The following is a 288,358-nucleotide window of genomic DNA, read 5'->3' on the forward strand; positions in this document are numbered from 1 at the left end:
TCCTTCCTTCCTTCCCCCTTTGCCTAGTCCAGAGTACCATAACTCCTAAAGCTGCGGGGGTCCCTACTCTGGCAAAGGCACGTAGTCCTCTCTCCCGGACCATGGGAGTCCCCACTCTGCCAGAGCTGCGTGGTTCTCTCCCTCAGGGCCGCGAGAGTCTTCACTCTGCTAAAGCTGCATAATCCTCCCCCTCAAATGGCTGCCGCGTCTCAGTTTAAATCCCAGCGCCAATCTTCCTCTGAAGCCCCATTTCTGGCTCCTCTCACAATTGGCTACAGCTGCCAGGTTCTGGGCAGGTGTGACCCTGTGGTGTGGAGCCAATTATCTCCAGGCTCTTCTGGATCTTATTACAGATCCCTATTTGAGGCTCCCCTATTGGCTGCACCCTGTTACAAAGGTACAGAGAATAAGTAGCATAATTTTTAGGTAGAAAATAGACAGGGGAGGTTAAGAATAGTATAGGAAATGGAGAAGCCAAAGAACTTGTATGACCCATGGACATGAACTAAAGGGGGGGAAAGCAGGTAAGAGGCAGTGTGCAGGGTGGAAGAGAATAAAGCAGGGGAACTGAGACAACTGTAATAGCATAATCAATAAAATATATGAAAAAAAAAGAAATAGGTACTTGAAAATATGATTTAATTTCTTCAAAATTACTGTATCAGTGAACATTTGAAAAAGTATAATCCATGGGCACATTTCATTTTTCTACAGTTAAGAAGTACTTTCTTTTTTTTTTAAGTATAGTTCATTGATTATGCTATTACAGTTGTCCCAATTTTTTCTCCCCTTTATCCTTCTCCTCCTTGTACCCACCCATCCTCCAGCATTCCCTGCTCTTAGTTCATGCCCTTGTGTCATACATGTAAGTTCTTTGGCTTCTCCATTTCCTATACTATTCTTAACCTGCACCTGTCTATTCTGTGCCTACCTATTATGCTTCCCATTCCCTGTATCTTTTCCCCCCACTCTCCCCATCCACTTCTCTACTGATAACCTTCTATGTAACCTCCAGTTCTGTGATTCTGTTCCTGTTCTAGTTGTTTGCATAGTTTTGGTTTTTGTGTTTTAGGTTCAGTTGTTGATAGTTGTGAGTTTGTTGTCATTTTATTGTTCATAGTTTTTGATCTTCTGTTTCTTAGGTAAGTTCCTTTAACATCTCATATAATAAGGACTTAGTGATGGTGAACCCGTTGAACTTGACCTTATCTAGGAAGCACTTTATCTGCCCTCCCATTCTAAATGATAGCTTTATGGGATAGAGTAATCTTGGATGTAGGTCCTTGCCTTTCATGGCTTTGAATACTTCTTTCCAACCCGTTCTTGCCTGTAAGGTCTCTCTTTAAAAAAAATATTTTATTGTTGTTGAATTACAGTTGTCTGCATTTTCTCCCCACCACTCCCACTGACTCCAGCCAAACCACGTCCCTCCCTTGTTTCCACCCTCCACCTTGGTTTTGTCCATATGTACTTTATAGTAGTTCCTGAAAATTCTTCCCCCCATTGTGTCTTTTGAGAAATCAGCTGACATCCTTATGGGAACTCCTTTGTAGGTAACTGTCTCCTTTCCTATTGCTGCTTTTAAAATTCTCTCCTTATCTTTAGTCTTGGGTAACTTAATTATGATGTGCCTTGGTGTGATCCTCCTTGGGTCCAATTTCTTTGAGACTCTCTAGGCTTCCTGGACTTCTTGGAAGTCTATGTCCTTCACCATATTGGGGAAGTTGTACTTTATTTGTTCAAATAAGTTTTCAATTTCTTGCTCTTCCTCTTCTCCTTCAGGCACCCCTGATTCAGATATTAAAATGCTTAAAGTTGTCCTGGAGGTTCCTAAGCCTCTCCTCATGTTTTTGAATTCTTGTTTCTTCATTCTGTTCTGGTTGGTTGGATGTTTATTTCTTCCTTTTGTTTCAATTCATTCATTTGAGTCCCAGTTTCTTTCTCTTCACCGATGGTTCCCAGTATATTTTGCTTTATTTCACTTTGCGTAGCCATCATTTCTTCTTTCATTTTGTGACTGAACTCAGTCAGTTCTATGAGTATCCTGATTACCAGTGTTTTGAACCCTCCATCAGATAGGTTATCTATCTACTCATTGCTTAGTTCCTTTTCTGGAGTTTTGATCTCCTTTTTCATGTGGGCCATATTTCTTTGTCTTGGTATACCTGTTATGTGATAAGGGGTAGAACCTTAGGTATTTGCCAGGGTGGGGCAACCTTCTTTGCTATGTTGTGATGCTATATGTGGGGGAAGGGTCAGAGAGGGAACAGTGCCACTTGCTTGGCTCTCATCTCACTTTATGTCACTTCCCTCACTTCCCATAAGTGTATTTTTCCCTTGCAGGTGCTGATTCTCAGGTGAGTGGTTTTGTGTACATTCTAGGACCCTGTAGGTCTCTCCAGTGGACTGTCATGTGAGACTGGGAGCTTCCCTGACCACTGTAAAGCCCACAGAATTTTTACATCCAAGGGTTTTGAATCTTTAGTTTTCTGTGCTGAAACCTTAGGTTTCATGGTCTGTCTCTACTCCTGCATTGTTCCTGCAAGCTTATCTGTGCATCAGTGTGGGATCTCCTGCACAGTCCATTGCCTTGCCTTGCCTTGCTTTGCCTTGTCGTGCATCCTCTCCACCTGGCTGCCCACCAGTCTAGATGAATGTTTCTTTAACTCTTTGGTTGTTGGACTTCCATGCAAATGATTTTCTGACAGTTCTGGTTGTTATCTTTTTTTAAAAGAATTGGTTGTTATCCTTCCTTTGCTTGTACAAGCAAGTGAAGCATTTCTCCCTATGCCTCCATCTTGGCCAGATCTCCAAGATTAACCCTAAGAAGTACTTTCTGAAGCACCTGGCATGTAATATATGTGTGGAATGAAAGTTATGTGTGTGTGTGTGTAAACTGGTGAGTCATAAAATAATAGAATAGATGTGACTGGCAGAGAAAGGCAGCATTCAGATCACCATATAAATACATTTCAGGAATCTAGGCTGACACTTGGTTCCATTTGATTCTTTCCAGTATTGAGCCAGGGCCAGGAACATCATAGATGCTCAGAAATATTTTTTTCAAAGATAAAACTGATGCTCAAAGAAGAGCCTTTCTGTACATCCACAGTGTGTAGAAATTGAAAGAAAATAAACAAGTTGATTCTAATAGATATATTATGTAACAAAAAGAAATTATTGTGTAACAAAAAGAAATTAGTGACTAAGTTAACTAATTGAAAAGCAGCACACACCATGCTTAGTTATTTACTTTATTTTCAGGCAAATATTTACAACACATTCTATTTTGGGAAATTGGATGTTTGCATTTATATTTAGTAAAAATTTAGATTTTATGTCTTGTATATGTACAGAAAAAAGCATTTCTAATACCTTCAATTTATAGATCTTGTAGGTTCAGTCACATTTACACAAAACAAAGATAGGACATACCTTTCATCTCTGCACTTATTCTGCAGGCACTGCTTACCTGATAGGAGGTGAGACTCATCTATGTGCCAGGTCTTGTCCATTTGTGCAAACTCATAGCACAAAAGAGTCTTTAGAAAGGAAGTTTTAGGGGTTTCAAAAAAGAATAAGTAGATGTCTTTAAAAAATATTTTCCTATCTCTCACATCAGGTCATTCTAACCTTGTACTTGGAGAACACTAAAGTGCTATGTAGGGATGTTCCAAATGATTTGTAACAAGCATGCCATAAAAACAGCAACCTTAGGAATTTAGTTTTATTCTTTCTGTAATAAAATGGGAGATAACTGTGATCAGGGATAAACCCAGATCCAAATTCAAGACCATGACTTCATGACTCACTGAAAATTTAAGGCTAGTTACAGTCTTCTCACTGGCAAGTACTATGAAGTAGGGATGAATCATTGGAAGGTCAGTATGATTTCTGAAGAACATTGGTCCAATCAGACCACAGGATCTTTCCAAGTGTATCATTCCACCTGAAACCTTTGCCTGGTACCATTGTGAGTCTTGTGGAGTCCCTCTTTGCAAAGGACTGTTGGAAAATGATGATCATGTTCCATATATTTTCTGCATTCAGAAGGAGTTTTTAAAAAATCAATATACTTTTAAATAAGGTTTGATCATATTCTGCTGTTTTTCAAAAACTAATTTTCTTGATCACATTATTGTTGGATACACTAGACTAGCTTATCATACAATAGTTTACAAATTTAATATCATTTTTTGCCTCTCTCCTTATCAAATCTATGAAGAATGTTTGTGAAATATATCAATCCTGTTGTACAGTCTTATGTGTTTTGGGGGCTGTTGCCATCTAATATGTCAGGGATTGTCAAATTATTGTCTTGCTTGGTGCCTTGGCCAGAGCACCCAGGAAGGGCTGTGATATTTCTTAGACATGCTTAGAACACCATTACAAATGTAGGAAACACAACCAGATAACACAAAACAAATTCATTGTATTTAAAACATGTCTTGTCTTCTGAGATTTAAAAAGCTGATATTTCTTAAAAAACAACAACAACAAGAAACCAAGGGTACATGCAACTATAACCTAACATCACTGACAAACACCTGTCTGTAAACCTGGATTAACCAAGTACTTAGGATACTTAGTACTTTTCAGCCCAAGAAAATTCAAATATTCTATCATAATTCTGTTGTTAAAAACATCCCTATAAATGATCAAGATTATACTTCCTTTCTAAAACAGAGGAAAAAGAATGCACCCCTACTCTACTCTACCACAAAAGGGTATGGGCTGACTGTCCACACTGCAGGATCTTGGGCTTCAGTAAAGGTCTCGGGCTGTACATTTAATTTTAGAGACAAGAAGAAAATGAAGATATCAGGACTGTTTCCCCACAGCTCCTGTACTGCACAGCCTACAACCTGACTGGCCAGCATAGAAGATTCAAAGACTGTCCTTGGACCTCAGGGAATCTCTTTTAAATTACCCAAGATTCAAAAAGCTCACTCATCACCATAGTCATAAAATGGATTATCTAGGCTTCATAAATTGACTTATTTGTGTAAATGTGTGAGGAAAGGAGGGGAAAGACTTGCCTTGTTTAGGTTGCAAAGAAATTTCATTTTGCTAAATTATATTGACATCCATGCATATTAAGTGAATAAATAAATTAGCCTTTGCTATACAACAAACCACCCAAAGCTGAGGCCTTAGCTCTGTTGTAGGTGGTTTCTAACCCTATAGCCTAGGGTACTGTCTTTTTTTATTTGTATTTTTTAAGGTTTATTTATTTATTTTTAGAAAGAGGGGAAAGGAAGGTGAAAAAGAGGGAGAGAAACATCAGTGTGTGGTTGCCTTCAGTGTGGAGCGCATGCCTCTCATGCACTCCCCACTGGGGACCTGGCCCACAACCCAGACATGTGCCCTGACTGGGAATCAAACTGGCAACCCTTCAGTTCACAGTCCATGCTCAATCCACTCCACTGAGGTACACCAGCCAGGCCTTTTTTTTTTTTAATCCATGAAGTTATATTGGAACTCATACATATGTCCTGTCTGGCATGAAAAGTCTGCCTAATCCTGCTCACACAGGGTTTGTTCACAGAACTGTCTCTGGGATCCAAGAGAAAGAGTAGAAACTCATAAGGTTCCTGGGGACCTATACTGAAGCCAGAACATTCACTTCTGCCACATTCTGTTGGCAAAACAACTTAGAAGGCCAGCCTAGATCCTAGGGATGGGAAATGTAACCTAGATCTTAACAGAAGAAACTGAAAACTCACATTTCAAAGGACATGAGTGCAGAGATAGTAAACGATTCTGGTCATGTTAGCCTTCAGACTAAAAGAATTGTGATGGAAAATGGGGATATATTTATCTATCAGTAGGAAAACTGATGAGAATTGCCTGAGTCATTGTTAATCACAGTACCCAATCAAGAAGTCCCTGCAGATTTCTGTCACAAAGGCATGCCCACATTATAGTGGCAGAGATTAACTTGAACTCTTAGTTATTGATATTAAAACTAGGTCCTGGGAGAACGATACTGCAAGCTGATTATTCATTAATGACCTTAGGAGATAGTTACAGGCTTAATCTACTGATGCTTGATCCCTGATCCTGAAGTAATTTAAAATTTACTCAGTTTAAATGACTGAACTCACTGAAATGACTGCTATGGAAACACAACAAAAGTAGAATCCATTTCCCAGTAAACTGTCCACATGTGATTCAGAGACACAGGCCCCTTCATCTGTGGCTCTACTATTTGTGAGACAGGTCTTCAAGGAATACAAGAAGCATCACATTGTTCATGAAGGTCTTGATTCAAAGTGGTAAATAACACTTATCTTACCACTGGGCTATAGGTTACTGCAAGGGATGATAGTCTAGCTAGTACCCAGAAAAGGATGGGATCTACTTTTACAGTTCATTCCCAACCCTTGATGATAACAACTAATCTTAAGATCACAATACCATGAAAAGACCATAGGTGGATATTTAGGAAAGTCTTCAAAGTATGGTAATTGTTTTAGTGGTGAATGAGATTTGTACAAGAAGCAGCTAGCACCTAACCCTGTATGACCCATGAAACACAGGCTCTGTCTGATGCCGAGATTTTGAGCAGGCCTGTTGTGGATAGTTAATATATTTGAGGGCCCTGTGATAGTTAATATGCCTTTGAAAATGCATTTATGAACACATGACTTTTTGAAATTTGGTTGATTGTAATGATATTCACAATATATCAAATATCATAAATTATTCCCAGGAGAAGCTGGTGCTGTGCACTGTCCCATCTCTGGAACCTCAGCCCAACCACACAATCAGTAGGTGCAGTTTTTACAAACAGCAATGCCTAGACCCCACCGCCTGAGATTCTGATAAAATACAAATTTAAGACCTTTCAGTGATCCTAAAGGAGAATCACTGCTTTTAAAAGAGAAATGCTATTGAAAAAGACATTTTCTTTAGTCTGTTACTAGAGGGAAGAGAACTATCCTGCTTGTATTTCAGCTTTCATGCATGTTATTTCTTGAATCAGTCATGGCCCTTCTTGTGGTCACATCTTAGAGGAGGTTTATTTGCTTGGTGAGGAGGATGGGTAGGCCATAGGGTCATACAGTGACATCTCATCCCCACAGCAGGTCCTGCTGGTGCAGAGGCAGCTGACCGTGAATACAGAGGACTCAGCCGGTTTCCAGGTGGCTCTAAAGGTGTATGTGCAGAGAGTGGCTGCCAAGAGCAGGCATTTGTGGTAAGTGGGAATGTGGCTAAGAATCTTCCATGCTTGCAGTGACACTCCATCCCTGTGGATGTATTTGCAGTCTAAAAGGGAGTTTTCTTGTTCACCCTTGGACTCCATGGGGATTCAATCATTGGGGGTCCTGAAGGAAATAAAATTAGAGAACAATTTAAGATGAGTTTCAAATAGACTGAACCCCACACCCTTGCCATCCAGGTAGCCCACACCTTGGTTTAAAGTCATCTTGGTGGATAAGCCCCAATGCCAGTGTATCTGTATCTGATCTCCCCTGGCAGCCGGCCCCGTGGTCAATGACCATCTCAGCTACTAATTAAGCACACAGTCATCCAAGGTCTTGATTGTAGACCTTGGTCATGTAAAGGAAAGAAAAGCTCTTTCCGTGGCTCAGATAATGTTAGCAGCTCAGGCTAATCTCAGACTAATAAATGTACTGCTCAGTGTCTCCATTCCAAGTGGTCCAATAAGCAGCTACTAGAATAATTTCCCAGAAACAATTGTCACATAATTCCCTTAGTCAAGATCCTGCCATAATGCTAATGAATATCTTATCAAATGTTGGATGTACACCTTGACCCTGCATTCATCCCACCAGGAGGCACAGGAATCCACAGAGCTGCTCTGCCTCAGCAGAACTTACCACTCACCCCTCTCTAGCAGGTAGCCCCTTAGACCTGGCCACTCTGCTCCCAGAAACATACATCCCACTGCAGGCCCTGCCCCAGGCCCAGCAACCAGCTCCCCCCCTTCCAGGAAACTGCCACAACCAAAACATCCACCCTTGGACCTTCTTTAAACTTCATTTCATAATGTTCTTCAAGTATTGCTTTGGGAAAGCATTTTTTACCACATACACACACACATAGGAACACATACTGAGCACTTGAGTGTTCCTGCAAGTAAATAATTTCCTGTTATTTGCTTCCCAGCAGAATACTTCCCCACCTAGAAGCCTGGTCCTGGAAATAAACATGTGATTGTCTTCACTTTATTGTTTTGGGAAAGATCGTTACTGGCTCTAAACCTCAGTTTCCTCATCATAAACCTCATGAAATGGTTGTGAGGATTAACTGAGTGCTCAGCACAGTGTCTCCATCCACTGAAGCCCAGGAGCCATGACCTGGGTCCCTGTTGCATTTCCTTCTGTCCTCATCCCACAGTCTAACCCCCAGGGTGGATGAGGACTTGCTCAGTGCATCTTCCCAGCCATTCATTTGTAACAGGAATACAAGATGTTTCTTCTTTTGTGTTATTCTGTGTCACAACAGGCTCAGAAGAGCACAAATCAAAACCCCATTTTGGTCCTTTTATTTCAGTGACTTAAGAGAGATTTGCTGAAGTGGCAATATATGTAGTTTTAAAAAGACTACTCATTAAAAATGAATATTAGGAAAATAAAAAAAGAATAGATAGACAGACACTCATCCTCAATGTAGCTACAGAAAACAGTGCACACCATGCCAAGGACTGAGAGGAAGTAACATCTGCTTTGCTTCAACACAGTCTCCAGATATGGAATTGATTTTACACTTACAGAAAAGGCACAAAGTTTGATTATTTTTTAAGGCTCAGAAATACTGCTTTACTGTGTGTTGGGAAAAGCACCTGATGTTGTGGGTGTGCCCCAGGGTGAGAGAAGAGAGTAAATGGATTTGGGTGGCAAACTGCTCCCTCATCTTCAGCTGTGAAGGAGAGGCCAGAGAATATCCTTTCTTGTAATATGAAGTGAGACACTCAACCTCTCCTTTTCCTTTGCAAGACTGGTCTATTAGCAAATGACTTCATCTCTTCTCACTGTTGATTTTCAACTAAATTCTGAATTTTACTAGAATTATCAGAGTAGACTTTGTCAGATGATGAATGGTCATCAGAATATCACTCCACACAATGGAGAATATGAGCCATACACATTCTGCTTGTGTGCCCATCTAAATCCAGTTGATCAAATTCACTTTTACAACTTTATCTGTTCACAAATGACCAGATTTGCCACTCATGCCATTAGTCCTGCTCAGCCAAGTCATTACAGTTGCCTGGTGTTCAGCTGATAAATAAACCTCTTAATTATTTGAGTGTTTTAGTTCCTTCTTCTCCCACATACTTGGCTCTTTTTTTCCTTGGTGAATCTAGCTAAAGGTTATCATTTTATTTTATCTTTACAAAAAAAAAAAACAGCTCTTAGTTTTGTTTATCTTTTCTATTTTTTAGTCTCTTTTTCATTATTTCTGCTCTGATCTTAATTATTTACTTCCATCTCTTCTGGGGCTTTATTTTTATTGTTGTTGTTGTTCTTTTTCTAGTTCTTTAGGCATAAGGTTAGATTGTTTAGTTTTTCTTTTTCTTGATATAGGCCTGTATTGCTATGAATTTTCCTTAGTACTGCTTTTGCTCTGTTCCCCAAATTTTGGGAAATTATGTATCTGTTTTCATTTGTTTCAAGATGTTTTCTGATTTATTCATTAACCCATGGATGGTTTAGTAGCATGTTGTTTAGCCTCTATATATTTGTGTTCTTACCAGTTTTTTTCTTGTAATTGATTTCTGGTTTCAGAGCTTTGTGACTAAAGAACATGCTTAATATGATTTCAGTCTTCCTAAATTTATTGAAACTTGTTTTGTGGCCTAACATGTAGCCTGGTCTGGAAAATGTTCCATATGCACTTGAATCAAATGTTTATTCTACTATTTTTGGGTGGAATATTCTGAAATATCTGTTAAGTCCATTGATCTAAGGCCATTGACGTAATGTGTCCTTTAAGCCCACTGTTCCTTTGTTGATTTTCTCTGTGGATGATCTTCCATTGATGTCAGTGAGTGTTAAAGTCTTCTACTATTCTTATATCAGGGTGAATGTCTCCCTTATTTCTGTTAATATTTGCTGTATATATTTAGGTTCTCCTGTGTTGGGTTCGTAAGTGTTTACAAGTGGCACAGCCTCTTGTTGGATTGATTCCTTTGTCATTATGAAACTCCCTTCTTTGGCTCTTGTTACATGCTTGTTTTAAAGTGTATTTTGTCTAATGTACCATATTTTGCCATGTATAATGCACACCACATTTTTGGCCCAAACTTTCAGGAAAAAAAATCTTTTGTTTTATTTTTTAAATTCAATTATTTATTTATTTATATTTAGATACTAGTTTTTTATAGTATAAAGGAATTTTAGTATTTATTTTTGAACATATTATGGTACAAGAAATTTCATGTAACATAATTATAAAACACAAGAACAGATACAAGGTAGTTCAGATACTCCCTATGTATAATGAGTATCCTTATTTTTTCCTCAAAACTTTGGGCAAAAAAAGTGTGCATTATACATGGCAAAACAGGGCTAAGTATTGCTACCCCAGGTTTCTTTTCTTTTCCATTTGCATGAAATGTCTTTTTTTATCCCTTCACTTTCGGTCTGTGTGTGATTTTACACATAAAGTGAGTCTCTTGTAGGTAGCATATGTACAGGTCTTTTGATTGAAGCATTTACTCTATTTATATTTAAAGTAAATGTTCTTTTATTGCTTGTGTTAGTAGAGTCACAGCAACAGCTGAGAGGTATGCCACATATTGCTATCTTTGCAAATAATTGAAAACTAATCATTTAAGCCCTTGGCCTTTAACAGTTGCTGTCAGAAATATTTTTAGAAATTACTCATAATTAACTTTTCTTGTTGCTCAGAGCCATCCTTATACATACATCATATGTGTTGTTTAGTCTCAAACAATAATGCCCTTAAATGTCATTGCTACATATGGGTCAACTTTACCCTTAACTGAAAATGGGGCATTTCCCTTGGAGAAAAAATCTGCACTGGTCATTTACTCTGCTCTACCTTCTGATCAGAGCCTACGGTCATAAAAAAAAGAGAGGGAACATCAATAAGCCCTCCCCTTATCTTTGAGCCTAAGGATGCAGACATTGCCCAGAAGCACTTGCTGCCAGCATTTTCCCTGGCATCTCACTGGCTCTACCCGACACATGGTCATTTCTGGCTGCAGGGGAGTTTAAGAAACCAATATCCTGCAGAAAGGAATGAGATTGTGAGGTCTGTCTCAGTCAGGCCTTAAATTGTGCATTAGATATGTTAGTGATGAAACAAGGCAGAGTTCTGTTAGAAAGTGGGGAACAGTGATTGTGAAGGCTGAATGACTTAATCCATGGAAGATGCTTAGACCAGGTCCTGGAATACAGCATACACGTTAGCAATCATCACCATTGTTAATAGAATGCACAGAATGATGCAATAGAAGGTTTATGCACAAAACATAGAGTTTATTCTTATATTATTATTGATTGATTATTATATTATTTTCTATATGAACAACTGTAAAACTACTTCTTCCTCATCTTGTACAATAATATAATCATTATTATTGTCTTGATGCCTCTCATTATTTTCACAGATATGCTTATTTCCCTCAGTTTCTTTTTCTCTGTTCCTTTTACTTTGATCATGCTTTTTAGCTTTGACACCTATTAAGGCTTAGCTTTCATAATGACTCATCCAATGAAGGAGCTCTTTATATTTTTAATTTTTAGCTATTGAGTTAACAGTTAAACACACTTTCACACACAGTATGCCAAGTTCTGGGATAAGCATTCTACATGGAACATCTTATTTAATACTCATAGTACTATCATCATCACTATTCTGCTGATGAGGAAACTGAGGTTAAGTAATGGGCCCAAGGTGACAAGCTAGTAAGTGATGGCCAAACTTCAGACCACTACCTATAACAGTATAGTATCTTCAGTCCTTAAGGAGCTTGAGAATTATGCTAAAATTTTGTGAATTTCTTATGGTATTATGGCTAGCCTAGAATATAGAAGGTTTAGGTAGAGGATAAATGGTGTTTTAATTTAATAAGAAATATAAATGAATTCATTTGTGGAAGGCAGTTCATGAAAATCCTGAAATGCCAAGCTGAATATTTTAAATGTCATCATAAAAACTTAATCAAGGATTGAAATTTCTCCATTACATTGTCAGGTTACATTTGAAGATTACAGACCTTTTGATATTATGATGAAAGCTATGAATTATCTTTCCCAGGAAAAAAATAGATGTGCACATTAATTTGTTGTTTATTTCTGGGACTTCATGATGCCTCCCTTCACTCTCCACTCCCCAAACCCCATCCATGAACTCCCAATTTCTATTTAATTCCTTTGATTCTACAGTATTATAAACCTTTCCACCAAAAAGCCAATGTTGAACTAATAACAATAGTTGCTACATCCTACCTTGATGTAGCAAACTAGGTAAACAACTCTATGAAAACACTTGTTACAGGCAAACAGCTAAACAAGAGTATTAAAATTTGTGTGTATTAACCACTACCTGCTGGTCACACTTAGGAAATCCTAAATCTATGTTTAGCTTGACTATTACACTGGTTATATTCTTTATTCTCTAGTAAGGAAACATTCTTGTTTTTATAGCTCTTATTTTGATTTCTAATCTGAATATTTGTAAAACATTAGGATAAATAAGCTGGACTTGTGGAATTACTTTTTAAAAGACATCTTTGTATTTTTCTCCTACTCTCAAGTTTGTGAATCCATCCCCTCATCCTTCCTTTCTACCTGAATTTGGACATCGTCTCTCACCTAAGCTATCTCTGCATTTCTAGCTTTCTTCCTGCTTCCTACAACTGCTCTCCATCAGTATCTCAGTATGCCATCAGAAGGATTTTTTTAAACACAGCTCTAACTTGACACTCCCTGTATTAAATTCACAGTGGCTCCTCAGTGATACAGGGTTAAATCTCATCTTCAATTTGTCTTTTTCAGCACCCATCTCCTGACTCCTCCAAAACATGTCATATGGGATTTTAGACACTTAGGCTGGTCAAAGGACTGGAAGGAACAAATCTGTCTTCTTTATATTGGAAAAGAAATTTCTTAAAAGTACAATTACAGGTAGAAAGTGGAATCCTAAATTTGATCTGGACAGAAAGCTGAGATGAGTATGTATGTAAGAGAAAAGAGGAGAGGACCCCAGACCCTGGAAACTAAGGTGAGCAGCAGTGTGTGGCCCAGGCAACTCTGGCAGGATCTCAAACAAAAGCAGTCAATCAAGAAGAGAGGCAAGGCCAAGAGTTCAGCAAGAGCTATGCAGGTCATTGGACCCTCTAAAAAGCCACACTTGAGGGCAAGGAGAGGGCAGTGGTCTGCACTCATGATTCTGAATCCTGGCACAAGTGATAATACATTTTTTTCGATGGATGAATGAATGAATGAAATATCACAAAAGTTATATTTGTGATATCTATTGTTGGGAAACACCCTGCCTGGTTTCAGAAGCTGTAAGCACCCATGACTAGTAAAAAGACCTTGGGACCATAAGCAACTATAGAGAAAAAGCTTATCCTCCCAGCAGGGGCACAGCCTCTGCCCCCTTTACTTCACCCTGTTTGGCCCCAGGCAGATAACTGGTTAGCCAGTGATGGGTAAGATTCCTCAAGGGAGGGATGACCTAAGGCATGGTCACAATGGGGCCATCAGGGAAGGACTTGGGGGAGTATAGATTAAGGGGGTAATGGACCCTCACCCCTGGGCTTTGACATAGCCTGAGCCTTCATTCTGTCTGCAAGAAGTCTCCTAATCTCTTGGCTGCCTTCCTTCCTCTTCCTGACTTAAGCCTGAAAGGATGCCAGAAGTGGGTGCAACCCTGTACTGGAAAAGGCAGGTTTGTGGGGCAATCAGGCCTAAGAAAAGAAATGTATAAAATCCTGTGAAACCTACTTTGCTAATACTCTTAATTTAAATGATGAGGGTCCAAGCATAAAATGAGTTTGTTTCCCATAGTTTTATGGCCTTTTAGCTATCTGACCCTGACTCAGAATAAGCCCTCATAGTCCTTTGAATGTTATCTATTGTTTGATCATTACTGCCTGACAATGATTGAGCTTTAATTATATGTCCTGTATTCCTATAGAAATTAAACCCAATAAAGCCCATTGAGGAACAGGCTCAAGGTCCTTCTCCTTTGAGAGATTGGTCATCTTTTATCCCCAAGCAGATCTTGTTGTGGTAGACTTATTTGCATCTGGGGGAGGGGGATGCTGTGGGCAGAGCCCCTCCTATAATCTATAATATACTAAGATAGTCTTCATGATGCCAAATCGGTAAAAAATTTGTTATGCCAGACAAACTTATTGAAGTTATTGACTAGACAAAATTTCAATTTTCTGGTGTTTCCTATACAAGTGGATAAGATAGTTTCATACCACACATACAGATGATTAGGAAAATCAAGTTGCTTCTTGTCTTTATTTTCTTGCAGTTAATTTTGACTTTTCTTTTTCATTTCAGTATTTCTATACAGAAGCTTCCAAATTAAACTCACTACATGATTTATGAGTTCTGGGAAAATAGTAATGTGTGAAATAGGTACATTATTAGCAAGCTTTCTTTCAACAATTTATTCACTCATTCATATTTGTTTACTTTATTTTTCCAGCATGGTGGAATGTGCACGATGATTTCTGGGAATTGTAGGAAAAGCTCTATGCATATTTCCTTTACCAAACCTTAAAATATAGCCCATTTGATTATTTTCTGAAATCTCACTCTGAGGAATTTATTTCTTGAATTAAAAACAAGAAATTGTTTTTAATTATTTTCTCTTGGAGCAAATACTTTTGGTAGTATTCCCAAAAGTATTTTCAGTAAAAGTATTCCCAACTGATTCAATAAAATGCAAAAAGTAAGAAAATTTAGATATGGGTCATGGATGTCTAAGGAATAGATAGGGATTATTGTGAGGGGGACTTAGGATGCAGAAAAGGACAAGAATTTTTACTTCCTAATTTTTACTAAGTTCTGTGGTAATTTTATTTTACATTAAAACTATATATAATGGTAAAGGCCATCACAGTCTAACTTTTATATATGTCTTTAAATGCTGCATATAAAAGGGAACAACAAAAAATAATTAAAAAAAAAGAATAGTATAGGAAGTGGAGAAGCCAAAGAGCTTGTATGTTTGACCCATGGACATAAACTAAGGGGGGGAATGCTGGAGGGAATGGGGATACTGGGTGGATGGGGATAAAGGGAAAAAATGGAATAACTATAATAACATAATCAATAAAATACACTTTAAAAGATTATATAAAAATAAAATTTTAAAATTAAAAATATTTGGAAAAGATTAAAAATAAAGCAACTTCTCTTGGTAATCATTCTACAATGTATATGTATATCAAATCATCACATTGTACATGTTGAATATATATATTTGTTCATTATTCCTCAATAAAGTTAAACCAAAACTAACTTCTTAAAATTAAAATAATTGTTAATAAGTAAAAGTATATAAAATTAGAAAAATGTGATGAAGGGAATGTTTGTTATTATAAGATTATATATATATATACTTCTATTTGGTTTTAAATGGCACAGAGAATATAGCTCTCCTATTAAGTCCATATTTGTATTAACTATGGTAATAGAAGTAATGTAATACCTGGAAATTTAGTTGATACGTATTTCACCTACAAGTTTTATTTTTGTGGCTATTTTAAGGCACTTGGTGTTATAATGCATAATGACACCTGTGGAACTTCAGGCAGAAGGGAACCCTAAAGCAACTTATTCATCTCTTTGCTTCCTGGCTTACTCTTTAAGATAGATGATTTTCTTTTTATTCTCTAGGGATGGAAAATCTATAGTCCCTCTTCTTAGCCATCCTATTTTTTAAACATCCTGACAGTCAAGACGTTCTTTCATTTAAACTTCTTGCTGAAGTTAAAGTCTATCTCCTTTTATTTTACTTCTCTAGAGAATTAATGTTCTCCTGTTTTTATAAACAGCTTAAAGAAAAGTTTCTGATGGTAATTGTTAAGTTACTACTACTAAGTCTTTTTTTTAAGGCTAAGTAACAATAAAAAGAAGTCTATATTCAGGCACTTAATTCAAGTCATCCAAAATCTTGTCATCATAACTGAATGTAAACTCGATGTCTACTTGGGAAAATTGTAATAAAAATGCAAAACCTTAACCTATAACTATTTACACAGCCACCTTCAGATGAATTATTACAAGGCATTCCATAGAAGTAACATAGATTTCTTGGAAACCCCAGAACTCATGTCTAGTATGGTAGTTCCAGGTAATTATCCTGGGTTCACAATGCTTCTCTGTGCTTGTCATTCACTTTTGAAAAGATAGAGGATATTGGGGAAAGAACATACACTAAATGGTGCTTTCTTTATTGTTTCTTTACATATCTTAAAAATTGAGAGTGGGGAGAAGAAATAAAATCTATTATTTATTCTTTGCCTTTAGTCCTTAGTTGACCCAAGGACTAATTTTGTATTCCTGGCTATATTAAACCTAAACAGCCAGAAACCTAATTTGTTGGCCACCTCCAAAATTTTAAAAAACTTGAAGTACAAGAAAACTCATGACATTTTTATTCAAATGCTTTGTCAAAATATAATTTAGTATATTAAATAAAATTAGAAATAAGTGTCCCAAAGACTGATGATTAGAATTATTAGCAATATTTTATTATAATAACTGTTAAAAGATAACTTTTAATTGGTGAAAAGGAGAAAGAAAAGAAAAATTTGAAACATAATTGTCTAAGATATCTGCCATAGTTAAAGCTTCAGATAACAGAGAACCAAACTCATTTGTTCATCCAGCCATTTACTCAATTGCTTACTAAACATGTATCAGCTGAGCATTGATATACTAGGCACTGGGGTTACTGGGAGCTCAGCCTTTCAACCAGCACCTATTGAACTCCAGTTTTGAGCAAGATTGTTTTGTGAGCTTGAGAGGATACAATACAAATGCAGTCCCTACTCATAAAATGTTTTCTGTCAAGTAGGAAACAAATGTCTACTGAAAAGAACCAAGCTGAGGACATGCCATAGTTACTGTCAGAGGCATAATATGCTATGTGGATTGGCAGCAATGATTGCTTCTTTAACAGTGTTAAAGGAGGAGATGGTCCTTGAGTGGGACCTGTGAAGATGAGATTTGGACAAAATGGAGAACAGTTTTCTGCCTCATACTATTCTTAACCTACCTCTATTTTGTACCTACCATTTATGCCACTTATTCCCTGTACCTTTTCCCCTCTCCCATCTCCCCACTGACAATACTCCATGTGATCTCCATTTCTATGATTCTGTTCCTGTTCCAGTTGTTTGCTTAGTTTGTTTTTGTTTTTGTATTTCAAGTTCAGTTGTTGATAGTTATGAATTTGTTGAAATTTTACTATTTATACTTTTGATCATCTTCTTTTTCTTAGGTAAGTCTCTTTAACATTTCATGTAATAAGGGATTGATGATGATGATCTCTTTTAACTTGACCTTATCTGGGAAGTATTTTATCTGCTCTCCCATTCTAAATAATAGCTTTGCTGGACAGAGTAATCTTGGGATGTAGGTCCTTGCCTTTCATGACTATGAATACTTCCTTTTAGCCCCTTCTTGCCTGTAAGATTTCTTTTGAGAAATCAGCTGATAGTTTATGGTAACTCTTTTGTAGGTAAGTGTAGGGAACTGGTTTGTTTTGGTCTGGCAAATGTGACTCAGTTCTGTATGGAAAACCATACAGAACTTTGCTTCTATAGAAGCAAAGTGGTGAGCAGGAGCCAAACCCTCAAACTGGGTTTTCCAGTGGGAATCAGGCCTAGAAAATGCATACAGACTGTTATGGCTTGCTCTTGCTAAAACTCCCTCACTCTGGTCTGAAACAGTACATATTTATTGTCTATCTTCAAGGTAATTTCCAAAGCCTGTGTGAATTGTCCCAAAGACAGAGCTAATCAGCTTGCCATCTTTCCCTTCTGCACCTAGATTTTCATTTTCTTGATTGTATCTAAAATGTAAACAATATTCTATGTAATAGATGATAAGTCCTTCTTTGATGTAAAACCTGAGAAAAACAATAAAAGCCTGTTCAGGTAAGGGTCGGGTGCTCTCCCCTTGAGAGAGTAGCCATGCCATCCCTTTTCCTCCACAGCACTCGGTAGTCCGTGTGAATGTATCTTGTCTCATCCATAATGGTCTGGACACTGCAGGCTGGCATCTGTGTCAGCTAAGTGTTTTTATCATAACACTTAGTGCTGTACCTTATCAAATTATTTTACTGCATCTATTGATATCATCATGTGATTTTTGTCTTTGCTTTTGTTTATGTGATGCATTACATTTTTTGATTTGCGAATAGTACCATCCTTGATTCTAGGAATGAATCGCACTTGATCATGGAGTATGGTCTTTTGAATGTATTGCTGAATACGGTTTGCCAGTGGTTTGTTAAGGATTTCAGTGTCTATGTTGATTAGTAATATTGACCTGAAATCCTATTCATTTGTTATTTCTTTATCTGGTTTTGGGTTTAGGATAATGCTGGCTTCATAAAAAGAGTTTGAGCATCTTCCATCTTTTTGGATTTTATGGAATAGTCAGTGAAGGACAGGTGTTAGCTCATTCTTAAATGCTTTGTAAAATTCTCCTGTGAAACCATCTGGTCAAGGACTTTTGTGTGCCAGGAGTTTTTTGATTACTGCTTCAATTTCACCTGCTGTTATTGGTCTGTTCGGGTTTTCTGCTTCTTCATTCAGTTCTGGAAGATTATACTTTTCTAGAAATTTGTCCATTTGCCCTAGGTTTTCAAATTTCTTGGCATATAGTTCTTCACAGTAATTTCTTCCAATCCTTTTTATTTCTGTGGTATCGTTTGTAATCTCTTGTTTCATTTCTGATTTTGTTTATTTGGGTGCTCTCTCCTTTTTTCTTAATGAGTCTGCTTAAAGGCTTGTCAATTTTATTTATCTTTTCAAAGAACCAGCTCCTGGATTTATTGATCTTAAGAATTGTGCTTTTAGTCTCTATGTCATTTAATTCTACACTGATCTTGGTTATTTCCTTCCTTCTACTTGCTCTGAGTTGTCTTTGTTGTTGTTCCTCCAGTTCTTGTAAGAGTAGGGTTAGGTTGTTTACTTGAAATGTTTCTATATTTTTTAGTTAGGCCTGTATCAGCACGAAATCCCCTCTTATCACTGCCTTTGCTGTGTCCCATAAATTTTGGATTGTTGTGAGTTCCTTTGCATTCATTTCCAGAAACTTTTTTGATTTCTTATTTGATCTCATTTTTAACCAATTTATTATTTAATAGTATGCTATTCAATCTCCATGAGTTTGAGTGTTTTTGAGTTTTTTCCTTGAAGTTGGTTTCTAGTTTCAGTCCCTTGTAGTGAGAGAAAATGCTTGATATGGTTTCAATTGTCTTGAATTTGTTGAGGCTTGTTTTGTGTCCTATCATGTGGTCTATCTTTGAAAATGTTCCATGAGCATTTGAAAAGAATGTGTATTTTGCTTCTTTGGGATGAAATGGTGTGTGTGTGTGTGTGTGTGTGTGTGTGTGTGTGTGTGTATCAGTTAAGTCCATTTGATTTGGTACATTATTCAATGCTACAATATCTTTGTTGATATTTTCCTGGAAGAGCTGTCCATTTTTGACGGAGGGTGTTAAAACTTCCTACTATAATTGTGTTGTTGTCAGTATCTTTCTTGAAGTTCTCCAAGATTATCTTTATGTATTTGGGTGCTGCTATGTTAAGTGCATATGTGTTTATAATGTTTATGTCTTCTTGGTGGATTCTTCCCTTGAGTCTTATGAAGAGACTTTCTGGGTTTCTTTTTATGGCCCATTTTTAAAATTTTATTTTGTCCGATATGAGTATAGCTACCCTGACTTTTCTTTTCCTGTCCATTTTCTTGGAATATTTCCTTTCAGCCCTTCACTTTCAGCCTGTCTAGGTCTTTTGTCCTGAGGTGGGTCTCTTATAGGCAGTATATGTGTGGATCATGTTTTCTTATTCATTCTGGTATTCTGTGTTGTTTGATTGGAGCATTTAATCCATTTATATTTAAGGTTATTATTAATAGGTACTTATTCACTGCCACATTTTCATACCTGTGTTCCTCTCTCTTTCACTGTTTTTCCTGTTTTTTTTTATTTTTTATTATTTTCTATTTTTTAAAAGATTTTATTTATTTATTTTTAGAGAGAGAAGGGAGGGAGATAGAGAGAGAGAGAGAAAGAGAAACATCAATGTGTGGCTGCTGGGGGTTATGGCCTGCAACCCAGGTATGAACCCTGGCTGGGAATCGAAACTGGGGCACTTTGACTCCCAGCCCATGCTCAATCCACTGAGCTACACCAGCGAGGGCTCTTCTTCCTGCTGTTTTTTTTTTTTTTAAAGCAAACCCTTTAGCATCTCCTGCAGAGCTGGTTTGGAGAAAGTATATTCTTTGAGGCTTCTTTCATCGCAGAAGTTCCTTATTTTCCTTCCATTTTAATTGAGAGCCTTGCTGGATAAATTAGTCTTGGTCGCAGGCCTCTGATTCTCATTACTTGGAATATTTCTTGCCATTGCCTTCTGGCTTGGAGCATTTCCATTGAGAAGTCAGCTGCTAGTCTTATTAGGGCTTCCTTGTATGTTACTTTCTGTTCTTTCCTTGCTGCCTTTAAGATTCTCTCTTTTTCTTGGAATTTTGCCATTTCAATTATGATATGTCTTGAAGTGGGTCTCTTTGGGTTCCTCTTGATTGGGACTCTCTATTTTTCCTGGATTTGTGTGACTTTTTCTGTCATCAAATTAGGGAAGTTTTCCATCATTACTTTTTGAAATAGGTTTTCTATCCCTTGCTCTTCTTCTTTGCCTTCTGGTATCCCTAGTATATTGATATTATTATGTTTCATGTTGTCCTGCATTTCCCTGAATCCCTCTTCATTCTTTCTGAGACTCTTTTCCGTGTCTTACCCTATCTGGGTGTTATTTTCTACCTTGGCCTCTAGCTTGCTGATCTGATCCTATGCTTCATTGAGCCTGCTTTTGATTCCTTCTACTGTGTTTTTCAATTCAGAAATTGTATTCTTCATTTCTTCTTGGCCCTTGTTGATAGTTTCTATTTCCTTTTTCATGTTGATGTGGTTTGCAGTGAGTTCATTGTAGTGTCCCTGTAGTTTGTGGTTATTCTCTGTGAGCTCACTGAGCTTCCTGATAATCATTGTTTTGAACTCCATATCTGATAGTTGACTTGCCTCTATTTCATTTAGCATTCTTCCTGAGACTTCCTCCTTTTCTTTCATTTGGGGATTGTTTCTTTGTCTTGCCATTGTTTCTGAGAGTTTTCTTATTAGTCTGCTTCTTAAATTGATCTGTTTTGACTCCCTGGGTTTATGGGGTGAACTTGTATGGTAGAATACTTGTGAGAGTCAGTGGTGAAGTCTCCTTGATCTCCTGAGCTCTCTGGTCTTGGGCTGTTGCTTATGTTGGCTCTGTGTCTGTCTTTGGGTTTTGATTGCTGTTGGGTCTCTTTGGTGTGTCCTTCCCACCAGTTGGGTCACTGTCCACCACCTCTTGTATTCTATTGTGCAGGTGTGGGCAAGTTGTGTTGACACATGTTCTTCTGTGTGTACAAGGGCTTGAAAATTCTCTCTTGTTCAGTTGTTTGTTCTGGGTAATTTCTCCACTATTTAGTTGTATTTCCAGATAGGTCCTGGGTTGAGTTAGTGTGGCTTCCATTCCCTCTTTCACCTTCTTCTTTGTTATCTGTGGGTGGCTCCTTTGTTGGTGGGTTTCCTCTTCCAGGTGGTATCCTGGTGTTCACAGCTTCCACCTACTCTTTTTGTGCTCAGCTGGAGGGGGAAGGCAAAATGGTTTAAGATAGCAAGAGTGTATTCTATGATATTTACAGTACCAGATCATAGAGAACAGATAGGAGATCCTTTGGATATGTGTAGTGTTAACTATATTACACCCAACTAGCTACTTTTTATAAAGGGGGAAAAGAATATAAAACTCTGGTTTGTGGGGGGTGAGGAAGGATTGTGAGTTGGATCTAGAAAGCAGTGAGCTTGTGGGAGGTCAGATTATGAGGTAAATTGTGAGTAAAGGATAGAAAATAGGTGTAGTGTATAAGAGAATAGAGTAAACCACAACTGTAATAGAGTTCAGGAAACTGTAAAGTGGGCTAAGATCTGGGAGGGGTGCTGTGTAGTATTTACAACTGACTGAATGGAACAGCTATTATTTACAAGAATAATGTAGCAACAATCATATGACAGAATCTATGTGATCTGGATAACCAGAATAGGAAGTATAGGACCTAGAGTAGTGTGTTAATGGAACACAAGTGAAGTGAAAGACAATAAATTAACAATACGCTATGAAAGAGAGAACAAGGGAAACCAGTCAAACAATGCAATTTAACCAGCAAAGCAAAGAAGACTAAACAGAAAGAAAAGGAATAGAAAAATACTAATAAAATAAAAGATGTAAGAATAATGAAAATAATAATAATAATACAAATATGCAATAACTTGCAAGTTCTCTGTAGTAACAAAGTGAAATTTGTCTTACTTTCTCTGCTGTTGGGATGCCCCATCTTTGGGTCCAACTCTGGTCTTGTCACTGTTTCAGGTTTTTTTGTCTCACTTGTGGGAATTTAAAAAGAAAAGAAGGAGGAGGAGGAAGAGATAAAAAGGTAAAGAAAGAAGGAATAAAGCAAGAAAGAAGGAAAGAAGGAGTTCAAAGATTTAAAAAAACATAATAAAAACAAATAATCACTTTAAAAAAAGGCTGCAGCAGGCTGAGGGTTGATTCATTTTGCTTTTCTCCCTTCCTGATAGGCACTCAGTCAGCCTCCAGCCCAGTTCCACAGCAACCTCTGGTCCCCAGGTTCAGGTGCACACTCTCCCTGTGACTTTGGGTGTGAGTGCAGGATCATCCGCAGTGTGCACTCTCCCTGGGGCTTTGGGTGTGGGCTCAGGAGCCTTCTGTAGTGCACCCTCTCCCTGGGTCTTCAGGTGTGGGCTCAGGCTGTCTGCAGAGTGCACTTTCCCCAGGTTGCGAGCGTGAGTGCTTGGCCTGGCACCTCTGGTCCCTCAGGTTTGGGCATGCACTCTTCCCAGGGCTACAGGAGTTTGCATAGGGCCTTCCAAGCCACCTCGGGGCACCATGCCACTGGGTGGGGAGGAGGCCAGAGTGGCTGATGCAGAAAAATTTCCCAAGCAGCTGCCAAGTGTCTCTTTCTTTACTTTTTCTTTTTGAGAAATTCCTCCTGCTCAAGCCTGCTGCTCTGTACAGAGGCCTGGCCTCTCACAAAGCCCACCTCTCCAACAAGACTGCAGACTATCTGGGTCAGGGCCTGTCAGAGCCCACCTCTCAACTTTCCCCAGGCTGCATCCACAGACTCCATGGGTGCTCACAGCCCCTGTGTGTTTGCCACTTAGTCCTTATTCCCCTCTTCAACTTCAAGCAACCAGATCTCTCCCAGTGCTGCTCAAACCTTGTTTGCTAGGGGAGGGAGTCATTGACCCAGCTCTCTCCCAAGAGCCCTGTGGCATACCTGGCAGGCACTGGGCCTGGTGCTGCAGCTGCCCTGGTCCTTGTGCTAGACCCAAGGACCTTATTGTCCTGAAGCACTCTACTTACCATCTGGTTTTTCAATGTGCTCTACAACTGTTGGCCTCCTATCTTCATATATACCGGGGTACTGTTGTCTGTAGTTGGTTTCCAGTTTCAAGTCATTGTGATCCAAGAAGATGCTTGATAATGACTTCAATGATCTTGAATTTGTTGAGGCAAATTGTTGAATTTGTTGATCTTGCTTTGTGTCCTACCATATGGTTTCTCTTTGAAAATGTTTTATGTGCTTTTGAAAAGAATGTGTATTTTGCTTCTTTGGGGTGAAAAGTTCTGTATATATCAATTAATTCCATTTGATCTAGAGTGTCATTCAATGCCACTATACCTTCGTTGATTTTTTTGTTGGAAGATATATCCATTGTTGACAGTGGGTTGTTAAAATCTCTTATGATCACTGTTGCTGTGCATATCTTTTTTGAAGTCCTCCAAGATTTTCCTTATATATTTAGGTGGTTTTATTTTGGGTACATACATGTTTACAATGATTGTATCTTCTTATTGGACTACTCCCTTAAGTATTATGTAGTGACCCTGTTTGTCTCTTGTTATGGCCTTTGTTTTGAAGTCTATTTTGTCAATGTAAGAATTGCTGCAATAGCTTTTTTCATGTCTGTTTCCTTGGAATATTTTTTTTCCTTTCCCTCACTTTCAGTCTGTGTACATCTTCTGTTCTGAGGTGGGTTCCCTTGTCAATAGCATATATAACCATCATGGTTTTTATCCAATTAGCTACCCTATGTCTTTTGATTGGAGCATTTGATTTATTCACATTTAAGTTTATTGTTGAGAGGTACTCATTCATTGCAATTTTTTTCCCTTTGTACCTGTATTCCTTTCTCTGTTTTTGTTCATCTTCTTAAAGCAGCCCCTTTAACATATCTTGCAATGCTGATTTGATGGAGGTGTATTCTATTAGTATATGTTTTTTAATTTTTGGCTGGGAAGCTCCTTATTTCACATTTCATTTTAACTGAGATCCTTGGTGAGTAGTCTTGGTTGCAGGCCTTTGCTTCTCATTACTTGGAATATTCTGTGCCATTCCATTCTGGCTTATAGTTTCGGTTGAGAAATCAGCTGACAGCCTTATCTGAGCTCCCTTTGTTACTAATTGTTCCCCCTTGCTGCCTTTAAGATTCTTTGTCTTTAAATTTTGCCATTTTAATTATGATATGTCTTTGAGTGGGCTTCTTTGGATTCAACTTGATTGGGACCCTCTGTGCTTGCTGGACTTGCATGACATTTTCCCTACCAAATTAGGGAAGCTTTCTGTTAATTACATTTTCAAACAGATTTTCTATCCCTTGCTCTTCCTCTTCTCCTTCTGGTATCTCTATGACATTGATATTATTATGTTTCATGTGGTCCTGCAGCTCTCTTAACCTATCTTTTTTACCTTTTTTTTTGTTTTGTTGCTCTAGGTGTTTTTTTCCACCTTGTCCCCTAACTCACTGATTCAGGCTTCTGCTTCATCTAGCTAGCTTTTAATGCCTTCTGGTGTATTGTTAATTTGAGGTATATTCTTCATTTCCTCCTGGCTCTTATTCATGGTTTCTATGTCATTTTTCATGCTAATGTAGTTCCCAGTAAATTCCTTATAGCTTCCGAGAATTCCTTGTAGTTCTCCTTGAGCTCCTTGAGAATCCTCATAACCATTATTTTGAACTCTATAGCTCTTGCCTCAATTTCATTAAGCACTCTTTCTGGGGATTCCTCCTTTTCACTTCATCTGGAAGTTCTTGGCCTCCCAATTTTAGGTGATTCTTATTTTTTGTTTCTGTGCATTAGCTTCATGTCCTTTAACTCCCTGTCTTCATGAGGTACACTTCTGTGGAACCTATGGGACTCAGTGGCATAGTCTCCTTCATCACCTGAGCTTGGTGCTCTTGGGATGCCCGTTATGTCATTTATGTGGGCTGTCTTGTAATTGGGCTTTGGTTTTGATTGTTACTGGGTCATTCATTGGTGGAATTTTCCCTCTGGCTAGCTAAGAGTCACTGCTCACCACATCTTATAAGCTGTTGAACAGGTGTGGATGGTGCAAAGAATCCTCTGGATTCCTTGGCATCAAAAGTCATGTCAGCAGAGATTCCATTGATTGTTCAGGTCACTTGACGGAAGATCACTCAAACATCCATTTTGGGGGCACAAGCATGTGGGCTCAGCTTTCATCTACTTGGCATAGCTTTTTTAATCTACTTACTTACTGATGAACACTTAGGCTGTTTCCAGATCTTGTTTATTGTACATAGCACTGCTATGAACATAGGGGTACATATATTTTTTCATATTCTTGTTTCAGGATTTTTAGGATATATCCCCAGAAGCAGAATCACTGGGTCAAAATAGTTCCATTTCAATTTCTGAAGGAAAGTCTACATTGTTTTTCACAGTTCTTGTACCAGGCTGCATTCCCACAAACAGTGCACAGTGTTCTTTTTTCTCCACATCCTCACCAACACTTGTTATTTGTTAATTTTTTTATGGTAGCCATTCACACAGGTGTGAAGTGATATCTCATTGTATTTTTAATTTGTGTCTCTCTGAAGATTAGTGATGTTGAGCATTCTTTCATGTCTATGGGTCATCTGTATGTCTTTGGAGAAGTGTTTATTCTGGTCCTTTGCCCAGTTTTTAATTGGATTGTTTGTCTTTCTGGTATTGAGCTATATAAGCTCTTTGTATGTTTTGGAGATTAAACCCTTATCATTAGGAAATATGTTCTCCCATATAATGGGTTCCCTTTTCATTTTGCTGATAGTTTCTTTAGCTGTGCAGAAGCTTTGTAATTTGATGCAGTCCCTTTTTTTTTCATTTTCCTTTGTTTCTCTTGCTCTAGGAGATACCTGTGTATTGGCAAAACTATTTTACTGCCTATGATTTTTTCTATGATTTTTGTAGGTTTGTGACATACACTTATGTCTTTTATCCAATTTGAACTTATTCTTGTGTATAGTGTAAGTTGGTTATCTAGTTCTTTTTTTTTTTTTCCTCATGTACCATTTCAGTTTCCAAATTAGGGTAGACTTTGATAAATTTAGGAATAAATAGGAACTGAACAAGTAAAATCTGGAATCAAAGCTAGGTGAGGTGATGGGATGACTCTTACATTCTCAGCCTAAGCTCTCGTCATATATTTACCGTAGATCTTAAGGGCAGATATGTCTGGCTTAGAGATGGTAGACTTGTAGGAGTTCTCTGGTATATCTCAAATTTAATCCTCAAATAAGAAAGCCATGAATATGGCTGAAATTTCTCATGATTTACAATTTGACTTAAGAAATTTCAATGGGATGCACCATAGCATTGGGAAAGTTAGAGCTGAGTGTGTTAGCACAGGTTATTAAGGACTAGATTTCCGTGATTGCCTTGAATTTATCCAAAAAGCTTTAGCTTATGTATACCAGACTTGAAATGTGTTATGAGAACTAGAACACAAATAACTTTTGTTAATATTACTTCTACAGCCTTTGTGACAGAATGCAAGAAGCAAGATCCACACCTGATTTACCCTCACATACCCTGCCCTGATGTAGTATTAGTACAGTTTAATGCACAAGGAAACATATTTCCTCAAAAAGGAATGAATAAGTGTTTTTATATCATTGTAAATACATTGGTTTTCAGTCATAAAAATTTCCAACAAGCCCTGGCAATTGTAATTTGTGTCTGACATCATACCCATCTTCACTTTCCTATCTTGAAACCACTTGTTCAATAATGTAGAAGGAAAGGAATATGCTTGTTTTTAATGGTATTTTTAGTCTTTCTGTGTAAGAAAACATGGATAAAGAAAATTTGGAATAAGAATAAAGTAGATAGGTTATAGCTGTTGTGGCTCAGTGAATTGAGTGCCAATCTGTAAACCAAAGTGTCACCAGTATGATTCCCAGTCTAGGGCAGATGCCTGGGCAGATCCAGGTCCCCAGCAGGGGGAGCATAAAAGCCACACATTGATATTTCTCTCCCTCTCCCTCCCTTCCCCTTCCTAAAAATAAATAAATAAAATATTTTAAAAAATAATAAAGTAGACAAGGAGGCTAATGAATTAGCAGGAAAAATACCATGGCAAGAATACACTATTTATAGTAACCTGATAAGTTTTTCTGGCCCACCTATACTTCATGATCTTTGATTAACTTCTACATACTCTTAGTGTTGTTAGTATATGCAATATGTTACTCTTTCTCTAGAGCATTTCCTAATTTAGAAAAATTGAGTGTGTATAAAACTGGATCATTTCTTGTTTTCAGAATCCAAATTCAATACAATGTAATGCTTTTTAATTGCTAGCTCTATTTTCTTTAAATTTTTATATCACATCTAATTTCAATAATGATCGCTGGAATTTGACAGAACAGAAAGAAACGTTAGGCCTGATTTGTAACACAACTTTTTAAACCTATCTCACACAAGACTTTAACATTTGTTGGGGCATCCAATGTTTTAAAGTGAAAGTTTTATAACCTCCTTGGACGAAAAACCTGGAATTAGCTTATAAATATTATGTTTTTAATTGTAATATGACTTCTAATATTTTTAGTAACTAGTTTTGTGCATTTTCTGTGTTCTATAGTCCTAAAAGGTAAAGATAAAAATGATAAAAAATATTTAGCTGCATATATTTAGACCTAAAATAAAAATCTGAAAGAAAAAAAGCTATTCATTTAGAAATACAGAATGAGTAGTTTTGCATTTCTAAATAAACTCACAAATTATGATTTATAGTTAGATTGTTTTTATTAATATTTCTAAGTCTTTTATGTAAGATAGAGCTTAAGAAATAAAGCAACTAAACCAGCCAGCATCCAAATATGAAAAATATCAACCAGGATATATTGCTATGAACTCTGAAATATAAAAATTATTCAAATGAGGCAGCAGCCCATGAGGCATCATAAATCACCCACACAAAAAAAGTATGAGAATTCAGTCTGTGAAGCAGAATATCCCTTGGCAAAAGAGAAAATTTATGGTTATAGAAAAGTGTATTCCCAAGAAAATTAGATCTTATTGTCAGCAAGAGTATTATTTAAAAAGATTTGAAAATAATTTTAATCCTTTAATTTGTCAGTTTCTCAAAGCATTCAACCAGACTTAGTTCTTTACTAATGGTGTGTCTTTAGGGTATTTATATTCACTAGGGAAACCATTTTCAATTTTATAATGTATATATACTGAAAAATATTATTTACAACACATCCACTTGTACCCAATCTTTCAGAAATCAGTACATTGAAGTATATTTGCAAACTACTGGCCAGTACTGGGTAGGTTAAAAAACAACATGATTTTATCTATGGGGCATTTATAATCTCATTGACAAGACAAATTCTACTCATATATAACAAAAATTTTCAGTTAGACTATGACCAGGTTCTAGAAGATACAGTACCAACAACAGCTGCATAAGAAGAGTTCAATCTTGGCTCAAATAGGAATTAATGACTAAGAAAGGTTAGTAATTATGCAGATTCAATTTAGGGGGAAATAATCTCTTTAAGAATGATTTCACCTTGTTCATACTGGCAAGTATTTTTATCACCTAAAAAATGCTTTTCTCTTCTCAGTGTCATGGTGGATCCTGAACAACAACTAGATGTCTTCAGACATTCTCTTTATGGTCCAAGTGCAAATCACCTGTCTATCAAAATGTGAATTATCTCTGCAGCTATTAATTTAACTCTATACTTTTAATACATTTACTCTAAGATGTACATTCTTCTTAAATGTCTTATGTGACTTTCTTTCTTGTAAAATTTAGCTCAGTTTTCAAAGTTCACTGTTATTCTCAACATTTGTTGTTTTGCTATACTGTAACCCCAAACCTTTTATTCACAAATTCTAATATGTGAAAAAAGCATATACTTAGAAGAATAAAATTGTGAAAAAGAACCTAATAAACAAAATATTTAAAATGTGAACTTTTAGAATATTATTTCATAGAACAGATCTATAGATTTGTCATAAACTATAAAGGTTAAATCAGTGTTTTGTGATTTTTAATTAGCTGATTTTCTATGAGTGAACTTTATTATTCTATAATGCCTACTCCTATGATTATTCACTTTATCTTATTTTAAAAGTTAATAGATTATCCAGTATGACTAGTGTTCTTATATGCAGAGAGATAGCAAGGAATCAAGGACACAGAGAAAAGGTCACGTGAGGACATGGAAGTCAGCCAACAGCATATCAAGAAGAGAATCCTCAGAAGAAGCCAACCTGCCAGCACCCTGATCTTGGACTTCTGGTCTCCAAAACATCAAGAAAATGTTTCTTTTGTTTAAGATAAAAAAGAAGTTAACACATCACATTGCATAAAACACCGTTGACTATAACCTATAGAATCTCTATTCATCAGATTATAAACTGGTTTATCACAAGTGAACAGTTCTGTGAAAGCTACAATTTTTAATATGATACCACTATATCATTTATTAGCATCATAATTCCATGGATATAAGTCAAACAAATCAAGAAAAGTGGAGAGTTTTACTTTGGAAAATCTGGTTCAAATTTTATGGCATGTAATCTGGAAGGCTAATTTTGCTTATGAAAAATAGACATTTGTATTCCAAAATACTTGAAAAACTAAATTTTAATCTGAATGAACAAAGGAGAAATACAGCACAAACACACATGCTTGTGTGTATGGGGAGTAATAAAATACAAAAGGTACTACTTTCCAATTTCAACACTAAAATGACTATAATCACAGTTCCACTACAAGTAAAACTATATACCTTGTATACTCTGCTATACAAGCTAATAAATCAAAATTTTTTCATAGTAAAATCTCTTGGGATGATAAATGCTGCTAATGAAAAGACAATGCTTATAGAAATTTGTTACTATGTTATTCTCTTGTCCAAATTCCTTTGAAACCACAGGTCTTCCAGGAAGAAACTGTAAGTTAAGTTATTCCATTTACTTTTTTTAATGTTGGGGAAAAAAGGAAACCTAAACCAAAATTTAAAAAAAAAAATTTAAATATAAAATTTACCCCCAAATATTTTCTTAAACTAATTTAGAGAATAACAAATTTTACCAATATTTTTATATACACTCAGTCCTCATCTGATCTAAATAATTTTTTCATAGGATCCACTGGACATAGGTAATACATTTTGACATAATATATACATGCACAAACATACATATGTGTGTAAATATATGTGTCTTGGGTCATTTCTGAAGATGGGAAACACTATAACACACCACCTGGCTCAAGAAGTACAAGATGGCTGAATGGAAGTTATGCTAATATCCTCTTGGGACCAATCTTGAATTACAATTAAAGTATGGAGAAATCACTTGGAACAAACAAATGAACAAATAGCAAGAGAGAAGACTTATAATCTCAGACAGACATAAGAATCAGTTTCAGCACAACCTGACTGGTAAGGAATGTGGTAAAGATTTGAGAAGGCTGGCTGGTCGCTCACAGGTGGCAACATTGGAGGAATAATTAGCAGCTGGTTGGATCCCCCACAGAAGAGTGGGATCTAAACCCTAAGCTGGGATCCCCAGCCTAGAGCACCAGAGCCCATACAGTACATAGATAACCAGCAGTGAAAAGCAGCAAGGTTGCTCTCTGCCAGAGATGATGACAGGAGACACACAGGCATTTAAAGGGCCAGCACACAAATTTTCATTTGCAGCCACTTACCATGAGCTCGGCAGAGGCAGGGGCAGAATGGGCTAGAGACTGGGGCAGAAGCTTTGGGGAGAGAACTGAGAGAGTAGATGATGGGATCCAGGTGCTGAGTGATCGCCCATATGGCAGCAACCATTGTGTTGAGGCAGACCACTCTCCTCCCAGTGGCAACAGCCTGAGAGGAAACAGTAGCCCAGACCCCAGGAGGGACTCTGCCTTGGCCGTGGTGTGATTAAGCTTGACTGCTGACTGAAGAGTGGCTAGGTTAACAACTAAGGAGACAGCGAGAGACACTAGATCCCTGGCATAGGGGATGGGCAGACTGAACTAGAGACACTTGAGGAGAGGCTGGGGACAGAGGCTTTGGGTAGAGAACTGAGAGAGTAGCAGCTGGGATCCCAGTGCTGAGTCATCCCCCATTCAGCAGCAGAAATCCTGCTCAGGTAGATGACTCCCCTCTGAACAGTAGCATCCTGATGGGGAGACAAGATTCCTGATCCCAGGAGGGATTCTGTCCTGCCCTATAGTGATTAAGTCTGACTGTTGAGTGCAGAGTGACTACATTAACAACTGGAGGAGACAACCACAGACAGTAGATCCCTGGAAGTCTCTTACAGGGTCAACATCTGACAGAACCATAGGCAGTTCCAAAAGAGAAAACAGTCCACCTGCACAACAGCATACAAAATGTGGTGGGCAGAGTGACCCTCATGATGTGGACCCTGGCTTGTGGGGTCCGAGACATTGTGGATGGGGGAGAAACATTCACACAGACTACTGAGTCCTGTAGAGGAAAAGGGAGGGCGGCTTCACTCCCAAGAGGAGAAAAAGCCGTGGCCTCTGCCATGATAGGCTTTTATTGGGTTTCTCAGCACATTACCTGATGGTCCCCATTTACTATGTACAAGTTTGCTTTTGGTGGTTACCTTTTACAGAAAACAAGATGATGCTGCTAATCACATCACAGAAGAAGGATATTTGCAAATGCAAAGGGAAAAGTGGTTGAACCAGTTATACTCCATACTAGGGAGTTTTAGCATGGATTTTAGGAAGTTACAGTAAGCACTTGCTGTCTCAATTCAGGGTGAGGGAGTTTTAGCAAAAGCAAGTCTCAAAGCGGCCTAGGTACATTGGAGGCCTGATTCCCCATGAGAGAACCTATCCGTGGGCATGGGTCCTGTGTATCTCTGAGTGGTATCTGGGCCCACGCCACACAGAATGGTCTCCTACACCCTCAGACAACCAGCTGGAGGGAAGGACCCACCAAAGAATGACCCAACAACAATCAAAACCCATTTATATCCAGAGTGCCAACATAAATGGCATAAAGGGCATTCCAAGAGCATCAAGTTCAGAAGATCTAGAAGATTGCACCACTGAATCTCACATGTCTCCTACCATAGAAGTTCACACTAAAAAGTCAGGGAGTCAGAACAATTTAAGAAGCAGAAGCAAACAACAGTCTCACAAATAATAGGAAGACAAAGAAAAAAAAACAATCAAAAGGAAAAGAGGAATCCTCAAAAAGAGTGCTAAATGAAACAGAGGTAAGTCATCCATCAGATACAGAATTTAAACAATGGTTTTAAGGAAACTCAATAAGCTCAGTGAGAATTACCAAAAATGGAAGGGAAGCTATGAGGAATTTACTGCAAACTACATCAGCATGAAAAGGGACATAGAAACTATTAACAAAAACCAGGAGGAAATGAAGAATACAATTTCTGAACTGAAGAACACAGCAGAAGGAATCAAAAGCACACTAGATGAAGCAGAAGAACGAATATGTAAGCTGGAGAACAAGGTAGAAAACAACTCCCAGAAAGGGCAAGAAAAGGAAAAAAGACTCAAAAGGAATGAAGAGGGGTTAAGGGAGCAGCAGGACACCATGAAGCATAATAATATCAGTATAATAGGAATACCAGAATGAGAAGAACAGAAGCAAGGAATACAACATGTGTATGAAAAAGTAATGATGGAAAACTTCCCTAATTCCATGAGTGAAAAAGTCACACAAGCATAGGAAGCACAGAAGGTCTCAGTCAAGAGAACTGGAAAAGGCCCACTCCAAGACACATCAGAATTAAAATGGCTAAATTCAAGAGAAAGAATCTTTAAAGACAGCAAGGGAGAAACAGGAAGTAAAACACAAGGGAGCCATAATAAGGCTAGCAGGTAACTTCTCAATAGAAATACTACAAGCCAGACACAAATGGTAAGAAACATTCCAAATAATAAAAAGCAAAGGCCTGCAACCAAGACTACTCTACCCAGCAAGGCTTTTGATTAAAATAGAAGGTGAAATAAGGAGTTTCCCAGACAAAAGAAGGCTATAAGCATACATTTACACGAGACCAGAACTGCAAGATATGCTAAAAGGACTGCTTTAAGAAGATGCAGTCCTCAAAAAGAGTGAGAGAGAGAGGAACATGGATTCCAGGGAGATAAAATGGCAATAAATAAGTACTTATAAGTGCCAATAAATGGCAATAATAAGCTTAAATGTAAATGGATTAAATGTTCCAGTTAAAAGACACAGAATACATGAAGAATGAGAAATCATGACCCACACATATGCTACATACAAGAAACCCACATCAGAACAAAAGATTTACACAGACTAAAAGTGAAGAGTTGGGCAAAAATACTCCAAGCAAATGGCAGGAATAAAGAAACCAGGGTAGCAATACTCATATTCACAAAATAGACTTCAAAACTAAGACCATAAAAAGAGACACGGAAGGATACTTCATAATATTCAAGGGAAGAACACACCAGGAAGACATAAACATTATAAATATATAAATACCGACTATAGGAGCAACTCAAATATATAGAAAAATTTTGGAGGGCTTCAAGAAAGATAAAGACAGCAACATAATTATAGTAGAGGATTTTAACATCCCACTGTCAACAATGAATAGGTCTTCCAAATAAAATATCAACAAGGATATTGTGGAACTGAATGATGCATTAGATCAAACAGAATTAAATGATATATATAGAACCTTTCATCCAACGGAGTAAAATACACATTCCTTTCAAGTGCACATGGAATATTTTCAAAGATAGACCACATGATAGGACAACAAAGAAGCATCAACAATTTAAAAAACATTGAAATCATATCAAGCATTTTCTGACCACAAGGACTGAAACTAGAACCAACTTCAAGGAAAAAACTAAAAAGCATTTAAACTCATGGAGACTGCATAGCATGCTATTGAAGTTTCTGGAAACAAATGAAAATGAACATACTACACTCCAAAACCTATGAGACACAGCGAAGGCAGTCCTGAGAGGGAAGTTCATAGTGATACAGGCCTACCTGAAAAAGATAGAAACATTTCAAAAAAACAACCTAAGACTACACCTAAGGGAACTGGAGAAACAACAACAAAGACAGCCCAGAGCAAGTAGAAGGAAGGAAATAACCAAGATCAGAACAGAATTAAAAGACACAGAGAATAACAGCACAATTCCAAGGATCAATAAATCCAGGAACTAGTTCTTTGAAAAGGTAGACAAAACTGACAAGCCTTTAAGATGACTCATCAAGAAAAAAACAGAGAGGACCCATATAAACTAAATCAGAAATGAAAGAGGAGAAATTACAACTCATATCACAGAAATACAAAGGATTGTAAGAAATTTCTATGAACAACTATATGCCAAGACATTTGAAAACCTGAGTGAAATGGAAAAATTTCTAGAGAAATATAATCTTCCAAAACTGAATGAAGCAGAAAGTTTGAACAGACCAATAACAGCTGTTGCAATTTAAGCAGTAATCAAAACACTCCTGGCACACAAAAGCCCTGGACTGGACAGTTTCACAGGAGAATTTTACAAAATATTTAAGGAAGAGCTAACTTCTATCCTTCTCAGACTATTCCAAAGAGTCCAAGAAGAGGGAAGACTTCCAAACTCTTTTTTATGAAGACAGCATCATCCTAACTACAACCCCAAACAAACACACAACAGCAATATTACAGGCCAATATCGCTGATGAACATAGACACTAAAATCTTCAACAAAATATTCACAAACTGCATCCAGCAATTCATTAAAAATATCCTACACCATGATCAAGTGGGATTCATCCCAAGGATGCAAGGATGGCACAATTTTGCAAATCAATAAAGGTAATACATCACGTAAACAAAATGAAAAACAAAAATCACATGATCATTTCATGTGCATATCATATCATATTCATATCAATAAATGCAGAAAAAGCTTTTGATAAGGTACAGTAACCAACATGTATGATAAAAACTCTCAGCAAAGTAGGAGTAGAGGGAGCATTCCTCAACAAAGTAAGGCCATAGATGAGAAACCTACTGCCAACATCATGTACAACAGGCAAAAGCTAACAGCTTTCCCACTAAGATCAGGAACAACCTAGTTAAAAGGTTGTCCACTTTCAACACAGTATTGGAAGTCCTAGCCAAAGCAATCAGACAAGAAAAAGAAATAAAAGGCATCCAAACTGGAAAGGAGGATGTAAAACTGTCATTGCGGATGACATGATGATATACATAGACAACTCTATAGACTCCACCAAAAAAGCTACTCAACCTAATAAGTGAATTTGGCAAAGAGGCAGAATACAAATTCAATATTCAGAAATTGAAGGCATTTTTTTACACCAGCAATAAATATCAGAAATGGAAATCAGGAAAAAAGTCCTCTTTGCTATAGCAACAAGAAAAATAAAGTATTTAGATATAAACCTAACCAAGGAGGTAAAAGACCTGTACTGAGAAAACTACACAACACTAGAGAAAGAAATTAAGGAAGACACAAATAAATGGAAGCATATACCATATTCATGCTTTGGAAGAATTAATATCACCAAAATGTCCATACTATCCTAAGCAACTTATAGATTCAAGGCAATCCATATTAAAATACTAATGGCAGTGTCCTGGCTGATGTAGCTTAGTGGATTGAGCACAGGCCTGAAAAGCAAAGGATCTCTGGTTTGATTTCCAGTTAGGGCACATTCCTGGGTTGCTGACCAGGACCCCAATAAGGGGCATGCCAGAGGCAACCACACATTGATGTTTCTCTCCCTCTCTTTCTCCTTCCCTACCCCTCTCTCTAAAAATAAATAAATAAAATCTTTTAAAAATTACCAATAACATTTCACAGATATAGATCAATCAACTAAAAATTTATATGGAACCATACATGACCATGAATAGCCATAGCAATTTTGAGAAAAAAAGAAAAAAGTGGAAGGGATCAGTGTACCTGATATCAAACTTATTTCCAGGCCACTGTAATCAAAACAGTTTGGTACTGGCATAAAAACAGACACATAGACCAATGGAACAGAGCCCAGAGCACAGAAATAAACCCATGTCTCTTTGGTCAATTAATATCCACAAAGGGGGCAGGAGCATAAAATGGAGTAAAAATAGCCTCTTCTACAAATGGTGTTGGGAACTCTGGACAGCTACATGCAAAAAATTGATACTTGATGACCAACTTACATTATACACAAAAAACCCTCAAAGTGGGTAAAAGACTTAAATATAAGCTGTAACACCATAAAAGCCCTAGAGAAGAACATAGGGAGGAAGACGTCAGATATTCCACACAGCAATATCTTTACCAATATGTCTCCTAGAGCAAGGAATGTAAAGGAAAGAATAAAGATATGAGACTTAAAGCTTCTTCATGGCTAAAAAGCCGCCAGCAAAATGAAAAGGGAACCAACTATATGGAAAATATATTTGCCAGTGATACCTCAGACAAGGGTGTGATCTCTAAAATATATAAGGAACTCACATGACTCCACTCCAGGAAGACAAATAATCCAACTTAAAAATGAGCAGAGAACCTGAACAGATAATTCTCCAAGAATGAAATACAGAGGGCCCAGAGACATATGAAAGGATGCTCAGCATCACTAGGCATCAGAGAGATGCAAGTTAAGAGCACAGTAAGATACCACTTCATACCAGTTGAATGGGCATCATAAATAAATCAACAAACAATAAGTGCTGGGGAGGTTGTGCAGAAAAGGGAACCCTAGTACATTGTTGGTGGGAATGGAGACTGGTGGAGCCATAGTGGAAAACAGTATGGAATTTCCTCAGGAAACTAAAAATGAAACTGCCTTTTGACTTGGCAATTCCATTGCTGGAATTATACCTTACTAATCCTGAAACACCAATTCAAAAGAACCTATGCACCCCAATATTTATGGCAACTCAATTTACAACAGCCAAGTGCTGGAAATCACCTAAGTGCCCATCAGTGAATTATTGGATCAAAAAAACTATGATACATTTACAAAAGGGAATACTATGCAGCAAAAAGAAAGAAGGAGCTCCTACCCTTTGCAACAGCATGGATGGAACTTGAGAGTATTATGCTAAAGTGAAATAAGACAGGCGGTAAAAGACAAATGCCATATGATTTCTCCTATAAGTGGAACCTAATGAACAAAACAAACAAGTAAGCAAAATATAACCAGAGACATTGAAATTAAGAACAAACTGACAGTAATCAGTGAGGAGGTGGGAGGGGATAATGGAGGGAAAATTTTGGTAGGGTACTCAGGAACACCTATGAAGGACACATGGACAAAACCAAGGGGGTATGGAATCAGGGGAGGGAGGTGGGGATGGATGGGGTGGGGGTTAGTGGTGGGGGGTAAACGCAGACAGCTGTACTTGAACAATAGCAAAAAAAAGTTTATATAAATAATACAATTATTTATAAATAAAAAAATCAATTTCAGTGGAAATGTTAATCCTACCAAAGTAGGAGACCATTCTGCGTGGCATGGGCCCAGCTCACAATGGAAAGCAAGGTCCGATGCACAGGACCCACACCCATGGATAGGTTCTCTCATGGGGAATCAGGCCTGTAATGTACCCAGGCCGCTTTGAGACTTGCTTTTGCTAAAACTCCCTCACCCTGAATTGAGACAGCAAGTGCTTACTATAACTTCCTAAAATCCATGCTAAAACTCCCCAGTATGGAGTGTAACTGGTTCAACCACTTTTCCCTTTGCATTTGCAAATATCCTTCTGTGATGTGATTAGTGGCATCATCTTCTTTGTTTTCTGTAAGAGGTAACCACCAAAAGCAAACCTGTGCATAGTAAATGAGGACCATCATGTAATGTGCCCAGAAAAGCAATAAAGGCTGGTCAAGGCAAAGGCTGAGGCTTTTTCTCCTCTTGAGAGTGAAGGCATGCCATCCCTTTTCCTCCACAAGACTTGGTAGTCTGTGTGAGTTTCTCATATCTCATCAATGTGGCAGATCCCCCATAAGCTGGGGTGCACATCATACCAACAGGGATTACAAATTTTAGGTTTAAGATCAGACCTGGTTGAACCAGGCTCAGCCACATGCCATCTTGTAGTTTTGTGATGGTAAAAAAGGGAGTGGTCCCATTAGCCACACCCCACTGTGGCTGCAGGTCAGCAGAGGCACTAGACAATGGCATAAACTTGTTCACATCTTTGGAACCTGATAAACCTGAATCTGAACCAGAAAGATCCATAAAGTCCTAACTATGTGACTTTAGACATATCATGTAACCTCTCTGAGTCTCAATTTATCTCTTCAGATTGGAAATAATAATACTGTATTAAATGAGACAAAATACGAGTATAGCATGTAGCCAAAATCTGACATAAGGACAGATCCTTAACAAATTTTGTTAATCTCATCTTCTACTAGCACAAATGCTGCTCATGCTAATGCTCTGTATGACAGATCGTCACCTCTGCTCTGCCCAGGGGTTTGCTGGATAGCAAGGAAAGGCAGAAGACTGAAACAGAAATAAGTATGAAGTACCAACTAACCAAAACAGGAGTCATACTTTCAGGCTAAGTGACCTAGGGAGCATCACTCACCAGCTTTAGGTCTCCAGCTTCTCAATCATGAAGTAAAGGTAGGGGAAATGCCATGTTCTTCCAAAATTCTTGGCTCATGTTTCTTAAAGACATTGAGCTTCCTGGGCACTAACTCAGACCCATTGAACTGCAATCCTTCCAACCCAATGTCCAGTAATTCACCAAATCCTTTCAAGTCTACTTTCTAACTCTCCAAGCCCTCTCATTGTTTCCTCCTCGCTGCCCCACCTCTGTACCTGTCACAGGACTCCTGGATTCCAGTCTTGCTTGTCCATTCAGTCTCTGTTTTGTAGCCTGAGAGTTGGCTCTACAATGCAACAGTGATTCAGAGACTGCTGGCTCCAGCTTTCAATGATTTTTCTACACCTTTGGAACAAAGTCCAAACCCCTTCTATGTCTGTCCATAAGACTCATCTTGACCAGGTCAGTGCTAACCTGTGCATCTTCTTTTTAGATCACCTACCCCAGGTCTTGGCCTTCCTAAAGTTTAGGGGCAGCAAAGATGTCTCTACTGCTATTGATGTTGGCCTATACCCAGCACATGGCCTGGTACAAACCAGACACTGAATGAAAGAGCGGTTACTGAGTGCCAACAAAATCTTTTCCACAAAGTTATGGCAAGTGACCTCTTTTCTGGGCAAAATAACTTTCATGTCCTATGACAAACTGTCTTTTAAAGTCCCTATTGTATTTTCTGCTGGTTGATTAGGGAATAAATAGACTGTAATACAATTTCTATCATTTTTATATTTTGGTAAAAGATTATTTAAAGAACCTTTTTGGGTTTGGGAGAACAAATCTAGTCTGGTTGTTTTCCCCATAGTCCTCAAAATACTCTAAGCGAGTGTTAGTCATTGCTCATTATTTCTAAGCCTGATCTTGCATAGCTATAATATCTGAAGATTTCCTCAAGCAGGAAGTATGTCATGCATTATGATTTTGCTTCCATTTAACCCAATTAAGTATTTGTTTAAGTGATCTGTGCTCTGATTAGAGGTGTCTGTATATGCTCCTTGAACAACAACAAAAAAAGAACAAAGAACAAAGTGACAGTAATCAGAGAGAAGGGGGAATGGGGATAATGGGGGAAAGAAGGGGAAGGGCTATCAAGGAACATGTATAAAGGACATATGGAGAAAGCCAAAGGGTGGTAGGACTGAAGTTGGGGGTGGGGGAGGTTGGTATGGAGAAAATGGGGAAAACTGTACTTAAACAACAATAAAAGAAAATAACAATAACAAAAGAGAGTTTGGTCCAACCTGGAGCCCATCCAGATATGTGAACACCAGTAGCAAGAGAACATGCCCATAGTTGGTTTTATGTGTTTAATAAAACATTTCAGATTATTTTTTTTTAAAAAAAGAAACAAGACCTGGCTCAACTTTTAATTTACATACCAAGCAAAGAACATTAATGGACATATACAATGATTGATCAAACTATACATATGCGCAAAGGCATATATAATAAAACAATCTTTGCTCTGATTATATACAGTAAGAAAGGATCAAAAGACTGAAACCTAGGGGACTATTGACATACAAACTCTTTTTGAGAACCATAGTTATAAATGGTTTCAAAACATACCAATTACAGCCAATAACAATGCTATTCTTGCCAGTCCAGGTCAGTACCAGATTCAGAAAGTATACCCACTCTCTGGGGACTAAGAAGTTTCGGAAGAAGCATGGCAGTGTGATTGGAGAGTCTTGCCTTAGTAACAGCACATTGTGGAAGGGCTCTTCAGATTCCAAACTGGAACAGTTTCTATCATAATATTTTAAACTAGAATCAAAAGACTTTGAAAATAGGCAAATAATAAAGCAAACCAATATAAATATGATGGCAAATTATACACCTTTTTGTGTGTGTGTGAGAGAGAGAGCATTCACACACACACATATACTGGAACTTATAGTATAAAGTAAAAATAAGGTAAAAAAATTGGCCAAAGGTATAAACATCTAATTTTAAAATAATTGATACTTTTGTGGCTGATGAAGTTTTTCCTATTTAAAACACAATGTATTTTTCTGGGGAACAAAATAATGAAAAGTAGGGTACTAAATGACCAAGATAGTAAACCAACCATTGACTTAAAGCTTGAAACTGGGTAACAAGACTGAAGACCAGGAAACAAAAAGGTCCTGGTTTCAGGAGTTCAGAATTCAATTTAAAATAAACTTTCTAGCAAATATGGCCTCAAATGCCTTCCCAATAGACTCAAAGATGAGAGCACCTGAGAGTACAGAAGTAAGGAGAGTTTATACTTACCTTTATATCAGCAATATTTTTTGGCACAGTCTTGGAAGAAAATTTTGTTTTTAGAAATAGTAACATTTAGAGTGACAAATTCCAAGAGATTGTATAAAAGTTCTAGGAGCCAAAAGTTTAAGCACCAAAATTCTTCATCCCTACATGTTCATGTTATAGGAAATTAAAGAACTGAATCTCAGTGTACCTTAATTATTTACAAATGTCTAAATTTTTTCCTCTTTGGAAATAATGTATTTTGCAATTACTTTTGTTCATGTGGTCAGTAGCAGCATTTTTCACCTTTAGTTTTATTCACAATTGTTTCCAAACTGTCAATCTTTGCTACTAATTATGAATCTTAGACAATGTTATTCAAAACCTAGAGCAATCATATATTTGAAAAGAAAAGCCTATTAAGTATTCTCCCTCATTTCCCTGAGAACTTCACACCCTGAACAGCCTGACTCAGCCTAGGCCTCTGCAAAGACTATAAAGATTATTCAAGTGCTGGTCTTAAATCAGTGTGAAACAAAACAGCAGCAACCTCAGCAACAAGAAATTATATGCCATATATACATTGCAGCAAATACTTTATAATTTGAGAATGTTTATAGATTATATTTCCATTCTATTATTACAAGTGGTGAAAAACAAAAGACTGAAAGTAGCATACAAATTATAAATACACAATCTTCCTATGTCATTAACCATAATTTTACTTGTGTTTCTTCCCACTTTATTTACAAAACTGCCTGCAAAGCTGAAACTGATTAGAAAATTCTTTACAGTTTAATATATATCTCTCATTTTAGAAGAAATCAAATACCCAAACATCAAAATGAAAAATGAATTGAACTGTCACAGTCCATTACAGTTATTGTTATCAGATCCACTTCATTTGCAGGTGTCCAAACATAAAACAAATAATTCTTTATCTTCAAATTCATCTGTTCTTAAAATGTTCCTTAAAACCTTTGTTGTTTTCCTATAATACAGAAGAAAATGTTAATGAATACAGCTTTTACTAATTTGTGTATCAAACCTAATACTGTGACCCTACTGTTTATAAATCTAAATACACATTACTGTAGAAATTAATGAAGTAACTCTAATTTGTCAAATAGCCAAACAATTCTTCTATGTTTAATAAAACACATGTAGGAGGAGGAAGATGGCGGCTTTACTCTAGGCAGCGTTTTTCTCAGCTTCTGTGAAGAGGGGGGAAACTTGCGGATCGGTGGAGAGGCAGAGTAAGTGGGCTGGGTTGCCGAATCACTTTTGAAAGCAGGACATCAGAAATTATTGCACTCACTGCAAAACCAGACGGTAAGGAGACGGCTACAGGACAAAAGGGGCCCAGGGATCAGCGCGGGGTCTGGGGGTGCGCCACAGGGCTCCCGGGAGAGGGAAGTCGCTGCTCCCTCCCTCCCCCGAATACGGGGGTGAGCAACTCCAGGGGAGAATGGGTTGCTAGAAGGAACAGATTGGCCAGTTGGACTGAGAAAAAATCGCCCAGGGAATATGAAAACCCACCGAGAAGTGAGAGCCTCTAGCCGACAGGACTAGGGGCATCTCTAGCCTGGTGGAAGTGCAGATCGGTAGAGAGCACAAGCCGCCGGGCTCGGCTCGCGCCCCATAGGGAGGCCGGAATCGCGCGCTGCGATCCCGGAATCTCGAGCTGCGATCCCAGGAGGGACGAGGGGCTGGGTGCGTTCCTTCAGTGGTGGCTCAGAGATTTCCAGCCAGCCTGACAGGGAGAGCCGGGAAAGGCGCCAACATTCCGTCGGAGAGCCTTTCGTTCGGCGGGGAACACGGAGCTGGAAACGGATGGGCTCCCACACCTTCGTCGGGAAGACTGACTCTCGAGCGCCAGTGTTTTCGGGAGTGCCCCGGGTACCTGACAGACTTGCTGAGTTCTGGTTGTGAGAGAGAGAAGCATTTCAAAGGCCCCTCAGCCAGCTGAAGCTATCAAGATCAGAAAAACTGGTCTGGCCAGTTAGAAACCAACAAGAGGTTTTTTTGTTTGTTTGTTTGTTTGTTTTTTTGGTTTTGGTTTTGGTTTTGATTGGTTTCTCTGGCTGTTGTTGGTTGACTGATTTTATCTTGTGTTTTATGTGACTTTTTTTTCAATTCTCATTATTTTTATCTCGCAATCCCTTATGTTTCACTTCCATTCAACCTAATATTATTTTTTCCACTCCAAATTTATCTCTCCTGCACCACATCTTCTGCTTTTCTTTCCTTTTGTTTTAATCTTGCAAGTTACTGTAAATTTGTATTATCTTTTTCTCACTTTTCCGACATTTTTTTATTTTAATAATATTTTGGTATTCTTTTTCTTTCTGTATAATCTTCTTTGCTTGGCTGGTTATACTGTCATTTGATAGGTTCCCCCTGGTATCTCAGTCACAAGGTGTTGATAAGTTACTATCCTTCATCTGCGTTCCATTAATACACTTCTCAAGGTTCTATACTCTTTATTCTTGTTATCTAGACCTCATCGATTCTGCCACAAGACTGTCACTTTACTATTACTGCTAGTAAGACCTACTCTATACAATTGTAAATGCTTCTCAATACCCCTACCTGATCTCAGCCCACTTTGCAATTTTCTGAACTATACTATTGTGGGAGTTGTCTCTATTCTTTTACTCACTACTCCTATATACTAATCTTTAGTCCAACCCTACCTTAGAAGCTGATCTCCCACAGCCTCACAGCTTTCTAGATCCAACTAACAATCCTCTCGTCCCAAATAAGAGTCTTACCCTCTTTCCCTCCTTTCTAAAATGTGAATAGTGGGGTGGAGGATCACAGCTACACTCTAAGGAGCCAAAGGATAACCCATCTCTTCTCTACTGGCTGCTAAAGTAAATATCATAGTATACTATCTTGCTGTTTTAAACCATTTTGCCTTACTCCTCCAACAGATCCCAAAAAAGAGTAGGGGGAAGCTGTGAACACCAGGATACACGAAGGAGATTGCACCACTGAAACACACAAAAATTCTACCACAGAAGTTCACACCATAATTACAGGGAATCAGAACAGTTCAAATTAATAAACAAGAAGAACAAAGAAGAAACCCACGAACAATGAGAAAACAAAGAAACAACCCCCAACTGAAGGGAAACGAGGAAGCCTCAGGAAAAATGCTAAATGAAATAGAGGCAACTCAACTATCAGATAGTGAGTTCAAAACAATGATTACCAGGAAGTTCAATGAACTCACAATGAGCTTTCAGAAATTAGAGGGAAACTACATCAATCTCACTGCAAACTATATAAACATGAAAAAAGGAAATAGAAACTCTCGACAAAGGTCAAGAGGAAATGAAGAATACAATTTCTGAACTGAAGAACACAGTAGAAGGAATGAAAAGCAGGATTGATGAAGCAGAAGATCAGATTAGCGAGCTGGAGGACAAAGTAGAAAACAGCATCCAGAAAGAGCAAGAAAAGGAAAAGAGGCTCAGAAAGAATGAGGAGGGATTAAGAGAAATGCAAGACAATATGAAATGTAATAATATCCGTATAATAGGGATACCAGAAGGTGAAGAAGAAGAGCAAGGGATCAAAAACCTGGTTGAACAAGTAATGAAGGAGAACTTCCCTAATTTGATGAGAGAAAAAGTCACACAAATCCAGGAAACACAGAGAGTCCCAATCAAGAGGAACCCAAAGAGACCCACCCCAAGGCACATCATAATTAAAATGACAAAATTGCAAGACAAAGAGAGAATCTTAAAGGCAGCAAGGGAGAAGAAGGAAGTAACATACAAGGGAGCCCCAATAAGGCTAACAGCTGACTTCTCAATGGAAACACTTCAAGCCAGAAGAGAATGGCAAGAAATACGCCAGGTAATGAGAACCAGAGGTCTGCAACCAAGGCTACTATATCCAGCAAGGCTCTCGATCAAGATAGAAGGCCAAATAAGAAGCTTCCCAGACAAAAGAAGTCTAAAAGAATACATCTCAACCAAACCGGCTCTGCAAGAGATTCTAAAAGGACTGCTTTAAGGAGGAGAGAAGAAAGAGAGAGAGAGAGAGAGGAACACACGTACATAAAAGACAATGAATAAGTACCTATCAATAATAACCTTAAACATAAATGGATTAAATGCTCCAATCAAAAGACATAAAATAGCTGATTGGATAAGAAAAAATGACCCACATATCTGCTGTCTACAAGAGACCCACCTCAGGATAAAAGACCTACACAGGCTGAAAGTGAAGGGCTGGAAACAATTCTTCCAAGCAAATGGACAGGAAAAAAAAGCTGGGGTAGCAATACTCATATCAGACAAAATAGACTTCCAAAAAAGGTCCATAAAGAGAGACCCAGAAGGTCACTTCATAATACTCAAGGGAAGAATCCATCAAGAAGACATAAATATTGTAAATATATATGCACCCAACATAGGAGCACCCAAATACATAAAGAAAATCTTAGAGGACTTCAAGAAAGATATGGACAGCAACACAATTATAGTGGGACATTTTAACACCCCACTATCAAAAATGGACAGATCTTCTAAACAAAATATCAACAAAGATATTGTGGCATTGAACAATACCCTTGATGAAATGGACTTTACTGATATATACAGGGCCCTCCATCCAAAATAAGCTAAATATACATTCTTTTCAAATGTACATGGAACATTCTCAAAGATAGACCACATGATAGGACACAAAACAAGCCTCAAGAATTTCAAGAAAATTGAAATCATACCAAGCATTTTCTCAGACCACAAGGGACTGAAGCTAGAAACCAACCCGAAGGGAAAAAAAAACAAAAACACTCAAAATCATGGAGATTAAATAGCATGCTATTAAACAATGAATGGGTCAAGAATGATATTAGGGAAGAAATCAAAAGGTTTCTGGGAACAAATGAAAACGAACTCACAACAACCCAAAAATTATGGGACACAGCCAAGGCAGTCCTGAGAGGGAAGTTCATAGTGATACAGGCCCACCTAAAAAGGTTAGAAACATTCCAAAAAAACAACCTAAGCCTACGTCTACAAGAACTCAAGGAACAACAACAAAGGCATCCCAGAGCAAGCAGAAGGAAGGAAATAACCAAGATCAGAGCAGAATTAAATGACATAGAGACTAAAAGCACGATTCTAAGGATCAATGAATCCAAGAGCTGGTTCTTTGAAAAGATAAACAAAATAGACAAGCCTTTAAGCAGACTCATCAAGAAAAAAAGAGAGAAGACCCAAATAAACACAATCAGAAATGAAAGAGGAGAGATTACAACAGATACCACAGAAATACAAAGGATTGTAAGAAATTACTACGAAGAACTGTATGCCAAAAAAATTTGAAAACCTAGATGAAATGGACAACTTTCTAGAAAAAATATAATCTTCCAAAACTCAATGAAAAAGAAGCAGAAAGTCTGAACAGACCAATAACAACAAAAGAAATTGAAGCAGTAATCAAAAAAACTCCCAACACACAAAAGCCCGGGACCAGATGGTTTCACAGGAGAATTCTACAAAGCATTTAAGGAAGAGCTAACCCCTATCCTTTACAGACTATTCCAAAAAATCCAAAAAGATGGCAATCTCCCAAACTCTTTTTATAAGGCCAACATCATCGTAATTCCAAAACCAAATACAGACACAACAAAGAAAGAAAACGTCAGGCCAATATCACTGATGAACATTGACGCTAAAATCCTCAACAAAATACTGGCAAACCGCATCCAACAATACATTAAAAAGATTATACACCATGACCAAGTGGGATTCATTCCAGGGATGCAAGGATGGTTCAATATTCGCAAGTCAGTAAATGTAATACATCACATAAACAAAAGCAAAGACAAAAACCACATGATCATATCAATTGATGCAGAAAAAGCATTTGATAAGGTACAGCACCCATTCATGATAAAAACACTCGGCAAAGTGGGAATAGAGGGAGCATTCCACAACATAATAAAGGCCATATATCAGAGACCTTCAGCCAACATCATTCTCAATGGGCAAAAATTAAAACCTTTTCCATTAAGATCAGGAACAAGACAAGGCTGTCCACTTTCACCACTTCTATTCAATATAGTACTGGAAGTTTTAGCCACAGCAATCAGACAAGAAAAAGAAATAAAAGGCATCCAAATCAGAAAGGAGGAAACAAAACTGTCACTGTTTGCAGATGACATGATAGTATACATAGAAAATCCTGTTGTTCTACCAAACAACTGCTTGACCTAATAAATGAATTTGGCAAAAGAGCAGGATACAAAGTCAATATCCAGAAATCAAAGGCATTTCTGTACACCAACAATGAAACAGCAGAAGCAGAGATCAAGGAAAAAATTCCATTTGAAATAGCAAAAAGAAAAATAAAATATGTAGAAATAAACCTAACCAAAGAGGTAAAAGACCTGTATTCAGAAAACTACACAACACTGAAGAAAGAAATCAAGGAAGACACAAACAAATGGAAACATATACTGTGTTCATGGATTGGAAGAATTAATATCATCAAAATGTCCATACTACCCAAAGCAATTTACACATTCAATGCAATTCCTATTAAAGTACCAATGGCATATTTCACAGACATAGAACAAACACTTCAAAAAATTTATATGGAATTATAAACGACCCCGAATAGCTGCTGCAATATTGAGAAAGAAGAGTAAAGTAGGAGGGATCACAATACCGACACTAAACTATATTACAAGGCTACTGTAATCAAAACAGCCTGGTACTGGCATAAAAACAAGCACATAGACCAATGGAACAGAACAGAGAGCCCAGAAATAAGCCCAAGTCTTTATGGTCAATTAATATTTGACAAAGGAGGCAACATAAAATGGAATAAAAATAGCCTCTTCAACAAATGGTGTTGGGAGAACTGGACAGCCACGTGCAAAAAAATTAAACTTGAGCACCAACTTACACCATATACAAAAATAAATTCAAGGTGGATAAAAGACTTAAATATAAAACATGACACCATTAAAGTCCTAGAGGAGAACGTAGGTAGGAAAATCTCAGGTATTTCACGAAGAGACTTTTTTACTGATGTGTCCCCTAGAGCAAGGGACATCAAGGAAAGAATAAACAAATGGGACCTCATCAAAATTAAAAGCTTCTGCACAGCTAAAGAAAACAGTATCAAAATAAAAAGAGAACCAACTGTATGGGAAAACATATTTGCCAATGACACCTCAGACAAGGGTCTAATCTCCAAAACATATAGAGAACTTACATGACTGCACTCTAAGAAAACAAGGAATCCAACTAAAAAGTGGCAAAGGACTTGAACAGACACTTCTCCAAGGAGGACATACAGAAAATCCAAAGACACATGAAACGATGTTCAATATCGCTAGCTATCAGAGAGATTCAAATTAAAACCACAATGAAATACCATTTCACACCAGACAGAATGGCCATCATAAACAAAGCAACAAACAACAAGTGTTGGAGAAGTTGTGGAGAAAAGGGATCCCTAGTGCACTGCTGGTGGGACTGCAGACTGGTACAACCACTATGGAAAGCAGTATGGAACTTCCTCAGAAAATTAAAAATGGATCTGCCTTTTGACCCTGCAATTCCACTGCTGGGACTCTATCCTAAGAATACTAAAACACCAATTCAAAAGAACCTATGCATCCCAATATTCATAGCAGCACAATTTACAATAGCTAGATGCTGGAAGCAACCAAGATGCCCATCAGTAAATGAATGGATCAAAAAACTATGGCCTATTTACACAATGGAATTCTATGCAGCAGAAAGAAAGAAGGAGCTCCTACCCTTTGCAACAGCATGGATGGAGCTGGAAAACGTTATGCTAAGCGAAACAAGCCAGGCAGTGAAAGACAAATACCATATGATCTCACCTTTAACAGGAACGTAAATAACAAAACAAAAAAACAAGCAAAATATAACCAAAGACACTGAAATAGAGGACAGGCTGATGGTGACCGGAGGGGAGAGAAGAGGGAATTTAAGGGAACAGAGGGAAGGGTTCACAGGAACAAACTTAAAGGACACATGGTCATAGACTAAGGGGAGGGTGGTAATGGGAGGGAAGTGGGGAGGGTGGGAGGGGGGACTGGATTGGGAGTAAAAAGGAGAAAACTGTATATGAACAATGATTAAAAAAATAATAATTAAAAAACCACTAATGTTTAAAAAATAAAAAAAATAAAATAAAACACATGTAATTCCTTTTTAAATATATTACATTGTATTCCAAACCTGTTGTTCTCTTTTTGTGGGACTTAATTTTCAAAAAATGTTATTCATGAATATATCAAAATGAATCTCAATTCTAATGTATAAGGAGTGTTTAAAATAATATGTACAACTTTTATTTTTAAAAACAAAATATTAGAGATTGAAAGTCTACAATTGAAAAAGTAACTATTTCATAAAGCATTGAGGTTTACAGACCAAGGGTCATATGTTCCTAAGATCTCTGAACAGATAGAAAAATTCAAACATCATTAAGGACATTTCTCCTCTTTAAAACATTCTTATATATGAGGTATTATGAAAAAAAGTTTAAATCCCTGCTTTCATTTTAAAAATAAAAATGGGATGGAGATTTGCAAGTTAGGGAGTTTAAATTAAGAAACATTGGTGTGTATATTATGAGTAAGTTAAAATTGAAAAAAATGTAATTAAGAAAAAAAGGTTGCGAAGTCCAAAGAATTTGAAATTCAAAAAATGGAGAACCTAGGAGGTAGTCTGTATCTCAATTCGAACCATTCTCAGCATACCTATATTCTCAGCCATTCTCAATAAAATCCCAGTTGTTTTTCTTTCTTTTTTGTATACCATTGTAGTGTTTGTGAAAACTCTAAATAGAAGTCCTTTACTTCTATGGAAGCAGAAAACAGAATGAAAAATCAATATGTAATGAGAGATAAGTACCATAACAATCACTTTCATATATTGTTGAGATCTAATCCTAACAAGTGGGGATTATCATCCTTATCTGCAAAGGGAGACCAAAATACCAGGTTTGACTTCCAGTTAATATGGCAGCATAGGTAAACAAGGCTTGCCTCCTTGCAAAACCACATCAAAATTACAACTAAACTATAGAACAACCATCACTCAGAACTGTAAGAAATCAAGTTGAATGGAGTCTGACAACTACAGAATTAAAGAAACTATATCCATCCAGGCTGGTAGCAGGGGCTGAGAAGAGAACATACTGGTCCCACATACACATGTGGTGAATACAAATTTGGAAGGGATGTCTCAGGAGTAAGGAGTCCCAGCCCCACAATAGGCCATCCAGGCCATCAAAAGTTATGGGGACTTACCAGGAAGTTAAGTCCCCATAACTTCTGGCTGCAAAAACCAGCAAGATTGAGTCAATGGAAAAAACTTCTAGAGTTCCAAGCAGTTCCCTTTAAATAACCCACACACGGACTTACTCAAACTCACTCCCTCTGAGCTCCAGCACTAGGGTAGCAGCTTAAAAGGCACCAGTGGCACACAGGGAAGAACTGAAGTGTTGGGCATCAAGGCCAGTGTTCAGGGAGAGTTTTCTCTCTGATAGAAAGTTGGGCAGAAGCCACTGTCCCTTTCTGAACCCTTTCCCCACAGAACCACAGAGCCAGCAGGCAGTCGCCATATTTGAGACTCCATCAACCTGGCTAACACTTTTTGGCCTGCCCTGAAGATCCCCTGAGATTCTGTGCCACCCAACTTAAGGGCCCATCCAAGCTGTTAACAGTAACTTTTCCATATGAAGAGCTGATCTTTGCTCACGGTTCACAGCTTCCTAAATCATTCCAAACAAGCAACTGCAGGCCTCAGTGAGCCTCCAGCCTCCATCCCTCCAGCTAAGTGGCCCTAGGACAGGCACTAGCACCAGCCAGCCTAGATTCAAAGCTTGGCTTTGCCTTGGAATCTCCAAGCACAAGCACAAGTAGCAGGCATCTAATATTGCCTCATAGCTCAGGCAGGGTGGCTTGAGGCAGAAGTACAGAAGTGGGGGCTGAGACTTCTGGCAAGATGGAGGCATAGGTGGACGCACTGGACCTCCACGCACAACCAAGATTAGAACAACAACAATTTAGAGGCAGAATAACACCCAGAACTGACAGAAAATTTATGTGAATGGAAGTCGGACAGCCAAGAAGTTGAAGTACACCCATTCATCCAGACCAGTAGGAGGGGCGGAGAGGAGCAGCCGGGCCTGGGTCGCAGCGCACAGAGAACAGGGAGAACCAGGCACTTAAGGCAACCGGGAGCACATAAGACATCTGGGGCACACAAGATTGCAGCGGGTGGACCCTGAGTATGCAAGAGGCAGCTGGCAGACCCAGTGAGGTGGCGATTGTGGACCAGGGCAGAGCATGCAACCCAGGATCCCAGAGAAGGGACTGAGGTCTCAGGAGAACAAAGCTACCGCCATTGTTCCCCACAACCCTCACCCCTGCCCCCACCCTTGCATACAATGTCACAATCTAGCGACTGGGGTGCCCAGCCCCAGTGAACACCTATGGCTCCACCCTTCGCTGTAACAGGAGTGACCAGGCCAAAAAAAAAAAAAAAAAAGAGAGAGAGAGACATGTCTCCAACAGAACAGATCAATGCCCCAGGACTCATCCTTTTGAGTGACCAAGAGATAGCCAATCTATCAGATGCACAGTTCAAAACACTAGTGATCAGGAATCTCACAGAATTGGTTGATTTTGGGTGCAAATTAGATGAAAAAATGCAGGTTACCATAAAAGAGATGAAGGAAGATGCACGGAGAACCAATAGTGATGGGAAGGAAACTGGGACTCAAAACAATAGAGTGGACCAGAAGGAAGAAAAAAAAAACAACCAAACGGGAAAGAATGGAGAAATAAGAATTCAAAAAAACAAAGAGAAGTTTAGGAACTTCCAGGACACCTTTAAATGTTCCAACATCCGAATTATGGGGTACCAGAAGAAGAACAGGAAAAGCAACAGATTGAACACTTATTTGAACAAATAATAAAGGAGAACTTCCCCATTCTGGCAAAGGAAACAGACTTCCAGGAGGTCCAGGAAGCTCAAGAGTCCCAAAGAAGTTGGACCCAAGGAGGAACACACCAAGGCACATCATAATTACATTAGCCAAGGTAAAAATGAAGGAGAGAATCCTAGAAGCAGCAAGAGATAAAAGGACAGTAACCTACAAAGGAGTTCCCATCAGACTGTCAGCTGATTTCTCAAAAGAGACCTTACAGGCAAGAAGGGGCTGGAAAGAAGTATTCCAAGTCATGAAAGACAAGGACCTATATCCCAGATTACTCTATCAAGCAAAGCTTTCATTTAGAATGGAAGAGCAGATAAAGTGCTTCTCAGATAAGGTCATGTTAAAGGAGTTCATCATCGCCAAGCTCTTATTTCATGAAATATTAAAGGGACCTATCTAAGAAAAAAAGATACAGAAAAAACATGTATAGTAAAAGGACAGCAAACTCACAATTATTAACAACCACACCTAAAGCAAAACCAAAAGAAACTAAGCAAACAACTACAACAGGAACAGAACCACAGAAATGGAGATGACATGGAGGGTTAGCAACAGGGGAGTGGGAGAAGGAGAGAGGGGAAAAAGGTACAGAGAGTAAGTAGCATAGATTGTAGGTTGAAAATAGATAGGGGGAGGGTAAGAATAGTATGAGAAATGTAGAAGCTAAAGGACGTATGACACATGGACATGACTAAAGTGGGGGACATGGGTGGGAGAGGGTGTACAGGGTGGAGGGGAGTGAAGGGGCAAAAATGGGACAACTGTAATAGCATAATCAATAAACTATATTTTTTAAAAAAGAAAAAAGAACAGTTTAGTGATTGCCTAGGGGTTAAAGAGGAGATAGGACCAGAGGGAAGTAGATGTGGCCATACAAGGACAATGCCAGGGATCCTTGTGGTGATGGAAATGTTTTCTATTTCTATACTATTGATACCTTGTCTGTGATATAGTGCTATAGTTTTGTAAGATGTTGCCATTGGAGTAAACTAAGTAAAGGGTATATGAAAGTAAAAAAAAAGTGGGGGCTGACCTTGGCCTGCACCACCTGGGAAACCCCAGAACCTGTGCACCCAGTGGACAGCATCAGACCACATTGGAGTACCACCACCCAGCCCCTTCACAGCTGATCCTCCAAGTGGTCACAGCCAGTCATTGCAGCTGACCCACTGGATAAATCCCTCCCATTGATCTTCCAACAGCAATAACAGCTCAACTACAAGAGGAAGGTGTATGCAGTCCACATGAAGGGAACACCTCAACTACCCTGCTTGGGTGACAGGGGAGGTTGTGCCCCTGGACCTTATAGGACACCTACTACATTAGGTCATGCTATGAAGACAGGGAATCATACCAGCTCTACCTAATACATAGAAACAAACACAGGGAGGATAACAAAATAAGGAGACAAAGAAATATTCAGTCTGAAATGAAGTATACACTAATTGAAATAAAGAACAAATTATAGGGAAACAATAGTAGAGGGGACTAAAGCCAAAAATTAAATCAATGATTTAGAAAATAAGAAGTACCAGAAGAAGAGAAAGAGCAAGAAATTTGAAATTTATTTGAAAAATAGTGAAATGAAACTTCCCTAGTTTGGTGAAAGAAATAGATGTGCAAGCCCAGGAAGCACAGAGAGTGCCAAACAAGATGGATGCAAAAAGGCTCACTCCAAAAAATCATAATTAAATTGCCAAAGGTTAAAGATAAAGAGAAAATCTTAAAAGTAATAGGACAAAAGCAGTTAGTTACCTACAGAGGAGTTTCCATAAGACTGTCAGCTGATTTCTTAAAAAAAAACTTTGCAAGCTAGAAGGATTAGCAAAAAAATATTCAAAGTCATGAAAAGCAGGACCTAAAACCAAGATTGCTCTACCTAGAAAAGATATTTAGAATCAAAGGACAGATAAAGAGCTTCTCAGACCAGAAAAGAACTAAGGGAGTTCATCATTACCAGACCAATATTATATAAAATGTTTAAGGGACTTATCTAAGTGCCCATCAGTAATTGAGTAGATAAAATAACTGTGTGGTACATTTACAAAATGAAATACTACACAGCATAAAGAAAGAAGGACCTCCTACCCTTTGTGACAGCATGGATGGAACTGGAGAGTATTATGCTAAGTGAAATAAGCCAGGCAGTGAAAGACAAATACCATCTGATCTTATCTATAAGTGGAACCTAATGGACAAACAAACAAATGAACAAAATAGAAGCAGAGACATGGAAATAAGGAACAAACTGACAGTGACCAAAGGTGGGGGGAGGAATAACAGGGGAAAGATCTAGTCAAGGAACTGTACAAAGCACCCATGTTAATGGACAATGGGACAGGGTCTAACTGAGGGAGTAGGGGTTGGGTGGGGCAGGGGAGAGCAATGGGGGAAAATTTGAGACAACTGTAATTGAACAATAAAAAATTTAAAAATAGCCCTGGTTGGTGTGGCTCAGTGGATTGAGCGCCGGCCTGTGAACCAAAGAGTCACAGGTTCGATTCCTAGTCAGGGCACATGCCTGGGTTGTGGGTCAGGTTCCCAGCTGGGGGCGCTTGAGAGGCAACCACACATTGATGTTTCTCTCCCTCTTTCTTCCTCCCTTACCCTCTTTAAAAATAAAAGTATAAAATCTTTAAAAAAATTGAAAATAAAAAGAAAGTAATGAAACAATAAAGGAGGCTTATTTAAGAAAAAGATCAAAACTACAAACAATAAAATGGAAATAAATATGTATCTATCAACAATTGAATCTGAAAACAAATGAAGCAGATAAGAAGAACAGAGACAGAATCATGGATATTGAGACTGTTTTGATGGTTGTCAGGTGGGAGTTGGTATGGAGGGATGGGTAAAGAGATGAGGGGACTAAGAAGTACAAATGGGTAGTTACAGAATAGCCATGGGGATGTAAAGTACAGTATAGGAAATGGAGTAGCCAAAGAACTTATACATGACCCATGGACCTGAACAATGGTGTGAGGATTGCCTGAGGGAGTAGGGGATGCTGGGTGAACAACTGCATAACTATAAGAGCATAATCAATACAATATAATAAATAAATAAATAAATAAACAAACATTGTTAGGATGACTGGAGATCCACATAGAGGAAAATAAAAAATATAATTTTACCTTATATGCAGCAAAATCAATTCCAGGTAGATTATTGAACTTACTTGGAAAACAAAACAATAGTACTTTTAGGAGAAAATATGGCATGCTCTTTTCATGACCTGTCATATTTTCTTAAAATACAACAATTCCATTCTATTTGTTCACTGGAGTGGTAATTACTTATAGTAATTGGTTATATCATACATTTACATTTATGTACTTTTCTGAATTATTTTCACAATGAGAAAAATTAAAAATCAAGACCCAACAAAATGAAAATAAGAATGACAAATATTTTGGAAATAAAAATTATACAAAATTAGAAAAGCACTTACTGGTTTTTGAAGTACAATAGGATGATCAGGCAGAAAGTCCATTTTTTTCCTGCAGATGGAAACACTTGAGAGCTTCAACAGGAAATCTCTGCTGTATTTAATTCTCTCTGTGTATACTAAACATCAGATGTAATGTTATGAAACACAGAATTTTCTCAGATCACTTTTTGACTCAATACTTTCTGGATGCCCCTTAACTGTCCATTATTTCATTAAATGAGTAGTTTCTATGCAAAAACACCTGGGGGCAGGGTGTGCTTGCCTCCAGTTTTTCTTTTACAAGAAAAGGAAACCAATTAACCAAGGAAAAACTGAGGAAATAGACCATTTCAGAAAGTTGCTAATGCATATTTTCTTTCATGTGATAATTCAAGCCTACTAAAATGACCTTTTATTATAAAGTATAACAGTAGTAATACCTGTAAGAATGTCAGATCCTGCCAAAATGGAACCCTAATAAGCCTCTTTATATTAATGTACTAAAAATTTAATACAATCAAAATAAATTCAAGAAACATTTACTACACACCAACTATGTATCAGGGACTGTGTTAAGTAATGCTGAACAAGATCCATGATAGGGTCTCTATCTTCAAGGGGAACAATGATTTAAATATCTGCAAAATTCTCATCAGAAAGTATCACAGAAATAAATCTGAGCCAGAAACAATGGAGAAGTATCTTTCAAGGGCTATCTGACAGAGTTCCAAAACCCTTTGGAATTTCCTGGGGAATAGAAATGTATTTCACTTTAATCAGAAGGCTCTGGAAGGGCTGTTGGATAGGGGCTGGTCATGAGAAAGAACGAGCCACGATTAGAAGCTTGGAAGTTTCAGCCCTTCCCCCATCCCCTGGTAAAGAAGGAGGGGCTAAAAATGGAGTTAATGATTGGTCATGCTTTTATGATGAAGCCTTCATAAAATGCCAAAAGTATGGTATACAGAGAGCTTTCAGGTTGGTAAACAGAACCATGAACCAGGAGGGTGGGGTATCCCAACTCCACAGGGAGAGTGTTCTTGCACTTGGGGGACCCTTCCAGACCTTGCCCTATGTGTCTCTCATTTGGCTGTTCAACTATATCCTTTATCATATTGTGTATTATATAATACTGGTAAATGTGATTTATGTCTAAGTCCTATAAGCTGTTCTAGCAAATGACTGAATCCAAGGAAGAGGTCTTGAGAACATCCAATTTGTAGCAAATGTAGACAAAATTTCTGGATAATCTAGAGACCTACTACTTGAAAGTGTTGACAAAAGTGGAGGGTTCTCTTGAGGGAATGAGCCCTTAGCCTGTGGGGTCTGTACTAACTGCAGTTAGTATCAGGACTGGATTGCATTATAAGACATTCAGCTGATGTTGCAAAAAATTGCTTGATATATGGAAAAACCACACATATGATGTCAGATGTGAAGTGTTGTGAGTATAGGAGAGTATTGAGAGTGGAGGAGAAACATGGGAGAAGTATACATTTTTCCCTTCCTCATATCCAATGAAAAAATTTTTTCAGGAATGCATGTGAAGCAAAAGATATTTCTAGATTGAAGAAGACAAAACATTTGTCACCAGCTAATTTGATTTACAGGGAATGCTAAAATAAAAGAAATTCTTCAACTTAAAGGAAAATCATACTTAATAGAAACTTTAATCTTCAGAAATAAAGGAAAATAAAGGAAATAAAGGAAAATAAAGGAAATTAAAGAAAGGGTAAATGAAGAGCATGGAGTCAAGATGGTGAAGTAGGTAAACTCTGAGCTCTCCTCTTCCCACAACCACATCAAAATTACAACTAAATTATAGAACAGGCATCACTGAGAAACACCTTAAGTCTAGCTGAACAGAACTCCTATGAATAAGGATATAAAGAAGTCATGTGAAGACTGGAGGGGCAGAGATGTGGAATGGGCTGGTCCCACACCCATGGGTGGTGATTAAAAATTGGAAGGGGTATCTCAGATGCAGAGGTCCCCCATAAGGAGCAAGGGATGCCAGCCCCACACCAGGCTCCCCAACCAGGAGCACCAGTGCTGGGAAGAAAAGACCCATTAACACCTGACTGGGAAAAACAGGGGAAATACATGCAAGAAAGACAGGGCTGCTAGAGAGCAAGGCATTGCTCTTAAATGGCCTGCACACAGATTTACTTGCTTACAAGCTCCCTCACTCTAAGCTTGAGCAATAGCTTGAAAAGTGCCAGGGACAGATATAGAAGAACTAAATTAACCAACTTCAGGCTGAAGGTTGGAGAGAGAGATTGGGGCAACTCCAGAGACAAGAGTGCCAGCAAGCACCATTGTTCCTTTGTGGACCTCTCTCCCTATCCAGGTGACCAAACACAGGAGGGTGACCAATCTTGATTAACCTGGCTAACATCATTCTCTCTTCCATGGTCACTCCCAAAGACTACACCCCACCCAACTTGGTCACCTGGCCCCAGCCTCTTCCAGAGGCTCCACATAAGTAGCCTGCCTCAGCTTGTGCTACAGACCTTCCTTGAAATCTGTGAATCTCACATGACTCCTGGCTGCAGACTCTCTCAAAGGTCCACAAACAATAAAGCAGTTACCAGACTCAGCTTGCATTTTGGTGTCCACCGAAGTGTCCCAAGTGCAGTACAAGTCTCAGCCTGGCTCAGTTCACACTCTCCCAAGCACCTCCAACCCCAGCAGAAGCAGCAAGCAACCTCACATCACTTTGTAGCTCCTGCCAAGTGGCCCCAAGCCTGGCAAAAATGGCAGCTGATATAGGCCCAAAAGAGAGCACCTCCCAAGAGGCTTCAGACACAATATATGGCTTCATATATTGTGTATATACACAATATATGGCTTCAGAATACAGCAGAGCCCTACCCAACCAGAACCACAATTTACACATCAGAAAGATGGCTTCATTCGGCACCAGAATCACAATAAAGCAAATGCCACTCTGTGGGGTCAGGCCCCATGTAACAGCTTCTCCTCTGTAATTGCTGCAGGCCCTCACAGCCAGTCATCCTGAGGATCAATTCCCACCCACTACTGTGCTACCAGCAATCAATGCCCAAATACAATAGGAGAGCTCATACAAACCACTTAAAAGACATCTCTGGAGCACATGACTCCAGTGACCAGGGAAACTGCACTACTGGGCCCTGTATGACATCTACTATATAAGGCCACTCTGTTAAGACAGAGAAACATAACAGATCTACCTAATACATAGGAACAAGCACAGGGAATCAATCAAAATGAGATGAGAACCATGTTCCTAAAGAAAGAACAGAACAAAACTCCAGAATGAAAGAACAAAATGAAAAAGAAGCAATCTACCAAATATTGAGTTTAAAATACTGTTTATAAGGATTTTTTATAATCAATTAACATTGAGGAAGAGTACATGAACTCAGAGCTTCAGTACAGATATAGGAAACATCATAAAAGTAGAAAATATAACAGAACTGAGGAATACAATAACCGAAATGAAGAATACATTAGATTGAATTAACAACAGATTATACGAAACAGTGAACTGAGTCACTGCTTTGCAACATAAGGTAGTAAATACATCCAGTTGAAACATCAAAAAAAAAATGAGGACAGTATAAGGGTCCTCTGGGACAACTTCAAGTGTGTCAACATTTGCATCATAGGGGTGTTCGGAGAAGAGGGAGAGCAAGAAATTGAAAATGTATGGAAAAAGTAATTATGGAAAACTTTCCTAACCTGGTGAAGGAAACAGACATACAAATCTAGGAAGCACAGAAAGTCCCAAATAAGATGAATACAAAGAGGGCTATACCAAGATACATCATAAGTAGAATGCTAAAAGTTAAAGACAATGAGACTCTAAAGAGCCACACAAAAAAAGCAATCTGTTACCTATAAGGGAGCTCCCAAAAGATTGTGAGCTGATTTGTCAACTGAAAGTTTGCAGGCCAGAAGGAACTGGTATAGGTTATTCAAAGTGATGAAAGACCAAGACCTTCAACCAAAGTTACTCCAGCCAGCAAGGTATCATTTAAAATCAAAGCAGAGGTAAAGAGATAACCATATAAGAAAATCTAAAGGAATTCATTACCACAAAGCCAGTATCACAAGAAATAGTAAAGGGACTTTTTAAGAAAAAAAGATAAAAAATATGAAAAAAAATATAGGAAAGAAAAATATCTCAATGACAAAGGCAAGAATAAAAGTAGTGGATTAATCAACTATAAGGACAGAAATTGGAAGATCATGTGCAATTACAACCATAAATTATGGGATACATATAAACCCACATAAAAGAGGTAAAAATAGTGTCAAAACATAAATGTGTGTAGGTGAGTAAAAATTGTAGTGATTTAGTATGTGTTCACTTAAGCAACCATCAATTAAATAGACTACTATAAACATAGTTTGGTATATATAAAGCACATGGTAAGCACAAACCAAAAATCTGTAAGACATATACAACAAAAAAAGAGAAAGGAATCCAAACATAACACTACAGTAAGTCAACATTCGAAAAAGAGAATAAGAGATAAAAAAGTAAAAGAGAAGAATTACAAAAAATCATAAAACTATTAGTGAAGTGGTAGTAACTACATGCCTATTTATAATTATTTTAAATGTAAATAAACTACATGCTCTAATCAAAAGATGTAGTAGGGTAGCTAAATGGATTACAAAAACAAGACCAATACACATGCTGCCTACAAGAGACCCACTTCAGATCAAAAGACACTCAGACTGATAGTAAAGGGATCAGAAAAGATATTGGGATGGGAAAAGATTTCATGCAAATGGGAATGAAGCTAGGGTAGCAATACTTGTATCAGACAAAACAGACTTTAAAACAAGGATTGTAACAAGACAAAAATAAGAGCACTTTATAATAAATGATGAATCTAACAAGAGACTTAACTGTTGAAAACATGTACACTCCCAATGTAAGAGCACCTAAATATATACAACAAATATTGACAGAATAAAGGGAGAGATCAATGGTAATACAATAAGTAGGAATTTTAATACTCCATTGACATCAATGGATTGATGACCCAGACAGAAAATCAACAAGGGAACAGTGGTCTTTTTTTTTTAAAGATTTTATTTGTTTATTTTTAGAGGGGAAGGGAGGGAGATAGACAGAGAGAGAGAGAAACATCAATGTGCGGTTGCTGGGGGTTATGGCCTGCAACCCAGGCATGTACCCTGGCTGGGAATCGAACCTGGGACACTTTGGTTCCCAGTCCGCGCTCAATCCACTGAACTACGCCAGCCAGGGCTGGAAACAGTGGTCTTAAATGACACATGAGACCAGGTAGATTTAATCGATATTTTTAGAATATTTAACCCAAAAGAAGCAGAATATACATTGTTTTCAAGTACACATAAAACATTTTCTAGAACCAACTACACGTTAGGCCACAAAATTATCCAGAGTAAATTTAAGAAGACTGACATCATATTGAGCATCCTCTTCAATAGCATGGTATGAAACTAGAAAATCAAACTGAGAAAAAATCTGAAAAGTATACAAACACATGGAGGCTAAATAACATGCTACTAAACAAAAAATAATTTAAGAATGAGGTCAAGGAATAAATCAAGAAACCTTGAGACAAATTAAAATGAAAATAAAATGACTTAAAATCTATGGGACAGAGACAAAGCATTTCTAAAATTCATAGCAATACAGAACTTCCTCAAAATAAAACTCAAAGATTCCTACTACATATCTAAAGGAATTAGAGAAATTATGGAAAAACAGTGAATAGAAGTAGAGAAATAGTAAAGGTCACAACAGAAATAAACAAAATAGGCTTAAAAAATTACAAAAGATCAATGAAATCAAGAGCTGGTTCTTTAAAAAGATATACAAAATTGATTAAACTTTAGCCAGTACCATCAAGGAAAAAGGAGATGGACCAAGTAAATATATGTAAATATATTGAGAAATGAAAGAGAAGGGACAACTAATACCACAGATATACAGAAAATATAATGAACATTTATATGCCAACAAATTGGATAACCTGGAAGAAACAGATAAATTCCTAGGACCATACAGTCAATCCAAGGCTGAATCAGGAAGAAACAAAATATGAACAGCCTGATAACTACTAATTAAATTAAATTAGTAATTAAAAAAAAACCTCACAAACAAAAGTCCTAGACTAGATGAAATCACAGGTGAATTTTGCCAGACTTTTAAAGATGAACAAAGATGCAAAAATGCATAACAAAATAGTAACAAAAAGAATTCAACAATACATTAAAAAGATCATACACCATCATCAACTGGGATTTATTCCAGAGATTCAAGTTTGTCTCAACATTCACAAATCAATTAACATGATACAGCACATAAACAAAATGTAGGATAAAATCACATGATTATCAACAATGGCAGAAAAAGCATTTGACAATATATGTGTATGATAAAAACTCAGCAAAGTAGCGAGGGAACTTACTTCAACAAAATAAAAGCCATATATAACAAACTCACAGCTAACATCATACTCAATGGTGAAAAGCTAAAAGCTTTTTTTAAAATCAGGAACAAGAAAAGGATGTCCACTTTTACCATTTTTATTAAAGATAGTATTGGAAGTCTTAGCCACAGCAATAAGACAAAAAAAAAAAAGAAATAAAAGGCATCCAAATTGAAAAGAAAGAAGTAAAACTGTCATTATTTGCAGAATACATGGTACTATATAGAAAGAACCCTAAAGACTCCACCAAAATCCTATTAGACCTAACAAATGAATTCACTAAAGTATCAGGGTACAAAATAAATATTCACATTTTTTTGCATTTGAATATACCAATATTAAACTATCAGAAAAAGAAATTAAGAAAATAATCCCATTTACAATTGCATCAAAAAGAATAAAACACCATGTAATAAATTTAACCAAGAAAATTAAAGGCCTGTACTCAAAAACTATAAAGATAAAAATAAATGAAAAGATATACTATACTCATAGATAGGAAGCATTAATACTCTAAAATGTCCATACTACCCAAAGCAATGTGCAGATTCAATACAATTCCTATCACAAACCAATGGAATTTTTCACAGAACTAAACGAATAATCCTAAAATTTATATAAAACCAAAGAAGACCCATAATAGCCAAAGCAAGCTTGAGGAAGAACAAAGGTGGAGGTATCATGCTACCTGATAGCAAAATATACTTCAAGGCTATAGTAATCAAAATCGCATGGTACTGGCATAAAAACAGATATAGATACATACATAGATCAATGGAACAGGTTAGAGAGCCCAGACATAAGCCTATGCTTATTTGGTAAATTAATTTATGAAAAAGAAGGTGAGAATATATACAATGGGGAAATGACAGTCTTTTTAATAGGAGGTATTGAGAAAACTGAACAGATACAAGCAAACTCATAGGAATGAATCTTCATGACCTAAATTTCAGCAATGATTTCTTAGATATGTCACAAAAAGCATAAGAGAACTAGAGAGAGACAGAAACAGAGAAGGAGGAGAGCAGAAAAGGAAGGTGGGAAAGAGGGAGAGAGAAAAGGGTCTAGTATAAAGAACTCTTACAACTCAACAAAAGAGGAAAACAACCCAATTAAAATATAGTCAAAGGGACTTGAATAGAAATTTCTCCAAAAAAGAAATATAAATGGCCAACAAGCACATGAAAAAATGCTCAAAATGATTTGTCATTAGAGAAATGCAAATCAGTATTACAATGATATACTACTTCATACCAACTAGGATGCTACAATAAATAAAAATCCTAACAAGGATGTAAAGAAATTGGAATCTTCATATGTTGCTAATGGGAATATAGAATGCTATTGTCACTAAGGAAAACAGTTTGGCAGTTGTTGGGAACTGCCCTGTCTGGTTTCCTCAAAAAGTTAAACTTAGCCCTGGCTGGCGTAACTCAGCATATTGAGCGTGGGCTGCGAACCAGGCATTGCAGGTTCGATTCCCAGTCAAGGCACATGCCTAGGTTGCAGGCCATGGCCCCCAGCAACCGTACATTGATGTTTCTCTCTCTCTCTCTTTCTCCTTCCCTTCCCTTTCTAAAAATAAATAAATAAATAAATCTTTTTTAAAAAGTTAAACTTACAATCACCACATTACCTTGTGGGGAACCAAGCCCCCAGGAAGGGGTCAAGAGTTAGGGTCTTGCATTGTGAGAATGATGCTTGGGCCTGTTCCTTGGCCTCGGGGGAGGTGACCTGACATTACCCCGGCCTTGTTTGTTATCGAATTGTTCCCAAGAGAAGGACAGGGAGGTGCTGGAGCCTTGGGGCGATGCGTCGTGTCTTTGGAGTTAATCTAAACCAGAATGTTTGTCATGTCTCGGGATGTTCTGTACGTGACCTGGAGGGGTGTGTAAACTTTCTTGAACAAAGACTCTCTTCGTGTAGCAAGCATTCTATTTTTAGAACATTTCACTATATAATGACAAGAGTTTTCAATAAACTTGCCTTTTGCCACCAGAGCAACTGGTCGCTCTCTCTTTTCTGTCCGTCACTGCGCGTCTCGAACCCACTGCCTCGCTGGCCGCGGCATTACCTAACAAATCTACCACTAAGTATATACCCAAGAAAAAAATGAAAACAGGTGTTAAAACAAAAACTCATAAACAAGTATTCATAACAACATTATTTGTAATAGCCAAAAAGTAAAACTGACCCAAAAGTCTATCAACTGAGAACCAGGTAAACAAAATGCAGCACATCAATACCACAGAATAATATTCAGCAATAAAAAGGAAGTACTGATATATGCTACACATGGATGAATCTCAAAAACCTACAAGCAAAAGAAGGCAGACATAAAAGGTCACCTATTATAAAATTCCATTAAATGAGATTTCCAGAATAAGTATACCCATTAAGACAAAAAACAGATTAGTTTTGCCAGTGGCTGGATGGAAAGGAGAATAGGAAGTAACTGCTTACTAGGTATGAAGTTCCTTCTGGGGTGATAAAAATATTCTTGAATTAAATAGTTGTGATGGTTACATAATATAATACTAAAAACCACTGATTTGTACATTTTTAAAATGTTTTAAATGGTGAATTTTACTTCAAGAGAAAAGGAACCAAAGAATTGCCAAAAGATGTCTCAAAATAATAGTAAAAGTTCATTCCAGCATGACTGAAGAGCAACTGGTTTGTCCTGGAACAGGGCAATGGAAGGTTATCAAAGGAAAGTCTCCTCTAGGATTCTGAGCATCTAGATAGGGTCAAGCATAACAAAACTATTATAGACAAAATTATTGGAGCATTTGAGGGAAACAATTAATAGTTGCACAGGAAACCAAGGCAAACATCAGCTATATGAAAAGGAGATATGTATCTCTTAGCTAAGCAACTGTATTTAACATAGTCACATAATATGAAGACTGATAATGCTTTATCTGAAACTTGTGCAATCGCTATGTAGTGGGAAGGGGATACAAAGGGTGAAGTGAGGGGACTGATGAAGAAGATGTAAGTTCTCATTTTCCAAAATATATAATATCAAAACATGAGAAATTTGAAAATAATTTAAATATTATTTAGAAATATGAAGTTAAACACTAAGAAAAAAGCTAATACAGTATTTCATAACTTTTTATCTACATATATAAATTGTTTGACAAATATTTGGACTCTAAATGATTTATTTATTAAAAGTAGCTGGTGTAGGAGAAACTACTGATTCTTCATCAGAATTCTTCCCTTCAGCTTCAGTAACAGAATTAGGGGGCTGCACAGCTCTGCTTTGTGCAGCATAACTAAGTTCTGGCCAATGAGAAATTAAATGGAAGTGTCATATGTAACTTCTGTGTCATCCTTTTAAGGAACACTTCCTTTCCTCTCCCTTCCTTCCTGACAACTAGATGGTTGGAGCAGAAGCATTCATCTTGGGCAATGAGAGAGAAACCATATGTTAAAGAGAGCAAAACAAATAAGAGTACAATCAACCTTTCAATAATATGGGGGTTAGAGCTGCCAACTCTCCACTCAGTCAAAAATCCATGGATAATTTTTGATTCCCCCAAAACTTAACTGCTATGAGCCTACTATTGAGCAGAACCCTTACCAATAACATAAACAATTAATATATATTTTGTATATGTATTATATACAGTATTCTTACAAAAATGTAATCTTGAGAAAAGAAAATGGTATTAAGGAACTCATAGGGAAGAAAATTATATTTATAGCATTTACTGAAAATAACTAACATATAAGTGGACCTGCATAGTTCAAACCTATGTTGATCATGGGTCAGCTGTATACATAAGCCAATAGCAGCTTTACAGAGCAGAACAAGTACACCAGTTTAAAATTTTACATGACATGGAAGATACATAAACAAGCTTCTACCTTTTTAAGCCATTGTTATTATGGTCTCAACTTTGGAGCAATCAAACCTACAGTCTTAATAAAATGAACAGAAATCAACCAAAAGAATACAATAAAATTTCTCATGTACAAAAGGTTTGAACTAAACAAATATTAACTCCACATAAATGCTAACATTCTCTTATGAAATCTGGGAATTATAATAAAAATTTACCCTTTTTGACTGGAGACTGATGTTGCTGTTGGTTATTCAGACCTTGAGGAAAGGTCTGCATTCCATTCATCTTACTCTGTTGAAAAAAAAAATACATTTTTAAATTGAGTCTTAAAACTTTTATATAACACTTCATTTTTATCCATCAAAAATATTCTAAACAATCAAAGAATTAGCCAAGGCATATTTTGGAGATAAAGAATAAGTAATGTCGAGCCCCGGCTGGTGTAGCTCAGTGGATTGAGCGTGGGCTGCGAACCAAAGTGTCGCAGGTTTGATTCCCAGCTAGGGTATATGCCTGGGTTGCAGGCCATGACCCCCAGTAACCGCACATTGATGTTTCTCTCTCTCTCTCTCTCTCTCTCTCTTTCCCTCCCTTTTCTCTCTAAAAATAAATAAATAAAATCTTTTAAAAAAGTGTCTCTATTAAAAAAAAGAATAAGTAATATCACAAACATACTTATTAAAATAAGCAACATTTATTCTGGGGATGCAAGATTGGTATAATATTGCAAATCAATGAACTTGATACAACCATATAAACAAAATAAAAAATAAAAACCACATGATAATATCAATAGATGCAGAAAAGCATTTGATAAAATCCAGCATCCAGTTGGATAAAAAGTCTCAAAGGATCAATAAGCCCAGGAGCTTGTTCTCTGAAAATATAAACAAAATTGACAAACTTTTAACCAGATTCATCAAGAAAAAAAGAGAGAGGACCCAAAAAATAAAATCATAAATGAGAGGAAAAGTAACAACTGATACCACAGAAATACAAAGGATTGTAAGATTACTATGAACAACTATACACCAAGAAACTGAACAACCTAGGCAAAATGGACAAATTTCTGGAAACATACAATCTTCCAAAACCGAATCAGGAAGAAGAAGAAAACCTGAAGAAACTGATAACACCTAGCAAAATTGAAACAGGGATCAAAAGACTCCTAACACATAAAAGCCATGGACTAGATGGCTTCACATGTGAATTTTACCAAATATTCCAAGAATAACTAACATCTACCTTTCTCAAACTATTCCAAATAATTCAAAAAGAGGGACAATCCCCAAACTCTTTTTACAAGGCCATGATTATCCTAATCCCAAAACCAGGTAAGGGCACAACAAAGAAAGAAAATTACAGGTCAATATCTCTGATGTATCTAGATGCTAAAATCCTCAACAAGTATTTGCAAATCAGATCTAGCAACACATCAAAAAGATTATACACCATGTCCAAGTGGGATTTATTCCAGGGATGCAAGGATGGTATGATATTTGCAAATCAATAAACATAATACTTCATATAAACAAAAGGAAGGAGAAAAATCACATGATCATATCAATAGATGCAGGAAAAGCTTTTGATAAAATTCAGCACCCATTCATAATAAAAATACTCAGCAAAGTGGGAATAGAGGGAGCATATGCCTCAACATAATAAAGGCCATAAAAAAATACCTATTGCCATCATCATGTTCAATGGGCAAAATCTAAAAGCATTTCCCTTAAGATCAGGAACAACACAAGAGTGTCCAATTTCACAACTCTTATTCAAAATTGTACTGGAAGTTCTGGCCACAGTGATCAGACAAAAAGAAGAAATAAAAGGCATCCAAATTGGAAAGGAGGAAATAAAACTGTTATTATTCTCAGAAGGCATGATATTGTACACAGAAAACTCTATAGTCTCCACCAAAAAGCTATTAAACCTAATAAGTGAATTTGGCAAAGTAGCATATACAAAGTCAATATTCAGAAATCAAAGACATTTTTGTACATCAACAATGAACTATTGGAAAGAGAAACTAGGGGAAAAAATCCCATTTACTACAGAAACAAAAAAATGTAAATAAATACAGTACCTAGGAATAAATGTAATCAAGGAGGTAAAAAACCTGTACTTGGAAAACTAAAGAACACTGAAGAAAGAAACTGAGGAAGGTACAAATAAGTGGAAGCATATACTATATTCATATATTGGAAGAATTTACATCATTAAAATGTCCATACTACCCAAAGAAATCTATAGATTCAACACAATTTCTATTAAAATAACAATGGCATATTTAACAGACCTAGACCAAATAGTCCAAAAATTTATATGGAACCAAACAAGACTCCAAATAACCTCAGCAATCTTGAGAAAGAAGAACAAAGGTGGAGGAATCACAATACCTGATATCAAACTTTAGTACAAGGCCACTATAATCAAAATAGTCTGGTACTGGCACAAGAACAGACATATAGATCAATGGAACAGAATACAGAGCCCAGAAATAAACTCATATCTTTATGGTCAATCAATATTTGACAAAGGGGCATGAGCATAGAATGGAATAAAGAGAGTCTCTTCAATAAATGGTGCTTGGAGAACTGGACTGATAGATGCAAGAAAAAAATTAACTAGACCACCAACCTACATCACACTCCAGAATAAACTCAAAATGGATAAAAGGCTTACATATAAGTTGCAATAAAGTCCTGGTGGGAAAATATAGGCTGTAAAATTTCAGATATCTCACATAGTAATATTTTTGCTGATACATCTCCTAGGGCAAGGGAAATAAAGGAAAAAATAAACAAATGGGACTATCTCAAATTAAAAAGCTTCTGCATGGCTAAGGAAACCATCATCAAAATGAAAATGAAACCAGCCTAATGGGAGAACATATCTGCCAATCATACATTGGACAAGGGTTTGATTTCCAAAATATATAAAGAACTCACGTGACTCAACAACAGGAAGACAAACAATCCAATTTAAAAATGGGCAAAGGAACTGAAGAGACACTTCTCCAAGGAGGACATACAGAGATAGTCCATAGGCATATGAAAAGATGTTCAACATTACTAGCCATAAGAGAGAGACAAATTATAACCAGAATGAGATATCACCTCACCTCACACTTACCAAAATAACTATCATTAATAAGTCAACAAACAACAAGTGCTGTAAAGGATGAGAGAAAATGGAACCTTAGTACACTGTTGGTGGGAATGCAGACTAGTTAAGCCACTATGAAAAACAGTATGGAATTTCCTCCAAAAATTAAAAATGGAATTGCTCTTTGACCCACCAATTCCACTGCTGGGAATATAAGAATTCCACAACACCAATTCCAAAGAATTTATATACCCCTGTGTTTATAGCAGAGCCATTTACAATACTAAGATTTGGAAACAGCCCAAGTGTCTATCATTAAGTAGGTGGATTGAAAAACTGGTACATTTACACAATGGAATACTATGCAGCAGAAAGAAAGAAGGAACTCCTACCCTTCACAACAGCATGGATGGAATGGAGACTATCATGCTAAGTGAAATAAGCCAATTGGTGAAATACAAATACCATACGATCTCACTTATAAGTGGAATCTAATTAACCAAATAAACTAGTGAGCAAAATAAAACCAGAGGCATAGAATTATGGAATAGACTGATAGCTGTAAGAGAGGACAGGAGAGGTAGGGACTAACTGAAAGAAGCTGAATGGATTAGTCAAAAACATATAAAAAGGAATCATGGACAAGGGTGTAGGGATTGACTGTGAGAGTGGGGAATGGGCTGAAGGGGATGAAGTGCAGGGAATTGGGACAACTAGAATAGCATACACAAAAATAAATAAATGAAATTTTCTAAAACAAATATAGCAAAATGTTTAGATCTGAAATTACTGGGTAACAGGTTTAATGAGCATTTTATTCTCTTTAATATATGCTTGAAATATTATCGTAAAGTTTAAAAAATATTTAAGCACTTAGCATAGTAGCTGGCACACAACAGCCATTTGACAAATGCCACTTTCCAGTCAGGCACACTTCATGTTATAATGTCTAAGACTTACTCTACTAACTCCACTTTGTAAGTACTGAGTGTTGCATGGATATTCATTCTGAAAGTCGAAAGGGAATACTGTTCCTGTTAGGAATGAAAAAAAAAACTATTTTAAATATCCATGTCTTCAATATATGATAAAATGGCACCTAAAAATCTTAATTATTTAGGATATTCTAAATACTGTTTTAAAATGTTTTCTGATCATTCACTTATTCAACACACTGTGTTCGTTATAAGCATGAAAATTGGAGATAAAAACCTTTGCAGTCTCTTTTAAAGCACATGCTCATAAATAGTGACTATAAAAATAAGTTATAGGAGATATACAGAGAATATGTTAGGGGAGAGCTGAGTGCACTTTGAGGTATCAAGGAGGGCATCACAAAAATAAATAGTTCAATTTGGGTTTTAAAGACAAAGATTTCTTTGGGGGCATAAGGTAGACAAGAAGTATAGAAGTATGTTGAGAAAAGCACAGTTTAATTTCTGATTTACTAAACTTTGCCTAGTAAAACTCTACTCTTGTCTGGATCTTCAAAAGATGTAATAATTCAGTGAGAAGTCAGGGCTACCAGTACATCCCCATTTACCTCTGCAGCAGCCTTGAAGGGAAAGGAGCAGTGAAAAACTGAATCTGTAGACATGGCAGGGGGAGCGGGTGGTGGGGCAGTGTAAAAAAAGCAAATCATAGAAAGGGGCTGCTAACAATGGCTCTATATCCTTCCCTTTAGGATAAAATCTGAGACTTAACTCTACACAACTGTTTCTTCAACACACTAGAAGGTTATGGCAACAGCACTGCTACGCTATGATTCAAAAAACCCATTAATTTATCTGTCGTAAGTCACAGCCACCTTCAAAGGAAACATGCATGACCAAAGTGGCCTACCTTATGGGAACCAAGGATGATGAAAAAATGGAAGAGTGAGGGATTGGTGCCCTATCTATCTTTTCCACTTCACCTTTGAACCCAATAAAAAGTTATTTTTACTTTTTTCCTAAATTAGAATACAGAAGCCATTCTGGCAACAAGAAATAAAAATAACAAAATGGTTAATATTCCAATTTAGGGATTAAATATCAAGTGCTTCAAGAATTTTTTCAGAAGACTAGTTTTCAGTGGGCTGGGCAGAGGAGAGCAAAGGGGGAATAACTGGGACAACTGTAATAGAATAAAAATTTAAAAAGATTAGCTTCCCACAACAAAACAAAAAATTTAATTTTTGATATTTCATTTGTTTAGATTTCCTGAATAATTAGAGTATATGTTCCAACTCAAGCACAGCCCAAATCTGTAAGCTGTTTGGCACTAATCTTTTTTTCTCTTTGGAGTTAGGTATATTTTTTAAAAGCTTATTCTCTCTCCAGCATGAGAGCTCTGCAGTGACCATAATCATAGGGCACAATTTGTATTGAGAGTATCATTTTGCACAGAAGCCAGTTAACCACAAAAAATAGACATAGAAAATACACAAAGATGTTCTCATATCAGAGCTATTATCCTACCTTACTTGGTCTATTAGACTAGTAAGAGTCCTTTTCTTTAGTAATACTTTTAAATTCTTCCAAGGAGATCAATAATTTTCATTATTTCTTTAGTATGTGTCATAAACAATTGCTTTATATATTATTTAGCCTTTCTGATGCTAATTGGCCATTAACCAATTAATATTTTAAAACATGTGCCCTAGATTACTCACCAGAGGCAGAAGTCAGATGACAAACAGGTCTTGCTGGTCGAAGTGATCTACCAATCAATTTTTTGGTTTCCATTATCACAAAGACCTTGAGGTTCCATACTTTAGAGGAAAATACACATTTTTATCTTTTGGACAAGATAACCAAGGTGCTTTAACATATATACAAATAACCACAACATTTATTTCAAGATACCTATTTTATAAGTTAAGGTGGAAAACAAAAAAGAAGCATTTAAAACAATATGCAACAACTTTATAGCATCTGCCACAACTGAATATTCCCTTTCCAAAAAATTTTCCTTCCTTAACTTCCCTCTTCTCTTTTGGTTTATTTCCTACTTCTTTAATTGCCTATCCTAATTTCCTCAGCTGACTCCTCTTTTTGCTCCAATTAAACTTAGGAATTCTTCCAAATTTGGCTTCGGTTCTGCTAACCTTACCTATTATTATTGCAACTATCTATCTATACCTGCATGGCAAATAATATCCAACATCTACCTCTCTTTCAAATTCACTTATTTTTCTAGTTGCCCAAAGATATTTTCATTTATATCTTATCACAGGCACCTTGAATTCAACATAATCGAAATCAAAACCATGACTTTGACTCCAAAGCTGTCTCTCCTCCCATATTCCTTAAAGTCATCACTAACTCTCTCAGACTATCCTTGGTCAGAAACACTTTCAACTGGACATTCTGAATTTGTGGTGTCTCTAATTCCTGTCCATTGTATTTTTAAAATATCTCTCAAATTTATTTTCTTCACTTTCACCACTACTCTTTCAGTTCCACAGTAGTTCTCAATTCTTCTCCTTAATCACCCAGTCTGATTTAAATACTCCCTCTCCCTATGTTCCTGGGACACAGTGAATATGGCTACATCAGGGTATTCAGATAGGACATATCAAACTATAATGTACAATTTATTTGTATTCTATATTAGGCAAAAGTGAGGAACGGATTCTTCTTAAACTGAACAAATGGGTGAATGCAGCCTGTTTCTCTCCAAACTAGGATCCCTTTACACACATACCAGTTTAAACTTCAGTTCCCCATCACCTCCTGCATTATTAATAATAGAAGCAGGAGTCGACATCCCTGTCTTATGCCTAGCAAACCATTTGCCTGAGTTACATTATTTAGCATTCAGAACAACTCTATAAATTAACCACTATTAGTTAGAGCTGAGGTCTCAGGTCAGCCTACTTGGTTTCATATCATGGCTCTACCACCTATTAGAACAATGAAAAACAATAGCTTCCACCTCCTAGGTTTGATGTGAAGATTAAATCAGATAATCTGTATAAAGCATTAGCACAATGCTGTGTATATGGTAAGACTTCAATAAATGTTAGCTTTATTTTTTTTTATCCTAATTTTCTATAAGGCTTAGAGAAGTTAGGTAACTTGCCCAAGGTCATGACTCTACAAAATGATGGCTATGCCCATGCCTTCAGCCAGCATTCTACAACCAAGCTAGCTCCAACCTCTCTTTCCAACTTAGAACCAGGCAGAACTATTCAAGTTCTGGTCAAGTACCCTTGTGTGCTCACAAAGCACCCCTGTGTCTTCTTCCAATGTAGTTCTTACTGCACTAGCTGCAATTACCTATGATCTGACTATGTAATTATAACCCTTTTACTCAGGTATATTTCCAGTGTCTACCACGGTGGATGTTAAATAATATGTTAAATATATTGATGTTATTTTGTTTCATCATATATCTGTACATTCAGGTGCTCTGTCTGAAGTTGCCTCACTCTCCCTGCTGCTCCTCTTCTAAATTGCTATTCATCCTTCAACACCAAAGTTAAGTTCTTGCTACATCCTTGGGAAATGAAAATATCCTCATGTCTCAATAGTAACAGTAAATAAAATAGTTCACATAGTTATCTCATTCCTAACAAATTGATAATAAAGTAATAATAATAAAAATAATAATAATAACAACAACAACAACAACAACAAATTATCTTTCCTCCTACACTGGTCACTACTGCACTTTGTCTATCAATTTTTCTAAAATGCAACACAATAAATCTATTACAGTCATATTGTGACGTAGATATTGCAATTTAGATTACAGACCATCATGATAAAGAGAATATCACAGTAAAGCAAGTCATAATCTTTCTGCTGGTGGAGGGTGTTCCCTTCCATTTGTAAAAAACACAATGCAATAAAATGAGGTATTTCTGAACACTCATGCCTGTTTAATCAGACTGAACTGAGGTAAAAAAACAAACTAGATCTTATTTACCTTTGTATCATAATACCTGCAACATAATTACTTTCATCAAATAAACCTGTAAATTTAAATACCCCCTAAATATAACTAAAATCTTCTTATGACGAAATGGGATACAGTTTTTCAAATTTTGATGCTATCAAAACAAAGTCAAAGGTAAAACTCACCTGACTTTGCACAGGCTCATCCAGAAAGAATTGTAACCAAATAATCATAAGCAGATCATTAGTCTAAGTGCCTGTTTCTCTAAGTATAAAATTGGTTTAATAACTACCTTTTAGCTCCAAAGATATGCTTTTATATATTTTTAAATGCCTTTGGACATAATTCAAATTTTAAAATTATAAATTTATAAACAACCCTTCAAAGTTAGAAATCATGAATAAACATAAAATAGTTATTTTTTTTCCTGAACTTTAGAGGTAAACAAGCCACTAAGTACTCCAGGTTAACACCTACCTGGCTTTGTAATGTGTCTGTTAACTGGTACTTCAACATAGCTATTAACAACTTTCTAAACAAAGTTAGTGTCTGCATTTGCTGGCAATACAACTCTGGCATAATACAAAATAAAAAAACTTATAAGCATAAGTTGCCAAAAATATTTCAAATATGTATTAAATATTTTTCATGTGGAAGGGAATATTTAAAATGAGGACCAAATAGCAATCTAATTTTGCATAATTTAATGTTTATCATACTGATTTTAGTTGAGACCCTAATACTAGTATGTTGCCACTTTCCATCATGTTTCCCATATGAAACAATATGAATCAGAACACAATAGAGTACTCTGACACATGCTTTCTTGTTTCTCATTGCTTGGCTGAAATTGAGTCAGTAGGTTGTAATGTCTTTTCCAGTTCCTGAGCAATGAAAATCCACAGTATTCAAACAAAGGATTGCCAAAAGTTGGGGCATTATAGAACTATTATATAATTTTGAAACACAAGTAAATAATAAAAAAATAAAAGAACTTTTAGTACTGCCTACCCTTTCAATTTGTAGTGGGAAAATTGCAGCAAAGGTTCCAGACACAGGAATCCACAAAGTTAAGGAAATTATAAAAGATGGCGCCATAGAGACACTGACATTAAAGGGAATGAGTTTAGGATGTGTACTATATAACAGCATCATGTCTTGAACAGTGTAATTAATGGAAAAGTAATTATAAAAGTGATCCATAGGATCATAATCTATGAAGGACAGGACACCACAAACCAAAGCCCAGTCCTCAGTTTAGGTTAAAAAGAATAGACAACTGAACTATGAAGTCAGTATATAAAATATTAATAACTTCAATTTTAAACTATAATGCCTGCTTCACTCATTGAATGTATAGCTCCAAAAGTTTCTTAAGACTCCAGTGTAGGCATTTACATCAACTGATACAAAGGGCAACAGTTGCAAAAGAAACAATCCTACCTGTTGGGGTCCGCCCTGCCTGGTCTCAGGAAACTGTAACCACCCATGGCTAAGGCTGAGTAAGAGGCCTTTGAACCAGGAGACACTAAGGAGACAAAACTTATTTCCCTGGCATGAATGCTGCCTGTTCTGTGTCAGCCCCCAATGCTTGATCAGGTAGCCAATGATGGGTAAGATTTCCCCTGGAGGGAATTGCCTAAGACAGGCATGATCACATGGAGGCCTCAAGGAAGGACTTGGGGGGCTGTGTAAATGAAGGGGTGATGGATATCAATCCCTGCCCCCTTGGCTTTGTCAAAGCCTGAATCCTTGTTCTTAGTTGTGAGAAATCCAAGTCTCCTGGCTGCCTTTGTCTCCTCTGCCCAACTCAGGCCTGCGGAAATAACAGGTGCAGTGCAGTCCAACCCAGAGTCAGTGGACCCCCAGGGTAATCAGACCTGAGACATAGAATATGAAAGATCCTGTGAGATCTGCTTGCTGGAGGATGCTCTTTAATTAGAATATGAAGGCAGGGGCAGGAAACAAAACTAGCGTTTTAGGTCCTATAGTCTTTTTAAATGATAAAACCCCAACATCTCAGAACCCCAGCGGGAGATCTGCTAGCCCCTTTCAAAGCTAACTACTTGTTTTATCTTCCCAGTCAGACTGTAAACTGTACCTGTATTCTTAATAAATGCCTGCTTGGGCAGAACTAGACACTCTCCACTAGAGAGAGTGGCCATTTCGTATCTATTTCTCCACAGGACTCCGTTATCTGTGTGTATGTTTTTCTCGCGTTTTGACGAGCATCTGCAGCAATGGATACTGCTGGCCAATATCTGCCACACTTACCTACCACATCAAGTAGCAAATAGTGGACCTCATAAAGTTTGCAGGTGGGGCAAAAGTAGGTTTACAGTTATAAATATGCAAAACACAGAGTTTATTCCTGTATTATTATTTATTAATCATTGTATTATTTCCCATGAAACAACTGTAAATTGACTTTTGCCACACCCTGTACACTAATCTTTTAAAATTAAAGCTCTTTTTTTGAGGTCCTATTACATACTAAATGCTTTAAATATATTTTCTCTAAGTTTGACCCATACAGTATTATATGAAATCATTAGTCAGTTCACAGAAAACTCAGAAAAATAAGATACATGCTCAAGTTCACTTATTTAATAACTGCTACTAATGAGGACTGACTATAAAGTTATGCCCTCATCTGTAAACTTGAGTGTTTGGTGAGTAAAAGAAAGAAATCTGACTCTCCACTATTCCATGTGGACATCTTGTATAGTTTAAAAAAATAATTATGAGTAGGGACATTTATGTATGAAGCCTTGCTGTATAAATGGGCATGTTCTAATAATTCCTGTTCCCTTGATTTATAATTTTTCTTACAATATAAAATAAATTATGGGATTATTATACTTTCCTATTCTGTACATGGGATATGCTATCATATCAGTCAGAAATTATAACATAAGAAATATACTATGTAGTGTACTTAAAAACTGGGTATCATACTTAAAATTTCCAGCTTGACCTTAGATTTGTTGAAAAGGTGCTGATGGTTCTGCTGCAATTAAGAAAAATGATCATACATAAAATTAAAGAAATAAGCTAAGTGAAAAAAAAACAGATTTCATCTACCTCACATATATTTCCCACATGATAACCAAATAAGATTTAATTTCAATTTTCCACTTCTAAATAGTACTTTTTAAAGTTAGGATTCCTTGAATCCAAATGCTGCTTGTAAGTTAAGAGCACCTACAGGCACACCTCGAAAACATTGCAGATTCGGCTCCATGCCATACTATTAAAGCACATATCCTGGTGAAACGTGTTATAAGTAAACGCAACACTGGTGGTGCACAAAATAAGTGGAGTGCAAAAAAGTGGAGGCCAATACAAGGAGGTGTGCCTTAACCAATAAACCGAGATGTAAAATATCATAAAGAGCATAGAGGGAATTAAGAGACAAACCATCATGACAGATGATGAAGACATTGTCATCAGGATACACATTCAGAAAAACATTGAAACTAAAATATCAAAAAGTCTTAAGCCTACAGAGTGTTCCATGACGTTTTCCATTTCACACCTTCTCTTTACAACTGACCAAATATTTTTCTCTGTGAAGCATCTTTCCAGTCAACACAATTGAACATTTAGGTGGTGCTTGTGGTTGTCGGATCGTGTGAACTGTCCTTTTACAGACTTTTACAGTAGCATTGCCTTAAATACCATTAAATAAAACTTTTGACACAAATATTGAATGACTGTGTGGTATGTCTGAAACTAATATACGTTATTTAATGGCATATGCTTACATCTTCGTTAACTAGTTTTGTTCTGTGAAATGACCATACATGGTTCTTTCTTTTTTTTTTCCTTGTCAGGTTTTCTTTTCTTGTTGACTATAATTTCAGGTAAGTAGTTACTAGTTTGACATTTATTTTATTGGTAATAAAAACTACAGTAACATGTAAACACATTTGCCCAAAATCATATATACACTGCATATATATATTACTCTCTGTATATATATATATACATGTATGAGCATTCATGTATATACATGTGTGTATACATACATATACACAGTAATATATTTTTAAAAACATGTGCCCAAAACGCGTCCGGGGAACTCCCGAAGAAAAGTAGGTCCTACTCCACTTTCTAGGACCCGGTCCGGTAACAAGCGCGCACAGTACTTTTCCAGGCATTTTGATATGGTTTGGTTTGGTTTTCCTTGCCACTCCACTGAAACTCCGCTGGACCTGCGTGCATGTCACCGGGCATTCCCCTCCTTCCCGCACGCCGGCTCCCTTTCCCTCAGCTACCCAGGCACTTCCCTCCTCCCCTCAGCTGCCGCAGCAGCGCAGACCTGGAGCTAGAGCTCTTCTTACCCAGGCAGACCTCTGGCCTTTCTGCGGCTCCTCCTCCCCGGCACCTGGCACCTACCGCTTCAATGTCTGTAGGGACTCGGGCCAGCAGCGTCAAGGTGCTGGGCCCCACCAAGGCACCCGAAAGCTCCTCGGCCCCTCAGGCAACGACCTCCGCCTCGTGTCCACTCTAGTTTGGAGCGTCGTGAGCGGGGCCCAAGGCAGCTGGGGGGAAACAGGGGCCGGGCCGAGAGCAGGTGGGAGAAGGAGGCTCGATCGCGATGCGGAGGACGGTCGTGTGGGACGCTAGGGCGAGAGCTGAAGCACGGCCAGAGGGGTTGGGAGTAGCTCGAAGGCAGGCTGCTACGACGGCCTCCAGGACCGGCCGAGGGTGGCTGGAGGACCCGGCCTAGCGCATCTTGGGGCATTGGAGGGCGGGGGGAGGGGGCGCTGAGCGAAGGGCGGGTAGGAGAAGTAATGGGCGGGGTCTCGGGTGGGCGCTGAGGCAGGGCATGGGGATGGGCAGAGGGCTACTTGGGTGTTGGTGGGCAGAACCGAAGGTGTAGGGAAGAGCGGGAGGGTGGAGCGCGGATCCGGGCAGAAGGCGGCGTCGGGGGCGGGGCAGAGGGTGGTGGAAGGGCGGAACAAAGGGGCGGGTCTCTGTCCGAAGTGCTGACAGGTTCGCAAGACCAGGGTCGGGACCTTAGGAACAGCCCTCGGGGCCACAAGTGTGGCCCTGCTCTTAAGCTAGCGAGTGGCTCCGGCTGTGCTTGAGCGGTTCTTGAGGTCAGAGTGGCGGCCCCGCCCAGGAGTCGGGTCGGGCTGGGTGGAGGGCCATTTTGTGTGACAATTTGAGGTGCGTAATTTATGTCTACGAAACTCCTTCCGAAGGGAACCGTTTGTTTTCAATCTTCTTTTGCTGGTTTATTCCCAGCCCTGGGGACAATTGTGGGGTCAGTTATGGAGCCACATGACAGCATCGCCTAGTGATTCGTGGCAGGAAGAGGGGTGAAGGGAGAAGCATGTTCCGGTGGGCATGAAACAGGAGAGGTTGTGTGAATCCCATTTTGAGCATTTTACAGGGTTTTTTTTTTTCCGGTTATTTGAAAAATCACTCTGACAGCAGTACGAAGGATATATTTTTGGAGAAAGCATAACAATATTAAATCCGCCACAGAAAGGTTTCCTTGAAAGTGTTTGCAATAACTCCAGGAAGGAACAGGTCGGGAAAGTTGGGAAGTGAAATCAATGGAACTTAGTGACAGTGGATGGAGGGGGTGAGTGAGAGAGTATCTAGGGCGACTCTTGGGTTTCTGATTTTGGAGAACAAGTGAGTAGCTGACAGTGACATAATGTAGGGAATACAAGAGGCAGAACAGGTTTGGGGAAGGAAATATGAGTTCAGTTTGGGACATATAAATATGACATTAGAGTAAGATATTTAAGTTGAGGTGTCTGAACAGCTGTTTTTTTTTTATGTAAAGATGCAGGAACGATATATCCAGGCATGTTTAACATATAAATTCATAGGCATATTATAGATAAATCAAAACATTGGAAAGGGTTGTTGATTGAGAAAATGCACACATTCTACTGGGAGATGCCATATAGGACTTTCACAGCTTGAGCAGTCAGTGCTGGCTTCAGATCTTCAAAGGATGGGCCTACTCTCTTGTAAGGGGCTCATGCAGCTGGTGACTCTAAGTTGAAGACAATGCTCATTTATTAGTCTGAAAATCCTAGGGCTGTATCTACTTTACCTGGTTCTTTAGAAATGGAACCACAAAGCCCGAATGACACTACACCTGTTGTAGTATGGTTTACTGAATACTTTAAGCCCTCTGTTGATACCTACTGCTCAGAATGAAAGATTTCTTTCAAAATATTACTGCTCACTGATAATACACATAGTCACCCAAGAGCTCTGATGGAGATGTACAAGGAGATTAGTTTTGTTTTTCATGCTTGTTAAAACAACATCCATTCTGCAGCCCACAGATCAAGGAGTAATTTTGACTTTCAAATCTTATTATTTAAGAAATAAATTTTATAAGGCTATAACTGCCATATATAGTGATTCCTCTGATATATTTGGGCACAGTAAATTGAAAACCTTCTGGAAAGTTTTCACCATTCTAGATGCCATTAAGAACATTCATGTTTCATAGGAAGAGGTAAAAGTATCTGTGGCAGATACCAGCCAGCAGTATCCATCTCTGCTGCAGATGCTCGTTGAAACATGAGAAAAACATACACAGAGACAACCAGGTCCTGTGGGGAAATAGAGACAAAAATGGCCACTCTCTCTAGTGGAGAGTGCACCGTATCCATTCCCAAGCAGATTTTTATTGAGAATCCAGACTTAGTTTGTGGATTCACAGTCTGGCAGGAAAGATCAAAAGAAGTAGGTGACTTACAAAGGTGCAGACAGAACCCCCGCTGTGATTCTGAGCAGAGCTTCGGGTTTTATCTAACAGTGCTTAAAGGGCTAGTTTTGGTTTCCTGTCTGTGCCTTCAAATTCTAATCTATTAACATACTTCAGCAAACAGATCTCACAAGATCTTGCATATTCTATTTCCCAGGCCTGATTACCCCGGGGATCCACCAACTCTGGTCTGGGCTGCACTGCCCCTGCTATTTACGCAGGCCTGAGTTAACAAAGAAGACAAATGCAGCCAGGAGGCTTGGATTTTGACATCTAAGAACAAGGATTCAGGCTTTGAAAAAACCAAGGGGGCAGGGGTTGATGTCCATCACCCCTTCATTTCCACAGCCCTGAGTCTCTTCCCAGAAGCCTCCACATGATCAAGCCTGTCTTAGGTGATTCCTTCCATGGGAAATCTTACCCATCATTGGCTAACTGATCAAGCTTAGGAGGTCAGGCACAGAACAGGCAGCATTCATGCCAGGGAAATAAGTTTTGTCTCCTTAGTGGCTCCTAGTCTGGAGGTCTGTCACTCAGCCAAAGTCACAGGGGGGTTACAGCTTCCTGAGACCAGGCAGGGCAGTCCCCAAGTATCTACATTAACAGAGTTTGGAGAAAGTTGATTTCAATCCTCATGGATGACTTTGAAGGGTTCAAGACTTTAGTGGAGGAAGTAATTACAGATGTGGTGGAAATAGCAAAAGAACCAGAATTAGAAGTGGGACCTAAAGATGTGGCTGAATTGCTGCTATCTCATTATAAAACTTTAATGGATGAGGAGTTGCTTCTGAAGAATAAGCAACAAAAGTCATTCCTTGAGGTGAAATCTATCTCTGGTGAAGAGCTGTGCACATCACTGAAATGGCAACAAAAGATTTAGAATATTCCATAAACTTAATTGATGAAGTAGCAAAGTTTGAGAAGACTGACTCTAATACTGAATGAATTTCTGCAGTGGGTAAAATGCTATCCAACAGCAGCACATGCTACAGAGAAAGAGCTCCTGAAAAGCAGACTCAATAATGCAGCAAACTTCAGTATTGTCATGTTTTAACAAGTTGCCATAGTCATCTCAGTCTTTAGTAACCACCACCCTGATCCATCAGCAGCCCTCAACATGGAGGCAAAAACTCCACCAGCAAAAAGATTATTATTCTCTGAAGTCTCAGATTATGGTCAACATTTTTTGGCAATAAATAATTTTTTAATTAAGGTATTGTATAGACCATTCTGCATGGCATGGGCCCAGCCCCCAGCGGCAAACATCTATTGCAAAGTAACTTCCTAAAAATCATGCTAAACCTTCCAAGGACCAGTGTAAACAGTTCAACCACTTTTGCCTTTTCATTTGCAAATATCCCTCTTCTGTGATGTGATTACCAGCATCCTCTCCTTTGTTTTTTTGTATAAGGTAGCCACCTAAAGTGAGCCTGTGCATAGTTAATGAGGACCTTCATGTAATGTGCCCAGTAAGACAATAAAAGCTCATCAAAGCAAGGGCCAAGGCTTTTGCTCCCCTTGAGAGAGAAGCCGCTCTTCCTTTTTGTCCACAGGATTCGGTAGTCTGTGTGAATTTCTTTTGCTTCAGCTACAACTCCGTGGACCCCACGATCAGGGGTCCATGACAGTATTGTATTGGTTTTTAGATATAATGCTATTGTGCACTTAATGCACTATAATATAGCATAAATATAACTTTTATATGCACTGGGAAAGCAAAAAATTTGTGTGACTTGCTCTATTGTGATATTTGCTTTATTTTAGTGGTCCAGAACTAAACTCACAATATCCTCAAGGTATGCCTATAAAAGTTTTTATAAACCCATTTGTCTGCCATCACCCAGAGATCAACACTCTTAAGAGTTTAGTAGTCAATGTTCCTTAGTTTATTCAACATATACAGAGAATAATTCACAAAAGGTGGACATACCTGGGCGGGTGGCTCAGTTGGTAGAAACATCATCATGTACACCAAAAGTTTGTGGCTTCAATTCCAGGTCAAGGGCACATGCCTAGGTTGCAGGTTGAATCCTCAGTCAGGGGGTATATGGGAGGCAACCAAATGATGTTTCTTTTTCACATAGATGATTTTCTCTCTCTCTGTCTGTCTCTCTCCATCTCTCCCTCCATCCTCTCTTTCTTCCCTCTCCTTCCTTTCCCCCCTTCCCCTTCTCTAAAATTAATTAACATATCCTTGGGTGAGGATTTTTTAAAGGTATTCATACTTTACACATTGATTTGTAATCTGTTAGACAATATTTTGTGAACCATGTTGAATTCAACAGGTGAGAAATGTCATGTTTTTAATGACTGTCTTTTATTTCACACTGTGTGTGTACCATTAGTTCACCTATACCCGTATTATAGGATTTTTGGACTTTTCCTTGTTTTTAGTATCTATTAGAAACAAAAATGTAATAAACATCATTGTCCATACATAGTTGTTCTCTTATCCATAACAACTCTAAGATAGATTCTTAGAGACAGCATTACTATGTTAAAGAATATGTATGTGTGTGTATTTCCCATATCCTCAACATTAAGGGATATAACAATTCTTTCATTGTTTGTTAATATGGTAGGTAAAAAGTAGTATCTCTCTGGTTTAATTTACTATTTTTGATGATTCATGAATTGAAAGAAGTTCATTTTTATTACTATTTTTTCTCTTTTGTGAACTGCTTTTTCATGCCATTAGCCCCTCCTCATATTAAAAAGATTAACTCTTTCTACTATCTTGAAAATAATCTTCCCCAGTTTGTCTTATGGCTCTGCTTTTGATTATTTTCATAAAGAAGTGTATTTTTTTCTTTTAATCATTCACTGGATACTTTCCTGTATGATTTCTGCTTTAGGGTTTACTTAACATAATATTATGTAAATATTTACCTATACATTTTGTAACAAAATATATACTCCAGACCCAAGGGCATGTAAGAATTTAACACACTAATTCATTCAATGATTTATTTATTGATGCAACAAATGTCTATTGAGCCCATGTACATTCGGCACTGTTATAAATGTTAGCAATAAAACAGTGAGCAAGATCACCAAAGTTCCTGCTATGATGGAGTTATACTCCACAAGGAATACAATCATGTAGCATGTAAAGAGTGGGGCCAAAGTAGATTTATAGTTGTGAGTACATAAAGCAGAGTTTATTTTTGTATTATTATTTATTAATTATTATATTATTCTCCATACAAACAGCTGTGAACCAACTTTGGCCCCACCCTTTAATTTAACATGGGATTTCAAATTAATAGGAAAAGAATGGATTATTGAACATATAATGCTGTTACTAGTTAACCATTAAGAAAAAAATAAATTAGATTTTTATTTCATACCTTACATAAAGTATATTACAAATAGATATAAAATCTATATTTTTAAAATAAAATCATGGAAACACTAGAAAAATAAGTAAATATTATATAAAGAAATACATGTTCTCAAACATGAAAACTTCAGAATAAGATCTCAAGGCAATTTTGTAAATTACATCTTATTTTTTTAAAATGGAATATAACAAGATGAGTTTTAAACAATAAGCTTTATTAGTATATTTTCAAAGGTACATAAAATCCTGAGCTACCTCATTTACTCATAATTAGTTATTATTTACTCTTTAAAGTTTACATGTATTTTACCGCAAACTCTGTAATGATTACATTTTTATACAAATCAGGAACATAAATTGAAATACTGTTTTTATCTCTGGAATAGCCAATTAATGTACTTAGATCATCTCATTTTTTAATTCTACATTAAAGGTTTTAGAACATAGTTTTTCAACTAAGCAATTTCTTTCTCAAAACTGCAAAGATAGGCAGTGGAAAATATGATTCCTTAAATCTTATTGAATTCTTTGAAAACTACATTGATTTTGGTCTTTATTTTTTATGAATAAATTTATAATTATCTGACCAGTTAGATTTGAGAAGAATCATAAGAGTAACTACCTTTAATCTCAACGTTTTAGCTAGTGAAAAATTTCACAGGCTCCCTTCACATATAAGTAGTCCACAATTATCTCAATAAGAAAAATTTACTATGATTTAATAAAGAGGCAGTCAACCCAAATGTAAATATATCTTTGTTTAAATGGTTATGTATTATAAAACATGTTGTGTAAAATACTTCCTCCAGGCTCTGTAAAGAAATATATACAGCCGATTAAATTCATAAATCTAAACCAGAACTTTTATAATTGGTAAATAGAACAACAGACAAAAATAAAAGACAAAAGTGCTGTGATCTTTGTGGAAAAAAAATTTATCCAACATATTCAACTGTGGACAAATAAATATTTTCATTCTTGTATTTTAAATTACTACCAAAATAGTATATCTTTCTACAAACAACAAAAAACAAGCATACAATATGTAAAAATGGTTTTTAACTGACAAGAATGTCAATGTCAAGTCTCTGAAGGTACAGTCAAAGTCTTTTCCCAAATAAGGTCACTATGATTTTAGGTTAAAGTTATAATAAGCTGTTCAAGCAAAATACATATTGCTTACATTTTGAAGCAGGCAATTTTGATAGTTTAATTAAAATGTAAGTATAAATGTAAAGCTATTGTAGAAACATTTATAAACATTTCTTGGTAATACTCACAGATCAGCAAGTAATGGAATAACTGATTTGAAAATGAAAGGTGATGTTAGATCTAATGCTTGATGACAAGTCCAAAAATATCTTTAAGACATGTAAACATGAGGAAATGGACTTTATTACTTGGAGCTTGAACACCTAGCAGCAAGGCAAACTATTATTTGCATATGATGCAGTGCAATGACCTTTTATTCATAAAAGACTCCCAAAGTCTTAACACTTCATACATGAACCAGAATGGAATTCATTAGGATAAATGATTTAAAAATGTCCAGGGCAAGTTATCAACAAATGCTAGATACTCTCGCCTGCATTGCTTACTTGTAAGCAAGCTTATGCAAAACTGTGTTCTGGATAACTCACTCTTATGGCTCCCCAATAACAAGCTCGGATGAGGCAGATCAAGCCTAAGAGATAAGCAATTGCCCATGAAACATAGGTTGCATGAAATCGCCTTGCAAAATCTTGGGTGGCAACCTGAAATAAAAAGCAATATAAAAATAAAATGTCGGAAAAAATTTTAAACTACTTGCTTAGAGAATTTATGTTGATTTACATGTGATTTTTATGAACTGTATCTCTGAGGCTACAAAATCCCTATAAAATATGAATTGGTGTACTTTTGACTATCACTGACAGGGTAAAATTTAATAAGATAATACCACTAGTTATAGGAACCATGAATTTTTATGAAGTAAGCAAAGAAACCCACTAAAACATGTTATCTCTAAAAGGAACTTAATGTATATAATTCCACCTGGCTAATGATATGCAGACAGGTGCAACGAAGGTGCATGGAAACTAAATGGCAGCAAAACAGATCATTCCCTTCCTCCTCTCCTGGGATCATCTCCACATCAACAGTTTAGTTCCAGTCTCCTTTGAAAATAAGTGAGCATTGATAATAACCTGTGCTTCACTTGAAGAAACAGAAGAACCACCATAGCTGATTGAGTATTGCTTTGGCTTTGGCTGGGGCCAAATTGGTTCTGGCATTAAGTGAAAACAAATGGGCTTTTGTTAAACAGGTGGTAAAGTTCCCAATGTCAAGGAGCTTCAGAGGGGTCCCAAGACACCATTTCCCCTGAACTGGCAAGATCCACTGAAAACAGGTCCACGGACTGCACTTCCAATTGCCCACAGTCCTTCAGAAGTTTCTGGGCCTGATATGCCAGGGAGGCAGGCTCTTCAGGCCTCATCATTTGCTTGAGATAAAGTTGAGAGGGAAGAATTCTAATAGAGAGTAGAGTACTCACAGTTAATCCAACTCCAATGAAAATACAGATCATTCCAATGGTAATATATGCACAGCAGCGTCTCTGTGGAAGAGCAGTACCCACTGAGGAACTGTAAATTCATGAGAGCAATAAAGAACATTATTTACATAATCACTCTCCATTTCATCTGTGAGTACTCATCTATGGCTTTAATAACACACACACTTCCATTTATTTCTTCTGCTTGAGAGATAAGAACATGCATAAAATGTCATTTTAAGGACTAACATGAATCATAATCATAAATATTGAATTTGTGATATATTATTGTGGATTTAAACAACGTTCAAGCCTTGGTCATTGACAATATTCACAAAAAAACAGTGTGGTCAATAATGATTTTCCAAGACAAAAATATATTTTCAAAAATTGAATTCCAGAGTAGAAAATTAGTGTTATCTTACAAATACCATTTGATTTTTTAAAGCCATCTTGATTTTATGTCAACAATACAGTTAGAATACTAAATCATGTACCTATGCATCTGCCTCCAGCAGTCTAATCTACCATGGATTGGGAACCAATGAAGTTTATTAGAATTATGTATTGAACAAGTCAAAAGTTCTTTTAAATTATGTTTTTTTTAAAAGATTTTATTTATTTATTTTTTAGAGAGGGAAGGGAGGGAGAAAGAGAGAGAGAAACATCAATGTGCGGTTGCTGGGGTCATGGCCTGCAACCCAGGCATGTACCCTGACTGGGAATTGAGCCTGCGACACTTTGGTTCGCAGCCTGCGCTCAATCCACTGAGCTACGCCAGCCAGGGCAAATATGTTTTTTAAATTTTGCTTTTCATTGGAGAAAGAAATTTGCATAGGAAGAATTAACATTGTTAAAATGTCTACACTACCCAAAGCAGTCTATAGATTCAACACAACTCCTATCAAAATACCAATAGCATATTTTATAGAACTGGAATAAATAATCCAAAAATTTATATGGAACCACAAAACATTCTAAATGAATATTGGAGCAGCTTTTCTGTGGGCCAAAAGAAATCAATTTAGTACATTAATTTTGCTTAGAAAACCCATGCCAATTTTCATCACAACTTAAATAGTCACTACCTCTGGGAAATCTTCCCAGAAAAGAACCTACTATCCCTCTACAACCCAAGTGCTATTTCATCACAGGAATAAGGCAATGGCCAATAAGCACCTATTGCATAGACAATAAAATCTCTTATACTTTGAATACATATGTGGTACCAGTATGTAATATATAGTATTATTCTGTATGTGTTAAGACTTTATGAATATGTATTAGATTGTATGCTTCTGTGACTTGCCTTTTTATTTTCTTGATACTCTACATGAGACTCTTCCATATTCATATGTGGAGGCCTAGTTCATTCATTTTCATGACTATCTTCCTTTATATGAAAATACCAGTTTACTTTCCCTGTTGATGAATAGCCAGGGTTATTTTACATTAATTTTTTGCTATTATAACAAGGCTGCTTTCAACTCTCTCTTAGGTTTCCTCATGTACATACACAGGAATTTCTCAAACATATACCTAGGAATAGAATTGCTGGGATGCACTGTAGACATGTCTTCCACTTTAATAAATGTCAAAGTTATATTCCTACCAAAACCGTATGGAGCTCCCCCTCACCATCCTCAACACTTCCATTCTTTTTTTTTCATATTTGCCAATTTCATGAGTTGGAATAATATTCCATTGAAGTTTTGATCTGTATACCTCTGATTTCTAGCATGCTGAATATCTTTTCAAGTGCTAGTTGGCTATTTGTTGTCTTTTTCTAGTAACTGCTTGTTCATATCTATTGTCCCTTTGTGTTGGGCTATCTTAGCCTATGTTGATAGCTCACATATCAACATAAGAAACGTCCAAACCTGTAAGAATTTTTATGAGTTTATTTGAGTCAAGCTGATGACAATTACCAGAAAGCAAAAAAACAACTTAACTCTACATCTAAAAGAACTAGAGGAACAACACCAAACAAAGCCCAGAGTGAACAGAAGGAAGGAAATAATCAAGATCAGAGCAGAATTCAAAGGTAGGTCTTTGCTTTATCTATCATTTTACTTTTTATCCAATCCCAAGGTTTCCACACTTTCCTTTTTCCCTGACTCTCTAATCTGTCACCAATGGATTTTATGTAACCTTCTTATGCCTCCTCTTTTAATTGTAATGTATAAAATAAGGTGCAAAATGGCCATTTTCTGGAGTAATTTCTCAGTCTTTTGAGGTTTTGCTTCCCGGCAATTGTCATCAGTTTGGTTCAAATAAACTCATAAAAATTCTGATAGGTTTGGATGTTTCTTTTGTTGACAAATAACAAAACCCAGAATACAGTAGCTTAAGAAAAAGTATATTTCTCTTGCATATAGGAATTTGAAGGTAAATTTACAGCCTCGGTCTTGTAGCTGGCTGACTTCATGATGCCACTGACTCAGCACAGGTAACAAGTCTCTTGCTGCCACTGCCTCTACCTGCCAATTGTGTAGTTAAGTAGGTGTTTTGCAGGTTTACAGGAATGAGAAAGGGATTAGCCAGGTCATTCCAGGCCTAGCAGCATGAAATTAAGGGACAGAATCAAGGAACTAACTATATTGTATATTTATATAAATTGAAGACTATTTAGGCAGGTATATACAGAGTTGTGTAGAGGTGGAAGAAAACATTATCAAAGATACCACTAGAGAAGTTAGGTAAATACCTATACCTGGAAGGCTGTATGTATATACCTTACTAAAGAGTTTGTAGTTTGTTTTTGGATTTTAGGCAGGGGGCGTATAATAAGTCCATAGGGTACATTGATGTCAAGAAGTAGAAAATGCCTTTCCTCAGGATACTTTATATGCCACTAATAGCCAAACCTAAGATAGCAATAGAAATAGCACCTCTGTGGATTGTTCAGTGTTTAACTGTTGGGGACCACCCTGCCTGGTCTCAGGAAGCTGTAACCCCCCATGACTTAGGCTGAATGAAAGACCTCCAGACCAGAAGCCACTAAGGAGACAAAACTTATTTCCCGGGCATGAACGCTGCCTGTTCTAATGCCTGGTTCCCTTTGCATGATCAGCAGTCAATGATGGGTAACAATTCTCTAAGAAAGAAAATGAATCTAAGACAGATGCGATCACATGGGAATGCCCTAAGGGAAGAGATTCAGGGCTGTGGATATGAAGGGGTGATGGACATCAACCTCTGCCCCCTTGGCTTTGTCAAAGCCTGAATCTTTGTGCGTAGATGTGAAAAATCCAAGTGTCCTGGCTGCCTTTGCCTTCTCTGTTAACTCAGGCCTGTGGAAATAGCAGGGGCAGTGCAGCCCAGACCAGAGTTGGTGCATCCCCAGGGTGGGACATAGAATATGCAAGATCCTGTGAGATCTGTTTGCTGGAGGATGTTATTAGATTAGAATCTGAAGGCACAGACAGGAAACCAAAACTAGCCCTTTAAGCAATATGTTAAAACTCCAATCTCTGCCCAGAATCACAGCGGGGGTTCTGTCTGCACCTTTGTAAGTCACCTACTTCTTTTGATCTTTTCTGCCAGACTGTGAATCCATAAACTGTCTGGATTCTTAATAAAAATCTGCTTGGGAATGGAGACTTGGTACTCTCCACTAGAGAGAGTGGCCGTGGTGCTCTCCACTGGAGAGAGTGGACCTTCTGTCCCTATTTCCCCACAGGACCTGGTTGTCTCTGTGTATGTTTTTCTCATGTTTCGACAAGCATCCGCAGCAAAGATGGATACTGCTGGCCGGTATCCACCACATTTAATCTACACAACTGTACACCATAGCTATGAATCTGGAAGCTACTGAGAGATCTAAAGCCAGAGCATTTAAAATTCATATTTGCATTTGAGGACCATCACTCTAGTAAATGGATATAAAACTGTAAGCCTAAAGGCTAGAAGATACATGAGAAAGCTTCTGTGGTTGTCTTGTAGAGATCTTGAATGCATGAACAGTGAGACGAAGAGAACAGAATTAAAATGCCGAACAGAATTGATGAGATTTGTTTCCATTTAGATGGGGAATATAGATGCACTTAGAGCTTCTAGCTTGGTCAGCTGGGTAGATGGGACAACATTCATTAATGTAATAAATTCCTCAATACATTAATATAATCATCAATTTCAGAATGGGGTTAAAGAAGCTGGATATGATGTGTTTGAGAGGGGTATGGACACAAGGGTTGAAACAACAATAGGTAAAATAGTGAATATAGATTGTATAGTTATATTTGAAACTCTGAAGAATGAGCAGGAGTGATTTAAAGGCATATTGGTTGGGTTTACTGACATGCAAATAACAGGGGAACCTATGAAAAAGCCCAGATGTAATGTGGTCAAGTAACAACCTTGGAGAATAAAAATATTTGACAACTTGGCAGAGAAAGTGAAGTCAACAAAGGTGAAGTCAGCAAAGCAATGCTCTAAGAAGTGAGAGAAAAATAGGAGAAAATGGTATCTGGAAACTAAGAAAATAAATGTTAAAAAAACAAACAGGATAATCAACAGAACCAATCACTACAGAAAAAACAAGCAGGATGAAGACTGAGCAGATCTATTAGTACTTGCAGTTGGGATGTGAATTTTGTGAGAACAAGTTCAGTGGCCTCGTGGCTAACTGCATTTTACTCCAGAGAGAATGGGGTGCCAAGATCACATGAAAGGAAGAGATCTGCTTTGTTCTGAGAATAAAAAATTAAGTGAGCAAAAATACAGATAAGTTTCTAAGTAGGACAGACATGAGAGGACAGGGAGTTCACAGAGAGTCTCAGTCATCTCAGAGAGAAATGAGGCAATTCCTTTGCTGAGAAAACGAGTAGTGGGTACAAGGGATGGACATTTCAGAGGAACAGTAACTATCTGAAGATGACTTACTTGAGGGCTAGGGGTGGGAGTTAATCAAGAACACTTGAAAAAGGAATACTAAGCAAGGGTTTAGCTAAGTGTAAAGCTATATGCGTGTAATGAGCTAATCAATATAGAATTTCCTCAGCTCTCAGTTATCTTGGGGTGAAAGAAGGAAGAAGTCATGGCCATGTTAATCCAAGATTGGTGGTTTGAAAAGCAGATGGATGGATTTGAATTTCAAGGGATGAAGACAGCCAATCTAGCAAACACTTAAGACTTGGCTGTGATTGTTTACTCTCTTTTTTTATACCCACAAGATGAAATCCCCTGAAGGCAAGTTATATCTTTTATTTTGAGCACAGTACCTAGCACAGGACTGTTTGTTGAATTCATGAATAATATAAAAGAAAGCATTAAATAGCAAAATAAAAGAGAGTCTGTTGTTTAAAATGGTAGGAGGTAATCCACAAAGAAGTATATTAGTAATATACAGAAATCATATTTAATGATCATTATCATCACCATCTCTATAGTCTTAGGCCTGTTAGTACACTTGCATAGAAATGCAACCTAGCTTGTATTTCAGAATTCTAGGACTTCATCTCCTGGCCAGCAGTAGCCACAGGTGCCCAGTTGAAAATGAACCTCACCATCAGCTACAACTAAGCCGTGATTGTATGAGTAAGTAACAGTGATATGAAAAAGGACTTCATGGTCTCAGGGCCCCTGAGGGAAGCTTTCCCTACATGTCTTTTGATAGTTTCACAGTAATGATTTAGTAATGTAACAGGGTGCAGCCAAGAGGGGGGACCCCTAATAGGGATTTGGAATGGGGTCCAGAACTCAGGGTGTCCAGGAAATATTAAGATGTTTTCACCCCCCCACAGGTGTGAGTTGGGGGAAGGGACAAGTGGAACAGGGCCACTGAGAGCTGTTTTGCATAGCAAAAGCTTTGCAGCTAACCTCTGAGGTGGTCATTTAACATATCTATAACCTTTAACTAGTTGCACAGATATGTTAAATAGCTGGGGCCATGCTCTGAGCCAGGGGAATGGAAGTAACTTCCCCACCAAGACGTAACTGGGGGGCAGGTCCCCTGAATTACAGTGCCTGCATGGGAGCTTGGAGAAGATTGGCTCCATGACATGGGGCCACACCTGCCCAGACTCACGATGGCAGCCCAGTAAAGCTGGAAAGATGTGGGAGTGCTGGCAAGTGTAGCCAATGGTGGGAGGAGTTGGAAATGGGGCTGCAGAGGAAGATTGGCATGGACATTTAAACCCAGACATGGCAGCCATTGAGGAGAGAACCACTCAGTCTTTAGCAGAGTGGAGACTCTCACAGCCCTGTGAGAGAGAATCACCATGCAGCTTTAGCAGAGAATTGCCATTTGGCTTTGGCAGAGTGGCAATCCCCCTCCTCACAGCCAATGAAGAGAGAACCACACAGTTTTGGCAGAGTGGGGACTCCCACGGCCCTTGTGCAGGAAGGACCACATGGCTGGGGCAATAGAAAGGAGAGCCACGTGGCTTTGCCAGAGTGGGGACTCCTGTAGCTTTAGAAGGGGGAACCACCACCCGGCTTTAGCAGAGATCCTGGCGACACAGCTGATGATGCCGGGAACCGAGGGAGGCCTACCAGTTGAGACAGATTACTGGGAAGAACCAGGGGCTGCCTGAGCCACGGACTTCTATTTCTTTTCCTGAGATATGGTACCCCGGACTGGCAAAGGGGGAAGGAAGGACTGTGTGTGTTTGTGGGTGTTTTAAGGGATTTGGGGATTTTGATGAAGACATTAGGTCACTACTTTAAGTCTGTACAGCATTAAATAAACATTTCCTTTCCTTTTCACAAATCTCTGGCATTGAGAGATGTCTTTCCTCTGGCAGCGGACATAACAAACCTGCGGGGTTCCTTACGGGTAATAGTATATGATCCCAGGATCCCCACCTTTGTTCTGTAACAGTAACTCTTATAGCTTAAAAATAATTTTAGGATATTTGTTATTTGTGTTTAAAGAAATAAAATTCTGTATCAGAAAATTACTTCAACAGATGATTCATCATTTTGTTATGAAGAAAAACATTCAAAGGAAAAAGAAATCCAGATACCAGCTCTGAGTGTTCATGTGATAACAGCATCTCTGCTCAGATAAATGCCTTGAGGCCTCCCATGTTTAGCATGTGATTCCAATTCTATCAGCATTCCTCTAGAATACTGTTTAAGCTTATTTAGTCCATGTGAATTTCTACATAAGTTGTTTCTTAAGTAATTGATAAAAGTTTTTCTTCACATTAATACACCGTCTTGTGATGTTTTAACCAATCACAGAATATCTAGGCATTCAATATTTCTTTATTATTTGCAAAATATTGCCAGTGTTCTAAAATAATTAACCAAGCAAAATCACTTCAGCTAAATCTTTAACCACTCTAACAGTTCCTCATCTGTAAAATGAGGATAATAACTCTTATATTCCTAGATCGTGGGATGGATTACAGGTAGTATGTCTTCATCTAAAAGCAATTATCACTGTGCTTAGCACAGAAACTGCTAATCGCAAAAAGTCTTTGTTTTTCTTTTTTTACTTTCTACAGAATTTACAATTCAATTTAATGTTCTCAGTGAAGATATCTACAATTTAATTTTCTTTGTTCTTGTGAAAATACAGATAATACACAGAAATATGGATCATTCACATACTGGTGTGGGGGGGGTGTCCCTATAGTATATATATTTTCTGCATACTTACTTGTAGTTATTCATTTTGTTTTTCCATATGCACACTTCTAACTGATTCAACAAAGACAAGAATTCAAATGATAGATTTCACAAATAAATAAAAAGAAATATCTATCCCTTTGAAGCTAGAAATAGGCTGCAAAGAGTTATTCTCTCAGGGCTATATTTAGCTGGAATCAGTTTGAGTAGCAATAAAGGGAGATATTTAGTTATATATTCTCTATTTCTCAGGCAGTTTTTAATTATTTTTTCCTAGAAATCATTCTTAGGATTTCTCTGCTATCAAAATTGATAAGGTATTTATATCATTATAGGAGACTGTTCTGCCTGGCATGGGAAATGTAGCCCCATTCCCCCTTGGAAAGGCCAGTGGAAAGTGAGGTCTGGCACACAGGACCCATGCCCCCAGACAGGTTGTCCCATGGGGAATCAGGCCGCTTTGAGACTTGCTTTTTGCTAAACCTCCCTCACCCTGAATTGAGGCAGCAAACATTCACTGCATATCTTTAAAGTAACCTCCTAAAATCTATGCTAAACCTCCCAAGGATGAGTGTAACCAGTTCAACCACTTTTTTTCTTTGCATTTGCAAATATCCTTCTTCTGTGATGTAATTAGCAGCATCATCTCCTTTGTTTTCCGTAAAAGGTAACCACCTAAAGTGAACCTATGAATAGTAAATAATGACCATCCTCAAGGTAATGCGCCCAGAAAAGCAATAAAAGCCTGTCCAGGCAAGGGACAGGGCTGGCCCTCTCTTTCACTGAAAAAGTGGCCATGCCATCCCTTTTTCTCCACAGGATTTCTGTAGTCCATGTGAATTTGTCTCATCTCATCCATAACACTGCGGACACTGCGGGCCAGTGTCCACATCATATCATACTAAGGCTCACACAAAATAAACTAAGAACTAATATTTTCAATATCCAAAACTGAATTGTCAAAACATTCCAGTTTAATTTCCTTAAGTTATAGTTCACACACACATATAAGTTGAGAATAATAATTTTTAAATTCAAATTTTATTATCTAAATAGACGTTGTGCAGGCAGACTATTGTTAATTCAGCAGTCCTGAGACTGCAGTCCTTAGAAAGACCTGCTTGCTAGGTTGGCCCTTGGCTGGCATCCAGAAACTTAGATTTCTAGAAAGTTTCCACTATTCCCTAACTAAAAAGAGTAGCTTAAAATGCCTAAATAGTGAAAACAATATGGTTAATGCTAAACACCTGCTTTCCTTTTGGGTCTCTGGAAATCAGGTTCATGCCATGCAGTAGGTGCCTATGGTACAAGCTCCAATAAAAACCATGGACACTGAGTCTCTAATGAGCCTTTCTCATAGATAACATTTCATGTGAGTTGCAACACTTTGTTGCTAGAGGAATTAAGGAGGCCCTGTGTGACTCCACTGGGAGAGAACTCAGAAATTTGCTACTCTTTCCTCTAGACCTTGCCCCATTGCCTTTTTCTGTAGCTCATTTGCTATGTATCCTTTCACACTAATAAATCATAGTTGTGAGTACAAACATTTAGTACTAATTCCTAATAGTTCCCTTAGAAATTCATGGAATCTTGGGGTGACTTGGGGACCTCCAACACAGTTGCCATAAAAATGTCTTTAATCAAAATATCTTCTATTTTCCCCATTGTTACATTGTCTTTTATTTTCCTTAAGAACACAATTTAGAAATAAAAAGAAATAGACTCAATAGTTCAGGTAGATAAATAATTATGTAAGCTTTGCCATCAGATAATAATCTTAGGTAGGAGAGGAGAAGAGCTAACAACTACCTTTTCTCTTAAATGGTAGCCTATTTTTTAAATATAAATTTTTTATTATTTTCAATAGATTATAACCTCTCAGGACATTTGAAAATGTTACTGATAAGTAACATTTACTAGGATACTGATAATTTTAGTAATTTCTTAGAAATTGACTTCCTTTCAAAGAATGATAATCAAGTCTAATCATTTAAATTTCAAAATGAAATCTATATTGAGTTTTAAAGATTTCTTTTTTTGTTTTGAAAAGCATGAATATATTAAGCATCCATTCATTTTATAGCATGTCTTAAATCAAAATGAGAATTCTGGAATCTTTAAACTGTTCTCTAGTATTGCCTAGTAGCATTTCCAATGGTAGAAAACTTACATATTTTTGCAGTGTGGGCATTTTGCCAGAGTGTTGAACCGCAGTTCCATCCACTGTAAAATAAACAAAGAAAGGGATTGAAAAGAAAAGCAACTAAAAATCATCCAATCTGATAAGATGTTTCTTTTAGTTCAAATGTCATTATGGATCACAGAAAAACAATCATCTTCTCATGGCTGTATGATCTTTTCCCTCTGACACTTCTCCTTCTTGTCTTAAAATAAACTTTGGAATTCCCATCTGAAACAGTTCCCATGATTTTTCCAAGGTTCTGACGCAACTGGGTTTGCTTTACAAAGAAAACTGAATGTACTGCTATATTTAGGGTCATTTCTTTCAGATTTATGTCTTAGTTTACTCCTAGAGTATAAAAACTTATTTCATGTATCTTCAAAGTTTTTTTACTTTAAATCTTGAGAACTAGCCTTTTAAATACATGAACAGTTAGATTTATTACTAAAATGCAGCCTTTATCCTATTAATGTGGGAAATCCACAAAATAAATAAACTAAACATATTGGATACATGTATAACTCAGGTTAGAAAGTTACTTCCTGTTCTGTCCTTGCTTAGTCTATGTAACAAAACACAGTCCTGTGATGCAATCTTCTCTTTCAGTTTCCTTCCCTGTACATATAGGTACTAGAACAGGCTACCTTCCTCACAGGAGTGTTATGCAGATACTTGAAATGGATTACCGGTAGCAAGTTCACTGGTTAAAAGAATGTACAGTATAAATTTAAAGTAAATCTTTACCACAAAAAAAAAAAAAATTTTAAAATGCTTTTCTCACCTTCTATCTTCTTTACTTTTGTATATGCTTTCTTGTAAAGTTTATATTTCCTTTATAGTTTTAGAATTCCTTTAAGCACATTAACAGTTTTATCATAACAGAACTAAAAGAAAACAACTTTTCTTTTATTAAAATTAATTTTGTTTAGGATTTCATGTCACTCATTTCTCTTTTCATAATTTTTCAATTCTAAGTAATTCAACTCTCTACTGTTCAGATGTCTTAAGAAGTTTCCTTATATTCATGCAGGACTAGCTGAAGGCTATATATTCCCTTTATTCTTCTGCAAAATATTCTAAGCAATGTCCTTCAAAACAATATGGCTCAATGATCCCCACAAAATATTTTAGAGCTTAAAAAATGTTTTTACATACCATATTAAATCCACTTCCAGGATATTAGCAATGACACATGCTAAAAGTGACAAAGAATTTTGCCGTAAAATTTTTTGTGTGTAATTTTTTTATTCACACAAATCCCAGTGACCATGGAACTCTTTACTCACATAATACCTATTATTATTCTAGAAAATGAGTATTCTATTGAATGTACTCTGGAAAACACAAATTTAGCTTTTCTAAACATTATCCCTGATTCTAGCCAGGCTGTGAAATAAACAGTATGAATAGTGTGCATTCCTACTAAATTTAACATTCGTTTTATAACATTGATGTAATAAAAAATGTTGTTGAGGATCTGATTGCTCATTGTATTGCTCTTTTATTTTAATCCATGGGAATAATTCTCTTTTGAGTTGCAGTTTTCCAATAAAGGTTCTCTTACGTGACTTTTTAAAAGCATATTCTCCTTGTAATAAACTGTGTTTTCTTCCTTTCATTGACTTTAGAAGACTCACAACTAAAATTTAGTCTCATTTTAACAACTGTCCGGTATGAAATATTATGCATACTTATATTCTTATGCATTTTATTCTGCCCTTGTTTTCACTCTCCCTGATTTTTTGATATTTTATTTTCAATGCTATTGAACTCTGTGACTTGTCTCAATTCTTTCTGGGCTTTGTAAGTCAAGGGGAAAACAAGGTAGAGAATAAGCAAATGAATGATCCTAACAGTTAAATGCTTTAAGGGGAAAGAACATACTACAAAGGATATGAACATTTATGATTAGCATAAATATAAAAATAAGGCAAAGTTCTCAGCTCAGAATTGAGAAATTTGCAGCTAGTTTGTTCTTCATACACTGAGCATTTCTCATTTATCTCAAACTCTCAAGGGTAACAGTCATCCTATAGATATATACTGCATTATCTTAATCACTAAACACTTTGTTTTCTAGGAATTTTGAAATCAACTTCAAATACCATATATTAATCCAAAACACCCTTTCCTGCTAAAAAAAATTACAGTTTCTAATCATAAAAACTGTGTCAATATGCTAATATGATTCAGTTGCCTGCAATGATTATTAAGTAAGAAAGTACCAGTTTTAGAAATTAGTCTTTGGCTTGCATATTACTTTAGTGATTTTCTCCTGGAAGGAAAATATCTAAATGTATAAACTTCTTTAAGCAATAAAAATCATATCACAAACATATCTATCTAACTTCTCAATTTGGATCATTCTCTAAAATTCACTACCAGATTATTTTAAAAATTAAATACAAACTTTTAAAATAGTTGTCTTTATTCTTTATTCCCTTATCTATCTATCTACCCTATTATTAGTACGTATGATCAATTCTCCCTCTCAAATTCTTATGCTATTCCCGACCATGATCATCACTTTTCTGAATGACAAAAGCCAAACATGTACTATTGTGCTTCCTCAGGCTTGCCCCCATGCAATCCATTCTGTGCACAGAATCCATATATGCAGAATTAATTATAAAGCCATATATAGCATTCTACTGCTCTTAGGATAATGTCACTTCCTCTAGGCTAGGCACTTCTATGTGTGCACTAAGAACACTGTATTTCATATAATTCTTGTTTTAATTGTCTTTCTCTTCCTATTAGATTAGAAAAACCCATGAGGGCAGAGACGGTACCTTCCTCTCTCCACAGCACTTTTTTTTTAGATAATAAAAGCACAGCACAGTTAGTTAGATAATAACTTAGCCCCATCCCTGAAATTCACTCAATATGTATTTTTGAACAAATACAGTCAGCTGACTTATAATGTGACTACAAAGATTATCTGTGGCAAGGATTTGGAATATACAATATAACTAGGCAAAATGTAAGGTAATAATGGAGGGGTGCTCATTAAAGTAAGTGGAAAAAATCAATTTTGAAGATTTCAAAATAGAATTTCAAAATATAATTTGCTTATACATAAGAAAGAAAAAGATATTTTAGTTAGTTAAAATAATAAATGTATCAATACATGCAGTGTATTATTCTATATTAAATCAATAGATAATATTTTTTTAAAAATGTGTTAAAGACCCTCACCAAGTATATATCCTCCAATCTGTGTACTTGTTGCTTATTTAATCAGTGAACATAAATGAAAGGATTTATTTTGTTCTCTTAAATCAGAAAAATACTAGAAATTCTGGCTAAATGTAGTAGGTTGGACAAATGTATACATTTCTGTTTCCTTGCCCAAACCTGAGTAAAGTGATAGTAAATGGATTTTAAAATGTATAATACAATAAGGACAAAGAGAATCAGAAGAGAAATGCCTCAGATTTTCAGACAGTGGAAAGCTGATGTACACATGGCATCTAACTTTGTGAAAGGGTGCCTGACCACCTGCAGAGGTCCTATTAGAGAAAAGCAGGCTGGTTCACATGAAGAATAGGAGACAGCTCAGGTGTTGGAGCTAGCAGGTGCTTTCTCTCAAAGGTGGAATTTAGGGGTAGTGGTAAAAACAAGAGTATTGCTTGTACTTCCTTCCATATCACAATATCAGGATCCTTTCCTCCCCCAAAACATGCAAGAGAAGAATGGTTCATTCTGAAAGGAAATGGACTAGAGGTTTGTGACCTAAACAACATTAGGCACAGCAGAGGACAAGAATAAGACAGCATTCTAAAAACAGGAACCAAGAGAAAGTCTACAGTTTGAACAGTGCATGAGACTTTCATCCTATTACCTTTCTTATCTCCTAGAAAGTATCTTCCAAGCATATCCCTCACAAGAAATCTGAGATATGGAACATCCCATAGAAACTTAACCTAAAAGAAAAATGACTTATTGATAGTAGTAGTTGACAATTCTTCACAAAAGGAGAAGGTGGAGAGTAGGGGGAGAGCTGAGAGAGGTAGGGTAAAGAAGATGAAGAAATAGTTTAACTCCTGCTGCATGCTTAGAGATGCCAGTCAGAGATTTGCCCTCCAATAAATAAACTTTTCAGTAAAGTCTCTATCACCAAAGGAAAACAGATAGAAAAGTGGGTAGAAAACAGAGACAAGGCATAAAAAAGAACAAATCTCAGAAAAAATATAATAGCTGCAAAAAGATGTTATAAAGAAGATAATGCTCTTTAGAAAAAGGAAAAATTAATCAGACAACACAAGGAAACTCATAGAAGTTAAAAAATAATTTAGATGAGTAGTAAAAGAAGAAGCCAAAAGGGAAAATAAAGTGTTGAGAGAGAGAGAGAGTCAGTCAGTCAGTGGAGTTGATTTATCATAGAGTCCCAGAAAAAGGGAACAAAGCAAATGAGTGAACTAGGAGGAGCCACTGGCAATTCAGTGAGTTTGCACACATATCCCCCAAGGCACATTGACTAATTTCAGAGCTATGGACAAAATAAAGGAGGAAAGAGGACTATAAAGAAGAAAAAGGGTCCCAGCAGTTGAATTTCTCAACAGCAGAGCAAATCCTTAAAATGTTTGAGAGGAAACAATGGTCAATCTATAATTCTAAATCTGAACAAATTATAAAGTGAATGTGTGGTTACATTAAAACTGTTTAAGAAGTAAAAGCATTCAAATTTATTTTCCTGCATCTTTTCTCAGAAAGCTAAGAGAAGATATGCACCACTTGAGGGAATAAACTCCCTCAAGTTTATTTCCCAGGGATCCCACAAGGGAAAAGGTACAAGGAATTCCAAGAATAATATGAAGGGAAGTTCAAGGGTGACAACTGTGAGGCAGGAAGCTGAAATAATAGATTCCTTGACTATACTGATAGAAATTTTATACCACTGTGAAAGAAAATGAATAATTAATTATTTGTACAGACAAAATTAAATTCAAGAGGGGAGGGAAAATTATTTTTTTATTAAATAAATAAATAATTATTTATTTAGTTAGTTAGTTAGTTAGTTTTTAGAGAGGGAAGGGAGGGAGATAGAAAGAGAGAGAGAGAGTAATATCAAAGTGTAGTTGCTGGGGGTCATGGCCTGCAACCCAGTCATTTACTCTGACTGGGAAATGAACCTGCGACACTTTGGTTCGCAGCCGGTGCTCAATCCACTGAGCTACGCCAGCCAGGGGGGTAGGGGAAATTATTAACAAATTCAAGAAAATTTTAAAGCCATAAATGAGAGAAATAAAGTACATTACTTGACTCAGCTGTGAGCATAGATTACTTAATTATAAGAAATGCAAACACTAAGTTTACTTGAATAAAATATTATAGTTCTACTGGGAGTATGGAATGAGAAAAAATATGAGCGGGGCAGGGGTGTGATGAGTGCTAAATCCTCAATCAGCATTTTACAAGGTAATAAGTAATATCTAAAATTGTTTAATCGAAAAGAAAAAGGATAAGCAAATAATTTAAACATATGGAAGTAAACATCAGCAGAGAAGCTGAAAGAGATGAAAGCTTCTGTGGGACGATATTTGGGGATGAGTTAGATAAAGAGATGACCAAGATTTTCCAATAAATCTTTATAGTCCTATTTGACATTTGAAATTATGTGCACAAATTACTAAAATAAAAGTTGGAAGAAAAAAAAAGCAAATCATCTATACTTTCTTAAGCTCATTCAGCCCTTAGGGACAAGTTTTGTTTATATGGAAATTTCAATCTCCTAAGCTCTGCCCATGCCTGACCTTATGTAGGTTTCTTGAATTTTCTTAGGGAATTTTTTGTCTCCTATAAAGGCTGAATAACAAAAGGAAGCCTATATTTACCCTACCTGAAAGGGTAAGGCATTATGAAATTAACTTTTAAAAATCAAACTTAGGGTTAAGTGTAAAAGCAGTAAAATAAGTACTTAAATTTTGCTCATATCAAATTATATACCTTCTAAATTTTTACCCAGTAGTTTGTCTAACTACAAATACCAGAGTTAATTCCCTATATTTCAAGTTTATTTTCTAAATAAGAAAAATTTTGATAAATTATAGGAAGAGTTTTTTCCTGAATCTATAAACCCGCACTTTGTGCTCCACTGCGGAGGTTAGGGTGGGGCGGGATTCTGGTACTGGTCAGGCCAACAGGAACTAGTGCTGTTTCTCTCCTTTAGCGTACCCAGAGAGGCCCCTTTTTGCAAGTGAACCAAGCAGAGGATGCACCTTTTGTCTAATTCACAGAATATACTGAATATTCTAGTTGTATGTCTGATTTACTATCTTTCTTAAAAAGGCCCCACTTTAATCTTTTAATCAATTTACACTGGACAAAACTATAACACCATTTTCAACACTTACAGATTGATGTCACTGTAACAAATGTCTGATTACTTACCAGGAATGTGTTTCCACAGTGTCCACACACAACCCTTGTACCTTCTGGTTGGATTGGCAATGCAGGTTGAGCTGGTTGTTCTTCAGAAATAAGCATTACTGGGCCAAGGTTAATTATGCGTCTACTGTGGGAAGAGAAAGGAAACAACTTCATTATCCCACAAATGGGGTAGGAAAAACCTATGATGTATGGCCCAAACCACAGAATATAGCATTGGAAATAGGTTATAGAAATTGTTTTAAAAATTAGGTGAATTAAGTATTTGGCTTTGGAGCCCAAATCACAGAAAGTAGCAATAGTCAATATTAAAAAACAAAAACAAAAAGCAACAATTTAAGAATCATTTAACTGCCATTTGTAAGTTCCTATAAGTTCAAATCAGAAAATAGTTCTTATTCCCTATCTAGGAAGACAACTTGAATTTGGTAGAAGACTCAATAAAATAAAATATTCTACATCAACCAATAGTGTGTGCCATGAAGGTATCAATATGCTGAGTCACAGCCACATTTCCTGGAGCAGGCTGGTATTCCTTGATGTCTACTTAGTCACAGTAGGACAGAAAGGAAAGTAGAAGAGCTCCTTTTCTCTCAGGCAGGGTTGCAAATGATTTATGAACTGGTCCAAAAGCCAGAAACCACAGGGAAAAAAAGGGTCTTGGTATTCTACAATCTGGGGAGATCAATGGTGGCATTTGGCATGGGCAAATAACTCCAGAATTAATTGTACAGATTATGCTCATTAAAAATTAGTGCAGCACATGGCAGATACACAATGATGATTAAAACAGAAAACACTTCTAAGTTAAGACAAACTATGTCAAAGGCAACCTAGTTGCTTTAAAATATGTTTAATAACTAATTGACTTATTATAGTACATTAACTATGTATATAATACCAAGAAAACTTCTCTTGCTCATTCAGGAATATTATATCTTACAAATACCTATGACATTAATTTCAAACTAAGCATGTAATTCCTTTACCAAAGAAAAATAATCTAGATTCTATAATTACTATGAGGACAAAGACTCTGTTTAGAATAATTCCTGGCACATATGAGCCTTTAATAAATACTTTTTGAATGAAATGAATGAATGGAGTCTTCATCTCTTACCAGTTGGGTCTCGGACAGCCTATTCGCCGAGATGTGTCCTTACAAATGAGGAGACAATTACAAGGGCATCTGACATATTTTTTCCCTGTTGGGGGATTTTTGATTGGCTAGATAAGGGAAGAAAATGCAAACACAGCAAAATTAACCAAAGTACAGATTGCCAAAGTTTGTTTGTGTATAAGAAAAGCAATAATTCCTTAAAAACTAAGGTCATGCTACCTAAGCACAGTTTAAGGAAAAGTATATCATAAGTGCTTTCAAAAGCTCAAATGATGGCGAGCACTCCAGGAGGTTTGGGGGCTCTAGAGATATTTCAAAATTAGTTTGTATGGGACTTTTAATATGGGAAAAAATATTTAGTGCACAGCAAGAGTTGTTTTCCCTTTGAAATTCATACAACAGGCTCATCTATCTGACCAGATGCAAACATTCACTGGGGGCTTATGTGCCTGTCTGGGAAGAGAAAACTTTGCAAGAATAGTAGGCAAAGAGGAATATATGACAAATTTGAACTTTTCCTAAACTTTCCTCACTAGAATATCAGAGGTAATTAATTTTATGACATCTTCTAACTCTAAAAAAACTTACAATAGCTCTTAATGCTAGCATTACTTTTTTTCTTTAATTTTACAATCATTTTTAAAGCCAGAATAAATAATACCAAAGACAACACTTCCTTCAATCCTAGGACTCAAACTTATTAAAGTAAATTTCTATGATGGACTGAGAGGAACATAACCTCATTCCTGTGGCATGCCTGCCAAAAATGTATAATCTGAATGTAATCTTGATAGAACATCAAATAAACCCAAATTCAGGAACTTTTTTTTTAAAAGATTTTATTTACTTATTTTTAGAGAGGGAAGGGGGAGAGAGAGAGGGAGAGAGAAAGAGAGAGAGAGAGAGAGAAACATCAGTGTGCGGTTGCTGGGGGTCATGGCCTGCAACCCAGACATGTGCCCTGACTGGGAATCAAACCGGCGGTGCTTTGGTTCGCAGCCCGCACTCAATCCACTGAGCTACGCCAGCCAGGGCAAAATTCAGGAACATTTTACAAAAATCTTCTCTTGAAACTCTTGAAACTCCATGTACTCTTGAAAAAATGCCAAGGTAATAAAGGGCAAAGAAATAACTTAAATTTCAGATACAGAAAGATTAAAAAACATGACAACCAAATGCAACATGTAATTCTAGACTGATTTCTTGACCAGATTTTTAATTTTAATAGAATATTGGACAAACATGAATTAGGTCAAAAGATTATATAACAGATTGTATCAATGGTAATTTCTTGCACATGATAATTTTCCTATAATTGTGTAAGTAGATATATTATTTTTAAATAAAATCACACTAAAATGTTTAGGGGTAGATGAGCAACATGTCTGCAATTATCTTAAAAGATTATGAAAAATGATGATTTATTCAGAGGAGAAAATTAATGTAGCAAAATGTTAATATTTGAGGATTGTGCATGAAGAGCCTTTGGGAATTCTCTGTACCATCTGTTATTATTTTTTATAACTTTTCTGTAAGTCTAAAACTTATTTTTAAAAGATTTTTAAAAATTTAAGTTAATGATTTTGGTAGAAATATGTAAAAGTTAGGAATAAGCCACCTATAACTTATTAAACCATAATATAGAGAAAATAAATCTGAATATCTAAAACTAATGAACATCTAGAATGTATTACTATACTATCTAAAATATCCAGAAAACCAGAATTTGGCTTAATTTTTATATAACCAAATTTTGCTGTTAAGCAAACATGTGCTTGGAAAATGAAAAGACTTTCTATTTTATTCCCATCACACTTCTAGTGTTCCTCATCTTGTAAACAAGGCAATTGAACAAGAAAATTTCAAGCACTAGCCTCAGTGCCAGCCCAGGCCATGTCACATCTGGTATGCAGTGAAAGGTGGGAAATGACATTGTCTTTATGCAGAAGTTTTAATATTCTTACTTGGCAAAGTAAACTTGAATGTTCTAAGCATGTTATGCTGGGTACTTTACCCCCAACAGCAACACTATGAGGCAGGTATTATTATTATTATACCATTTTTCAAGAGGAAACCACAATTTAGAGAAGCCCTCCAGCATATATCACTACTAAGTGGCAGAGTTAAGATTCAAACTCCAGTGTGTTGATCTCTGAATCTGATTCATCATCAGTTCTGTAGCCAACTAGCTCCACTCTTCTTCAGGACTTCTCAAATTTTCCATTAACTTATCTTAGAAATCCATTCTCCTTTAACCTTAAATTTTGTATTCTCTAAAGTTTGCTAAAATTTATCCATATTCTCTCTCTCTCTCTCTCTCTCTCTGACACATCCCTATTTCCCTTTCCAATTCTATTTACTGAAATAAAAAGGACTTTTGTTAGCTTTGCTTTTTGTTTTTATTGTTGTTGTATGGGGTTTTTTTCATCTCCACAGGAATATCAAATTCCTCACATTCCTGGTTGACCTGAGGACAATGAATCACAGTAAAACTGAGCTTTTATGTTCCACCCTGGTTCACTATATGTATTCTTTTCTATCTAGAATGTCTACAGAGAAGTTCCTAATTGCCTAACACCTCATTAAATTCATAACTTTAATATCAAATTACACAAACATTAGTAAGTAATGCTAAAGAACTCCTCAAAAACTTTTTTTTCCTTCCTTATAATGTTACTGATTTCACCCAAGGCAATCTGATTGAATACTACCCATTTTCTCTGGAATATTCACAATTATTTACATTTCTTTATATACCAGGGGTGCATGATGGTATAAAATTTTCAGCACAATTTTCTTTATGTCCAGAAGTAATTTATTTGTAGTCAAATCCTCTTGGTCCTGTATAAACTCATCACCTCTAAGTAGCCAAATTGAGGGTGGTGGCTAAATCCACAGTGACTTTTAGATTCCTGCATAAATAACCTAATCCGTTTTGTTTACTTCCAAGTGCAAGTATAAAGTTTTAAAATGCCTTTTTTCCTATTCTTTAAAAAATGAAAGTTTGTATAGCTGGAGTGTTGTATACTTGTCTGATATGATTTCAAATTCATCTGTTTATTGCTTAAAGGAAGTTGTTTTAATCCATTTGTTTATGGCAAAGATTTAAAAAGGTTGTTTTCAGAAGTAAAGTTATGTTAGGACATCACCACCTGCTCCTTTGTTGTGGATAAGCACCCAGTGGCTCCGGTGCTGAGGGGCCCAGTTAGGGGCTTATTCACAAGACCAGGTAGAGAAGTAACTATGGCAAGGGGATCTTTAGGCTACATACTGATAGTTATAAAGACTGTTGGAGGGTTTCTGGCTGAGCAAGGAACACTTTGCTGGACAGCTCTCTGAAGATACTGAAACACTTACTCCTGCCCTAGCCAAGGTGATTCTTTGGGTGGTTGTGGCTCTCAACTGTGCACCAGCCCTGGAGTCCTAATCCCCAAAGTAGGCAGCCTATGAGACAACACCAGAGCCTTGGTTCCGTAGCAGCATAACCTAGCAACAAGGGACTTTGATTTTGGAGCTGGCAGCTGGAAGTCAGTTGAAGCTGGCTCTCTGAGAAATCCTCTGTAACAGGTCCAACTCTGTTAAATTTGGATTTTATTCCTTTTGTCTCCTCTTGCCTGGAACAATAGCATGATTAATTTGCCATTTGTTTGAATTGTACTATTTCTGTCCTGGCTTTTAAAGAGATATTGTCTTGTATTATATATTATTGCCTTGTGAGATTATTCTAATTCCTGTGACAAACCTGTGATAAATCAAAGACAGAATCAGTCTCTGAGCATAGTTTTGCTGCATCTCCCAAAACAAAAACAAAACAGTGGAGGAACAAAAGAAACAATTAATATCAAATCTAAGGACACCTTTGGTATCTTTTTAAAATTATTATTATTATTTTTTTTTTAAGATTTTATTTACCCATCTCTAGAGAGGGAAGGGAGGGAGATAGAGATAGAGATAGAGATAGAGAGAGAGAGAGAGAGAGAGAGAGAAACATCAATGTGCGGTTGCTGGGGGTTATGGCCTGCAACCCAGGCATGTACCCTGGCTGGGAATCGAACCTGGGACACTTTGGTTCCCAGCCCGCGCTCAATCCACTGAGCTACGCCAGCCAGGGCTAAAATTATTAATTATGTCTAACACTTCATACTTGTTTGCTAACTCTAAAAAGAGCACTTAGGAGGTTAATGCTAATTAAATTTACTAAGTGTTCAACTTAAAAAAATAGCTGGTTTTGTTATCACCTATTCATACAAAAAAGTTCTCCAAATAATGTCCTTTATAGAAACAATATTTAAAATAGAATATATTATTTTGTAACTTAAGGTTTTACTTTATCACTTTTATATAAAATAAAATATAGATACTGGGCTTTTATATAAAGCCCAGTATCTATATTTGATGTTTTTTAGAAGTACAATAATACTAAATGACTTTTCAAAGATTTTTTAAAGAGGAAAATAATACAAATAACAAAAATTAAATTTTATTTAATTGCAGATTTAAAGGAGATTGACATTTAAAATATAAAGCCTAACCATAAAAGCAGAAATATATTTACTCTAACCAGTATGCACTTCACCAGTTTATTACTTGAATCTCTAAAAATTTTACTTAAACTTTAATTGCTCTTCCCAAAGTTCAGTAAAAAACAAATTGTCCTTCAAAAATTTTTTAACATTTCACTAAATTAGTGTCAAGTAAATGTAATAAAACACCAAACTTCTTGTAAATAATTTGGCACAGAAGTCAATAATAAATCATAACCAGAAAAAAACTACTGACATTCCACAAACATAAAATAAATTTAAATAATTTTCCACATAAGTACCAAGTCCACATTTGTGGTGTACTTCAGTATATTTTAACTTCAGTGAAAATCGGAATGGATTTCGTTGTGAGGTAGATAGACACTGAAGATAATTATAAATAAATGTCTATGGTCAATCTCATTTTAGAAAATAAAGAGCCAAATGATATTATATTTAAATTCACCATGATACTTTTGTAATGAAGTAAGCTTTAAATTAAACACCTGAAGCACCCTTGTATGTTAAATGAGAGACAGTCAGAGACAAGAAATAAACGATAAAAATATGCCATATCTGTGCCCACATTTACTTTTAAAGTACATTATTGGTATACTTCCTTAAGGGAGAAGATGTCAGATAACAGCTGATGCTTTTATTAATGGAAATTTCACTTACTGTAGCTTCATTGCAAACTGTGCACTTAACCACATGCTGGTGAAGTTTGCCATCCAAGTCGATGAGTGATTGGCACACACGACAGTTTATCACTGGAATGCCACCAGTATCTGGACAGGCGGTGGTGGTGTATGGAGGGGGGAGTTCTGCTGAAAAGATACCAGTGACTGAGTCACACATATTATGGCTGGTCTGAGCATACAGACAATAGAAATAAAGTAGGAAACTATCAAAAATATCCCCTGTTCTTTCAGTTGTGTGTTTAAAACTAGTCAATTTATTGAAATTTCAGAGCAGAAACACACATGGGACTGTCTTGTGAAGTAGAATAATTCCTAACTCAGATAAAATCCAAGACATTTTGCTAAGGTCTACTGCAGTGACCCAGTTCCCATTTACAAACTCATACCCAAATATCCATTGCATTCCTATGCGCAAACACTCAGAGCTTGTATTAGAAAAGTGATGATATATGCCTGAAAATCTTATGCTAATGATCTAACTACCAAGAAATAGAAAGAATCAATGAAAGCAAAGTTTTTATTTTATTTTATTACTGTTTTTCCATCAGTGTGGCTTAGGCCATGCCCAGGAGAGTGCACATCACCACATCAATGGGTAAGTGAAAGCAAAGTTTTTAAATAGTTTATAAATGTAACACATAAATAGTGTAGCTATCATGCTGAGTTTATACTAGAACCAGTGTAATACCTGTTAGCTATGACAAACAAAATAGAGTTTTGGTGTCAGTCGAGGAAAGATGAAAATGAACCTAGAAAAAATAAACTTATCAATATGGAACAAAGCTAATTAGGATGGAACTAGTTAATATCAGGCACAAAACAAAAATAAACTTATTTTTTTGCTTCAAATTTTTACTTAACATCAAAAATCTAAGAATTGCACTCAAGTATAGGTAAAAAAAATATTATGCCTGGAATCTTGTTTAAATATTCCAAGAAAAAAATGAAGAAACAGGTAAAACAAGAATAGTAAAATATTGATAATAGATGATATAATGACATGGAAAGTCATTTTGTTCTTACTACCTTTGCATGTGTTCAAAAACTCTCAGAATACAAAGATACACAGAGAGAGAGAGAGAGAGACGCTGTTTTTCAATAGGCCTAAGGTTGACTAATTGGGTAAAAGGCGGAAGCCCAGTTTCAGAATCTCATTTATCTATTCAAAGTGTACATTTGTTAGGAAAATCTGACAAAAATGATCTAGATATACTACTCTATGATGGTACTTCTAAGGGAGACCACCTAACCTCCTGTAGGTTTCTCAATTGAAAGCAGTATAGAATCCTTCAATGTGAAGCATTATCCTAGTACAGGCGCCTAGAAAGAACTACACCTAACACGTGTTAATGTCCCCCCAAAAAAGAATGGGTAATTCAAGGGGCACCTGTGACACTATAAAATACAATCACAATAGCTAATCATGAAAAAAACTACTTTTGAAACAGAGATTTTCTATCCACTGGATTGGATTCTGAATTCTGTAGTATTTTAAAATAAGTTAGAGCAGAGCATATTATGTATATTTAAAACTCACATATGACCACCCGGCATCGTTGCAGTTTATCGTATAAATTTTTTTCAGTCTTACAAAGGATTAGCAACAAATATTATTCATTCAAATAACCCATAAGAAGCTGAATTTCTGGGGCAGCCAAGGTTCTGAACTGGCCACTCTAGAGTGACAATACACACACATTTCTGGAAGGTTTACACCAGAGCACTACTGAACACTGAACTTGAAAAGAAACTATACAGCCCTGATGGCTCATTTGGTTGGAGTGTCATCCCATACAACAAAAGGTTGCAGGTTGGATTCCTGATCAGAGCACATACCTAGGTTTTGGGTTCAATCCCTGGTTGCATATGTAAGGGAGGCAACTAACCAATGTTTCTCTCTCTCTGTCTCTCCCTCTCTTAAATCAATAAACATATCCTCAGATGAGGATTAAAAAAAAGAAGCTATAGATGTCTCAAATTTTTAAAAGTATCTTTAAATCCTTGAAAGAATTTGAGGTTCACTCAGAGTGACCTGTATTGTAATAAGAAGACAAAAACAGACTAAAGGAACAAGGAAGGAGGGTTCAACACAGATTTGAACCCTTATAAATGCAGAGAAGTTTATCAGATCTCAATATAGAAAGTATTGTCCTGGCTAAAAAACACATACCTCATGGGACAATCAAGACACACTGCCTGGTGTATAATAATAAATATTATTGTTAATAATGATTAACAGTAGCATAATTAATAAAAGTGAGTTCCTTCTCTTGCTTTTCCCTTGTTATAAAGTAACATGAAGCATTTCTCTTATAATTCTAGGTCTCTATCTTACACAGAATGATAGAAATTTAAAGACAAGGCAATATCACTAAGAAAACAAGCACATTGGAGGTGAGGGAAGGAGGCCACACATCACAACCATACAAAAGGACAATAAAACCCAGGCAAAAGCTTTGCTCAGAGAAAATTTCAATGGGTGACCTTAAGAAGTTTTTGAAGTTCATCAGATCCATCAAAACCCTGTGAGTTTTTCCCCTAAAATTTGTACTATGTAATTTCTAAACTCTCAAAAAAAGGCCTTCAATAACATTAATATGCCCAAATCTATTCTTTTGGAAGCTTAAGTGGAGGGAGGGGGAAAGAATATATATAAAGTGAGGATTATAAATCAAAATGGGGAGATTATAAATTCTGTAAGGCTTGCTTGGGACTGATTTGCCAACTCTGCGATAGTGTCTGGTCTATGACAGATGCTTACTAAATATTTATTGTATAAATATGTATTGTATTAAATATTAATAATATTTATTATTAAGAATGAATAAAAGAGTAAATGAATGAGTGAATCTCTGAAATTTATTGAACACATTTCTCTTAAGAAAATAACATTATGTATATTACTGCTATTCTCCTTATAGAAGAGCTGGGTCCTAGCAGGGGACTCAGCTTGACAGAAAAAAAGAGATCTTTTCCACATAGAATAATACCTTCCTTAAACCACGCACAAAGTGGGGAGGCAGTCAGGGGACATGTGGACCCACCAGAGGAATAGAATCCATTCAGGAGATCAATAGAATGACAGATGCTGATGCCTAACTGTTCCAATAAACAATGCTCTCAGGCCTATCATTTCAGTGTTCTGTCCATTACTTCAGCCCTAAGGTGATTTAAACATACTTCTTGTACTTTTATCCAAGGTAACCTTCACTTATAATTCAGTATCTTCTTATAAGGGACTTGAAACTCCAGAAATTTATTTCAGTTAGTAAACCTACAATAACTAGCAACTTAGATTGTTCAACTGGTCACTTTTCACATTAAAAAGGTCAGCAGATCACCATTATTGTACTATTTTAAATTCCTGCCATTCATAAAAAGCCCACTGTAATCTCAAAATGAGGAATCATTAGATATTAAGAGTCAAAAATCTGCATTTTGAAAGTCTTGTTACTTGAATAATAGTCATTTTCTTTATGGGGTTTGCCTATATAAATAATATTTTTATTCCATGTGAGCAGTATTGTTTATATCAGCAGACTTCCATCTTGGAAAAATATCCCTCAGATTTTCAGAATTAATGTTATAAATTTAAGCATCTTAAGAATTATATAGTCTAATTCCTTTATTTTACGGAAGAGGAAACTGAAGGCCAGAGATTCTAATATTTTTTTAATATATTTTATTGATTATGCTATTACAGTTGTTCCATTTCCCCCCTTCACTCCCCTCCACCCTGTACACCCTCTCACACCCACATTCCCCCCCTTTAGTTCATGTGCATGTGTCATACTTATAAGTTCTTTAGCTTCTACATTTCTCATACTATTCTTACCCTCCTCCTGTCTATTTTCTACCTACAATCTATGCTACTTATTCTCTGTACCTTTTCTCCCTCTCTCCTCCTCCCACTCCCCTGTTGCTAACCCTCCATGCAATCTCCATTTCTGTGGTTCTGTTCTTGTTGTAGTTGTTTGCTTAGTTTCTTTTGGTTTTGCTTTAGGTGTGGTCATTAATAATTGTGAGTTTGCTGTCCTTTTACTATACACGTTTTTTTAATCTTCTTTTCTTAGATAAGTCCCTTTAACATTTCATAAAATAAGGGCTTGGTGATGATGAACTCCTTTAACTTGACCTTATATGAGAAGCACTTTATCTGCCCTTCCATTCTAAATGAAAGCTTTGCTGGATAGAGTAATCTGGGATATAGGTCCTTGTCTTTCATGACTTGGAATACTTCTTTCCAGCCCCTTCTTGCCTGTAAGGTCTCTTTTGAGAAATCAGTTGACAGTCTGATGGGAACTCCTTTGTAGGTTACTGTCCTTTTATCTCTTGCTGCTTCTAGGATTATTTCCTTCATTTTATTCTTGGCTAATGTAATTATGATGTGCCTTGGTGTGTTTCTTCTTGGGTCCAACTTCTTTGGAACTCTCCGAGCTTCCTGGACCTCCTAGAAGTCTATTTCCTTTGCCAGAGTGGGGAAGTTCTCCTTTATTACTTGTTCAAATACATTTTCAATCTGTTGCTCTTCCTCTTCCCCTTCTGGTACCCCTATAATTCAGATGTTGTAACGTTTAAAAATGTCCTGGAGGTTCCTAAGCTTCTCTTCATTTTTTTGAATTCTTATTTTTCCATTCTTTCCTGTTTGGTTGTTTCTTTCTTCCTTCTGGTCCACTCTATTGTTTTGAGTCCCAGTTCCCTTCCCATCACTATTGGTTCCCTGTGCATTTTCCTTCATTTCTTTTATGGTAACCTGCATTTGTTCATCTAATTTGCGACCAAAATTAACCAATTCTGTGAGATTCCTGATCACCAGTGTTTTGAACTGTGCATCTGATAGGTTAGCTATCTCTTGGTCACTCAAAAGGATGAGTTCTGGGGCACTGATTTGTTCTTCTGTTTGAGCATCTCTCTCTCTCTCTCTCTTTTTTTTTTTGGGGGGGGGGTCTGGTCGCTCCTGTTATGGTGAGGGACAGAGCCTTAGGTGTTCACCAGGCCTGGGCACCCCAGTCGCTAGATTGTGACGTTGTATGTGAGTGCAGGGTCGAGAGGGAACAATGGCGGTAGCTCCGTTCTCTGTGGGACCTCAGTCCCTTCCCTGGGATCCTGGGTTGCGTGCTCTGCCCTGCTCCACAATCGCCGCCTCACTGGGTCTGCCAGCTAAGAGTTTTTCAAGCACTTTAGCAAAGGCAAGAGATGATTCCTGTCCCAGAGGCCCCTGCACAGAGCTACCTCTCTTAATGAATAATTTTACTATAAGGAAGAGATGTCACGACTAGTGAGGGTTCTGTAGGACCACTTAGACAGAATCGGGTTTGAGTTAAAGGGGATTAGGATGAGAAGTAGGAAGAGTCAGGGGAAATAAAAATTAGAACAGAGTATGAAAAACTGAAACTCATAAAACAGACAAGATAAAAGAATATAGATCACAAGGCAAAGATAGTGTTCTTTCTAAAACACTCAAAAGGACCCTTAATATTCTGTAAACCCACAAGTGATCAAATTACATTTTCCCATCACAAACATCAACATAATTTATCTATTTTATGGCAAACAACCCTTTCATTCTACAAATTCATCCTGGTGTATTAATCTGTATATCATTTTTTACCAGGTATATCTCCAGCATTTTAAAGTTTGACCTTGTTTGGTTGAACTGCTCTGACCTTTATCATCTCAGTTATGTCTTTGCTAGTCTCTTCAGTGGAACATTTTCCAGTTAATCCACTTATTTCACTAATATACTCCTTTTAAAAAAACTTTACTGAATTTATAGAGGTGAATTGGTTAATAAAATATATAGGTTTTAGGTATACAATTGTATAATATAGAATTGCATTATATAATGTATTGTGTGCTCACCATCCCAAGTGAAGTTTCCTTCCATCCTCACTTATCCCTCCTTTATTCTGTTCTATCACCCCCTACCCCTCTTTCCCTCTGGTAATCACCATACTGTTGTGTCTATGAGATGCTTCTTCTTCTTCTTTTTTTTTTTTTTTGCTCAATCCCTTCACCTTTTTCACCCAGCTCCCCGACCCCCCCACCTCTAATAGCTGTCAGTCTGTTCTCTGTATCTATGAGTCTGTGTCTATCTTGACTGTTTATTTTGTTCATTAGTTCCACATGCATACAAAATAATACGTTATTTATATTTTTCTGACTGGCTTATTTCACTTACCATAATATTTTCCAGGTCCATCCATGCTGTTGCAAAAGGTAAGATTCCCCACTTTTTTATAGTTCAGTAATATTCCTTTATGTAAATACACTCTCATATTTAGCCCCTCATGCCCTTGACAAATGTATCAAAAATGAAAAATGACATCAGATTAAAATGAGATAAATTTTAGGACACAATGATTATAGGATAAGCAAGAGAAGTATAAAGGGCAAGTATGTGAGGAAAGCCCTGGCTTTTTCTCATCCTCAGGATACTTGTGGAGTAGGGGTTAGGGACGGAATGACAGAGAAAAGGAAGCCCACCTGCTTTCCCCTCCTCTCTGAAACCAAAGAAACAAAACTATTCCAGGAGACTCGGGTTCTTTTAGAACCAGGGTGCCCTTAGAAGGATCCATCTGGCTAAAGTCAGGTGGGAAGACAGATGTGGTAGTTATTAGGTTACTGATGTTCAACTCTAAACCTACCCTTCTCTGCTTTGTCCTACTGGGCCTGGAACACGGAAAACCTCATTTGGCTTTGCCAGCTGGATGCACATTATGTCCTATTAATAGGTGACGATAAAGGGAGACCACAAGGTTGGAGGAGGAAGAAAGGTCTTATATCCCTTTCCCCAGACATACAAAGTTTTCTCCAGAGCAGACACTTCAGCACCACCTGGCTTGTGCCTCTCAGAAGTCATGCTTCAATTCTGCATGAATCCTCCTTGAAAGACTTCATTTTAACAATTCCAATCTCTTCCTTTATTCTCTCTGGCTTTGGGGTAGTAGCTACTTCTTGCATTAAATATCCCCTAAAATGTTAGAATCATATTTATACCTTTTAGTTACCTAATTAACAACTTTCTATGTAATTAACAATTATTTTTACAATATTTCCCTCTGTTGTTTCTGTCTTCAAGTCCTAACTAGTGTAAAAACTCACACCAGGAGTCATCCCAGGAAACAACCCTCAGAAACAGGCTGGAGAAGTAGTTTGGTCATATTTTCGGCTGGACTACAGTGCTGAGCTCCTTTCCAGTGGGACACAATGTGGTAACAAATGGCAGCATGCCGTGGCACTCTCATGAATCAGATTTTCCCCTGTAGATGATTGTGAGGTTTGTGTCTCCTTCACTTGACCACTATGGCAACAGTAATCACCATATGAATTGTGATATAGGGTGGATTCTCACGAATGCACAGGAGCCTTTACAGAGAGAAAATGAGAAGTTCTCAGCTCACATCCTAGTTAGAGAACCAGAGAACTTCTATCACAGCCCTAAAAGTATCACTTATTTCTAATCTTTACAGGACTTATATTGTTAGAAATAAAACACAAAACCTAAGTGTGTGGATTGCAAAATTATAATGTCAGGTAAATTCACAGTCTTGCTGAGTCTCTCATGTGAAAGGAGATTGATTGCAGAAGAGTTAAACACTGGAATTGGAATGGAGCCACCTGGTTGCACTAAACAGAGCAGAGAATGAGTAGAAATCAGTTTGTCTCCTCTTGTGTCTGAAGAGATGAACCTTAACTTACAGGAAATCTCTGTCATAACCTCACCTAAGGCAGTTGTCTTACAGAGGATGACCTTTCTCCCTAAGACCTATCCTTCAGCCCTAGTCAAGACACATGACTAGGTTCTGATTTCAAATTGCCCTAGAAGGTCAAGTATATGTGTGACTCAGGATAAAGCAGCTGACACAAGAAAATTGTAAACTTTTGATAAAGTATATTGTCAGATACCTGGAGAATACGAGTACTGTTAAAGTGGACAGAATCTAACACTGTGTTGAGCCAAATGTAATGATATGGCTGCACCTTCCAAATGTTCTAGATTTGATGTGTTTTGAAGCTGGTAGTAGCTAAATCATTTTACTTGGTGGTTGATGAGACTTGACCTTACATTTATTGAGCTGAGATGCCAGAGCATGTCCTAGAATGATACAGAAGAAGCAGTCAAAGGCCTAGAGAGTTAGAAACATTGGAGTGAATTAATCATGACAACCGCATACCCATGCCCCACAAATTCCATGAAAATCTGGAGGAGATACCTTTCACTAAGGTATAGATACACCCATCATTTAGGGAAATTTATGTCTTGTGTGGGCCAGGCAGAGCAGCACAGGATGACTCTCTGAAATTATAGAATGTTGGGAACCGCCCTGACTGGTATCAGAGGCTGAAACCCCCACCTAGGCTAAGGCTAAGGGAACGCCCTTGGAACCGTAAGCCAGCAAGGAGACAAAAGCTTATCTCCCTGGCAGGAATGCTGCTTCTGCTGCTGAACCCCAAAAAGCTTGGTCGGTTAGCCAAAGACGGGTAAGATTCCCCACGGGGAACGACCTAAGCCAGGCACGATCACTTTGGGAGGTCCCCCCAAAAGAAGGACTTGGGGGGGGCTGCAGCAAAAGGGGGTGATGGACCCTCACTCCTCGGCTTTGACAAAGTCTGAGTTCTCAGCGTCTGGAAGAAAATCTCCTTATCTCTCGGTTGCCTTAGTTCCCTTGCTCCACCTAAGCCTGAAACAATGACAGGGTGGTACAGCTCGGTACTGAGAAGTGCGGATTTCCCGGGGTGATCAGGCCTAAGAAAGAACATGTAAATTACTGTGAAACCTTCTTTGTTTAGAATGCTCTCAGTTGAATGAGAAGGGTCTTAGGAGGAAGTTAGTTTGTTCCTCAATCTTACAGCTCTTTGACCCCCAACTCAATAGACCGGCAGAGTTCTTTGTTTTCTATAGTTCCTTACTTCCCCTAATGAGTACTGTACTTTGCCTGAATTATTATGCAAAATGAGCCTAATAAAAGCAGGTATGGACAGTAAATCAGCGCGCTCCCCACAAGGGGGGGTGGCCATTCTGTCCCTACTTCCCCACAGAAACTAGTCTGTCTCTGTGCATGTGTCGTTATTTCTCACGTGTTTATCGTCGAGCCATCCACAGCATTCCGTGGTCACTGCTGGCCGGTGACCCACGCGCAACAATAGAAGACCAGAGCAATGGAGGCTAAACAGCAACACTTAAAAGCCAAAGACAAGGTGGGTGCACTAATCATAATGGGAAAGTCAATATTAGAAAACTTTGACTCACAAAAACCTTTGACAGTAGTTAACTGAAATAAGTCTAGGGTTGAAGTGGATTGGTAACCTACAAGAACATTACTTGGTTATATATAATAGAAAATACTAGGTCTTGTAACCAGCAACCTGACTTGAGTAACCACAATGGAGGAGAGGCACAAGTTTCCAACAAGTATGTAACAAAGCACGTTCACAGACCCCAAACGCCTTTATTGAAGAAATCGTTTGTGGCTTTGAAGAATGATACAGCATCACTGGTATTAAGTAAATCTCTAAGCCTTCTTCAAGAGACCTGAGTCCTTTACTAGAGTGATTAGGGAAACGAAAATTACTACATTTGCTAGGGATTAATAGAAACTGGCTCTTACATGGTGCTAATTCTTGACTCAAAATTCCACTGTGGTCCACCAAAGAGAGGGCTCGTGGCTATCAGGTCACAGGTAATGGCTTTCCCCAGGACCAACTCAGAGTGAGTGGCCCCCGTAGATCCAAGGACCCACTCTGAAGTTATTTTCCCAGTTCCTTAATATATGAATTGGGATATTCTTGTTAACTAGCAAAATACCCACAATGGTTCTCTGGCCCACTGATTAAGGTAGGTAGGGTCATGTATAGGTCCCTGGAAATTCTACTAAAAATAATGCCACTATGAAAGATCTGAAAGATGTAGGAGTGGTGGTGATACCTGTCATATTTTTATTCATCTTACCTGTTTTCTAAATCTGACTACTTCTTCAGGGAAGTCACAGGTTTATAATGGAAGGGATGTATTATAAGGCCTCTCCATGAGCCCTGAATGCCAGAGAAAGTACAGAGGTCTTTAGCTATATAATCGGGTAACAAGCAGAGGCCAACTAGACACCCTGTGGTACATTCCAATAAGTTAGTTAGCATATAGTCTGTCACAAGCATTGATTCTGTATCAGACACTATGCTAGATATGTCTCGGAAACCACGGAAAATGAGGTATGGTGTGCGGCTCAAAGAGCTTATGTTGTTAACATAGTGAGGCACTGTTGGAGTGCGCCCTGCCTGGTCTCAGGAAGCTGTAACTGCCCATGACTTAGGCTGAGTGAGAGACCTCTGAATCAGGAGACACTAAGGAGACAAAACGTATTTCCCTGGCATGAACACTGGCCTCCTATGCTTGATCGGTTAGCCAATGACGGGTAAGATTTCCCACGGAGGGAATCGCGTAAGACAGGCATGATCATGAGGAGGCCTCAGGGAAGAGACTCGGGGCTGTGGAAATGAAGGGGTGATGGATATCAACCCCTCCTCCCTCAGCTTTGTCAAAGCCTGAGTCCTTGTACTTAGTTGCAAGAAATCCTAGTTTCCTGGCTGCCTTTGTCTTCTTTGTTAACTCAGGCCTGCGTAAATAGCAGGGGCAGTGCAGCCCAGACCAGAGTTGGTGGATCCCCGGGGTAATCAGGCCTGGGACATAGAATATGCAAGATCCTGTGAGATCTGCTTGCTGGAGGATGTTTTTAAATTAGAATATGAAGGCATAGGCAGGAAACGAAACTAGCTTTTAGGTCCTGTAGTCCTTTTAAATGATAAAAACCCAAACTCTGCCCAGAATCCCAGCCGGATATCTACCAGCACCTTTGAAAGTTACTAATTCCTTTTGATCTTTGCTGCCAGACTATAAATCCACAAACTGTGTCTGTATTCTTAATAAAAAGCCTTCTCAGGCAGGGGCTTGGGGGGCTCTCCACTAAAGAGAGTGGCCGTTTCGTTCCTATTTCCCCACAAGACCCGGTTGTCTCTGTGTATCGTGTTTCGATGAGCCATCCGCAGTGTTCCGTGGTCACTGAAGGCCAGTGGTCATGACAAGGCACAATTTCATGAGGCAAGTGTTCTCATAAGAACATGTACATAAGGGACTTCTGTCAAGATGATGGAGTAGATAAATACTGTGTTTTCCTCCTCCCACAACCACATCAAAATTACAACTAAATTCTAAACAATCATCCTTTAGAACCACCTGAAGACTAGCTGAATAGACTCCTATAACTATGAATATAAAGAAGAGACACACACACACAAACAAACTACATCAAATCTGGTAGGAGGGCCCTGGCTAGTGTGGCTCAGTGGATTGAGTGCTGGCCTGAGAACTGAACGGTTGCCAGTTCGATTTCCAGCCAGGGCACATGCCTGGATTGTGGGCCGGGTCCCCAGCTGGGGGCATGGAAGAGGCAACCGATCAATGTATCTCACACATCAACATTTCTTTCTCCCTCCCTTCCCCTCTCTCTAAAATAAGTAAATAAAATATTTTTAAAAAATGGTAGGAGGAGTGAAAATGTGGAATGGGCTGGTCCCATACTCATGTTTGGCAGAATGGGGAAGAATATCTTGGCTGAGGAAGTTCACCTGTGGAGTGAGGGATCCTATATACACACTGGGCTTTGCAGCATGGAGCACCAATGTAGGAAAGAGGAGTCCCCACAATATGTGGCTGTGAAAATCAACCAGGAATTCTGTCTGGGTGACCCAGAGGGCGGTATCTTTTTTTTTTTTTTAACGTGGATACATTCTCCTAGGTGTGATCAGATTTCTTACCAAGAACTGTGTCACAGACTATGACTGCAAAAGGGGACATGGCATATCACTCTTTCTCAGGTGGGAAACTGAGTCCCAGAGATGTAAAGTAATGATTCTAAGGTAACAAGTCATAATAGGCAGAAACTGTGAGATTCCCCCAAGCCAAACAACTCCTGGAGTCATCATGTCCCTGAGACCATATTAAGGGATTTATATAGAATGCTTGGGAAACTTATCTGAAGGCCAGAAAAATGAGCTATGCTTTCCATTTCTTTTTCACATGCATATTTTTTTCTTACAGAGAAAAAGAAATTCACTTTACAACAGCAACCAGGGTAAAAACAGAAATCTAGAAAAGTGCCAAAGCAACACAAACTCTGAAGCACCCTCACCGCCCCCCTCCCCCACAAAAAAAAAGATTAGAAGTCCTCCCAAGCGAACAGAAAACTGCAAGAAGAATGCATTCCCTTTCAGGAGCTATTAAAGGGATGTCATTCCCAGGTTATAATGTATCTCTTCAGCTTTATAAAAATTAAACACAAAACAATTGAGCACAAAGCTGTATCCAGGTTTGTCTGCTTTTCCCAAAAGCAGAAGGATTAGGGTTTCTATTTGGATCACCTTCCCAATAGCCTCTTGACAGATGTCATGCTACATCTCCCAGTAAAGCTTACAAGATTTTAACAGAATACTCTAGCCTAACAGTTTGACATTCCTGGAAGAAGTTTGTAGAATCCTTGAAAATAAAATGGAAAATTGAGAGCATCATCTGTCACCACAGCCACGTGTTATCATACATATAATAAATACATGGGGAATGAAATGTATTCTTCAGCCCTAATATCTCCTCAGACTCAGAGTTGTACATCCAACTATCTGATCAACACTTCCAGTTGAGTGATGACTATAGGTATTTCAATTCAGCTTATCCAAAACAGAATATTGATTTCCAGCATCCTCCCCCTTCCTGCATACAAACTTCTCTTCCTGATTGCCCATGTTAGATAAAAACACATTTTTTTTACCTAGTTGCTTAGGTCATTTTGGAGATTTGTGATTCCTTTGTTTCTACTTACAATATGCCCTGTATCCCACGACTTCCACCACCCTGCCTTAGTTCAGACATATTCCACTTGAACAGTCTTCTGATTCATCTCATGTGTTACTAATCCCTTCTCAATTTCCCCCAATCATCCACTGTCCACATACCAACCAGAATGATCTTGAAAAGTAAAACATTTCACGTCTCTCCTTAGCTCTAAACCTTCCACGGCTTCCCATTATCCTTGGAATACAATCCCATTCCTGACAATGTCCTACAAAGCTCTCCTGGTTGTCCCTAATGCAGACCCCTAACTGCTTCTACCATACCTGCCCTACATCACATACTCTAACCCATTGTCCTCTTTGTTTTAAATCAACATGTTTTATACTTGCTGTTCCAACTGCCCGGTATACTCTTCCCCAAAGTCTTCCAGCAACTGATTGCAATTCATTTTTTCAGATCTCTAAGCAATTGTCATCTTTGAGGTATCTTTCCTGAACACAAGATCTGTAACAACCCAATGCTACCAGTTACCTCTGTCCTCATGCCCCTCTGTGTTCTCTCTGCTCTGAAATTATAATGGTCCTGTATGTCTCTCTCACTGGAGTGCAAGCTCTCCAATATCTGGGACCATATGCTAGTTGCTCAAATATTTGAAAGGATGAATGACTGAATGCAACATTTTGTAATTAATGTTTTAAAGATGCTAGCTAGTGCTGGGAGAACATGTGGGCATTATAAATAGAATACAGGTGCCCGGGCTAGTGTAGCTCAGTGGATTGAGCGTGGGCTGCAAACCAAAGTGTCGCAGGTTCAATTCCCAGTCAGGGCACATGCCTGGGTTGCAGGCCATGACCCCTATCAACCGCACATTGATGTTTCTCTCTCTCTCCCTCTTTCTCCCTCCCTTCCTTATCTAAAAAATAAATAAATAAAATCTTAAAAATAAAGAATACCCCTTCCTTTAAAAAAAAAAAAAGAATACAGGAAACATGGAGTCTGATGCCTGCTGAACAATGGGAAAGAAAATGGGCTCCCACAATAATGGAAAACTGGAAGCAGATACACTTCACCAAATTGGGCTCCATTTCCCCTTCATAAGAGTGTGGCCTCAGCAAAGCAGATTTTGATTCAAAAACTGGTTTGAAAAAATTCCCTTAAATGGATCCTTAGCTTTCGCATAGCCCCAAATCAAGCTTCATCAAGACCCTCCACAGCCCTGTTTGGGCCTTCAGTGGGCTTTGGGTAGCTGCTCTCAAATACACTGCATTTGTTTGACTCATTGTGACAACCTGTCTTTCAGAGGGTTTCAAAATCCTTGGCAAATAAGGTAAGAAGTTAAATTAATCTTCCAGTGCTTTGTGTGTGTGGTATATGTCATCTCTTCCTACCAATCCACACCTAACCTTATACTCTGCAAGGATGTTCAGAAGTCAAGTGTGTCCAAATACAGGGCAGGGCAAAATTAGGTTTCCAGTTGTTTGTCTGGAAAAAGACATGCAGGTTATGATTCTTACAACAGCTTTAAACAAATGTCTCTCACAAGTGTAAACCTATTTGGCCCATCCCTGTATATTCAAGGACTCTTGAAATGGGTTGAATGTTTGTGTGTTCCCTCAAAATTCATATGTTTAGCTCCTAACCCCCAATGTGATGGTATGAGGAGGCATGGCTTCTTGTAGGTATTAAGTCATAAGGGTAGCCCTCTTGAATGAGATACACTCCTTTGCTCTCTTCCCACCATGTAAATATCTGTCCAAAATGTAAATAAAATTACTTCTCACTTAAATTTCATGTTTATTAGATATAATGCCATATGAAATTACTTTCTCATTATCTAATTATCATTTACCAGTTAAGAAAAAAAGTTAGGCCCTGGCCGGGCAGCTCAATTGGTTACAAGGTCATCCCAATACACCAAAGTTGTGGGTTCAATCCCTGGTCAGGGCACATACAGCAATCAACCAATAAATGCATAAATACGTGAAACAACAAATCAATGTTTTTTTTTTCCTCTCTCTAAAAAAAGCTAAAGTTTAAAAAAGAAGATGAAAAAGGAGAGGGAGAAGAAGTAGAAAAAGAAGGAAGAGAAGGAGGAGGAGGAGGAGAAGGAGAAGAAGAAAAGTTATTCTACCATAAGGCAGAAAGATCATTTTGGCTAAAGCAGTAGTTAAAAACAAGACAACAGGCCCAAAATGAGTCACTTATGCTAAGCCCCATGTCACCAAATGGAGACTTAATCATACTTCTATCTTCTCCCAGAAATGGAACCTTAAGCCAGTCAATAAGTAGCTACTTGATCTGTACTAGTGAGGTTATCCACCATCCCCTAGGAAAGTGACTTTGTCACAACCAATCTATATTTTGCAGTGTGACTTCCTTGTTGTTCCAAATTAAATTTTCAAATATTTTGTCTTAAATGGTGACTGGATGAAGTTGAAGCATTCACTGGTAAGTATTTAAACCCATTCTGGACCATATAATTTAGATAGCAGTAAAATATTAATATCAAATTTTCCCATTAAAGAAAATTCTACATCTGGTATCCTCTGGAACAAGTTTAATGCTGACCAAAAAAAAAAAAAAAAAACAACAACACATGAGTTGTGTGCTTTCTAAGGTGAGTCTTTGTTCCATTTTGTACCTTATTTCTCAACACTGATAATACTGAATTATTCACAGCTAAATATCTTTTCACTTTGTCCTGCTTCTTGTTAAGTGTGGATTAAGAGCTCAATTGTTACTTTTCAAGTTATAATGTGTTAAATGAAAATTTTTAAATGCTAGACAAGTTCAATGTGCTCTACAGCTTGCTCCAATTCCAGACTTGAACTTGGAAAAAGTGTGTACAGGAAACAAGATTTGCCCATATTGTCAAAATTAACATTTGCTTCCTAGGATTTTTAAACTTCTCTCACACCAACTAAATAAAAAGATGAACTTAAGCTACAGTTGCAAAAGCCATATTTGATCAATCTTTTCACTATTGTTAAGCTTTTTTTAAGTATTGCCTTCCATTTTCTATACTCCTGACCCTCCCTTATTTCTCCTACAGCAATCAGCTCAAAGCATAGGACAAAGATCTTTCAATAAATTTAATAGTTTGGTAAATCGATCCTTCTTCCTTCTGTAAATCCCATAGCTATCAAATCTTTTTGGATTCTATCTTGAAAAGGAAAATGTATAAAAATATATGCAGCATTAATTTGGGTTACTTTTTATAAGTTCATTTCAATCTCACCTAGATATGTATCAAAAATACTCCATCTTCCCTTCTCTCCCTCCTCATTCACAAGCTAGCACATAGTCTTCAAGCAGGAGTAACAAGGAAGGGCAAGAATTTCAGACATACCAGGAATATTGATTAACTCTACTCCTTTTGGTAAAGCAATTTCCTGATTGAACAGAGCACTGGTGGGTAAACCTAGAAGATGCATATCTTTCAAGCTAAGCCTTTTCAAGTACAGATGCCAAGGTGAGCAGTACTCCCGAGGTTTCTCAGCAACCTGAAAGGGTTCCTGAATGATTGTGAGAGATGAGCACCACTCCCAGCTGCACTTGGGTCTGCTCTGAAACAGCGAAGCCCAGCTCGGAAATTCACATCGCATCCCGTACCCGTGAGTCCGAAGGGGTGGCAAACACACACACTTCCAATCACACGCGCGCGCGCGCACACACACACACACACACACACACACACAAGGAAGCCTGCAGCGCGGGGTCAGGCCTGCAGGCTCTAAGGCAGTCAGCATCAGTCTCCTACACCAGGGGACAGGGCCCCTTAGCCAGAGCTGCAGCCGCTTGTCTTTGCTGTCCTAGGTCTTTCCCACCGGGTAGGAGAGTCGATGCTGGCCTTACCTCGGGGGCTGCTTTCTTGCAAGTACTGAGGGGCGGTGGGAGTGACGTTTCCCGAATGGGGGGCAGACAGCAGAGGCGAGCGTTCGTCTGTTCCCTCAGCAGCCATGACTGCGGCAGCTGCGGCCGGGCGGGACGAGCAGGGCTGCGGCTCCGTGGGAGGGGCTGGGGCTGCGACAGCAGCCGACCAGTATATTTCCCGGGGAGAGGAGGCGGGGAGGGTAGCGCACCCCGGATCAGGACAAGGGGAGGAGAAGCAGAGGAAAAGAAAGAGCAGAGGGCTGATGAGGGGGATGAGGAGGAGACGCGGGAGGCGGGAACTATGGAAAAGGACCAACGAGGAGGGGCCAAGGGGGGAAGTGGATGAAAGGGGAAGGGCAGAGGACCAGGTAGGAAGGCGTGTCAAGAGGAAAGGGCTAGGAAGGAGTACGTGACTGCGGGAGGGGTAAGCTGGAGGAAGGGTCTGCAGCCCTTTTCTGTCTAAACTTGACGTTTCCTTAACTAAGGAGAACAACGGCGAGGAGCAGCCTGAGAGGGGTCAGGAGGAAAAGCTTAAGACTCCAGTCTAGGAGACCTGCAGCAAACAAGGATCTCAAATTCAGCCCCTCCAGGGAGGAATTCTTTGCTGTCAAACTTTGCAGCTCATTCCTCGGGTTATCAATTCTTTCTTGAGGGCTGCTTCTTTTTTTTAGAAAATTATTTTTCAACATCTGTCGTCTAAGAGAAAGTAAACTTTCAATAATGCTTTGTCAATTTTTAAGTAGCTGCTTGGCACTCTAGTAGCAATGTCTTTTGAAATGATGCATACTGGTTTAGGTTTCATTTCACAAAGTAGGTTCCCATTTTAGGTTTTTTGTTTGTTTGTTTGTTTGTTTTGTACTAAATTGTCCCTGGCGCATAGACAATAATGAAGTTTATGAATAAGAAAGACAATGAAAAACTATTTCTTGAGATAATGTTTTAAAATTATCTTTCACATGTAAAAGTGAAAAAAAAAGCTAGGCACTGTTCTTATTTTGCTTTCTGTGTTTATTTTACTTCATTTATTTCTTTGTTTTTCTTTTTTGGTAGTTTGCTAAAGTGGTTTAAAAATCAAAATTTTGAACATGCCCAGGTAAAAACGCAATAGGAACATAGTCATTGGCTCATTAGTAATTTTTTTGCAGTGTTTCTCTGCATCATTCAACAAATATTTATTATGTTCTTGCACTATCTACAAAGGTGAATAAAGCAAATCTTAGTCCTCAGATGCCCATGAGTCAAGTAAAAAACAAACCAAAAAATAATCTAGTAGTCCTAGCTATAGATCTAAAGTGATATGCAAAAAAGCAGACTTTAGACAATCAAAACTACTTCTCCTATGTCATTAACAAGGGTCTTCAATTTGCTGTCTGAAGATACTCTTTCTTTCAAAAAGTGCATTTAGGCACCAGCTGAAAATCCAAAGAAAATAATTAAAGAATGACATCTTCTAATATGCATCATATTTTGTGGGTCAGTAGTATCAGGACACAATATAATATAAGGGTCCTCCTATGATAAAATACAAGGGCATTTATAGGTTTCCAGAAACCTGGGAAGTGAGGGGTCAAGGTGTAGCATTCCCTGAAAAAGTGAACAATTTAGAAAATAAACAATGACATTTTTACAGCTGCAGTCTAAAAGCTATTGAGCTAGAGAAACTTTTAAGAAGAATCAACAAAATCGTATTACTATAAGTGTCCTATCCTATGACTAGTCACACTCTATGGTAACAGTGTGTTCACATTTCAATTACCCACCATCCCTTGACCTCCAGCTGACTTCGTGGTGATAAACTACCATACATCTCTCATTCACCATGAAATCTACAGCATCTAACATAATGCCTGGCATAGTAATAAATGCTTAATATGTGTCAAATCAATAAGCAAAGGAGTATATAAACAAATCCACACAGTCTCAGAATCTCACTAAAAGAAATTGTTAGAAAAAGTTAGGAGTATTTCTTGATTTTTTAATGAAGATGATAATTTTGCCATCTGACTAACCAGTGTTTCTGTTGCTTAATTATATTTCTACAACTAGGGTTTCTTTATTGTCTATGTAAAAATTATCAGTATACATTTTTCTTTCTTCTTTCATGGCTTCTCTATCTGTTTCAGATCTCCTTTGAGGGTATTACAGCTAATAGCAATTATTCTTCTTATAATATAAAAGGTAGTGGATCTACTGAGATTATAATTATAGCAATGTTGAGTTTTATAAAAATTAAAAAAGTTCATTAATAAGTATCACTTTGTCCTAGTTTAAAGATATTACTATAGTTTATAGTTGCTCAAAAATGGTATATAATATTCATCAAGCCAAGGCATTAGTGATTATACCTTACCATCTCTCTTTGGATAAGCTAATATGTCCTTTAGAATAATAGCACAATATAAGCACATAATGTGTGCACTATTAAGAGATATATCTTATTACTTACTTAACTACTGAAGATAGTTTCAGTTATCTACTACTGAATAATAAGCTACACAAAACCCAGCAGCTTAAAACAACATTTCTTATTTTTCATGATTCTGTATGTTGAATTAGTGGTTGTTCTGTCCGTTTTTCCTGGGCTTACTCAGGCAGCTAGAAGGCTGGCTGAGGGCTAGATAGACTCAGCTGAAATAGCTGGGATGACCAGGCACCTTCCTCTTTCTCTCCCTCTCTGTAGTCTTTCATTCTTGGCTGTTGACATGCCTGGTAGTCTCAGAGAAGTAGTCCAGCATGTTCCAGTAGCACAATTGAATAGCTCTATGCAGCCCTGGCTGAGTAGCTCCTTTGGTCACAGTGTTGTCCTGGTATGCCAAGGTTGTGGGTTTAATTCCTGGTCAGGGCACATACAAGAATCAACAAATTAATGCATAAATGTGTGGAACAACAATTCTCTCTCTCTCTCTCTCTCATCAATAAATAAAAATTAAAAGAAAAAAAAGGCTATCCACAGCATCTCTTCAGATCTAGGCTCTTCTACCACATTCCTCTACTTTTTACAGCCTGCTTCCTGCCCAAAGAAAGTTGGGGGCCCAGATGTCTCTTTTTATAATCAAAGAAAGTCACAAAGCAAGTTGGAAAACCAGGTTCCATCTCTTCATAGGAGGAGTGGCAATGTCACACTACAAAAGGATGTGGAATACAGGAGGCATGATTTTTTGGGGCTATTATACAGCAATCTAGCATAATATGTTCTCTGGTCACAGTAATTCATTCCCAAGACTCCAATGTCTCATTTAATCACCAAAATAATTTTTTGTGTGTATCTTGTCACTTAAATCAAGTCCAGGTGCAGACAATCCTCCTTAGGTATGATTCTACGGGTTTATTTCCTTGGGCATAGCACCCATTGATTTAGAACACTGTGAACTAGAAAGACAAATTGTGGGCTCTCCTCCTTTCTTCCAATCCCAGCCTCCAACATTTAATAGTAAAACATGAACAGGATAGCAGCAATAAATAATCCAATTTTATAAGACAAGAGGAGGGAGGTAATTTGTTTTCAGAAGTGAAGGTTCTTAGCATACATAAAACCATAATAGTCTCAAATCTGATCTGGAAGATGGCAGCGAGGTAGGTGGGAGCAGAGCCTTGTTCTCCCTGTGCCAAGCTGAAACACCTAACAGATCTTCTGAGGAACAGTGAACAATCAGTGGAATCCCAGCTTATGTGAGGTTTGGAGCCAAGAAAATGCAGAGGACATTGAAAAACAGATGGTGAGGAGATGGTGCTAGGACAATAAGATCCCTGGGATCTGCACAGGGACCAAATCTGCTGTGGCCCCTGGCCCAGTGCCTGCCGCAGGGTACAGGGAGGAGAGTTATATCACCAGCTCCCTCCCCTAACAGGGCAAGGAGGGCAGCCTGGCACCAGGAGGGACCTAGATGCTGGAAGTCACTGGGGGAATAGAGATGAAGTGGGAGATATACAGAAGCAGTACACATACACTGGAACTGTGGACGTCGGCACCAGAGAAACTAAAGAGCCAGGCAACACCTGAAGAAGGGAAAAGTTGGGCCTTGTCAGACCCTGACTTGAATAGTCTCCCAGACTGGTTGGAAAGTTGGACAGTGTGAAAAGCCATGTGCTTGTTAAGAACAGTGGGGATCTGCTTTGTAAGGAACTCTCAAGCAGCAGCTGGCTAGCTGGAGGGTGATTTCAGCTGTGTGTGCCCAGAGACTCAGTGGCTAAGTGGAACCACGTGCCTGAGCTTGTCTCATGCTGTGTGCCCAGAGGCTGATTGAAGCAGCACCCCGGACTGAGTGGTTGAGTGAAACAGCATACCTGAGAGTGACTCATACTGTATGCCTAGAGGCTGAGTGGCTGATTTGAGCCTGGCAGCTCATGGAGGACCTGGGCTGCAAGCTGGGAAACTGTGAATATTGTGGCTGGGACCTGGACCCCATCCTCTCAAAACCATAGGAAGGGAGAAAAGTGAAGCCCAGCCCCTCTCTTCCTGTGGCATCTAGGAAAACCATCAGAACTCCCTAAACAGCTTTAAAGACATCGGTTACTATTGGATTATTACTTTTCTCTCTTTTTTGTTCTTCTCTCTTTTTTCTTTTCCTTTTTTTCTTCCCCCAACTGAGACAATAAAACATGGAGTTACGAAGGGTCCAGAGACAGCACAAGGCTAACCCCCAAAACTGAGAAACTGAGACAAATGTCACTTTGCTAGACCATACAGCTGACATTTTATTGTTTATGTGTATTATTATTTTTTCATTATTTTTACCACTTTTGTTTTATTAGTTTTTTTTTTTAATTCTTCTTCCTTATATTTAGTTTTCCTTGTTTTATTTCTCTGATAATGGCATTGTTTGACTGGTTTTCCTAACTCACTCTTTATTATATTTTAATTATCCTTTTTACACTGCACCTGTGTTCCAATAACACACAACTCTTGGTCGGGTACTTTTTATTCTGGTTATCCAAATCACATATTTCTTGTCATATTATTATTGTTCAATACAATTGTACATACTACACAGCAACCCTCCCTGATCTTAGCCCATTTCACTTCAATCCTGAGCATTACTATTGTTGTGGTTAACTCTATTGTCTCTCATACTACTTATACTTTCTATCCTTTAATCTCACTATACTTCATCATCTAACCTTGCACAAGACCTCTGTTTACTGGATTCAGCTCACAATCATCCTCCCCTCTAACAAGAGTCTTATATCTCTTTCACCTTTTATAAAAAGTGGCTAGTTGAGTGAAATATCACATTTAATGCTGTACTTATTGAAAGAATCTCCTATCTCTTCTACACTTGCTGGCATTTTAAATCCCATAAAATACTCTCCTGCTGTCTTAAACCATTTTGCCTACCCCGTGCCATTGATTACATATAAGAATAGGTGGGAGCTGCAATCATCAGTATACTCACTAGAGGACAAAAACTACCAAAAAAGGAACCAAAAGGTAAAGACTCGAGTACAACAAGAGAGCCCATACAAACAGGAGAAAGGGAAAACCTAGAGTGTCCGTTCATACAAGGAGATCAAAGAGACCACACCCCGGAACCTCATAGAATTCCCAATATAGAAGTTCACCCTACAAAAACAGCTAGCAAAGCAAAACATTAGGAAGCATAGAAACAAAAAGAGTCACATAAAATGGGGAGACAAAAAAAAGAACATGTAATCAAAAGGAATGGAAGACTCCCCAATAAAAGAGCTAAATGAAGTGAAGGTAACCAAACTATCAGGTATAGAATTCAAAATAATGGTTATAAAGATGCTCAAGGAACTCATAGACAACTACAAGAAACTGAGTGAGAAAGACATCAGCATGAAAAAGGAAATAGAAACTATAAACAAAACCAGGAAGAAATGAATGATAAAATCTCAGAAATAAAAAAACACTAGAAGGAATTACAAGCAGTCTGAATGAAGGAAAGGATCAAGTCAGCAAGCTGGAGGACAAGGTAGAGAAAATCATGCACATAGAGCAGGAAAAGGAAAAAGACTCAGAAAGAAGTAACAGGTGGTAAGGGAGCTGCAAGACAACATGAAATGTAATAATATCCATATAGTAGGGATAGAAGAAGAAAAAGAAGAAGAAGAAGGGGAGGAGGACAAGGAGGAGAAGGGAGGGATAGAAAACCTGTTTGAAAAAGTAATGATGGAAAACTTCCCTAATTTGATGAGAGAAAAACTCATACAAATCCAGGAAACACAGAGTCTCAATCAAAAGGAACCCAAAGAGGCCTACTTCAAGACTTCATAATTAAAATGGCAAAATTCCAAGACAAAGAGAGACTCTTAAAGGCAACAAGGGAGAAACAGGAAGTAACATGCAAGGGAGTCTCGATAAGGCTAGCAGCTGACTTCTCAATGGAAATGCTCCAAGCCAGAAAATAATGGCAAGAATTATCCCAAGTAATTAAAACCACAGGCTTGCAACCAAGACTAATTTATCCAGCAAGGCTCTCAATTAAAATGGAAGGCCAAATAAGGAGCTCCCCAGACAAAAGAAGTCTAAATACACCTCCACTGCCACGTCCTCTTCCAACCATGTTGTCTGACAAGGTCCGAATGTGGAAAGAGGGAATTCAAGTAATCCATCTTCCTGGAAGAGAATGTGGCATACAAAGTGGGGCTGTAATTTTCCTGGGGATTGCTCTTAATAATTTTCTTGCTAATATTAATCATGGTCTTACTTTGTACCCTGATTCCCATAAGAACAGGCCATGAGAAGAAAGAGGCTCGAAGAGAGTCAATGATTGATTTTGAGGGAAATTCTGAAAGGACAACTAGTTCTCCCTAGACTATTGAATCATGCCCAAATTGTTTTAAACAGGGTGTTTATAAGCCTGAGTAAGAAATTATCCCTGATTGTTCCCATAAAAGAATTCATGAATCAGTTACAACAGGCTGAATTATTGGCAGATTTTCCCATGCCTGGTCCTTGCCCACAGATACAAAGGGTTTTTCAAGAAAACAAGAAAAAACTATATAAACCCCTACCCACAGCCCAGGGATACCCCTAGGTAGCATATTAGATTAATAGCAAATTATGGTATCCCCCAAGAGGAGCTAATAGCCTCCAGAGGGTTCCAGATCCCCCATTGCCTTATACAGGAGCATATAATGAGGATGGCATTAGATTGGTCAATAAGGATGGAGTCCAAGTGCCTTATAATAGTCTAAATTTCATGGAAAGGCTAACTCGAAGCAGACCTCCCTGGTGTTTATTAACTAAGGAACAATAAAGGTTTACTGTGGCTGGATTTCCTGTTTATCTCTCCTTACATGTTTGTTTTGGTGATCAAAAGGTGGTGGGATTGTTAGACACCTGTATTTCAGGTTTATTGATTCACATAATTCCAATGAAGTTGTACAAAATAATTTCCTGACCAGAGAACAAAATCCCCTCTAATGAAATAGCTCCTGAATGTCTAAAAGTTGTTGGAGTAACAGCCCCTCCTTTACCTTGATTAGGAATATATATCAATTAGAATTAGACAGGCAAAAAAATAAGAGAAGCTGGCTAACTATTACAAACTAAGCACATAGAAACAATTACCAGGGAGTCAGAGTCCATAGTACATAGAAAAACATTTTAGACAGAAAAGATAGATAGCTAAGTTAGATATCACAAGGGCCTTATAATAAATTTCCTATAACCTCTACTCAATCTAGCATATCCTTTTGCCCCATGACAAATTCTGAGAACTTTAATAAACAATAAGACATTCAAACTCTGTACATATAGCTATTTCTAATTGTCTGATTTATGTCTCTCCTGGTGAAAACAATCTTTGTTTAATATAACTGAATCTATGGAAACTTTCGTACTTTTCCTGGTTACCTTTGTATTGATTTTTTTTTCTGCTTCACCTAACCGTAAATGTTAATCACTACCAAAAATGAAAATATAAAAACCTGCTTGTACTTGCAATAAATGGAATAGAGCATCACCATCCTTTGAGTCGTGTTGTCGTCTGTCTCCCATCACCGATGCCTTACCCACCTTTCAGGAACACCTGGACCCAGCTGCGGCCGGACCGCGGCACTCCACCAAGTCAGCTGTGTAAGAGGTGCTAAAGGGAATGCTTTGGGAAAGGAAGAAAAAGAGTGAGAGAGAAAGAAACACAGGTACAAAAAATAGGAATGAATAAGTACCTATATAATAACCTTAAATGTAAACAGATTAAATGCCCCAATCAAAAGACATAGAACAGCTGAATACATAAGAAAGCATGACCCACATATATGCTGCCTACAAGAGACCCACCTCAGAACAAAACACCTACACAGACTGAAAGTGAAGAGCTGGAAACAAATATTCCACACAAATGGACAGTAAAAGAAAAGCCGGGGTAGCAATACTCAAATTAGAAAAAATAGACTTCAAAAAAAATGGGCCATAAAAAGAGACCCAGAAGGTCACTTCATAATACTCATGGGAAGAATCCATCAAGAAGAGATAAACATTGTAAATATGTATGCACCCAACATAGCAGCACCCAAATACATAAAGAAAATCTTGGAGGACTTCAAGGAATATACTGACAGCAACACAATTATAGTAGGGAATTTCAACACCCACTGTCTAAAATGGACAGATCTTCCAAACAAAATATCAACAAAAAATTGTGTCATTGAACAATGTTCTAGATGAAGTGAACTTAACCAACAGATATAAAGCCTTTCATCCCAAAGAAGCAAACTACACATTCTTTACAAATGCACATGGAATATTTTCAAAGATAGACCACATGATAGGATGCAAAACAAGCATCAACAAATTCAAGAAAATTGAAATCATATTGAGCATTTTTTTCTGACCACAAGGGCCTGAAACAAGAAACCAGCCTCAAGAAAAACTCAAAAACACTCACACTCATGGAGATAGAATAGCATGCTGTTAAAAAATGAGTGGATCAAAATGAGATCAAGGAAGAAATAAAAAAGTTTTCAGAAACAAATGACAATGAACTCACAACAACCCAATACTTATGGGACTAAGCAAAGGCCACCTTGAGAGGGAAGTTCATAATGATACAGGCCTACCTGGAAAAGACAGAAACATTTCAAAGACACAACCAAACCCTACATCTACAAGAACTTGAAGAATAGCAACAAAGAGCCAAGAGCAAGTAGAGGGAAGGAAATAACCAAGATCAAAGCAGAATTAAATAACATTTAGACTAACAGCGTAATTCTAAGAGTTGATAAATCCAGGAGCTGGTTCTTTGGAAAGATAAACAAAATCAACAAGCCTTTCAGCAGCCTCATCAAGCAAAAAAGAGAGAGGACCCAAAGAAACCCAATGAAAATGAAAGAGGAAAGATTACAACTGATACCACAGAAATGCAAAGGATTGTAAGAAATTACTACAAAGAACTATATCCCAAGAAATTTTACAACCTAGGTGAAATGGACAAATTTCTAGAAAAATATAATCTGCCAAAACTCAATGAAGAAGAAGTAGAAAGCCTGAACAGATCAATAACAGCTTATGAAATTGAAACAGTAATCAAAAAACTCTGAACACACAAAAGCCATGGACCACACAGTTTCACAGGAGAATTCTACAAAGCATTTAAGGAAGAGCTAACCCCTATCTTCCACAGTCTATTCCAAAAAATCAAAGAAGATGGAAGACTCCCAAACTCTTCTCATGAAGCCAAATTCATCCTAATCCCAAAACCAGGTAAACACACAACAAAGAAAGAAAACTTCAGGCCAATATTACTGGTGAACTTAGACATTAAAAACCTCAACCAAATACTGGCAAACTACATCCAATAATACATTAAAAAGATCATGCACCATGACCAAGTGGGATTCATCTCAGGGATGTAAGGACGATACAATATTCACAATTCAATAAACATAATACATCACATAAACAAAAGGAAAGATAAAAATCACGTGACTGCATCAATAGATGTAGAAAAAGCATTTGATAAGGTACAGCACCCATTTATGATAAAAACACCCAGCAAAGTTGACATGTAGGGAGCATTCCTCAACATAATAAAGACCATATATGAGAGACCTACAGCCAACATCATAATCAAATGGACAAAAACTAAAAACTTTACCACTAAGTTCAGAAACAAAACAAAGTTTTCTACTGTCACCACTTCTATTCAATATAGTATTGGAAGTCCTAGCCACAACAATCAGACAAGAAAAGGAAATAAAAGGCATCCAAATTAGAGAAGAGGAACCAGAACTGTATTATTTGCTGATGGCATGATAATGTACATAGAAAATCCTATAGACTCCACCAAAAAACTGCTCAACCTAATAAATGAACTTGGCAAAACAGCAGAATATCAAGTTAATATTCACAAATCAAAGGCATTTTTGTATACCAACAATGAAATATCAGGTACAGAAGTCAGAAAAAAATCCCATTTGACATAGCAACAACAAAAAAAGTAAAATACCTAGGAATAAACCTAACCAAGGAGGTAAAAGACCTGTACTCAGAAGACTACACAACACTGAATAAAGAAATCAAGGAAGACACAAATAAATGGAAACATATACCGTGTTCATGGGTGGGAAGAATTAACATCATCAAAATGTTCATACTAGCCAAAGCAATTTAAAGATTCAATACAATACCTATTAAAGTACCAATGGCATATACCACAGATATAGAACAAATACTTCAAAAATTTATATGGAACCGTAAATATCCCCAAATAGCTGTAGCAATTTTGAGAAATAAGAACAAAGCAGGAGGGATCACAATACCTGATATCAAACAGGCCACTGTAATCAAAACAGCCTGATACTGCCATAAGAAGAGACACATGGACCAATGGGACAGAATAGAGTGCTCAATAATAAACTGAAATCTCTATGGTCAATTAATGTTTGACAAAGGGGGCAGCAGCATAAAATGGAGCAAAAATAGCCTCTTCAACAAATGGTGTTGGGAGAGCTGGACAGCTACATGCAATAAAATGAAACTCGAACACCAACTTATACCACACACAAAAATAAATTCAAGGTGGATAAAAAATTGAAATATAAGTCCTGACACCATAAAACTCCTAGAGGGGAACATAGGTAGGAAAATCTCAGATATTCCATAGAGCAATGTTTTCCCTGATATGTCACCTAGAGCAAGTGACATAAAGGAAAGAATAAAGAAATGGGATCTTATCAAAATAAAAAGCTTCTGCATTGCTAAAGAAAGCAGCATTAAAATGAAAAGAGAACCAGCTGTATGGGAAAACATATTTGCCAATGATAGCTCAGAAAAGGATTTGATCTCCCAAAATTATAAAGACCTCACAGAACTCCACTCTAAGAAGACAAGCAACCCAGTTAAAAAAATGGGCAAAGGACTTGAACAGACACTTCTTCAAGTAGGACATACAGAGGATCCAGAGACATATGAAAAGATGCTTAGTATTGCTAGCCATCAGAGAGTATTGCAAATTAAAACCACAATGAGACAGCACTTCATACCACCGAGAATGGCCATCATAAAATAATCAACACACAAGTGTTGGAGAGGTTGTGGAGAAAAGGGAACCCTAGTGTACTGTTGGTGGGATTGCAGAGTGGTACAACCACTATGGAAAACAGTATGGAATTCCCTCAGAAAACTGAAAATGAAACTGCCTTTTGACCCAGCAATTCCACTACTTGGATTGTATCCTAAGAACCCTGAAACACCAATCCAAAAGGACCTATGTGCCCCAATGTTCATAGCAGCACAATTTACAATAGCCAAGTGCTGGAAGCAACCTAGATGCCCATCAGTAAATGAATGGAGCAAAAAACTATGGTACATTTACACAATGGAATTCTATACAGCAGAAAGAAGGAAGGAGCTCCTGTCCTCTACAACAGCATGGATGGAACTGGAGAGCATTGTGTTAAGTGAAATAAGGCAGGTGGTAAAAGACCAAAACCATATGATCTCACCTTTAAGTGGAACCTAATTAACAAAATGAACAAGCAAGCAAAATATAATCAAAGACCTTAAAATTGAGAATAGACCAACAGTGATCAGAGGGGATAAGTGAGGGGATAGTAGGGGGAAAGGGTGAAGGGTTTACAGGAACAATTATATAGGACATGTGGACAATAACAAGGGGGGGGGTGGGAACAGGGAAAGGAGGTGGGGAAGGTTGGAATGGTAGGGAGGGATGGGGAAAAAGGCAGAAAACTGTACTTGAACAACAATAAAAAATATAAGAATCTTAAAAAAAAAGGATTCTGAAATCCAGTTGAGCATGTCACCAGCTCCCTTGATGCTACTGCCAGGGGAGTCTGCAAATCATGCAGACTTATGTCAGTCATTTGTTAATTGCATCTGTCAGTTACATATCTCTAAACCAGCACTTCAATGAGGTATTCAGAGATTTCAGTGAAATTAAATGAGGAGACTCAGCAAAGTGGTTAGGAATTTTGGAAGGCCCTATATTTCCACTATGTTCTGCAAGCAACCCACGAAGGTCCTGGACCCAGGACTTCAGTTTTCATTTGTGAGGTGAATGCCACTGTGCTTCTCTGACTTGTGTGGTGAAAGACTGCCAACCTAAAAGAGACAAGAACCAAGGCCCACACTGAAATCATAAAAGTGCTGTGTCAGTATAAGTGATTGGAGGGGTCTTGTCCTTCCCAGGGAGGGTGCCAGGAGTGGGGATTCTTCCCTTGTGGAGAGTAGGACCTAAAGCCATGTTTAGAGCATGCTCAGTAGATCAATGACTCGGGGATGATACAACCCCTCAGCATGCACAATACAATGTGGCAGACAATATGTGCTTATCTGAAGGGTAATATCACCCTCTCAGGGCAACATAAACCACATGTGCCCATCAAGGTTGCACAAAATAATATGTGCCTCTCAGAACTGATATAAATATATGCCTATCAGAGCTGATATATACAGTATGTGCCTATCAAGAGTGAGGAAAATAACATGTGCTTATTCAAATTAAGAAAAACATGTTTACAATAAATTATGCAAAATCAACATGACTTTGCACCAAAAGAAGCATAAAAACATAAGACTTCAGGCCATGGACAACACATACAGAGAGCGAGTCACTTGGAGACATCCTGCACATTCTGTCTCAGAAGAGAAAGACCTACGTTGTGCTTCTGTCCCTCTGACTCTGCCTTGCAAGACATCAACCACCCTCAATTGCCTCCCAACCCAGACCTAATCTGGACTCTTGGGACTCAGGTTTGTTATTCCCCAATTCTCTTGTGTGATGTTATTGCTGATCATTTCTGAGTGATTATTATTGTTATTTGGTTAGTATGGATTTGGATTGAATCTGCATTAATAAAAGCTGAGTGAATAGCATAGTCAACTATTGACTCACTGTTATTCCTTAGTTCTAGTGTCACCTGTAGGGCTGGTGGTTATATAGTCAGCCTCGTGCTTTCAGTTCTGAGGCCCAGGTCAGATAACCCAAGTAGGGGTCAAGGGCTGACTTATAGGAAAGACTATGTTGTGAAACACATGCTCATGACACCCAGCCAGAGGCATTCCTTCACTGAGGACAGGGCTACAGAGGATCATTTATACAGGGCTCATGGCTGGCTTCAGACAATGAGAGAGGAAATAGGAAGGGGTAGGAGCCTAATCCTCCTCAAATCTTTGGTTTCAAATGATCTATCCAGAACTGGTGCCCAACCTTCCCAGGATCAAAAAGAAAACATGTTGGAGACACAGGAAAATATATTTCCCTAAAGTCCCAGATTTGCTGTTACAGCTATCATTAGCTTAAACAGAAGCAACAGTAGACTTGAAATCTCAAAGTTCTAGGTACATGGGGACTAAAGTCATTTTCATCCGAAAGAAGGGGGGATTTAATAATGAAATGGAGATTAGATTGTTTTTAAGACCCTGATAATAGAGAAAAAAAATGTAAACCTCATGTGAATTGCTGATTCAGAAGATGCTGTTGATGCCTACTATGATGAAGAGGAGATGGTAGTGGAGAGGAGACTACAGTGAACAGAAGACAATGGTGGAGAAGAGACAGTACTGGAGAGAAAACTGTGGCAGGGAGGAGACTGTGATGGAGAGGAGACTGTGTTGGAGAGGAGAGGAGGTAGACAGGAGCCCATGACAGGAAGGAGACCATGGTGGAGGAGACCACGGTGAAAATGAGATTGCAAAGGTAAGGAAAGTTCAGCAGGGAAAAGACTATGGTAAAGACAAGATCGTGATGTGGAGGAGGCCTTGGTAAGGAAGAGACTGTAAGGAAGAGGAGACTGGTTATTGGGAGGAGAATGTGACAGGGAAGAGAATGGGAATGAGATGATGGTGGAAATAAGACTGTGGTGGGGAAATAAAACCATGTTGGAGAAGATACAGTGGTAGGGAAGAGACCACGGCTGAGAGGAAACTATGGTAAGGAGGAGATCCTGATGAAAAGGAGATGTGAGGGAGAGGGGAGAAAGAGACTCCAGCTACCCACACAACTCAGGATGTCTGGCTAGGAAATGAGTCCTGTTTATTAGGAAAGACCCAGAGGTGTCTGAACTCCAAGTTGGTGTAACAGGATAAAGCAGAAGTTCCTAAACAGATCAATCTAGCCCTCCTTTCCCTAGGGTACTTGATAATGTCTGGAGGGTGTTCATGGCAGGTAGAGGCCAGGGATCCTGCTAAATACCTACAATGCACAAAGCCCCCATCACCAAGAATGCTAGCAGTGGTAGGGGTGAGAAACCTGGACATCCCAGCCAGGAGACACCCAAGATCCTAGTCCACCCCATCCCTGCTCTGTAACTTGGTCAAGTTTAAGAACCTTTTGTTGGTCACTATTGGTGAATGAACAGGTGCCCCAGTTTCAGACACCAGGAATGGAGGATCTCATTAACTCCCTAACTGATGGCTTCCGAGTATCCTCCAGCACACCACTCCCTCCCTGAGCCTCTATTGTGGAGCAGCATCTAAAAAGCCCAGGCAAGCAGATGTTACAAGTAGTTTTGGTTTTGGTATCGCTGGTAATGTACAATCTGGTATTTGGGGTAGGATGTTTCAGTTGTGCAAGATAAATAAATTCTGGAGGTCAGCTTTACAGCATAGTTCATGTAGTTAGCAATACTGTGTTGTGAACTTGGAATTTGCTAAAAGGATAGATGTTATGGTAACTGCTCTTACCACACACACAAATGGCAATATAAATAAATAAATAAATAAATAAATAAAATATTTGAAGTGATGGATGTGTTTATGGTAAAGGTTTAAGAGTTATAAACTGGTTTCCAAACTCATCAAGTTGTGTACATTAATTATGTATGGCTTTTGCATGTTAGTCATACCTCCATCAAGTGGCTTTAGAAAAAATAAAATAAAATAGGAGAGAATATAATCACCCACAGAATTGACCAATTGCTTGCCACAGTAAATACACAACTAATGTGATTATGTTTTAACCTCATCTCAAGACTAGGAGATGGGCCCACAAACACTTGGTGCCTGTGGTCACTGATCCCAACCCAGCCTACCCCAGCCAAACAATGCTTTTGATAAATGCAAGGCCCAGAGAGACCAGGTCCAGATGGTACTTGTTCCTGGCAGTTGGAGAAGGTGACCTGCTCCAAACACACAACACTTTTTTCTGGTTACTTGCTATCCTCCTATTTCTTGTCACCCAGGTCCCTAACTTTTAGATCCTATGAAAATTTAGTTTGCAGATTGTTATGCACGGTTTGAAATATAAGATGTCTGTTGCCTTTGTTCCCTGTCCTTGAGACCGAAAACAAAGGTGGAAAAACGCCACACACTGTGAAAGCAACAATAATACAAAGAGTGCTTTGCCCTCAGTGCCTCAGACATCAAAGAAATGGCAAACTGCACACCACATTTTATACACAGCTCTCTTTAAGAACATTCTGTGTACGTAAAATGAAATCGAACTGAAAGAAATCTCATTACTGAACTTTTGCTTTACAGAGGACACGTTGGTATGGAAATCTCTAAGAAAATGTGTTTTTTAAAGGAACAAAAATGGGCCCTGGTTGGGTAGCTCAGCTGGTTAGAGTGTCATCCCGAAATGCGAAGGTTGTGTTTGATCCTCAATCAGGACTCATACAAGAATCAACCAATGAATGCATAAATAAGTGAAACAACAAATTGATATTTCTTTCTTTTTCTAAAAAATAATCAATAAATTTTTAAAAAGGAATTAAAAACAGGTAAGATTATAAATGCAAGGTATGTTTTGTGGCTAGACTCTGTTTTTTCTATTACTAAAGGGGAAGTGAGCAGACCCTACAACCTTATTTGAGCTGTACCTCCTCACTGCCACCAGATGTGTTAGGAGAACCCCAGAGAGCTGATTAGCTGGGAGGAACTTATAGTCTTGGGACTCCCCTTCTGAGAATACAGAGGGTAGCCCTGGTGCTCTAGGTTCTGAAAGTCCTGAGGTGTGTGAGGGCAGAGGAAAGGGGAGGTGGGTGAGAACACAGCCTGGCCAAGATGGCTAGTTGATCTATTTGTATTTTCTTTCTTTTAGATTCCACTTTATTAATGTGTATTTTTACAGAAAATCACCCATTTCCTCTAGGTTTTCAGTGTGATGTAATAGATTTACTTTACTTTCAACTTCTGTCTTTCCAGTGTTCTACAGAATTGTTACAAAGAACAAATATTGATACATTATTATTGATTTGAGTCTATATTTTATTTGGGTTCCTGCATTCAAGGCTCAGTCTCAGTCCTAGTGCCTCTGTTAATTACCTCCCTGATCTTCCAACCAGAGAAGTTAATGTGACAGCTGGGATACCTGGTGATTGAATTGGGTGTTATGATAGGGAATGAGACCAGGAGAAGTAATGAAAATGATAGAGAGTCTCAACACTGTGCAAATGATAGAGACTTTATTCTCTAGGTTGAGGGGAAGCTGTTGGTAGTTCTTACACACAGGAAGTGACAGGCTTAGTTTCCAATTTGGAAAGATCAAGCTCATCACAGCGTGGAGGTTGGACTAGATGACAGAGGGACAGGAAGCAAAGAGACCCGTGAGAAGACTGATGAGAGGTGGTGCAGGCCTGAGCTGAGACCGGGACCATGAGGTTGCAGGGGAGCAGGTGTTACAAAGACCAAAGAAGGCTATGGTTAATACCCTGAGGATAAAGCCAGCACAGGTGCAAGGGTTAGTACCTAGGGGGAGCTTGGCTTTTTGGACACCAATAAGGAGAGCTCATTCTCCTAAAAGGATGCTATTTACTAAATTCTTGATTTATTTGGCTCATAGAAGATTTGAAAAAGAAAGAAGGGAAGAGGGAGGGAGAGTGAATGCTGATTGAATGTTGGACAGGCTCACTCACTGAATCCTCAGTTGTCCTGAGAGGGAGTGGTTATCCCTATCTGACATCTAGGAGACAGAGTTTACATCTATTTGCCTGAAATCACACAGCTAGTAGGTGGTGGACCTAGAAGTTAGCTCTGTGCCTGCCTGGGGTTCAGGAACTCCCCCATAAAAAAATGCCATCCTAGACTCCATTCTGAAGTTAGGAAGCTCTTGTTAGCTGAGATTCAGATGAAGGGAACAAGGACAGAAGCAGATTGGTGATCAGGACAAAAGAACAGATTTTAAAACTCCAGAAGGCAGGCAGGGTGTGGAAGCAAGGAAAGCATGTTACAGGAACCTGGTGCTGTTGGTACTCCAGTGAACAGCCAGGCCACCTTCCACATCTGTCCCCCTCCCCAGCTTCTTGCCCCAGCCCCACCCAAACACCAGCTTGGATGAGTGCATGGCAAGCTGGACCATTATATCATGTGCAGATTTTCTTTAAATCAGATGACCAAGATTTAACCCAAATCAGCAAGATGACTTGCATTACTCTACTTGTCCAGGTTCCTGTGTGTGCAAGTTCTTCTGGCTCATCTTGGCCCATTTAGGTCCTGGTTCTCAACTCAAACCTGTGTTAGAATCAGTCTTCAGTTTAAATATCTGTAAAATAGAAATTAATAATTGTCCCTGCCTCCTCTGGCAAATTAAAGCAGTAGGTAAGATGAGTCATGTAAAGGGTTTAAAACAGCAATTGCCTCAAAGTGAGCAGTACCAGCTGTCTGGATTTTAATTTTTATGGTTAGTGGGGAGAATCCTTAAGGCAGGGAAACACACTTTCTGCCATCTCATGTGCATCTTGGAAATAACACCAGAGTGCAGGTCAGCGGGCAAAGCTTTTCCTTTGCTGCTACAGTATCTCCTATGCTTCTTTAGTATACCTGAGTGGAAATTACCAAAGAAAGCTATTCTTTGCTGCCATCTAGTGTGTAACCACTGAATAACAACTGGGTGTTAGCCATTGTAAAACGTTATGTCTGCCTATTGGTATGCCTCTTTGAAATACACTTGAGTGGAGCTCACCAGAAAAAACTCTTCTTTGCTGTCATCTAGTGTGCAATTTGAAAATAACATGATTGGATGTCACCAGGAAACACACAAACTCTATTGCCATCTAGTGTGCAACCAGTGAATAACCCTGACAATCACCAAAAAAAGTGTTGTTGTTTTTTTCTGCTGCCATTTAGTGTTTACCTTCAATAACAACTGAGGAAAGGTCACCAGGAAATTTTATTCTCTGCACTTATTTAGTGTGCAACTAGTGAGTAACACCTATGCGTATGCCATCATAAAAATTAATATCTGCTGTCATCTAATATGCACCTTGGGAACAACACCTGGGTGGAGATCACTAGGAAAAGCACTTCTCTACTGCCAACTACTGTGCAACTTGGGACTAGCACCTGAATTCAAGTCATGAAGAAAAGCACTTCTCTATTGGCACACGTGAGCAAATTAGGAATTACACTTTAGTGAAGGTCATCAGGAAAATGTATTCTCTGCTGCTGGCAAATGTGCATCTGAATAAAACATGGAGTGCAGGTTACCAAGAAGTGCTCTTGCATCTGCCATTTAGTATGTGGCCTGGGAATAACATCTGAGTAGAGATTACCAGGAAAATTTCTTCTCTGTTGATATTTAGTGTGAACCGTGAGAATAAAACTGGAGAGAAGGTAACCAAGAAAAACTTGTCCGAGCTGCATCTAGTGTATACCTTGGTAATAACACCAAAGAGGAGCTCACCAAGAAAAGCTCTTTTCTGGTGTCCTTTAGTTTGCTCATTGGGAATAACACCAGAATTGAAGTCATGACGACCAGCAAATCTCTGCTTCCACCTAGTGTTTTTCTTGGGAAGGACATGTGAGTGCAAGTAGTGGTTTGGGACCAGTTCACCATGTGTATTTCTTTCCTGTAAGTTATGTAAGTACATACTAGGTACTATGAGCACTAGTTATTTTTTGTTACATTTAAAATGAGAAAAAGAATAAAAAATATAAATAATAAAGAGGTACACAAATAGCTTCTAGTCTTTTGTATGGGTGGATATTAAACCATCTCTCTAAATAAATGTCATCTTTTCATTATAATCTTGTGAAATGTTTAAATAAGTGTTACAGTACAAAAGGGGAGGTCAAGGGCAGCTGAAACAATATACTATTACCCGAAAGGAACCCCCCAGGTTCATTATGTCCGCCACAAAAGGAAAGACATTTCTCAATGCCCAAGACTTGTGAAAAGGAAAGGAATTTATTATTCATTTGAAATATCACAAACTAAAGTTCCCCACAAATGCACACAGTCCTCCCAGAACCCTCCATGTGGCAAAAGGGAGCACTTCCAAAGCCTCCTGGTCCTGACTCTTACCCAAGCCTCATGATCCCAACCAAGACACCAAAGCTGCATGGTCCTAAACAGATGTGTGGTCCCAAAAAGAGAGACCCCTAATGGCTGCTGTGCCTCCCTTTAAATCCCAGTGCTAATCTTCCTCTGCAGTCCCATTTCTGGCTCCTCTCACAATTGGCCACAGCTGCCCGCATTCTGGGCCGGTATGGCCCTGTGGTGTGGAGCCAATTATTTCCAAGCTCTTCTGGACTCTATTACAAATCCCTACTTGGGGCTCCCCTCTTGGCTGCATCTTGTTACATAAGCACTATGTCAAAGTTTTCCAATATTGTCAGCTTCTGGCATTGATGGTATTTTGACTATGGAAAGGCATCTTTGATCATTTTTATCAGCCATTCTCTCTGTTAGAATGGAAGATTATAGTTTATTTTAAATTTACCCAGCCATCTGAGAATATTTAATTTTCAAGTCACAGTCTGGCATTGGGTAGCAACAGAAAGAATTCATCTGTACAGTATTATTCATGACTCATTATCTACTACTTACTCACTACTTCTCCTAAAAAGCATTTAACAAGGCATTTATGTGCACCAAAGTAGAGAAAGTTTTCCTTCCTGGTTTGTGGTAGACTTAACAATAAGTTACACACCAGCATGTTTCTTTGTACACTTAAACTGCTATTATCATTACCACTATTAACTTTAACTAAAAGAGAAACTAGTAAATGATGCATGGAAATTTTCATATTCAAGATTTGTTCTTAAATAATATAAACACAAAAATTTAAAAAACAAAGGTATTTTCTAGAAATTTGATATTTCACTTGTAAAATAATTTTCTAAAATTCTTGGCCAGAGTATTTGGGACAAAATTAGGCTGATAATATCTGATACCATCTATGATTTAGCCTATAGGTTTGCTGTAACATAAACTAGTGGGATTTAAATAGTTGAATGTTGTCTAATTCTTGAGGTTTTTTTCTTCACTGACTTAATTACAAAATCAGGAAAACAACCTGAGGCCTGGTGAGGTGGCTCCATTGGTTGGAGCATTGCCTTGTACACCAAAATGTTTTGGATTCTATCCCTGATCAGTGAATATACCTAGGTTGTGGATTTTATCTACAGTGGAGGTCCATATAGGAGGCAACCGATCTATGTTTCTCTCTCACATAGAAGTTTCTTTCTATCTCTCTCTCTCTTTCTACTTCGATCTCTCTCTAAAATTAATTAAAAAACATTCTTGGGTGAGGATTTAAAAAAAAAAGAAAACAAATCTGATTCACTTTTATGTTATAAAATGTACCTTACTCTTAATTTAGTTAAATATATTTATCTAGAGTATTATCAAGTATTTCTCATTTTTTTAAAAGATTTTATTTATTTCTTTTTAGAGAGGGAAGGGAGGGAGAAAGAGAGAGAGAGAGAGAAACATCAATGTGCGGTTGCTGGGGGCCATGGCCTGCAACCCAGGCATGTCCCCTGACTGGGAATCGAACCTGCGATGCTTTGGTTCACAGCCCATGCTCAATCCACTGAGCTATGCCAGCCAGGGCAGTATTTCTCATCTTAAAGAAAAATGAGAGACTTCTGGCCAAGATGGAAGCATAGGTAGATACACTGTGCCTCCTTCTACAATGAAAAAAAGGACAACAAATTTTAAAGCAAAAACCAACCAGAACTTGTGGAGGATACCAGCTAGCAGTATCCATCTTGGCTGCGGATGTTCGTCAACATGCGAGAAAAAACATACACAGAGACAACCAGGTCCTGTGGGGGAATAGAAACAACAAGGCCACTCCTCATGTGGGGAGCGCCTTGGCCACCCTCTCTCTCCTGGAGGGTGCCGCTTGGCCACCCTCTCTCCTGGAGGACGCCATGGCCACTCCTCACATGGGGAGTGCGCTGCTTGGCCACCCTCCCTGATAGGGAGAGCGCCTCATTCCCCCTCCAGAGAGGCTTTTTATTGGTTTTGTTTGAATTAGAATTCAGGTAAAAGCTCATTACTGATTGCTAGGAAGCAAGGATCAAACAACAGATAACAAGGAAGTCTGAGGGCCCATTTTGAGTCAGGGTCAAAGAGCTGTAAAACTTTGAGGAACAAACTTACTTCTTCCTTGGACCCTTATCATTCAACTGAGAGCATTCTAAACAAAGCAGGTTTCACAGGAATTTACCTGTTCTTTCTTAGGCCTGATCATCCGGGGAATCTGCCTTTTCCAGCACAGGGCAGCACCACCCTGTCATTGTTTCAGGCTTAGGTAGAGCAAGGGAACTAAGGCAACCAAGAAATAAGGAGATTTTCTCCCAGACAATGAGGACTCAGGCTTTGTCAAAGCTGAGGAGTGAGGGTCCATCATCCCCTTTTGCTGTAGCCCCCAAAGTCCTTTCTTGGGGGCCTCCCACGTGATCGTGCCTGTCTTAGGTCATTCCCCCCTTGGGGAATCTTATCCATCATTGGCTAACTGACCAAGCTTTGGGGTTCAGTTATGAATGATGGAGCAGAAGCAGTGCTCCTGCCAGGGAGATAAGCTTTTGTCTCCTTGCTGGCTTATGGTCCAAGGCCACTCCCTCAGCCTTAGCCTTGGTGGGGGTTACAGCTTCTGATACCAGGCAGGGCAGTTCCCAACAAGAACTGACAGAAAAGCAAACTTTATGGAAGTCCCACACCCAAGGAGTTAATGAAGAAACATTCATCCAGACTGGTAGGAGGTACAGAGATTGGAAACCAGGGTGGAGAGGACTTACAGCAAGGTGACCACTAGAGGAGTGGGCATTTCTACATTTGTGTGTGGATAAACCAAGAGGAAAAACTGGGGATCGAGGCAGACTACACAGCCAAGGGTTCCAGCACAAGGAAATAAAGCCTCAAAACCTCTGACTGAAAAGACCTGTGGGTGTCGCATCAGTGGGAGAAACTCCAGCCTCACAGGAGAGTTCATTGAAGAAACTCACAGGGACCGAGAACATACACAAACCCACCCACCTTGGAATCATCACCAAAAGGCTCCAATTTTCTTATGGGTAGTGGAGGAAGTGATGGAAAGCTGGCCAGGAGCCGAGCAAGCAGCATTGTTCCCTCTCAGACCCCTCCTACACATTCAAGTCCACAACACAGTAACTTGGGTTGCCCTGCCATGTTGAATACATAAGGCTACACCTCTTACTGTGTAATAGGCATGCTGAAAACAAAAAATGGCACAAATGAAAGAATAGATCAAACCTCCAGAAAAAAATATAACTAAGTGATGAAGAGATAGCCAACCTATCAGATGCACTCCATGCAACACTGTACCAAATATCTGAGTTAGTCTGCGGCCTATCTGTAGCCCACAGAGATTCTTAATCTGGCTGCAACAAGGATAAAATCATGATAAGAAAATTAGTTTATATAATTTCTTAACAGGTTGCTTTCCTGGTGCTTTTCCAAAGTCTGAATGGCCACAGGCCAGTGATGAAAAAGGCAGAGAACTGCTCATGAGAAAGTGGAAAGTCATAAATATGAAGAACCACAGTATTTCCATCAGTATATTATGCATAAGAAAGTGTTACAGGGTGCAGCCATGAGGGAGGACCCCAAATGGGCATTTAAAATGGGGTCCAGAACTCAAGGTGTATAGGAGATTTTTGGATGTCCTCACTCCCACTCCCCAGGTGTGGGTTGGGGGAAGGAGCACCTGGAGCAGGGCCTTTGAAAGCTGTTTCTCATAGCAACAGCCTTGCAGCTAACCTCTGGCATGGTCATTTAACATATCTATAGCCTTTGGCTGGTCGCTTAGATATGTTAAATAGCTGTGGCCATGCTCTGAGCCAGGGGAATGGAAGCAACTTCCCCACCAAGATGTGACTGGGGGCAGGTCCCCCAGGCTACAGTGCCTGCATGGGAGCTTGGAGAAGATTGGCTCTAGGACTTGGGGCCACTCCTGCCCAGACTCATGATGGTAGTCCAGTAAAGCTGGAAGGCTTTGAGAGTTCTGGCATGTGAAGCCGAGTGTGAGAGGAGTCGGAAATGGGGCTGCAGAGGAAGACAGGCGCAGGGATTTAAACCGAGATGCAGCAGCCCTGAGAGGGAGAACCATGCAGCTGTAGAAGTGCAGAGAGAATCACAGCTATTGAAGAGAGAGAGAACCACACAGCTTTAGCAGAGTGAAGACTCCTGCGGCCCTGAGGGAGAGAACCACGTGGCCTTGACAGAGTGGAGACTCCCACAGCCCTGAGAGGGAGAACCACGTGGCTCTGGCAGAGTGGGGACTCCCGTGGCCCAGAGAGAGAGGACAACGTGCCTTTGCCAGAGTGGGGACCCCCGCAGCTTTAGGAGATATGGTACACTGGACTGGGCAAAGGGGGAAGGAAGGAAGGACTGTGTCTGTGAGTGTTTTAAGGGACTTTGGGATTTTTGATAAAGACATTAGGTCACTACTTTAAGTTTGTATAGCATTAAATAAACATTTCCTTTCCTTTTCACAAATCTCTGGCATTGAGAGACGTCTTTCCTCTGGTGGCGGACATAACGGACCTGGGGGCTTCTTTCAGTAATAGTATATCGTCCCAGGCCCCCCTTGTTTGTTCTGTAACAAAAGCACCAGGTGTGTGCTGCCCATGGCTGATACAATTAATCCCACTAAAAATTACGTTAATTTTATTTAACTACCCACTTTCAGAGACGCCAGTTGAGACCCTAAGGGATGATGAATATTCCCAGATAGAAGCTAAAGGCAGGCATGGTCACCTTGTGCTGTGGAGAAAGCCAGCAATCATCTAGTGAAAAGCTGGTCCATGATATACTGTGTGGTATTAAATGCCATTTAGTTGAACAGCTAGGTAGTCACTTACATGGATGTTTTACATTGAATGGTAAATACTACAGATACATGGGACACCACTTTCTAATGCCTCCTGGATAGCCTCCAAAGTGCAAGTTTCATTCACAGATAAACTGGTGTTATCTTGACACTAGGTAAGTAGAAAAGAGACATAATGCAGGCATCATCCCTGGGAACCACCTAAAGGATTATGGTGTGAACATCACCCAGAAACTCTGAGCTCTTTATGGACATGGTTGGAGGAATGGAGATTTTTTTTAAGATTTTATTTTCTTTTTTAGAGAGGGGAAGGGAGAGACAAAGATAGGGAGAGAAATATCAATGTGTGGTTGGCTCTCACATGTGCCCTAGGCTGGGAAGAGAAACAGTGATCCTTTGTTTCACAGGCTGGCATTCAACCACTGAGCCAAACCAGCCAGGGTGGAATGGAGATTTTTAACATAAAAATATTCTGAGCTATAAATGTACAATTTGTGTTAACTGGTTTGAAAAAAATACATACAATTATTTCCTTCAGGGCATTTTGTTAGGTGAGGAACAACAGTTCTTCCTGTAGGAAGTCACTTAAGAGCTTTGTCCCAGTGAGTCTGCAAGAAACACCCTGACTACAGAGACTAGAATATAGAAACCTATGGATTTGAATGGCTGCTCAGTCTCCTTCAGGTCAGAACTGACAACCATCTAAAATACATCTCTCCACATTCCCTCTAAGCTACTGAGGCTTAATTTGCCCCTGACACGAAACAAAATGATCTGCAAGATGTCATCCTTTTCCAATTTGGAGACACTGTGCAAAGAAAAAAAAAAGACACATTATAATAACTTATAACATTTCAAGTAAGGATGTTGATTGTTCTTCCTTTTGCAGTAAATCAAATTTTCATACCATCATTATGAACATTTTAGATTTAGCAAAGGGGTAATTGGACAATTCAGTTGGTGAGATAGTCCACTACAGGGAAAGAATTTGAGCCAATAACACAGGAATAGACAAGCCTTTATGTGGCCAATGACTATCTGATAAATCCTTATAGTATCAATGAAACAAGGGGCTATGAAGAAGCACTGAGGGAGCATGAACAACCTGACACCAAATAGGTTTAATACTAAAACAATAATAATTATTATGCCTGCCTTGTAGGTCAAGTCCCCACTAGGGGGTGTGTGAGAGGCAACAACACATTGATGTTTCTCTCCCTCTTTTTCTCCCTCAGTTACCCTCTCAAAACAGAAATAAAACCTTTAAAAAAAGAACTCAGAACTAGATGCACATTCTGGCCAAGATAGAGGTGTACATAGAAACCCTTCACTTCCTCCAAAAGGAGAACCAAAAGGAGCCACCAAAAGGAGAATAACAACCAAACTAAAATCAATAAACAACCAGATGCAACAGAAAAATCAAACTGCATGGAACTCTGACATTGTAATGAAAGGCAGATGGAGAGGACCCATAGTGATGCTTTGTAACATGTGGGCAGGGCAGTCCTAGAGAAAAGCAGTGTGGCAGCAGACCACATGGGCGGGGCAGGAAGAACAGGAAACTGAGACTCAGAGCTGACTGTGGAGTACCATGGGGGTTCCCAAGGTAGGAGAAACTCCAAGTCTCACATGAGGGTTCCTTGGAAAGTGGGCTGGAGCCTAGCAGGTGAGCTGCACTTTCCCTGTCTGGCCCCTCCCACATAGGGAGGAGGGGCAGAGACGGGCAGACTAGGTGCAGAGTAGTTGCATCAAGGCATTGGCTGCAGGACAGGGGCAGGCGAGTTAGTGGTTGGTGGACTGGGTGAGGTGGTGGTGGTGGAGCTGATGGTCCCACATTTTCATGTGGATAAACCAGGAGGAACACCTGGGGAGTGAGACAGACCATACAACCCAGGGTTACAGTGTGGGGAAATAAAGCCTCAAAAGTACTGACTGCAAAAACCTGTGGGGGTTGAGGTGGTGGGAGAAACTCCTAGACTCACAGGAGGGCCCATTGGAAAGACCCATAGGGTCCTAGAATGTACCCAAAGACACCCACACAGGAATCAGCACCATAAGGGCCCAATTTGCTTGTGTGTAGCAGAGGAAGTGACTGAAAGCACCCGAGAGTCAGGCAATCGGCAGTGGTTCCTCTCAGAACCATCCCCAGCACACAGCCCCACCACACAGTGATGGAGCTGTTCCCCCTGGCAAATACCTAAGGCTCCACTCCTTACTACATAACATGCACGCTGAGACAAAAAAAAGTGCAACTCAAATGAAAGAACAGATCAGAACTTCAGAAAAAATGCAGCTAACTAATGAAGAGATAGCCAACCTATCAGATGCACAGTTCAAAACACTGGTAATCAGGATGCTCACACAAATGGTTGAGTATAGTCACAAAATAGAGGAAGAAGTGAAGGGTACGCAAAGCAAAAAAACAAAACAAAATGGAAAATATACAGGGAACCAACAGTGACAGGAAGAAAAAGGAGACTCAAATTAATGATTTGGAGCAGAAGAAAGAAAGAAATGTTCAACCGGAACAGAATGAAGAAACAAGAATTAAAAAAAAAAATAAGTAGAGGCTTAGGAACCTCCAGGAGAATTTTAAACATTCCAACATCTGAATCATAGGGGTGCCAGAAGGAGAAGAGGAAGGGCAAGAAATTGAATGCTTATTTGAAAACAAAATGAAGGAGAACTTCCCTAATCTGTCAAAGGAAATAGACTTTCAGGAAGTCCAGTAAGAGCCAAGAGTCCCAAGGAAGTTGGACCCAAGGAAGCATACACCTAGGCAATCATAATTACATTATACAAGATCAAAGATAAGGAGAGAATCTTAAAAGCAGCAAGAGAAAAGGAGACAGTTACCTATGAAGGAGTTCCCATAAAACTATCAGCTGATTTCTCAAAAGAAACCATATGGGCAAGAAGGGGCTGGAAAGAAGTATTCAAAAGCATGAAAGTCAAGGATCTATAAGCTAGATTACTCTTTCCAGCAAAGCTATCATTTAGACTGGAAGGGCAGATAAAACGTTTTCCAGATAAGGTCAAGTTAAAGCAGTTCACCATCTTCAAGACCTTATTATAGGAAATGTTAAAGGGACTTATTAAGAAAAAGGAAGAAGATCAAATATATGCACAGTAAAATGATAAACTTACAACAAGCAAGAATAAAACCTCAAAACAAAAACAACAAACTAAGCAAACAAATAGAACAGGAATGGATTCACAGAAATGGAGATAATATTGAAGGTTATCAGTAGTGGGTGGGATGGGGAGCGAAATGGGGGTAAAGGTACAGGGAATAAGAAGCATAAGTGGTAGATACAAAATAGACAGGGAGAGGTTAATAATAGTATAGGAAAAGGAGACACCAAAGAACTTACATGTATGACTCAAGGATATGAACTAAGGTGGGGGAATGCTGGTGGGAGGTGGGGTACAGGGTGGAGGGGAATAATAGGGAGAAAAAATGGGACAACTGTAAAAGCATAATAAAATAGATATAAAAGTGAAAAGGGAAATCTCAAAGGATGCCACAAGTTTAAAAATTCATGAAAAAACATATGAACAATTACATACAAACAAATTTGAGGATCTAGATAAAATGGAGTTTCCTCAGTAACATAGAGCATCCCAAGACTCAACTGGAAAGAAACAGTGAAAATGTATAGAAAAATTCCTAGCAGTAAAAGTGAAGCCATAATTAAAACTCCCAGATAAAAAAATCCCAGGTCCAGGTGGCTTATAGATGAAGACTGCCAAATATTTAAATAACAATTAGTATATTTTGTCTTCAAAGTATTTTAAAAACCATAGAATAACACTGGAGAGAGTGTATGAGGGCATTGTTACAGTGGCTTTTTGTGTAAAGCAGTGGGAAGGCACTAGGACCTCATTTTGGGGATATCCTTCCATAAACCCTCCCTATCACTGTGCTTTGATCCCCAACCTCATGTTTTGTCTGTCTCCTGGGATCACTTCCTTACATGGCATATGGGTGTAGACCAAGTTAATAGCCAGAGAGCAATTTGACCTTATTCTCATCCTGTCTGGGCAAAGAATCCACCCCACCTCAAAAAAAATTGGGAACAGGTGGATGTGTAAGAGATCATCAGAGTCTTTGAAGAGAAATAATTTACAGTCTCTCAGAGAAGTGTGATGCCCTTAGGGGAGGTAGGAATGTCAGTGAGTTTTGCCTTCCCTCACACTTTACCCTCTATTTTTTCAGTGACTGAGTGTCCATAAGGTGAATTGTGCAGATTGGCCCATGATCATATCAGCGTGGTTGGAAAGGAAAATAATAGAATTTGCCAATATATCTGAAAAGGGTTTGACATTCAAAATTTATAAAGAATGTAGAAAGTCAACACCAAAAAGGAAGCAACTCAATTTTAAAAATTGGAAAAGAACCTGAATGGACACTTCTGCAAAGAAGGCATAAAGGGTTAATAGACATATGAGAAGATTCTCAATGTCACTAATCATTAGAGAAATGCAAATTAAAAACTATTATATTAAAAATCAAATGCCATGTGTTTTGAAGTGTTTTTTTTTTCTTTTAGGCAATAAAACTTACACAGTGATTCACCATAGTAAATTATTAATAAAAGCCTTTTTTTTAAAAAAAGATTGTGTTTATTTACTTTTAGAGAGAGGGGAGTTGAGGGAGAAAGAAAGGGAGAGCAACATAAATGTGTGAGAGAAACATTGATCGGTTGCTTTTCAAGTACTCCTGAAATGAGACCTGGCATGCATCCCAGGCATGTGCCAGTAGCCTTTCAGTTCACAGGCTGAAGTTCAATGTGCTGAGCCACACAGGCTAGGACAACAAAATCCTTTATAAAAAATTATGACATCACATATTTTAATGTGGCAGTTAAGGCCATTATTTATAATTAATTTATTAACATATGGTATTAGAAATGAAGATCACTGCTCTCAAAAATTTCATTCCACATTTATTATCACAAGGACATTTTGAGTCAAGTGCATTTTAATCCCAGAATTTCAGATAAAAATCACATAAAGTAAGTTTTGTACATTAAAATGACCACCTATCTCTGGCAGTTCCAAAATTTTAGACATGGAACTATATACCTTTTAGCTTTTCATATACTCTAAAAGTGTAGAAAAAAACTCAATGACAATTTGGATAAACCTGGAAAAGAAGTGGGCTTTCTCATCCATGGTTCTAACCAGGTTTTGTAGAAGTGACTGTGGAACTGGACTTTACAGGGTCTGGTTGCATGTCCTTTTATGGCACAAACCAATGATGGTGAAGGTAATGGTGATGGGCACCACCATGTAGCCAGCACCTGGAATGAGATCAAGTAGAAGAAGACACAAATTAGGAGAGATCTGGAGCAAATCTAGGGTTCTGCCATGCCTTCCTCACCCACAAACTAATGCTCTCCAATTAAACATATGTTCTGTAGAAACATGAAGTTTTTCTTTTGAACACAAAAACCACTCCCTTTGTATATTGTCCTGTGATAAATCCTGATCCATACCTCTAGTCACCATTCGAAAAATCCCACCAGATGCAACCAAGGCTATGAAAATATTATAAGTGACCCATGGCAAAGAGATTTCAAATAATGTCTTCTACAACTGTCTGACTCTCCTATTAAAACTGATGTTAACAGATTTTGTTCTGCATTCTTCACCAGTGTTGCAAGTTGTCTGAGAATGTGTCTACATTAGCAGTTATATAATATAGAGTTTTATGAATGAAGTGATTTCAAAATCATAGAAAAAATCTGAGTGGGCATTGGGATTTTTGCTGCCTGCATGAATGCCTTATCTGGCCACCACAAAACACAAACCAGGACCACATAAATGGCATCATGAGTTCCTTGAGGGTTGCTTTACATGTGCTTTTTAAAACTTGTAATGGCCACAGGTAAATAAGGAGAAAGGTAAGTAATGTTTATGGAAAGTTGAAATTCATGAAATACAACAACCACAGTTTGGCCAGCTGCATATTCTGCAGAAAGAAGCATCGGGGGGAACCTGCCATGAGGGATCCATTTAATCCATCTAAAATTACCCAAGGTTTACTTTATACAACTCAATTTTCAGAGATGCAAACTGTGTTTCATAAAGATGAGGGCATACTCCTATGACACAAACTAGATGTTGGCAGAGTCACCTTGAGCCAAGGTGGTGACCAGTGCCCACTTTCTGAAAATCAGATACGGAATGTGTTATTTGGTGTTATGCCAGATAAGCGAGCAGATAAGTAGTCATGTAAAAGATTGTTGTACATAGAAAGATTGCTATCATACTACACTTTATCTCAATAAATTCAGAAACTCAGAAAAGGGGTCGTAGATGGAAAGATAGACACATGAAATATTTGCATATATTGTAGCTATAGCCTTATTCTGAATAGGTTGGAGTTATCACATTGTTATCTGTCTGTGATTTTAGCTACTTTGTTGCAAACAGCTTGACTGTGAATTTATCATTCCTTTAAATGGAAACCACCCTTGTGTTCTAGTCCTCAAATGTGTTTTTCCACTGGTCATTGATGAGCACTTGTGTTAATGAAACTTTGAAGCACCTGTAAGCCAGGTTACCTGAAAAACAGATTTCTCCCATCCTGAGTCATCATACAGAATCCTTGTTCGAATGTGCTATTTCTCTTCCTGAAATCATTAAATATTTGCCACTTTTAGCAATTTGGAATCTCCATAATAGGAGTATCAAAATTCAATTTAAAGTAAACCAAAAGCAATCAATATCTTCATTACATTGAGATCAAGAAGGTTCTTATTGTCTGAGAATACCATCTTCAGATTGGGGAGGAAACGCATTCTGCAGATATTTCCATCCATTTCACAGGTAGATGAAAGTTCAGAGCTTAAACCAACTGTGGTTCTTTCAGACTTTAGGGGGTTCGTAATTCTGGCCAAAGACTTTGAGGGGCAGTTTGAAATCTTGAGGCCTCTCTTTTCTTTTTAATAATCTCTAAGCCTTTCTTTTTTTTATTGCACTCTTTATTTATTCACTTTTAATTGTATTTTGCTCATTTTTATTGTTGTTAAAGTACAGTTATCTCCAATTCTTTACTTTTAAATTTTATTTTAATCATTGTTCAAGTACAGTTTTCTGTCCTTTACTCCCATTCGAGCCTGCCCACCCATCCCTCCCCACTCACTCCCATTTCTACCCCTCCCCTAGTTTTTGTCCATGTGTCCTTTATATTTGTTCCTGTAAACCCTTCCCGTTCTCCCCTGAAATTCTCTCCCCTCTCATCTCTGGTCACTATCATCCTGTCCTCTATTTCAGTGTCTTTGACCATATTTTGCTTGTTTGTTTTGTTGTTTAGGTTCCTGTTGAAGGTGAGATCATATGGTATTTGTCTTTCACTGCCTGGCCTATTTCACTTAGCATAATGATTTCCAGCTCCATCCATGCTGTTGCAAAGGGTAGGAGCTCCTTCTTTCTTTCTGCTGCATAGAATTCCATTGTGTAAATGTACCATAGTTTTTTTTTTTTTTTAGATCCATTCATTTACTGATGGGCACCTAGGTTTTTTCCAGTAGCTGGCTATTGTAAATTGTGCTGCTATGAACATTGGGGTGCATAGGTTCTTTTGGATTGTTGTTTCAGGGTTCTTAGGTTATAGTCCCAGCAGTGGAATTGCTGGTTCAAAAGGTAGATCCATTTTTTGCTTTCTGAGGAAGTTCCATACTGTTTTCCACAGTGGTTGTACCAGTCTGCAGTCCCACCAACAGTGCACTAGGGTCCCCTTTTCTCCACAACCTCTCCAACACTTGTTGTTTGTTGCTTTGTTTATGATGGCCATTCTCAGTGGTGTGAAGTGCTATCTCACTGTGGTTTTAATTTGCATCTCTCTGATGGCTAGTGATAGTGAACGTTTTTTCATGTGTCTCTGGGCCCTCTGTATGTCCTCCTTGGAGCAGTGTCTGTTCAAGTCCTTTGCCCATTTTTTAATTGGGTTGCTTGTCTTCTTAGAGTGGAGTCCTGTTAAGTTCTTTATATATTTTGGAGATTAAACCCTTGTCTGAGGTATCATTGGCAAATATGTTTTCTCATACAGTTGGTTCTCTTTTTATTTTAATACTGTTTTCTTTAGCCATGCAGAAGCTTTTTATTTTGATGAGGTCCCATTTGTTTATTCTTTCCTTTATGTCCCTTGATCTAGGGGACATGTCAGTAAAAATGTTTCTGCGTGAAATATCTGAGATTTTCCTGCCTATGTTCTTCTCTAGGATTTTAATGGTGTCACAGTTTATATTTATATTTATAAGTCTTTTATCCACCTTGAATTTATTTTTGTGTAAGGTGTAAGTTGGTGCTCGAGTTTCATTTTTTTGCACGTAGCTGTCCAGTTCTCCCAACACCATTTGTTGAAGAGACTATTTTTACCCCATTTTATATTGCTGCCCCCTTTGTCAAATATTAATTAACCATAGAGACTTGTGTTTATTTCTGGGCACTCTGTTCTGTTCCATTGGTCCGTGTGCCTGTTTTTATGCCAGTACCAGGCTGTTTTGATTACAGTGGCCTTGTAATATAGTTTAATATCAGGTATTGTGATCTCTCGACTTTGCTCTTCTTTCTCAAAATTGCAGCAGCTATTTGGGGTCATTTATGGTTCCATATAAATTTTTGAAGTGCTTGTTCTATGTCTCTGATATATGCCATTGGTACTTTAATAAGAATTGAATTGAATGTGTAAATTGCTTTGGGTAGTGTGGACATTTTGATGATGTTAATTCTTCCCATCCATGAACATGGTATATGTTTCCATTTGTTTGTGCCTTCCTTGATTTCTTTCTTCTGTGTTATGTAGTTTTCTTAATACAGGTCTTTTACCTCTTTGGTTAGGTTTATTCCTAGGTATTTTATTTTTCTTTTTGCTGTACCAAATGGGATTTTTTCTTGATTTCCGCTTCTGCTGTTTCATTGTTGATGTACAGAAATGCCTTTGTTTTCTGGATATTGACTTTATATCCTGCTGTTTTTCCAAATTCATTTATTAGGTCAAGCAGTTTTTTGCCCGGGTATATAGGATTTTCTATGTACACTATCATGTCATCTGCAAACAGTGACAGTTTTGTTTCCTCCTTTCCGATTTGGATGGCTTTTATTTCTTTTTCTTGTCTGATCTCTGTGGCTAAAACTTCCAGTACTATATTGAATAGAAGTGGTGAAAGTGGACAGCCTTGTCTTGTTCCTGATCTTAGTGGAAAAGATTTTAGTTTTTGCCCATTGAGTATGATGTTGCCTGTAGGTCTCTCCTCTATGGCCTTTATTATGTTGAGGAATGTTCCCTCTATTCCCACTGTGCTGCGTTTTTATCATAAATGGGTGCTGTATCTTATCAAATGCTTTTTCCACATCTATTGATATGGTCATGTGACTTTTGTCTTTGCTTTTGTTTATGTGATTTATTACATTTACTGATTTGCAAATATTGAACCATCCTTGCATCCCTGGGATGAATCCCACTTGGTCATGTTGTATGATCTTTTTAATGTATTGTTGGATGTGGTTTGCCAATATTTTGTAGAGGATTTTAGTGTCTATGTTCATCAGTGATATTGGCCTGAAGTTTTCTTTCTTTGTTGTGTCTTTATCTGGTTTTGGAATTAGGATGATGCTGGCCTCATAAAAAGAGTTTGGGAGTCTTCCATTTTTGGATATTTTTGGAATAGTCTGTGAAGGATAGGGGTTAGATCTTCCTTAAATGCTTTGTAGAATTCTCCTGTGAAACTGTTCCATGGCTTTTGTGTGTTGGGAGTTTTTTGATTACTTTCAATTTCATAAGCTGTTATTGATCTGTTCAGGCTTTCTACTTCTTTTTTCATTGAGTTTTGGAAGATTGTATTTTTCTAGAAATTTGGACATTTCACCTAGGTTGTAAAATTTGGCATATATTTCCTCAGAGTAATTTCTTACAATCCTTTGTATTTCTGTGATATCAGTTGTAGTCTCTCCTCTTTCATTTCTGATTGTGTTTATTATGGTCTTCTCTCTTTTTTCCTTGATGAGTCTGCTTAAAGGTTTGTCGATTTTGTTTATCTTTTCAAAGAGCCAGCTCTTGGATTCATTGATCCTTAGAATTGTGCTTTTAGTCTCTATGTCATTTAATTCTGCTCTGATCTTGGTTATTTCCTTCCTTTTGCTTGCACTGGGCTGTCTTTGTTGTTCCTTGAGTTCTTGTAGATGTAGGGTTAGGTTGTTTGTTTGAAAAATTCTGTCTTTTTTTTAGGTAGGCTTGTATCACATTGAACTTCCCTCTGAGGACTGCCTTCGCGGTGTCCCATAAATTTTGGGTTGTTGTGAGTTCATTTTCATTTGTTTCCAGGAACTTTTTGATTTCTTCCCTAATTTTATTCTTGACCCATTCATTGTTTAATAGCATGCTATTTAATCTCCATCATTTTGAGTGTTTGGGTTTTTTTTCCTTGGGTTGGTTTCTAGTTTCAGTCCCTTGTGATCCAAGAGAATGCTTGGTATAATTTCAATTTTATTGAAATTGTTGAGGCTTGTGTTGTGTCCTATCATGTGGTCTATCTTTGAAAATGTTCCATGGGCATTTGAAAAGAATGTATATTTAGTTTCTTTGGGATGAAGGGCTCTATATATATCAGTTAAGTCCATTTCCTCTAGGGCACTGTTCAATGCCACAGTATCTTTGTTGATATTTTTGTTTGGAAGATCTGTCCATTTTTGATAGTGGGGTGTTAAAATCCCCCACTATAATTGTGTTGCTGTCAATATCTTTCTTGAAGTCCTCTAAGATTTTCTTCATGTATTTGGGTGCTCCTATGTTGGGTACATATATGTTTACAATGTTTATGTCTTCTTGGTGGATTCTTCCCTTGAATATTATAAAGAAACCTTCTGGCTCTCTCTTTATGGCTTTTTTTGGAAGTCTATTTTTTCTGATATGGGTATTGCTACCCTGGTGTTCTTTTCCTGTCCGTTTGCTTGGAAAATTTGTTTCCAGCCCCTCACTTTCAGCCTGTGTAAGTCTTTTACCTGAGGTGGGTCTCTTGTAGGCAGCATATGTGTGGGTCATGCTTTCTTATTTATTCAGCTATTCTGTGTTTTTTGATTGGAGCATTTAATCCATTTATGTTTAAGGTTATTATTGATAGGTACTTATTCATTGCCATTTACATGCCTGTGTTCCTCTCTCTCTCTCTTTCTTCCTTTCCTTAAAGACTTCCCTTTTGTATCTCTTGCAGAGCTGGTTTGGTGGAGGTGTATTCTTTTAGACTTTTTTTTTGTCTGGGAAGTTTCTTATTTGGCCTACTATCTTTATTGAGAACCTTGCTGGGTAAAGTAGCCTTGGTTGCAGACCTCTGGTTCTCATTACTTGGAATATTTCTTGCCATTCTCTTCTGGCTTAGAGCATTTCCACTGAGAAGTCAGCTGCTAGCCTTATTGGGGCTCCCTTGTATATTACTTCCTGTTTCTCCCTTGCTGCCTTTAAGAGTCTCTCTTTTTCTTGAAATTTTACCATTTTAATTATGATGTGTCTTGAGGTGAGCCTCTTTGAAACCCAACTCTTGATTGGGACTCTCTGTGTTTCCTGAATTTGTGTGACATTTTGTCTCATCAAATTAGGGAAGTTTTCCATCATTAATTTTTCAAATAGGGTTTCTATCTCTTGCTGTTCTTCTTCTCCTTCTGGTATCCCTATTATATGGATATTATTATATTTCATGTTGTCTTTCATTTCTCTTAATCTCTCTTCATTCTTTCTGAGCCTCTTTTCCTTTTCTTGCTCTTTCTGGGTGTTTTTTTCTACTTTGGCCTTCAGTTTGCTGATCAAATTTTCTGCTTCATCAGTCCTGCTTTTTGTTCCTTTTACGGTGTTCTTGAGTTCCGAAATTGTATCTTTCATTTCCTCTTGGCCCTTGTTGATAGTATCTATTTCCTTTTTAATGTTGATATAGTTTGCAGTGAGTTCATTGTAGGTTCCCTCTGGTTTCTGGTAGCTCATTGTAAGCTTGTTGAGCTTACTCATAATCATTGTTTTGAACTCAATATGTGATAGTTGAGTTGCCTCTATTTCAGTTACCATTCCTTCTGACTCTTCCTCCTTTCCCTTCATTTGAGGATTTTTTCTTTGTCTTCCCATTGTTCGTGAGACTTTTCCTGTTAGCCTCTTCTTCTTAAATTGACCTCTTCTGGCTCCCTGGGTTTATGGTGTGAACTTCTGTAGTATAATACCTGTGAGATTCAGTGGTGCAGTCTCCTTCAGGTATCCTGGTGTTCACAGCTTCCACCTCCTCTTTTTTGTGATCAGTTGGAAGGGCAAAGCAAAAATGGTTTAGGACAGGAAGAGAGTATTCTATGATATTTACAGTAGCAGCCATTAGAGAAGAGATAGGAGATCCTTTGGCTATGTATTATGTTAACTGTGATCTTCCACCCCACTAGCAATTTTTTAGAAAGGATTGAAAGAAGATAAGACTCTTGTTGGGGAGGAAAGGATTGTGAGTTGGATCTAGAAAGCAGTGAGGTTGTGGGAGGTCAGATTCTGAGGTATGGTGAGAATAAAGAATAGTAAATAGGTGTAGTGTGTGAGAGAATAGAGTTAACCACTACAGTAATAAAGTTGGGGAAACCGTGAAGTGGGCTGAGATCTGGGAGAGGTGTTGTGAAGTGTTTACAAGTGTATGGAATATGGAATATGTCTTATTTACAGTAATATTAAGAAACAATCATATTACAGAATCTATGAGATCTAGATATCAAGAATAGGGAATATGGAACCTTGAGTAGTATACTAATGGAACACAAATGAAGGATAGTAAATTAGCAATACACCATGAGTGAGATAACAGGGGAAATGTATCAAACAATACAGTATAACCAGCCAAGCATAGAAGACTCTACCAAAAAAGAGGAATACCAAAATACTATTAAAATTAAAAATGTAAAAATAATGAAAAAAAGATAATACAAATATGCAATAACTTACAGGTTCAAAAAAAGGAAAAAAGCAGAAGATGGAATGAAGAAGAGATGAATTTGGAAAGGAAGGAATAACACTAGAGTGAAAGAAAGAGAAGGATACAGAATTGAGAGATATAAAAATAATAAGAATTAAAAAATAAAAAGTTACTTAAAAAAACAGATAAAATCAAACAATCAAACAACAAAAAAAACCTATTGTTGGTTTCTAACTGGCCAAACCAGTTTTTCTCATCTTGCTGGCTTCAGCAGGCCAAGGGGTGATTGGAATACCTTCCCAGTCAGAACACAGCCTCTCGAGTACTATCCCCAAGGCTAGCTGTGCACGTTCTTCCCAGAGCTGGTCTGGTGCCTCTCCGCAGGACCCTGGGTGTGGGTCTGGACTCTCCTAAGCATGCTCTCCAGAGCTCACCTCCACAAGCTCTGGGACCCCATGGAGTTCCCTCACCTATTCCAGGTTCACGGTGTGAGCTCTTGGGATCCCAAGGAGTGCGCACTTCCCCCAATTTCTCAGCCATGGAGACCTGGGATCCTGCGGAGAGCCTGTGCATTTTCAGTGTTCAAGGCTGTGGGGTCTGGGTCTTCCACAAAACCATACTATCTCTGGGTTGGGGGCACAGGCACATGGCCAGGCCACCCTTGGACGCACAGGCTTGGGTGCACTCTTTTCCCAGGGCTATGCGTGGGTGCTCACAACCCCTGTGTGATTCTCTCTCAGTCCTCACTCCCCTCTTTGTGCCTTCAAGCAACGAGGCCCCCCCCAGTGCTGCTCAATCCTTTTTGGCTGCAGTTGACCCCGCTCTCTCACAAGTACCCTGAGGCAGACCCGGGAGTGCCGGTCCTGGGCCTGCAACCTCCCTGGTCCCCGTGCTGATCTCTGGGACCTTATGAACCTGAAGGTGTCTCCTTATCATCTGGTTTTTCACTGTCTGCTACAATTTTTGATCTCCTATTTTCATAAATGTTGTGATATTCTTGGCTTCTTGCTCTGCTTCGCTGTAGATCAGTTAGTTTTTCTCCCGTGTGTAGGGGTAAGTGGAATCTGCTTCCTCCTACTACGCTGCCATCTTCCTCCTTCAGTTGTCTCCAATTCTTATTTCTATAATCAGGTTGTTGGTTTCAGACTCACTGAGACAATGCTCTTAATACAGGCTACTCATAAAGGGGAGCCAGTTGTTCCTCAGCTAACAAAATGCCTTGAGAACAATAATTGAATAATTTTCTTCACCATTAAACTCAAACATTTATAGCTTAGAGTTTTTTTCATCTTGTGCACATCTATCCCTGCAAAAATGTCTTTAAAGTGCTGAGTGTTCCTGGGTGACATCCAGAGTTTATTCTTCTCCTTAAATATAATGGGGCTGACATTATGTCCCTTTTTGTGTCACTTATTGTGAGCATGACATTATTTTGTCTGTGAATGAAGCTTGCACACTGAGGTCTCTGAAGGCATAATGGTGAAGTGCCCATAGTGTCCGTGGTACTAAACTTCACATGTAGCAGGTTTGTTTACATGACTACCTAACTTTTTTCTTTTCTTACATTCAACAGCATGCAAAATATCCTGGGCCAGGTTTTCTCTAGGTGACCACTGGCCATGTTACATGGTGACACTGCCCATTTCTAGGATTTGCCATGAGTCTAAACCCTCATCTTTTTGAGCCTCAGTTTGCTTCCGTGAAATTTGTTAGAAAAATATATCTTCTATGTATGTGGATGGATATATTGGATCAGCCATGGCTGGTGTTTACCTGGTACTTGGTTTTGGAGAATAGATTGCTGGACCTGCTATGCTTGTTGATCTTTGTAAATTTCCACTCAGTCATAGAAAGCCTTCTGCCTCAATTTTCTCTTGCCCATGGCCTTCCAAAGTTGAAGATAACACCTGGAAAGCAAACTGACAAGGGGTTTCAGATGTCATTTATCTAGTGCGAGTTTTGGTTTTGGTGTGGCCTGTTTAGGAGTTTATGGGGGGAGCTGAAAATCCGAAGGCCCACTCATGTTTCATATCATTTTGGATGCAGCTCACTCCTTCAAATCTATATCTTATATATCTCATTCAAGCAAGCCCTCCCTGAAACATTTCCCATAACTCAGTAAAAAAAAAAAAAAAAAAAAGAGACACAACAATTGATCTTCAGTTTTGGTCAGAAGAGGGAGGATCTGGCAGTCAAACTATGCATCACTGTGTGTTTCCTGCACATATTTCATACGTGGTATTTTCTTAGAATGCTTGTATCCAGAGAAATTTTCCAAATGTGGACTTGAGTGAAGAATCACAAGATAATGGATATAGGTTAGTGATCTTTGAGTCCAGAGGTAGCACCTCCCACTTTTTTAGGATATGTCCTGAGGAGGAGAGAATCGTATATGGGTGAGGAGGGCATGATAGTACCCTGGTTATGGTCCATTCCCTTTCTAAACTTGTTGCCACTTTGCTATTTTTTTACACTTTAACTTCAGGCCTTTTTCTAATGCCTTTGCATGATCAACTGTATGATCTTCATCCTGTGCTATACAGACAATCTGTGCCTAGACTCTGTGAACTTCAGTCCCACAAAGTCAGTTGTAAAAATACTGCTAAGAGCCCTTTGCTAGAACCTCCTAATTCTCTTTTCCATTCATCTTGCTAATCTTTTTAAACTTCTTTACTATATTATTACTAGATATGGATGGCTGGGGAACAGACAGTTCCTGGATGAAAAATTGGAAATCCTATTAATGGTGTTGTGAATTTAAAATACCTAAAAGGCGTTTTACTTTCCTTGTCTGTAATGCTGAGGTAAAAAAACCCATTTATTTCAAGGGTTCATTTTGAGAATTAAATGTCCTATGGATAATTAAAGAAGAGTAAGAGTATTTTCAAAAACTGTGTTTTAGAAAATTAAAAAAAATATATTAAACTAACTGCAGAAGAGGTTTCCTTAATAGATATTTGTAGACAGTTGCATTTAAAACTGCAGGCTACACATTTTTCTCTATTTCACATGGAAAAATTTCCAAGATAGATCTTGTACTAGGAGAAAATTAACCCTAAATACATTTGAAAGTTTAAGGTTATGTGAACCATATTTTTGTTTTCTTTTTAAAATGATTTTATTAATTTATTTTTAGAGAGGAGCAAGGGAGGGAAAAGGAGAGGGAAGGAAACATCAGTGTGTGGTTGGTTGCCTTGCATGCACCCCCACCTGGGGACCTGGTCTGCAGCCCATGCCTGTGCCCTGACAGGGAATTGAACTTGTAATCCTTCATTGGCAGGCCAGTGCTCAATCCACAGAGAAACACCAGGCAAGACTATATTAACCATATTCTCTGCCCACAGCAGTAACTATCTGGAAAATGAACTATAGGAAAAAAAACAAAAACAAACAATACATTTGGAAATTTATCAACATATTACCAAACAGTCAATAAATCAAAAATTAAAATTAAAAGCTCTGGCTGGTATTCCTCAGTGGACTGAGAGCTGGGCTGTAAGACAAAGGAGTACTGGTTTGATTCCCAATCACGGCACATGCTTGGGTTGCAGCTCCATTCCCAAGTAGGGGGCATGTGAAGGCAAAAAATACATTGATGTTTCTCTCCCTATCTTTTTTTCACCCTTCTTCTGGTCTAAAACAAACAAACAAACAAACAAACAAATAAATAAAATCTTTAAAAAAATTAAAGTGAATAGAAAACCCACAACTACACTCAGACAAATAAAAATTCAAATATGGTCTTAGAAAACCTGCATATATCATAAGCTGTTATAAAAGGAGCCTATAACAATACAGTTCTAACTAAGAAGCAAAAAAAAATGCAATAAAATTGTTTGAGTTTCTAAATACATTAGAAGAGAACTAACTAACCAAAAAGTAAGTTGAAATCAAAATAAAATAAAGGTCAGTGCCATGATAAAGAAAGAAGAGAAACAATGTAAAGACCAAAAAAACTAAAAGCTCCTTCTTTGAATGGTAAATAAGTTTGAAAGCCTCTAATAAGACTCATCAAGCAGTAAAGAGAGAAAACAAAAATAAAGAAACCAGAAAAAAAAGAAACCACAATAAACACTACAAAAACATAAAGATTTTTTAAAGAACACCATCAACAATCATATACAAGAAATTTGACCATTTAACAAAATAAAATTTTAAAATCATATTAGTTTGAAGGCTAAATGATGACATATCACATTATTTGGACAAACCTATTACTAGCAATATATTTGAATCTGTAATTAAAACACCCAAAAAGAAAAGCCCAGGCCCAGAGAGATTTACAGGGGAATTCTAACAAATATTTTAAAAATGATTGGTAAGTATTTTTCTCAACTAATCCAAAAATTGATAAAGTTCACTTACGAATTTGTTTTCTTAGGCCAGAATTACTGTGATATCCAAACCAATGCAAGAAAATGGAAAAAAATACAAGCCTATATTCTTGATAAATGCACATGCTGAAATTCTCAACAAAATATACCAAACCAAATTGAATGATATATTAAAATGATTATACACCCTGATCAATTGTGAATTATACCAGTGATGCAAGAAAGGCTCAACATCCAGAAAACAAGTGATTTGACTCAACACATCAAAAATAATCCTACAAATATTTAAGAGATAAAGGAAAAGAAATAGAATACCATATGCATTAACTGAGAGACCAGCCACCTAAATCCTGGTGTTTAGTCAACTCCCATACTGCATCAGACATCCTGCTCAGGCAGACCACTCCTTACCCCTAAGCAGCATCAACCTGAAGGGATACAATAGCCACAAGCCCAGGAGGAATTCTGCCCTGGGCTATGGGATTTAAACCTGACTGCTGAGTTCAAATTGACTAATTAACAACTGAAAGGGGCAACTATAGACAGGAAATCTCTGGTAGTCCCAGAGCAGGCTGTCTAGGTCAGAGTCAACATCCAACATCACTTAGAGGAGGATCCAGAAAGAAAACAACAATGCTAACTACTGACGGTTACCGAGGCTAAATTGACTGTGGTATTCTGGATAATTAGTGATATTTTCTTTCCTGCACAACTTTTCAACATTCATTTCTTTTCTAGCAGTTAGTGCATAATAAGTCACTAGAATTTATACTATAGGTTAATTCTCTCCTTTCTTATAATAGTCTTAATCCCTTTATACCCTTATCAATACTTATTCATATGCCATTGACACTGGTAGTAGTGGTGAGATATTTTTGTGGAGGTGGGTGTTTTCCCTGGGGCAAAGCAATTAATAGATTCAATGCAAACCCTATGAAAATACCAATGACATATTTCACATATATAGAACAAAGATTTCAAAAATATATGTGGAACCATATATGACCCCAAATAGCTGCAGCAATTTTGAGAAAGAAAAGCAAAGTAGGAGAGATCACAATACCTGATATCAAACTGTATTACAAGGCCACTGTAATCAAAACACTCTGGTAGGGGTGTAAGCACACACACATAGACAAGTGGAACAGAGACTGAGCCCAGAAATTAACACAAGTCTCCATGGTCAATTTGTAGGAGGGTGCAGCCAAAGGGTCCCCAAAAGAAGGATTTGGATTGGGGTCCAGAACTCAAGGTGTCCAGGTGATTTTAAGATGTCCTCACCCCCACCCCCCAGGTGTGGGTTGGGGGAAGGGACAAATGGAGCAGGGCCATTGAGAGCTGTTTCACATAGCAACAGCCTTGCAGCTACCCTCTGGTGTGGTCATTTAACATATCTATAACCTTTAACTGGTTGCATAGATATGTTAAATAGATGTGACCAGCTCTGAGCCAGAGGAATGGAAGTAACTTCCCCACCAAGATGTAACTGGGGGGCAGGTCCCCTGAGTTACAGTGCCTGCGTGGGAGCTCAGAGAAGATTAGCTCCGTGACATGGGGCCACGCCTGCCCAGACTCATGATGGCAGCCCAGTAAAGCTGGAAGGCTTTGAGAGTTCTGGCATGTGAAGCAGAGTGTGGCAGGAGTCGGAAATGGGGCTGCAGAGGAAGATTGGCGCAGGGATTTAAACTCAGGTGCAGTAGCCATTGAGGAGAGATCCATGTGGTTTTGGCTAACTGGAAACTCCTGCAGCCAGGTGAGGAGGGTGTAGGGGCCATCGCGCACTGGACGGGAGCCTCTGCAGCCGGCTGCCTGCCCCGCCGTAGCCCCGTAGACACCGCCAGCGACTCAGCCGCCTGCAGCTCCGAGCCCCAGTCGGCTCTGCAGCCCCTGCTGCGAGAAGGGGCCACCAGTGACTCAGGAGCACCGGGTCACTGCCCAGCCGCCACAGCCACCACCAGGCCTCGGCTCTCGGATCCTCAGGCCAACCTCGCAGCCACCTGCTCTGGACCTGGGGCCAGGACACAATAAGCTCCGTGTAGCCCTCTAGGTGCTGCTGCTGCTGCTGCTGCTGCTGCTGTCACTCTCCCAGAAAGGGGGATACCCCCCATTCCCCCCGCCCCCTCCCCCACAGCCATGAGAAGAATCACCACCAGGCTTTAGCTGGAGATCCTGGCAACACAACCAATGGTGCTGGGAACTAAGGAAGCCCTGCCAGCTGAGCACAAATTACTGGGAAAAACCGAGAGCTGCCTAAGCCATGGACTTCTGTTTCTTTTCCTGAGATACGGTACCCCAAACTGGGCAAAGGGGGGAAGGAAGGACTGTGTGTGTTTGTGGGTATTTCAAGGGACTTTGGGATTTTGACAGACATTAAGTCATTACTTTTAGTCTCTATAACTTGAATAAATAACTCTTTTCTTTTTCACCAATCTCTAGCATGGAGAGCTATAATTCTCTGGCTTAGGGAAAGGTGAACCTAGTACAGGGGGACCCCAGGAAAAATGGGGATTAATTCCGTAGCATTGTGGGACCCTCTTCCCTGGTGGCCAATTGGGGAGGATCATGGGAAACCACATGCACAGTAGCTTTAAAGTAATGCAACTACTTGTATATACTTGAATAAAAGCCCACTAAAACTAGCCAGAAAGGATGCTCCCTATAAGAATAAAGTCCCTCCAACCCATGAGGTCAATCTCTGCTTGGAGTTGGCCTGCTCCCATGTTCTCTTCTATAAACTCTGGGTGTTTGGTTCAATTCTTTGTCCCAATCACTAAGAACCTGGTTACCTGTGCCCACCTGTGACAAATTAATATTTGATAAAGGGGGCAGAAGCATAAAATGGAGTAAAAAGAGCATCTTCAACAAAGGATGTTGTGAGACCTGGAAAGCTACATGCAAAAAAATGAAACTCAATCACCAACTTACACCATACACAAAAATAAATTCAAGGTGGATAAAAGACAAATATAAGTCCTGACACCATATAAGGCCTAGATGAAAACATAAGCCAAGAAAATCTAAGATATTCCCTGCATCAATATCTTCACCAATATGTCACCTAGAGCAGGGAAATAAAGGAACATATAAAGAAATGGTATCTCATCAAAATAAATATCTTCTGCAGGGCATAGAGAACAGCATTAAAATGAAAAGAGAACCAATTTTGTGGGAAAACATATTTTCCAATGATCCCTCAGACAAGTGTTTGATCTCCAAAATGCATAAAGAACCCACACAAGTCCCCTCAGAGAAGACAGACAACCAAATTAAAAAATGGACAAAGGATTTGAACAGACATTTCTCCAAGTAGGACATACAGAGAGCCCAGAGACATATGAAAAGATGCTTAGCATCACTAGCCATCAGAGTGATGCAAATTAAAACCACAATGAGATACTACTTCAGACCTGTGTCAATAGCCATCATAAGCAAATCAATAAACAAAAGTGTTGAAGAGGATGTGGAAACAAGGAGAGGAGGTGGGTTTTGCTGAGTTGGGGGGTACTGGTGGGAGGTAAGTGAGGACAAGTCTAATGGAACAACAATAAAATAATTAAACATTTTTTAAAAAGAGGATGTGATGAAAAGGGAATCCTAGTGCACTGTTGGTGGGAATGCAGACTGGTGCATTCACTGTACTTAACAATATGGAATTTCCTCAGAAAACTAAAAATGGAACAAGCTTTTGACCTCACAATTCCACTGGTGTAATTATACCCTAAGAACCCTGAAACACCCATTGAAAAGAACCTATACACCCCAATGTTCATAGCAGTACAATTCACAAAGTCAAGTGCTGGAAGCAAACTAAGTGCCCATCAGTAAATGAATGGATAAAAAAAGCTATGGTACATTTAAACGATGGAATACTATGATGCAGAAAGAAATAAGGAGCTCCTACCCTTTGCAAAAGGCTGAGCTGCCTCAGGTGAGAAATCCAAAGAAGATGTCAAAGCAAGACACATCAGAGACTCTAGCTGCCAGTTCTCTAAAACTGGGTCTATTTTTAAACTTCAGCTCTTTCTAGCTCTCCACCTAGCATGTATTTCTTTTCATAAGTCCCAATGCTTCCTTCTGAATGCTTCTATGCTTCAGTGCCTAACATATTCCATGCAATATTTATTACATAGAATAGGACAAAATACAGCAAATCAAGCTCTTTCACCAAATACCTCATAAAGGACACACCTTTGATGCTTCACAGAGGCCACATCCACAGCTTACAGCATCTCAAAACCCACACCACATATAAATATTTTGAAAGCTAATCCCCAAGAAACACAGTGTATGCATCCATAATGGTGCTCCAGATGTGCATAAATTATTGACATTTTAAGTCAAATAATTTATTTTTCAGCTTCCCTCCATATCAAAAATATTTGTCAGGACCTTTGTCCCTACAGAATAATCACCTCTAGAAACTCAACCCCACAAGGAGATAGAGAAGAGGAAGATACAGATAAATCAAGAGTGGAAGAGGACAAAATGAAGTTGAAAACAAGTAGAGCCATGACTGATATGGCCCAGTGGGCTGGGCATCATCTGGTGAACCTAAATGTCACTGGTTCAATTCCAGTCAGTGCTCATGCCTTGGTTGCATGCTAGGCCCCTCTGGATAATGGGAGGGTGTAAAAATTGATATTTCTCTCCCTTTTTTCCCTACTTTCCTGTCTCTCTAAAAATAAATAAGTTTTTTAAAAAGATGAAAATATTCAGCCCTGGCTGGTGTAGCTCAGTGGATTGAGCACGGGCTGAGAACCAAAGCATTGCAGGTTTGATTCCCAGTCAGGGCACATGCCTGGGTTGCAGGCCACGGCCCCCAGCAACCACACATTGATGTTTCTCTCTCTCTCTCTTTCTCCCTCCCTTCCCTCTCTAAAAATAAATAAATAAAATCTTTAAAAAAAGATGAAAATATTCAAGTGTAACCTAATAAAAAAAGAAACAAACAAGCAAAATATAACCAAAGACATTGAAATTAAGAACAACCTGACACCAACAAGAGGGGAAGTGGTAGGGTATAATGGCAGGAAAGGAGGGAAGGGTTTTCAGGAACTACTATAAAGAACACATGGACAAGAACAAAGGTGAGTAGAATCAGGGGAGGGAGGTGAGGATAGCTGTGATGGGGGGCAGTGGTGGGGGTAAATGCAGACAACTGTACATGAATAACAATAAAATAATTTTAAAAATAGAAAAATATATTTGCGAGGTGAAATCCTTGTCTGAGGTGTCATTGGCAAATATGTTTTCTCACACAGTTGGTTCCCTCTTCATTTTGCTAATGCTTTCTTTATGCAGGAAGAAGTTTATGTTCAGATGGACTCCCATTTGATTATTCTTTCCTTTATGACCCTTTCTCTAGGGGACATATTGGTGGAAATATTGCTTTGTGGAATACCTGAGATTTTCCTGCCTATGTTCTCCTCTAGGACTTTTATGGCTTGTGACTTATTTAAATCTTTTATCCATATGGAATTTATTTTTGTGCATGGTGTAAGTTGGTTGTCGAGTTTCACTGTTTTGAATGTAGTGGTGCAGATCTCCCAACACCATATATTCAAGAGGTTGTTTTCACTCCAACTGATGTTTCTGCCCCCTTTGGTGAATATTAATTGGCCACAGATTCCTGGGCTTATTTCTGGGCTCTCTATTCTGTTCCATTGATCTATGTTTCTGTTCTTATGCTACTACCAGTCTGGTTTGGATACCATGGCCTTATAATATTGTTTGATGTCAGGTCTGTGATTTCTCTGACTTTGTTCTTCTTTCTCAAAATTTCTGCCAGTATTTGGGGTCATTTATGGTTCTAAATAAAGTTGTGAAATGTTTGTTACATATCTATGAAATATGTCACTGGTATTTTAATAGGCATTGCATTGAATCCATAAGTTGCTTTGGGTAGTATGGGCATTTTGGTGATGCTTCAACAACTTGCTTGCAAAGAATTAATAGATGAAAGAGGAAAACAAATAGAAAACTAAATCCACCATGAGACTCACAGATATTGAAAGACAACGGAACACAATCTAGTACAATGAAAAAAAAAACATTTAAAAGAGAAAAGAGAATCTCTATATTGGGCTAACAAAAGAGAAGGAAAATAATCCACAAACCTGCTAAATTTATCCCTGAATAATCCAGAGAAATAAAAACATACAAACAAATGAGTGGAAGAAAATCTATAAGAAAGATCTGAGTACAAATAAGTCCAATGAAAATGTAAGATAAAGACTAATAAAGCAAAACTGAATCATTAAAAAATAAATAGATGATCCTATAGTAAGACTCATCAAAGAGGGAACAAAAAATGAATAGAATCAAAAGTGAAAATGAAAATCTCAACTAATGCCACAGGGTAAAAAAATCATTAAAAATATTTGAGTCCTGGCTGGCATAGCTCAGTGGATTGAGCGCAGGCTGAGAACCAAAGTGTCGCAGGTTCGATTCTCAGACAGGGTACATGCCTGGGTTGCAGGCCATGACCCCCAGCAACTGCACATTGATGTTTTTCTCTCTCTCTCTATCTCCCTCCCTTCTCTCTCTAAAAATAAATAAATAAAATCTAAAAAAAATATTTGAACCATTACATACCAACACATTTGACCATCTGGGGAAAATGGATTTTGCAGGAAAAAAATACAGCCTCCCAAGGCTCAACTAGAAAGAAACAGAGAATCTCTATAGATCAATTCCTAGCAATGAAATTGAAACAGTGGTAAAAACTCCCAATAGAACACAAACTCCCAGAACCATGACTTATAGGTGAAGCCTACCAAATCTTTAAATAGTAATTAGTATATTTTCTCTTCAAACTATTTTAAAAACCATAGAATAACCTTCCAAATTGATATTCTGAGGCCAACATTAATCTGATACAAAACAAACAAACAAAGACACAACAAAGGAAAAGATTATGCGCCAATATTCCTAACAAATACAGGTGCCACAATTCTTAACAGAATAATAGCAAACTGAATTTATCAGGGTGTTCAAAGAATTATACATTATAATGGAGTAGGAATTAGACCAAAAGTTCATATCTAGTTCAACATCTTTTAAACATTGAGGTGACTTATCAAATCCACAAATCAAGAATTATGCACATGTGATTATCAAAAAGTTGCAGAAAAGGCATTTGACAAAATTCAATGTCAATTTATGATTAAAAAGCACTTAAAATGAATATGCCATGAAAAATCATCAGCCTGATAAAGGCTATATAAGATAAGCACACAGCTATTAGCATACTCAATTGTGGGAGAAAAGGAAGCTTTCTTTTTAAGATCAGACAAAAGAAAAAGAATGTCCACTCTCTCCACTCTAATTCAAACTAGTGCTAGAACTTCTAGCTACAGCATACTAAAGAGAAAAAAAGCAATGCATTTATTCAATAAATAAAAAAGTCAAACTCACTTTTTGCAGCTTATACCAGAAGAGATAGAGAAATCCAAGAGAATCAAACAACAAAATAGATACAATTCATAAAACAAATTTACTGAGGTATTGAAATTCAACCTTAAAATGCCAAAATTGGTCACATTCATATACAGAAATAACAAAAAATCTGAAGAAATGTGAGTAGTGTGACTCAGTGGATTGGGACTCATCTCAAAAATTGAAAGTCACTTCAAAGTCAGGGCACATGCCCAGAATCCAGGCGAGGTTCTAGGTTGGGTATGTGTGGGAGGCAAGTAATCCATGCTTCTCTCACACATTGATGATTCTTTCCCTCTCTTCCTTGTTGTGGACACTGGCCTGCAGGGTCTGTGGCGTTATGGATGAGACAAGACAAATTCACATGGACTACCGAGTCTTGTGGAGAAAAAGGGACAGCATGGCCACTCTCTCAAGGGGAGAGCACACAAACCCTTGCCTTGACAAGCTTTTGTTGGCTTTCTAATAGCATACACCAAATAAGGTTTTTATTCATTATACTTAGGTTTGCTTTAGGTAATTACTTTTTACAGATAGCAACAGAAGGGATGTTACTGATTACTTCTCACAGATTAACAAGGAAAAATGTTGCAAATGCAAGGGAATAAGAGTAATTGGTCTGGATACACTTTAGTCCTTGGGAGAATTAGCACAGACTTCAGAAAGTTACTTTAAAGATATTCAGTAAGCATTTTCTGCTTCAACCAGGGTGAGGAAGTTTTAGCAAGAGCAAGTCACAAAGCAGCCTAGGTATAATGCAGGCCTGATTTCCTACAGGAGAACCTATCCATGGGTTTGGAATCCTGCACGCCACCGCACACTTACGGACTTTCTCATAGGGCTGGGCTACAATTTCCATTGCCAGGCAGATCAGTTCCCTACATTCCCTCCCTCCCCCTCTACCAGTGATGTAAGAATGGCTCAACATCCAGCAAACAATCAGTGTCATTCATCACATTAAAAACTAAAACAAAGAACCATATGATTATTTGAGAGGCAGGAAATGCCTTTGAATAACTAAATATGCATTACTGATAAAAATATTTCAGAAGAATGCTAATAGAAGGAAAGATCTCAGCTTGATAAGGGCAATATATGACAACCTCACAGCTGACATAATACTCAATTGTAAAATAATGAAAACATTTTTAAAGGTCAAAATCATGTCAAAAATGTCTACTCTCATTACTATTACTAAAAATAATAATAGAATATTAGACATAGCAGTCAAAATAAATAAAATGCATCTAAATAAAAAAGAAAGAAAACTGTCAGCATTTGTATATGACATGATACTCTACAGACTTTCCTTTTTTTTTATTGTAGTTGGAGTACAGGTGGCTCAATTTACCCCAACCATTTCCCTCAGTCCAGCCATCCCTACCTTCCACCCTCAATCCTACATCCCTTTGGTTTTTTCCATGTGTTGTTTACATATGTTCCTGAAAGACTTTCCCCACTTCCCTGCCCGTTATTCCCTCCCACCTCCTCTCTGGTTACTGTCACATTGTTCTTAATTTCAATGTCTCTGGTTATATTTTGCTGGCTTGTATGTTTTGTTGATAGGATCCACTTATAGGTGAGATCATATGGGATTTGTCCCTCAAGGCCTGGTTTATTTCACTTAACATTATGTTCTCCAGTTCCATCTGCGCTGTCACAAAGGGTAGGAGCTTCTTCTTTCTTTCTGCTGTGTAGGATTCCATCGTGTAAATATACCATTGGTTTTTGATCCATTCATTTACTGATGGGCACTTAGGTTGTTTCCAGCACTTGGTTATTATGAATTGTGCTGCTTTGAACATTGGGGTGCATAGGTTCTTTTGAAGTGGTATTTTAGGGTTCTTAGGATGTAATCCCAGAAGTGGAATTGTGAGGTCAAAAGTTTGTTCCATTTTTATTTTTCTGAGGAAATCCCAAATTGTTTTCCACAGTGACTTTAGAAATCTGAATTCCTACTAACAGTGCACCAGGGTTCCATTTCCTCCACATCCTCTTCAACACCTATTGTTTGTTGATGTGTTTATTATGGCCATTCTCTCTGGTGTGAAGTGGCATTTCACTGTGGTTTTAATTTGCATCTCTCTGATGGCTAGTGATGCTGAGCATCTTCTCAAATGTCTCTGAGCCCTCTGTATGTCCTACTTGGAGAAGTGTCTGTTCAAGTCCTTTGCCCATTTTTTAATTGGGTTGAATGTCTTCCTGTTATTGAGTTATATAACTTTATATATTTTGGAAATCAAACCCTTGTCCAGGGTATCATTGGCTAAGTTTTCCCATGTGGTTGGTTTTCTTTTAATTTTAATGTGGTTTTCTGTAGCTGTGCAGAAGCTTTTTATTTTGATGAGATCCCATTTGTGTATTCTTTCCTTGCTCTAGGGGTAATATTGGTGGAAATATGGCTGCATGGAATTTATGAGAATTTCCTCCCTATGTTCTCCTCTAGGACTTTTATGGTGTCATGGCTTATATTTGTATTTTATCCACAGTGAATTTATTTTTGTGTATGGTGTAAGTTGGTGATTGAGTTTCATTTTTTTTTTTTGCATGTAGTTATCCACCTCTCGCAACACCATTTGTTGAAGAGGCTCTTTTTACTCCATTTTATGTTTCTGACTACTTTGTCAAGTATTAATTGGCCATGAAGATGTGGGTTTATTTCTGGGCTCTCTAATATGTTCCATTGGTCTATGTGTAAGTTTCTATGCCTGTACCAGGGTGTTTTGACTATAGTGGATTTATAATACAGTTTGATATCAAGTATTGCTACCACTCCTACTTTGTTTCTCATCCTCAAAATTGCTGCGGCTATTTAGGGTTGTTTTGGGTTCCATATAATTTTTTAAATGTTTGTTTTATATCTGTAAAATATGCCTTTGGTACTTTAATGGGGACTGAGTTCAACCTATCAATGGCTCTGGCCAAGGGAACAATCCCAGCTCCACAAAAATATCTGCCACCACAATCTCAGGATCAATGGCAAATTAACAGGTATTAATAAGGATGTAAAGACATTAAGGCTATTATTAAAAAGAGAGAAATAAACTGTGGTATAATTTCTAGTGACTTATTATGCACAAACTTGCTGGACCAGAAATGGAGATTGAAGAGCAATGCAGAAATGAATATATCACTAATCATGGAGAAGACAACAGTCTATTTCATCTCAATAGCCTTTAGCACTTAGCACTGTTTTATTTTTCTTTCTGGATCCACCTTACGTGGTTGATCCTGTCTGACTTTAGACAGTCTGCTCTGAGACTACCAAAGATCTGCTGTTTACAGTCATCTCTTTCAGTTGTTAATTAGTCACTTTGCACTCAGCAGTCAGGCTTAAGCCCCATAGGGTTAAGCCCCATAGGGTTGGGCAATAGCTCCAGGGTTTGGGGCTATTGTTTCCTATCAGACCACTGCTGCTGGGAGAGGAGGAGTCTGACTGAATGTGATGGCTGCTGAAATATGGAAGACTATGCAGCACCAGAATCCCAGTGGCCAGTCTCTCAGTTCTCTCCTCTATGCCTTCATCCCCAGTCTCTCCTCAAGCCTCTCTAGTCCACTCTGCCCCAACTTTGCCAGTGCTTTACATCTGTGGCTGTAGTTTCCCTGCACTCTGTTAGGCTTAAGCAACAGAGAGCTAGGACAGAGTCTCTCTTGGGGGCTAGGCTATTGTTTCCACTTAGGCTGCTTCTGCTCAGTGGGGCATGGTATGCCTTAACACATTGGTTCCTGAGGCTTAGGAACTGACTCAGCACTGGGTTCCCTGTGGGTACTATCTCTACACTCTCCCCAAAGGTTCCATCCCCAGTCTCTCCTCAGATATCTCCATGCCAATCTTTTCCTGCATTTGCTGCAACCCAGGTAGTGACAACAAATAAAAATTTGTGCAATGGTCCTTTAAAGGGCTCTCTGTGTCTCTAGGCATCTGTCTCAGGCAGAGCCAACTCTGTTGCTTTTCATTGCAGGTTGTTATCTGTATACATTTTTGGCTCTGGTGTTCTACAATGGGCATTCCAGCTTATGGTTTAGATCCCATTATTCTCAGGGGAGTCTAATCTGCTGCTTAAGTATCCCTCCATTGCTGCCACCTTTGGGCACCTAGCAACGGCTCCCAGGTCTTCAACACACTCCTAACCAGACAGGTTGTGCCGAAGATCATTTTTCTGTATGTCTGAGGTTGTAAGGATTCTCCCTCACTATAGTTCAGTTGTTTGTTCTGGGTAATTTCTCAACAATTTAGTTGTAATTCCAGATTGGTCCTGGGAGGAGGTTAGTGTGGCCTCCACTCACTCCTCCGCCATTTTGCCACTCATCCACAAGTTCTTAAAGAATTGAACAAAATTAATAGAATTAATAAAATAATTCATTAAGAAACAAAATACAAATGGAATGTAAAGAAATCTGTCACATTCATAGCACTAATAAACAATGAAAAAAGAAGAAAAGTAAGTAATCCCATTTACAACTGCATGGAAGAGAAATAAATGCCTGTGAATTAAAATAAATGAAGAGGTGAAGTACCCGTGCTCTCAAAATTAAAGGACATTGAAGAGAGAAAGTAAAAAGAACAGAAAAATGGAAGCATAAATTATTCCTATACAATGGGAAGATTAAATTGTTATAATTGCAATATTTCCCAAAGCCATTAGTTCAGTTAACACCTTATCAAACTATGTCTCAGAAGAAAAAAAAAAACTTAAAATATATACAGAATCACAAATACTTTAAATAGACAAACATATTTAGACAGGAAAAAACAATGTTGGAGATAACATACTCTGTGTTCTCACTGTTCTATAAAAGTATAATAATACTTTAATAAGTATATAATATGAATTATATATAATTTATGTATGTATAGTTATATATAAAATAAATATATAATGAAAATATAATAATAATTTAATATTATAATAAAGTATAACAACAGAAATGTATTGGCACAAAACAGATTTCTAAATAAATGGAAGAATATAGAGAATTCAGAATTAAACCCTCTTACATGAACAAGTAATCTATGAGGGAAAAGGTAAAAATATACACTGAAGAGTTGACAGATATTTCTCAAACTTGTCTTGGAAAAACAAAATTTACACATGCAATAAAACTTTTCTACATTCTTACACCATATACAAAAATAAATTGAAACCGATAACAGCTCTGCCCACCTCTTTCATATTTTCAACTGACAGCAGCCCTTCCCCTTCTTCCCTATTACCTGATGCAGATACTGGCCTGCAGTGTCTGCATCATCATGGCTGAAATGAGACATTCACACAAACTACCAAGTCCAGTGGAGGGAAAGGGAGAGCATGGCTTTTCTCTCAAGGGGAGCAAAAAGCTGTGGCCTCTGCCATGACAGACCTTTATTGGGTTTCTCTGCCCATTACATGATGGTCCTCATTTACTATGCACAGGTTCACTTTAGGTGGTTACCTTTTATAGAAAACAAAGGAGACAATGCTGTTAATCACATCACAGAAGAGGGATATTTGCAAATGAAAAGGCAAAAGTGGTTGAATTGGTTACACTCATTCTTGGAAGATTTAGCATGGTTTTTAGGAAGTTGCTTTGCAGCAAATGTCCTCAATTCAGGGTGAGGGAGTTTTAGCAAAAAGCAAGACTCATAGCGGCATAGGTACATTGTAGGCCTGATTCCCCACAGGAGAACCTATTTGTGGGCATGGGTCCTGTGCATCTCCCAGTGGGAGCTGGGCCCACGCCATACAGAACAGTCTACTACACTTACCTACCTCTCCCTGCATTGCCATTGAAGTCAGCACCTCACACATCCCAGGCTCACAGAAAATTGTAGATCACCCAGTTCTCTTTGACTTCCAGCTGACTCCATTCCTGCCTATATTGCATGCTTTCCAACTGATGTCAGGCATGGTTAAGTTTCCTTCTTTTTTAATTTATGCTAGTTTTGCTCCTAATGTTCAGTTCTCACCCTGTCCCTATAATTATCTTTCACTCAGCTCCTTTTCCTTCAACAGCCCAGAACCTGAGAACAGGATGTGTAAGAACACCTGTGTTTGCAGAATTTCATTGTGGCTGAAGACTGACCTTGCTCAGGTGACACCTCCTTAGATGACTTAGCAGATTTACAACTGGGGCAGCCACTGTCTCTCAGGTTACTGGACCCTAGGCCTAGCCCTGAACATTTCTATTCTTCTGAACCTTGTATCTCCCTCATGCAATATTGACTAGAAGTAACATGACAGAATTTAACACCTTAGAGTTTTTTAGCATATAAGTCATAAAGAATACATATCCAATACAACAGAGAGGCCACAACCACAGCCTTCAGTGCTTCCAACCATACATCACATATAAAGATCTGAAAAAAAAATAAATAGCAACACTTCATGTGCTTCAGTGTTGGGGCTGTAGTCATGTATTAACCATTGGCATTTTAGGCCAAATCACTTGTGTTTTGGGTGATGCCTTCTGCATGGTAGAGTATTTCACAGCCTTTTTCCACAACCCCATAAATGCCTCTAGTACCCCAACCCCCTAAAAGAAAGAAAAAATATATATAGAGAGAGAATTAAAGACAGAGAGGGAGAGAGTTAGGAAAAGAAAGAGAGGTTAAATCAAATACAGAGAAATATAATATTCAAAGGAGTAAATGAGTGAAAAGTGACATTTTAAAAACTAATTTTCTTAAAATCTTCACACAAAGGTATATTTTATTTATTTTTCAGAGAGGGAGGAAGAGAGAAACAGAGATACAGAAAACATCGATGTGTGAGAGAGAGAGAAACTTGGATCACGTGCTTTTTGTATACCCTACCTTATCAGGGATTGAACCCACAACCCAGTTAGGTGCCCTGACTGAGGACTAAACCAACAACATATTGGTGAATGGAAAGTGTTGCAACCAACTAAGCCACTTGGCCAGGATAACATTATTTTAACTTGAAACATGTATGTGATGTCACATCACTTTGGCTGTACTGTGAAGAGGCTAGTTAAAAAACTACATTGTCATGACACAAAATGTTCATATCAACAGACAGCATCCATGAGAAACCATTATGTTGGCTGCACATCATGTAGGTCAATATGAGCACAAGGTCTATTCACAGTAATAACAGGAGTCCCTGGAAAGCTATATGGCAGAAGTAATAACATTTAGATGTTTTCTTAAGGTTAACCTCATAAAGGTGAGTACTAAAAAATGTTGCCCAAAGTAGTATGATGTTTTCAAAATCATACTGATGAATCTCAGGCCTGATTTTAATTAGTATTTTAGCTACATTTTAATGTTTTTGGAAATATTGCCATGTCTGAGGTTTTCTACCAAACACATGTAACAACAGACCTCAGTGTTTTTGTTTGTATGTCACACACCTGTGACAATGTCTCTAGAAAGCAGTTCCAGTCCTCATCCCCAGTGAGCCAGTTGGGTCACTTGAGGCTCCAAAGAAACACAGGACACTAACGTGATTACAAAACAAGTGTTTGTACTCCGCTCTTCCTTCTGAAACCTGGGATCCTTGTTACTTTCCTAAGAATCTGTGGAAAAGCTGCATCTAATGTATTTGAATATTAATGGAGGGGTCATGGGTAAAAAGTCAATGCCCTGAGAACTTTTCAGGGAAGTCTAATTGGAAAAAAAAGCACCAACGTAATGCAACTTTAAAAAAGTCAGCTCACTCCTCATTGAGAGAACAAAACAGAAGAAATCTGGTACTTGCCAGCATTCTAGGAACAGATTCCTATCCAGTTTAATTTACTGAACAAGGTTGAGAGACTGAAATGTCCACACATTCTCAGGATGTGTGATTTGGGAAAGGCCATAATAAAACTTTTTCCCTAACTACAAACACTGAATCTAGCTTCCCCGCTAACAAGTTTGCTCATTCGGCTGTGTGTATTCTCAGGTAGCTTAGGCCATTACTGTGATCCCACATGCATTGCAGCCATTGCCAATTCTTTGTGTTGTTTTGTGGGGAAAGGGCAAGAGAAGTGGGTGACTTTTCTGGTCAGAAGCAGTATGTTAGGTATTAGAATCCAGCTGGGTCTGTCACTTGTGTACCCACAGCCATGGCTTGCAGAATAAGAAAGGAGTGGTGGAGAACCAGCTACTATACATTCTTATAATCCTGAGCTACTGAGGTGTCCTTTGGTTTTTCTTAATGTTTAAGGCATATGTATTTTTTCCTCTGCACCTGATAAGAATAAATTTTTAAAATTATTGTGGTGTTCCATTCTGTGGTGATACCCGGGCAGACCCCTAATGTTACCTGACTGAATACCAGACAACATCTTTACAAAATTCCACACAGAAATTCATGGAGAAGCAGTTAGACATGTATAAATTCTGTTTAGCCTTAGAAAGGTGGCAGTTAAACAAAAACAAGAATCAAATCCAGTCAGAGGTGAGAGTGGGCACAGAAAGTCTGGACAGCAAAAATCTTAAGATGACAAGGGACATCCCATATCCTGGACTCCAGTCTATTCAGTCACTGGGACACTCACAGAGTCTCACACTAGATCTCACTCGGTCCCACTGCCAATGGAATCTGAGCATCCATTCTCTCCTCCACCAGCTGCTAAATGAAGGTGTACAATGCACTGCTCACATATTTATTGGAATATTAGTGAAAATTATATGTTGTTTGACTTCACAGCAAGCCATAAGCATCTTTCATTTAGCTATAGTTTTCGTGGAACCATGTTACTTAGGTATTTGTGTAGCAGTCATCTCCATTGTCCTTTCTGTCTTTCTCAGACACTTACACAGTATCACACTTTATAGAATCACTTATACACAAAATGGCAGATGTGATTAAGCCATTCCAGGTGCCTTTGTGCAACTTATAACAAACCTAGACCCATCAGGTCAGAATCTGTGACATGACTTATTTTCATGAATTCCCACAAGGGAGAACATTTTTCACAGGGTCACAATCTAACAATGCTGCTAGACTATGACTTGATTACATTCAGTTGCCATGTCTGCAGGTCTGCCAAAAATATCTAAATTGTCTCCTGATAAGGAATATTAGTTTGCTGTCAAAATGTAGTACTATGTTGGCGAGTGTAAACAACATACTTTTTAACTTACAGTTCTGCAACCTCAAATTTTGAGATGACCATTTGGTAAAGGGTCCAATTTTACTGGATTAGGACACCTCCAAATTAACTCACTTAACATTATTCCCCTAAAAACTATCAATGCAAATACAGGCACGCTGTGAGGTAAAGGGCCTTTAGACTTCAAATTGTGAATTGGGAAAACACATTTGAGCTATTAACATGTGCCACAGCTTGGCTGAAGAGACTTACACAAAAATGAGGCTGCAGGTAGAAAGATATGTATATGTAATAGATTCATGTATTTCACAGCTACAGCCAAATCTGAACAAAAAATTCTGCATCCATGACTTTGCCATCAGTAGTCTCTGATGGTGGTTGCTTTCTGAATCAAGCCTCACTTGAAATTTATGATTGTTTCAAACCCAATTTTTTAAATGATTTTATTTATTTATTTTTAGAGAGGGAAGGGAGGGAGATAGAGAGAGAGAGAGAAACATCAATGTGCGGTTGCTGGGGGTTATAGCCTGCAACCCAGGCATGTACCCTGGCTGGGAATCGAACCTGCGACACTTTGGTTCGCAGCCCACGCTCAATCCACTGAGGTATGCCAGCCAGGTCAAACCCAATTTTCATGGTGCCAAGTTGTCCAATGCTATCACAGTTGTCATTGATGTACACTATATTTTACCAATATTTTGTGGCAGATGTCAGCTGTTTATCAGTGATATGGACATTTTATTTTAGAACTCATGTAATCAGATACTGTCCTGGGGAAGGGCTGTATTTCTTCCTTAGATCTCTGGGGGGGGGGGGGCTCCGCCTGCAGGCCACCCCCCACCCCAGCCACCATGGATGAGGATAAGTCTACCAAGACATGATCTGCTTGATCTTCTTGGGGAGGAAAGGTGGCTGATCTCTCAAAGGAGAAGGGCCAGGAGCCTGTTCCTCAATGGGCTTCTATTGAGCTCATTTGCACAGGAATATAAATAAAGCTCATTAATCATTGTCAGGCAGTAAGGATCAAACAATAGATAACAAAGAACTCTGAGGGCCTATTTTGAGTCAGGGTCAGATAACTAAAGAACTGTAAAACTTTGAGGAACAAACTCACTTCTTGCTTGGACCCTTATCGTTTAATTGAGAGCATTCTAAACAAAGCAGTTTTCACAGGATTTTACATATTCTTTCTTAGGACTGATTGCCCAGGGAACCTGCCGTTTCCATCACAGGGCTGCACCATCCTCTATCATTGTTACAGGCTTAAGTCAGGCAGGGGAAGTAAGGCATCCAAGAGATTAGGAGACTTCTAGCAGACAGAATGAGGACTCAGGCTTTGCCAAAGCCGAGGGACAAGGGTCCATCACCCCCTTTTGCTGTAGCCCCCAAAGTCCTTCCTTGGGGGCCTCCCATGTAAGCATGCCTGTCTCAGATCATTCCCCCCTTGGGGAATCTTACCTGTCATTGGCTAACTAACCAAACATTGGGGGCCAGTTATAGATGAAGTAAAAAGAGCAGAAGTGGCACTCCTGCCAGGGAGATAAGCTTTTGTCTCCTTGGTGGCTTATGGTCCCAGGTTGCTCCCTCAGCCTTAGCCTCAGTGGGGGTTACAGATTCTGAAACCAGGCAGGGCGGTTCCCAACAAATCTCCAAGAATTTCTCTTTACTAAGTCTGAAATTTCTACAATGAAGATATCAAACCTTGATTAAATAAAAACAACAATCAGTGCCTTTTTAAAAAATCAAGTGGATTCCTTTCATGAGGATGTTTCTTGTACAGTGTCTTTAAGTTGTGGAGGCATAAAATTCTGCAGAACCTGTTGCTTCATGGTAGAGGAGGCCAAGCCTCAGTAGCTCAGAGAGAATGTCATGTTTCCAGAATTTTGGTGGTTCTCAGTGCTGGGCTGATGGATTTTGAGAACCATTTGACATATTTAAGTCTGTGTTTTCCCATCTATGCACCTGGGTTATTCATTGTAGAATCACTGGGAAATTGCTCTTTTTACAGACTATTCATACTTAGGAACAAGGGAGGTTATTACCATCTCATACCACATTTAATTTTCAAAAGAAATTTTGAAATAAATGCTTTTTTTTTACCTCAGCATTATAAACAAGGAAAGTCAAAGGTATTTTGGCTACTTTAAATTCACAAAACCATTAATAGCATTTCAATTTTTTCATCCATGAACTGTCTGTTTCCCCAGCCATCCATGTCAAGTAAAAATACAATAAGGAAGTTTAAAAAGAGTAGTAAGATGGATGGAAAAGAGAATTACTTGGCTCTAGCAAGAGGTTTTCATCAGTACATGATCACGTGTACTACTGATGTTGTGAGTCTGAAGTTCACGAAGTCTAGCCACAGGTTGTCTATATGGCACAGGATGAAGATAATACAACTGATCATGCAAAGGCATAAAAACAGGTCAGCAGCTGAAGTGTACAAAACAAAAACCAAAACAACATCGTGGCAACAAGTTTAGAAAGGGATGGATCAAATCCAGGGTACTTCCAGGTCCTTCTCAACCATAGTGCCATTCTCTCCTCCCCAAGGCATGTACTATAAAAATGGAAAGCACTTTCTCTGCAGAGATCATTAACCTCTATCTAATGTCTTGTGATCCTTTACTCAAGTCCATATTTGGAAAATGCCTACAGACACAAAGAATGCTAAGAAAACACCACATATGGCATATGTAAAGAAGACATTAAATAATGTGTAGTTCAACTGCCTAATCCTCTGACCAAAACTAAAGATCAATTGTTGTGTCTGCTTTTTTTTTTCCCACTGGGTTATGCAGACTGTTTCAGGGTGGGCCTGTTTCAATGAGGTGTATAAGATATAGAGTTGAAGGAGTGAACTGCATCCAAAATGATACCAGATATCTGAGTGGGCCTTGGGATTTTCTGCTGCCCCTGGGAATCAATGAACAGCCACAACAAAACCTAAAACCTGAACTAGATAAATGGCATCTAAAACTCCTTGGCAGTTTGCTTTCTGGTTGATTTTTTCAAACTTTTGAAGGCCACAGTCAAGTGAAGATGGAGGCAGAAGGCCTTTTATGAGTGAGTAGAAATTGATAAAGATTGACAAGCACAGTAGGTCCAGCAATATATTCTGCAAAACAAAGTACCAGGTAAACACCAGCCATGGCTGATCCAATATATCCATCTCTTGGGAACTGCCCTGCCTGGTTTCAGGAGCTGTAATCCCCCATGGCTAAGGCTGAGTGAGAGACCTCCAGACCAGAAGCCACTAAGGAGACAAGCTTATCTCCCTGGCAGGAGTACTGTTTCTGCTCCTTGCCTGGCCTCCATTGCTTGGTCTGTTAGCCAATGATGGGTAAGATCCCTCATGGGAGGGGCCATCTAAAACAAGCATGATCATGTGGGAAGGCCCTCAGGGAGAGACTTGGGGGGCTGTGGAAAGAGGGGTGATGGACCCTCGCCCCTCGGCTTTGACAAAGCCTGAGTCCTCATTCTGCCTGCAAGAAGTTTCCAATCTCTCTGCTGCCTTGTCTCCTCCGCCCCACTCAAGCCTGTAACAATGACAAGGGGCGGTGCAAACCCTGTGCTGGGAACAGTGGACTTTCCGGGGTAATTAGGCCTGAGGAAAGATATGTAAAATCCTATGAAAGCTGCTTTTCTGAGGATGCTCTTAATTAGATTATAAAGTCCTGGGTAGGAAATGAGTTTGGCCCCTTAAGTTTTGTAGTTTTTTACGTGATAGACCCCAATACAGTGTGAGCCCTGTTTAGTCCTTTGAACGTTATCTATTCCTTTGATCCTCACTGCCAGACAATGATTAATAAGCTGTATCTGTATTCCTACTCTCCAAAAAACTAATAAAATCCTGTTCAGGCAGGGCAGCAGGGCGCTCTCCTCTTGAGAGAGTGGCCATGCCATCCCTTTTCCTCCACAGGACTGGGTAGTCCATGTGAATATCTCTCGTGTCTCAACCATCCACAGTGCTGCAGATACTGAGGGCCAGTATCTGCATCATCCATCCAAATACATATCTAATACATTTTCTAACAACTTTCACAGAAACAAACTGACACTCAGAGAAATGAGGGGTTAGCCCCAAGACACAACCTAGAAATGGGCAGAGTAACCATGTGATATGGAGTTGGTCAGTGCTCACCTAGCGAACAACTGGCCCAGTATATTTTGGGTGCTGTTGAATGTCAGAAAGGAAAACAGGTAATTAGATGTAAGGGGGCTCTGCCCGCAGGGGTTGCCCCATCCACCACGAATAAAAATCATTCTATCAAAACATGATCTGCTTGATCTGCTTGGGGAGGAAAGGTGACCAATCTCTAAAAGGAGAAGGGGCAGGACCCTGTTCTTCAATGGGCTTTTATTGGGTTCAATTTGCACAGGAATACAGGTAAAGCCCATCAATCATTATCGAGCAGTAATGATCAAACAATAGATAACATTCAAAGAACTCTGAGGGCCTATTCTAAGTCAGGGCCAATTAGCTAAAGGGCCATAAAATTTTGGGGAAACAAACTCATTCTATGCTTGAATCCTTATTTAAATTGAGGGTGTTAGCAATGCAGGTTTCACAGGATTTTATGCATTCTTTCTTTGGCCTGATCACCACAGGGAACCCACCCTTTTCAGCACACAGCTCCACCCACCACCAGCATTGTTTCAGGCTTAAGTTGGGCAGCCAAGAGATTAGGAGACTTCTTTCAGGCAAAATGAGGGCTCAGGTTATGTCAAAGCCGGGGGGCGAGGGTCCATCACCCCCTTTTTCTACACCCCACAAGTCCTTCCCTGACAACTCCTTCATGACTGTGGTGTCTTAGGTCATCCCTCCCTTGAGGAATCTTACCCATTATTGGCTAACGAGTCATCTTCCCAGGGCCAAGTAGGGTGATGTAAAAGTGGGCAGAGGCAGTGCCCCTGCCAGGGAGATGAGCTTGCCTCCTTAGTGGCTTATGGGCCCAAAGTCTCTTTACTCAGCCTTAGTCATGGGGGGTTACACCTTCTGAAACCAGGCAGGGCAGTTCCCAACAATTAGTCATGTAAAAGATGATCCTACCTGTGAAGTTTAGTACCATGGACACTATGGGCACTTCAGGCATAATGCCTTCTAGAGATCCCTCAATTTGCAAGCTCCATCAAAGGACAAACTGATGTCATCTTCACAATAAATGATTCAAAATTGACATAATGTCAGCCACTTTACATTAAAAAAACCCAGAACAACAAAATTCCAGAGGTCACCCACGAACACTCAGCACTTCAGAGATGTTTTTTTCAGGGACGGGGTGCACAAGATGAAAAAAACTCTAAGCTATAATTGCATACTTTGAGTTTAATGGTGAGGAAAATTATTCAATTCTTGTTTTCAAAGTATTTAGTTAGCTGAAGAAAACTGGCCCCCCTTTATGGGTAGTCTGTATTTAGAACATTGTATCAGTGAGTCTGAAACCCACAACCTGATTATAGAAATAAGAATGGGAGACAACTGTACTTGAACAACAAGAAAAAATGAATAAAATACAATTAAAAATAAATAAATGAGTGCATAAAAAAGAAAGTCTTAGAGATTATTAAAATGGAAAGAAAAGAAAGGCCTTAAGATTTCAAATTGTCCCTCAAAGGCTTACAGGACAGAACTACAAACCTCATAAAGTCTGGATGACCCACATTTGGATTAAGCTCTGAACATTGTTCTACCTGTGAAATAGAGGAAAATAACTGCAGAATGACTTTCCTTCCCAATTTGGAGACAGTGTGCAGGAACAGCACACACAATGAGAACCTTCTTAATCTCAAATGAAGATACTGATTGCTTTTTGGTTTACTCTAAGTTTGATTTAGATATAACTACATGGAGATTCCAAATTTCTAAGAGTGACAAATGATGATTTCAGGAAGAGAAATAGCACATTCCAACAAAGAATCTGTATGATAACTCTGGATGGAAGAAATCTGATTTGCTGATAAACCATTGTACAGGTGCCTTGAAGTATCATTAAAACAAGTGCTCATCAATGACCAATGGAAAAACACATTTGAGGACTAGAATACAAGGGTGCTTTCCATATAAAATAATTCTAAATTCACAGTCAGGCTGTTTGTAATGAAATAGCTAAAATCAGAGAGAGATAATGACAATGTGACAGCTACTACGCATTCAGTTTGGAATCAGGTTATAGCTACTATATGTGTGCCTATCTTTCTATCCACAGCCCCATCTCTGAGTGAATGTATTGAGACAATGTGTTGTATAATCCCAGCCTTCCTATGCACAACGATAGTTTACACGAATACCTACCTGCTCACTTATCTGGTATAACACAAAACAACATGTTCTGGACCTGCTTTTCAGAAAGTGGGCACTGGTCATCTCCTTGGCTCAAGGTGACTCTGTCAACATCTAGTTTGTGTCATAGGAGGATCCCCTCATTTATATGAGACACAGTTTTCACCTCTGAAAAATGGGTGCTATAAAATAAACCTTGAGTAATTTTAGGTGGATCAAATGGATCAGTCATGGCAGGTTTCTCCCTGATGCTACTTCCTGCAGAATATGCTGTTTTTATAGCTGTGGTTGTTGTATTTCATGAATTTCAACTTTCCATAAAAATCACTTATGTTTTTCCTCACTGACCTGTGAGCACTATGAGTTTTAAAGAGGACATGAAAAGCAACTTTCAAAGAGCTTGTGATGCCATTTATGTGGTCCTGGTTTGTATCTGTGTAGCCAGATTAGGCATTCATTCAGGCAGCAAAAATACCAAGCACACTCAGATTTTTTGTATGATTTTTTATACACATGATTCAGAAAACTATATATTATACACCTGCTAATGCAGACACATTCTGAGACAACTTGAAACACTAATAAAGGATGCAGAGAAATATCTGTTAACTTCATTTTTGGGTGGACAGTCCAACAGTTGTAGAAGACATTATTTGAAATCTCTTCCTATGGTATTTTCATAACCTTTGTTGCATCTGGTGGCATTTTTCAAATGGGGACTAGAAGGATTGGTCAGGTCAGATCATAGGACCATACACAAAGAGAGTGATTTTTGTTCCAGAAGAAAATCCTCATGTTTCTACAGAACATATGTTTAATTGGAGAGCATTAGTTTGTGGGTGAGGAAGGCATGGCAGAATCCTAGATTTGTTCCTAATTTGTGTCTTCTTCTACTTGATCTCATTTCAGGTGCTGGCTCCACAGGGTGTCCATCACCATTACCTTCACCATCATTTGTTTGTGCCATAAAAGGAATGCACCCAGACCCTGTAAAGTCAAGCTCCACAGAGTCACTTGTACAAACCCAATTACAACCACTGGCAAGAAAGCCCATTTCTTTGTCCAGGGGAAGCCAAAATCCCTTTGAGTTTTTTTCTACACTTATAGATCATAAATATCACATGGGTTATGTTAGGCACCAAAACTTAGAAGCATTCAGAAGAAAGCCTTTAGTCTTGTAAAGAGAGATACATCATACTTGGAGAGCTAGATAGAGCTGAAGTTTAAAAATAGACCCAGTTTTAGAGAATGGGGAGCAAGTCTCTGATGTGTGTTGCCTGGGCATCTGGGATGTCTGACCTAACGAAGGTCAGTCATCAGACAGAATAAATGGGAGCCAATATTGGTGTTTTCTGCACACTGGTGTTTTGTGGTTATGTGCTTTTGAAGAGAAAAGAGGTGAGTGAAAAAATTAATAGAAACAGGGATGGAAGGATAAAATGAATAAGACTGTTGTTAGTCAGCAGTTAACCATTTATAGAAGGGACTGTTACAAGTTGGAAGATTAAGAGACATGGATGAGACTGGGTTCAGTTGGAAGACAAGGAGAAGTATGCAGGGCTTGAGTAGCTGAAACCCTGAAAAAAGTGTGTGGACTTGTCAGTTTGAAGGCAAAGAAAGGTGGGCAGGAACAGCATCTGTTGGAAGGCAGGGAGAGTTATGGTGCTGCTGTCAGTTTGAAGAACTTAAAGTTGGACAGGGCTAGAATGAATAAGAATAAATTTAAGGTGCATGGAATTTCAATTCATTGAAATTTTGGGAGAGGAAGTAGGGCTGACATTAGTATACTTTTTTTTTGTTAATGTTTTTATGGAGTAGCCCAGATTTATTTTTGGCATGTATTATTTTCTGATTTTTGAAAGTCACTTATTGAAGAGGTTTTCAGAAATATTGCCACTTTGTGTTATTTCCTTTAACTGATGGTGTTTTGATTATGCATTTTCACTATCAACTAGACTATCTTTACCCTGTGCCTAGAGAGAACATCAAGCTAGATTTTGTGAAGTTCAGACCCACAGACTCCATTGTACATACACTAATGAGAGCCCCTTGCTGAGAGCCCCTTTTCTTTTCCAGCTCTCTCCTTAATCTTTTTAAATGTCCTTCCTATACCATTAGAGGAATGGCTGGGGAAATACTTTGTTCCAGGTTGAAAACCTGGAAATTACACAGATAACTGTTGCAACTTTCAAGTAGATATAATACCATTTACTTTCCTATCTTAATCTTGAGATGAAAAAAATAATTTATCTCAGTGTCCTTTGGAACATCAAATGTGGTATGAGATGATTAAAGAACAAATATTATTTAAAAACACTGTTTTAATAAATTAAGAAATAAAAATAGACTCAACTGCAATATTAGACCAGGTTTATTTGAGAGTGTTTCTAGAGCATTGCATTTAAAACTACAGGGCATACATTTTTCTCCAGTTTACATGCAAAACTTTCTAAGATAGATCTTGTACCAGCAGGAAAAAAATCCTCAGTAAATTTTAACTATTTAAAGTTATGCTAACCATATATTCTGACCACAGTGGTAAGATACTAGAAATCAAACATAGGAAAAATACCACAAATATATGGAGATTGCACATCAGGCTACCAAACACCCAATAAATAAAAAATGAAACCAGAAAAACAATAAATATAACAAAAGAAATAAAAATGCAAACACAGTTTTAGAAAACCTGGATTTAGCAAAACTGTTATAAGAGGAAATATTATAACTATTCAATTCTAACTAAGCAGCTGAAAAATTTCCATAAAATCATTTGAATCTACTTCTAAACACATTAAAAATGAAGTTTCAAAACAAAGGTAAATTGAAGTAATATAAAATAAAGATCACTGCCATAGTAAATAAATTGTAAAAAATAGAAAAGACTAATAAAACCTATGGCTCCTTCTTTGAAATGATAAATTTTAAAAGCATCTAGAAAGACTCATCAAGCAGTAAGTAGATAAAGCATAAATAGGTAAAATGAGAAAAAGATACAAACTACCACTGACACTACAAATGCACAAAGAATTCTTGAGAAATATCATCAAGTATATACATTTAATATGTCAATTTAATAAAATAGGAAATTTTTGGAAAATTCACCCTTTGAAGGCTAACCCAATAAGAATTACATAGGCTTAACAAAACAATTACCAGCAACAAATTTGAAGCAGTAATCACAGCACTTAAAGGGCAAAATCCCAGGACCAGATAGAATTACAGATGAATTCAAACACTTACTTTAAAATAATTAATAAATTGAAGCAGTACACTTCCAAATTTAATTTACAAGGACAGCATTACTTTGATACAAAAACTACACAAAGATACAGAAAAAAAGACAGACAGACAGACAGACAGAAGAGACAGAGAAACCAAGAGACTTACAGGCCTATATTGATAAATGTAGGCTGAAATTCTTGACAAAACAGTAGCAAACCAAATTTAATATTTTAAATGATTATATACCCTGATCAAGTGTAAATTTTACCACTGATACAAGAGTGTTTCAACATCCAGTAATCAATGTGATTCATCACATTGAAAACAAAAACAAGAATTATGTGATTATTTGAGAGATACAAAAAGTCTTTGAAGAGCTAAATATGCATTACTGATAAAAATATTTCAGAAGAATGCTAATAGAAGGAAAGGTCTCAGCTTGATAAAAAAATATGTGATAATCTCACAGCTAACATAATACTCAATTGTGAAATAATAAAATTATTTTTGAAGATCAAAAACAACTCTCATTACTATTATTAAAAATAATAGTGGACTATTGAGACATAGCAATCAAAAAAATAAATAAAATGCATCTAAATAAAAAAGAAAGAAAACTGTTAGCATTTGCAGATGACATGATATTCTATACAGAGTTTCTTTCTTTTTCTTTCTTTTTTTAAAAATTGTTGTTCAAGTACAGTTGTGTCCACTTTCCCACACCGCTCAACCCAGCCCATCCATCCATACCTCCCAACCTTGATTCTGCCTTTGGTTTTGTCCATGTGTCCTTTACATATGTTCCTGAACACCTTTCCCCCTCTCCCCCACCCCATTATCACCTCACACCTCCCCTCTGGTTACTGTCACATTGTTTTTCATTTCAGTGTCTCTGGTTATGTTTGCTTGTTTGTTGGTTTTTTTTAATTAGGTCCCATTTACATCTTGGGATCCTCCCTGCTTGGTTTCAGGAGCTGCAACCCCCCATAGCTAAGGCTGAGTGAGAGACACTAAGGAAACAAGCCTGTCTCCCTGGCATGAGCGCTGCCTGCTCCATGTCTGGCTCCTATTGCTTGGTCGGTTAGCCTCCTCTGAGGTAACATTCCTCAGAGGAGGATGGAAGACAGGCATAATCACGTGGGAAGGCCCTCAGGGAGAGATTCAGGGGGCTGTGGAAAAAAGGGGGTGATCGACCCCTGCCCCCTTGGCTTTGACAAGTCTGAGTCCTTATTCTGCCTGTGAAAAATCCAAATCTCCCAGCTGCTTTTGTCTCCTTTGCCTGACTCAGGCCTGTGGCAATGACAAGGGGTGGTGCAGTCCAGACTAGAGACAGAGGACTTCCCGGGGTAATTAGACCTGAAGCGGAGAATATGCAAGATCCTGTGAAGCTTACTTTGCTGGAGGATACTCTCAATTAGAGTATGAAGGCATGGGCAGGAAGTGAAACTAGCTCTTTAGGTCCTGTAGTTTTTAGGTTATAAGACCCCAACTCAGCATGAGCCCTTTTAGCTCTTTGAAAGTTATCTACTTGTTTGATCTTCCCTGCCAGACTATAATCAACAAACTGTACCTGTATTCCTAATAAAAGCCTACTCAGGTAGCAGCTTGGGGCATTCTCCCCTTGAGAGAGTGGCCATTCCGTTCCTATTCCTCCACAGGACTCAGTAATCCATGTGTATTTCTTTTGTTTCCTCGATCATCTGCAGCACTTGCAGTTACTGCTGGCTGGTAACTGCCACACTTATAGGTGAGATCATATGGTATTTGTCTTTCACCATCTGGCTTATTTCACTTAGTGTTATGTTATTTAGGTCCATCCACGATGTCACAAACGGTAGGAGTTCCTTATTTCTTTCTGCTGCATAGTATTCCATCCTGTAAATGTACCATTGTTTTTTGATCCATTCATTTACTGATGGGCACTTAGGTTGCTTCCAGCACTTGGCTATTGTGAATTGTGCTGCTATGAACATTGGGGGCATAGATTCTTTAGAATTGGTTTTTCAGGTTTCTTAGGGTATAATCCCAGCAATGGAATTGCCAGGTCAAAAGGCAGTTCCATTTTCAGTTTTCTGAGGAAATTCCATACTGTTTACCACAGTGGCTACACCAGTCTGCATTCCCATCAACAGTGCACTAGTGTTCTATTTTCTCCACATCCTCTCCAACACTTGTGTGTTGCTTTGTTTATGATGGCAATTCTAACCAGTGTGAAGTGCTATCTCATTGTGGTTTTTTAATTTGCATCTCTCTGATGGCTAGTGATGCTAAGAATTTTTTCATATGTCCTTTGCCCCTCTCTATGTCCTCCTTGGAGAAGTGTCTGTTCAAGTCCTTTGCCCATTTTTTTATTGGGTTTTTGTCTTCGTGGAAGAGAGTCATGTGACTTGTCTATATATTTTAGAGATCAAACCCTTCTCCAAGGTATTATTTGCAAATATGTTTTCCTTTACAGTTGGTTCTCTTTTCATTTTATTGTTGTTCGATTTAGACATGCAGAAGCTTTTTACTTTGGTGAGATCCCATTTGTGTTTTTTTTTTCCTTTATGTTCCTTGCTCTAGGGGACATATCAGTGGAAATATTGCTGCATGGAATATCTTAGATTTTCTTACCTATGTTCTCCTCTAGGACTTTCATGGTGTCAGGGTTTGTATTTAAGTTGTTTTTTTTTTTTTTGTCCATCATGATTTTGTTTTTGTGTGTGGTTTAAATAGGAGATAGAGTTAATTTTTTTTTTTTGCATGTAGCTGTTGAGCTCTCTCAACACCATTTGTTGAAGAGGCTATTTTTATTCCTTTTTGTGCTTCTGTCCCCTTTGTCAAATACTAATTGAACATAGAGAGTTGGGCTTATTTCTGGGCTATCTAGTCTTTTCCATTGGTCTATGTGTCTGTCCTTACACCTGTACCAGACTGTTTTGATGGGCCTTGTAATACAGTTTGATATCTGGTATTCTCATCCTTCCTACTTAGTTCTTCTTTTTCAGAAGTACTGCAGTTTTTGAGGTCATTTATGGTTTCATATATTTTGAAATATTTGTTTCTTATCTATGAAATATTTCATTGGTAGTTTAATAGGGATTATGTTGAATCTATAAATTGCTTTAGCCCAGGGAACAAACCCAGCTCCATAAGAAATATCTCTTCCCTCCACAATCTCAGCATCAATGGCAAATGAATGAGTATTTTTAAGGATGTAAAGAGATTAAAAGTCTTATAAGAATGGAGAGAGATGACCTATAGTGTAAATTCTAGTGACTTTTTATGCACAAACTTGCTGGACAAGAAATGAATGTTGAACAGCTATACAGGAAAGAAAGTTCACTAATCATGGAGAAGACCACAGTTGATTTCATCTTGGTGGTCTTTAGTATTTACTACTGTTTTTTTTTTCTTTCTAGATATGCCTCTAGTGGTGTCACATGTTGACCCTGTATGACCTTAGGCAAGCTACTCTGAGCCTGCCAGTAATATGATGTCTATAGTTGTCTCTTCCCATTGTTAATTATTCACATTGCACTCAGCCATCATGCTTAAGCGCCATAGGGTGGGACAGAATTCATCCTGGGGTTCAGGATATTGTTTTCCCTCAGGCTGCTCTTGTTTTGAGGTGTTTAGTATGCCTTAGCAGGATGGTTGTTGCATTATGGGAGTTGATTAAGCACTAGGACCCCAGCAGCTGGTCTCTCAGTTCTGTCCCTCAAGGCTCCATTCCCAGTCTCTCCTCAAGCATTCCTAGTTCACTCTACTCCCACTTTGCCAGGGATTTACAACTGTGGCTCTCTCCTTTAGTTATTAATCTAGTCTCTCTTCACTCAGAAGTCAGGCTTGAGCAAAAGAGAGCTGGGGCAGAGTCTTCACTGGGGGCTGGGCTGTCATTTCCTGTCAGGGTGCTGCCACTCAAAGGGGGTGGTCTGCCTGAACATGATGGCTTCTTGGGTATGGGGGCTGACTCAGCACCAGGTTCCCTGTGGCTACTCTCTCAGCATTCTCCCAAAAGCTCCATACCTCATTTCTCCTCAGGTGTCTTCTGCCCAGTCTGCTCCTGCCTTTTCTGGAACCCTGGGTAAGGGACAGCAAATGTGAGTTTGTGTGTTGGCCCTTAAATGACTCTTTGCATCTCCAGCTATCCATCTTTGGCAGAGAGCAACCCTGCTGCTTTTGGCCACCTGTTGTTTTCTGTGTATGTTTTGGGATCTGGCATTCTAGGCTGCAGATGCCAACTTTGAGTTCAGACTACATTCTTCTCAGGGGGTGTCTAACATGCTGCTTAATTATCCTTCCAGGGTAGCCACCTATGGATACCCAGCCAGCTCCTATGAGACCCCACAGAGCTCCTCACCAGACAGGTTGTGCTGAAGGTGGTTCTTCTGTCTGTCTGAGGTACTAAGGCTTCTCTCTCACTAAAGTTCAGTTATTTGTTCTGGGTAATTTCTACAAAATGTAGTTGTAATTCCAGATTGGTCCTGGGAGGAGGTTAGTGTGGCTTCCACACAGTCGTCTGACATCTTGCAGCCTGTCCAGAATTTCTTAAAGAATTCACAAAATTAATAGAATTAATAAAATAATTTATTCAGAATGAAATGAAAACTGAATATACAGAAACCTGTCTCATCTATAGAACTAATAAACAATGGAAGATGAAGTAAAGAAAGTAATACCATTTACAATAGTGTGGAAAGGAAATAAATGCCTGTGAATTGGAATAAAGAAAGAGGTGAAAAACCTGTAGTCTGAAAATTAAAAAAACACTGAAGAGATAAAGTATAAAGAACACACAAAACAATGTAAGGATAACTCATTTCTATAAAATGGGAAACTTAAATTGTTATAATTACAATACTTCCAAAAGCTAATAGTTCAAAAACCTTATCTAAATATTTATCAGAAGAAAAAAACCTTAAAATTTATATTTAACCACAAATACTTTAAATAGCCAAGTATATTTGGAGAGGAAAGCAACAATGTTGAAGATATCACAATCTCTGTACTCAAATTATACTATAAAATTATAATCTTCAAAACAGAATAGTATTGGCACAAAACAGATGCCTAAATCAATGGAAGAGTATACAGAGCCTAGAATTTAACCTTCTAACATGATCAACTAATCTATGAGCTAGAAGGCAAAAATATACACTAAAGAATTGAGAGACTTTTCAAAAACTTGTCTTCAAAAAACAAAATTTACACGTGCAATAAAATTTGTCTACATTCTTACATCATATACAAAAATAAATTTAAACTAATAACAGCTCTGCCTACCTCTTCCATATTTTCAAATGACACCAGCCCTGCTTTTCTCTTACCTACCTCTCTCTGCCTTGCCATTGAAGTCAGCACCTAACTGATCCTTTCCTCACAGAAATCTCTACACCACAATCTCTCTTTGCCTTCCTGCCCTCCATTCCTGCCTATATTGCATGCTTTCCAATTGATGTCAGGCATGGTTAAGTTTCCTCCTTTTTTAATTTATGCTAGTTTTGCTCCTAATTTTCAGTGCTTACCCTCTCCCAATAATTATCTTTCACTCAGCTCCTTTTCCTTCAACAGCTCAGAACCTGAGAACAGGAGTGTGTAAGAACACCTGTGTTTACAGAATTTCATTGTGGTTGAAGACTGACCTTGCTCAGGTGACACCTCCTTAGATAATTTGGCAGCTTTACAACTGGGGAAGCCACTGTCTCTCAGGCCCTGCTATGAACATTTCTATTCTTCTGAACCTCATATCTCCCTCATACAATATTGACTAGAAGTAACATGACAGAATTTAGCACCTCAGAGTTCTTTAGCATATAAGTCATAAAGAATACACATCTGATCCAACAGAGAGGCCACAACCACAGCCTTCAGTGCTTCCAACCACACACCACATATAAAGAATCTGAAAACTAACACCCAGTAAGTGCTTCATGTGCATCAGTGTTAGGGCTCTTGTTATGTGTTAACCACTGGCACGTTAAGCCAAATCACTTGTGTTTTGGGTGATGCATTCTTCATGGTAGGACATTTGGTAACATTGTCCACAACCGAATACATGCATATAGAACACCACTCCCTTAAGGATATATAAAAGAAGAGAAATATAGTTAGTAGAAGAAAGAAAGAGGTTAAAACAACATTAGAGAAATATAAATATAATATTAAAGCAAGTAAAAAAGTGAAAAATGACATTTAAAAAAAATCTTCACACAAAGATATATTTTATTTATTTTTCAGAGAGGGGGGAAGAGAGAGAGAAACAGAGACAGAGAAAATAACTGTGAAAGAGAAACATTAATCACTTGCTTTTTGTATACCCTCCCTTATCAGGGATTGAACCCCTGACTGGGGACTAAACCAGCAACATTTTGGTGAATGTTGCAACCATTCAGCAAAATAATGCTGCAACCAACTGAGCCACCTGACCAGGATGACATTATTTTTACTTGGAACACATATGTGACTTCACATCACATTGGCTTTATTGCAGAGAAGCTAGTTCAAAATCACTTAGTGTTGACACAGACATGTTCATATTGATACACACTATCCATGGGAAACCAATGTGGAGGTTGCTCACTATATAAGCCTATATGAGCAGAAGGTCTGATTCAAAGCATAACAGGAATCCCTGGGAAGTTATATGGCAGAAGCAATAACATTTAGATGTTAATGTTAACCCCATGAAGGCAAGTACCCAAAAATATCAAGAGTAGTATGATTTTTCCAAAATCAAATTGATGAATCTGAGACCCAATTTAATTAGCATTGTCAGCTACATTTTACTTTTATTTTTGGTACTTTTGCCATATCTGAGGTTTTCCACCATACACGTATAACATGAGCCCACAGTGTTTTTGGTTGTATGTGATACACCTATGTCTGTAGTGAGTAATTCCAGTCCTCATCTCCAGTGAGACAGAAGACTCCAAAAAAAAAAAAAACCCACAATGGCACTAAACTGATCAGAAAACAACGGTTTGTACTCAGCCCTTCCTTCTGAAACCTGGGACCCTTGTCACTTTCCTAGAAATCTGGGAAAACCTGTGCCTGATGCATTTGTATATTAATAGAGGTGTCTTGGGTGAGCAGTCAAGTGCCCTGACAACCTTTCAGCTAAATCTAATTAGAAAGTTGCACCCAGGTAATACAACCTTTAAAAAGTTGGCTCACTTCCTCATTGAGAGAATAAAAGAGAAGGAACTTGGTAATTAGACACCCACATTTTAGAGACAGGTATGTATTAAGTTTACTTTTCTGAAGATAATTGAGAGAATGAAATGTTTGACAGTCATCTTAATACTTTCTCTGGATTGTCTTTTGGAAAAGGTCATACATAATAAAACTGTTTCCCTCACTAGAAACAGTGAACCTGGCTTTCCCTCTAACGACTTTGTTCCTTCACCTGTGAGTATTCTCAGGTAATTAGGCCACTACTATACTTACATGGGGACAGCATTGCAGTCATTGTCAATTTGTTGTGTTGTGTTGTGGGGAAAATGTCAAGAGAAGAGGGTAGCTTTCCTGGTCTGCCATTGTGTACCTTATGTCATGGCTTGCAGAATAAGAAGGGAGTTCTGGAGAACATACTAATCTACATTTTGATAATCATAAGCTACTGAGGTGCCCTTTGGTTTTAAGGTTGGAAGTTTATGTACTTTTTCCTCTGTACCTGATCAGAATACATTTTAACAAATTCCATTGGTGGTCCATTCTGTGGCACTGCCCAGGCAGCCCCCTTAAGTTACTTGACTGAATACCACACAACATCTTTACAAAGCTCCACACAGAAACTCATGGTAAAGCAGTTAGACATGTACAAACTCTCTATAGTCTTGGACGGGGGCAGGTACAGCAAAACAAAGCAGTCAAAAACTGTCAGAAGTGATTGTGTGCACAGAAAGTCTGTATAGCCAAATCTTAAGATGACAAGGGCCAACCCATATCCCAGACTCCAGTCTATGCAGTCATTGGGACACTTACAGAGTCTTACACTAGGCATCACACTGTCCCACTCCCAATGAAATCTGAGCATCCATTCTATTCATCACCAGCTGCTAAATGAAAGTGTAGAAAGTCAGTTTACATATATTTTTAGGAATATTAGAGAAAACGGTATGTTGTTTGACTTCACAGCAAGCCATAAACATCTTGCATTTGGCTACAGTTTTCATGGAACTCTTTTCCTAAGGTGTTTGTGTAGTAGTTAGCTCCATTGTCCTTTCTGTCCTTCTCAGACACATACCTACTATCACACCTAATAGTATCATTTATACATTTATACACAAAATGGTAGATGTGAAAAAGTTATTGCCACAGTTTTTGTGCAACTTGTCTCATAACAAACCTAGACCCCCAAGGTCAGAAGCTGTGACCTCACTTATTTTCATGAATTCCCACAAGGGAGAGCAGTTTTCACAGGGTCAAAATCTAACAATGCTGCTATACTATGACTTGATTACATTCAGTTGCCATGTCTGCAGGTCTGCCAAAATATCTAAATTGTCTCCTGATAAGGAATATTAGTTTGCTTATGCTGTTAAAATATAGTGCTATGGTGGTGGGTGTAAACAACATACTTTTTAACTTACAGTTCTGCAACCTCAAATTTTGAGATCAGGTTGTGGCCTGGATTGTTTTCTCCTGAGGACCCTTTCCCTGTCTTGCAGGCAAGTATGTTTACAATTCTTGTCCCCAGGTGTTTCCTCTATGCTTCTCTGTGACCTGACCATTTGGTAAAGCCTCCACTTTTATTGGATTAAGACCTGCCCAAATTAACTCACTTAACATTATTCCCCTAAAAACTATCAATGCAAATACAGGCACATTGTGAGGTAAAGGGCCTTTAGACTTCAAATTATGAATTTGGAAAACACATTTGAGCTCTTAACACATGCTGCTGCTTGGCTGAAGAGACTTACACAGAAATGAGGCTGCAGGTAGAAAGATATGTATATGTAATAGATTCATGTATTTCATAGCTACAACCGAATTTGAACTAAAAGAATCTTTCCCAGTGACATTGCCACCAGCAGTCTCTGATGATGGTTGCTTTTAGAAACAAGCCTCACTTTAAATTTATATTTCTTTCAGACTCAGTCTTCATGGTATCAATTTGTTCAATACCATCACAGTTGTCATTGATGTGCACAATTTTTTTACCAATATTTTGTGTCAGATGTCAGCCATTTATCAGTGATATGAACTTTTTATTTTATAAGTCATGTGAGCAGATACTGTCCCTGGCAAAGTCTACATATATTCTTTTTTAAAATTTATTTTTTATTTTTTATGCTTTCTTTTTTAATATATTTTATTGATTATGCTATTACACTTGTCCCATTTCCCCCCTTTATGCCCCTCTGCCCTGCATACCCCCTCCCACCCACATTCCCCCCCCTTAGTTCATGTCCATGTGTCATACTTATAAGTTCTTTAGCTTCTATATTTCTCATACTATTCTTACCCTCCCCCTATCTATTTTCTACCTACAATCTATGCTACTTATTCTCTGTACCTTTGCCCCCTCTCTCCTCCTCCCACTCCCCTGTTGCTAACCCTCCATGTGATCTCCATTTCTGTGGTTCTGTTCCTATTCTAGTGGTTTGCTTAGTTTCTTTTGGTTTTGCTTTAGGTGTGGTTATTAATAATTGTGAGTTTGCTGTCCTTTTACTATACATGTTTTTTTTAATCTTCTTTTCTTAGATAAGTCCCTTTAACATTTCATAAAATAAGGGCTTGGTGATGATGAACTCCTTTAACTTGACCTTATCTGAGAAGCACTTTATCTGCCCTTCCATTCTAAATGAAAGCTTTCCTGGATAGAGTAATCTGGGATATAAGTCCTTGTCTTTCATGACTTGGAATACTTCTTTCCAGCTCCTTCTTGCCTGTAAGGTCTCTTTTGAGAAATCAGCTGACAGTCCGACGGGAACTCCTTTGTAGGTTATTGTCCCCTTATCTTTTGCTGCTTCTAGGAGATTCTCTCCTTCATTTTTACCTTGTCTAATGTAATTATGATGTGCCTTGGTGTTTTTCTTCTTGGGTCGAACTTCTTTGGGACTCTCTGAGCTTCCTGGACATCCTGGAAGTCTATTTCCTTTGCCAGAATGGGGAAGTTCTCCTTTATTATTTGTTCAAATATGTTTTCAATCTGTTGCTTTTCCTATTCCCCTTCTGGTACCCCTTTAATTCGGATGTTGGAACATTTAAAGATGTTCTGGAGGTTCCTAAGCTTCTTCTTGTTTTTTTGAATTCTTATTTCTCCATTCTTTCCTGTTTGGTTGTTTCTTTCTTCTTTCTGGTCCACTCTATTGTTTTGAGTCCCAGTTTCCTTCCCATCACTATTGGTTCTCTATGTATTTTCCTTCATTTCTTTTATGGTAACCTGCATTTGTTCATCTAATTTGCGACCAAAATCAACCAATTCTGTGAGCTTCCTGATCACTAGTGTTTTGAACTGTGTATATGATAGGTTGGCTATCTCTCGGTAGCTTAAAAGGATGAGTTCTGGGGCATTGATTTGTTCTTCTGTTTGAGCCATTTCTCTCTCTCTCTTTTTTTGGGGGGGAGGTGGAGGGGTCTGGTTACTCCTGTTACGGTGAGGGGCGGAGCCTTAGGTGTTCACCAGGGCTGGGCACCCCAGTCGCTAGATTGTGACGTTGTATGTGGGGGTGGAGTCGAGAGGGAATGGACCAGTAGCTCCATTCTCTTTGGGACCTCAGTCCTTTCTCTGGGATCCTGGATTGCGTGCTCTGCCCTGCTCCACAATTGCCACCTCACTGGGTCTGCTAGCTGCCATCTGCATATTCAGGGTCCACTTGCTGCAATCTTGCATGCCCCAGATGCCTTACATGCCCCTGGGTGCCTTATGTGCCCAACTCTCTCTGCTCTCTGCACCGCAACTCGCTCCTGGCTGCTTGTCTCCACCCCTCCTACTGGTCTGGATGAACGGGTCTATTTCAACTTCTTGGCTGTCCGACTTCCATTCAGATAAATTTTCTGTCAGTTCTGGATGTTATGCTGCCTCTAAATTGTTGTTGTTCCAATTTTGGTTGTGCATGGAGGTACAGTGAGTCCACCTATGCCTCCATCTTGGCCAGAAGTCCAGCTTCTTATGATTTCTTATTTCCATCTAGACACCTTAATTTAAAAATACTTTATTGCTCAAAAATGCTAAGAATTATCTGAGCCTTCAGTGAGTTAGATTCTTTTTGCTGGTGGAGGGTCTTGCCTCAATGCTGTTGGCTGCTAACTGATGAGAGTGGTGGTTATTGAATGCTGGAGTGGCTGTGGAAATTTCTTAAAGGAAGACAATAGTGAAATGTGCCGCACTGACTCCTCCTTTCACAGATAATTTCTCTGTGGCATGCAATGCTGTTTGGTAGCATTGTACTCACAGGAAAACTTTCAAAACTGGAGTCAGTCCTTTCAAAAATCTTGCTGCTTTATCAACAAAGTTATGCAACATTCTAAATCTTTTGTTGTCATTTCAACAATCTTCACAGCATCTCCATGAGGAGTAGACACAGAGACACAAAATGAGCAAAGCTGTTAGAAAATAGAGCCAGAAATTCACTTTGATGCAGGGTTGCCACAAACCTTCAATTTGTAAAAAATGCAGTATCAGCAGTAAAATACTGGGCAAGTTAATTAACCCCTCTGTGCATCAGTTTCATCATCAGGTTTGTTGAAAGCAATCCAGGAAGTTAAGAAGCACCATACTAGAAACTTCTTCACTGGGAGCCTTTCATTCCCCTCCCCTCCTTCTAGAGATGTGAACTCCAGACCTCTATTTCTGACCATCCCCTTTAACTTGCCTTTTACCAAACAAGTTTCTCTGTATCCTTCCCTCCATCTCTACATATCTTCTTTAAATCTCCAAGTATTTGTCTCTTTACTAAGTCTGAAATTTCTACAGTGAAGGCATAAAAACTTGATTAAAGAAAAAAATCAGTGCCTTTTGTAAAAGAATCAAGTGGATTCCTATCATGTGTGTTTCCTGTACACTGTCTTTAAATGGCAGATGCATAAAATCCTCCAGAGCTTGTCCTTTAATGTGAGAGGAGGCCAAGGCTCAGTAGCTCAGAGGGAATGTAGTGTTGCCAGACTTTTGGCGGTCTTCAGTACTGGCCTGAAGGAATTTGAGAACAATTTGACATATTTAAGTCTGTGTTTTCCCATCCCTGCATTTGGGGTGTGTTAACCCAGCTGGGGAGCTGGGAGTTGGGTCTGTATTAAGAGTAGTCTCAGGGAGGGTTGGGTGGATGGGCTGGAATGGTAGTAAAAGGGAGAAAACTGTACTTGAACAATGATTTTAAAAAAAGAGCAGTCTCAGTGTCTCTGAAATCAACAACCTGATTATAGAAACAAGAATGGGAAACAACTGTACTGGAACAACAATAAAGAAATAACTAAAATATAAGTAAAAATGAATGAATAAACAGTGAAATTAAAAAGAAAGGCTTAGAGATCATTAAAAAGAAAAGAGAAGCCTCAAGATTTCAAATTGTCCCTGAAGGCTTACAGGCCAGAATTACAAACCCCCTAAAGTCTGAAAGAACCACATTTGGTTTAAGCTCTGAACCTTCATCTACCTGTGAAATAGAGGGAAATATCTGCATAATGCCTTTCCATCCCAATTTGGAGACAGTGTTCAGGAACAACACACACAACGAGAGCCTTCTTGATCTCAAATGAAGATACTGATTGCTTTCCGTTTACTTTAAATTGAATTTTGACACTCCTATTGTGGAGATTCCAAATTGCTGAAAGTGGGAAATACTTAATGATTTCACAGAGAGAAATAGCCCATTCCAACAAGGACTCTGCCTGGAGACTCGAGATGGAAGAAATCTGTTTTGCAGATAACCCAGCTTACAAGTGCTTCAGCGTATCATTAAAACAAGTGCTCATCCATGATCAATGGAAAAACAAATTTGACAAGTAGAACACAAGGGTGGTCTCCATTTGAAAGAATGATAAGTACACAGTCAGGTTGTTTGCAGTACAGCTGCTAAAATCACAGAGAGAACAATTGGGGCAACTCTAGCCTATTCAGTTTGGAATCAGGCTATAGCTACTATATATATAATGTATCTATTTCATCTGGCTATCTTTCTATGCACAGCCTAATTTCTGAGTGAATTTATTGACATAAAGTGTACGATATCAACTTTCCTGTGTACAACCATCATTTACATGACTACCTACATGCTCACTTATCTGGCATAACACCAAACAGCACATTCCGTATCTGATTTTCAGAAAGTGGGCACTAGGTCATCCCCTCAAGTGGCTCAAGGTGACTCTGCCAACATCTAGTTTGTGTCATCGGAGTATCCTGTCATCTGTATGAAATGCAGTTTGAATGTCTGAAAATTAGGTGGTATAAAATATACCTTCAGTAATATGTAATTGTTCATACTGTTTTTTCATGAATTTTTAAACCTGTGGCATTCTTTGAGATTTTCCTTTTCATTTTTATATCTGTTTTATTAATTATGCTCTTACAGTTTTCCAACTTTTTTGTCCTGTTTTTTTTTAACCCCTCCACCCTGTACCCCACCTCCCACCAGCATTCTACCACCTTAGTTCATGTCCACAGGTCATACATGTAAGTTCTTTGGCTTCTCCTTTCCCTATACTATTCTTAACCTCTCCCTGTCTATTTTGTACCTACCATTTATGCTTCTTATTCCCTGTACATTTAACCCCATGCTGCTCTCCATCCACCCCCCTTCTGATAACCTTGAATATGATCTCCATTTCTGTGAATCCATTCCTGTTCTAGCTGTTTCCTTAGTTTGTTGGTTTTGTTTTTGTTTTGAGATTCAGTTGTTGCTAGTTGTGAGTTTATCATTTTACTGTGCACATTTTTGGTCTTCTTTTTCCTAGGTCAGTCCCTTTAACATTTCATATAATAAGGGTTTGGTGTTGATTAACTACTTTAACTTGACCTGTCTGTGGAGCATTTTGTCTGCCCTTCCATTCTAAATTATAGCTTTGCTAGATGGAGTAATCTAGCTTGTAGGTCTTTGACTTTCATGACTATGAATACTTCTTTTCAGCCTCTTCTTGCCCATGTGGTTTCTTTTGAAAAATCAACTGATAGTTTTATGGGAACTTATTTATAGGTAACTGTTTCCTTTCCTCTTGCTTTTAAGATTCTCTCCTTATCTTTAATCTTGGTTAATGTAATTACAATGTGCCTTGGTGTGTGCTTCCTTGGGAACAACTTCCTTGGGAGTCTCTGAGCTTACTGGACTTCCTGGAAGTCTAATTTCTTTGCCATATTAGGGAAGTTCTCCTTCATTATGTTTTTAGAGAAGTGTTCAATTTCTTGCTCATTTTCTTCTCCTTCTGGCAACCCTATGATTCAAATGTTGGAATGTTTAAAATTCTCCTGGAAGTTCCTAAGCCTCTCCTCATTCTGTTCTTGGTGAATGTTTATTTCTCCCTTTTGTTACAAATCATTGATTTGAGTCCTGGTTTCTTTCCTGTCAGTGTTGGTTCCCTGTACATTTTCTTTTATTTTGCTTTGCATAGCCTTCATTTTTTCCTCTATTTTGTGTCCATACTCAACCATTTGTGTGAGCATCCTGATTACCAGTGTTTTGAACTGTGTTTCTGGTAGGTTGGCTATCTATTCATCACTTAGTTGTACTTTTTCTGGAGCTCTGATCTGTTCTTTTATTTGGGTAGTATTTTTTTTTGTCTCAGAGTGCCTGTTATGTAGTAAGGGGTGGAGCCTTAAGTATTTGCCAGAGTGGGACAACCCATATCACTGTGTGGTGGGGCTGTATGTTGGGGAAGGGTCTGGGAGGAAACAATGTAACTTTCCTGATTCTCGGCTGCTTTCAGTCACTTCCTCTGCCACACACAAGCAAATTGAGCCCTTCTGGTGCTGATTCCTATGTGGGTGGTTTTCTTGTATGTTCTAGGACCCTGTGGGTCTCTCCAATGGACCCTCCTGTGAGTCTGGGAGTTTCTCCCACCACCTCAACCCCCACAGGTTTTTGCAGTCAGTGGTTTTGAGGCTTTATTTCCTCACACTGGAACCATGGTTTGGGTGGTCTCTTTTGCTCTCCAGGTGTTTCTCCTGGTTTATTCACACAAAAATGTGGGACCACCAGCTTAAGAAGATGCTGCCTCACCTGTTCTACCAGCTACTGCCTTGCCTGCCCTGGTACTGCAGCCAATGCCTTTCTGCTAAAACTCTGCACTGTGCCCACCATCTCTGCCCCTCCACCCTGTATAGGAGGGACCAGAGAGGGAACCATGCTGTTCACCTGCTCTGCTCTAGGCAACTTTCCAAGCAACCTGCGAGACTGGCAGTTTCTCCTACAATACTCCACAATCAGGTCTGAGTCTCAGTTTCTGGTTCATCCAGTCTTGCCCACATGGTCCACTTCCACACCACTTTTCTCTAGTTCTGCCTGGCCCACACGTTACAAAGCCTCACCATAGATTCTCTTCATCTGCCTGTCTTACCAGTCTGCTTGGTCTGGTTGACTGTTTCTTTAATTCCTTGGTTGTCAGAGTTCCATGTGGTTAGATTTTCTGGCACTTCTGGTTGTTTATTGATTTTAGTTTGGTTGTTATTCTCCTTTTGGTTGTGTAAGGAAGTGAAGGGTTTCTACCTATACCTCCATCTTGGCCAGAATGTGCATCTAGTTCTGAATTCTTTTTTTTTAAGGTTTTATTTCTTTGATTTGAGAGGGTAACCGAGGGAGAAAGAGAGGGAGAGAAACTTCAATGTGTTGTTGCCTCTCACACACCCCCTAGTGGGGACTTGACCTACAAGGCAGGCATAATAATTATTGTTTTAGTATTAAACCTACTTGGTGTCAGGTTGTTCATGCTCCCTCAGTGCTCCTTCATAGCCCCTTGTTTCATTGATACTATAAGGATTTATCAGATAGTCATTGGCCACATAAAGGCTTGTCTATTCCTGTGTTATTGGCTCAAATTCTTTCCCTGTAGTGGACTATCTCACCAACTGAATTGTCCAATTACCCCTTTGCTAAATCTAAAATGTTCATAATGATGGTATGAAAATTTGATTTACTGCAAAAGGAAGAACAATCAACATCCTTACTTGAAATGTTGTAAGTTATTATAATGTGTCTTTTTTTTTCTTTGCACAGTGTCTCCAAATTGGAAAAGGATGACATCTTGCAGATCATTTTGTTTCGTGTCAGGGGCAAATTAAGCCTCAGTAGCTTAGAGGGAATGTGGAGAGATGTATTTTAGATGATTGTCAGTTCTGACTTGAAGGAGCTTGAGCAGCTATTCAAATCCATAAGGTTCTGTATTCTAGTCTCTGTAGTCAGGGTGTTTCTTGCAGACTCAGGGACAATGCACTTAAGACAGACTTCCTACAGGAAGAACTGTTGTTCCTCACCTAACAAAATGCCCTGAAGGAAACAATTGTATGTATTTTTTTCTAACCAGTAAACATAAATTTTACATTTATAGCTCAGAATATTTTTATGTTAAAAATCTCCATTCATCCACCCATGAACATAAGGAATTCACAGTTTCTGGGTGATGTTCACACCATAATCCTTTTGGTGGTTCCCAGGGATGATGCCTGCATTATGTTTCTTTTCTAGTTACTTAGTGTCAAGATAACACCAGCTTATTTGTGAATGAAACTTGCACCTTGAGGCTATGCAGGAAGAATTAGAAAACAGTGTCCCATGTATCTGTAGTGCTTACCATTCAATGTAGTACATCCATGTATATGACTACCTAGCTGTTAAACTAAATGGCATTAAATACCACACAGTATATCATAGACCAGCTTTTCACTAGGTAATTACTGGCTTTCTCCACAGCACAAGGTGACCCTGTTTACCTTGAGCTTCTATCTGGGAATATTCATCATCCCTTTGAGCTTCAATTTGCCTCTCTGAAAGTGGGTAGTTAAATAAAATTAACGTAATTTTTAGTGGGATTAATTATATCAGCCATGGCCAGTGCATACCTGGTGCTTTGTTGTACATAATATACTGATGGAAATACTGTGGTTCTTCACATTTATAATTTTCCACTTTGTCATGAGAAATTCTCTGCCTTTTTCCTCACTAGCCTGTGGCCATTCTGACTTTGGCAAAGCACCTGGAAAGCAGCTCATTAAGAAATTATATATGCTAATTTTCTCATCATGGATTTTGTCTTTTTGGGGCCATATTAAAATCTCTGGGGGCTACAGAGAAGCTCCCGATTAACTCAGGTATTTGGCTCAACATTGCATGGTCTTAATTGTTGGGAACCACCCTGCCTGGTATCAGATGCTGTAACCCCTGCCAAGGCTAAGGCTGAGGGAACGACCTTGGAACGGTAAGCTACCAAGGAATCAGGCTTATCTCCCTGGTAGGAGTGCCACTTCTGCTCCTTTTACTTCATCTATAACTGTCCCCTAATGCTTGGTCAGTTAGCCAATGACAGGTAAGATTCCCCAATGGGGGAACAATCTAAGACAGGCATGATCACGTGGGAGGCCCCCAAGGAAGGACTTTGGGGGCTACAGCAAAAGGGGGTGATGGACCCTCGCCCCTTGGCTTTGACAAAGACTGAGTCCTTATTGTCTGTGAGAAAATCTTCTAATCTCTTGGTTGCCTTACTTCTCTTGCTCCACCTAAGCCTGAAACAATGATACAGGGTGGTGCAACCCTGTGCTGGAAAGGGTGGGTTCTGCAGGTGATCAGGCCTAAGAAAGAATATGTAAAATCCTATGAAACCTGCTTTGTTTAGAATGCTCTCAGTTGAATGATAAGGGTCCAAGGAAGAAGTAAGTTTGTTTCTTAAGGTTTTTACAGCTCTTTAGCTATATGACCCTGACTCGAAATAGGCTCTCAGAGTTCCTTGTTATCTATTGTTTCATCCTTACTTCCTGGCAATGAGTAAGGAGCTTTACCTGAATTCTTGTGTAAACAAACCCAATAAAAGCCTGCTTGGGCAGAAGAATGGGGCACTCTCCTCTGGGGAGGGTGGCTGAGGCGCTCCCCACTAGAGAGAGTGGCCATTTCATCCCTATTTCTCCATAGGACTTAGTTGTCTCTGTGTATGTTTTTCTCGTGTTTCGACGAGCCATCTGCAACATTCTGTGGTCACTGCCGGTCGGTGGCTGCGGCACTTAATTTATTCAAATACACACACACACACACACACACACACACACACACACACACACTTGTTTATGCTAGCTGCAGGCTAACATGGACCCTGGCTCATGGGATCCACGGAGATATGAATGAGACTCAAGAAAAATTTACAGGAACTATTGAATTCTGTGGAGGAAAACAGATGGCCTGGCCACTCTCTCAGGGGAAGAGTGCCTCGACCCTTTCCTTGACAAGCTTTTAGTGCTTTTCTAGGCACATTATTTTGGGGATGGTCCTCATTTACCATGCACAAGTTGGCTTCAGGTGGTTACCTTTTACAGAAAACAAAGGAGAAGATGCTACTAATTACATCACAGAAGAAGGATATTTGTAAATGCAAATGGAAAAGTGGTTGAACTGGTTATACTCATCCTTGGAAGGTTTACCAGAGATTTTAGGAAGTTACTTTAAAGATATGCAGTAAATGTTTGCTGCCTCAATTCAGGGTGAGGGAAGTTTTAGCAAAAAGTAAGTCTCCAAGAGGCTTAGGTACAATGCAGGCCTGGTTCCCCACAGGAGAACCTATCTGTGGGCATGGGTCCTGTCCATTGGACCTCACTTTCCACTGGTCTTACTGAGTGAGAGCTGAGCCCACACCACGCAGAATGATCTCCTACAGCAGCCATTTTCTGTGACACAACATAACTCATGAAAAAAATTGTGCACAACTCCACAACTTCAGTTTTAGTACAAATGTAGAGAAAATAGGCATCTTATAATTCTCTTCTTTGTGTATCACAGATGCTATCTTTGGAGGCTTCTATGCATCTGGAGGCATATTCCCAAAGCTTCCCAGAATGATTAATTACAGGAACATTTAACAATGTGATTAGGCTTTGACTTTAGAAAAAGTGCCTCATGTTACCACAGAGCATGCGTTGATAACAAAAGCCTTGCATTGTGAGTGAGGATGTCCTAGTCAAGTCTGGATTCTGTCCATGCCTATCTTATGGCATGTACTGTTTTTATCCTTTTCAGTGCAGCTGATGGCTTTGTTCTTATGACCTTCACAAATTCTTCATTACAGTCCTGTGCCAACCAGTTTGTGAGGCCAGGGTCATATTCAGGGTGATATTCAGTTCCATAAAGACAGTTGTACAAACCCTTATGAGATCCCTCAGAAGACTAATCCTATTTTCCCCACATTTTCTGCATTCTTTGAGTTTTTCTACTACAGTTTTAAAAAGATATTGAGTGACAATGTGGCTGAAAATTCCATGTTAGAATCTTGAAACTGCCACAGAGTATAGAATTTGCAGTTTGCCTCTTTCTTCTGTAATAAAAGGATTTTGAAAAGCACTTCTATTAGAGGGCTGTTTTGGGAGTTAAATGTGGAATAAAATGGTTAAATAACAATATTTTTATTTTAAAGTAATGAATTTTAAAAATAGCACTAAGATAATAATGGCCAGAATTGTAGGAAACTAGAATCAGCTATATAAAAAATGGAAAATTGAAACATGATTGCTATTACCACAAACTGTGTTTTCTGGGAAACACCATAATTATAAACAAAATAAATAAAGGAGCATAATATAAAGAGAATTCCTCAGGCTTTTTCCCCCATTCATATACTGATGGGCTCTAAGTCTGCCTATGAATCTTGGCTAATGTAAATCACATGGCAATAAATAGGCATGTTACTGAACAGCACTTTGGGTTCTGCTGCCCACTGCCACAATCCAGAAGCAAAAATTTCATTGGCAAAGGCCTCTTTTCAAAAGCAGATACTGAAGCCTATAAAGTCACACCTTTAATCACTTAAGCCCATCAATTAAGACTAAACTCTATAGTTGTCCTATGTTTTCCCTCTTAGTTTCTTTTTTATTTTTGCTCAAGTACAGTTTTCTCCTCTTACCCCTATCCCTCCCCATGATCCCAGTTCACTCCACCTCCTTCTCCTCTTTCTATCCTCCTTGTTATTGTCCATGTATCCTTTATCATTATTCTTGTAGACTCTTCACCCTTTTCCCCCATTATTCCCTCCCCTCTCTCATCTGGTCACTGTCAGCCAGTTCTCAATTTCAGTGTGTGTGGTTATATTTTCTTTGCTTGTTCATTTTGTTGATTAGGTTCCTGTTAAAGGTGAGATTTTATGGTATTTGTCCCTTACCACCTAACTTATTTCACTTACCATAATGCTCTCCAGTTTCATCCATATTGTCACAAAGGGGAGGAGCTCCTTCTTTCTTTCTGCTGCATAGAATTCCATTGTGTAAATATAACATAGTTTTTTGATCCTTTCATTTACTGATGGGCACTTGGGTTGTTTCAATGACTTAGCTACGGTAAGTTGTGCTGCTATGAACATTGTGGTGCCTAGGCTTTTTTGGATTGATGTTTCAGGGTTTTTAGCATATAATACTAGCAGTGGAAATGCTGGGTCAAAAGGTAGTTCCATTTTTAGTTTTCTGAGGAAATTCCATGCTGTTTTCCACAGTGACTGAACCATTCTGCATTTCCACCAACAGTGTACTAGGGTTCCTTTTTCTCTTCAACCTTTCCACCACTTGTTGTTTGTTGCTTTGTTTATGATGACCATTCTCAATGGTTTCAAGGGGTATCTCCCTGTAGATTTATTTTGCATCTCTCTGATGGCTAGCAAAACTGAGCATCTTCCCATATGTATCTGGGTCATCTGTATGTCCTCTTTGAAGAAGTGTCTTTTGAAGTCCTTTATCCATTTTTTAATTGGGTTGCTTGTCTTCTTACAGTGCAATTGTGTGAGTTCTTTACATATTTTGGAGATCAAATCTGTGTCTGAGGCATCATTGGCAAATGTATTTTCCCATGTGATTGGTTCCCTTTTCATTTTAATGCTGTTTTCTTTAGCCATGCAGAAGATTTTTATTTTAGTGAGATACCCTTTGTTTATTCTTTCCTTTATATTTCTTTCTGTAGGGGATATATCAGTGAAAATACTGCTCCATGAAATATCTGAGATTTTCCTGCCTATGTTCTCCTCTAGGACTTTTAGGTGTTATGATTTATATTTAAACCTTTATCCACTTTGAATTTATTTTTCAGTATTGTGTATGTTGGTGATCAAGTTTCTTTTCTTTCTTTCTTTCTTTTTTTTTTTTTTTGCATATACCCGTCTTTTGTCCAGCAGGCCCCTCCATTTTAATTGAGAGCTTTGCTGGATAAACTAGTCTTGGTTGCAGGCCTCTGGTTTTCATTACTTGTAATATTTCTTGCCATTCCCTTCTGGCTTGGAGCATTTCCATTGAGAATTCAGCTGCTGGTCTAATTGGGGTTCCCTTATATATTGCTTCCAGTTTCTCCCTTTCTGCTTTTAAGATTCTCTATTTGTTTTGGAATTTTGCCATTTTAATTACGATGTGTCTTAAAGTGAGCCTATTTGGGGTCCTCTTGATTGTGACTCTCTGTTTCCTGGGGTTGTATGGCTTTTTCTCTCATCAAATTGGGAGCATTTTCCATCACTACTTTTTCAAGCATGTTTTCTATCCCTTGCTATTCTTCTCCTTCTGGTATTTCTATTATATGGATATTATTATGTTTTGTGTTGCTTAGCAGCTCCTTTCCTACTTTGTTCTTCTTTCTGAGTCTCTTTTCCTTTTCTTGCTCTATCAGGATGTTTTTTTCTTCCTTATCCTCCTGCTCCTGATTCAATCATCTGCTTCATCCATCCTTTTTGTTATTGCTTCTAGTGTTTTTCATTTTTGATATTTTATTGTTCATTTATTTCTGGTTTTGTTTATATATCTATTTCCTTTTTCATGTGGATGTCGTTCTTACTCAGTTCCTTGTAGTTCTCTGTGAGTTCATTGAGCATGTTTATAACCATTAGTTTTACTTCTACACCTGATAGTTGGGTTACCTTCATTTCATTTAACTCTTTTAGAGGGGTGTCTTCCATTATTTTGATTGCATGTCCTTTTTCTGTCTCTCCATTTAAGGTGAATCTTTTTGCTTGTTTCTGCACTTCCTCATGTTTCATTTTGCTAGTTGCCTTTGTAGGGTGAATATCTATGGTAGGAATTCTATGGAGTTGAGTGGTGTGATCTCTTTGATCTCCTTGTCTGGATGCTACAGTTTTGCCCTTTTTTATATTTGTGTGTGCTCTCTTGTTGTACCTGTGTTTTTACCTTCTGATATTACCTTTGTTGGTGTTTTCTCTCCTCCTGCAGACATAATGATATTTGCAGCTCCTGCCTATTCTTTCATGTGATCAGTAGCAGAGAGTAGGGAAAGTGGATTAGGACTGCAGGAGAGTATTTTATGGGATTTAATGTACCAGCAAGTAGAGAAGAGATAGGCGATCCTTTAAATATGTATAGGATTAACTGTGGTACTTCACCCAACTAGCCACTTTTTACAAAAGGTGAGAGATAAGGCTCTTGTTAGAGAGGAGAAGGATTGTGAGCTGAATCCAGAAAACAGAGCACTTGTGCAAGGTTAGATGATGAGACATAGTGACAGTAATGGATATAAAGTAGGTGTAGTATAAGAGACAATAGAGTTAACCACAACAATTATAGTGCTCAAGATTGAAGTCAAGTTGGCTATAATCAGGGAGGGCTGCTGTGTAATACATACAATTGTATGGAACAACAATTATTTGCAATAGTACTGGAACAAAAATAAGATGTCAAGAAATATATAATTTGCATAACCAAAATACAAAGTACCTGATCAAGAATTGTGTATTATTGGAACAGGGGTGAAATGAAAGAAGGCAAATTAAAATATCATAAAGAGAGAATAAGAAAATCCAGTCAAACAACGCAATTAAACAGAAAAATAAAATGAGGAAAACTAAACATAAGGAAGAGAAATAAAAATATACTAATAAAATAAAACTGGTAAAATAATGAAAATTAATAATTTTGTAAACAATAAAATGCCAGCTCTAAGGGATAGCAGAGTGACATTTGCCCCAGTTTCTAAGTTTTGGGGTTTAGCCTTGTTCTCTCCCTTTCTATCTGTCTCTGGACCCTTCCTAACTACAGTTCTTACTGTCTTGCATGTGGGAAGAAAAAAGGTGGGGGGGAAAGAAGGTAAGAAAAAGAATACTAAGCCTCCTGCTTACTTTAAACCTGTTTGGTGAGTTCTGTCGGTCTTCCTAGATGCCACAGGAATAGAGGTACTGAGTTTTGCCTTTCTCCCTTCCTATGGTTTTGAGAGGATGGGTACCAGGTCTGAGCCACAATATTCACTTTCCTGGGCTCTGGCCCTGGTCCTCCATGAGATACCAGGCTCAAATCAGCCACTCAGTCTCTGGGTGCACAGTGTGAGTCAATCTCAGGCACGCTGTTTCACTCAGTCACTGTCTCAAGCACCCAGATCCAATCTGCCTTTAGGTGCACAGCACAAGACAAACTGAGGCTTGTGGCTCCACATAGCCACTCAGTCTCTGGGTATGCACAGCTCAGATCAACCTCAGGGTAAGTCAGCCACTGCTCAAGAGTTCCTTACAAAGCAGTTGTTCAATGTCCTTAAAAAGTGCATGGCTTTTCACACAGCCCAATTTTACAACCAGTCTGGAGACTACCCAAGTTGGGATCTGACACTGCCCAACTTTCCCCTTCTCCAGGTGTCACCTGGCTCCTTAATTTCTCTGGTGCTGGCATACACAGTACTACCAGATGTGTATTGCCTCCATGTGTCACCCACTTCATCTGTATTCCTACCAGCAACTTCCAGCATCCAGGTCCCTGCTGGTGCCAGGATACCCTCCCAACTCTTGTAGGGGAGGGATCCTGTGATCAAACTATCCTCCCTGTATCCTGGCTCGGGAATCAGGCCAGCGACCACAGTAGCCTTGGTCCCTGCCCAGATCTAAGAGACCTTTCTATCCTAGCGCATTCTCTTCACCATCCGTTTTTCAATGTCCTCTGCAATTTTTGGCCTCCAAACTTCACATGAGTTGGCATTCCATTGGTTGTACAGTCTGTTCCTAAGATTGTCTACATGTTCCAGCTTGGCACAGGGAGAACTGGGCTTCACTCACACCTAACTTGCCACCATCTTCTCAGTCCTTCCCTGTTAGTTTCAGCAGTTGCCTCTTTTCTATAGGCTTACAAAGTAAAAACAACATCATATACAAAAACTATACTATATATAATAAATATATAACAAAGTGTACTAATAGTTTAATACTATATTAAACTATCAAAACAGGAAGGTATCAGCACAAATCAGATGCCTAAATCAATGCAAGAGTATAGGGAATTCAGAAATAAACTCTTATATGAATAAGTAATCAATGAGAGAGAAGGTAAAGATATACACTGAAGAGTTGATAGACTTTTCAAAAACTGGTTTTGGAAAAACAAAATTTGTGCATGCAATAAAACTTGTCTACACACTTAAATCATATACAAGAATAAATTTAAACTGATAAAAGCTCTGCCTACCTCTTCCATATTTTCAAATGACACCAGCCCTGCTCCCTTCTTACCCACCTCTCCCTGTCTTCCCACTGAAGTGAGCACCTCACCAATCCCTGCCACACAGAAATTTCTAGACAACCCATCTCTCTTTGCCTTCTGACTGACCCCATTCCTGCCTATATTCCTCCTTTTCAACTGATGTCAGGCATGGTTAAATCTCCTTGTTTTTTAATTTATGCTAGTTTTGTTCCTCATTTTCAGTGCTTACCCTCTCCCTATAGTTATCTTTCATTCATCTCCTTTTCCTTCAACAGCTCAGAACCTGAGAACAGAAGTGTGTAAGAACACCTGTGTTTGCAGAATTTCACTGTGGCTGAAGAGTGACCTTGCTCAGGTGACACCTTTTTACATATTTTTGAAGCTTTACAACTGGGACAGCCCCTGTCTCTCAGGTTACTGGACCCCAGGCCCTGCTATGAACATTTCTATTCTTCTGAACTCATATCTGCCTCATGCAATATTGACTAGTATTCACAAGATAAATTTTAGCACCTCAGAGCTTTTTGGCATATAAGTCATAAAGAATACATATGTGATCCAACAGAGGAGCTGAGTCAACAGCCTTCAGTGCTTCCAACCACACACCACATATACAGAATCTGAAAACTACCACCCAGTAAGTACTTCATGTGCATCAGTGTTGGGGCTCTTGTCATGTGTTAACCATTGACATGTTAGGCCAAATCACTTGTGTTTTGGCTTATGCCTTCTGCATGGTAGGGTATTTTGTAGTCTTTTTCCACAACCCAAAACATGCCTATAGTACCCCAATACCCTAAAATGTATATAAAAAGAAAGAATTAAAGACAAAGAGGGAGAGTGTTAGAAAAAGAAAGAGATGTTAAAACAAATATAGAGAAATATAATATTCAAAGGAATAAATGAGTGAAAAGTGACATCTTAAAATAATTTAAAAAATTTTCATACAAGGATATATTTTATTTATTTCTCACAAAGGAGGAAGAGAGAGAGAAACAGAAAGACATCATCTATGTGAGAGAGAAAGATTGATCACTTGCTTTTTGTATACCCTACCTTATCAGGGATGGCACCTACAACCTACGTAAGGTTCCCTGACTGGGGATGTAACCAGCAACTATTTGGTGAATTGGATGATGGTTCACCATCTGAGCCACCTGACTAGGATGACATTATTTTTACTTAAAACATGTATGTGATATTACATCACTTAGGCTTCATTGTGGAGAAGCTAGTTCAAAAGCACTTTGCAGTGACACAAAATGTTCATATTGGCAGACAGTATCCACAGGAAACCATTATGGAGGCTGCATACCACATAGGACGATATGAGCACAAGGTCTGATTCCAAATATAACAGGAGCCCATAGAAAGGTATTAGGTAGAAATAATTACATTTAGATGCTTTCTTAATGTTAACCCCATAAAGGTGAGTACCAAAAAATGTTGTAGTATGATTTTTCCAAAATCATGTTGTTGAATCTCAGACCTGACTTATTTCATATTTCCAGGTACATTTTCCTTCTTTTGGTAATTTTTCCATGTCTTGGGTTTTCCACCAAACACAGGGAACACCATCCCCCAGTGTTTTTGGTTGTATGTCATATACCTGTGACAATGTCTGTAGAAAAAGTTCCAGTCCTCATCCCCAGTGAGCCAGCTGGGTCATTGGAGACTCCAAAGCCACACAATGGCACTAATTTGATCACAAAACAAGTGTTTGTACTCAGTTCTTCCCTTTAAAACCTGGGACCCTTGTTAACTTTCTAGGAGTATGTGGGAATAGCTGTGCCTGATGTATTTGTATATTAATGGAGGGGTCATGGGTGTGCAGTCAAGAGCTCTGAGAACCTTTCATGTAAGCATAATTAGAAAAAAGCACCCAGTTAATGAAACTTTTAAAAAGTTACTTCCCTTTCTAATTGAGACAACAAAACAGAAGAAATCTGGTACTTGCTCACATTCTAGAGACAGATCCCTATCAAGTTTACTTTAGCGAAGAAGGTGGAGAGATCAAAATGTTTGCCAGCTGTCTCCACACTTTCTCAGGATATGTCCTTTGGGAAAGACCATAACATAACTGTTTCCCTCACTATAAACACTGAATCTGGCTTTCCCTCTAACAACTTTGCTCATTCAGCTGTGTGTATTCTCAGGTAACTTAGGTCATTACTGTGATTCTACATGGGCAGCATTGCAGCCATTGCCAATTTTTTGTGTGTTGTGTTGTGGGGAAAATGTCAGCAGTAGTGGGTGGCTTTCCTGGTCAGAAGCAGTTTGTTAGATATTGGAATCCTGCTGACTCTGTCATTTACTTCTGGTCATGACTTGCAGAATAAGAAGTGAGTGGTGGAGAACCAGCTACTCTACATTCTTATAATCTTGAGCTACTGAGGTGTCCTTTGGTTTTTCTTAATAGGGTCTATATGTAGCTATATGTGTTTTTTTCTCTCTACCTGATAGGAATACATTTTTTAAAAAAACATTATGATGGTGTTCCATTCTGCAGCAATTCCCAGGCAGTCCCCTAATGTTACCTGACTGAATACCAGATAACATCTTTACAAAGCTCCACACAGAAATTCATGGAGGAGCCATGCATAATTCATGTATAAATTCTGTTTAGCCTTAGAAAGGTGGCAGTTAAACCAAAACAAGAATCAAATACAGTCAGAGGTGAGAGTGGGCACAGAAGGTCTGTACAGTCGAAATCTTAAGATGACAAGGGTTAACCCATGTCCCAGACTACAGTCTATGCAATCCTTGGGACACTCCAATAGTCTCACACTAGATCACACTCTGTCTCACTTCCAAAGGTATCTGAGCATCCATTCTCTCCTCCACCAGCCGCTAAATGAAGGTGTACAAAGTCAGTGCTCACATGTTTGTGGGAATATTAGAGAAAATGGTATGTTGTTTGACTTCACAGCAAGCTAAACCTCTTGCAATTGGCTATAGTTTTTGTGGAAATGTGTTCCTTATGTGTTTTTGTAGCAGTCAGTTCCATTGTCCTTTCAGATCTTCTCAGATCCTTACCCACTTGTTGGGAGCCATCCTGCCTGGTTTTAGGGACTGCAGCCTCATTAATAGACAATAAGGTCCCATAACTAGAGCTTAGTGAAAAGGCCTTGGGGACATGAGCCACTAAGGACACAGAACATTTCCTCCTGGCAGGACCGCAGTCCCTGCCTCCTTCACTTCCCTCTGCTTGGCCCTGGTGAATTAGGAAATTATAGGTAAGATCCCAAAAGGGAGGGTGACCTAAGGCACACACAGTCACAATGGACCATCAAGGAAGGACTTAGAGGTCTTCAAAGAAGGGATGGAAGGACAATCACCTTTTGGCTTTCTCATAGCCTGGGTCCTCAGTCTTCCTGTAAAGTCTCCTAGTCTTTTGGCTGCTTTGCTTTCCCCACATGATGACTCAGCCTGGGAACATTGCCAGAGGCAGCTGAATCCTTGTCCTGGAACAGATGGCTCCCAGGGGTAATTCTGGCCAGAGAATGAATATACATTGTTTCCTTTGAGACTTGCTCGGCACTGTTTCTGTGAAATAGACCCTTGAGCTAAAGCCAACCCAGACCTGAGACAATCTTTGTGTTTCTCCACCTATTATTTGTAAATGATGTCAGTTTCTCATGACTGTAGCTTGTTGGACATTAGTTGATGAGATTTACGTGCATACTGTGTATCTCTGTATGAGCTGAACTCAATAAAAATGCAAGGAAAGAGGTGTTCAGGACCTTTCTCCTTGGAGGGACTGGTAACGTTTCCCCTCCAAGAAGATCACATGTTGTTCATCTTTTCTCACCCCAGTGACCACACAGGGGAGCACTGCTGGTGGAGACACCCCATCACCCAATATCACACTTAATAGCATCATTTATACACTAAATGGCAGATGTGATTAAGCTTTTCCAGCAGTTTTTGTGCAACTTGTCGCATAACAAACCTAGACCACCAAGGTCAGAAGCTGCAACCTCACTTCTTTTCATGAATTGCCACAGTGGATACCACTTCTCATGGGGTCACAATCTAACAATGTCACTAGAACACAACTTGATTCCATTGAGTTGCCATTGAGATTCTATTGAGTTGTCAACAGTTCTGCCAAAAATATTTAAAATGTCTCCTGGTAAGTAATATTAGTTTGCTTGTACTGTCAAAATGTAGTGCTATGTTGGTGGGTATAAACAACATACTTTTTAACTTACAGTTCTGTAACCTCGAATTTTGAGATCAGGTTGTGGCTTGGATTGTTTTCTGTTGGGCACCCTTTCCTTGTTTGCAGGTGAGTGTGTTTAAACTTCTTGTTCCCAAGGTGTTTCCTCTGTTCTTCTCTGTGACCTTACTATTTGGTAAAGGCTCTACTTTTATTGGATCAGGATGCCCCAAAATTAACTCACTTAACATTATTCCCCTAAAAACTATGAATCCAAATGCAGGCACACTGTGAAGTATTGGGCCTTTGACTCAAATTGTGAATTTAGAGAACATATTTGAGCTCTTAACCCATGTTCCTGCTTGGCTGAAGAGATTTACACAGAAATGAGACTGCAGGTAGACAGATATGCATATGTAATATATTCATGTGTGTCATAGGTACAGCCACATATGAACTAAAAGTTCTTTCCCAATAACATTGCCACCAGCAGTCTCTGGTGGAGATTGCTTTCTGAATCAAGCCTTACTTGAAATTTATAATTATTTCAAACTCAATCCTCATGGTTTCAAGTTGTCCAACACTATCACAGTTCTTTGTGTGCAGTATTTCTTTTACCAATATTATGTGTCAGATGTCAGCTGTTTACCAGAGATGTGGATTTTTTCCATGCTATGTGATCAGATACTGTCCCAGGGAAGGGCTATATTTCTTCATTAAATCTCCAAGTATTTGTCTCTTTACTAATTCTGTTACCTCTACAATGAAGGCTTCAAAATTCGATTAAATAAAAAAAATAGTGTCTTTTTTTAAAAAAAAAAATCAAGTGCATTCCTTTCATGACTGTGTTTCTTGTACACTGTCTTTACATTTTAGAGGCATAAAATTCTCCAGAAATTGTCCTTTCACGTCAGGGGATGCCAAGACTCAGTAGCTCAGAGGGAATGTGGTGTTGCCTGACCTTTCAAGGTTCTCAATACTGGCCTGCAGGAACTTGAGAACCATTGAAAACCATACTTAAGTTTGTGTATTCCCATCCCTGCATTTGGGTTATTTGTTGTGGAGTTACTGGGACAATTCTTTTATACAGACTATCCATAAAGGGAGGTCTCTTGCTCTTAAGCTGAAAAAAAATGCCTTGTAAAGAATGATCATGTAATTCTTCTTGATCAACTATCTTATGATAGCACATTTAAAGGTCAGAAATTGTTCCAGTTTGGGCACCTCGTCTTTATACATGTATCCCTGAAGAACTCTGAGTTCCTGCAGGAGCTCCACATTGTCATTCTTTCTGTGGTTATTGGTGATGTTGCTTACATTGTGTCACTTTTTGTTTAACTAAATATGAAGGTGACATCTGCTTGTTACCTCAAGGGTCACTTAGAATATATAATGCGTAGGATTTCATAATGTCTGTGGTAGCAGCCTACCCCTGTCACAACATTTTCAAAATGATGACCCACCTGTTCATTTGTCTGGTATTTAGTACAGTACAACATATCCTACACCAGCTCTTTACTATGTGAGCACTGGCCACGTCATTGGTACCAGGAGACTTTTCCCAATCCTAGGTTTTATTCTGAGAACATCCCTTATCTCTCTGAGGCTCAGATTGCTTGTACATAAATTGCATATTAGAAACCAAACCTTGGGACTTCCAGCCAAGATGGAGGTGTAGGTAGACACACTGTGCCTCCTCGCACAACTAAAATAAGGACAACCACAATTTAGAATCAAAATAATAACCAGAGCTGACAGAAAATTGAACTGTATGGAGGTCCGACAACCAAAGAGTTAAAATAGACACATTCATCCAGACTGGTAGGAGGGGCGGAGTCAGGCCACTGGGAAGAGAGGGCTCGCAGCAAAAAAAAAAAAAAAAAAAGCAGTGGCACCAGGTGAAAAAGGCAGTAGCTGACAAACCCTGGGCATGCAAGATGGCAGTGGGCAGACTCAGCAAGGCAGTAATTGTGAAGCGGGACACAGTGCACAAGGCGACTGGCTGACTGGGTAGTCCCACATTCGTGTGCAGATAAACCAGGTTAAACTGGGGAGCAAGACAGACCTCGTAACCCAGGGCTCCAGCGCAAGAAAATAAAGCCTTAAAACACCAATAAAAAACACCTGTGGGGGTTGAGATGCCGGGAGAGACTCCCAACCTCACAGGAGAGTTCGTTGGAGAGACCCACAGGGTCCTAGAACATACACAAGCCTACCCACATGGAAATAAGCACCAGAAAGGCCCAGTTTGCTTGGGGGAAGCTGCGGAAGGGACTGAAATCCCATAGAAAGTGGAGCAAGCTCCATTTTTCCCTCTCAGACCCTGGCCCCACATATAGCATCACAACCCAGGGACTGGGTTGCCCTGCCCAGGTGAATATCTCAGACTCTGCCTCTCATACATAACAGGCATGGCAAGACAAAAAAAAAAAAATGGCCCAAATGGAAGAAGATATCAAAGCTCCAGAGCAAACACAACTAAGCGACAAAGAGATAGCCAACCTATCAGATGCACAGTTCAAAACACTGGTAATCAGGATGCTCACACAATTGGTTGAATTTGGTCACAAATTAGATGAAAAAATGAAGGCTATGCTAAGTGAAATAAAGGAAAATTTACAGGGAATCAACAGTGATGGGGAAGAAACTGGGACTCAAATCAATGGAGTGGACCAGAAAGAAGAAAGAAACATCCAATCAGAAAAGAATGAAGAAACAAGAATTTGAAAAAATGAGGAGAGGCTTAGGAACCTCCAGGACATCTTTAAATGTTCCAACATCCGAATTATAGGGGTACCAGAAGGGGAATAGGAAAAGCAACAGATTGAAAACATATTTGAACAAATAATAAAGGAGAATTTCCCCAATCTGGTAAAGAAAATAGACTTCCAGGAAGTCCAGGAAGCTTAGAGAGTCCCAAAGAATTTGGACCCAAGGAAAAACACACCAAGGCACATCATAATTACATTACCCAAGATTAAAATGAAGGAGAGAATCCTAGAAGCAGGAGACAATTACCTATGAAGGAGTTTCCATCAGACTATCAGCTGAATTCTCAAAAGATATCTTGCAGGCAAGAAGGGGCTGGAAAGAAGTATTCCAAGTCATAAAAGGCAAAGACCTACATTCAAGATTGCTCTATCAAGCAAAGCTTTCATTTAGAATGGAAGGGCAGATAAAGTGCTTCCCAGATAAGGTCAAGTTAAAGGAGTTCATCATCACCAAGCCCTTACATGAAATGTTAAAGGGACTTATCTAAGAAAAAGAAGATAAAAAAACATGTATAGTAAAATGATAGCAAATTCACAATTATTAACAACCACACAGTAAAACAAAACAAAAACAAACTAAGCAAACAACTAGAATAGGAACAGACCCACAGAAATGGAGATCACATGGAGGGTTAGCAACAGGGGAGTGGGAGGAGGAGAAGGGGGCAAAGGTACAGAGAATAAGTAGCATAGATGGTAGGTAGAAGATAGACAGGGGGAAGGCAAGAATAGAATGGGAAATGTAGAAGCTAAAGAACTTATGACACATGAACATGAAGTAAAGAGGGAGAGTGTGGGTGGGAGAGGGTGTGCAGGGTGGAGGGCAATGAAGGGGGGAAATGGGACAACTGTAATAGCATAATCAATAAAATGCATTTAAAAAAGAAGCCAAACCTTGTATTATTTTGGTAGAATCAACCAAATCAGCCATGGTAAGTGCTTACCTAATACCTGGTCTTCCAGTATATACTGCTGGATCTGTTGTGAGTTTTCATCTAAATAAATTTCACTCACCCATGAAACTTTTCTGCCTTCTTTTTCACTGGCTTGTGGACCTTGTCAGTTTGAAGAAGATGTAGAACGAAATTTTTAGAAGGAATTTGAGATAGTTTCCACCTGGTCTTGACATTTGTCTTTTTTGTGGTCAGGTTAAAGATCTATCAGGGGAGTAGACAAGTGAAATGCCCACTGAGATAACTGCTACTGCTTTGGATGAAGTTCACTCATTCAACTATATGATACATCTGGCGTGTTGTGACCATTCAAGGCCAGACTGGCTCAGGAGATTCAGGCAGACAGAAGAAAATTCACAGAGTCATTGGGATGTCTGACATGCATTTATTCAAGGGTGGGCAATCCATACATGCTTCAAGTTGCATGTCTCTCTGCATGTCTCTGTATGTCACCTGTCCCCTCTGCACAGCACCCCAGCATGGAATCCACTGTGGCCTACTGCATGTCTCTCATCACCCAGTGTGTCAGCCAAAGGTATCCCCTACATCCTCTAATACTACATTATAAACAAAGCCAGTGAGGTGCCAACAGAATTATGCAACAGAGCTTTATTGTATGCATCTGAGCCCAATCAATGCTATGGGAACAGTTTTTTGAAAACAGTCTCACGGCCATGAGAAAAATACTTATCAGGCCCATTTCCAAGGTTATGGAGACTTCTCTTAGGAGCCCAGACACCTGGATGAGGAAGCCAGACTGCCTCCGTTTACCCTACATCAGCCATATGTTAAAACACAAGGGGGACTAAACCATGCCTGACATCATTTGGAAAGTAGGGAACAAAGGCAAGAAAGGCATTAGGTGGCAGACAAAGTGTGGTGGGTGGATCTAGAATTATCTGTGAAGCAGGGAACGGTGGGATACTAACTTCTATTGGAAGGCCAGGAGATCTGGATAAAAGAGAAGCAGGGCTGGAGTCAATTGAAAATATGGAGGAAGTGGATGAAGGTGGTATCATCTTAAATTTATTTTTCAATATGCTGTAAGAAAAAGTGTCCAGTTTCTGTTGATTATGTATATTTTGTTTTCCCAGGATGAGCTGTTGAAAAGTCTGTTAACTCAGCAATATATATCTTTACTTTCTCTGTCATACATTAGTTATTCATGTAAGAGGGTTTAATCCTGGATACTCTATACTATCCCATTGTTTTAAGGGTCTGTTTTGTGCCAATAACTTTCTGTTTTGATCATTATAGCTTTATAGTATAGTTTGACAACATGGAGAATGACATCTATAACTTCTTTCTTCTCTAAATGTAGTTGCTTATTAAGTTATTGTTCCATATAAATTTTAAGGTTTTCATTTCTGAGAAGAGAGTAAGTTGTAGTTTGATAGAATTTCAGTTGAACCAATTAATTGCTTTGGGAGATATCATCATTACAACAATTTAATCTTTATAATAGATAGAAATTGTTTATCCTTCCATTTTTTGTGTGTGCTAACTTCAATATCTTTGTACTACAGGTCTTTCACCTCTTTGTTGATATTGATTCAGAGGCAATCATTTCTTTTTCATACGTCAATGGGAATACTTTCTTTACCTCTTCTTCCTGTGTTTATTATTCTATATCAATGTGACAGATTTCTGTACAGTTGCATTTTTTTCTAAGTAAATTATTTTATTAATTCAATTAATTTTGTTGAATTCTTTAATTAATTCCACATAGAGAACCATATAATCTGAAAATAGTGGCAGTTTTCATTCTTTTTTATTCAGATATTTTTTAAATTTTCCCTTGTGATTATTAGTATAATTATTCCGATTCTATTCCAAATAATAGAAACAAAAGTGGATATTCTTCAATTGTTTTGATTTTTCAAGATATCACTTTCATTATTTCACAATTAAGTATATAGTTAGTCATGAGGTGGTCACATATACTCTTTATCAACTGGGATTGTTTCCTTGTAGAAGCCTTCTGTGAAATATTTTTTATCAGTAATGCTTATATTATTCTATTTCTTTTTCTGTATTCCTTGAATATTCATATGAATTTTTTGAAGTAGTGAATCACATAACTGGTTCCTGGATGCTCAGTTATTCTTGCATCACCAGTATAATTCACACTTGATGAAGGTGTGTACTTTTTACTATATCATTCAATTTGGTTTGGTACAATTTTCTTGAGAATTTTAGTGTGTACATTTATGAAGAATGTAGTCCTGTAAGTCTCTCTCATTTTTTTTGAGTTTCTTGCATTAGTTTTGGTGTCAAAGTAATGCTGGCCTCTTAAGTTAAACTTGTGAAGGATATGTATTAATCAATGTTGTCATATTTGTTACAATTCCCCCATAAATCTCTGTGGGCTTGGGCTTTTCTTTTGGGGTGTTTTAGTTACAGATTCAAATGTATTTCTAGTAATTGATTTGCTCAGATAGTGTGATTTGTCATGATTTAGCCTTCAAAGGAAATATGATTTAAAATTTTTCCATTTTATTAGATGGTTAAATGTGTTGTATATAATTGTTGATGGTATTCTTTAAAAATTCTTTGTGGTTTTTCTAGTGTTGATTGTTGCTTCTCTTTTTTCTGCTTTTATTTCTTTTGTTTTCTCTCTTTACTTCTTGATGGGTCTTCTTAGGGGCTTTTCAAATTTATTTATCATTTCAAAGAAGGAGCCATTAGTTTTATTTATCTTTACATTTTTCTCTATTTTTTCATTATGGCACTGACCTTTGTTTTATTATTAATTCAACTTACCTCTTGTTAATTCTTTTTTAATGTATTTAGAAATTTAAATGATTTTATTGAAAGTTGTCTGGTCTTTAGTTAGAACTGTACAATTATGGTCTCCTCTTATAAGAGCTTTTCATAAATGCAAATTTTCTAAGACCATATTTGCATTTATATTTGTCTTAGTGTAGTTTTGGTTTTTTGTTTCTTTTAATATTGTATTTATTTATTATTTTAGATTGGGGAAATTTTGGGGAAACAGAGAGAGAAACATCAATGAGTGGTTGCCTCTCACACACCCTCTCCTGGGAACCTGGTCTGCAACATAGGTATGTGCCCTGATTGGGAATCCAACCAGCAACACTTTGATTCACAGGCTAGCACTAAATCCACTGAGCCACACCAGCCAGGACCTCTGTTTTTATTGATTTATTGAGTGTTTCATATTATATTGATTAATTTCCAAATATATTGCTTGTTTTGTTTTATTTCCTATATTTGATTTCCAGTTTCTTACCATTATGGTCAGACAATATAGTTAACATAGCCCTGGCTAGTGTGGCTCAGTAGATTGAGCATCAACTTGTGAATGAAAGGGTCATCAGTTGGAGACCCTGTCAGGGCACATTCCTGGGTTGCAGTCCAGGTCCCCAGTTGTGGGCACATGAGAGGCAACCGCACACCAATGTTTCTTTTTCTCCCTTTCTTCTATCTTTGTGCTCTCTCTAAAAATAAATGAATAAAATTTTTTTAAAAAGCAAAGGAAAATATAATTAATGTAATTTTAAAATTTTAAATTTATGGAGGGTTGTTTTTTATTCTAATACAAGATCTGCATTGAAAGCATTCCATGTGAAATAGAGAAAAACTGTGTACCTTGCATTTTTAATTTAATGGTCTATAAATATCTATCACGGATACCTGTTTTTCAGTTGGTCTAATTTTATGTATTTTTTAAAGATTTTATTTATTTATTTGTAGAGAGGGAAGGGAGGGAGAAAGAGAGAGAGAGAGAGAGAAACATCAATGTGCGGTTGCTGGGGGTCATGGCCTGCAACCCAGGCATGTACCCTGACTGCGAATCAAATCTGCGACACTTTGGTTCACAGCCTGAGCTCGATCCACTGAGCTATTAGCCAGGGCTAATTTTATGTTTTTAATTGTCTAAAACACAGTGTTTTGAAATAAGATATTCTTCTTTAATCATCTCATATCACATTTAATTCTCAAAAGGAACCCTTGAAATAAATGTTTTTTGTGTTTTTTTTACCTTAGGCAAAGAAAGTAAAAGGCCTTTTAGCTACTTTAAAATTCACAACACCATTAATAGGATTTCTAGCTTTTCATCCAGAAACTGTCTATTTCCCCAGCTATCCATATCTAGTAATAATACAGTAAGGAACTTTAAATAGACTAGTAAGATGGATAAAAAAGAAAATTAGGTGGTTCTAGAAAGGGACTCTTAGCAGTATATTTACAACTGACTCTGTGGTTCTGAAGTTCACAGAGTCCAGCCACAGGTTGTCTATATGGCACAGGATGAAGATGATGCTGTTGATCATGAAAAGGCATTAGAACAAGGCCAGCAGTTGAAGTGTAAAAACATAACAAAGTGGCAACAAGTTGAGAAAGGGGTTGAGCCAAATACAGGGTATTTGCAGGCCCTTCTCACCCATAATGCCATTCTGTCCACCCCAGGACATGCTATAAAAATGAGAGGTGCTTTCTCTGGATTCAAAGATCACTAACCTATATCTATTGTCTTGTGATTCTTCACTCAAGTCCACATTTGGAAAATGCCTTCATATATAAAGCATTCTAAGAAAATACCACATATGATATATGTGGAGGAGACATCAAGTGATATGTATTTTGACTGCATGGTCCTCTGGCCAAAACTAAAGATCAATTGTTGTGCCTGCTTTTTTTTTTACTGAGTTATGATAGTGTGTCAGAGTGGGCCTGTTTGAATGAGACATAAGATAAAGAGTTGAAAGAGTGAACTGCATCCAAAATGATACCAAATATCTGAGTGGGCCTGGGGATTTTATGCTGCTCCTAGAAATCCCTAAACAGGCCACACCAAAACCAAAAATCTTGACTAGATAAATGGCATCTGAAACTCCTTGGCAGTTTGCTTTCCAGATGTTTGTTTCTAACTACAGATGGCCATGGGCAAGTGAAGATAGAGGCACAAGGCCTTTTATGAGTGAGTGGAAATTCATAAAGATCCACAAGTGCAGCAAGTCAAGCAATATATTCTGTAAAACCAAGTTCTAGGTAAACACTAGCCATGGCTGATCCAATACATCCATACAAATTTATATAAAATATACATTCTAACATCTTTCACAGAAGCAAACAGACTCAGAGAGATGAGAGGTTAGCCCCCAAGACACACCCTAGCAATGGGCAGAGTCACCATGTGACATGGAGTTAGCTAGTGCTCACCTGATGAAAAACTGCTCCAAGATATTTTGGGTGCCATTGAATGTCAGCAAAGAAAAAAGGTAGGTAGCCATGTAAACAAAGGTCCTACATGTGAAGTTTAGTAGCGTGGACACTATGGGCACTTCAAGCACTATGCCTTTTGGAGACTCCTCAATGTACAAGCCTCATCCTGGGACAGATTGATGTCATGCTCACAACAAATGATAAAAAAGGGACATAATGTCATCCACATTACATTTACAAACAGATGAATAAACTTCTGATGTTCACTTAGGAAAACTCAGCACTTCAGAAATGTTTTTGCAGGCAAAGGTGTGCACAAGATGAAAAAACTCTAAGCTATAAATGTAGAATTTGAGTTTAATGGTGAGGAAAATTATTCAATTATTGTTCTGAAGGCGTTTTGTTAGCTGAGGAACAACTGGTCCCCTTTTATGGGTAGTCTGTATTAAGACCATTGTCTCAGTGAGTTTAAAGCTGACAACCTGATTATAGAAATAAGAATATGAGACAACTATACTTGAACAACAATAAAGAAATGAATAAAATACAATACAAATAAATAAATAAAGAGTACAAAAATAAAGACCTACTGGCTTAAAGATTATTAAACAAAAAAGGTAGGCCTCGAGTTTTCAAATTGTCCCTCAAAGGCTTACAGGCCAGAAAAACAAACCCCTAAAGTCTGGATGAGCCACATTTAGATTAAGCTCTGAACCTTCATTAATCATTAAAAAGACGGAAATGTCTGCAGAATGCCATTCCTTCCCAATCTGAAAACAGTATGCAGGAACGACACACACAATGGAAACCTTCTTGATCTCAAATGAAGATACGGATTGCTTTTTGCTTTACTTGAAATTGAATTTTGATTCTCCTATTGTGGAGATTCCAAATTTCTAAATGTGGCAAACACTTAATGATTTCAGGAGAAGAAATAATACATGACGATGAAGAATCTGTATGATAACTCAGGATGGAAGAAATTTGATTTGCTGGTAAACCAGTTTACAGGTGCCTCAAAGTATCACTAAAAAAACTGCTCATCAATGACAAATGGAGAAGCACATTTGAGGACTAGAACACAAAGGTGGTTTCCATTTAAAAGAATAATAAATTCACAGTCAGTCTGTTTGCAATAAAGTAGCTGAAATTAGAGAGAGATAATAACAATGTGACATAGCCTATTCAGTTTGGCATCAGGCTATAGCTACAATATGTATAGATATTTTACCTGCCTGTTTTTCTATCCACTACCTCATTTCTGAGTGAATTTATTGAGACAAAGTGTTGTATGATACTAGCCTTCCTATGTGCAACCAATGTTTACATGACTACTTACTTGCTCACTTATCTGACATAACACAAAACAACACATTCTGGACCTGCTTTTCAAGAAAGTGGGCACTAGGTCATCCCTTTGGCTCAAGGTGACTCTGCTGACATCTCGTTAGTGTCATGGGAGTATCCACTCATCTATATGAAATTCAGTTTGCATCTCTGAAAATTGGGATGTATAAAATAAACCTGGAGTAATTTTACATGGATTAAATGGATCAGTCATGGCAGGTTTCCCCTGATGCTTCTTCCTGCAGCATATGCAGCTGGCCCAGCTGTGGTTGTTGTATTTTATGAACTTCAGTGTTCCATAAAAATCACTTGTCTTTTTCTTCACTGACCTGTGGCCATTATGAGTTTTAAAAAGTACATGAAAAGCAACCCTCAAAGAGCATGTGATGCCACTTATGGGGTCCTGGTATGTTTTTCTGTAGCCAGATTAAGCATTTAGGCAGGTGGCAAAAATCCCCATGGCCCACTCAGATTTTTCATATGATGTTGAATACACTTCATTCATAAAATTATATATTATACATCTGCTAATGTATATAAATTCTGAGACAACTTGCAACAATAGGGAAGGAGGCAGGACAAAATTTCAGTTAACTTCAGTTTTAGTAAGAGAGTTAGGCAGTTGTAGAAGACATTACCTGAAATCTCTTCACCATAGTTTACTTAGGCTATTTTCATAACTTTGTTGCAACTGGTGGCATTTTTCAAATGGTGACCAGAAGGGTGATCAGGATGGGTCACAGGACCATATAAAAGGGGAGTGTTTTTTGTGTCCAGAAGAAAAACTTCATGTTTCTACAGAACATAGGATTAATTTGAGAGCATTAGTTTGTGCCTGGCAGGATCCTGGATGTGCTCCAAGTCCATCCTAATATGTGTCTTCTTCAATTTGTTCTCACTAGAGGTGCTGTCCCCACTCTGGTGTCCATCACTATTGCCTTCACCATCATTGTTTTGTCCCATAAGAGTACATGCGGCCAGACTCTATAAAGTCAAGTTCCACAGAGTCACTTGTACAAACCTAAGTAGAACCACTAGCAAGAAAGCTCATTTCTTTTTCCAGGTTTATCCAAACTCTCCTTGAGTTTTTTCCTAAACTTATGAAGGATATGAAGAGCTGAAAGCATACATAGTTTCAAGTTTAAATTGTGTAACAGCCAGAGATAGGTGGTTATTTTAATGTACAAAATATACCTTTTGTTTCTTTATCTGAAATACTGAGATTAAAAGGGACTTGACTCAAAATGTCCTTGTGATAATAAACACAGTGAAATTTTTCAAAGCAATCATTTTAATCTATAATTCTATGTTAATAAATTAATTATAAATAATGACCTCAACTGACACTTTAAAATAGTTGAAATCATAGATTTTTACAAAATATTTTTTTTGCCCTGGATGGTGTAGCTCAGAGGTTTGAACATCAGCCTGTGAACCAAATGGTAGCTGGCACATGCCTGAGTTACATGCCAGGTCCCCTTTTGGGAGCTCCTGAGAGACAAAATATCAATGTTCCTCTCACATATTTATGTTACTCTCCCTTTCTTTCTCCCTGAAAGTAACACAATCTTTTTTAAAAAAGGCTTTTTATTAACAATTTACTGTGTGAATCAGTGTGTAAGTTTTATTGCCTAAAAAAAAGTCAAAACAGCTGGCATTTAACTTTTATTATAACAGCTTTTAATTTGCATGTCTGTAATGATCAGAACTATCGAGAATTTTTTCATAGTCTATTAACCTCTATTCCCTATTTGCAGAAGGGTCTATTAAGGTTCTCTTTCTATCTTTTAAATTGCATTTCTGCATTTTTGGTGTTGATTTTCTATGTTCTTTATAAATTAAAGAAAGGGATATCAAACCCTTATCAGATATGTTGGCAAATTCCAATTTTTTCCTTTTCCAACCACTTTGATGTGATCATGGACAAATCTGCACAGTCACTTCATGGACACCCAGTCACTGAGGGAATAGAGGATAAAGTGTGAGGTAGGGCAAAGCTCACTGGCCTTCCTACCTCCCCCAGAGCCATCACATTTCTCAGAGAGACTAAATTATTTCTCACCAAACACATTCACCTGTTCCCATTTCTTTAGTGGATTCTGTTCCCAGATAGGATGAGAATAAAGTCAAATTACCATCTGGCTATCAACTTGGTGAATACCCTCATGCCTTGCAAGGAAGTGATCCCAAGGTGTTGGTAACTGCCCTGCTTGGCTTCAGAAGCTATAACCCCCCATAGCTAAGGCTGAGTGAGAGACCTTGAGACTCTAAGTCACTAAGGATACAATGCTTATTCCTCTGGCAGGGGTGCTGCCTCTGTCCCCTTTACTTCACCCTGCTTGGCCTCAAGTGGATAACCAGTTAGCCAATGACCGGTAATATTCTTCAAGGGAGAGATGATGTAGACAGTCATGGTCACAAACAGGCCCTCAAGGAAGAACTTGGGGGGGTATAGAAAAAGAAGGTGATGGACCCTCGCCCCTCTGCTTTCATATAGCCTGACTCCTAATTCTGTCTGCAAGAAGCCTCCTAATCTTTTGGCTGCCTTACTTCCACTGCCTGACTTAAGTGTGAAACAATGCTGGAGGGCAGTGCAGACCCGGCAGGAACTGGCACTTCCCCAGGGCGATCAGGCCTAAGAAAGAATACATAAAATCCTGTGAAACCTGCTTTGCTAAAAATGCCCTCAATTTTCAGATAAAGATCCAAGCATGAAATGAGTTTGCTTGGACCCAAAGTTTTATAGCCCTTTAGCTAACTGACCCTGGCTCAGAATAAGCCCTCAGAGTTCTTTGTATATTATCTATTATTTGATCCTTACTGCCTGACAGTGACTGATGAACTTTACCTGTATTCCTGTACAAACTGAACCCAATAAAAGCCCATTGAGGAAAAGGCTCCTGGCCCTTTTCCTTTGAGAGATTAGCCACCATTCTGTCCCAAGCAGATCTTGTCTTGGTAGACTTATGTTCATCCATGGCAAACGGGGAAAGACAGAACATGTGAGGTTGGGGATCAAAGCACAGTGGTAGAGTAGAGTTACACAAGTATTCCCCCCAAATGTGATCCTAGTACCTTTTCACTGCTTTGCACCCAAAGCCACTGGGGCAATGCCATTACACACTCTCTCCACTCTGTCATAGTACATGAGAGGCAGTGTGGTGTAGGAGAAAGCACTGGCAGTTGGTAACCCCAGGCCTTATGGGACTAGGCCATTGGCCATGTGCTTCATTTTTGCTGCTGTGTGTTTTTAAGCAGATCCCTTGTTGCATATATACATTTTTTAAAATTTTTTATTTTATGAATTTAAAGGTTTGGAGAGAGAAATGTAGAAGGAGAGTGAGAAACATAAATTTGTTGTTCCACTTATTTAGGCATTCTTTGTCCAATTTTTGTATGCCCTGACTGTGGGCATAAGGGAAACCCAAAACCTACAACCTTAATGACCAGGGATGATGCTGTAACCAACTGAGCCACATAGTCAGGACCAGATCAATTGATTTTTAAGTTTCATGGAATATTTCATCACTTATTTACCTTATTTTAAACCCACATAATCAATGTATTGCTTTCATGTTGTTGATTTTATGGTAAGTAATGCTGAAATCCACAACCAACCAACACTGCACCAATGTTGTCAACATCCAACCACTTGCTTTCTTTGGTATGTGCAGAGACGGCTTTGTTGTGGTATATGCAGAGACAGATTTCTCTTAAACTTTTTAAAAATAATCTATTTATTTTTAGAGAGAAGGGAAGAGAGGAAGAAAGAGAGGGAGGAAAACATCAATGTGCACAAACCTCTCCCCAACCCCATACAGGAGACTTGGCCCACAACCCATGCAAGTCCTCTGACTGGGAATCTAACCAGTGACCCTTTGGTTTGCAGGCCAGTGCTCAATCCACTGAGCCACACCAGACAGGGCAGGTTTTTCTGTAAATTTTATGTGGTCTGGTTTATGATTGTTTGCCTGTATGGCTTCCATTATTGTTTGTATGCCTTGGAAAGACCTCCTAGCTGTTCTAATGTGGTAGATTTATGATAGGGTGGGGGAAACCAAAGAAAACAAAGGAGAAACATGGGGATAGATCAAGAGGAAAAGGGACCTTATAACTTGGGCAGTGAGTGCTAGATGAGGTTTATTTGAGATGTAGACTTAAATATCTATAGGGGTTTTTAGTTTTTAGGAGTTCCATAGAAGGATTCTTTATTTTGCTTTATTACTCTCTTTAAAATCTGTATGTTTTTTAAATCAATGTATCTCCCCAAAATTCAATATTTAAAAGAGAAAAAACTAAAAGAAAAACCAGAAAATGGTTCTTCCATTGTTTTCCCATGAATACTCACCTTAGGTCTTAGAGCCTCCAGGCACAAAAATTTTCCTCGGTCCACCTGGGAGCCCAGGAATAGCTGGTGTCTCACTGGGAAGCTTGGGCCTGCATGCATAAGACTTCAGGGAAATCTTTCTAATCCATGATGCCTGGTTGGTTCCCTGTTGTGACTGCTTCCCCAAAGAGCCAATGATTTTCCGTGTCCTCCTTTCCCCACTATAGTCACAATGTGCCAACAGGGAACTCCCAGGTGGACTCCCCACCAACCACCAAGGGCTAAGAGATAAGATCCCAGTTGTTTGGGGATGAAATCAGCCTGCAAAAAGGGTCAACTGGTTCAGTCCCGCTGACATTCAAGCCTCTTGTCAGGTGCCACCTGTCAGCTGCTTTTATGTTCCTTTCCTGCAGAGCCACAAAGAAGGTGATTTGTCAATAGTGGTAGAGAAGGATGACTTCCAGTGCACCAGTAGCACTGGAATGATCGTGCACATGGTACCAGGCATCAGTGCTCAGCCTGTGTTCTGGAGATTGGACCAGCAGGACTACTGAGAGAGTGGCTCCCTCAGAGGAAATCTCCAAAGACACCTGGAAGGGTTGACTTGCACTTGCTGACACTGCCCCTTCTCCCACTGAAACCCAAAGACTAAATGGTGATGCTGCCTGGAAACAGCAGATGTTGATGCCTGGAGTCTGCTCCAGAGGTGCCTATGGGCTCTGGATATATGGGGTGGATGGACAGAGTGGTATATACCTGGCCCCCTCTGCACCTGGGGTCCTTCCCTTCCTTGGCAGCACCTCTGAAATTTTTCTAACTCCTGATCTGAATATGTAAAGAGAAAGACCACACCCTGCCTACATGGGTTCCAGCTGCTGTCTACCTGGCCAGTGTGTGTGTTGGCCTGGGTTCTGGTCACCAAATCAGACTTTCTTGCTGAGTCAAGTTCCAGAGGTGGGGGCAGCCATGGGCTCTGCATGGAGGCACTCAGAGGATGAGTTTGTTTGGACCTGGGTCAGCCTGGGTCCCAGCTATTGGACTCAATTTTTCTACACTGTTTTCTCCAAAGTCTCCAATTTCAGGAGCACAGTGAGCTGTCCTGTGGGTGAGGAAGGCTGGACATTACTCTTGTCTTGACTGTTTTCTGCTCTGCTTCTTCCTATTCCCACATCCTTCCTAGGTGTCCAGCAGAGTAGGTGTCCACACCTGGTTCTCCAGCACCACCAAACCATGGCTTTTGACTTTAGAAGGTGCATCTCTGGCTGGCTGGGTGACTGTTTACCTAGGTACTGAAGTTGACAAATTGACCAATCCTGGACTTACACTGGTGGGCACAGCAACTGAGTCGAGAAACTGACCTGTTAGTCCCATGCTTGCCAACTTATTACTTAAAAATACTGCACATAGGATGGTTAAGCTTTCTCCAAGTGGAGGGGGATGAAAGGCAAAGGTATAAATGTTAAGTAACACTTTTTACTTTTTTGCAAATATGGATGATATACAACAGCCTATTATTTGCAGTCGTGCAATACAGTGATTTGACATTTACCTTGCCTATAATGCAATCAGCCCACAATATCTGTTCAGTTGTCACCATGCAATTTATGATGAGATTATTAAAGTTATACCTCTCTTTCTTAAAGAAAAGTAAACATATGACCATGTATCATATCATCATTGCCATGATTGCCATTTCTACAACTGCCTAACATTAACAGACGTTTAACAGTGGCATCTGCTACTACAATACAAAGTGTTTCCAGTCAAGTTTCTTTGCACACTAAGATAACCAGTTGACCCCTTTCTTTGAAGAAATGTCTAAATTGGCACAGAACCAGTTGCCCCAGGAGGGAGCCCTGTGTGACTTTTCCAAGTTCACCAAACTTGTGTTCAAACAAAATCTTCAGTGGCCTTGAATTGCCACTGTAGAAGCAGAGAGTGGGAGTTATTTCTTGACATGGTGCACATCCCAGAATGAGTGGTTTTAGAACAGTAAAGGAAGGAAGAAAGGACAGAGAGGAGATAGAGCAAGGAGGAGAGAGGAAGAGAGAGAATAAAGTTTCCAAAGTCCCCCTCTGCTGCCCTGATACTAGAGGAGGCCCAGCTGATGAGTGGCTGGCCAAGTTTCCAACCTGGAGGACTCAGAATGGAGCTCAGTAGTCAGTCCCCAACAGACTGGTGGTCACATTTATAGCTTCCAGAGGATAAAGGTCGATCACGTGGCTGGGCTGAGAGTGACAGGAGATGTGGAGGGCTGACGGAGGCAAGCGGGGAAAGGATATAGGGAATGAGGAGAGATGGGGGTGCACATTGTGCAGTGGAGAGCAGAATGCAGTTTAGAAGTTCATGGTAGGTATTCATAACAACCATTGCCATTGTTTTCATTTATTCATATCATTTAGAAATAACATATAGAAGTAACTCAAATATAAATTTCCTTCATGTACATGTGAAATGAGGTCACATCACTTTCAGAATATCGATGCCTGGTACTTGCAGAAATATACATATGTGATTACTTCCCACTCCTCCCCCACTTTCATTTTTATTTTCTGCAAAACTCCAGTGGTAGTGTAGTGGCTGATCCTTGCTTAACTCTACAGGTTATTTTTTCTTAGGTTCTGGGGAGAGAAAACATTAAAAAAAAATAGAAAAGCATTCAGAATAATACCCATTCATAGTTTCATTAAATACATAGCTTGTATGTTGTTCTCACTCTCCCTCCATTCTTGTTTCCCTTCCTACCCCATCCCAACCCATTCTACCCCACCTCACACCACACCACCATCACCAATGCCACCACTCTCCCAGTTCCAACTCCAGACCACCAATCTGCTGTCTCACTCTAAGGTTTAACTCTTCTGGCTATGGCGTAGGAATGGAATCATACTCTCTCATCTTTGAAGACTGGGCTCACAGCATGTAGCACAAGGTTTATTATAGGTAGAGTCACCCACATTTGTGCATGTATCAGTGTTTTGTTTCTTTGTGTGGCTTCAAAATTTCCCATCATAAGTCTTTTATCTAAAATAAATAGGTGATGGATTTTTACACATGTTACCAAATCTGAGACCCTCTGCTGCCTTTGAGAAAATGCAAGTCAAACAAGCTGATTATAGAAAAATAAAGAGAGAAGCATACAGATATCAATTGGCTGCTCATGGTCCTACAGGCCAGCACTGAGAACCCTGTAAAGTCTGGGTGAACCACATTCCCCTTATCCTATGAGGCTTGATCTGCCCCTGAAATGAAGGGAAATAATCTGGTGAATGTCACTTCTCCCCAATTTGGAGACAGTTTGCAGGAACAACGTACACAATGAGAATGTTAATTTTAAATAAAGATACTGCTTGTTATTTCTTTCACTTTAAACTGAATTGTGATTCTCTCTTTTTGGAGATTCCAGACTTACAAAAGGAATAAATACTTGAAGATTTCAGGAAGACAGCCCATTTCAGGGAAGGAATTTGAGATGACTCAGGAAAAAGCACATCAGTTGTGATGTTAAATGCCTGACAGATGACTTAAAGTATCATTGGAAAAAAAGTGCACATAAGAACCACTGTGATAGAATGGAGCACGAGCACGAGAGTGGTTAAAATGTAAAGGAATGATAAATTCAATGTCAGGCTGCATGCAAGAAATTAGCCATCATCAAAGAAGGGTAATGGCATTGTCACAAATAGGTATGTTTTCCTCAGGTAACATAATGCTTTGAAGGAGATAATTGAAGAATACACCCAATTAACTCATCTCAAATTGTAGTTTTCTAAGTCAGATTATTTTTTAATTCAGGCCTTTATGTCCATAAAAAACTAGACATTTCAGGGTGAGTACTAGATATTAGTTCTTTCAGTGGTTTTTGATGGTGTTCCTTAAGTTCTGTTTTATTTCTCTTAGCATGGAGAGCACATCAACTTGCTTTGGCTGAAGCTTGCATTTGGAAGGACCTTCAGAAAACCTAAAACTAGAGTTTTCTGTAGTGTCCACAATACCATCTTCTCATGCAGAACCATTGTTTCCATGATTACCTACCTGTTCACTTCTCTGATGTTCAACACCATCCACAATACCTTGTAGAAACTGGTTACTAAGTGAGCACTGTTTTGCTCCTCAGCACAAGGTGACACAGCCCACCTCCAGCTTCTGTCTTTGAAATATCCCCTCATCTCTCTGAGATTCATTTGGATTCTCTAAACAAGTTGATGGTAGAAAATAAACCTTGAACATATTGTGTAAATTTAATTGGATTAGACATGGAAGGTGCTTCTCTGGGCCTTGGACTGTAAAATACACTGCTTGACCCACTGTGTCTGTTCATCTTGTGAATTTTCCATCCCCTATGACAATCCTTCATTGTTACTGGCCTATGGTCATTGTGATTTTGGAGAAGCTCATGGAAATAAATGTGTCCAAAGTTCATGGTGCCATGTATCTGGTCCCAGTTTTGGTTTTTGGTATGACAGATTAGAGATCTCTGGCAGCAGCAGAGAAACACCAGGCCCACTCAGAGTACTTGGAATGATTTTGGATGGATTTCATTCATGCACCTAGTATTTAAAATATCTGATACCTGTGTTACTTTCTGTAACATGCAGCATAAGTCAATAAAAGATGCAGACACAAACCTAGAACTTAGTTTTAGTCAGAGGGTCAGACAGTCACATTAGAAATTATTTGAAGTCACTTTTCTATTTAGATGAAAATGTTATTTTTATAATCTTCTATGCATTTGTAAACATTGTATACATTGTGGCCAGAAGGACAAATCATGGGACATTGAAATGTGTGTAACCTTTGTGTCCAGCAGAAAAGCCTCATATTTCCAAAAACTCCTCTGGGGAGGGGAAGAATTTGAGGTCTTGGTGAGGAAGACCTGGCAGAAATTTAAATGTAACCCAGTCCTGTCTTAAACTGTGGACCTTCTATTCTTTTCCAATAAAACTGCCTGCCCTGTCTTGCTGCACTTCACCATCAAATTCACCGTCACCAACCTATGCAATACAGAGGGCATGAGGCTAGACTCTGTAGAAGTTATACTGCACAAAGTCAGTTGTGAAAACTTGGTGAGAACATGAGATAAAAGCTCTCCATTTTTTCAGCTTTCTCATTGAATTTTCTTTCTATACTTTATGATGATATAGATTGATGAGGAACACTTTCCGGGCAAATCTAGAATTGCCACAAATAGGAGATCTGGCTTGAAAGTAGCAAACTTGCCTTTTGAATTCTTTATCACTAATATTGAGTGCTGCAGAGCAATGATCCTACAATGTTATTTCTCTAGTTAAATGTGGGAAATGTATTTATATTTTAAAATATTGTGTTTTCAAAATTAATAAGAAAATACTGGCCTTAACTGCTATGTTAGATCATTTTACCTTGACAGATATTTTTAGAACACTTCATCAAAAAACTGTACTTTGACATTTTTCCAAGTGCACATGGAATATTTTCAAAATAGATAACTTACAGTGACAAAACAAGACCCAAAAATTCAAAACATTTGAAATTATATTAATATTGTTTTCTAAACACAGTGGTAACTAAAATCAAAATATAGGTAACAAAAAAACAACAAAAACATGAGAAACTTATACATCATGCTTCTAAACAACCAATACATCAGAGGAGAAAAAAATTAAAAACAAAAACATTCCTTGATACAAATAAAAAGGCTAATAACCTTACTAATTCAGAGATACATCATAAAGAGTTGTGAAAAACAACAACAACAACAACCCACAAAGCTTTGCATCTGTACAGGACTGTCAGAAGCGTAAAAAAGAAAAAATCCGAGTGAAATAATTTAAATTTTCTAGTAAGAAAAGTATATAAAATATAAAGAAAGAAGAAGAAAAGGACACTTAAAATCAGTGCAGAAAGTAATGACATTTAAAAGGGAGGAAAACTCAATACCTATGAAGGATAGCTGCTTCGAAATATAAATACACTGTCAAACAATAAGATTCATCATGGCAAAAGAAGAGTAACACAAATGAATAAAATCATGAGTTACAAAGGATAAACTACAACTAACACCAAAAATAAGAAAAGAATAACTAATGAATACTATGATCAGGGACAGGAAAAGGAAGCTCACTCTCACCACTATTATTCAACATAGTACTGTATTTTTCTGGCCATAGCAATTGAACAAGAAAAATAATTTAAAGATAAAAAAATGGACAAAAACTGTCATTTTTGGCAAATGACATTGTAGTATAAATAGAAAACATTTGAAAATCCAAAAAATTAGCATAATTATTGAAAGAATTCCATAGACCTGGTGGGTGTGGTTCAGTGGATTGAGTGCCAGCTGGTAAACCAAAGTGTCCCTGGTTCCATTACTAGTCAAGACAAATGCCTGAGTTGCAAGCCAGGTCTCCAGTAGGGGGCGCCAAAGAGGCAACCACACATTGATGTTTCTCTCCCTCTCTTTCTCCCTCTCTTCCCTTCTAAAAATAAATAATTAAAATCTTTAAAAATAGAATTCAGTAAAATAAAAAAATAAAAATTAATACTTACCTGTCATGTTTGTATACAATAACAATCAGGAGAAGATGGTGGCCACATAGGTGGGAGCTAAGTCCACTTTTCTCTGCACACCACTGGAACACCTAGCTGATCTTCTGAGGAACAGAGTGAACTGCCAACAGTATACCAGCATATATGAAGATTGGAGGAAAAAACTGTAGGGGACATCAAAAAAATCAGATGGTAAGGAGAGTGCTTCAGGGAAATAAGGTCCCTGGGATCAGCGTGGGGACCAGGGAAACTACAGCACCAGGCCCAGTGCCCATTGGGTCTGCCACAGGATTCTTGGGAGAGAGCCAGGTCAAGGGCTCCCACCCATGCCAAACAAGGTTTGAGCAGCACCAGGATGGACCTGGATGCTTGAAGTCACTGGGGAAAATAAGTACAAAGTGGCAAACACACTGGGGCAGTATGCACCTGCTGAGACTGTGGACGCTGGCTGGGAAGGGTTAGGCTGTGACAGACCCTGACCCCGTCAGTCCCCAGTCTGGTTGGAGAGTTAGGATGTGGGAGAGGCCAGGCACTTGTTTGGAGCAGCAGGCTTGAATAGGAAGAATTTTTCAAAAAGAAAAAGAAAAAAAAAACAGGCACTCAGCAGCTGTTTGGGGAATTCTCCTGCAGCAGCTGCCCCTGCTTTCCCCATCTGTGCCCATGCAGCATTCACCTCAGCCATGGTCCCACCTCTGCTTCCAGGACCACAGTGGCACCACTATTCCCGGCTACATGGTGGAATGCACCCAAAAGTGCCCGTGACCCCAGTGGTGTCCCACTGCCCCACTACCCCCACACTGCTTTGGCTGGCACCACAGTAGCAGAGGCTGCTCAGGCACACACTGCCACCTGGTGACTGCACTCCAGCTGCAGTATTGGCTGCTCAGCCCTCACACTCACAGTCCTGGGGTTGGCATGCACCAGACCATGCAATCCCAGCCTCTTCAGCAGCAGCAGTGGAGGCTGCACACTCACACACAAAGCCCTGTGGACAGCATGCACCCAAACCCGTGGCCCAGTGGTTGCCAATTCCACCAGCAGAGAATGAGCACTAATGCCTGCAGCCCCAGGGATGGAGTGTGTTTGACCCCGCCACCCAGAGGCACCTCACACCCAACCCCACCACATGAGGTGCAGCAGCAGAGGAGGCATGTGACTCATCCATCACAGCAGCCACGGTGGTGCCTCCACACTGTACTTCTGACTGGCTTGCTAAGAGGAAGGTGGATATGCCCCCTTAGAGGAGAGCAACATGGATCAGGGAGTTAGCAATCCTTAGAAAGATTTAACTCAGTGGGGTGCCTAAAGTACTCTGAAGAGACTCTGAGAGTCCCTAGCATCTAGGACAGCAGAGAGCAAGAGGGTGGTGTGTGATTTGCTCCTAATTGGTGCAACTCAAGGACAGCACAGCCAGTGAACTGAAGGTGTAGGCTGAGTACAGAAGGGCATTGGGGGTTCAGCAGCAAACTGAGGAACTGGGCTGGAGGCTGGGCAACTGCAAACAGTGTGGTTCAGACCTGGCCCCCAACCCCCAAAAACCGCAGAAAGGGAGAAAAGTGAAACCAATTCCCCCTCAGCCTGCCACAGCCAGGAAGACCAGAAGAACTGCCCTGGCTTGTTTAAAGCCAGCAGGAGGCAGTGGTGACTTCTCCTTCTCCTTCTCCTTCTCCACCTTCTTCTTTCTTCCTTCTTCTTCTCCTCCTCCTTCTCCTCCTCCTTTTTCCTCTTTCCTTTCTTTCCTTCTTTCTTTTTATTATTCCTTCTTCCTTCCTTCCTTTCTCATTTTTTTATTCCTTCCTCCCTTCTTTTGTTTTATTCCCATAAGTGAGATAATAAAACCCTGAAGCTTTGAAAGCTCCAGACTTAGACCCAAAGAGGGGTCATCCCAACAACTGAGACAGTGAGAAAAATTTCATTTTGCTACTCCAGAGAACTTGCAAATTATTGTACATTTGTATTATTATTATTTTTTCAATATTTTTACATCTTTTATTTTGTTAGTATTTTTTATTTCTCTTCTTTCTTGTTTGTCTTCTTCACTTGGATTGTTAAATTGCATGGTTTGACTGGTTTCCCTTGTTCTCTCTTTCATAGTGTATTTTTAATTTTCCATCTTTATTTTCACTTGTGTTCCACTAGCACACTACTCTAGGTCCTGTACTCTCAATTCTTGCTATTCAGATCACATAGATTCTGTCATATCATGGTTGCTCCATTACTATTTTAAATAAATGCTGTTACATACAATTGTAAATACTACACAGTGTTGGGAACTTCCCTGCCTTGTTTCAGGAGCTGTAACGCCTCCCCCCACCCCCGCATGGCTAAGGTTAAGTGAGTGAACTTTGTACCATAAGACACTAAGGAGACAAAGCTTATCTCCATAGAAGGGGTGCTGCCTCTGCCTCTTTTACTTCACCCTGCCTGGCCCCCAATGCTTGATCAGTTAGCCAACGATGGGTAAGATTTCTCAAGGGAGGAATGATCTAAGATAGGCACGATCATGGGGGCCCTCAGGGAAGGACTTGGGGGCTACAGGAAAAGGGTGATGGACCCTCACCCCTTGGCTTTGACATAGCCTGAGTCCTCCTGTTTTCAAGAAGTCTCCTAATCTCTTGGCTGCCTTACTTCTCCTGCCTAACTTAAGCCTGAATCAATGTCTTAGGCCTGAAACAATGCCGGTGGTGGGTGCAGCGCTGTGCTGGAAAGAGTGGGTTCCCTTGGGTGATCAGGTCTAAGAAAGAATATGTAAAATCCTGTGAAACCTGCTTTGTTTAGAATGCTCTCAATTAAATGATAAGTGTCCAAGCAGGAAGTGAGTTTGTTCCCCAAAGTTTTCTGGCCATCTAACTATCTGACCCTGACTCAAAATAGGCCCTTAGAGTTCTTTGCATATTATCTATTGTTTGATCCTTACTTCCCGATAATGATTAATGAGCTTTATGTATACATCCTGTATTCCTATGCAAACTGAATCTAATAAAAGCCTCTCAAGGCAGGGGTCCAGGTGCTCTGCCCTTGAGAGGGTGCCCAAGGTGCTCTCAGGCTTGCTCTCCCCTTGAGAGAGAAGTCACACCATCCCTTTTCCTCCATAGGACTCAGTCATCTATGTGAATTTATTTTGTCTCATCCATAATGCCATGGACACTGCGGACCAGTGTCTGAGTCAACATAGCACCCTCCCAGATCTTAGCTCTCTTCAATGTTTTCAGAACTTTATTACTGTTGTGGTGAACTCTATTCTCTTGCATACTACACATATTTTCTATCCTGTACTCTCACTTTACCTCATAATCTGACATCCTACAAGCCCACTGCTTTCTAGATCCAACTCACAATCCTTTACCCCCAACAATAGTTTTATCTCTCTTCCACCCTTTCTAAAAAGTGGCTAGTTGGGTGAAATATCATGGTTAACAATACATATCCAAAGGATCTCCTATCTCTTATCTATGGGTTGGTACTTTAAATGCCATAGCACACACTCCTGTTGTTTTAAAACATTTTGCCTTCCCCCCCAAGTGATCACAAAAAAAAGAGTAAGAGGGTGCTGTGAACACCACTATCAAGGCTTGAAGAGGAAACTAACCAACAAATGGACCACCAACAGATAACAATGGAAGAAGGTGAAGGAGTGAGTGGAAGCCACAGTAACCTCAACCCAGGACCAATCTGGAAATACAACTAAATCATGGAGAAATTACCCAGAACAAACAACTGGACAAGAGTGAGAGAGAAACTTCAAAACCTCATACACACAGAAGACCAGATTCAACACAACCTGTCCACACTTGCACAACAGAATAAAAAACATGGTGGAAGGAGTGACCCACAGATAACGAGCTGGAAGGAAGGAACCACCAAAGAAAGACCCAACAACAACCAAAAACTAAATATACACAGAGAACTAACATAAACAACAGCCCAAGTTCAGCGAGCACAGGAGACCAAGAAGACTGCACCACAGAATCTCACAGGTCTACTACCATAGAAGTTCACACCATAAACCCAGGAAGTCAGAACAGATAAATTTAAGAAGCAGAGGCTAACAAGAAAAGTCTCACAAAAAATGCATCTAAAGCATTGTCCTATGCATGTGTTCACTCACTGACGGAAAAGTGATTTCAATAGCTCTTTCACAGTCAAACTTACCAAGGAAGTGATCATCTTTCAGAAAGATACTTCAACCAAAGTACTGAAAACAGTATGTATTATCTGAGACAACACTCATTTCATCTTCTATGTAAATGATTACTTCTGCATGTCATAATAAATGCTGCAGATGTGATTACCAGAAAACCTGCTTCAAACAAAATCTGTGGGTGCCCAAGTGAATTTGCAGGGTTCAAACTCATCACTACTGTATTATCAGAGTGAAATGCCTTTGGTGCATTGAAATAGAAATGTTATGTTCATTTTCACTTTCATATTCATAAACCTGTAAAGTCTAATTCAAGTAGTACACTGTACATGCATTTCTTAGTTGGCCTATGCTTTTCTGCTAGAAATACTATATTGGAGAAAACTGTGATAATAGTGAATAGAGCTAACTCTATTGCAAATATGACATAGTCCTATGCATCTATTCATTCATTTTCCTACGGAAAAGTGATTTTAGTAGTTCTTTCACTATTATAATTTCACCTGAAATGATAATGTGCTGAAAACAGTACATATTATCAGAGACACCATTCATTTCTTTTTCTATTTAAATGAGTATATTCACATGGCATTATAAATATAGCATATGACTTTTTGTACATAATACAGTAGTGAACTGTATCCCTCTATATCACAAGGGAAAGAGGATATTTCATACGAAGCAGGTTTTCAGTAAAAGCCATCTACAGTGTTTAATGCCATGTCAATGTACTTGTTTCAGCAGAAGATTAAATGAGTGGTGTTTCAGATAATATGTATGGTTTTCAGCATTCTATGCAAGTATCTTTCTGAAATATAATCACTTCCATGGTAAATCTGATAGAGAAAGAGCTGCTGAAATTGTTTTTCATCAGCAAATGAGGTACCGAATGTGCAGGACTATGTGAGCTTTAAAGGAGAATAAACTTCTATATTACAGTTTTCTCTAATTTATTATTTCCAGTAGAAAGGTATAGGCCATATAAGACATGCATGTAAAGTGTACTATGTGACTTGAACTCTACAGGTTTGTTAATGTCTATGTGACTATGAATCTAATAGTACATTTTGGGAGCTCCAAGTGTGTTTCACTCTAATAATACAATTGTGAAATTTTTGAACCCCTCCAAAAAACCTGGGAAAAAGAATATTTCATATGAATTGGGTTTTCAGCAAAAGCTATCTACAGTGCTTAATGCCATGTCAATATACTCACCTCGGAAGATGAAATGAGTGCTGCCTGAGATAACACATAGTGTTTTCAGAATTCTGTTGAAATATCTTTCTGAAATATCACTTCCATGGAAGTTTTATAGTGAAAGAGCTACTGAAATTACTTTTCCATCAGCAAATGAGTGAACACATGCATAGGACCATGTGATCTTTGAAGGAGAATAAGCTTCTATAGTAGAATTTTCTCCAGTGCATTGTATACAGCACAAAAATGTAGCGCAACTAAGACCTGAATTGGACAGAAGAGTTTTGTGAATGTCAAAATGAATATGAACCTAAGAGATCACTTTTTCTCACCAAGTGCATTTGTCTCTGATATATAGAAAGGACTTGTTTGGACCCTTCCAAATCACTCCAGAATGAGACTGTTTCATACAAAGTGGGTTTCAACCAAACACCTTCTGTAGTGTTTAAAACATCAGGTCAATGTACTCATTTCAGTGGAAGATGAAGTGAATGGTATTTCCAATAATACATAATGTGTTTAGCACTTCTGTTGAAGTATCTTCCTGAAATATCACTTTCATTTTAAGTTTGATAGTGAAAGAGCTCCTGAAAACACTTTTCTGTCCTCAAATCAGTGAATGGGTACATAAGACTATGTCATCTTAAAACTATAATCAGCTTCTGCAGTACAGTTTCATACAAAGTATTCTTTCATGTATTAGAACATAGGGAAGCTAAGAATGCATGTATTGTGTAGTACCCGACTTGGACAAAACATTTTTGAGAATGTCATACTGAATAAGAAGATAACAGTTCACTTTGTGTAATGAAGTGAATTTCTTTTTGATAGAAGAATAATGGATTGTTTGAAACCATCCAAATCACTCAGAAATGAAGATGTTTTATATAAAGCAGGTTTTAAGCAAACTGTGTCAGGAGTGCTCAGTCAGTTCACTCCTTTCAGTGGAAGATAAAATGAACAGTTTCTCACATAATATGTAAACTTTTTACCATGTCAGTTGAAGTATGTTTCTGTAATGACACTTTCATGGTATGTTTAATGGCAAAAGAGCTAGATAATCTTGTCAGTAAATGACTGAATGCATTCATAGGACAATGTCACCTATGAAATATAGTAAGTTTCTATACAACAATTTCTCCAATTTATTCTTTCCAGGAGAAATGTGCAACCAACTTAAGATATGCATGTATATTGTAGTACATAACTTGGACTTGAAAGGTTTGTGAACATCTAAGTGAATATGAAACTAAAACTACTCCTTTGGAGCTCCAAGTAAATTCTACTATGACAATACAGTAGTGAAGTGTTTGCAATCCTCTAAATCACTCAGGAATGAAACATTTCATATGAAGTAGGTTTTCAAAGAAGCCATCTACACTGCTGAATGCTGAATCAATGTAATCATTCCAGTAGAACATGAAGTGAGTGGTGTCTCAGAGATTATGTCCTGTTTTCAGCATTCCATTGAACTGTCTTTCAGAAAGATCAATTCTGTAGAGTTTGTGAAAGTGAAAGAACTACTTAAATTTTTCTCTGTTGGAAAATGAGTGAACACTAATATAGGGCTCTGTGATCTTTGAAGGAGAGTAAGCTTCTCTGGAGGAGTTTTCTCCTCGGCATTTTTCCCAGCAGAAAAGCCTAGCCTCACAAAGATGTGAAAGTACAGCCTACTCCCTGATTTGGACAAAATGGTGTTGTGAAAGTAAAAATGAATATGAAACTCCCAGTCAACTTCCTGTAACCAAGTGCATTTCACTCTGATAGTACAGTAATAAACTCCTTGAAACACAATACATCACACAGCAATGAGCTTTCTTTCCTACATAGAGGGTATTAAGTAAGCAATCTTGTTCAGCAGTGTTACAAGGCTGTATTTATTTCAGCAAAAGTTGAGAAGAATGCTGTCTCTGGTTGTACCTACTGTTTTTGGCCCTTGCATTGAGCTATTTCTGAAACATGACTTTCATGGTATGTCTGATAGCAAAAGAGCTTCTGGCTCACAGAAAATGAGTGAACACATTCACAGAACAATGTCATCTGTGAACAAGAGTAAGCTTCTATACCACAGTTTTCTCCAATGTATGCCTTTCAGGAGAAGAGCTTAGCCTAAGTCAGAGACACATGTAAATTCTTCAATGTCATGTGGGTTCTATGTGTTTGGGAAAGTATGGGTGGATATGAACCTAAAATTACAGTTTGGCACTCTAGTAGCATTCCTTTGTGACAATACAGTATTGAAGGGTTTGCACAACTCCAAATCACTCGGGAGTGAAAATATATCATATGAAGTCAGTTTTCAATGAAAGCCATTAATGCCATTGAACACCAAATCAATGTAGTCATTTCAGGAGAACATGAAACTAGTGGAGTCTCAGGTAGTACGTACTGTTTTCAACATTCTGTTAAAGTATCTTTCTGAAATATCAGAACGGTGGAGTGCATGATAGTGAAAGACCTACTGAAATTATTTTCCATGAGCAGATGAGTGAACGCTAGCATAGGCCTCTGTGATCTTTGAAGGAGAATAGGCTCCTGTGGGAGAATTAACTTCTTTGCTTTTATCCCAGCACAACAATGTAGCCCAAGTATGATATGCATGGACAGTCTACCACCTCATTTGGAGAAAACAGTTTTGTGAAAATCAAAATGGATATGAAGCTAACAGTCTACTTTGTGTAACCAAGTGCATTTTACTCTGACAGAATAGTAAAAAAATTCCTCGAACCACAATAAATCACTATGCAATGAGCATGTTCCCTACATAGAGGATTTTAAGCAAACTCATTCAGCAGAGATACAAGGCTGTGAAAATGTACTCATTTCAGCAGAAGTTGAGAGGAATGCTGTCTCTAGTTGTACATACTGAGTTTGGCCCTTGCATTGAGCTATTTTCTGAAATATGACTTTCATGGTATGTTTGATAGAGAAAAGACCTTCTGGCTCACTCTTCTGTCAGAAAATGAGTGAACGCATTGACGAGACTATGTCGTCTGTGAACAAGAGTAAGCTTCTATACCACAGTTTTCTCCAATGTATTCCTTTCAGAAGAAGTGATTAGCCTCAGTGAGAGATGCACGAAAACTCCACATTGTAGCTTGGGCTCTACAGGTTTGTGAATGTCTCAGTGAATATGAACCTAAAAGTACAGTTTTACCCTCTAAGTGCATTTCTCTTTCATAATACAGTAGTGAAGTATTTGCACTCCTCCAAATCACTTGGAAATGAAAATATTTCATATAAGGTAGGTTTTTAAGGGAAGCCATCTATGCTGTTGAATGCGGAATGAATGTGGTCATTTCAGTAGGACATGAAACTAGTGGTGTCTCAGGTAGTACATACCGTTTTCAGCATTCTGTCAAAATAGCTTTCTGAAATACCAGTTCGGTGGAGTGCGTGATAGTGAAAGTACTACTGGAATTATTTGCCTGTCAGCCGAAGAGTGAATGCTAGCATAAGTAACTGTGATCTTTGAAGGAGAATAGGCTCCTATGGTAGAATTAACTTCTATGATTTTCTCCCAGCACAAAAATGTAGTCCAAGTACGACATGCAGGGACAGTCTACCACCTCATTTGGAGAAAATAGTTTTGTGAAAGTCGAAATGAATATGCACCTAACAGTCCACTTTGTGTCATGGAGGGCATTTTTCTCCGATGTAGTAGTAATGAACTTTTTGAATTGTCACAAATTCCTCAGGAATGATCCTGCTTCATACAAAGTGCAATTTAAGCAAATTATAGCTGCAATGATGATAATGCTTGGTCACTGTACTCATTCCAGTAGAAGTTGAAAGTGGTGGTGTCTCTATTATTAGGTACTGTCTCAAGCACTAGAGTTGAAGTATTTTTCTGAAATGTCACTTTTGTGGTAAGTTTTCTTGGGAAGAGCTTCTGCATCACTTTTTCTGTCAGGAAATGGGTGAAAGCATGCAAAGGATTATGTCTTCTGTGACATACAGTAAGCTTCTCTACCACAGTTTTCTCCAAAGTATTATTTTTTTGGAGAAAAGCACAGCCTGAATAAGAAATGCATGTAAACTGAACCATGTACCTTGGACTTTACAGGTTTTGAATGTCTATGTGAATGTAAATGTAAAAGCCCTCCTTTGAGGCTCCAAGTGAATTTCTCTCTGATAATACAAAAGTGAATACTTTAATTCTAAATAACTCAGGAAGGGAAATACTTCACATGAAGCACGTTTCCCACAAAGCAGTCTACACCATTGAATGACGTATGAATGTATTCATCACATTAGAACACGAAATGAGTGGTGTCTCAGAGGTTAAGTCCTGTTTTCAGCATTCTGCTGAACTGTCTTTCAGAAATATAATTCTGTGGTGTTTGTGAAAGTGAAAGACCTTAAATCATTGACCTTCAGAAAATGAGTGAACACTAATATAGGGTTCTGTGATATAGGGCTCCTGTGAAGGAGAATAAGCTTCCCTTGTGTAATTTTCTCCTAGGAATTTGTCCCAGCGGAAAAGCCTGGCCCCATGAAGACATGAATGGACAGCCTACTACCTGATTTGGATAAAATGGTGTTGTGGAAGGCAACATGAATATGAAGCTATCGGTCTACATTTTCTAACCAAGTGTATTTCATTCTGATAGAACAGTAATAAATTCCTTGAACCACCATAAATCACTCTGAAATGAGCATATTTCTTACAAAGAAAGTTTTAAGCAAACTCATTCAAAAGAGTTACAAGGCCAAGACAATATAAATACTGTCATTTCCTAGTGATGTAGAGTCACTGAAACAATTCATGAATGCTCCATGAGAGTGAAATGCACTTGTATACAAATTAGACTCTTAGATTCATACTCAGTTTCACATTCAAAAAATCATTTTCTCCAAGTCAAGTAATACACAGTACATGGATGTCTTATCTTCACTATTCTTTTGATATGAAAAAATAGTTTAGAGGAATCTGTATTGCTGTGTTTTATTCTACTTAAAGAAGACATTGAGTTAGACATCTGTTCACTCAATTGTAACAGAAAGTTGGTCTTAGAACTCTTTCCCCATCAAAATTACCACAAATGTTGCATTTCACAGCAATACATGTACAGAAGTGTTAAAACAGTATATATTACTGGAGATACCATTCATTTCAACTTCTACTGAAAGGAGTACATTGACTAAGATCTACAAAGACTGAAGAAATTACTTTCTTAAACCTGTATTTATCTAAAGAGTGAACTGTCCTTTTCAAGTGACTCAAATGTGTTGAAATAGGTCATTACCCTTCAATCTGAGAGAAATGAAATTGTTTACAGAAATTGTATTCTTAGATTCATTCTCAGTTTTAAATTCACAAAACCATTTTCTCAAAGCCAAGTACTACATAGTACACAGATGTCATATATTCACTATTCTTTTTACATGAAAAAAATACTTTAGAGGAAAATGTACTGCTGTGTTTTATTCTACTTGAAGAACACATTAAGTCAGAAATGTATTACACTCAATTGTAAAAGAAAGTAAATCTTAGAAGCTCTTTCTTTAACAAAGTTACATAAAAGTGGCATTTCAGAGCAATAGTTCCACAGAAGTGTTAAAATAATATGTATTACTGGAGATAACATTCATTTCAACTTCTACTGAAAGGATTACATTGACTGAGCTCTACAAAGACTGAAGAAATTACTTTCTGAAACCTATGTTTTTCTAAAGTGTCCCTTTCAAGTGACTCAAATGCGTTGAAATAGGTCATTACTCTTCAATCTGAGAGAAATGCAACTGTTAACAGAAATTGGATTCTTAGATTTATACTCAGTTTCACATTGGCAAACCATTAACTCCAGGTGAAGTAATACACAGTACATGTGTGTCTTATCTTTGCTATTTTTACATGAAAAAATACTTTTGAGGATTCTATACTGCAGTGTTCTATTCTACTTAAAGAAGATATTGAGTTAGGCAACTGTGCTCTCAATTGTAAAAGAAAGTTGATCATAGAAGCTCTTTCTTTAACAAAAGTGGCATTTCAGAGCAACACTTCTACAGAAGTGTTAAAACAGTATGTATTACTGGAGTCACCACACATTTCAACTTCTACTGAAAGGAGTACATTGACTACTGTTATGAATACTGTACAAGGTGTTTTATTAAACCTCTTTTGTTCAAAAAATCTCATTTCTGAGGGATTTGTAAGCATTGAAACAGTTCATTACGGTTCACTCTCAGAGAATCGCACTTGGTTACAGAAAATGGACTGTTAGATTCATACTGAGTTTCACATTCACAAAACCGTCTCCTCCAAATCAGATACTTCACCGTACACACATGTCTTGTCCTTCCTATACTTTTTACAGGAAAGTATACTTTGAATAAATCTGTGCTAAAGAGGTTTATTCTACTTAAACATGGCTTAGTATTATGTGTCTGTTCTCTCAACTGTAACAGAAAGTTGATCTTCAAAGACTTTTCACTATCAAAATTACCAGAAAAGTAGCAATTCAGAGCAATAATTCTAGAGAAGAATTAAATAGTATGTATTATTGGAGAAACCACTCATTTCAACTTCTACTAAAAGGAGTACATTGACTGAGCACTATGCAGACTGAAGAAGCTCCTTTCTTAAACCTCTTTTTTTCTAAAGAGTGTCATTTCCCAGTGACCTGGATGCATTGAAATAGCTGATTCCCACTCAATCAGAGAAATGCACTTGTTTATGGAACTAGACTCTGACATTTATACTCAGTTTAATATTTTCAAACAGATTTATCCATCTCAAGTACTACACAGTACACATGTGTCTTATCTTCAGTATACTTTTCACATGAAAAAATTCTTTAGAGTAATTTGTACTGCAGTGTTTTATTCCACTGAAAGAAGTAATTGAGGAAGGCATCTGTTCACTCAATTGTAACAGAAAGTTGAACTTAGAAGCTCTTTCCCTATCAAAATTACTGCAAAAGTAGCATTTCACAGCAATAGTTCTACAGAAGTTTTAAAACAGTATGTATTCCTGTAGATACCATTCATTTCAACTTCTACCAAAAGGACTACATTGACTGAGCTCTACAAAAACTGAGGAAGTTACTCTCTTAAAACTTTTTTTTTTCTAAAGAGTGTCACTTTCAAGTGACTCAAAGTGATGCATGGGTCACCAGCCAGCAGTGATCACAGAACGCTGTGGATGGCTCGTCAAAATGTGAGAAAAAACATGCACAGAGACAGACCAGTTTCTGTGGAGAAGTAGGGATGGAACAGCTACCCCCTCTAGTGGGGAGCGTGCTGATTTACCGTCCAAACTGGCTTTTATTGGGTTTGTTTTGCATAAAAATTCAGGTAAAGCACATTACTCTTTGTGAGGAAGTAAGGATCAAACGATAGGTAACAAGGAACTCTGAGGGTCTATTTTAAGTCAGGGTCAAAGAGCTGTAAGACTTTAAGGAACAAACTAACTTCCTCCTTGGACTCTTCTCATTCAACTGAGAGCACTTTAAACAGAGAAGTTTTCACAGGAATTTACATGTTCTTTCTTAGGTCTGATCACCCGGGGAACCTGCCCTTTCCAGCACAGGGTGACACCACCCTGTCATTGTTTCAGGCTTAGGTGGAGCATGGGAAGTAAGGCAGCCAAAAGATTAAGAGATTTTCTTGCAGAGCAGGAGGACTCAGGCTTTGTCAAAGCCAAAGGGCAAGAGTGCACCACCCCCTTTTGTCGTAGCCCCCAAAGTCCTTCTTTTGGGGGCCTCCCACATGATCGTGCCTGTCTTAAGTCATTCTCCCCTTGGGGAATCTTACCCATCATTGGCTAACTGAACAAGCATTGGGGTCCAGGCAGGGTGAGATATGAAGGAGCAGAAGCTGCACTCCTGTCAGGGAGATAAGCTTGTCTCCTTGCTGGCTTATGGTTCCACGGGCATTCCCTTAGCCTTAGCCAAGGCGGGGGTTACAGCTTCTGATACCAGGCAGGGAAGTTCCCAACACAAAGGCATATAATACGTCATTACCATTCAATCAGAGAGAAATAAAATTGTTTACGGAAATTGGATTTTTAGATTCAAACCGAGTTTCACATTCACAAAGACATTTTCTCAAAGCCAAGTACTACACAGTACATGCATAGCTTATCTTTACTATTCTTTTTACATGAAAAAATACTTTAGATGAATCTGTACTGCTGTATTTTATTCTACTTAAAGAAGACATTGAATTAGGTTTTTGTGCTCTCAATTGTAAAAGAAAGTTTGTATCGGAAGCTTTCTTTAACAAAAGTGGCATTTTAGAGCAACACTTCCACAGAAGTGTTAAAACAGTAAAAGAGTATGTATTATTGTTGACAACACTCATTTCAACTTCCACTGAAGGAGTACATTGAGAAATGTTATAAAAACCTTATAAGGTGGTTTCTTAAACCTGTTTATTCAAAACAGTCTCATTTCTGAGTGACTTGTAAGAGTTAAAGTGTTCATTAATGTTTAATAGGAGAGAATTGCACTTGGTTACAGAAAATGGACTGTTAGATTCATACTCATTTTCACATTCAAAAAACCATATTCTCCAAGTCAGATACTACACCATACACACATGTCTTATGTTCCCTATTCTTTTCACAAGAAAGAGTACTTTTGATGAGTCTGTACTAAAGAGAGTTATTCTACTTAAACATAACTTAGTGATAGGTATTTGGTGATTCAATGATACAGATATTGCATCTTAGTAGTTCTTTTGCTATTGAAATTACCACAATGGTTGTATTTCAGGAAAACACATCTACAGAAGTGTTAAAACAGTATGTATTACTGGAGATACCATTCATTTCAATGTCTACTGAAAGGAGTACATTGACTAATGTTATAACCCCTGGGCAAGGTGTTTTCTTAGACATGTTTTGTTCAACAGAGTCTCATTTCCAAGTGGTTTAGAAGCAGTGAAAAAGTTCATGAATGTTCAATCAGAGAGAAATGTACCTGCATACAGAAGTGGACTCTTAGATTCATAGTCAGTTTCACATTCACGAAAGCGTCTTCTCCAAGTTAGATACTACTCTGTACACACATGTCTTATCTTCCCTATTCTTTTCACAGAAAAGAGAACTTTAGATGAATCTGTACTAAAGAGATTTACTCTACTTAAAAATAACTTAGTTGGTAGGCATCTGGTCAACAAATGTTACAGAAAATTCATCTTACCAGCTCTTTTGGTATTTAAATTACTAAAGTGGCATTTCAGGGCAAATGTACACAGAAGTGTTGAAAAAGTATGTATTACTGGTGATGCCACTCATTTCAACTTCTTTTGAAAGGAGCATATTGAGTAATATTATAAACACTATACAACATGATTTCACAAAAATGTTTTGTTCCAGAGAGTATCATTTCCGAGTGATTTAGAAGCATTGAGAGAAATGCCTCTGAGAGAAATGCAATTTGTTACAGAAAATGAGCATTAAGGTTCATACTCAGTTTCACATTCACAAAGCAGTCTTCTGCCACTCTGTGCTACTCAGTACCATGATGTGTTAATTTCCCTATCTTTTTACAAGAAAGAATACATTGCAGCATATTGTCCCTTAGAGTTTCTTTCTTCTTAACAAATGCAGTGAGTTAGGCATCTTTTCACCAAATTCTAACATACCTTCATTGTAGATGTGATTTGTATGAAAATCACTATAACAGTGGCCTTTCAAGGCAACATTACAACAGAAGTGTGAAAACAGCATGTATTACAAAAGGCGACAGAGATTTCAACTTCTACTGAAAGAAATACATGGAGTACTGTTATGAACTCTGCCCAACATGTGTAATTCAACCTGTTTTGTGCAAGTAAGTCACATTTCAGTGTGAATTCTAACACTGACAGAGTGCACTACTGTTCATTCTGAGAGAAATGCACATTTTCCTGGCAATGGATGGTTAAATTCATACCCAGTTTCACATTCACAAAATAGTCTTCTGCAGACTGTACTACTCAGTACAATGGTGTCTCTACTTCCCTATACTTTTTACATAAAAGATTACCTTGCAGCCATTTTGACCCTAAGAGTTTCTTTCTACTTGACAAATTCTATGAGTTAGGCATCTTTTCACCCAATTCTAACACAAATTTCATTGTAGATGTGATTTGTTTATGAAAATCACTACAAAAGTGGCCTTTCACAGCAACATTACAACAAAACTATGAACATAGCACGTATTACAAAAGGCGCCAGAGATTTCAACTTGTACTGAAAGAAATACATAGAGTACTGTTATGAACCTTGTGCAACATGTGGAATTCAACTTGTCTTGTTCAAGTAAGTCACATTTCATTGTGAATTCTAATGTTGACAGAGGGCATTACTGTTCATTCTGTGAGAAATGCCCTTTTTTCCGGCAATGGATGCCGGATTCATACTCAGTTTCACTTTCACAAAACAGTCTTCTGCCAGTCTGTACTACTGAGTACAATGATGTCTGAACTTTTCTATACTTTTCACATGAAAGAATACTTTGCAGCATTTTGTCCTGTAGAATTTCTTTCTACTTAATGAATTCTATGAGTTAGGCATAGTTTCACCCAATTCTATTTAAACTTCATTGTAGATGTGATTTCCTTATGAAAATCACTACAAAAGTGGCCTTCACAGCAATATTACAACAGAACTGTGAACATAGCATATACTACAAAAGGCACCAGAGATTTCAACTTCTACTGAAAGAAATAGAATACTGTTATGAAATCTGTGCAACATGTGTAATTCAACCTGTTTTGTGCAAGTAAGTCACATTTCAGTGTGAATTCTTATGCTGACAGAGTGCATTACTGTCCATTCTGGGAGAAAGGCATGTTTTCCAGACTTGGACGGTTAGATTCATACTCAGTTTCACTTTCACAAAACAGTCTTCTGCCAATCTGTACTACTCCATACAGCGATGTCTAGAATTCCCTATACTTTTCACATGAAAGAATACTTTGCAGCATTTTGTCCCTTAGAGTTCCTTTCTACTTAACAAATTCAATGAGTTAGGTGTCTTTTCACTCAATTCTACCATAAACTTCATTGGACATGTGATTTCTCATGAAAATCACTGCAAAATTAGCCTCTCATAAGAACATTACAAGAGAACTGTGAAAAAGCATCTACTGCAAAAGGCGCCAGAGATTTCAACTTCTACTGAAAGAAATACATAGAGTACTGTTAGGAATTCTGTGCAACAATGGTAATTCAACCTGTTGTGTTACCGAAAGTCACATTTAAGTGTGAATTCTGATGCTGACATAGAGCATTACCAGTCATTCTGAGAGAAATGACTTTTTACGGAAAATGGACGGTTAGATTCATACTCAGTTTCACATTCACAAAACAGTGTTCTGCCATGCTGTATTACTCAGTAGATATATATTTTAACTTTTCTATACATTTTTCATGATAGAATACTTTGCAGTATTTTGTCCCATAGAGTTTCTTTCTACTTACCCAGTTTGATGAGTTAGGCGTCTTTTTACCCAATTTTTCCATAAACATTATTGTAGATGTGATTTCTTTATGAAAATCACCACAAAAGTGGCCTTTCAGAGCAACATTAGAACAGAAGTGTGAAAACACCATGTATTACAAACGGAGCCAGAGATTTCAACTTCTAGTGAAAGAAATTCATAGAACACTGTTATGAACTCTGTGCAACAAGTGTAATTCAACCTGTTTTGTTCCAGAAAGTCACATTTCAGCGTGAATTCTTACACTGACAGAGTGCATTACTGTCCATTTTGGGAGAAATGCATGTTTTCCAGACTTGGACGGTTAGATTCATACTCAGTTTCACTTTCACAAAACAGTCTTCTGCCAGTTTGTACTACTGAGTACAAGAATGTCTAAAATTCCTTATACTTTTCACATGAAAGAATACCTTGCAGCATTTTGTCCCTTAAAGTTTCTTTCTACTTAACAAATTCAATGAGTTAGGTGTCTTTTCACTCAATTCTACAATAAACTTCAGTGTACATGTGATTTCTTTTTGAAAATCACTTCAAAATTGGCCTCTCATAGGAACATTACAACAGAACTGTGAAAAAACCATGTACTACAAAAGGCGACAGAGATTTCAACCTCTACTGAAAGAAATACATAGAGTACTGTTATGAACTCTGTGCAACATGTGTAATTCAACCTGTGTTGTGCAAGTAAGTCACATTTCAGTATGAATTCCTACACTGACAGAGTGCATTACTTTCCATTCTAGGAGAAATGCATGTTTTGCAGACTTGGATGGTTAGATTCATACTCAGTTTCAGTTTCACAGAACAGTCTTCTGCCAGTCTGAACTACTGAGTACAACGATGTCTAAAATTCCCTACACTTTTCACATGAAAGAATACTTTGCACTATTTTGTCACTTAGAATTTCTTTCTACTTAACAAATTCAATGAGCTGGGCGTAGTTTCATCCAATTACTCCAGAAACTTCATTGTAGATGTGATTTCTTATGAAAATCACTTCAAAATTGGCCTCTCATAGAAACATTACAACAGAACTATGAAAAAAGCATGTACTTGAAAAGGTGACACAGATTTCTACTTTTACTGAAAGAAATACATAGAGTACTGTTATTAACTCTGTGAAACATATGTAATTCAACCTCTTTTCTGCAAGTAAGTCACATTTCAGGGTGAATTCTAACTCTGATAGAGTGCACTACTGTTCATTCTGAGAGAAATCCTCTTTTTATTGGAAATGGATGGTTAGATTCACACTCAGGTTCACATTATGTAAATAGGCTTCTACCAGTCTATACTACTCAGTACCATAATGTCTCAACTTCTCTATACTTTTTATAGGAAAGAATGGCTGGCAGAATTTTGTCCTTTAGAGTTTCTTTCAACTTAACAAATTCAATGAGTTGGGTGTCTTTTTACCCAATTCTAACACAAATTTCATTGTAGATGTGATTTGTTTATGAAAATCACTATAAAAGTGGCCTTTCACAGCAACATTACAACAAAATCTCAACATAGCATGTATTATAAAAGGTGTCAGAGATTTCCACTTCAACTGAAAGAAATACATAGAGTACTGTTATGAACTCTGTGCAACCTGGGGAATTCAACTTGTCTTGTTCAAGTAGGTCACATTTCAGTGTGAATTCTAACACTGACAGAGTGCATTACTGTTCATGCTGAAAGAAATGCACTTTTATGGAAATGGATGGTTAGAATCAGTCAGTTTCACTTTCACAAAACAGTCTTCTGCCAGTCTGTACTACTCAGTACAACGATGTCTCAACTTTTCTATCCTTTTTACATGAAAGAATATTTTGCAGCATTTTGTCCCATAGAGTTTCTTTCTACTTAACGAATTCAATGAGTTAGCCGTTGTTTCACCCAATTCTTCCATAAACTTCATTGCAGATGAGATTTCTTTATGAAAATCACAAGAAAAGTGGACTTTCACAGGAACATTTCAACAGAACCATGAAAAAAGCATGTACTACAAAAGGTGCCAAAGATTTCAACTTCTATTGAAAGAAATACATAGAGTACTGTTATGAACTCTGTGCAACATGTGTAATTCAACCTGTTTTGTTCCAGAAAGTCACATTTCAGTGTGAATTCTAATGCTAACATTGACCATTAGCAGTCATTCTGAATGAAATGCACTTTTTACCAAAAATGGAATGTTAGATTCAAACTCAGTTTCACATTTACAAAAGAGTCTTTTGCCAGTCTGTACTACTGAGTACAATGATGTCTAAAATTCCCTATATTTTTCACATGAAGGAATACTTTGCAGCATTTTGTCGCTTAGAGTTTCTTTCTATGTAACAAATTCAAAGAGTTATGTGTCTTTTCACTAAATTGTACCATAAACTTTATTGCACATGATATTACTTTATGAAAATCACTACAAAAGTGGCCTTTCACAAGAAAATTAGAACAGAAGTGTGAAAAAGCATCTACTACAAAAGGCGACAGAGATTTCAACTTCTAATGAAAGAAATACATAGAGTACTGTTATGACCTTTGTGCAACATGTGTAATTCAACCTGTTTTGTACAAGTAAGTCACATTTCAGTGTGAAATCTAATGCTGACAGAGTGCATTACTGTTCATTCTGAGAGAAATGCACTTTTTACTGGTAATGGACGGTTAGATTCATCCCCAGTTTCACTTTCACAAAACGGTCTTCTGCCAGTTTGTACTACTCCGTACAATGATGTCTCATCTTTTCTATCCTTTTCACATGAAAGAATACTTTGCAGCATTTTGTCCCATAGATTTTCTTTCTACTGAACGAATTCAATGAGTTGGGTGTAGTTTCACCCAACTGTACCAGAAACTTCATTGTTGATGTGATTTCTTATTAAAATCACTACAAATTTGGCCTCTCATAAAAACATTACAAAGAAGTGTGAAAAAACATGTATTACAAAGGGCAACTGAGATTTCAATTTCTAATTGAAGAAATACATACAGTACTGTTATGAACTCTGTGCAACATGTGGAATTCAACTTGTCTTGTTCAAGTAAGTCACATTTCAGTGTGACTTGTAACGCTGACAGAGTGCACTACTGTTCATTCTAAGAGAAATGCTCTTTTCATTGGAAATGGACGGTTAGACTCACACTCAGGTTCACATTATGTAAATAGGCTTCTACCAGTCTATACTACCTAGTACAATAATGTCTCAACTTCTCTACACTTTTCATAGGAAAGAATGGCTTGTAGAATTTTGTCCCTTAGAGAGTCTCTCCACTTGACAAATTCATTGAGTTAGGTCTCTTTTCACCAAATTTTAACACAAATTTCAATGTACATGTGATTTATTTATGAAAATCACTACAAAATTGGCCTTTCAAAGGAATAATGCAAAAGAAGTGTGAAAGCAGCATGCATAACAAAAGGCACCAGGGATTTAAACTTCTACAGAAGGGCATACATAGAGTACCATATCCGCGCTTTGTAACATGTGTAATTCTACATGTTTTATTCCAGTAAGTCACATTTCAGTGTAAATTACTTAACATGAAAGAGTGCATTATTTTTCATCCTGTGAGAAATGCAGTTTTTACGCAAAATTCATACTTGTTGTAGAAGTTTCTCATGAAAATTACTGAAAATGTAGCATTTCTGTGTATCACCGCTACAGAAGTGTTAAAATTTAACATATTACAGTAGAAACCAAATATTTTCAGGTGTACTGTAAGAGATCCATAGAGTAGGGTTATTAACTACTACAAAATGTTTAAGAAAACATGTATTCTCCAGGCATTTCACATTTCATGGAGAATTATTAGTATAGAATAAGTTCATTACTGTTCATTCTTAGAGAAATGAAGTTTTTACCAAAAATTCATACTTGTCCTTAGAAGATGTTTCACATGAAAACTACTGCAAATGTAGAATTTCTGTGAATCACTGCTACAGACGTGATAAAACTAAATGCATTAATCTAGAAACCATATATATAAACTTCTACTGAAGAAGATTCACAGACTAAGGTTACGAACTACTACAAAATGTTTAAGTAAACATGTATTCTAAAGCATGTAACATTCTCAAAGAATTACTAGTGTTGAAGCAGTTCATTTCTGTTCATTCTTAGAGAAATGCAGTTTTTACCCAAAATTAATACTTGTTCTTAAAAGTTAAATCACATACAAACTATGGCAAATGTAGCATTTATATGAATGGTTGCTACAGGAGTGTTAAAAATGAACTCTCTACAGTGGAAACCACACATTTTATGTTCTACTAAAAGACATACATAGAGAAAGAATATGAACTACAACAAAATGTTTAAGCAAATGTGTATTCTCCAAGAATGTAACATTTCACAAGGAATTACAATTGTTGAAGCAGTTCATTACCCTCATTTTCAGAGAAATGCAGTTTTAATTCAAAAATCATACTTGTTGTTTGAAGTTAGTATACATGAAAACTACAGCAGATGCAGCATTTCTGTAAATAATTGCTACACAAGTGTTAAAACTGAAAACATTACTGTACAACCACATATTTTAATGTCAACTGAGAGACATACCTCTGTTAATGCTATGAAATATGAAAAAATGTTGAAGTAACCGTGTATTCTCCAAATACGTAACATTTCACTGGGAATTACTAGTGTTGAAGCAGTTCATTACTGTTGATTCTTAGAGAAATGCAGTTGTTACACAAAATTCATACTTGTTCTTACAGGAGAGTTGACATGAAAGCTAGAGCAAATGCAGCATTTCTGTGAATCATTCACTACAGAAGTGTTAAAACTGAAGCGCATTACTGTAGAAACAACATGTCATTCACTTTCTGAACTGAAACAGGTACATATAGTAATGGTATGATACTACTACAAAATGTTTGAAGTAACAGTGTGTTCTCCAAATATGTAACATTTCACAGAGAATTAGTAGTGTTGAAGCAGTTCATCACTGTTCATTCTTTGAGAAATGCAGTTTTTACTCAAAATTCATACTTGTTCTTACAAGTTAGTTCACATGAAAAGTAGAGTAAAATGCAGCATTTCAGTGAATCAATGCTACACAAGTGTTCAAAACTGAAAGCATTACTGTAGAAACAACATACATTCCTTTGTACTGAAAGAGGTACATGTAGTAATGTTAGGTACTACTACAAAATGTTGAAGTAACAGTGTGTTCTCCAAATATGTAACATTTCACAGAGAATTAGTAGTGTTGAAGCAGTTCATCACTGTTCATTCTTTGAGAAATGCAGTTTTTACCCAAAATTCATACTTGTTCTTACAAGTTAGTTCACATGAAAAGTAGAGCAAATGCAGCATTTCAGTGAATCAATGCTACACAAGTGTTCAAACTGAAGGCATTACTGTAGAAACAACATACATTCCTTTGTACTGAAAGAGGTACATGTAGTAATGTTAGGTACTACTACAAAATGTTGAATTAACAGTGTGTTCTCCAAATATGTAACATTTCACAGAGAATTAGTAGTGTTGAAGCAGTTCATCACTGTTCATTCTTTGAGAAATGCAGTTTTTACCCAAAATTCATACTTGTTCTTACAAGTTAGTTCACATGAAAAGTAGAGCAAATGCAGCATTTCAGTGAATCAATCCTACACAAGTGTTCAAACTGAAGCGCATTACTGTAGAAACAACATACATTCCTTTGTACTGAAAGAGGTACATGTAGTAATGTTAGGTACTACTACAAAATGTTGAAGTAACAGTGTGTTCTCCAAATATGTAACATTTCACAGAGAATTAGTAGTGTTGAAGCAGTTCATCACTGTTCATTCTTTGAGAAATGCAGTTTTTACCCAAAATTCATACTTGTTCTTACAAGTTAGTTCACATGAAAAGTAGAGCAAATGCAGCATTTCAGTGAATCAATGCTACACAAGTGTTCAAAACTGAACGCATTACTGTAGAAACAACATACATTCCTTTGAACTGAAAGAGGTACATGTAGTAATGTTAGGTACTACTACAAAATGTTGAAGTAACAGTGTGTTCTCCAAATATGTAACATTTCACAGAGAATTAGTAGTGTTTGAAGCAGTTCATCACTGTTCATTCTTTGAGAAATGAAGTTTTTACCCAAAATTCATACTTGTTCTTACAAGTTAGTTCCCATGAAAAGTAGAGCAAATGCAGCATTTCAGTGAATCAATGCTACACAAGTGTTCAAACTGAACGCATTACTGTGAAAATAACATACTTTGATGTCTACTGAAGGAGATACTTATAGCCGTGTTATGAACTACAACAAAATTTTGAAGTAACAGTGTGTTGCCCAAATATATTACATTTCACAGAGAATTACTAGTGTTGAATCAGTTCATTACTGTTCAATCTTTGAAAAATGCAGTTTTCACCCAAAATCCATACTTGTTCGTACAAGTTAGTTCACATGAAAACTCGCGCAAATGCAGCATGTCCGTGAATCACTGCTACAAAAGTGTTCAAACTGAAGGCATTACTGTGAAAACAACATACTTTGATGTCTACTGAAGGAGATACTTACAGCAATGTTATGAAATAGTACAAAATGTTCAAGTAACAGTGTGTTCTCCAAATATGTTACATTTCACATAGAATTACTAGAGTTGAGGCAGTTCATTACTGTTCATTCTTTGAGAAATGCAGTTTTCACCGAAAATCCATACTTGTTCCTACAAGTTAATTCACATGAAAACTATAGCAAATGCAGCATGTCTGGCAATCACTGCTACCATAGTGCTCAAACTGAAGGCATTACTGTGAAAACAACATACTTTCATTTCTACTGAAGGAGATACAATAAACAATGTTATGAACTAGTACAAAATGTTGAAGTAACAGTGTGTTCTCCAAATATGTTACATTTCATAGAGAATTACTAGTGTTGCAGCAGTTCATTACTGTTCATTCTTTGAGAAATGCAGTTTTCACCCAAAATCCATACTTGTTCTTACAAGTTAGTTGACATGTACAGTCGAGCAAATGCAGCATGTCTGTGAATCATTGCTACAAATGTGTTCAAACTGAAGGCATTACTGTGAAAACAACATACTTTCATTTCTCCTGAAGGACATATATATGGCAATGATATGAACTAGTACAAAATGTTGAAGTAACAAGGTGTTCTCCAAATATGTTACATATCACAGAGAATTACTAGTGTTGAACCAGTTCACTACTCTTCATTCTTTGAGAAGTGCAGTTTTCACCGAAACTCCATACTTGTTCGTGCAAGTTAGTTCATATGAAAAGTAGAGCAAATGCAGCATGTCTGTGATTCACGACTACAAAAGTGTTCAAACTGAAGGCATTCCTGTGAAAACAACATATTTTCATTTCGACTGAAGGAGATACATGGGGCAATGTTATGAACTAGTACAAAATGTTGAAGTAACAGTGTGTTCTCCAAATATGTTACATTTCACAGAGAATTACTAGTGTTGAAGCAGTCTGTTACTGTTCATTCTTTTAGAAATGCAGTTTTCACCCAGTATCCATAGTTGTTCTTACAAGTTAGTTCACATGAAAACTAGAGGAAATGCAGCATGTTTGTGAATCACTGCTACAAAAGTGTTCAAACTGAAGGCATTACTGTGAAAACAGCATACTTTGATGTCTACTGAAGGAGATACTTATAGCAATGTTGTGAATTACTACAGAATGTTAATTAACAGTGTGTTCTCCAAATATTTTATATTTCACAGAGAATTACTAGTGTTGAAGGAGGTCATTACTGTTCATTCTTTGAGAAATGCAGTTTTTCACCCTAAAATCCATACTTGTTCTTACAAGTTAGTTCACATGAAAACTAGAGCAAATGCAGAATGTGTGTGAATCAAAGCTGCAATAGTGTTCAAACTGAAGGCATTACTGTGAAAACAACATTCTTTCATTTCTACTGAAGGACATACATATAGCAATGTTATCAACTAGTACAAAATGTTGAAGTAACAGTGTGTTCTCCCAATATGTTACATTTCAGATAATTACTAGTGTTGAAGAGGTTCATTACTGTTCATTCTTTGAGAAATGCAGCTTTCACCTAAAATCCATACTTGGTCTTAAAAGTTAATTCACATGAAAACTACAGCAAAGGCATCATGATTGTGCATCACTGCTACAAAAGTGTTCAAACTGAAGGCATTACTGAGAAAAGAAGATACTTTCATTTCTACTGAAGGAGATACATATAACAATGTTATGAACGACTGCAAATGTTGAAGTAACAGTGTGTTCTCCAAATATGTTGCATTTCACAGAGAATTAGCAGTGTTTAAGCATTTCATTACTGTTCATCCTTTTAGAAATACAGTTTTCACCCAAAATCCACACTTGTTCTTGCAAGTTAGTTCACATGAAAACTAGAGCAAATGCCGCATGTCTGTGAATGATTGCTACAAAAGTGTTCAAACTGAAGGCATTACTGTGAAAAACAACATACTTTCATTTCTCGTGAAGGAATACATATAGCAATGATATGAACTAGTACAAAATGTTGTAGTAACAGTGTGTTCTCCAAATATGTCACAATTCACAGAGAATTACTAGTGTTTAAGCAGTTCACTAGTGTTCATCCTTTGAGAAATGTAGTTTTCACCCAAAATCCATACTTGTTCATACAAGTTAGTTCACATGAAAACTAGAGCAAAGGCATCATGATTGGGAATCACAGCTACAAAAGTGTTCAAACAGAAGGCATTACTGAGAAAACAAGATACTTTCATTTCTACTGAAGGAGATACATAAAACAATGTTATGATCGACTGCAAAATGTTGAACTAACAGTGTGTTCTCCAAATATGTTACATTTCACAGAGAACTACTAGTGTTTAAGCAGTTCATTACTCTTCATCATTTGAGAAATGCAGTTTTTCACCCAAAATCCATACTTGTTCTTACAAGTTAATTCACATGAAAACTAGAGCAAATGCAGCATGTCTGTGAATCACTGCTACAAAAGTGTTCGAACTGAAGGCATTACTTTGAAAACAACATACTTTCATTTCTCCTGAAGGAGATACATATAGCAATGTTATGAACTACTGGGAAATGTTGAACTAACAGTGTGTTCTCCAAATATGTTACATTTCACAGATTATTAATAGTGTTGAAGCAGTTCATTACTGTTCATTCTTTGAGAAATGCAGTTTTCCCCCGAAATCTAAACTTCTTCTTACATTTTAATTCACATGAAAACTAGAGCAAATTAAGCATGTCTGGGAATCACTGCTACCATAGTGCTCAAACTGAAGGCATTACTGTGAAAACAACATACTTTCATTTCTACTGAAGCAGATACATATACCAACTTTATGAATACTGCAAAATGTTGAAGTAACAGTGTGTTCTCCAAATCTGTTACATTTCACAGAGAATTACTAGCGTTGAAGCAGTTCTTTACTGTTCATTCTTTGAGAAATGCAGTTTTTCACCCAAAATCCATACTTGTTCTTACAAGTTAGTTCACATGAAAACTACAGCAAATGCAGCATGTCTGAATCATTGCTACAAAAGTGTTCAAACTGAAGGCATTACTGTGAAAACAACATACTTTCATTTCTATTGAAGTAGATACATATACCAATTTTATGAACTACTGCAAAATGTTGCAGTAACTGTGTGTTCTCCAAATATGTTACATTTCACAGAGAATTACTAGTGTTGAAGCAGTACATTACTGTTCATTCTTTGAGAAATGCAGTTTTTCACCCAAAATCCATACTTTTTCTTACAAGTTAGTTTACATGAAACCTAGAGCAAATGCAGCATGTCTGGGAATCAGTGCTACAAAAGGGTTCAAACTGAAGGCATTACTGCGGAAACAATACACTGTCATTTCCCATGAAGGAGGAACATGTAGTCATGTTACGAACTACTACAAAATGTTGAGGTAACACTGTGTTCTCCACATATGTAATATTTCCAAGACAATTACTAGTGTTGAAGCAGTTCGTCACTGCTCATTCTTTGAGAAATGCATTTTTCTGAACTATTCATTCTTTCAGAAATGCCTTCGCACTACCCGGGTCATGCCTCAGGAGGCCGATTTGGGTGGTTGTGGTCCTCCATGGCCCGCGGAGGGCCCCTGCCCAATGCGGGTTATCTTTGGACCCCACCCGGGGAGGCTGCTCCCGGCCCTGGCTGGCCAACAGAGTTCGTTCGCCCAATGCGGGATACCTCCACCTCCGGCCCGGTAGGCTGGGACCGGTCCTGTCTGGCCAGCGGACTTGGCAAGCCCACCCCATCTTAACTCTGCACTCATCAGCAAACGCTGCTTGCCGTCCTAGGTGACCAGGGAAGTGTGTTCTCCCCAGCCGGGTTCCCTATGCTCTGGGCACGGGAGGAGGGTTCCTGTGCGGGCGCACCAGCCCATGTCTTCCACGGAACGCGGGTGACAGCCGCACCCGATGGGGAAGCCCTGTTACTGCGGTCCTGGCCGCACCGAGAGCTATTTCGCCCAACCCGGGTTCCCTCCACACTCCTCAGGAAACGCTGGTCCCAGTGTCGGGTGACCAGGGAAGTTTGCTCAGCCCAGCCTGCTTCCCAACGCGCTCTGCTTGGGACACTGCTCCCCGTCCTGGTGCGCCTGCCGATGGCGATCGCCTAAGGCGGGTTCCCTCCGCATCCGACAGGGAAGCCTTGTAATGGCCCTCTGGGCCACACGGAGGTATGGCGCCCACAACCGGTTCCCACCGCAGCCGGAGGCGGCGCCCGGGCCGTTCTGGGCAGGCTGGCGGGGATCATTCGCCCGACCCGGGTGCCCTGCCCACGCGGCGGGGGATGCTGGCTCCGTGCAGACGCGCGTCAGGAGGGAGGTCGCCGCAGCCGGGTAATGGGTGGCCCCGCCAGGGGCGTCTTTTGGCGGTCCTGGCTGGCCAGCGGACACCGTTCGCCCTACCCGGGTCACCGCCGCAGGAAGCCGAATTGGGTGGTTGTGGTCCTTCATGGCCCACGCAGGGCGCCTCCCCAAGGTGCGTTATCTTTGGACCCGGCCCGGGGAGGCTGCTCCTGGCCCTGGCTGGCCAGCGGAGTTCGTTCGCACAATCCGGGACACCTCCGGAGAAATGCAGTTTTTATCCAAAATTCATACTTGTTTTTACAACTTAGTTCACAGGAAACAACAGCACATGCAGCATTTCTGTGAATCACTGCTACAAAACTGTTCAAACTGAAGTCATTACTGTGAAAAACAACATACTTTCATTTCCACTCAAGGAGATACATATAGCAATGTTATGAAGTAGTACAGAATGTTCAAGTAACAGTGTGTTCTCCAAATCTGTTACATTTCATAGAGAATTACTAGTGTTGAAGCAGTTCATTACTGTTCATTCTTTGAGAAATGCAGTTTTACCCAAAATCCATACTTGTTCTTACAAGTTAGTTCACATGAAAACTAGAGCAAATGCAGCATGTCTGTGAATCACGGCTACAAAAGTGTTCAAACTGAAGGCATTACTGTGAAAACAACATACTTTCATTTCCACTCAAGGAGATACATATAGCAATGTTATGAAGTTGTACAGAATGTTCAACTAACAGTGTGTTCTCCAAATATGTTACATTGCACAGACAATTACTCTTATTGAAGCACTTCATTACTGTTCATTCTTTGAGAAACCCAGTTTTCACCCATATCCATACTTGTTCTTAGAAGTTAGTTGACATGAAAACTAGAGCAAATGCAGCATGTCTGTGAATCACTCCTACAAAAGTGTTCAAACTGAACGCATTACTGTGAAAACAACATACTTTCTTTTCTACTGAAGGAGATACATATAACAATGTTATGAACTACTGCAAAATGCCTAAGTAACAGTATGTTCTCCAAATGTGTTACATTTCATAGAGAATTACTAGTGTTGAAGCAGTTCATTACTGTTCATGCTTTGAGCAATGCAGTTTTTACCTAAAATCCATACTTGTTCTTACAAGTCAGTTCACATGAAAACTAGTGCAAATGCAGCATGTCTGTGAATCACTGCTACAAAACTATTCAAACTGAAGGCCTTACTGTGAAAAACAACATACTTTCATTTCTACTGAAGGAGATACATATAGCAATGTAATGAACTACTGCAAAATGTTCAAGTAACAGTGTGTTCTCCAAATATGCTACATTTCACAGAGAATTACTAGTGTTGAAGCGCTTCATTACTGTTCATTCTTTCAGAAATGCAGTTTTCACCCAAAATCCATTCTTGTTCTTACAAGTTAATTCACATGAAAACTAGAGCAAATGCAGCATGCCTGTGAATCACTGCTACAAAAGTGTTCAAACTGAAGGCATTACTGTGAAAATAACATACTTTCATTTCTACTGAAGGAGATACACAAAGCAATGTTATGAACTAGTACAGAATGTTGAAGTAACAGTGTGTTGTCCCAAATATGTTACATTTCACAGAGAATTACAACTGTGAAGCAGTTCATTACTATTCATTCTTTGAGAAATGCAGGTTTTACCCAAAATCCATACTTGTTCGTACAAGTTAGTGCCCATGAAAACTGGCGCAAATGCAGCATGTCTGTGAATCACTGCTACAAAAGTGTTCAAACTGAAGGCATTACTGTGAAAACAACATACTTTCATTTTACTGAAGGAGATACATGTACCAATATTATGAACTAGTACAAAATGTTGAGGTAACAGTGTGTTCTCCAAATGTGTTCAATTTCACAGAGAATTACTAGTGTTGAAGCACTTCATTACTGTTCATTCTTTGAGCAATGCAACTTTTACCCAAAATCCATACTTGTTCTTACAAGTTAGTTCACATGAAAACTAGAGCAAATGTAGCATGTCTGTGAATCAGTGGTACAAAAGTGTTCAAACTGAGAGCATTACGATTAAAACAACATACTTTCATTTCTACTGAAGGAGATACATATAGCATTGTTACGAACTACTGCAAAATGTCGAAGTAACAGTGTGTTCTCCAAATATGTTACATTTCACAGAGAATTACTAGTGTTGAAGCAGTTCATTACTGTTCATTCTTTGAGCAAATGCAGTTTTTACCTAAAATCCATACTTGTTCTTACAAGTTAGTTTACATGAAAACTAGAGCAAATAGAGCATGTCTGTGAATCACTGCTACAAAATTGTTCAAACTGAAGGCATTACTGTGAAAACAACATACTTTCATTTCTACTGAAGGAGATACATATAGCAATGTTATGAACTACTACAAAATGTTGAAGTAACAGTGTGTTCTCCAAATATGTTACATGTCACAGAGAATTACTAGTGTTGAAGCAGTTCATTACTGTTCATTCTTTGAGAAATGCAGTTTTTACCCTAAAATCCATACTTGTTCTTACAAGTTAGTTTACATGAAAACTAGAGCAAATGCAGCATGTCTGTGAATCACTGCTACAAAAGTGTTCAAACTGAAGGCATTCCTGTGAAAACAACATATTTTCATTTCGACTGAAGGAGATACATGGGGCAATGTTATGAACTAGTACAAAATGTTGAAGTAACAGTGTGTTCTCCAAATATGTTACATTTCACAGAGAATTACTAGTGTTGAAGCAGTCTGTTACTGTTCATTCTTTTAGAAATGCAGTTTTCACCCAGTATCCATAGTTGTTCTTACAAGTTAGTTCACATGAAAACTAGAGGAAATGCAGCATGTTTGTGAATCACTGCTACAAAAGTGTTCAAACTGAAGGCATTACTGTGAAAACAGCATACTTTGATGTCTACTGAAGGAGATACTTATAGCAATGTTGTGAATTACTACAGAATGTTAATTAACAGTGTGTTCTCCAAATATTTTATATTTCACAGAGAATTACTAGTGTTGAAGGAGGTCATTACTGTTCATTCTTTGAGAAATGCAGTTTTCACCCTAAATCCATACTTGTTCTTACAAGTTAGTTCACATGAAAACTAGAGCAAATGCAGAATGTGTGTGAATCAAAGCTGCAATAGTGTTCAAACTGAAGGCATTACTGTGAAAACAACATTCTTTCATTTCTACTGAAGGACATACATATAGCAATGTTATCAACTAGTACAAAATGTTGAAGTAACAGTGTGTTCTCCCAATATGTTACATTTCAGATAATTACTAGTGTTGAAGAGGTTCATTACTGTTCATTCTTTGAGAAATGCAGCTTTCACCTAAAATCCATACTTGGTCTTAAAAGTTAATTCACATGAAAACTACAGCAAAGGCATCATGATTGTGCATCACTGCTACAAAAGTGTTCAAACTGAAGGCATTACTGAGAAAAGAAGATACTTTCATTTCTACTGAAGGAGATACATATAACAATGTTATGAACGACTGCAAATGTTGAAGTAACAGTGTGTTCTCCAAATATGTTGCATTTCACAGAGAATTAGCAGTGTTTAAGCATTTCATTACTGTTCATCCTTTTAGAAATACAGTTTTCACCAAAATCCACACTTGTTCTTGCAAGTTAGTTCACATGAAAACTAGAGCAAATGCCGCATGTCTGTGAATGATTGCTACAAAAGTGTTCAAACTGAAGGCATTACTGTGAAAACAACATACTTTCATTTCTCGTGAAGGAATACATATAGCAATGATATGAACTAGTACAAAATGTTGTAGTAACAGTGTGTTCTCCAAATATGTCACAATTCACAGAGAATTACTAGTGTTTAAGCAGTTCACTAGTGTTCATCCTTTGAGAAATGTAGTTTTTCACCCAAAATCCATACTTGTTCATACAAGTTAGTTCACATGAAAACTAGAGCAAAGGCATCATGATTGGGAATCACAGCTACAAAAGTGTTCAAACAGAAGGCATTACTGAGAAAACAAGATACTTTCATTTCTACTGAAGGAGATACATAAAACAATGTTATGATCGACTGCAAAATGTTGAACTAACAGTGTGTTCTCCAAATATGTTACATTTCACAGAGAACTACTAGTGTTTAAGCAGTTCATTACTCTTCATCATTTGAGAAATGCAGTTTTCACCCAAAATCCATACTTGTTCTTACAAGTTAATTCACATGAAAACTAGAGCAAATGCAGCATGTCTGTGAATCACTGCTACAAAAGTGTTCGAACTGAAGGCATTACTTTGAAAACAACATACTTTCATTTCTCCTGAAGGAGATACATATAGCAATGTTATGAACTACTGGGAAATGTTGAACTAACAGTGTGTTCTCCAAATATGTTACATTTCACAGATTATTAATAGTGTTGAAGCAGTTCATTACTGTTCATTCTTTGAGAAATGCAGTTTTCCCCCGAAATCTAAACTTCTTCTTACATTTTAATTCACATGAAAACTAGAGCAAATTAAGCATGTCTGGGAATCACTGCTACCATAGTGCTCAAACTGAAGGCATTACTGTGAAAAACAACATACTTTCATTTCTACTGAAGCAGATACATATACCAACTTTATGAATACTGCAAAATGTTGAAGTAACAGTGTGTTCTCCAAATCTGTTACATTTCACAGAGAATTACTAGCGTTGAAGCAGTTCTTTACTGTTCATTCTTTGAGAAATGCAGTTTTCACCCAAAATCCATACTTGTTCTTACAAGTTAGTTCACATGAAAACTACCGCAAATGCAGCATGTCTGAATCATTGCTACAAAAGTGTTCAAACTGAAGGCATTACTGTGAAAACAACATACTTTCATTTCTATTGAAGTAGATACATATACCAATTTTATGAACTACTGCAAAATGTTGCAGTAACTGTGTGTTCTCCAAATATGTTACATTTCACAGAGAATTACTAGTGTTGAAGCAGTACATTACTGTTCATTCTTTGAGAAATGCAGTTTTCACCCAAAATCCATACTTTTTCTTACAAGTTTTTTACATGAAACCTAGAGCAAATGCAGCATGTCTGGGAATCAGTGCTACAAAAGGGTTCAAACTGAAGGCATTACTGCGGAAACAATACACTGTCATTTCCCATGAAGGAGGAACATGTAGTCATGTTACGAACTACTACAAAATGTTGAGGTAACACTGTGTTCTCCACATATGTAATATTTCCAAGACAATTACTAGTGTTGAAGCAGTTCGTCACTGCTCATTCTTTGAGAAATGCATTTTTCTGAACTATTCATTCTTTCAGAAATGCCTTCGCACTACCCGGGTCATGCCTCAGGAGGCCGATTTGGGTGGTTGTGGTCCTCCATGGCCCGCGGAGGGCCCCTGCCCAATGCGGGTTATCTTTGGACCCCACCCGGGGAGGCTGCTCCCGGCCCTGGCTGGCCAACAGAGTTCGTTCGCCCAATGCGGGATACCTCCACCTCCGGCCCGGTAGGCTGGGACCGGTCCTGTCTGGCCAGCGGACTTGGCAAGCCCACCCCATCTTAACTCTGCACTCATCAGCAAACGCTGCTTGCCGTCCTAGGTGACCAGGGAAGTGTGTTCTCCCCAGCCGGGTTCCCTATGCTCTGGGCACGGGAGGAGGGTTCCTGTGCGGGCGCACCAGCCCATGTCTTCCACGGAACGCGGGTGACAGCCGCACCCGATGGGGAAGCCCTGTTACTGCGGTCCTGGCCGCACCGAGAGCTATTTCGCCCAACCCGGGTTCCCTCCACACTCCTCAGGAAACGCTGGTCCCAGTGTCGGGTGACCAGGGAAGTTTGCTCAGCCCAGCCTGCTTCCCAACGCGCTCTGCTTGGGACACTGCTCCCCGTCCTGGTGCGCCTGCCGATGGCGATCGCCTAAGGCGGGTTCCCTCCGCATCCGACAGGGAAGCCTTGTAATGGCCCTCTGGGCCACACGGAGGTATGGCGCCCACAACCGGTTCCCACCGCAGCCGGAGGCGGCGCCCGGGCCGTTCTGGGCAGGCTGGCGGGGATCATTCGCCCGACCCGGGTGCCCTGCCCACGCGGCGCGGGGATGCTGGCTCCGTGCAGACGCGCGTCAGGAGGGAGGTCGCCGCAGCCGGGTAATGGGTGGCCCCGCCAGGGGCGTCTTTTGGCGGTCCTGGCTGGCCAGCGGACACCGTTCGCCCCTACCCGGGTCACCGCCGCAGGAAGCCGAATTGGGTGGTTGTGGTCCTTCATGGCCCACGCAGGGCGCCTCCCCAAGGTGCGTTATCTTTGGACCCGGCCCGGGGAGGCTGCTCCTGGCCCTGGCTGGCCAGCGGAGTTCGTTCGCACAATCCGGGACACCTCCGGAGAAATGCAGTTTTTATCCAAAATTCATACTTGTTTTTACAACTTAGTTCACAGGGAAACAACAGCACATGCAGCATTTCTGTGAATCACTGCTACAAAACTGTTCAAACTGAAGTCATTACTGTGAAAACAACATACTTTCATTTCCACTCAAGGAGATACATATAGCAATGTTATGAAGTAGTACAGAATGTTCAAGTAACAGTGTGTTCTCCAAATCTGTTACATTTCATAGAGAATTACTAGTGTTGAAGCAGTTCATTACTGTTCATTCTTTGAGAAATGCAGTTTTACCCAAAATCCATACTTGTTCTTACAAGTTAGTTCACATGAAAACTAGAGCAAATGCAGCATGTCTGTGAATCACGGCTACAAAAGTGTTCAAACTGAAGGCATTACTGTGAAAACAACATACTTTCATTTCCACTCAAGGAGATACATATAGCAATGTTATGAAGTTGTACAGAATGTTCAACTAACAGTGTGTTCTCCAAATATGTTACATTGCACAGACAATTACTCTTATTGAAGCACTTCATTACTGTTCATTCTTTGAGAAACCCAGTTTTCACCCATATCCATACTTGTTCTTAGAAGTTAGTTGACATGAAAACTAGAGCAAATGCAGCATGTCTGTGAATCACTCCTACAAAAGTGTTCAAACTGAACGCATTACTGTGAAAACAACATACTTTCTTTTCTACTGAAGGAGATACATATAACAATGTTATGAACTACTGCAAAATGCCTAAGTAACAGTATGTTCTCCAAATGTGTTACATTTCATAGAGAATTACTAGTGTTGAAGCAGTTCATTACTGTTCATGCTTTGAGCAATGCAGTTTTTACCTAAAATCCATACTTGTTCTTACAAGTCAGTTCACATGAAAACTAGTGCAAATGCAGCATGTCTGTGAATCACTGCTACAAAACTATTCAAACTGAAGGCCTTACTGTGAAAACAACATACTTTCATTTCTACTGAAGGAGATACATATAGCAATGTAATGAACTACTGCAAAATGTTCAAGTAACAGTGTGTTCTCCAAATATGCTACATTTCACAGAGAATTACTAGTGTTGAAGCGCTTCATTACTGTTCATTCTTTCAGAAATGCAGTTTTCACCCAAAATCCATTCTTGTTCTTACAAGTTAATTCACATGAAAACTAGAGCAAATGCAGCATGCCTGTGAATCACTGCTACAAAAGTGTTCAAACTGAAGGCATTACTGTGAAAATAACATACTTTCATTTCTACTGAAGGAGATACACAAAGCAATGTTATGAACTAGTACAGAATGTTGAAGTAACAGTGTGTTGTCCAAATATGTTACATTTCACAGAGAATTACAACTGTGAAGCAGTTCATTACTATTCATTCTTTGAGAAATGCAGGTTTTACCCAAAATCCATACTTGTTCGTACAAGTTAGTGCCCATGAAAACTGGCGCAAATGCAGCATGTCTGTGAATCACTGCTACAAAAGTGTTCAAACTGAAGGCATTACTGTGAAAACAACATACTTTCATTTTACTGAAGGAGATACATGTACCAATATTATGAACTAGTACAAAATGTTGAGGTAACAGTGTGTTCTCCAAATGTGTTCAATTTCACAGAGAATTACTAGTGTTGAAGCACTTCATTACTGTTCATTCTTTGAGCAATGCAACTTTTACCCAAAATCCATACTTGTTCTTACAAGTTAGTTCACATGAAAACTAGAGCAAATGTAGCATGTCTGTGAATCAGTGGTACAAAAGTGTTCAAACTGAGAGCATTACGATTAAAACAACATACTTTCATTTCTACTGAAGGAGATACATATAGCATTGTTACGAACTACTGCAAAATGTCGAAGTAACAGTGTGTTCTCCAAATATGTTACATTTCACAGAGAATTCCTAGTGTTGAAGGAGTCCATTACTGTTCATTCTTTGAGCAATGCAGTTTTTACCTAAAATCCATACTTGTTCTTACAAGTTAGTTTACATGAAAACTAGAGCAAATAGAGCATGTCTGTGAATCACTGCTACAAAATTGTTCAAACTGAAGGCATTACTGTGAAAACAACATACTTTCATTTCTACTGAAGGAGATACACAAAGCAATGTTATGAACTACTGCAAAATGTCGAAGTAACAGTGTGTTCTCCAAATGTGTTACATGTCACAAAGAATTACTAGTGTGGAAGCAGTTCATTACTGTTCATTCTTTGAGCAATGTAGTTTTTACCTAAAATCCATACTTGTTCTTACAAGTTAGTTTACATGAAAACTAGAGCAAATGCAGCATGTCTGTGAATCACTGCTACAAAAGTGTTCAAACTGAAGGCATTACTGTGAAAACAACATACTTTCATTTCTACTGAAGGAGATACATATAGCAATGTTATGAACTACTACAAAATGTCGAAGTAACAGTGTGTTCTCCAAATATGTTACATTTCACAGAGAATTACTAGTGTTGAAGCAGTTCATTACTGTTCATTCTTTGAGCAATGCAGTTTTTACCTAAAATCCATACTTGTTCTTACAAGTTAGTTCACATGAAAACTAGAGCAAATGCAGCATGTCTGTGAATCACTGCTACAAAAGTGTTCAAACTGAAGGCATTACTGTGAAAACAACATACTTTCATTTCTACTGAAGGAGATACATATAGCAATGTTATGAAGTAGTACAAAATGTTGAAGTAACAGTGTGTTCTCCAAATATGTTACATTTCATAGAGAATTACTAGTGTTGAAGCAGTTCATTACTGTTCATTCTTTGAGAAATGCAGTTTTTACCCAAAATCCATACTTGTTCTTACAAGTTAGTTCACATGAAAACTATAGCAAATGCAGCATGTCTGTGAATCACTGCTACAAAAGTGTTCAAACTGAAGGCATTACTGTGAAAAACAACATACTTTCATTTCCACTCAAGGAGATACATATAGCAATGTTATGAAGCTAGTACAGAAATGTTGAAACTAACAGTGTGTTCTCCAAATATGTTACATTTGCACAGACAATTACTAGTGTTGAAGCACTTCATTACTGTTCATTCTTTGAGAAATGCAGTTTTCACCCTAAAATCCATACTTGTTCTTACAAGTTAGTTGACATGAAAACTAGAGCAAATGCAGCATGTCTGTGAATCACTGCTACCAAAAGTGTTCAAACTGAAGGCATTACTGTGAAAACAACATACTTTCATTTTCTACTGAAGGAGATACATATAGCAATGTTATGAACTACTGCAAAATGCTTGAAGTAACAGTATGTTCTCCAAATATGTTACATTTCATAGAGAATTACTAGTGTTGAAGGAGTTGGTTACTGTTCATTCTTTGAGCAATGCAGTTTTTACCTAAAATCCATACTTGTTCTTACAAGTCAGTTCACATGAAAACTAGAGCAAATGCAGCATGTCTGTGAATCACTGCTACAAAAGTGTTCAAACTGAAGGCCTTACTGTGAAAAACAACATACTTTCATTTCTACTGAAGGAGATACATATAGCAATGTTATGAACTACTGCAAAATGTTGAAGTAACAGTGTGTTCTCCAAATATGTTACATTTCACAGAGAAATTACTAGTGTTGAAGCAGCTTCATTACTGTTCATTCTTTTCAGAAATGCAGTTTTTCACCCAAAATCCATACTTGTTCTTACAAGTTATTTCACATGAAAACTAGAGCAAATGCAGCATGTCTGTGAATCACTGCTACAAAAGTGTTCAAACTGAAGGCATTACTGTGAAAATAACATACTTTGATTTCTACTGAAGGAGATACATAGTAGCAATGTTATGAACTAGTACAAAATGTTTGAAGTAACAGTGTGTTCTCCAAATATGTTACATTTCACAGAGAATTACTAGCTGTTGAAGCAGTTCATTACTGTTCATTCTTTGAGAAAATGCAGTTTTTACCCAAAATCCATACTTGTTCTTACAAGTTAGTTCACATGAAAACTAGAGCAAATGCAGCATGTCTGTGAATCACTGCTACAAAAGTGTTCAAACTGAAGGCATTACTGTGAAAAACAACATACTTTCATTTCTACTGAAGGAGATACATGTAGCAATGTTATGAACTAGTACAAAATGTTGAAGTAACAGTGTGTTCTCCAAATATGTTCACATTTCACAGAGAATTACTAGTGTTGAAGCAGTTCATTACTGTTCATTCTTTGAGCAAATGCAGTTTTTACGCAAAATCCATACTTGTTCTTACAAGTTAGTTCACATGAAAACTAGAGCAAATGCAGCATGTCTGTGAATCAGTGGTACAAAAGTGTTCACACTGAGAGCATTACTATTAAAACAAAATACTTTCATTTCTACTGAAGGAGATACATATAGCAATGTTATGAACTACTGCAAAATGTTGAAGTAACAGTGTGTTCTCCAAATATGTTACATTTCACAGAGAATTACTAGTGTTGAAGCAGTTCATTACTGTTCATTCTTTGAGCAATGCAGTTTTTACCCAAATCCATACTTGTTCTTACAAGTTAGTTCTACATGAAAACTAGAGCAAATGTAGTATTTCTGTGAATCACTGCTACAAAAGTGTTCAAACCTAAGGCATTATGTTGAAAATAACATACTTTCATTTCTACTGAAGGAGATACTTATAGCAATGTTATGAACTACTGCAAAATGTTGAAGTAACAGTGTGTTCTCCAAATATGTTACATTTCACAGAGAATTACTAGTGTTGAAGCAGTTCATTACTGTTCATTCTTTGAGCAATGCAGTTTTTACCCTAAATCCATACTTGTTCTTACAAGTTAGTTCACATGAAAACTAGAGCAAATGCAGCATGTCTGTGAATCACTGCTACAAAAGTGTTCAAACTGAAGGCATTACTGTGAAGAGAATATACTTTCATTTCTACTGAAGGAGATACACATAGCAATGTTATGAACTACTGCAAAATGTTGAAGTAACAGTGTGTTCTCCAAATATGTTACATTTCACAGAGAATTACTACTGTTGAAGCAGTTCATTACTGTTCATTCTTTAAGAAATGCAGTTTTTACCAAAATCCATACTTGTTCTTACAAGTTAGTTCACATGAAAACTAGAGCAAATGCAGCATGTCTGTGAATCACTGCTACAAAAGTGTTCAAACTGAAGGCATTACTGTGAAAACAACATACTTTCATTTCTACTGAAGGAGATACATATAGCAATGTTTATGAACTACTACAAAATGTTGAAGTAACAGTGTGTTCTCCAAATATGTTACATTTCACAGAGAATTACTAGTGTTGAAGCACTTCATTACTGTTCATTCTTTGAGAAATGCAGTTTTTCACCCAAAATCCATACTTGTTCTTACCAGTTAGTTCACAGCAAAACTAGAGCAAATGGAGAATGTCTATGAATCACTGCCACAAAAGGGTTGAAACTGAAGGCATTACTGTGAAAACAACATACTTTCATTACTACTGAAGGAGATACATATAGCAATGATATGAACTACTGCGAAATGTTGAAGTAACAGAGTATTCTCCAATATGTTACATTCCACAAAGAATTACTAGTGTTGAAGCAGTTCATTACTGTTCATTCTTTTAGAAATGCAGTTTTCACCCAAAATCCATACTTGTTCTTACAAGTTAGTTCACAGGAAAACTAGAGAAATGCAACATGTCTGTGAATCACTGTTACAAAAGTGTTCAAACTGAAGGCATTACTGTGAAAACAACATACTTTCGTTTCTACTATAGGAGATATATATAGCAATGTTATGAACTAGTACAAAATGTTGAAGTAACAGTGTGATCTCCAAATATGTTACATTTCACAGAGAATTACCAGTGTTGAAGGACTTCATTACTGTTCATTCTTTGAGAAATGCAGTTTTCATCCAAAATCCATACTTGTTCTTAGAAGTTACTTCACATGAAAACTAGAGCAAATGCAGCATGTCCGTATAACACTGCCACAAAAGTTTTCAAAGTGAAGGCATTACGGTGAAAAAAACATACTTTCATTTCTCCTAAAGGAGATACATATAGCAATGTTTTGAAGAAGTACAAAATGTTGAAATAACAGTGTGTTCTCCAAATATGTTACATTTCACGGAGAATTACTAGTGTTGAAGAACTTCATTACTGTTCATTCTTTGAGAAATGCAGTTTTTACCCAAAATCTATACTTGTTCGTACAAGTTAGTTCACATGAAAACTAGCGCAAATGCAGCATGTCTGTGAATCACTGCTAAAAAAGTGTACAAACTGAACGCATTACTGTGAAAATAACATACGTTGATTTCTACTGAAGGAGATAATTATAGCAAAGTTATGAACTAGTACAGAATGTTGAAGTAACAGTGTGTTCTCCAACTATGTTGCATTACACAGAAAATTACTAGTGTTGAGGCAGTTCATTACTGTTCAGTCTTTGAGAAATGCACTTTTCACCCAAAATCCATACTTGTTCTTACAAGTTAGTTCACAGGAAAACTAGCGCAAATGCAACATGTCTGTGAATCACTGCTACAAAAGTGTTGAAACTGAAGGCATTGCTGTGAATACAACATTCTTTCATTTCTACTGAAAGAGATGCTTATAGCAATGTTATGAACTAGTCCAAAATGTTGAAGTAACAGTGTGTTCTCCAAATATGTTACATTTCTCAGAGAATTGCTAGTGTTGAAGGACTTCATTACTGTTCATTCTTTGAGAAATGCTGTTTTCATCCAAAATCCATACTTGTTCCTACAAGTTAGTTCACATGAAAACTAGAGCAAATGCCGCATGTCTGTGAAACACTGCTACAAAAGTGTTCAAACTGAACGCATTACTGTGAAAACAACACACTTTCATTTCTACTGAAGGACATACAATAAGCAATGTTATGAACTACTGCAAAATGTTGAAGTAACAGTGTGTCCTCCAAATATGTTACATTTCACATAGATTTACTAGTGTTGAAGCACTTCATTACTGTTCATTCTTTGAGAAATGCAGTTTTCACCAAAGTCCATACTTGTTCTTACAAGTTAGTTCACAGGAAACCTAGAGGAAATGCAGAATGTCTGTGAAACACTGCTACAAAAGTGTTCAAACTGAAGGCATTACTGTGAAAACAACATACTTGCATTTCTACTGAAGGAGAGATATATAGCAATGTTATGAACTACTGCAAAATGTTGAAGTAACAGTGTCTTCTCCAAATATGTTACTATTCAGAGAGAATTACTAGTGTTGAAGCACTTCATTACTGTTCATTCTTTGAGAAATGCAGTTTTTACCCAAAATCCATACTTGTTCGTACAAGTTAGTTCACATGAAAACTAGAGGAAATGCAGCATGTCTGAGAATCACTGCTACAAAAGTGTTCAAACTGAAGGCTTCTGTGAAAACAACATACTTTCATTTCTACTAAAGGAGATATATATAGCAATGTTATGAAATAGTACAGAATGTTGAAGTAACAGTGTGTCCTCCAAATATGTTACATTTCACATAGAATTACTAGTGTTGAAGCACTTCATTACTGTTCATTCTTTGAGAAATGCAGTTTTCACCAAAATCCATCCTTGTTCTTTCCAGTTAGTTCACAGGAAAACTAGAGCAAATGCAGAATGTCTGTGAAACCCTGCTACAAAAGTGTTCAAACTGAAGGCATTACTGTGAAAACAACATACTTTCATTTCTACTGAAGGAGATATATATAGCAATGCTTTGAACTTGCACAGAATGTTGAGGTAACAGTGTGTTCTCCAAATATGTTACATTTCACAGAGAATTACTAGTGTGAAGCAGTTCATTACTGTTCATTCTTGGAGAAATGCAGTTTTTACCCAAAATCCATACTTGTTCGTACAAGTCAGTTCACATGAAAACTAGAACAAATGCAGCATGTTGTGAATCACTGCTACAAAGTGTTCAAACTGAAGGCATTACTGTGAAAACAACATACTTTCATTTCTACTAAAGGAGATACATATAGCAATGTTATGGACTAGTACAAAATGTTGAGGTAACAGTGTGTTCTCCAAATATGTTACATTTCAGAGAGAATTACTAGTGCTGAAGCAGTTTATTACTGTTCATTCTTTGAGAAATGCAATTTTTACCTAAAATCCATACTTGTTTTTACAAGGTAGTTCACATGAAAGCTAGAGCAAATGCAGCATATTAGTGAATCACTGCTAGAAAGTGTTCAAACTGAAGGCATTACTGTGAATACAACATACTTTCATTTCTACTGAAGGAGACACATATAGCAATGTTATGAAGTAGTAGAAAATGTTGAAGTAACAGTTTTGTCTCCAAATATGTTACATTCCAAGAGAATTACTTGTGTTGAAGCAGTTCACTACTGTTCCTTCTTTGCGAAATGCAGTTTTTACCCAATATCCATACTTGTTCTTACAAGTTAGTTCACATGAAAAGAAGAGCAAATGCAGCATGTCAGTGGATCACTGCTACAAATGGTGAAACTAAAGGCATTACTGTGAAAACAACATCCTTTATTTCTACTGAAGGAGATACATATAGCAATGTATGAACTACTACAAATTGTTGAAGTAACCGTGTGTTCCACAAATATGTTCATTTCACAGAGAATTACTAGTGTTGCAGCAGTTCATTACTGTTCATTCTTAGATAAATACAGTTTTTGCTCAAAATCTATACCTGTTCTCACAAGTTAGTTCACATGAAAACTAGAGAAAATGCAGCGTGTCTGTGAATCATTGCTACAAAAGTGTTCAAATTGAAGGCATTACTGTGGAAACAACATACTTCAATTTCTACTGATGGAGATAGATATAGCAGTGTTATGAACTAGTACAAAATGTTGAAGTAACAGTGTGTTTTCCGAATATGTTACATTTCACAGAGATTTACCAGTGTTGAAGCACTTCATTACAGTTCATTCTTTGAGAAATGCCGTTTTCACCCAAAATCCATACTTTTTCTTACAAGTGAGTTCACATGAAAAGTAGAGCAAATGCAGCATGTCTGTGAATCACTGCTACAAAAGTGTTCAAACTGAAGGCATTACTGTGAAAACAACATACTTTCATTTCTACTGAAGGAGATACATATAGCAATGATATGAACTAGTACAAAATGTTAAAGTAACAGTGTGTTCTCCAAATATGTTACATTCACAGAGAATTACTGTGTTGAAGCAGTTCATTACTGCTCATTTTTTGATAAATGTAATTTTTACTCAAAATCCATACTTGTTCTCACAAGTTAGTTCCAATGAAAAATAGAGAATATGCAGCATGTCTTTGAATCAATCCTACAAATGTGTTCAAACTGAAGGCATTACTGTACAAACAACACACTTTCACTTCTACTGAAGGAGATACATATACCAATGTTGTGAACTAGAACAAAATATTGAAGTAACAGTGTGTTCTCCAAATATGTTACAGTCCACAGATTATTGCTAGTGTTGGAGCAGTTCATTACTGTTCATTCTTTCAGAAATGCAGTTTTTACTCAAAATCCCTACTTGTTCTTACAAGTTAGTTCACATGAAAACTACAGAAATGCAGCATGTCTGTGAATCATTGCTACAAAAGTGTTCAAACTGAAGGCATTAGTGTGAAGACAACATACTTTCATATCTACTGAAGGAGATACATATAGCAATGTTGGAACTAGTACAAAATGTTGAAGGAACAGTGTGTTCTCCAAATATGTTACATTTCACAGAGAATCAGTAGTGTTGAAGCAGTTCATTACTGTTCATTCTTTGAGAAATGCAGTTTTTACCCAAAATCCATTCTTGTTCTTACAGGTTACTTCACATGAAAACTAGAGCAAATGCAGCATGTCAGTGAATCACTGCCACAAAAGTGTTCAAACTGAAGGCATTACTGTGAAAACAACATACTTTCATTTCTATTGAAGGAGATACTTATAGCAATGTTATGAAATAGTACAAAATGTTGAAGTGAAAGTGTATTCTCCAAATATGTTACATTTCACAGAGAATTACTAGTGTTGATGCAATTCTTTACTGTTCATTCTTTGAGAAATGCAGTTTTTACCCAAAACCCATACTTGTTCTCCCAAGTTAGTTCCCATGAAAACTAGAGAAATGCAACATGTCTGTGAATCACTGATACAAATGTGTTCACACTGAATCCATTACAGTGAAAACAACACACTTTTATTTCTACTGAAGGAGATACATAGAACAATATTATGAACTAGTACAAAATGTTGAAGAAACAGTGTGTTCTCCAAATATGTAACAATTCACACAGAATTACTTGTGTTGAAGCAGTTCTTTACTGTTCATTATTTGAGAAATGCAGTTTTATCCCAATTTCGCACTGGTTCTTACAAATTAGTTTACATGAAAACAAGAGCAAATACAACATTTCTGTGAATCACTGCTACAAAAGTGTTCAAACTGAATCCATGATTCTAGAATCAACATACTTTCATTTCTACTGAAGAAAATACATATTGTAATGATATGAAATACAATAAAACATTAAGGTAACAGTGTGTTCCCCAAATATGTAATATTTCACAGAGAATTACTAGTGTTGAAGTAGTTCATTACACTTGATTCTCTGAGAAATGCAGTTTTTACCAGAAATTCATACTTGTTCTTAAAATTTGGTTCACATGAAAACTAGAGGAACTGCAGCATTTTGGTGAATCCCTGCTACAAAAGTGTTCAACCTGAACCCATTAGTGTAGAACCAACATACTTTCATTTATACTGAAGGGGATACATTTGGGAATGTTATGAAGTAGTACAAAATGTTGGAGTAACAGTGTGTTATCCAAATATGTAACATTTCACAAAGATTTCCTTGTGTTGAAGCAGTTCATTACTGTTCATTCTTTGAGAAACGCAGTTTTTACCCAAAATTCATA

General features: G+C 38.2%; 2 protein-coding genes and 1 pseudogene across 5 annotated transcripts; 1 reads left to right on the plus strand and 2 right to left on the minus strand.

Moving 5' to 3' along the window:
- Nucleotides 1-7,024: 7,024 nt before the first annotated feature.
- On the minus strand, nt 7,025-78,959 carry CUNH8orf88 (chromosome unknown C8orf88 homolog). 3 transcript variants are annotated; one of them, XM_045842188.1, is made up of 6 exons: nt 78,631-78,959; nt 71,999-72,097; nt 70,306-70,379; nt 66,453-66,528; nt 55,926-56,041; nt 7,025-7,331 (listed from the first exon to the last, which is right to left on the minus strand). In XM_045842188.1, the coding sequence occupies exons 2-6, from the start codon at nt 72,069-72,071 to the stop codon at nt 7,320-7,322; spliced, it is 351 nt and encodes a 116-aa protein (XP_045698144.1). In that variant the 5' UTR covers nt 72,072-72,097; nt 78,631-78,959; the 3' UTR covers nt 7,025-7,319. The 3 variants fall into 3 exon arrangements, with proteins under 3 accessions (XP_045698144.1, XP_045698142.1, XP_045698143.1); XM_045842186.1 differs by lacking the exon at nt 7,025-7,331 and adding an exon at nt 41,167-42,452; XM_045842187.1 differs by lacking the exon at nt 7,025-7,331 and adding an exon at nt 41,167-42,452 and having other exon boundaries at nt 78,576-78,959.
- Nucleotides 78,960-80,130: 1,171 nt separating this feature from the next.
- Nucleotides 80,131-82,602, plus strand: LOC123821114 (annotated as a pseudogene).
- Nucleotides 82,603-83,930: 1,328 nt separating this feature from the next.
- On the minus strand, nt 83,931-126,302 carry PIP4P2 (phosphatidylinositol-4,5-bisphosphate 4-phosphatase 2). 2 transcript variants are annotated; one of them, XM_045842137.1, is made up of 7 exons: nt 126,044-126,302; nt 109,325-109,470; nt 104,124-104,230; nt 103,007-103,130; nt 96,602-96,654; nt 86,854-86,944; nt 83,931-86,074 (listed from the first exon to the last, which is right to left on the minus strand). In XM_045842137.1, exons 1-7 carry the CDS (start codon nt 126,147-126,149, stop codon nt 85,931-85,933), a joined length of 771 nt encoding a protein of 256 aa, XP_045698093.1. In that variant the 5' UTR covers nt 126,150-126,302; the 3' UTR covers nt 83,931-85,930. The 2 variants fall into 2 exon arrangements, with proteins under 2 accessions (XP_045698093.1, XP_045698092.1); XM_045842136.1 differs by having other exon boundaries at nt 109,325-109,473.
- Nucleotides 126,303-288,358: the final 162,056 nt, after the last annotated feature.

This window comes from Phyllostomus hastatus, unplaced genomic scaffold (assembly GCF_019186645.2).
Source record: "Phyllostomus hastatus isolate PE091 unplaced genomic scaffold, TTU_PhHast_1.1 phas_contig_38, whole genome shotgun sequence".
Taxonomy (NCBI): domain Eukaryota; kingdom Metazoa; phylum Chordata; class Mammalia; order Chiroptera; family Phyllostomidae; genus Phyllostomus; species Phyllostomus hastatus.

Bases quoted from the DNA above. Each gene is read 5' to 3' on its own strand.
- PIP4P2 (XM_045842136.1), bottom strand. From the start codon at position 126,149: ATGGCTGCTGAGGGAACAGACGAACGCTCGCCTCTGCTGTCTGCCCCC. The intron at 86,945-96,601 runs GTAAGTTTTCTA...ATGAATTTACAG, and splicing joins TGCCCACACTGCAAAAATAT to TTCCTCAGTGGGTACTGCTC. The intron at 86,075-86,853 runs GTGAGTACTCTA...TTTTTATTTCAG, and splicing joins TCATTGGAGTTGGATTAACT to GTTGCCACCCAAGATTTTGC.
- CUNH8orf88 (XM_045842186.1), bottom strand. From the start codon at position 72,071: ATGGAAACCAAAAAATTGATTGGTAGATCACTTCGACCAGCAAGACCT. The intron at 66,529-70,305 runs GTAAGTCTTAGA...TTTTTTCAACAG, and splicing joins TACAAAGTGGAGTTAGTAGA to AGTAAGATGAATGGAATGCA. The intron at 42,453-55,925 runs GTAAGTGCTTTT...TCTGTATTATAG, and splicing joins CTATTGTACTTCAAAAACCA to GAAAACAACAAAGGTTTTAA.